General features: G+C 36.0%; 6 protein-coding genes across 6 annotated transcripts; 3 read left to right on the forward strand and 3 right to left on the reverse strand.

Moving 5' to 3' along the window:
• The first annotated feature begins 3,606 nt into the window (after positions 1-3,606).
• Positions 3,607-38,292, forward strand: LOC123525928 (uncharacterized). The gene is made up of 11 exons (XM_053537823.1): positions 3,607-3,814; positions 5,799-6,015; positions 6,644-6,793; positions 7,200-7,345; positions 8,264-8,401; positions 10,461-10,559; positions 13,384-13,604; positions 17,064-17,309; positions 24,447-25,418; positions 33,022-33,265; positions 34,681-38,292. Exons 1-11 carry the CDS (start codon positions 3,635-3,637, stop codon positions 35,380-35,382), a joined length of 3,315 nt encoding a protein of 1,104 aa, XP_053393798.1. The 5' UTR covers positions 3,607-3,634; the 3' UTR covers positions 35,383-38,292.
• A 3,302-nt stretch (positions 38,293-41,594) lies between these two features.
• LOC123525490 (diphthine methyl ester synthase-like) lies at positions 41,595-65,946 on the reverse strand. Its single transcript, XM_045304580.2, has 8 exons — positions 65,758-65,946; positions 61,191-61,251; positions 60,319-60,382; positions 59,931-60,039; positions 47,530-47,650; positions 46,828-46,867; positions 44,813-44,919; positions 41,595-41,816 (listed from the first exon to the last, which is right to left on the reverse strand). Exons 1-8 carry the CDS (start codon positions 65,890-65,892, stop codon positions 41,596-41,598), a joined length of 858 nt encoding a protein of 285 aa, XP_045160515.2. The 5' UTR covers positions 65,893-65,946; the 3' UTR covers position 41,595.
• An 88-nt stretch (positions 65,947-66,034) lies between these two features.
• Positions 66,035-117,044, forward strand: LOC123525489 (ubiquitin-protein ligase E3C-like). The gene is made up of 20 exons (XM_045304579.2): positions 66,035-66,225; positions 82,233-82,286; positions 83,222-83,296; positions 84,127-84,261; positions 84,701-84,810; positions 87,265-87,398; positions 87,810-87,963; positions 92,841-93,112; positions 93,769-93,899; positions 98,170-98,354; positions 99,294-99,380; positions 100,061-100,215; positions 101,513-101,733; positions 102,136-102,420; positions 103,664-103,805; positions 105,568-105,812; positions 107,880-108,095; positions 108,414-108,512; positions 109,435-109,722; positions 112,140-117,044. The coding sequence occupies exons 1-20, from the start codon at positions 66,160-66,162 to the stop codon at positions 112,308-112,310; spliced, it is 3,225 nt and encodes a 1,074-aa protein (XP_045160514.2). The 5' UTR covers positions 66,035-66,159; the 3' UTR covers positions 112,311-117,044.
• A 2,079-nt stretch (positions 117,045-119,123) lies between these two features.
• Positions 119,124-145,670, reverse strand: LOC123525485 (probable lysosomal cobalamin transporter). Its single transcript, XM_045304575.2, has 15 exons — positions 145,510-145,670; positions 139,162-139,338; positions 138,103-138,166; positions 137,355-137,449; positions 135,421-135,488; positions 133,841-133,932; positions 132,239-132,312; positions 131,604-131,729; positions 130,117-130,331; positions 129,342-129,444; positions 128,827-128,931; positions 127,528-127,671; positions 124,047-124,095; positions 122,727-122,830; positions 119,124-121,345 (listed from the first exon to the last, which is right to left on the reverse strand). The coding sequence occupies exons 1-15, from the start codon at positions 145,570-145,572 to the stop codon at positions 121,232-121,234; spliced, it is 1,593 nt and encodes a 530-aa protein (XP_045160510.2). The 5' UTR covers positions 145,573-145,670; the 3' UTR covers positions 119,124-121,231.
• Positions 145,644-190,193, forward strand: LOC123525486 (DNA primase large subunit-like). The gene is made up of 12 exons (XM_045304576.2): positions 145,644-145,930; positions 155,918-156,027; positions 159,301-159,383; positions 164,399-164,519; positions 165,545-165,637; positions 167,571-167,708; positions 170,135-170,278; positions 172,285-172,467; positions 179,650-179,776; positions 180,772-180,854; positions 188,888-189,044; positions 189,734-190,193. Exons 1-12 carry the CDS (start codon positions 145,774-145,776, stop codon positions 189,919-189,921), a joined length of 1,584 nt encoding a protein of 527 aa, XP_045160511.2. The 5' UTR covers positions 145,644-145,773; the 3' UTR covers positions 189,922-190,193.
• A 12,879-nt stretch (positions 190,194-203,072) lies between these two features.
• Positions 203,073-231,169, reverse strand: LOC123525484 (uncharacterized). Its single transcript, XM_045304574.2, has 4 exons — positions 231,110-231,169; positions 222,569-222,663; positions 215,159-215,220; positions 203,073-210,284 (listed from the first exon to the last, which is right to left on the reverse strand). Exons 2-4 carry the CDS (start codon positions 222,627-222,629, stop codon positions 207,159-207,161), a joined length of 3,249 nt encoding a protein of 1,082 aa, XP_045160509.2. The 5' UTR covers positions 222,630-222,663; positions 231,110-231,169; the 3' UTR covers positions 203,073-207,158.
• Between the last annotated feature and the right edge of the window lie 15,706 nt (positions 231,170-246,875).

Below are 246,875 nucleotides of genomic sequence, written 5' to 3' on the forward strand. Positions count from 1 at the left end.
CACCGGGCTGACCAGTCCTAGCACTATTCTCTTAATGCTGAGCGCCAAGCGAGGAAGCTACTAGTACCATTTTTTACGTCTAAATTTTAATTTTAATTTTGAAAACTAGTTTGCCCCAAACGCCCCATTTCGAACTTGACCTAGATATCACCAAATATTTATTGTGATGAAGATCTGATCAAAAATGTAACTACTAGAGTGGTTACAAGGAAATGTTGACGCATACACGGACAGATGGATGCTCAACGGACGACGGACGAAAGGAGATCACAAACACTGACCTTGTCACTCTGTTACAGTTGAGCTTAAAAGCTCGGCTGAACATGACCCCCTACGGCCGGTCATCATACGCGCGGAAAGTTTGGAGATGACTTCAGTGAGACTAGGTATTTGCGTTCACCCACGTGGTTGTAGGCTAAGATGCACATCATTTACCTCGGCAATAAAACTTCAGCGTGCAAGCGGCCTAAATCCGAGAGCCATCGATGCTTTTAATTCATTTTGACTCACTGGACGATGTATCACCGTGCTGTTGGTGTGTATTCTTCAGAATTACTTCCCTTTAATTAATGAGTTCTTCCATTTTATCTAATATTTTCCCGCCAATTTCAAAATGAAATGTTATCAAAATTGAAATTAAATACTTTGTTTATATTTATCTATACGTCACTGACAGACATTCATTATGTTATACTGTATTAGAGAAATTTAGTTGCATGGGAATACTTCATTTACTTGTGTATAGAGTCTATAGGACTCCAGAATATATTTCCAGAACTTGAAATAAAGTTGTGAGTCAAAGTTCACTGAAACTCTTAACATACTAAATATGGTGATAGTTAAGGTACTTCCGCCATCTTGAATTTAGAGTGACCTTCATTTGAAGTGTGAAAATATAGTGAACAAAAGCTTTCAAATGCAGCTGTTCCAGAATACAAAAACAGCTCAGTTTTCAAGACCTGAACTAAAAGTAGCTGTATAAAAAGTAAAACTAAAATTTGGAAATAAATAAAGAAGATATTTTACCTGTATTTTTCCAAATTTTTGGTTAGATTTATAAATCCTTTCAAAATACTTTATTAAAAAATCATGAATGGCAAAAGTTAGTTCAAAGTTTCAATTAGTGCATAGGAGAATTGTCTTACTGAATAGAACTAAACTTATTACCAAATTTGTTTTCAAACCTGACCACCTCATGTATTAAAACTAAAATAAATCTGTACATACTGCTATTTTCAGCATACATAAAAGTAGTGCAATGTGCGGACAATGATTTTTATACGTATGGTGTACCAAACTGCCTAAAATTGTAAGACAAGTCTCAGACTTAATGTGAACAAGATTTGGAATTTATGTACTTACGCGCTGCTTATCTCACGGAAAATTTGGTGGAAATGGAATTTTCGGCACTTCCTGCGGTAACTACCGAAATTACTTAACGTAACTTTCTCACTCATACGTGATTGTATATTTATAAATTATAAAAACAATCGAAATACTTGCTTTATCACGATATATGCAAATATTTTTAGACAATCTTGAAACATTAGGCCACAATATTTCCGCTTACTGGTCCGGGACAAGTTCGATGTGTATAGTGATTCCTTATTAGATGTTTGATGCGTCGTAAACTAACCAATTTTGATCTATCGACTTTTTAAACAATATGAGAATAATGCAGCATGTTTTTGAAAACACAGTGAGAATAAATCGCAGAAAAAAATGTACAGCCAAATATGTTAGGAGGTAATACAATTTGTATACAGTTGTAGATAACTACGAAACATTTTACAAAATGCAATCAGTTGAACTTCTCACGCGAAAACCTAATGATTAAAATCAGCAATATCTCAAAAGTAACTTTTCTGCATCTTGGTTCTTCGTTAAACAATGATATTTTTTCACATTTTCATAGATTTAAACTGATAATAAATGTGCATTGAAATTCCGGCATAGAAATGGACATTGACTTTACATTACTGCGGTGTTGACAGCAGAAACAGCGGTCCAGTACTAAGACTGTCTACGAAACCAAGGATAACGAGTTCTTTATCTGAAAATTACGAGCATTGGGATCAGTGTTCAGTATACACTTGAAAATGATAGACTTGCTATTTGCCGAGTGCACACTTGTTTTCTATCGTCGTTAATATAAAGTAGACTAGTAAATATTCGTACACATGCATAATCTCATAAACACTTCTTTAATGTATGTTCTCTGAAATAACAAATAACTGGCTCAACTGAGACACCATAATTTAAAGTAAATTCAGTTTATTCACCACGAGGTTCAAAATGCACGGGAGTCTCGTGATAATACATGCCTTTAATTTCACATGGTTGAAGTGTAAACAAATAGTTAAATTTGCTTCGTTTTATTTCTCACGGAAAAGATCGGACGGTTTTTTATATTGGAATAATTATAGAACATCTATGCATTTAAAGTTGAAAAGTTGAATTGTTTTCTACAGGACGTAAAACTGAAACAATTAAGCACTTTTACTTTTTCAGCAATGTTCCTCAGGTGAACTTTGACATTGTTTACGAAGAGAAATCAGTTTTGTGTCATCTTGAAATGCGTTTTCGGCTGAAACGTATAGTTCCCGGAAAATATCTAAAATGGTTTATTTTGGGGATTTTTGTTTTATTTATAAATTCAACACAATGTGTAATATTTCCAGTTTTTGAAAATGATTGAAATTCAACTTTATTTTAGAAAAAGTTTCGATCTTCAGTAATATTTTGTCAGCGGATGCTTACAAATTTTAAGTGAAACGGCTTTCTTGTCCAATGGAGGTGTGTAAAGCGAAAAACTATCATTACACATTGCGTTTATTCTTTAAATGTGAAGGATCGGTAACAGATTAAGGAGATCGGACAGTGAAAAACTATACTAAATGGATATCTCTAACCATGAATAAGGAGACATACATATTTCAGTAAGGAATCTCAGGTAAAAGAACAATCATATATTTTATTCCTTGAAATAAACATGGCGGCGAAATATTTTAGAAAAACTGTGCACGTGTTTTGCGCATTAGAATGTTTAACGACATTTTCTTGAAAAAATAACGCTCGTGTGCACTATTTTGGCATTTCTTTGATTTGAAAATAAATGTTTTATAACAATTTAGGTTGCATACGATACCGAAATTTTGCACCAAAAATGTTCACTCATTTTCTTGCAAAGCACTGTGGAGATAGGGTTCAGCGTAGCTTTCATGCTCGCAAGTTTACCTACAGATATATCTTTTCAATTTTTATCATATATTTTTTGTGTCCTTGCATTTCGAAAGCTGTTTCGAGGGTTCTGATTTTTCACATGGATTTCTAATTTCAATTTGCGGAAATACCTTAAGAACTTACAAAACATGCCAGATTTAAACTATCGTCGTTATACACAAAAACCAAACGCAATCAATTAGATCTATATATTTTTTTAGGAAATGTTAAGAAAATATTTAAATCTTGTAATTTACAGTTCTTTGATAGAATACATAGATCAAAACGCTTGGACAATAATATATCAGTTGACAATCGAGCTTCAGTTGCAGAAGCAGATCTACTATCGTTCGTGCTCCTGACAGCTTTCACTTTCGTGTCACTATTTTCGTTTCAAAACGAGGCTGATAAAATGGCCGCACCCGCTGCTATGGATTCCGTTACAGAAGAAGAAATTGATCAGCTAACAATGCCGAAAGCGATGAAACTTTGCAGAACGCATCAGATAAAGTTGGGAGATAACAAAGACCTCGACAAAATTAAATGGCTCTTGAAATACGAACTACTGTGCAAAGGAAAGAAAAGAGAAGAGGTTTACAATGCAGCCGGGAGGCGTTTTTATCTACTTTCGTTTTCAAAATATTACTCTGTACTTCACATAGTGACTGTAATATTATATGAAAACTTTCCCATAAAACAGATGATGAAATTAAATACCTTTGTTTCTCTAAGACATTGGCAGAGAACATTTTGTAGATTTATAAATTAATTATTATTTATAGGTCAGTAATGGAAAAACGAAAGTAGACTGTTCTAACTGCTTTATATTCACTTTGTTCATTTAATTAGGGACATTATTATAATAAGCACAGTTTGTGTGATTGCGATAATGTCTTTGGGACCATGCGTGCAAACTTTTATAGTTGCACACTGAAAAGTAAGAGGATTCAGGGCAGCTAAATCTACAGTAGGCCCTATTTTGTGTAGCACATGCCATTGCAGATTTTTTGTAAGAGACAATGTGCATCAGTCATCACTGCTGGATTATCTGCTGGAACACGCCACTTTTGAATTTGATTAGTGTCTTTATAATGGGCTTTACCCCTTGTCTGTCGGTTGATCTGTCAGTCCGTTGGCTTTTCATGGTTTCCAGACAATAACTCGTGAAAGGCTTGACAGATTTAAATAATTTTTGGTACACAGGTGTAACATCAGAAAATACAGGTCATATTCGACTTTGAGGTCAGTAGGTGAAAGGTCAAGGTCACAATGACCCGGAACAGTTGAACGGTTTCCGGATGATAACTTGAGAACGCTTGGGGCTAGGATCATAAATTTTAATACACAGATGTTACATGATAAAATATAGATCAAGATCGACTTTGAGATCAGTAGGTCAAAGGTCAAGGTCACAATGACCCGAAACAGCTAAAGGGTTTCCAGATGATAAATTGAGAACGCTTGGGCCTAGGATCATGAAAATTGATAGGGAGGTTGGTCATGACCAGCAGATGACCCCTATTGATTTTTAGGTCAGTACGTCACAGGTCAAGGTCACAAGACCCAGAACAGTTAAACGGTTTTTGGACGATAACTTCAGAACGCTTGGGCCTAGGATCACGAAACTTGATAGGGAGGTTGGTCATGACCAGCCAGTTACTGGTAAATGGTTTTCGGACGATAACTTCAGAATGCTTGGGCCTAGCATCACGAAACTTAATAGGGAGGTTGGTCATGACCAGCAGATGACCCCTATTGATTTTGAGTTCAAAAGGTCAAGGTCAGAGTGACTGGGAACATTTAAACAGTTTCCGGACAATAGCTTGAAAACGCTTGTGCCGCGGATCATGAAACTTCATAGGGAGGTTGGTCATGACCAGCAGATGACCCCTATTGATTTTGAGTTCAAAAGGTCTAGGTCAGAATGACTGGGAACATTTAAACCGTTTCCGGACAATAACTTGAAAACGCTTGGGCTGCAGATCATGAATCTTCATAGGGAGGTTGATCATGACCAGCAGATGACCCGTATTGATTTTGAGGTCTGTAGGGCAAAGGTCAAGCAAATTCGGCTTTGACATTGGCTTAGTTCTGTGACAAGGCCGTATTGTGGGTGTATAATTTGTTACTCCTGTGACAACTCTAGTTTTTACTTTAATGTGTCTGAATTTACTTCCTGTTACTAAAAATACCACAAAACATGTCATAACAATCTTTAATCTTTTAATCTCTCCATCTACCTCTTATCTGTTTGAGCATGTTAAACATACAGTAAGGTTACTTACAAATTACACAACAGTTTTATTAAAATAAAAAAATGGGGATTGAGAACTATTGCATAGTCTAAGTTTGACAAACCATGTATCTTTTAAAAAATACACAGTACCATATCTGCCTACATGTAGTGGTCAAGAAATAGTATTTTATCTGCTGTTCTATGTTTAAGACATATTACAATCAAAATAATATAGTTACAGAAACAGAACTGTCTTAGTTATATTTAACCCATAGCAAATTATTTTGCAGGACAAAGAACTTCATGATCATGTTCTTATAAATACTATGATTTATTCCAGGCCATGGGATTTTTATCCACGAGTGGGGACCATGATAAAACAAGAAGAGAGGCACTATCAGTGTTGTATGATAATACCATAGCTTATGCTCAAAGCATACAGGATGTGAAAGATCAAGTTGTAGAAGAACTGAGTAAAATGTTTCCAAATGTTTGTGAAAGTTTGAATCATGAGAGACAGAAAATGCTGAGTGATGTAGCCCCAGTTTTAGTTTTAGGTAAAAAATTATATCACGTCTTATTTGAGATGGGTTTCTGGCGAACTGGACAGAATAATTAAGGGCCATTTTATTACACTAAAGCAAGCCTGTCATGGGTACTGCATACATTGTGTTACATGGTGAGAAAAATACGCAATCGGACTAGCACTCAAACATGGTGCCTCAGAATACTGTTAGAATGCTCTATTTGCCCAGCTGTCAGAAGCATACTCATATTCTCCCCACTTTTATTATGAAGTTCTATACCAGAGAACATATTCCCCATGTTATTGAAATTTGTTCTCGAATTTCTTAAGGCATTGAGACCAAGGTAAACATGATTTCAAAGCATTTAGAGTAACGGCTGAAAACTGGGCACCAAATGTTATGCCTATGACCTTAGAATACTGTTACAATGCTGTATAAACTGAGCAGACAGGGCACTTACACATTTTTATAATTAAGTTCTCTAAGTTCATGTAACACACTTTCACAAAGAGAGATTCATTTTGCTGTCAATCATTAAAGATTTATTTTGACATACACCTATACCTGTTCTGTTCTGTTCCTATTCTCTGTTTTGAAACTTGAACACAAGTGTAACAAAGTTATTGTTAAAACAATGGTCATTCTGTTGCAATTGCAGGAGAAACTGGTTCAGGAAAGTCATCATTTATCAACTTACTACTTGGCCAGAACATTTTGCCATGTTCGTTGCTTAGTAACACACACGTGATTTGTGAGATACAGTACAGTGGGGATGGTCAGAAATCAAGGGCAGAACTTCATAAAGCAGGTAGTTTAAATGCTTGATTGTGTAAGATCCTTGAGCTGAGTTGCAGGGTTTGGAGATATGATTTGGTGAACTTTTCATACTTCGCTTTAATAAGTGGGCACAAATTTGACAAAATTTCATACCCCTATTATTAGTCTTAACATAAGAAAAAAAAAAAACCTTTAGCAAATCAGAGCAGACTGCATAAAAATGACCAAGTTCACAAAAAATGTGATGTTTTTCAAAAACAATTATTCTAAAACATATAGCCTTACTTGTTTTCAACAAGAATTCCCTATTTTGATTGAAACATGGTTGCTAGATCTGTAAAAGTTTATTTAATTTACATAGTGTTTTCTCTGTATTCATTGAGCAGATTTTGATCTTTGGTCAAACTTTGTATTATTGTCTGGTTCTGTTATTACAGGTAGTAGTAAAGAGTGTACAGTAATTGAGGATATCGGTGACGGTAAATTTACTGAAGTACTTGCAAAACATATACAACAGTTAGATAGCAACAAAAGAGCAGTGTACAGATTGGCAAATATATATTTACCATGTGATATACTAAAGGTAAGCGTTTTGATAAACTGTTTCAGAGGTGTGTTATTTTTGTAATTCCACCCAGTTACCTCTGTAGGAAGAGCATAAGGCTATAAGTTGAGAGGTCAGAAATTTGATCTTTGGATGAGGCGTCACTTTCTATGTTAGTTTGACAGAAGACAACATGTCCAAATCCATTTGTCCATGTAGTAAGTAAATTGTTAGTTGTGTGCAAAAGAACCCACAAAAGTACTGGTACAGAATTCAGAAACACTGGTTAGAGCCTCCTTCGTTGATAGTTAAGTTTGCTGTAGGTTTAAAACCTTGCCTAGGACACAGAATGTTTTTCACTTGAGGAAGCCATTCAACTTTCTTAAGGAAGGTCAATGGTTCTACCTGGGAACCAACATGCAAGGAAAAGCATCTGGGGTCTTTGCCAGCAAAACCTAGAAAGTTGCTCTATGACCTTTAATTGTGTCAGTTTAATGTTAAACCCAACCAAACAAAAAAAAAATGCTCTGGTTAGATTAACTGGATGCCATTGTATATGAAAACATGATTAAACTCCTATCAAACAGGCTAACAAATGCTTTTGCTGGTAACTTTTCCAGTTAAACAGTGTTAAGAAATAGATAATTTACAAAGAATATTTTCAAGTGGAATGGTGTGATTGTATACAAACTTTGGTTTAAGCAAGAATCAACTGTACAAAAGGTTTCCTCCAATTTTTCTCAAACTTTGTTGCAAAAGAGAAAAACTGTTTTTCATTAAATGGTGTTTTAATGTTTCATGGATAATTGAAAGAATATGTTTTATCTTTAAATGACAGTTTAAAGAGAAACACTTAGACTTTTCAAAAATCATAAAAAACATTGTTACAAACAAATAAAATTGAACACATCAGGTTGAAATAGCAATATGTCATTGTAGCTTTTATATAAATTTCAGTCAGGTTTGATGATTGTAGACAGTCCAGGTATTGGTGAAACCAAGGAAATGACTAGTATGGTTCTCAGCTATATTCTCAATGCTTCAGCATTTATCTATATCATTGACAGTACAAATGCTGGAGGCATGCAAGCAAGGGTTAGTATCATTCTCAGCTACATCTTCTATGACTCAGCATTTATATATATCATTAACAGTACAAACACTGTCTGCATGCAAGCTATATCCTCAGTACTTCAGAATTTATCTATATCATTGATTGTACAAATACTGGAGGCATGCAAAGTTAGTATTGTTCTAAGCTATATCCTGTATGACTCGGCATTTATTTATATCATTGACAGTACAAACACTGTCTGCATGCAAGCTAGATTTGACTGATACTCATCTTCTGGAGGCTTCAACATTTTATCTGTGTCATTGACATTACAAATGCTGGTGGCATGAAGCTAGGGTTTATAGTATTGTTGTCTGCTATATCCTCAGTGCTTCAGCATTTATCTACATTATTGAAAGTACAAGTGCTGGCTATATCTTCAATACTTGAGCATTTGTTATGTCATTGACAGTACAAATGCTGGAGGAATGCAAGCTGGGTTTATTATGGTTATCAGCTATATCCTCAATACTTTAGCATTTAGCTACGACATTGGCAGTACAAGTGCAGGATGCAAGCAAGCAAGGGTTATTATTTTCATAGCTATATCGTCAATACTTAAGAATTTATTTTATATCATTGACAGTACAAATGCTGGAGGCATGCAATCTGGTGTTAGTATGGTTCTTAGCTATATCTTCAGTACCTCAGCATTTGCTGAATGCTTCAGCATTTATCTATATCATTGACAGTAATGTATAAATGCATGATGCATGCAATCTGGAGTTAGTATGGTTCTCCGCTATATCCTCAGTACTTAAGCATTTCCTCAATGCTTGTCTCTTGATCAAGTTTTTATTAGCTCATCTGATTTTTTGAAAAAAAATGATGAGTTATTGTCATCACTTGAGCGGTTGTCGGCGTCGGCGTTGCCTGGTTAAGTTTTATGTTTAGGTCAGCTTTTCTCCTAAACTATCAAAGCTATTGCTTTGAAACTTGGAATACTTGTTCACCATCATAAGCTGACCCTGTATAGCAAGAAACATAACTCCATCTTGCTTTTTGCAAGATTTATGGCCCCTTTTGTACTTAGAAAATATCAGATTTCTTGGTTAAGTTTTATGTTTAGGTCAACTTTTCTCCTAAACTATCAAAGCTATTGCTTTGAAACTTGGAATACTTGTTCACCATCATAAGCAGACCCTGTACGTCAAGAATCATAACTCCATCTTGCTTTTTGCAAGATTTATTGCCCCTTTTGGACTTAGAAAATCAGTTTTCTTGGTTAAGTTTTATGTTTAGGTCAGCTTTTATCCTAAACTATCAAAGCTATTGCTTTAAAACTTGCAACACTTGTTTACCATCATAAGTTGACCCTGTATAGCAAGAAACATAACTCCGTCCTGCTTTTTGCAAGATTTATGGCCCTTTTTGACTTAGAAAATATCAGATTTCTTGGTTAAGTTTTATGTTTAGGTCAACTTTTTCTCTTAAACTATCAAAGCTATTGCTTTGAAACTTGGAATACTTGTTCACCATCATAAGCTGACCCTGTACAGCAAGCAACATAACTCCATCCTGCTTTTTGCAATAATTATTGCCCCTTTGGACTTAGAAAATCATTTTCTTGTTGAGTATTATGTTTAAGTCAACTTTTCTCATAAACTATTAAAGCTATTGCTTTAAAACTTGCAACAGTTTTTCACCATCATAAGTGGACACTGTACATCAAGAAACATAACTCTATCCTGCTTTTTGCAAGAATGATGGCCATTTTTAGACTTAGAAAATCATGGGTAGGACAATATTTCTATTACACAAAAAAAATCAGATGAGCGTCAGCACCCGCAAGGCGGTGCTCTTGTTAATATTTGGTTTTGCAATACACAGGCAGTTCAGTGAACACAAAAGAATGGACATTTCGTTTAGAGTTTACTTCAATTAACACATAGATTAAAATTATTTGAAGTAATTCTATCGTGTTTACATATTTTTTGAATGCAGATTTTACTGAATGTTTTCTCCTTTATAACAGATCCTGATAAATTATTGTATAAAGTAAATGCTTTTTAAACTCGAGTAAATTCATCATTTTCTCAGGTTAAAGAGTTAGTACAGAAAGTGTATAGACAGGCTTTGGAAGAGCAGAGAATATGTCGGCCAGAGAGTGCCATCTTTGTTTGTAACAAATGGGATGAGGTACATACTTTCTCCAATACTAAGCAGTCAACTTAATGAAATAACAGCTGTTGTTTGTTCTTTGTTGTGTTTTAACCTTTAGCCTGCTGGTGGCAAGTGATTCTGCTTTTGTGACCAGTGCAGACCAAGATCAGCCTGCACATGTGTGATCATGGTCTGCACTATTCATTCTTCAGCCAGTAAATTCTCAGTTAGCACCCCTTCAGATTATAAAAAATACTGCCCAGATTGAAAGAATGTATTTTGTAATGTAATTTGTAATGGAGGTTCCCAATAATGCTGTTGTATGTTACATATTTCCAATTACAGTAATTCTGCCTGCTTAGCTCAGTTGGGAGAGCACAGGTCTATGAGTTCAGCTCCTAAACTGGTTGAAGTGTTTGGTCTTCATGACAAATTGATAAAAGAAATGGCATCTGAATTACTTCATCCTGCATTTGTGGAGAAGTTGGTAGCTACTTTTAGAGAACCAGTTAGTATTGGGAAAGAATCCAGGAATACTGGTTAGGTTAACACCCACAACATGTTTTTCATTTCCAGCTGCAGCAACTTTGTTAGATAGTCATTTTTAGCTTACCTGTCACATAGTGACAAGGTGAGCTTTTGTGATCACCCTTCGTCCGTCGTCCGTTGTCAGTCCGTGCGTGCGTGCATCCGTGCGTGCGTCCGTCAACAATTTCTTGTCCGCACGATAGTGGTTTCATTTATGATTTTATTTTAACCAAACTTGCACACAACTTGTATCACCATAAGATCACGGTTCCTTTCTTGAACTGGCCAGATCTCATTATGGGTTCCAGAGTTATGGCCCCTGAAAGGGCCAAAATTAGCTATTTTGACCTTGTCTGCACAATAGCAGCTTTATTTAGGATTTGATTTTTACCAAACTGGCACACAACTTGTATCACCATAATATCTTGGTTCCTTTCTTGAACTAGCCAGATTCCATTATGGGTTCCAGAGTTATGGCCCCTGAAAAGGCCAGAATTAGCTATTTTGACCTTGTCTGCACAATAGCAGCTTCATTTATGATTTTATTTTAACCTAACTTGCACACAACTTGTATCACCATAAGATCTCGGTTCCTTTCTTGAACTGGCGAGATTCCATTATGGGTTCCAGAGTTATGGCCCCAGAAAGGGCCAGAATTAGCTATTTTGACCTTGTCTGCACAATAGCAGCTTCATTTATGATTTGAATTTAATCAAACTTGCACAAAACTTGTGTCACCATAAGATCTCGGTTCCTTTTTAGAACCGGCCAGATCCCATAATGGGTTCAAGAGTTATGGGCCCTGAAAGGGCCAAAATTAGCTATTTTGACCTTGTCTGCACAATACCAGCTTCATTTATGACTTGATTTTAACCAAACTTGCACACAACTCCCCTGATTGTAATCAAAATGGATTTATGTCAGTAAGTACTTTCAGGACTTATTTGAAATTTCATTATTGTTATTAGTTGGACTGAGACAATCAGGGTAGATAACTATGGACTGATTTTATGTCAGATTACCTCCCTTTATTTCAAATTAAAATTGTTATGTCTCCATAACTAATGAAGATACTGATCTGAAATTTCATTTATGTCAACAGATTTATGTGGCAGATCCTTCTTTTGTCCACTAACAATATTTTTTTTTTAATTACTTCCCTTTTACGTTACTATAAATAGCTTTTTTTTTTGGTAACTTTTTTTTATTATTGGCCATAGGGAAAACACGAGACCAGTTTTCTGTGATACAACATGGATGGTACCCCCAATTTTTAGGTGTATTTTAACATATCTATACCTTGTTAGATTTTTTTTTCTTTTTGGTTAAATTTCTTCCCTTTATTGTTCCTGTCCTTTGGATAACAGGTGAGCGATATAGGGCCATCATGGCCCTCTTGTTGAATTCTGTACTTAAGGTAGTTCTGCACATTTGATAAACCAGAAGTGATGGCGTATCGTCATTTATCAAGAAAACATAGAATAAAGCCTGGATTCGGCGTATGGAAATGAAAATCAGTTTATGAAATAAAGGCAACCTGTGAATGTATTTATTAAATTTTAACAGTCTCTATCTTTCTAAAGTTAAAATAAGATATTAAAACATCTGACAAGTTAAATTCAAAATAATGTCTTAAAATTAGCTTCAAATAGGCGGTTCACTTTAATCATGGCCAAATATCTCAGAAATAAGCACAAGGACCTATACATTTCATTTCACTATATTATAGACCATATGTTTATTTACGACTGTGAGAAGTTTCATTAAAATCTATATTGTGGAAAATTTTTCTATTTGCGAAAATGTTATGAAAATTGCAATTTTCCCATAGACTCCCATTATGAAAAATTGCGTGAGGTCCAAATTTTTCAAACCACTCTAGCAAAAAAATCAAGCACACGACCCTATCCTTTTTATTTGCTGAATTTTCTAGGTATATTCTGAAGTTTTGAAAAATCAGAGTTTAATCAAATTCTACATTGTAGAAAAAAGTTTGATCCAAACGTGCAGAACTACCTTATGTTAAAATGGTGCCTTATTCCTCAATGTTTTCTTTATTGACAGTTCATATTGGTCATTTTATGCCATTGAATTTGTGATGTTTTTGCATTTAAAAGTTCATTGACCCTGATATTTTAATTTCACCCTTGCTGAAGAACAAATTTACATTATGTACAAGTATAGATGAGTATGTAATAAAAGGGTTATTAGCTTTTCTTCTGAGGAGTAGTACTGTACTTGTAAAGTTGTGCAGTAAGTCCTCTGAAGAACTCATGCATACATTATTAAATGATACAAAGTTATATCCTATAAATTTTTACTGTATACACAGGTATGTAGCAGGGATAGGGCAGATGTTTGGGAGGATACAAAAAGAAAGGTGAAAGATGCATGGCCTGAGTGTAAGGAGTCGCAGATTATACGATTCTCCACTGTCGAAGCTTCATTCATACAAGACAAAGGAGGCATGGCACCAAAGTTTGAGACCATTTTGAAGAACATAAACACATTGATTCCAGTTGGTCAGGAAGTCCTGGTACTTAAAGGCTACAGGTTTGTTACTGGGTGCATCCAGCTGTCATTTTACAATTTGGCCCTCCTATTTTGATTAGTAGGTAGAAAGCATGAAGTATTGACAGAACACATGTTCAAACACCTGGATGTTCATTTGGCTAGGAACAATATGTCTGACTTTCATTCTCCACCACTGATTCATTTTAGAAAGTTGAGAACAAGTCAATACTGGTACTAAGTCAGGAACTTTGGCTTCTTTCATTTCTAATGACATACAGTGGGAAACATGTTACATAACTAAAATACAATTGACAAACAGTTAGAGCAAAGGAGTCTAATATCGACCCTCTTCTATTATCGACCCCCCACCCTTAATTGATACTTAATCACATTTATTCCTAGAAATCATGTGATTATTTCATTCACTGTCATTTTTACGTCACAGATTTTCTTCATGCGCCATTTTGAATGTTTACATACAGTGCGACTGCATGAGATAAATTTCAGTGCCGACCACTACATCGTCCGTTAAGGTAGGTATCTTTCTGTTAAATCAAATTTACCGTTTGTATGGATCAAATCAGTTTAATTTTGTATTTAATCCTACTATACACATATAGAACCCATTTCTAGCAGCCATTTTTGTAGTCTCTTGCAACTTCTGGAAGGATTATGTGGGGGTCGATAATAGCAGAATGAAAATATGACCTTCTGCTATTATCGACCCCCAACTAATTAAATTTATATAATTTCTTGTTGCTTTGAGAAAAGCACTTAATTCATAACTTTAACATGTCCAAAACATTGTGGAATGATACTTATTTCAATTGGGTATTGATTACATTTTACTCGGACTTTATCTTAGACTCTCTGTGTAAAATCTCAAAGTTTTAACTAAAATAAAGGTATTAAATCAATATAACATGTCAATGAAACTTCAAAGTTTTGTTGTTTGTAGCATCATCTGAAGCATGTGCAGTGAAAAATCTTGATTTGATTTCTAAAATAGTGTTTATTTCTAAAGTCACTATATGTTCATTGTAAATATACCTTGTTATACCCAAGTGGAAACTGGCAGGTACTCTAAAACGCAGCTCTCTGATTGGTCAGTTAGAACCCCTAATGTTCTGTGATGACTCATGATAAAGTTATGAATGCACATTTTTAGTTGATCACAAGGATTAAAAATCTCCTTAAATAAAAAGAAAAAAATGCGCAGAGTCTCTGAAAGTTCGTCATAGTCTGATGTTTCTATCATTTATGATGATAGTGACAGTTATGACGATTTTGACGATTCCTCTGATGGACAAAATGATGATGGACAGTGCAGACAGCTTAGACCAATGTCAGGGTTGTGGTCAGTTTAATGGGAAGCCAAATGAGTGAAAAGGCTGTGATGAATGCGCTGGATGGTCTCACATTAAATGTACTAAGCAACCAGAACTTCACTTGTTGACTCCAGAGGACTTACAAAAAGTTAATTTTAAATGTATAAAAATTGAATGCTAAAATATGTTGTTAAGGCTGTAGATAATATGGATAATCAACTTTGTTTGAGTGTTTGAATTATTTATCTCTTGTGTGTGGCTAATGTTATATTACAAATAACTATTATCTAATATTTACAATTTGTCAGTCAAAAGACCAAATATGAAACTGTGATAGTATGAAAGACCAAATTTATAAATAAAAAAAAAACACACATGAAATGATATTTTCCATGAAATCGTAGTAAAGTTATGGTTTGTTTATATGCTCAGTTGCATAATTTCAAATTGCAATTATGACAATAAAGGACAAATAAAAATTAACTTAATAATAATATTATGCATGATTTTCAGTGTTTTCAGTGTTTTTTTTTTTTTAAAACTAGGGGGTCGATAATAGCAGAAGTGGGTCGATAATGGCAGACACATGTCACGAGACAGAATATTTGACCATACCTTATTCTGTAATGTAACAAGTGTTTTCATTGGTTGAAATCGACCAATGATAGTTTGTCTCAAATATATGTGTCACTTTGTCTCCGAAAGTGAAAGTAAGAATATGTACGGTAGATTATGGTCTTAAGGGGTCGATAATTGCCTCCTTTGCTCTACTTATCTGAAAATCGGTTGAAAAACATATTATTTATCTGAAATATGGTTAAAAAAAATATTACTCAGTACAGTTGAAAAACATGTTAGGTAACTGAAATAGTGTTGAAAAAACATGTCACTCTCAGAAATACTGTTGAAAAATATGTTTTATAACTGAAATACTTTTAAGAGACATGTTAGATATTGTTGAAAAACATGTTGCATAATTGAAATACTGTTGAAAAACATTTCATATTACTGTAATAGTGTTGGATAACTTATTACTTAACTGAAATAGTGTTGAAAAACGTTTCATAACTGAAATACTGTTGAAAAATGGAAGTGTTTAAAAAACATGTTACATAACTGAAATATTATTGAAAACATGTTATATAACTGTAATTTAGTTGAAAAATATGTTACATAATACTGTTGGAAAATATTTCCCATATTTTGATAGTGGAGGAAGAGCCCATTTGCCCCCGCTGTGCGTTATTTCTGGCATGTGCCGGTACCTGGGTACAACCACTGGATGGTGTCCTCGAGTAAAGGAATCCCCAGCAGTGAGGGGCCAGTGATTCCGATTATGTCCGGACCATAACTTTGACATGCATGGAGCAATCTTGTTTATATTTGCCATGAATGTTAACCTCAATGAGAAGGAGTGTCATGCGCAAACCCCGTGTTCCTATCTCAAAGGTCAAGGTCACAGTTGGAGGTCAAAGCTCAAATTGAAGAATGAGTTTGTCCGGAGCATTTCTTCTTAATGCATGGTGGGATTTTGATGTAACTTGGCTTGAATGTTCACCATTACGAGACGAAGTGTCATGTGCAAGAACCAGGTCCCTAGGTCTAAGGTTTAGGTCACACTTAGAGGTCAAAGGTCAGATACAAGAATGACTTTGTCCCGAGCATTTCTTTTTCATGCATAGAGGGATTTTGATGTAACTTTGCACAATTGTTCACCATCATGAGACGGAGTGTCATACACAAGAACTTAGAATTACTTCCCTTTATTGTTACTATAAATAGCTTATATTGTAACTTTTTTTATTACTGGTCGTATGGAAAAATCAAAACCACTTTTCTGTAGTACAACATGCATGTTACATCCAATTTTGAGGTGTAATATGACCTATCTCTACTGGTAAGGATTTTTGTGTGGACTTAGATTTTTTTGGCACCCCCAGTCCTTTTGACAGCTGGTGAGCTCAACATGTTGCCCGTAGTCATCTTGTTTTACAGGGTTGCTTGAATTTATGCATTAATTGATAAATGCTGGTTCTTACGGCATCATTTGCAGCTCAAGAGAATCCTTTGAACCTGGGGTTTTTGCAAGCTGGAAATTCCAGTTTGAAAAAAAAAAACAAAAAAAACAAAAAACAAAAAAAAACAAAACAAAAAAACTTTATTTTTCCAGGTATATTGAACATTTTATATCAAGGTGTATAGTCTGCTTTGGGGCACATCTGTCACAGCTGAATCTTTCTAAGGAAGAGAGAGAACAGAAAAGGACAGATGCCAAGGACCGTCTGAATCAGTTGAAGTCAAGGATAACTACTTTCTTTGATGAACAGTCTAAAAGGCTAAAAGCTGAAATAGAGAACATTGCTGATGACTTGAAAAAGTATATCAATGAAAAGCCTAACCTTGATAGAGTTTGCAAGTAAGGAAATCCTATATATATTTCTCTCTGTTTTGCTATATCCTGAACCTTATTTGTGTGGCTGTGCCATATTTGTGGCTATGTTTTTTATGCTCCCTGGAAGTTTTAAGCTCATCTGGAACAAAGGCTCAGGGTGAGCTATTAGAAATGCGGCTTGTCTGATGCCCATCGTCTGTCGTGCACAGTTTAAATAAATACCTTCTTCACTGAAACTATTGGTCAGAATTACACCAAACTTGGTCTGTAGCATCCTGGCAAGGTCCTCTCACATTTTTGTTCAAATAGTTCTGTCTGACTCTGTTAAAGGCCTGCTAAAACTAGAAAAACTTCTAAACAGCTTCTTCTCATGACAGCTTTATGGATCTTCTTCAGATGTGGTCTGTAGCATTATTATGAGAACCTCTCCTGAATTATTAAATTGATGCACCCAGTCCCTTTTAGGAGCTGCTAGAGCTAAAATTGGAAACACCTTTGAATGACTTTCTCATAATCTGCTTGATGGATCGTTATAAAATTTGATCTGTAGCATCATTGTAAGGTCCTCTCCCAAATTTGTTCAATGGGGGCCCCTTATAAGAGCAGCTAGCGCTAAAAATAGAAAAAAGATCTTCATCAAACTTGGTCTGTAGTATTACTGTATGAATACTATGTAAGGTATTGACCTGATACTTTACTTATTGATAGAGGTCAGTGAGAGGGAGTGCAGTGTTAAAAAAACCACAACTCTTGCTGACCACATAATAATAATGAAGATCAGGTGAGCAACTTAGGCCTACTGTGCCCAGTTTGTTGGCTCACCTGAACTGAAAGTTCACTGTGAACTGTTAGTTTAATTATGTTGATCGCCAGGTGTCCATCGTCCGTCATTCATTGTCCACAATTTAGATAATGCATCCTCTTCTCAGAATGGACAGAACTTTCATAAACTTGGTCTGTAGCATCCTGGCAAAGGCCTCTCTCAATTCTGCTTGACCAGAGCTGAAATTAGAAAAAAACTTTTACACCATTTTCTTATCATTAACCACTGGATGGATCTTCATCAGACTTGGTCTGTAGCATTATTATAAGATCCTTTCCTGAGCATTCTAAAATGGTGGCACTCGACTCCTTTTAGGAGCAGCCAGGGCTGAAAATATAAATACCTTTAAATGACTTCTTCATATGTATCACTTGTTGGATCTTCATAAAATTTGGTTTGTAGCCTCAATAAAAGGTCGACTCTAAAATTTGCTCAAATGGGGGCACTTAGCCCCGATTAGGGGCTGCTAGACAACTTCTTCTCATGAACAACTTTGATGGAATTTCATCAAACATGGATTATAGCATCATTATAAGATCCTCCCCCAAGTCACTCAATCCCTCTAATGGACTGCTAGAGCTGAAAATAGAACAAGAGGGTCATGATGACCCTGTATCGCTCACCTGTTAAACTAGGCCTTAGAATCATTAAGATAAACATTCTGACCAAGATTCATAAAGAGTGAGGGTCATAAATGTGGCCTCTACAGTGTTAACAAGCTTTTCCTTTGATTTGAGTGGTGACCTAATTTTTGACCCCATATGACCCACTTTTAAACTTGGCATAAGAATCATCAAGATAAACATTCTGACCAAGTTTCATGAAGATAGGGTCATAAATTTGGCCTGTAGGGTGTTAACAAGCTTTTCCTTTGATTTGACCTGGTGACCCTAGTTTTTGACCCCACATGATGCAGTTTCTATCTTGACCTAGAGATCATCAAGATAAACATTCTATGCAAGTTTGTATCAGATCAAAGCATAAATGAAACCTCTATATGGCTGAAATGGCCAAAATAGAAAATTTTGCCCCTTTCAGGGGCAGTAACTCAAGAACCCAGGATGGAATCTAGCCGGTTTTAGAAAGGAACCAAGATCTTATTGTGACTTAAGTCATGTGTAAGTGTAGTTAAATTCGAATGTAAAATGTCACTTCTATCTTGTTTGCAAGGTAAAATTTAACAAATTTTGGCTCTTTCAGGGGTCAATCAGGGGCTGTAACTCCGGAACATATGATTGGATCTGATGGATTCATCATGGAATCCAAGATTTATTGTTGTTACAGATATTTTGCAAGTTTGTAGCAAATCAAAACATAAATGAAGTCTCTATATGGCTGCAAAAGCCAAAATAGCAAGTTTGGCCCTTTAAGGGGCCATAACTCCGGAACCCATGTCGGGATCTGGCCAGTTTTTGAAAGGAACCGAGATATTATGCCAATACAAGTTGTATGCAAGTTTGATTGCAAAGTGTGGTCTCTATCGAGTTCACAAAAATTAGTGAATGGACGACGGATGGATGACGGACAAAGGGCGATCACAAAAGAGGCCCTGCCCTAGGGGTCCAGAGTTTTACATAGACTTATATAGGAAAAAAAATCTTCTTGTCTGAAAGTTCAAGGCTTAAGCCTTTGATGTTTGGTATGTAGCATTGCCTAGTTGTTCTCTAACAACATTGTTCAAATTACGCCCCTGGGTTGAAAAGAGGCCCTGCCCGGGGGGGTCACTTGTATATGAGTTATATAGGGAAAAATACTTCAAAAATTATCTGATCATATTTCCTAGACTGTTTGATTATAATTACCTGATGACTTGAAGTAATTAGGGGTCACTTGACTTTGACCTTGACCTACTGACCTACTTTTTTGTTTTTTAAGATACAGCCTTGAAATTTGAATGACATGTAGAGTTTTGCATACCGATCTTAACAGCATAGAAATTTGAACCATGTCAATAACTTTCGATAAAACTTTCAATACTCATCTATAGTGTTCTTAGCCATGACCTTCTGACCTACTCTCTTGTTTTTGAAGTTACAGCAAAAAGATTTGGACCACATGTATAATGTTTGATACAGATTTCAATCCTCATCTTGAATAGTCTTAATTGTGACGTACTGACCTACTTTTTCATATTTGAAGTTACAGTATGCAGGGCTCACACTGGCTTCCAAAAAATAATAGCCAACTTTTTAACCTATGAAAAAATAAGAGCCAAAACTGATGCGGATTTTTGTGTGCGATTTTTATAATAATAAAAATAATAAATTTTAACATATATATTTTCTTAATTGCTTCAAAAAGTAGTAGGCCCTAACAGAGGGTGTGGGAATTGGGGATTCAGGGAAATTACCTCCTGATATTGGTAGTGGGGTCCCACTATAAATGTTTAAAATGCTATATTCTGATGGATTTTGAAGGCATTTACAGGACACATATTTAGTTTGTGTAAGGCATCTGAAATGGTTGATATTGACTGACATTATGGACTGGACAATGGCTCAGTTAGCCCCATTCATGCACCCACAATATGGGCACAGTTGCACACAGTGGAAAGTTTACCAAGTTTTTGAGTATCGTTCATGTTTATACTTTTTCTTTATACATATCAAAAGTGTTTTCATGATTCTTTTGACCATAACTGCACTTAAATTGCTCGAAAAGTGCAAAACAATCGGGTCTCAAAAATACGTGATATTTGTCTTCTATGCACACTATTGAATTACAGCTTTTTGTCAACAAGTTTTTAATGCTTTATTCAATACATATACTAATTTTAAGTGTTTTAGAATGTTTTTACTTACGCTAATGACAGTATGCAAGCAAATTTATTTGTTGATTTTTTAGCTTGCCGTATCGGCCATGTTTCTAAAAATAGAAACAAGACTGGGTTTCCCGATAATTTCTGGGTTTAATGTGCAAAACAAATATTTATTATGCTAGAATTGTCTTGGTAAAAAAATAAACTATTAAAAATATCTAGCCTGGAAATACTGAAATTTGGACCACTTGTACATTTTTTTTTACAGATTTCAGTACTAATCTTGAATAGTCTTAATCATTACCTTCTGACCAACTTTCTTGTTTTTGTGCTCGCCCCTGCACCCCCCCTTGTCCGTCCGTCCTAGAATGTGTCGCGCCTGGCTTCAAAAGTATTTGACCTAGAGTCACCAAAGTTTACAGGAATGTTGGTCAGCATGTGTAGTTGTGCACCTGGGGTTTGGCGTCCGGATTCATTCAGTCGTGTAGGAGTTATGGCCCCTGACTTTGTAAAAATTGGTGATTTTAGTGTTGCGCCTAGCTCCAAAAATATTTGACCTAGAGTCACAAAACTTTACAGGAATGTTGGTCAGCATGTGTAGTTGTGTACCTGGGGTTTCGCGTCTGGATTCATTCAGTCTTGTAGGAGTTATGGCCCCTGGCTTAGTAAAAACTTGGTCATTTTAATGTTGTGTCGCACGTAGCTCCAAAAGTATTTGACCTAGAGTCACCAAAGTTTACAGGAATGTTGGTCAGCATATGCAGTTGTGCACCTGGGGTTTCGTGTCCAGATTCATCCAGTTGTGTAGGAGTTATGGCCCCTGACTTAGATAAAAATTGGTCATTTTAATGTTGTGTCACGCATAGCTCCAAAAGTATTTGACTTAGAGTCACCAAAGTTTACAGGAATGTTGGTCAGCATCTGAGTGCCACCATTTTAGAATGCTCAGGAAAGGACCTTATAATAATGCACCTGGGGTTTCGCGTCCGGATTCATTCAGTATTGTAGGAGTTATGGCCCCTGACGTAGGAAAAAATTGTCATTTTAATGTTTTGTTGCGCGTAGCTCCGAAAATATTTTACCTACAGTCATTATATCACTACACAAGACCAGGCTTGTCCAGACTTACTCAAAAAAAAAGTTTGTGAAACATGTATGTTAAAATGTACTTGACTTAGAGTCATAAAACATTAGGGGATTGTTTTATAGCATATGAAGTGTTCTCTTTAGGATTTTACTCAGCTAGGCCAGAGTAATGGCCAACTAACTGAAAAATACACATAAGGTTCTTAAAAGTTTGTGTTGCAAATATCTTAAAAATTGTTTAACCTGAGTCATTAAACCATGTTACAGTGGCAGGAGTGGGTGGCACCTGTGTCTTATGGACACACATCTAGTTGAAGATACAGCATGGAAATTTGGACCACATGTAGAACTTTTGATACAGATTTCAATACTCATCTTAAAATATTATTAACCCTGACCTACTGACCTACTTTCTTGTTTTTGAAGCTAAAACGAAGAGATTTGGACCACCTGTATAATTTTTTAACAGATTTCAGTACTTGAAGAATCTTTACCATGACCTTCTCACCTAGTTTTTATGCCCCCCGGCATCTACTGATGCGGGAGGCATATAGTGATTGTCCTGTCCGTCCGTTCGTTCATCCGTCCGTCCGTCCGTCCATACGAGGTTAACCTAATGGGACCGTTTCGTCTAGCATCAATACCCCTTACTAGAATGACTTGATACTAATGCAGATGTAACCTGTGACCATTCCTCATCTTCAGACATCACCTGACCTCAGTTTGACCTTGACTTTGACCTCATTTTGGACTTAGGTTGCTTTATATGGGCCATCTCTTGGTTAACCAAATGGGACCATTGCGTCTAGCATCAATACGGCTTACAAGAATGAATTGATACTAATACAGATGTAACCTGTGACCATTCCTCATCTTCAAACATCACTTGACCTCAGTTTGACCTTGACCTTGACCTCGTTTTGGACTTAGGTTGCTTTGTATTGACAAGGATGCCACAGGGGGCATCAAGCATTTATTGAACGCAGCTCCTTGTTGAGGTACTATTGTTATGCCTCTGGCATCTACTGATGCGGGAGGCATATGGCGATTGTCCTGTCCGTTCATCCGTCTGTCAGTTCATCCGTCCGTACGAGGTTAACCAAATGGGACTGTTTCGTCTAGCATCAATACCCCTTTCTAGAATGACTTGATACTAATGCAGATGTAACCTGTGACCATTCCTCATCTTCAAACATCACCTGACCTCAGTTTGACCTTGACCTTGACCTCGTTTTGGACTTAGGTTGCTTTGTTTGGGCCATCTCTTGGTTAACCAAATGGGACCGTTTCGTCTAGCATCAATACCCCTTACTAGAATGACTTGATACTAATGCAGATGTACCCTGTGACCATTCCTCATCTTCAAACATCACCTGACCTCAGTTTGACCTTGACCTTGACCTCGTTTTGGACTTAGGTTGCTTTGTATCGACAAGGATGCCACCGGGGGCATCACGCGTTTATTGAACGCAGCTTCTTGTTTTTTGTTTTTGAAGCTTTAGCAAAGAAATTTTTTTAAGCAAGCAATTAAACTCAGGTGAGCGATATAGGGCCATCATGGCCCTCTTGTTTAGATTTTAACGATATGGTCAAAATTTACTAAAGAGTCAGCTTGCCCATTTGATCAGGCGTACATGTACCATGCTCAGTTTTAGAGATATGGCCCTTTGAAAATTTTGTAAATATTAGTGAAAGGCTTGTCTGAATAACTCCTCTTACAGCTTTTAAAGGATCTGGTCCAAACTTACAGAAATATATGAATAAGAAGATCTGTGAATATTATCAGGACATAGGTGAACCATGTCTGGTTCATTAATGCTGGCCATTTAGACTTGTACAATATGCTGTATTTTGCCATACAGATAACTGTTGTATCATTTTTCAAGGGACTTTGTCCAAACAACAGAAATGCATTGCTTGCTTATCAGAATATATCATGTACTAGTTACTATTTACCTCAGTATATTCCCCATCCACCCAATAAACCATCTCATCTATTTGCAACAAAATATTTTATTCATATTTTTAGGATATATATGTACTATAATATACCCCAGGTTATAACTCCAAATTAAAACACCCTCCCCCTTCCCTTCCTATTAACTGCACCCCCCCCCCAACCCCCACACCCAAAAAAAATGAAAGTAATGAATATTCAAGTAAAAAATAAATTACCTTTGGCTATTCACTAAACATCCTGTTTTACAAAATGAGTATGCAGCAAAGTTCTTGAATTAAGATTTGTGTCAATATGAAAAAGTTCAGTAGGTCTAAATATGCACATTTTGTCAAATTTTTAGAGTTATGACCTTTAAAACTAGCTAATACAAACCTTGTTGAAATGAGATGAAATGGCAATGAAACCAAACAAGTTCTCTTCCGTTTATGATGCTTATAACTTGACTGGCCTGTATTCTTGCTATTTATTATTTACCAAAGGCTCTTCCATTTCTACACAGCATTTCAAACTTAACAAAACCTTTCTTGTTTCCAGGTTTTCTGACAAGGATCTTCCAAAGAGACAGAACTGGAACGAGGCTGCAGTCGAGGTGAGACACAAAGTGTATGGAAGTATGAGAACCCTAATCAAAGACTGGGAGTCACAGGAAACTCATTTTGGAAAGTTAGCAAAACATATTGAAGACAGCATCGAAAAGGAGTTTCCTGCTTTCGATAAGGAAATCTATCAAGCAGAGAAATTACTGTCCAATTCACAAAAAACAACATCAGTAGATACTGACGAAACAGAAATCGGTCTGGTTCCAGAATTTATTCAGAACAGAATTGGGGGTCTCAGTCTAGGAACCAAAGTTGCTCTTGGAATTGGACTGTCTCCAGTTCTACTTGTTGGAATGATTTTTCGTTTACCAGTCTTGGGAGCTCAAGCTTTTGAAAAATTCTACTCCAAGTACAGTCTTGAAAAGGAATTCAGAGAGGCTGCAGTTGACAATGGTGACAAAGAAAAGCTGAAATATGTTTGTGAAAAATATGCCAGAAAGACTGTGGAGAGTATAACAGACAAAATGAACATGCGACAGGTCATTGAAGAAGATATGCAACCCCTTACTACTTACCTAAAACAACAACAAAAAAGAATGGAGATGCAAATTCAATGTGACCTTGACCTGCTTAAAAATTTGAAAGATGAAGACCGGAAAGATGAGGATGTTTTGAGAGTTTATGATCCCCTCAATGCTAAATTTCTCATATTACGTGAATGTCTACAACATTTCATGCTTATTCACCTGCCGGCAAAGTTTGCATCTTGGATCGAGGAGGTACCATTCGCTGATATCGAAGTTGGAGATACATTGATCTGTAGTGGGATGGCAGCAGACATATTTCAGGCCAGGTCTAAACCTTCTACAATGACAGATGGTAAGGATATCGTATGTGTGCGAGTCATCAAAGAAAAGATAAAAGAGAACAAGATGAAACAGTTCCTGAAAATTTTGGAGGCATACAAGTAAGTTTTAAAGCAAGTATATTCCAGTGTGTATTAAATAGAGGATATTACGTAAGTTTCTTTTCATACTGTATTTATTGAACGAGTTCAATAAATTATTATGATTGGAGGCTCTGCCGAGCATTTTATCAATTTTTTCAATGACTAATAAATTCAGCGTGGAAAGATACAAATGTAATATTCTTTTTATAACAAGTATGTTTTTCCTGCTGAAAGATCAAAATTTCTTCTTTCTTTACCTGTCATTTCAACCAGTGTCTCATATACTTAAAACGACGTCATCATCAAAGCTTTATTACACTAGTGAAATTTTATAATTATGTAATTTGTTTCTTTCCTTCATGCGACATCAAACGTGATAAATGGTTTTAAAACCTGTAGATTGGTTAATAAATGCACTTGTTTTATTATGCCCCCCTTTGAAGAAGGAGGGGTATATTGTTTTGCAGATGTCGGTCGGTCGGTCGGTCGGAATGTAGACCAATCCGTTTCCAGATGATAACTCAAGAACGCTTGGGCCTAGGATCATGAAAGTTGATAGGGAGGTTGGTCATCACCAGCAGATGACCCCTATTGACTTTGAGGTCTGTATGTCAAAAGTCAAGGTCACAGAGACACCCTGAATAGTAAAATGGTTTCCGGATGATAACTCAAGAACACTTGGGCCTAGGATCATGAAAGTTGATAAGGAGGTTGTTAATGACCAGCAGATGACCCCTATTGATTTTGAGGTCAGTATGTTAAAGGTCAAGGTCACAGTGACCCTGAACAGTAAAACGGTTTCCGGATGATAACTCAAGAACGCTTAGGCCTAGGGTCACGAAAGTTGATAGGGAGGTTGGTCATGACCAGCAGATGACCCCTATTGATTTTGAGGTCAGTATGTCAAAGATCAAGGTCACAGTGACCAGGAACAGTAAAATGGTTTCCAGGCAATAACTCTAGAACGCTTGGGCCTAGTTTCAGGAAAATTGATAGTTAGGTTGGCCATGACCAGCAGATGACCCCTATTGATTTTGAGGTCATTAGGTCAAAGGTCAAGGTCACATTGGCCAGGAACAGTTAAAATGGTTTCTGATCTTCTTATCCAAAACCATAGGGCCTAGGGCTTTGATATTTGGTATGTAGCAAAATCTAGTGGTCCTCTACCAAGGTTGTTAAGATTATTTCCCTGGGGTCAAATATGGCCCAGCCCCAGGGGTCATATGGTTCATATAGACTTATATAGGGAAAAACTTAGAACCTTCATGTCCATAACTTACATCATTCAAATTTGGACCACATGTATAGTTTTGAGTGGCAAGATGAACCTTGACATGAGTTGACCTTGATCTTGACCTAGTGACCTACTTTCACATTTCTGTAGCTACAGCCTTCAAGTTTGGATCACATGCATAGGTTTGTGTACCGAAAAAAACTTTGACCTTGTTATTGACCTAGTGACCTACTTTCACATTTTTGAAGGTACAGGCTTCAAATTTGGACCACATGCATATTTTTTGTTCCAAAATAAAATTTGACCTTGATTTTGACCTAGTGACCTACTTTCACATTTCTCAAGCTACAGCCTTTAAATTTGAACCACAAGCATAGTTTTGTGTACTGAAATGAACTTTATCTTAAGATTGACCTAGTTACCTACTTTCACATTTCTGAAGGTACAGGTTTCAAATTTGGACCACTTGCATAGTTTGACCTTGATTTTGACCTAGTGACCTACTTTCACATTTCTCAAGCTACAGCCTTCAAATTTGAACCGCATGCATAGTTTTGTTTACCGAAATGAACTTTGATCTTGAGATTGACATAGTGACATAGTGACCTACTTTAACATTTCTGAAGCTACAGGTTTCAGCCCGCCCGCTTAGCTCAGTAGGTAGAGCATCGGTCTACGGAGGGGTCGTGAGTTCGATCCTCGGGCGGGGCGTATGTTCTCCGTGACTATTTGATAAACGACATTGTGTCTGAAATCATTAGTCCTCCACCTCTGATTCATGTGGGAAGTTGGCAGTTACTTGCGGAGAACAGGTTTGTACTGGTACAGAATCCAGGAACACTGGTTAGGTTAACTGCCCGCCGTTATATGACTGAAATACTGTTGAAAAACGGCGTTAAACCCAAAACAAACAAACAAAAACAGGCTTCAAATTTGGACCGCATGCATATTTTTGTGTTTTGAATTGAAATTTGACATTGATTTTTACCTATTACCTACTTTCACATTTCTCAAGCTACAGCCTTCAAATTTGAAGCACGTGCATAGTTCTGTCTACCGAAATGAACTTTGACCTTGAAATTGATCTAGTGACCTGCTTTCACATTTCTCAAGCCACAGCTTTCAAATTTGGACCACATACACATTGTTTTGTACCGAAATGAAATTTGACATTGATTTTGACCTTGAGCTAGTCTTGAAATTTGGAACATTCAAAAATGGCTCAGTGGATGGCGCCAAGATCACTCTGTAATCTCTCGTTAGGTTAATAGGTTAAAGGTCAAGGTCAGATTGAACCAGAATGGTAGAACTTTTGCATCAAGGGGGGCATTTCGTGTTCCACCAGCTCTTGTTTCACTAATATCAGTAGCCAGAGGGAAATGCAGAACGAATACACTGATTAATATTATGCAGAAGTGTAATTGGCTATTAGTGTGAATTCATAAATAAACAAATATGTTTTCTGTCAGCCAAGTTGTGAAATAAAAGTGATGTGATAACTACCCTATCCACTTAATGTATTGATTTACTCCAGTCTGTTTGTGTCTGTCACAAAGCTTGTCCGCACTCTAAGTCGTACATTTCGCATCCGATCTTCACCAAATTTGAACAAACTGTGTTTGACCATAAGACCTCGGCCAAATTCGATAAATAGCCAAATCGGCTCAGGCACTTCGGAATTATGGCCCTTGAATTACTGAAAATCGGCCTTTTTACTCTTGTCCGCGCTCTAAGTCGAATATTTCTCAACCGATCTTCACCAAACTTGAACAAAATGTGTTTGACGATAAGTCCTCGGCCATGTTTGATAACTAGCCAAATCGGCCCAGGCACTTTGGAATTATGGCCCTTGAATTACCAAAAATCGGCCTTTTTGCTCTTGGTCAGAGACCACCAATTCAAAAAAGTACAGAGAACTTACTGGGAATGAGGTAAGTGTATACCTGGGAATAAGGTAACGTCTGTGCGTTCTGATTGGTCAGTCATGTAAACAAACCCAGGAAGTGATTATTTTTTCAAAATTGATATTTTTTCACTGCATTTACAGTATTTTATTATACATTTTGACAAAATTTGCTACATTTTATGTGTATTGAAAAAAAGTTTTATCAAACGAATTTCTCCTGCCATGTCAATGATGTAAACAGGGGGTCATCTCATTCACACGAAAATTACTTAAATAAAGTATCACTATTCATATGTTTTTCGTCCGATATTTTGGTAGAACTAAGATAGTTCTTGAAAAACTTGTAATTAGATATACATGTTTCGATGTATGGAAGGCCGTACACGCCATAATGTTACAATGTAAGTCTGTGGGAAAACAATTGGTGGTCTCTGACCTATAATAGAGCTAAAACATGACTTTCGTCGGAAGTCATCACAGGTAATGTAAATGGCCATAAATCTGTTGTAAATGATGTAGAAAGACGTTTTCGTGCAAAAATAAGCGTGAAATTTGATTTTTTTAAAAAAAATTGGCCTTTTTTTTTAACAGGTGTGCACATTTTTGTCTGGGCTTTTTGGCCAAAAAGGATCATTTTTATCTCTGTAATGTTAGAGAATGATCAAAATTATTAGACCTTATTTCTATTTTTTTACGGAATGAATCGTATTTCAGCTTCCAAGTCAAATCAAAAGCAGACAACTGAAATTTTCACGAAAAATTGCAATCTCACGACGACAGGGACCGAGTCTGGGCATATAAATCGACAGGGGGTGACCTCAGTAAACTGTCCATATCTTTCTTAAAACTGTTCATTTCTTGATGAAACTTTGTAAGACATTTGGTATTGGATCATGTTTCACAATATCACTGTAAAATTGGAAAATGTGATACGAAACATTCATCTATAGGTCAGAGACCACCAATTCAAAAAAGTACAGAGAACTTACTGGGAATGAGGTAAGTGTATACCTGGGAATAAGGTAACGTCTGTGCGTTCTGATTGGTCAGTCATGTAAACAAACCCAGGAAGTGATTATTTTTTCAAAATTGATATTTTTTCACTGCATTTACAGTATTTTATTATACATTTTGACAAAATTTGCTACATTTTATGTGTATTGAAAAAAAGTTTTATCAAACGAATTTCTCCCGCCATGTCAATGATGTAAACAGGGGGTCATCTCATTCACACGAAAATTACTTAAATAAAGTATCACTATTCATATGTTTTTCGTCCGATATTTTGGTAGAACTAAGATAGTTCTTGAAAAACTTGTAATTAGATATACATGTTTCGATGTATGGAAGGCCGTACACGCCATAATGTTACAATGTAAGTCTATGGGAAAACAATTGGTGGTCTCTGACCTCTTGTTTGCTCTCTAAGTTGAACATTTTTCATGGGATCTTCACCAAACTTGAACAAAATGTGTTTGCAGATAAGTCCTCGGCCAAGTTTGATAACTAGCCAAAACGACCCAGGCACTTTGGAATAATGGCCCTTGAATTACCCAAAATCGGCCTTTTTACTCTTCAAAGGTATATTTGTAGTGAGTAAACAGTATATAAAGACTGACAGGGTGAGCTTTTGTGATCACCCTTTGTCCATCGTCCGTCCGTTGTCCTTCCGTTCGTCTGTCAACAATTTCCTTGTGAACACAATAGAAACCACATTTTGTATTTGATTTTAATCAAACTTGCACTCAACTTGTATGGGCATAGTATCTCGGTTCCTTTCGAAAACTGGCCAGATCCCATCATGGGTTCCAGAGTTATGGCCTCTTGAAGGGCAAAAAATTGCCATTTTTGGCTTGTGAACATGATAGAGACCACATTTTGCAATCAACTTTAATAAAACTTGCACACAACTTGTAATGGCATAATATCTCGGTTCCTTTCGAAAACTGGCATTTTGTCCATTGTCCGTCTGTTGTCCTTCCGTCCGTCCGTCAACAATTCCCTTGTGAACACAATAGAAACCACATTTTGTATTTGATTTTAATCAAACTTGCACTCAACTTGTATGGGCATAGTATCTCGGTTCCTTTCGAAAACTGGCCAGATCCCATCATGGGTTCCAGAGTTTTGGCCCCTTAAAGGTCAAAAATTTGCAATGTTGGCTTTTGCAGCCATATAGAGACTTCATTTATGGTTTGATTTGATACAAACTTGCAAAATATCTTCAACAACAATAAATCTTGAATTCCATGATGAATCTGGCAGATCCAATTATAGGTTCTGGAGTTATTTTATATCTGATTACCTCCCCTGATTTTAATCAAAATGGATTTATATCAGTAAGTACTTATAGGACTCATGTGAAGTTTCATGATTGTCATTAGTTGGTCTCAGACAATCAAAGTAGATATCTATGGACTGATTTTATGTCAAATTACCTCCCTTTATTTCAAATTAAAATGGGTATATCTCTGTAACTAATGAAGATACTGATCTGAAATTTCATTTATGCCATCAGATGGACTTGGACAATCAGTGAAGATACATAATGACTGAATTTATGACAAATTACCTCCCTTTATTTTTTATTTAAATGAATATACCTAGCAGCTTCTAATGAGATTGGTTTGAAACATTATTTTTGTCTTCCATGGTAAAAAATTTCTACTTTTACTTACTTTTCTAATATGTTGTTGTAAAGGCTTGTACTCTGTATCTTCTACATGCATATACCAATGCATGATTACCTCCCCTGATTTTAATAAAAATGGGTTTATCTCAGTAAGTATTTATAGGACTCATTTGAAATTTCATTATTGTCATTAGTTGGACTCAGACAATCAGGGTAGATAACTAAGGGTTGATTTTTTGTCAGATTTCCTCCCTTTGTTTCAAATTAAAATTGGTGTATCTCAGTAACCAATGAAGATACTGATTTGAAATGTCATCTATTCCATCAGATGGACTTGGACAATCAGGGCAGATAACGTTTGACTGAATTTATGACAAATTACCTCCCTTAATTTTATGTAAATGAATATACCTAATGCAGCATCTAATGAGATTGGTTTTAAATGTTATTTAAGTCTTCCAGGGTAAGGAATAGTCATGCTAGTACAAAAATGCAGCATTTTAGCCTAGGACCCTCAAACTTGGTATGGAGATTGGCCCTGACTAGTACGTGACCCATAGGTCAAAAGGGACTGTTACAAGAAAATATTTATCCTGATTATATATAATGTGTATGCCTATGTGATCTAGGTCAAAACTTGATCTTATCATTAAGAGCAATGGTACTCAGGTGAGCGATATAGGGCCATTATGGCCCTCTTGTTCTAATTTTTAGCTCGACTATTCAAAGAATAGTCTAGCTATTCTACTCACCCTGGTATCATTGTCACACCTTGGTTAAAGTTTTGCATGCAAGTACATATGGCTATCATTTAAACGCATATAGCTTTGAAACTTGTTTTTTCTTTTTCTAGGTCAATTACCAACCTCACTGGGTCAAGTCCCATAACTTTGACATATATTTTGAGCAAATTATGCCCCCTTTTGGACTTAGAAAATCCTGGTTAAAGTTTTACATGCAAGTCACTATCTCCAAAACTAATGCAGATATTGAATTGAAACTTCTCGTGAGTCTTCAGGGTTATAGAACTAGTTGATAGCATCAAGTCCCATAACTCTGACCTGCATTTTGGCCAAATTATGCCCCCTTTTGGACTTAGAAAATCCTGGTTTAAGTTTTGCGTGCAAGTACATACAGGTATTACTTAAAGGCATATAGATTTGAAACTTATTTTTTCCTTTTCTAGATCAGTTACCAACCTCACTGGGTCAAGTCCCATAACTCTGACCTGTATTTTGGGCAAATTATACCCCCTTTTGGACTTAGAAAATCCTGGGTAAAGTTTTACGTGCAAGTTACTATCTGCAGAACAAATGCAGATATTGAATTGAAACTTCACATGTGTCTTCGGGGTTATAAAACTAGTTGATAGCATCAAGTCCCATAACTCTGACCTGTATTTTGGACAAATTATGCCCCCTTTTGGACTTAGAAAATCCTGGGTAAAGTTTTACATGCAAGTTACTATCTGCAGAACAAATGCAGATATTAAATTGAAACTTCACATGTGCCTTCAGGGTTATAAAACAAATTGATTGCATCAAGTCCCATAACTCTGACGTTCATTTTGGTCAAATTATGTCCCCTTTTGAACTTAAACTAATGCAGATACTGGATTGAAACTCTATAGATATTTTAACATTTAGGGTAGTATTTTCCTGCTTCTGGGACAATATTTTGAATAGACGAACACTGGCTGTCTAATGGACAGCTCTTGTTTACCTTGTTGTCAACATTAGTGGACTTCTAGTTGAATCATTTATGGAAAACTACCTCATTATCCTGCATAGGTCTTATACTTCTAAAAGATTGGTAAACTGATATTAAAATGTTGTTTTTTTGTGTCAAGAACAATAAAGAAGAAGAATATAGCAAAATGTTATGGATTCTGGAATCCTGGTGTTGGAAGTGGCAAACTGTACCAGATTCTTGAACCACTGCAGTGTAGTCTCCGACAGTTTGCTGCAGGAGCTGACTTCCAACATAACCATGACAACAACTGTGTAAGAACCATGACCCAGTTAATGAATGGTCTCAACTTCCTCCATGACAGAAAACTTGTGCATTTTGACCTGTCCATGGACACAGTGGCAGTATGTTTTATTTTCTCATACTCAACTATTTTGTTTAATATCTGCTTCACAAACTAGGTATCCAAATTTAAAGGCCATGTATATTAACTGAATTAACATTTAACACAGTCATATCTAGTGTATTGCACATTTGTTTCACCCTTTGGTAATGATTTGTCAAAATTTTGGATCCAATTTGCTTTTTCCACCTGCAGAATAGACAAAGTTATTATTAGTTTCAGAATTTTTTTTATTACCTTTCTCTATTAAGTTTTTATTTTGTGAACTCATTTGGTCATGGATTTTATTTTCTCCTAGGATCACATATATGCTTGTACTTTGCTTTGTTTTTAAAGCTATTTTTTAGTCATTTTGCTCAATATCAGCAGAATAGACTAGGGCCTTGTTCCCACAAGTTTGTGAAGCCTCAAAGAGTTATTCATGTAATGGTAATTATCTAGTTTTCTGATTCTTTTTAGATTATGGATAACCTTTCCTGAATGAAAAATTAATAATGCTTCAGTGTTGTACTCAAAATAAGGAAAGCCCAAGTGTCTTGTTTCAAACATAACAGGAGCTGTCTGTAAGACAGCACGATCGATTTTTCTCAGTGCTTGACTCTGAATTAGAGCTTTGCCAGTAAAAACTTAATAAAACTTTAACCAAAAAATTCTAACTTAAAAGAGGCATCACTCTGTCAAAATTTAAACCAGAGTTATGGGGATTGTTTCTCCTGGTGTGGACTTTGATAGTTAATAACTGTTTTTAAGTTTCAAGTCAATAGCTTTGATAGTAACAAAGATATTTGACTTTATCAAAAGCTTTAACAAAAGGCGACGCCAACAGCGACGCTGGGTCAAGTGCAATAGCTCTACTTTTTCTTCGAAAAGTCCAGCTAAAAATGCAGTGTTTGAAAGTTCAGAATATTATTTATTTAGAAGCCTTCATGATAGAGCAGTAAAAGTCGCCAACTTTTAATCAATTGCCCCTTATTGATGTGGTTTAAAAACTTGCTTGGGTTGTAGAATTCTTCATGTGTGGAAGACATCCAGCTGGCTTACCGATGGTGGTTGGTTCTACACAGGTGCTCACCATGCCATGCCTGAATTAATGCCTTGAGAGGCAGCTGGGGTCTTCCTCCACCATCAAAAGCTAATGTAGTCACCATATGACCTAAGATTTGTTTGAGATACTTAAAAACCAACACAAAATGTGCTTTACTGTGATGTAAGTTTAAATTTTGTTGAAAAAGCCAAGTTATTAAATTTGCATACCAGTAGATAAGATGCTTATTAAATTATACATTTGTAACAATTTCCTACACATGTTCATGCAGTATGCTAAACTAAAGTTATGGTCTGTAAACCTTTCCTATATTCCAGTCAAAACAAAGGGAAAATCTGCAATTCATACAAATTATATACTTTCCATTACAGGTTGATGAAAATGGTAAAGTCAAGTTAACAAACATTAGTCCTGAGATGAGGTTAAATCTTGAACCAGAAGTCATAGACGGAAAAGTTTGCTTATCCAAATACATACATATCGAGCCAAAATTCTTCCAAAACAAGAACCGGGTTGTCTATAGGATCAGGGATGATATGTATGGTGTTGGAATCATCATGTGGGAATTGTGGGTTGGGCAACCAGTAGTTGAAATTGGAAAAGAATTTGAAATCCCTAAATCTTTGAAAAGAAGGTCAAGTGCTACATCTACCAGCAGCCAGCTATCAAGGAATTCGAAAGGCGGATCATCAAAAAGCTCTAATAGTGAACTTGAGAAAAGTGGCTCAACTGGATCATTTAAGGGAAGGAAGGGAAGTAGTAAGAAAAAGAAGTCGCAGGAATCCGGTAAAGGTGAGGAAAGTGATACTGATGATGTCTTTGAGTGGGTAGAAGATGAAGTTTGGTTCTCAAAATATCTGGAAACATTCCGACCAGTGCAAACAGATGATTTTCACGATGAAAACAAAAAGAGAGCTCAGCTTAGTGAGAAGTGGTGGCAAACAGTTGAAGTGTGTCTTCATCAGAACATCAATGCAAAAGAATGGCTCGAGTTGTGGAAAGATTATCCAAATTTTCCAGAACTGTCCATTGTTTTTCAAGAAAAACATTTTTCAAATGACACTGATAAATGAGTTGACCATGTATGGTCTGGATTGAAATCTGTGTGGAAAAACACAGATGAGGAAATGAGAAATACTTTTGGCATATGTGTTGTCAGTGACGAATGGCAAATATTGGATACAGTCTTATCCAAGTACTAATAACTTATTTCACAATGCTGAGAGAGTACGGTTGGACCAACTGGGCAATTTTTTGCTCATTTGAGCAAATGATGAACACTTAATTATAAACTTACTATTATTCTCAGGACTGTAAACAACTTTTTCATCATTTTCTAAGGCAAAAAACATGTCATTGTTAGGAAGTGAAATGTGATGTGACCTTGCTATTGATTTAAGAGTATGAGCAAATGCCGTCACTCTTACATTAGTTAAATATAGAATAATGGAAGGAGACACAAGTCTGTACAGGTTGTAAATGTTTGTTTAATACCAAGTTGTCTTATTTAGTGTTTTCATTTCCAAAAAAATATTTTATCAGATTTTATTCAAACTTAGTAGTAATAGTCAGTGTCAGGTAACTTTAGCACACTGAGCTCTAGCAGGGTTATGGGTCTTATAATATTTAAGAAAAAGTTTGTTTCTGGATAACTGCTACAACACAATTCATCAGATTTTTGTTGACTGATTTTAAGCTTTGGCAAAAGTTACGGAGCTTAGACTATTCAGATTTTTAGCCCACCATCATCAGATGGTGGGCTATTAAAATCACTCTGCGTCCGTGGTCCGTCCGTCCGTCATTCCGTCCGTCCGTCCGTCCGTTAACAATTTCTCGTTATCGCATCTCCTCAGAAACTACTTGGGGGATTTTGACCAAACTTTGTCAGAATGATGTATTGGTACCCTAGTTGTGTCCCCCTGAAAATCAGACTGGTTCAACAATTTATGAGTGAGTTATGGCCCTTTGTTTATTTCTATGATTTATATAGATTTATATAGGGAAAAACTTTGAAAACCTTCTTGTCCAAAACCACAGAGCCTAGGGCTTTGATATTTGGTATGAAGCATTATCTAGTGGTCCTCTACCAAGATGATTCAAATTATTTCTCTGGGGTCAAATATGGCCCCGCCCTGGGGGTCACATGGTTTATATAGACTTATATAGGGAAAAACTTTGAATAACCTCTTGTCCAAAACCACAGGGCCTAGGGCTTTGATATTTTGTATGTGACATCATCTAGTGGTCTTCAACTAAGATTGATCAAATTATACCCCTAGGGTCAAATATGGCCCCGCCCTGGGGGTCATATGGTTTACATAGACTTATATAGGGAAAAACTTTGAAAATCTTCTTGTCCAAACCACAAAGCCTAGGGCTTTGATACTTGTAATGTAGCATCATCTAGTGGTTCTCTACCAAGTTTGTTCAAATTATCCTCCTAGGGTTAAAGATGGCCCCGCCCCGGGGGTCACATGGTTCATATAGACTTATATAGGGAAAAGCTTTTAAAATGTTCTTGTCAGTAACTACAACATTCAAACTTGGACCACGTGTATATTTTTGAGTGGCAAGATGAACCTTGACATGAGTTGACCTTGATTTTGACCTAGTGACCTACTTTCACATTTCTGTAGCTACAGCTTTCAAATTTGGACCACATGCATAATTTTGTGCACTGGAAAAAACTTTGACCTTTATTTTGACCTAGTGACCTACTTTCACATTTTTGAAGGTACAGGCATCAAATTTGGACCATATGTATAGTTTCGTGTTTCAAAATGAAATTTGACATTGATTTTGACCTAGTGACCTACTTTCACATTTCTCAAGCTACAGCCTTCAAATTTGGACTACATGCATAGTTTTGTGTACCGAAAAAAACTTTGACCTTGACATTGACCTAGTGACCAACTTTCACATTTTTGAAGGTACAGGCTTCAAATTTGGACCACATGCATAGTTTTGTATTCTGAAATAAAATTTGACCTTTACATTGGCCTAGTGACCTACTTTCACATTTTTAAGGTACAGGCTTCAAATTTGGACCACATGCATAGTTTTGTATTCCGAAATAATATTTGACCTTGATTTTGACCTAGTGACCTACTTTTACATTTCTCAAGCTACAGCCTTCAAATTTGGACCACATGCATAGTTTTGTGTACCGAAACAAACTTTGACCTTTACATTGACCTAGTGACCTACTTTCACATTTTTGAAGGTACAGGCTTCAAATTTGGACCACATGCATAGTTTTGTATTCCGAAGTAAAATTTGACCAGGATTTTGACCTAGTGACCTAGTTTTACATTTCTCAAGCTACAGCCTTCAAATTTGGACCACTTGCATAGTTTTGTGTACCAAAATGAACTTTGACCTTAAGATTGACCTAATGACCTACTTTCACATTTCTGTAGCTACAGGCTTCAAATTTGGGACCACATGCGTAGTTTTGTGTACCGAAACAAACTTTGACCTTGACATTGACCTAGTGACCTACTTTCACATTTTTGAAGGTACAGGCTTCAAATTTGGACCACATGCATAGATTTGTGTTGTGTACGAAAATGAAATTTGACCTTGAGCTAGTCAATAAGTCTTGAAATTTGGAACACTCAAAAATGGCACATTGGTGGGCGCCAAGATCACTCTGTGATCTCTTGTTATTTGTTTTAAGACAACTCCTGTTTGTTTCTTCAATTTGCCCCATGTGGTTCTGGGACAATCTGTGTATGAAAAGAATTGGAACCACTGCCTTACCCTTGCATGATCGTAAGAGGCGACAAATAGGGTCTTAACACTTGGTTTTGCAGTAACTCTGTGATTCCAGCAGGTTTGCAGATTTTGATTCCATACCTCATGTTTTTATTTTGATGTAAATGAGATGTGGAACCAAAATTTGTAGTCCTGTTTGGCGCCATATAACCTATACTGTGTTGGTGTGCCATAAAACCCAAATAAATAAATAAATGTTTCTTCAATTTTGCATTAAATCACTGTAAGGCTAGTTGCAAGCACTGTCCGGATGTTCCTGTAAACTGATTTTTAGCAGGTGTATTTGATTATTCAATTTTTAGCTCGACTATTCGAAGAATAAGTAGAGCTATCCTACTCACCACGGTGTCGGCGTCTGCATCACACCCTGGTTAAGTTTTTCGTACCAGTCCACATTTTGACAAAGTCTTTTGAGATAAAGCTTTGAAACTTTCAACACTTGTTTACCATCACCATGTCCAGTTATAGGCAAGAGTACATAACTCTGTCAAGCATTTTGACTGAATTATGGCCCCTTTTGACTTAGAAATCTTGGTTAAGTTTTTCATACCAGTTCATATTTTGACAAAGTCTTTTGAGATAAAGCTTTGAAACTTTCAACACTTGTTTACCATCACCATGTCCACTTGTAGGCAAGAGTACATAACTCCATCAAGCATTTTGGTTGAATTATGCCCCTTTTTGACTTAGAAATCTTGGTTATGTTTTTCATACCAGTCCACATTTTGACAAAGTATTTTGAGATAAAGCTTTGAAACTTTCAACACTTGTTTACCATCACAATGTCCAGTTGTAGGCAAGAGTACATAACTCCATCAAGCATTTTGACTGAATTATGGCCCCTTTTGACTTAGAAATCTTGGTTAAGTTTTTCGTACCAGTTTATATTTTGTGTAAAGTGTTTGACATATGGCTTTGAAACTTTTATATCTTGTTCAGTATAATAGTCTCTATCAGTAGGAAAGAGTACGTAACTCTCTCGTCTTTTTTGGCTGAATTATGGCCCTTTTTGAACTTGGAAATTGGTTCTGTTTTGTATATGTCCATGTTTTGTCAAGACTATTTGACATATGCCTTTTAAACTTTAAACACTTGTTTATCATTATGATTTCCATCTGTAGGCAAGAGTACATAACTGTGACAACTATTTTGACTGAATTATGGCCCTTTTTGGACTTTGAAATTTGTTCAGTTTTTCTTACAAGTCAGCGTTTTGTCAAAACTATTTGAACTGTGGCTTTGAAACTTTTAACACTAGTTTATCAACATGATTTCCATCTGTAGGCAAGAATACATAACTCTGTCAACTATTTTGACTGAATTATGGCCCTTTTTGGACTTGGAAATTAGTTAAATTTTTCATATAAGTCCATTTTTTGCCTAACATATAACTTAACATATTTGCCATCATGGTCACACATTGCCATTTAGTGCAAGACTTATCAAAATCCACAAATACAGGAACATTTTTTGTTTAATCCATTTTTTTGTTTAGTCTGAAAATCTATGGAAATATTTTGACCCCATTCTTCAATCAATTCTTCGAACAGTCGAGCGCGCTGTCATCCGACAGCTCTTGTTAGCATAACTATTCGAAGAATAAGTAGAGCTATCCTACTCACCACGGCGTCGGCGTCACACCTTGGTTAAGTTTTTCGTACCAGTCCACATTTTGACAAAGTCTTTTGAGATAAAGCTTTGAAACTTTCAACACTTGTTTACCATCACCATGTCCAGTTATAGGCAAGAGTACATAACTCCATCATTGATTTTGGCTGAATTTTGGCCCCTTTCGACTTAAAAATCTCGGTTAAGTTTTTTGTACCAGTTCATATTTTGACAAAGTCTTTTTAGATAAAGCTTTGAAACTTTCAACACTTGTTTACCATCACCATGCCCAGGTATAGGCAAGAGAACATAACTCCATCAAGGATTTTGGCTGAATTATGGCCCTTTTTGACTTAGAAATCTTGATTAAGTTTTTCGTACCAGTTCATATTTTGACAGTCTTTTGAGATAAAGCTTTGAATCTTTCAACAACTGTTTACCATCACCATGTCCAGTTATAGGCAAGAGTACATAACTCCATCAAGGATTTTGGCTGAATTATAGCCATTTTGACTTAGAAATCTTGGTCAAGTTTTTCGTACCAGTTAATATTTTGTGTAAAGTGTTTGACATATGGCTTTGAAACTTTTATCACTTGTTCAGTATAATAGTCTTTATCTTTAGGAAAGAGTGCATAACTCTGTCTTCTATTTTGACTGAATTATGGCTTTTTTGGACTTGGAAATTTGTTCTGTTTTAATACAAGTCCACGTTTTGTCAAAACTATTTGACATATTGCTTTTAAACTTTGAACACTTGTTTATCATCATGATTTCAATCTGTAGGCAAGAGTACATAACTCTGACAACTTTTTTGGCTGAATTATGGCACTTTTCGGACTTTGAAATGGGTTCACACATTGCCATTTAGTGCAAGACTTATCGAAATCCGCAAATACAGGAACATTGTCTAATCTTGTTTTTATGCCCCAAGCATCTACTGATGCGGGAGGCATATAGTGATTGTTCTGTCTGTCCGTTCGTCCATATGAGGTAAACCAAATGGGACCGTTTCGTCTAGCATTAATACCCCTTACTAGAATGACTTGATACTAATGCAGATGTAACCTGTGACCATTCATCATCTTCAGACATCACCTGACCTTAGTTTGACCTTGACCTCATTCTGGACTTAGGTTGCTTTATATGGGCCATCTCTTGGTTAACCAAATGGGACCGTTTTGTCTAGCATCAATACCCCTTACTAGAATGACTTGATACTAATGCAGATGTAACCTGCAACCATTCCTCATCTTCAGACATCAACTGACCTCAGTCCTTGACCTCTTTTTGGACTTAGGTTGCTTTATATTGGCCATCTCTTGGTTAACCAAATGGGACCGTTTCGTCTAGCATCAATACCCCTTACTAGAATGACTTGATACTAATGCAGATGTAACCTGTGACCATTCCTCATCTTCAAACCTCACCTGACCTCAGTTTGACCTTGACCTAGCTTTTCTTAGGTGCAAAATCTATCGACAAGGATGCCACTGGGGGCATTAAGCGTTTATTAAACGCGGATCCATGTTTCTTTTGTCTGATGTGGTAATATTTTGACCCCATTCTTCAATCAATTCTTCAAATAGTCTAGCGAGCTGTCATCTGACAGCTCTTGTTTATTTTCATCATACGTTCAAACTTGTGATTGATCATTATAAGGTATAGATATTCATTTTATTTGGATGTTGTATTGTTTTTAGCTGGGTCATGGGCCCTGTTCTTTTTTTTTCAGGATAAATGTTCCTGCAATGTTCCTGAATCTTTCTTTAGATATTGTTCATTTTGATTAAAATCAAAGCCTTATGACAGGAATATGAATATAGATCTTAACAGTTTTGACTTGGTAGAGATATTCAAATAAAGATCAGTTTTTTTCTAAAGAAGAATATAAACAAAGATTCAAGAGTACAATTTATTTAATTTTTGTAAAACATTTCCGTCAGTTGTAAATAATTTCAACATATCAAGTTCTAATGGATGCATGTGACCTGGGATAACCAATGAATGTAATGGCTCTCCAAGGTCACAGGAAGTCATACTCTTCAGTGTGGAGGTACATATAGTCTGTGTTTCTGCTCCCACTCTGGCTACACCAACACATATACTGTCTTCATGTAATACTGAAATACAAATAGACATTTGTAATATATCATGTCACATTGAAATAGAAGTAAATCTGACATATTGCATTTATTTTTGAAATTTTTTGTGATCCTTGAAATGTGATGTAAATGAATGTCATTGTAACTTTATTTTTAAAATGCTGTTGCAGAGGAACATTTGAAACTGTACTTAAAATTTTATATTTTGTACTATATTACAGATATGTACTTTTAGCTTATTTACAATATATGTACATTCCATATGGCTGTGATATTATTTTGCCTTAAATACAGTAATAAGTAAATACCCATTTGCGAGTTTCAACTTTTATATCCCTCCACAAAATGTTAGTATTAAGGAAGTGGATCTGTAATGACAATTGGCAACTGCTGTTTGATTATTCTCTGCATGCAATTTTAGCATTTTATTGACAGAATGCCATGTGCTTGTTGAGCTATCTCTACAGCCCGCAGAATGCCAAAAGAACATACGAGAGTCATAATTGCACGGAAATTGTCAACTGTCATTATGGATCCAATAGTATAACAACCCTGCAAGAAAGTTCATATTCAGAAAGGTTTCTGTGCCTTGGCTTTTGAAATCAAACAGAAAACTATAAAATTAATCATAACGGATGAAAATATTCTGCATTTTTAGCTTGACTATTTAAAGAATATGGACAGATATTACCTGCCCTGTGTTAAAATTTTATGGCAAGCTTTTCAGTTCCATTACATCATCTTACCTACTGCTCCTACCATCATTAAACTTCATATAAGGGGTGATCTTGGTAAGGGGCAGACATCTGACAGTTTAGGGTCAGGTATCCAAAAGGTCAAGGTCAGTGGGGTCAGTTCTCAATTTTGCTTTTTCACTGTCATTTGTCATTTTCACTTCTTTATGGTAAACTTATTCAAACATTAGTTGAGCGCAATGTCTTTCCAAAGTTCTTGTTATCATTAACTAAACAATATACCTAAGATTTATCAAGCAAGTATCTTTTCTTGAAAAATATCATCACAATTCCTTTATGTTTTTGTTTTAAAAGTAAATCAGCTTCATTGCTATGCACACTTAAAGTTTCATAATAAAGTAAAAATAATAATTGAGATAGTTAAGTTTTTGTTAGCTATATAGGGGGAATGCAGAATGTTTAAGTACTAACTGCTGTCCATAAAGCATTTCATGCATAAGATATTAATATTCTTCTTCTCTTCTTCTTCTTGGCATTCACCAGGTATTTATACTGATAAGTGAACAAGAGTGCCATAGTGGTGTGGGAGACATACTGATTTACTCCTGTCTTTTCAAGACCATCCCACGAAAGCCAAGCTAGATGGCTACACAAAGAATCGGCTCAAATGTAGCAGCTTTGTACATGAGGCAAAGAAACTCAACCGAGAGTTCAAAACAGAGCTGAGCAAACCAACGACTCCCCTAGATAGTGAAGACATTATAAACCCACTAGCGATTGATCTGTCCTCAGTGATTGTGAGACTTGCTGTTCCTCGTCTTCACCGCGGGAAGCAAGAGGATGAAGGTATTCGGAAGAGTCTCACACTTGCTATGATCAATGGAGACTATCCTCCGGAATCATGGACTCATGTCTATACAGACGGATCAGCCACATGCGCCGTCAAAGATGGAGGAGCAGGAGTTTTCATTCAATACCCATCTGGCAAGAGAGAAACACTACATGCAGCCACAGGAAAACACTGCAGCAATTACAAGGCAGAGACTGAAGCACTCATGAAGGCCCTCTCCATGGTTGAAGACTCGGCAGAAGAAAGCTCCTCAGTCATCTTTCTCACAGATGCACTGTCTGTCATGGAAGCTCTGATCAACAATAAAGCTCCGCAGCTAGCCAGGAGAATGCAGAGCCTGAGTATAACCTGCAAAGTAGCAATTCAGTGGATTCCATCCCATTGTGAACTTGAAGGCAATGAAGAGGCAGACAAACTGGCTAAGCTAGGAGCTCAGTCAAAGCAACCAACAGAACCTGTGAGTTACAAGGAGAAAGTCACCATCATCAAGGCACTAACGAGACCAAGGATGGAGGAAGATGCTTTTCATCTTCTTGATCGGTCTGAACAAGTGATGATGGTCCGCTCAGGGCACAACAAGCTCAATGCTTACATGTACAAGAAATACAGACTGGCATCATCGCCAACTTGTCCATGTGGTAAAGATAAGACTGCGGAGCATATACTTCAGAGATGTAAAAAGCATGACCAGGAGCGAGCTGCGACTTGGCCGATAGATACCTCAATCCACCAGAAACTGTATGAAGGCATTGAGGATCTGCGGCAAACCACAAGTTTCATCAAGGCTACTGGTCTGACAGTGTAGTCGTGAACGACAGGAAGAAGAAGTCTCCTGTCTGTGTGTGTGTCTGTCTGTCTGTCACAAAGCTTGTCCACACTCTAAGTCGAACATTTCTCATCCGATCTTCACCAAACTTGAACAAAATGTGTTTGCCAATAAGTCCTTGGCCAAGTTCGATAACTAGCCAAATCGGCCCAGGCACTTCGGAATTATGGCCCTTGAAACTTGTTTTTGATCATCAAAGCACTCAAAGTCTAATAAGGCAGTTGAGGTCTTGGTGCATGGTTGACTCATATACTACCATTCAAATGATTAGGCAGTTGTGGGAGACATGTGCTTTTCTCAAAAGCAGCTCTAGTTGAAGATGAAGTTAGCAGCACATTCTCTTCCTCTCGTGCTTCAATTTTATTAATGGCAGATGTGCACACTGCAGCGGCAACAGATTAATTGCCATAACACGTCTGTTGCCAGACCTGTTATACTAAAATCCAGATATTAAAGGCTAACTCGAAGAAATACAATTCTGATATAAGAAAATTTTGCTTTTACAAAAATTTTGACAAAGTCACTTGAAAGTAACTCATCTACTGAAGACTTTGTTTCATCCTTGGATTTTTACTAAATTTACATTCATTTTAATGTTTAGGAATAGTTTTTTCAATGACATAAAAAAAGAGATTTAACTTACATAAATCTGTCTGTCCATCAGATTTTTTATTTTCTACTATCTCTACCAGTTGTTCTGCTGCTTTACTCACTGACATATAGCGAGGTGGCTCATAGATTTTTCTGCCTCTGAAATGTATCGGAACAGTATATTCTGTCAGCCTTAAAATCATGTCACTGGAGGCATACAAATTAAACAAGAGCTTGAGCTTGTAGAACACGAAATGCCCCCCTTGGTGCATTCAGTAACTGCACAAGGAACAGAAACTATTTGGTCACAGTGCACTGGACATTTGACATACTGACCTCAAATCAATAATTATGGGTCATTTACCAGTCATAAGTGATCTCCATAACAAATGTGATCTTAGACCAAAGCATTCTCTAGTTATTTGGCAAAAAAAGTTCTACTGTTCTAGGTAAATGTGACTTTGACCTTTGACCTCAATAGGGGTCATCTGATGGTCATGATCAACATCGCTATTAAGTTTCGTGATCCTTGGCCCAAGTGTTCTAAAGTTATCATCCGGAAATGGTTTAACAATGAGACCTTGACCTTTGAATAACTAACCTCAAAATAAATATGGGTCATCCGTTGGTCATAATCAACCTCCCTATCAAGTTTTGTGATCCTAGGCCCAAGCGTTCTCAAGTTATCATCCGGAAATGGTTTAACTGTTCCGTAAAACTGTGACCTTGACTTTTTCCCTACTGATCTCAAAATCAGTAGGGGTCATCTGTTGGTCATGATCAACTTCCCTATCAACTTCCGTGATCTTAGACCCAAGCCTTCTCAAGTTATTGTCTGGAAACTGTTTAACTGTTCCTGGTCACCGTGACCTTGACCTTTGACCTACTAATCTCAAAATCAATAGGGGTCATTTGCTGCTCATGATCAACCTCCCTATCAACTTTCATGATCCTAGGCCCAAGCATTCTTGAGTTACCATCCGGAAATGTTAGACCTGTTCTGGGTCAATGTGACCTTGAACTTTGGCCTACTGATCTCTAAATCAATAGAGGTCATCTGTTGGTCATGATCAACCTCCCTATTAAGTTTCATGATCCTAGGCCCAAGTGTTTTCAAGTTATCATCCAGAAACTGTTTAACTGTTCCTGGTCACTGTGACCTTGATCTTTGACCTACTAGACTCAAAATCAATAAGTTTTGTGATCCTAGGCCCAAGCCTTCTCAAGTTATTGTCCGGAAACTGTTCTAACTGTTCCGGGTCACTGTGACCTTGACCTTTGACCTATTAATCTCAAAATCAATAGGGGTCATCTGATGGTCATGAACAAACTCCCTATTAACTTTCATGATCCTAAGCCCAAGCGTTCTTGAGTTATCCACCGGAAACTATTGGTCTACATACCGACTGGCATACCGACTGACATCTGCAAAACAATATACCATCCTTCTTCAAAGAGGGACATAAAAATGCAAGACATAGACACTCAACAAAATGATTATTTGACTGGGGTTCACATCGTTTTTTAACATTATTTAAGTTAAGTAATGATGGTCAGTCAATTTACCCAGATTTTGAACACTGTACCAGTACTGACTTGTTCTCCGCAAACAACATTGAATATTTTTCCACATTATTCAGAGATGAATGACAAATTACTTAAAACAAGGTTTCTTCTGCCAAATTCTCTGAAAACTTTTCAATGGCGAAGTTTTTCCTTAATTTTTCTGTAAATATAAGATAAATCCATCAATGTTTTACTTCATTCTAAAGAACTCAGGGGTGGTTAATAGGAACTTTTTAAATTTTTAAAATATCTTGATTTTGATTTTGAATTTACCATCAAAATGACTGATGGAGTATTTCCCATTGTAAATATCAGTCAATTTTGACACCAGTTGATTTTTAATGCAATTCCGACTATTTGTGAATGAATTGTTAAAAACATTCAGGATATCATAGTTAGCATAAAAGAAACATTTCCACAATCAGTGAGATGTTGTCAAGCCAGCCATTCATACAGTAGAAAATTATCTTATTTCCGTTCTATTTTAAACTGTTGACTTACTTCATAAGATTTTCTATACTTTGTTCTTTCACTTTGATATCTGAAATAAATCAAATCACAGTGATAAATTTAGAAATAAATCAAATCGCAGTGATGAATTTAGGCAGGTATTTCCTTAATGTGTATTCATTTAAATAATTGAATTTAAACTTTGTTTCTGATAAAAACAATTTTTAGAGCTAAGCAAAAAGTTTTCTTTTCAACAGACTAATGTGAGATTCATTAAGTTAACGGATCCAAGATGTGTTTTTTGCCAGTTTCAATTGCCAAATTCAAAGAGGAAGGAGCAGATTTTGACTGTAGCGTACACAATCTCTTGTATGTGCTATACAGAACAAAATTTAAACTAATGGTGACAAAATGCCCCCGCAGCGCCTTGGCCTTTGACCTGGTGACCTTGACCTTTGACCTGGTGACCCCAAAGTCAGTAGGGGTCGTGTACTCAATAAGTACTATCAGCATGTGAAGTTTAAAGGTCCTGGGTGCAGTGGTTTGCGAGTAAAGTGCCTTCATGCAAAAAGTTAATGTGACGAACGAATGAACGAACTAACGGACGGACAGTTGAAAACTAATATGCCTCCCTTTGGGGGCATAAAAAGAAGACACTGTGTATATTCAGCTGAAGTTTGAACACTTTTTCCATAACAGAAAGTAAAATAATTAGATAAAACTTATAATGGTCCGGTAAAAATTCAGCCTTACCTAGAAGACACAAAGTATGCATGCCTCTCTGAAGATTGGTACATATTTTATCATAAAAACTGTCTGGTTTCCACGATTCATCCCAAAATACAATTGATACGGTCTCTCCAAAGTTATACAGCTGTAATAAATGATAAATGCACATGTCAAACATAACAGTTTATCAAGCTAGGATACAATGTAACTGAACACAGTCAACCTAAGTAAAGCCTGCTTATATAGGCCACTATAGCACTATTTTCTCTTCCTGTTTAACCATAACATATATTTACCTGTTTTGAGAGAATACCTATCAAGAAAGGCCACTCTTTGTTTCTAAGGGTGATCTTTATAAACAGGTTTGACTGTAGTAAGAAATACATACTAAATGAACTTTAAGGTACTGCACTGAAGAATATGTTTGAACTACCAATGACATACATGTACAGCCAGAATGAACTACCAATGACATACATGTACAGCCAGAATGAACTACCAATGACATACATGTACAGCCAGAATGAACTACCAACGACATACATGTACAGCCAGAATGAACTACCAAAGACATACATGTACAGCCAGAATGAACTACCAATGACATACATGTACAGCCAGAATGAACTACCAATGACATACATGTACAGCCAGAATGAACTACCAAAGACATACATGTACAGCCAGAATGAACTACCAATGACATTCATGTACAGCCAGAATGAACTACCAACGACATACTGAGCTACCAATGGCATACATGTACAGCCAGAATGAACTACCAATGACATACATGTACAGCCAGAATGAACTACCAACGACATACTGAACTACTAATGACATACATGTACAACCAGAATGAACTACCAATGACATACATGTACAGCCAGAATGAACTACCAACGACATACATGTACAGCCAGAATGAACTACCAACGACATACATGTACAGCCAGAATGAACTACCAACAACATACATGTACAGCCAGAATGAACTACCAACGACATACATGTACAGCCAGAATGAACTACCAACGACATACATGTACTGCCAGAATGAACTACCAACGACAAACATGTACAGCCAGAATGAACTACCAACGACATACATGTACAGCCAGAATGAACTACCAACGACATACATGTACAGCCAGAATGAACTACCAATGACATACATGTACAGCCAGAATGAACTACCAACGACATACATGTACAGCCAGAATGAACTACCAATGACATACATGTACAGCAAGAATGAACTACCAATGACATACATGTACAGCCAGCCAGAATGAACTACCAATGACATACATGTACAGCCAGAATGAACTACCAATGACATACATGTACAGCCAGAATGAACTACCAACGACATACATGTACAGCCAGAATGAACTACTAATGACATACATGTACAGCCAGAATGAACTACCAACGACATACATGTCGGCCAGAATGAACTACCAATGACATACATGTACAGCCAGAATGAACTACCAGTGACATACATGTACAGCCAGAATGAACTACCAATGACATACAGAATGTACTGAATAACCCAAAAATTTGAATTTGCACAATTAATGATTCCAACAGAAGTTCAATTATGTTGTCTATGAATAAATATTGTCATCAGAGTTAAAAAAAGTCAATATCATTGTTTCTGAAATCATCTTTCCTCCACCCCTGATTCATGTGGAGAAGTTTGCAGTTACTTTCGAAGAATAGGTTTGTACAGGTACAGAATCCAACAAGAGCGCCGCCAAGCAGGGCAATATATGCCCGAAGGGTTACATCAGAGGATGGGAGCAAAATTTAAAGAACTTGACTGTTGAAGCCTAAAGGACAGGTACAACAAAAAGAAAAAATTCCAAAAAAAAAAATGTCCAAGTCAAAAAAAAAATTCTTACTAGGTAAAGTTATGTCAAAATACATCTAACAATTAGATGTATCATCCATGTTGTACCACAGAAAAGTGGTCTCAGTTTTTCTTTACTGCCAATAATAAAAAAGTTTCAAAATAAGCTATTTATAGGCTATTTATAGTAACAAAAAAGGGAAGTAATTCAAACAGAAAATTACTGTAAGAGAACAAAAAGGTATTTTGCCAAATAAACAAGAGCACTGCAATGCAGAGCAATATACACAAAGCAAAGTCATATATGACCTTTGACCCCTAAGTGTGACCTTGACCTTGAAGCAAGTCATCCGAAACAAGCGCTCTGCAAGTCGTCTCAGTGTGGTGAACATTTGTGCCAAGTGTCTTTGAAATCCTTCAAGCAGTTCAAGAGTTACAGAGCAGACACAGCAAAGTCATATATGACCTTTGACCCTAAGTGTGACCTTGACCTTGAAGCAATCATCCAAAACAAGGGCTCTGCACGTCGTCTCAGTGTGATGAACATTTGTGCCAAGTTTCTTTAAAATCCTTCAGGCAGTTCAAGAGTTACAGAGCGGACACGAAACACACTCATATGACCTTTGACCCCTAAGTGTGACCTTGACCTTGAAATGAGACATCCAAAACATACGCTCTGCACATCGTCTTGGTGTGGTGAACATTTGTGTCAAGTTTCTTTGAAATCCTTCAAGGGGTTCAAGAGTTACAGAGCGGACACAAAATTGCTAACGGACGGACGGACGGACACCGGGACCATAACATAATATGTCCCTTCAGGCGTATAAAAACACTGGTAAGGTTAACTGCCCACTGTTACATAACTGACATACTGTTGGAAAACAGCATTAAACCCCAAACAAATCAACTAGAACTCCAGCTTTGATTGTGTTTTAGTAAATCATGGCAGTTAGTTCATCTGGTCATTGTTCCTGCATTCTGACTACTAGTATACAAAATGTAATAAGTTTGTTTTTACATGAAACTGAAAACCTAACTTTAATTGAAAGTGGTGGCTTCAGGACTTCAAACTTCACTTTACCTGGCATTGAACTAGCAACCTCTACACTGGAAGTCTTATTCAGCTAAGAAGGTGGAGAAGGTAGAAATGTTAAAGTCATTATGTTCAGCAAACAACAACTAATGGCATCTATGTTTGAAGCATGTCTACATCTACACCTTCCAATCACATCAGTGACATACTGAAAGAGGATCTTGAGTAGTACAATCTATATACATGCACTTACAGCAACCTATAACATTCATGATGGAAACATGTATATACCAGTGACATGGCATTTATGTCAGATGGAAGTATTATATACCTGCAATATATGTTTTTTGTGAAGGAAGCATTATGTATGTACCTACAGAACAAAGCAAACTATGGCATCTTCATACCTGTAGACAGCAACCTAAGGCATTCCTTTTGGAAGCATTGTGTATATCCTGTAAACTGCAGCAACTGGGGTTTTGTGATGGAAGCATTCTGTACATATCTGTAGACCACAACAATCTATGGCATTCATAATGGAAGCATTGACTAATTATATCTGTAGGCCACATCAACCTGTGGCATTTGTGATGGAAGCATTATGAACATACCTGTAGGCCACAGCAACCTATGGCATTCATGATGGAAGCATTGACTAATTATACCTGTAGGCCACAGCAACCTGTGACATTTGTGATGGGAGCATTATGTACATACCTGTAGGCCACAGCAACCTGTGGAATTCATGATGGAAGCATTGACTAATTATACCTGTAGGCCACAGCAACCTATGGCGTTCATGATGGAAGCATTATGTATGTATCTGTAGACCACAGCAACCTATGGCATTCATGATGGAAGCATTGACTAATTATACCTGTAGGCCACAACAACCTATGGCATTCATGATGGAAGCATTGACTAATTATACCTGTAGGCCACAGCAACCTATGGCATTCATGATGGAAGCATTGACTAATTATACTTGTAGGCCACAGCAACCTATGACATTTGTGATGGAAGCATTATGTACATACCTGTAGGCCACAGCAACCTATGGCATTCATGATGGAAACATTGACTAATTATACCTGTAGGCCACAGCAACTTATGGCATTTGTCATGGAAGCATTATGTACATATCTGTAGACCACAACAACCTATGGCATTCATGATGGAAGCATTGACTAACTAGAAAATGCTTTTGTAAAAAAGCGCATGTCTCCCCCAATGCAAAGTCCTAAAGGCAAGAAGTCAATAGGGGTCAGGAGCAAAAATCAAAGAGACACTGATGGTTGGCTGCAATAGGGATCATCTACTTGGCATGTCCAGTCATCCCGCTAAATTTCAACACTCTTGGCCTAGTGGTTCTCAAGTCACTGTTCAGGCTCCTGTGACCTTGACCTTTGATCAAGTGACCTCAAAATAAATAGGGGTCATCTACTCTGCATGTCCAATCGTCCTATTAAGTTTCAACATTGTAGGTCAAGTGGTTCTCAAGTTATTTCCAAAAAATAATTTTACATGAACAGGCCACTGTGACCTTGACCTTTAACAGACTGACCCCAAAATCAATAGGGGTCATCTACTCTGCATGTTCAATCATCCTATGAAGTGTCAACATTCTGGGTCAAGTGGTTCTCAAGTTATTGATCAGAACTGGTTATCAATGTTCAGGCCCCTGCGACCTTGACCTTTAACAGAGTGGCCCCAAAAACAATAGGGGTCATTTACTCTGCATGAACAATCATCCTATGAAGTTTCAACATTCTGGGTCGAGAGGTTCTCAAGTTATTGATTGGAAATGGTTTTCCATGTTCAGGCCCCTGTGGCCTTGACCTTTAACAGAGTGACCCTAAAATCGTTAGGGGTCATCTACTCTGCATAACCAATCATCCTATGAAGTTTCATCATTCTGGGTCAAGTGGTTCTCAAGTTACTGACCGGAAATGGTTTTCAATGTTCGGGCCCCTGTGACCTTGACCTTTCACAGAGTGACCCCAAAATCATTAGGGGTCATCTACTTTGCATGTACAATCATCCTATGAAGTTTCAACATTCTGGGTCAAGTGGTTCTCTAGTTATTGATCGGAAATGGTTTTCCATGTTCAGGCCCCTGTGACCTTGACCTTTGACAGAGTGACCCCAAAATCAATAGGGGTCAATTACTCTTTATGACCAATCATCCTATGAAGTTTCAACATTCTGGGTCAAGTGGTTCTCTAGTTATTGATTGGAAATGGTTTTCAATGTTCAGGCCCCTGTGACCTTGACCTTTGACAGAGTGACCCCAAAATCAATAGGGGTCATCTACTCTTCATGACCAATCATCCTATGAAGTTTCAACATTCGGGGTCAAGTGGTTCTCTAGTTATTGATCGGAAATGGTTTTCAATGTTCAGACCCCTGTGACCTTGACCTTTGACGGAGTGACCCCAAAATCAATAGGGGTCAATTACTCTTCATGATCAATCATCCTATGAAGTTTCAACATTCTGGGTCAAGTGGTTCTCAAGTTACTGACCGGAAATGGTTTTCAATGTTCGGGCCCCTGTGACCTTGACCTTTCACAGAGTGACCCCAAAATCATTAGGGGTCATCTACTTTGCATGTACAATCATCCTATGAAGTTTCAACATTCTGGGTCAAGTGGTTCTCTAGTTATTGATCGGAAATGGTTTTCCATGTTCAGGCCCCTGTGACCTTGACCTTTGACAGAGTGACCCCAAAATCAATAGGGGTCAATTACTCTTTATGACCAATCATCCTATGAAGTTTCAACATTCTGGGTCAAGTGGTTCTCTAGTTATTGATTGGAAATGGTTTTCAATGTTCAGGCCCCTGTGACCTTGACCTTTGACAGAGTGACCCCAAAATCAATAGGGGTCATCTACTCTTCATGACCAATCATCCTATGAAGTTTCAACATTCGGGGTCAAGTGGTTCTCTAGTTATTGATCGGAAATGGTTTTCAATGTTCAGACCCCTGTGACCTTGACCTTTGACGGAGTGACCCCAAAATCAATAGGGGTCATCTACTCTTCATGATCAATCATCCTATGAAGTTTCAACATTCTGGGTCAAGTGGTTCTCTAGTTATTGATCGGAAATGGTTTTCAATGTTCAGGCCCCTGTTACCTTGACCTTTGACGGAGTGACCCCAAAAACAATAGGGGTCGTCTACTCCAGCAGCCCTACAACCCTATGAAGTTTGAAGGTTCTAGGTCAAATGGTTCTCCAGTTATTGCTCGGAAATGAAGTGTGACGTACGGACGGACGGACAGAAAGGACGGACGGACGGATGGACAGGGCAAAAACAGTATGTCTCCTGGGGGAGACATAATTATACCTGTAGGCCACAGCAACCTATGGCATTCATGATGGAAGAACTATGTATGTATCTGTAGACCATAGCAACCTACGGCATTTATGATGGAAGCACTGACTAATTATACCTGTTGGCAACAACAACCTATGGCATTCATGATGGAAGCATTGACTAACTATACCTGCAGGCCACAGCAAACTGTGGCATTTGTGATGGAAGCATTATATACATATCTGTAGACCACAACAACCTATGGCATTCATGATGGAAGCATTGACTAATTATACCTGTAGGCCACAGCAACCTGTGGCATTTGTGATGGAAGCATTATGTATATATCTGTAGACCACAACAACCTATGGCATTCATGATGGAAGCATTGACTAATTATACCTGTAGGCCACAGCAACCTATGGCATTCATGATGGAAGCATTGACTAATTATACCTGTAGGCCACAGCAACCTGTAGCTTTATGATGGAAGCATTATATACATATCTGTAGACCACAACAACATATGGCATTCATGATGGAAGCATTGACTAATTATACCTGTAGGTCACAGCAACCTATGGCATTCATGATGGAAGCATTATGTATGTATCTGTAGACCACAGCAACCTATGGCATTCATGATGGAAGCATTGCCTAATTATACCTGTAGGCCACAACAACCTATGGCATTCATGATGGAAGCATTGACTAATTATACCTGCAGGCCACAGCAACCTGTGGCATTTGTGATGGAAGCATTATGTACATATCTGTAGACCACAACAACCTATGGCATTCATGATGGAAGCATTGACTAATTATACCTGTAGGCCACAGCAACCTATGGCATTCATGATAGAAGCATTGACTAACTAGAGCTATCACTAAAGGTGATGAATGTACCCCCCGCATGCACTGACAGTACACTGCAATTTGACGCACACAAGATTGCATAATTATGTGGACTGTATGTATATAGACTGTATGTATACAGTATAGTAACAAAAAACAAAGTCCCATAACTATTCAGAATATTTATCTAAAAGAATGTAACATGCATCATGCACAACTAGGGTTGGTACTGATCACTTGTGTGAAGTTTCATTAAATTGTGTGTAAGGGTTTGGTAGATTAGGCACGCACAAGATTGCATATGCAGACTGTATGTACATAGTATGTTAACAAGAAACAAAGTCCCATAACTCTGCAATTTTTGTTGCTGAAAGAACCTAACATGCCCCATGCACAACTACTGTTGGTACTAATCACTTGTGTGAAGTTTCATTAAATTGTGTCAAGGGGATGAGGAGAGATGGTGCGCACAAGATTGTGTCTATGTATATAGTATAGTAACAAAAAAACAAAGTCCCATAACTCTGCAAATTATTTTTCTAAAAGAACCTAACATGCCCCATGCACAACTACTGTTGGTACTGATCACTTGTGTGAAGTTTCATTAAATTGTGTCAAGGGGATGAGGAGAGATGGTGTGCACAAGATTGTGTCTATGTATATAGTATAGTAACAAAAAAACAAAGTCCCATAACTCTGCAAAAATTTTTTCTAAAAGAACCTAACATGCCCCATGCACAACTACTGTTGGAACTGATCACTTGTGTGAAGTTTCATTAAATTCTGTCAAGGGGATAAGGAGAGATGGTGCGCACAAGATTGCGTCTACGGACAGACGGACAGACAGACAGACAGACAACCTGAAACCAGTATACCCCCCCTTACAACTTTGTTGTCGGGGGGTACAATTATACGGCATTTTTCCAACAAAATGGAAACAGGCAATTGTAAGACCTTTGCTGAAGAAAATGGGACTGGAACTTGAATTCGCAAACTACAGGCCTGTTAGTAATCTATCGTTTCTGTCAAAATTAATTGAAAAAGCAGCTCTGTTCAGACTCAGTGATCATGTAAACAAATACAATCTTCTACCAAAAAACCAATCTGCTTACAGGAAAAACCATTCTTGCAACAGCACTGTTACGTCTTGTAAATGATTTACTGGATGCTATGGAGAAGAAAGAAGTTACGGCGCTAATTGCCATCGATCTCAGTGCCGCTTTTGATACTGTAGATCATGACATTCTTGTTGATGTGTTAAACAAGCAGTATGGCGTTCGTGGAACAGCACTGAGCTGGGTTGATTCCTATCTGCGCCCCAGAAGTTGTCGTGTAAGTGTCAATTCAGCCATGTCATTTCCACGCCAATTAAATTGTAGCGTTCCACAAGGGAGCTGCTTAGGACCGTGGCTATATTTGACATATGCGGGGACACTGTTTGATGTTATTCCGCCGTCGATTTCAGTTGACGGCTTTGCGGATGACCACACTGCTAATAAACGCTTTAAACCATCATCTCCAACAGTAGAATCCCAGGCAATACGAGAACTTGAACAATGTGCTAAAACAATCAACAACTGGATGAATGAAAATAAGCTTAAAATGAACACTTCCAAAACCGAGTTCATCATGTTTGGTAGTAGGCAACAGCTCTCTAAGTGTTCAACTGACAAAGTATGCATTGTAGGTGATGAAGTGAAATCAGTGAGCTTTATTCGATATCTAGGTGCATTCCTGGATGAAAACTTGAATCTAAAAGAGCATGTAAAACGAAAGTGTAGAACAGCAATGCTCAACTACTTCAGAATAAAATGTATCCGGAAATATCTTACCAAAGAGGCTACCGAAACCCTTGTCCTGTCATTGGTGATATCCCATTTAGATTATTGTAATGTCATTCTGTATGGTATTGCTCAAAGCGAAGTAAACAAAATGCAACGAATTCAGAACATGTGTGCAAAACTTGTCCTAAATCGAAGAAAATATGACAGTTCCAAGCAAGCGCTGTATGACCTTCACTGGCTACCAATCAAAGCCAGAATCACATTCAAAATGCTCACCTACATGTATAATTGTTCAGTTGGAAACTCTCCAGAATATCTTTCTGAACTGCTCATAAAACAAACACAGACAAGAAACTTGCGTTCTTCAAACTCCGTTACTCGGTGTTTCGTTGTTCCTTTCAACAAGCGCAAAACGTTCAGTAACAGAAGTTTTGGTACTGTTGGACCTAAACTCTGGAATGAATTGCCTCTCGAAATAAGGAACTCGGACTCAATAGATGTTTTCAAAAAGAAGTTGAAAACTCATTATTTTGGAGATTACTTTGCACTCTTTTAGAGACTGTGACTGTAATTTTTAAGAAACTGAAGTAACCTGAACTGGATGATTTCATTGTGTAAATACATTTGAATATGAACTATATTATAACAAATACAAAATACAGTTGTTTGTAATAACTTCTGGACATGTCGCAATTACCCACTTATTCTTACTTAATAACAAACAGCTGTCTTACTGTATCTTAATATTCTAATATTTTATTAATCTTATTTGATGTCTGATCTTTTTTTTAATGCTTACTAAATAGTTTATTCACAATGGTATTTATGCTCATTTATGTTATACGTCATTAAATATCTTAATTTTTTTCGTATTACTATGTATTTGTAAAACACCATTGAATATGTTTTGCGTAAAAATAGGCGTTTAATCAAATGAAACAGTTTCAGTTTTTTCAGTTTCAGTTTATACCTCTAGGCCACAGCAACCTGTGGCATTTGTGATGGAAGCATTATGTACATATCTGTAGACCACAACAACCTATGGCATTCATGATGGAAACATTGACTAATTATACCTGTAGGCCACAGCAACCTATAGCATTCATGATGGAAACATTATGTATGTATCTGTAGACCACAGCAACCTATGGCATTTATGATGGAAGCATTGACAAATTATATCTGTAGGCCACAGCAACCTATGGCATTCATGATGGAAGCATTGACTAATTATACCTGTAGGCCACAGCAACCTGTAGCTTTGTGATATAAGCATTATATATATATATCTGTAGACCACAACAACATATGGCATTCATGATGGAAGCATTGACTAATTATACCTGTAGGTCACAGCAACCTATGGCATTCATGATGGAAGCATTATGTATGTATCTGTAGACCACAGCAACCTATGGCATTCATGATGGAAGCATTGCCTAATTATACCTGTAGGCCACAACAACCTATGGCATTCATGATGGAAGCATTGACTAATTATACCTGCAGGCCACAGCAACCTGTGACATTTGTGATGGAAGCATTATGTACATATCTGTAGACCACAACAACCTATGGCATTCATGATGGAAGCATTGACTAATAATACCTGTAGGCCACAGCAACCTATGGCATTCATGATGGAAGCATTGACTAATTATACCTCTAGGCCACAGCAACCTGTGGCATTCATGATGGAAGCATTATGTACATATCTGTAGACCACAACAACCTGTGGCATTCATGATGGAAGCATTGACTAATTATACCTGTAGGCCACAGCAACCTATAGCATTCATGATGGAAACATTATGTATGTATCTGTAGACCACAGCAACCTATGGCATTTATGATGGAAGCATTGACAAATTATATCTGTAGGCCACAGCAACCTATGGCATTCATGATGGAAGCATTGACTAATTATACCTGCAGGCCACAGCAACCTGTGGCATTTGTGATGGAAGCATTATGTACATATCTGTAGACCACAACAACCTATGGCATTCATAATTGAAGCATTGACTAATTATACCTGTAGGCCAAAGGAACCTATGGCATTCATGATGGAAGCATTGACTAATTATACTTGTAGGCCACAGCAACATGTGGCATTTGTGATGGAAGCATTATGTACATAGCTGTAGAGCACAACAACCTACGGCATTCATGATGGAAGCATTGACTTATTATACCTGTAGGCCACAGCAACCTATAGCATTCATGATGGAAGCATTGACTAATTATACCTGTAGGCCACAGCAACCTGTGGCATTTGTGATGGAAGCATTATGTACATATCTGTAGACCACAACAACCTATGGCATTCATGATGGAAGCATTGACTAATTATACCTGTAGGCCACAGCAACCTATGGCATTCATGATGGAAGCATTATGTATGTATCTGTAGACCATAGCAACCTATGGCATTCATGATGGAAGCATTGACTAATTATACCTGTAGGCCACAACAACCTATTGCATTCATGATGGAAGCATTGACTAATTATACTGCAGGCCACAGCAACCTGTGGCATTTGTGATGGAAGCATTATGTAGATATCTGTAGACCACAACAACCTATGGCATTCATGATGGAAGCATTGACTAATTATACCTGTAGGCCACAGCAACCTATGGCATTTATGATGGAAGCATTGACTAATTATACCTGTAGGCCACAGCAACCTGTGGCATTTGTTTTGTTTGTTTGTTTCAGGTTTAATGCTGTTTTTCAACAGTATTTCAGTCATGTAACGGCGGGCAGTTAACCTAACCAGTGTTCCTTGATTCTGTACCAGTACAAACCTGTTCTCTGCAAGTAACTGCCAACTTCCCCACATGAATCAGAGGTGGAGGACTAATGCTTTCAGACACAATGTCATTTATCAAATAGTCACGGAGAACATACGCCCTGCCTGAGGATCGAACTCAAGACCCCCCGATCCGTAGACCAACGCTCTACCTATTGAGCTAAGCGGGCGGCTGTGGCATTTGTGATGGAAGCATTATGTACATATCTGTAGACCACAACAACCTATGGCATTCATGATGGAAGCATTGACTAATTATACCTGTAGGCCACAGCAACCTATGGCATTCATGATGGAAGAAGCACTGACTAATTATACCTGTAGGCTACGGCAACCTATGGCATTCATGATGGAAGCATTGGCTAATTATAACTGTAGGCCACAGCAACCTATGGCATTCATGATGGAAGCACCGACTAATTATACCTGTAGGCCACAGCAACCTATGGCATTCATGATGAAAGCATTGACTAATTATACCTGTAGGCCACAGTAACCTATGGCATTCATGATAGAAGCATTAACTAATTATACCTGTAGGCCACAGCAACCTATGGCATTCATGATGGAAGCATTATGTACATACCTGTTGGCCACAGCAACCTATGGCATTTGTGATGGAAGCATTATGTACATATCTGTTGACCACAACAACCTATGGCATTCATGATGGAACTTCAACAGACTGGAAGCATTGACTAATTATACCTGTAGGTCACAGCAACCTATGGCATTCATGATGGAAGCATTATGTACATACCTGTAGGCCACAGCAACCTATGGCATTCATGATGGAAGCATTATGTATGACCTTGTATTGAACACCTTTCTGTCTGGCTCGTAGCACCAAATCTGTATGAGTGGTTGCTCTGAAATAAAACCCTTGCATATTACAGATTAGCTAAAACAGAACAGTGTGTCACCATTCTGGAAGGTAAGATTATAATATATCTTCAAATGTTATAATACATTTATAATGTTCAGTGTACAGAATTGTTTGAATGTTCTCCAAAGTTTCAATTTTACAGACTCATTTATTTGATCAAGGCTTGCATTACCTAACTAAAAGAAGAGCCAATTGCAGAACTATTATCCCAAATATATAACAGCAGTGTGCTGAAAATGCCAAATTGAGACAACGTACTTACCCGAAAGGATCACCCACAACAAGAAATACAATGTCTTCTGTTTCCGAGTCGGCCAACAATGCATCTGTTATGTAATGAAAAACTTTTTTTTTCATTTTCATTAATAAACAGACTCTCTCTCTCTCTCTATTTTTTTTTCTTTTTAAATGTAATCCAATACTTTCCCATACTTTTCTCAAAAAGCGTTTAGGTTTATGTTACATGCTTAGGATGATTTTTTACATTATTATGTAAGAGGACCATACGTTAGACTGGCTAAAGCCAAATGAGCCGTGCCATGGGAAAACCAACATAGTGGGTATGCGACCAGCAAGGATCCAGACCAGCCTGCGCATCCACGCAGTCTGGTCAGGATCCATGCTGTTCACTAACAGTTTCTCCAATTCCAATAGGCTTTAAAAGCGAACAGCATGGAGCCTGACCAGACTGCGCGGATGCGCAGGCTGGTCTGGATCCATGCTGGTCGCACACCCACTATGATGGTTTTGTCATGGCACGGCTCAAATATGTTACCCTCTTTAAAAAAAGTTATTATTATTGTTATAATTATATTTATACAAATGCCAAATATTCACAAACAAATAAAATAGAAATTAACATTTCACAACACAGCATACCCAGTTTTCATAAGTTTAACTATCCTGGATGGTGTAACAATTTTAAGTCTGAGCAAGGAAAAAGAACCATTCTCAAACACGTGTCAAACAGCTCAAGTTATACCATCAAATGTTCAAACCATGGTAGACCTCTGGTATTTGATAGTATAAAGAAAGAGACTGATCAAATTTCAGGACATGACAGTATGAACATCAAATGCTTAATTTAGTTATAATTATCATTAAAACTAAAAAATTGTACAAGTAGGATGATACCGGACTCAGTTTCCACCATGTCCCTGTCTGCTAGGATAACTTCTCTGCCATAGAAACTCTCCTGAAAAACATCACTATAAATGCTTAAAACTTCAAACAATTTGTTTCAAAAATGATACATTGCTTTTGCTTATAAATGTCAGAGTTTTTGTGAAATTACAGAATGTGTATCTGTATTTTTTGTCTTTACAAGTAGATTCTTGTATATAAAATAAGTAAAATTCTTGTGACAATTAAGTTGTTTTGGTTATTATCTATTAAGCTTTGAAATCTGTTTTAAGATATTGAAACCTATCATTCACTCAATTAGCCTTATCAACTTTTAAAGTGATAAATCACAATTAAAACAATTAAATCAGTCCTATCACTGACTATTAATGTGATTTTGAAGGTATGACCTTATGCTGGCTATATACCACCAGCAATCATTCAGTTGTACTGACTAAATGTGACCCAGGCCCTTGGACTCTGAATATAATCAATAGGTTATTTAAGAAATAATAAATCTGTTCCTATATTTTATCAGTTAATAAAATATGGGCAGGAGTTAGGATGCGTAATAATTTAGTCACGAGTGCGTAGCACGAGTGATTTAATTATTCACATCCAAACGACTGCTCATATTTTATTAACTGATAAAGTTGTTTGAACATATTTATTATTTCGATTCTAACAACACAAATAATTCGCATTTTACAGTACTACATTTTCAGCATAATACGTTATTCGGGTCATATGCTGTTACAATTTACCCCCATGGTTAAAAAGTGTTACATAGCCAATGGAACATATAGATATTTGTTTCTTTTTTATTAGAATTTTCAGAAGTATTTATAAATAATTAGTAATCTAACAGCTCACAAACTATTTATGAACAGAATCATCAAATTAGGTTAGTTGAGCCTGTGTTACGAGTTACGAGCTTAACTTTTTGTATGACGTCACATAATTATGACGGCAAACTTTATGTCATACATTTATGACCATTCGGGAACATTAGGAAAAGGGATATACTTTATTCCAAACTTAAAAGGTCACCCTCCAAAGACCCCACTAAAGTCCAAAAGTTTAAAGCCCTCAGGTCTAGCATCCAAAAACAAATCAGAAGTGCTTATTGGTCATACCTCGAATCCGTAATTTTTACAGACAACTCTGGTGAAGGTCAAAAGAAAAAATTCTACTCTTTTATTAAGCACAACAAAACTGAAAACTTTGGTATAGCTCCACTTAGTAGCAATGGTCAGATACATCCAGACCCAGTCACCAAGGCCAACATACTCAACAGTCAGTTTGAATCTGTTTTTTCCCGTCCACAACCACTCAGCCTTAAGCAACTATCGAAAAGTGCAGCCTCCACTCCTACCCACCCGCCTATGTCTCCAATAAGTATAAGTGTCGAAGGTGTAGACAAACTACTTCTAGGTTTAAACCCTCATAAGGCATCAGGGCCAGATGAAATCTCACCTAGGTTACTTAAAGAACTACATAATGAAATTGCCCCACTTCTAACAGTCATCTTCCAGCAGTCACTTGAAACTGGCATTATTCCGAACGACTGGAAACATGCGGTCATAGCACCAGTTTTCAAAAAAGGTCAGAAATCTAAACTCAGTAATTATAGGCCCATCTCCCTGACTTGTATAGCATCCAAATTATTAGAGCATATACTAGTCTCCAACATAATGTCATACTTCGACAAGAGCAACGTCCTTAGCCCACAACAACATGGTTTCAGATCAAAACATAGTTGTGAGACCCAACTCATAGGTTTTACCCAAGAAATAGCGGATAATCTTGAAAAAGGTCAACAAACTGATGTAATTATTATGGATTTTAGTAAAGCCTTCGACAAAGTAGATCATCATAAACTGATTCACATACTCAAATACCTAGGTATCAATGATAAGGTCACCGCATGGGTTAAGTCATTTCTCAGTAACAGATCTCAGCAAGTCCTTGTTGAAGGTAAAGTCTCTGAAAGGTTACCTGTCCTATCAGGGGTACCCCAAGGCTCAGTCCTTGGCCCCTGCCTATTTCTCTCCTACATAAATGACTTGCCCAATAGTATCAAAAGTCGAGCATGTCTCTTTGCTGATGACACCATTGTCTACCTTACCATCAAATCTAAATCCTCTGCAGAAAGCTTACAGCAAGACCTCTACTGTTTAGAAAAATGGGAAAAAGAATGGTCAATGGAATTTAATCGCGATAAATGTGAAGTTCTTAGAATATATCGTAAAAGAAATCCTGTTATATATCCTTACACCCTACATAATGTCCAACTTCAGTCCACTGACCATGCAAAATATCTTGGTGTTACCCTAAATAATAACTTGACCTGGTCAAATCACATAAATAACATAACATCCAAGGCCAGTAATACCCTTCACTTCTTCAAAAGGAATGTAAAGACTACCAACAGACAGGTTAAAGAAAATTGGCCTACAAAACCTATGTCCGCCCCCAGGTTGAGTACTGTTCCACGGTCTGGCACCCCTGGCAAAAATATCTCACTCATAAAGTAGAAAGGGTACAAAGATCTGCAGCCCGCTATGTTTTTAATGACTACCAGTATACCAGTAGCGTCTCAGATATGTTATCAGAACTAAATTGGAAGACCCTAGAACAAAGAAGAAATCATTCCTCCCTGGTTATTTTCTATAAGATAAGAAATGAATTAGTGGCTGTGGACCATCATCATCTCACACAGACACGAAATTCAAATTACTTAATTCCACAGTCCAAAACGTCGTACCATGCAAATTCCTTTTTCCCCAGGACTATCAGACTATGGAACAGTTTACCAATATATATCCAGTCCAGTCCCAATTTGCAGACATTTGTCAGCAGGCTGGACTCGCAGTCTCTCTAAATACTATAATCCGCTGATTTTAAACTGTATACTTTGGGTCTTTTATCTTTTTAATTTTGCACATAACATTTTTACTTAAACACTGTTTCCTGACAGCGCCTGCCAGTCATAATCGCCAGACGATTGTTCGGCAGTAGATAGTTGAAGTTGAAGTTATGACGTCACTGCTGAATCATAATTGAGCTAATTGAATTCGCTCGAAGAGATCAAAACGTGTTTTACGGCCCTACACATAAGCCAGCATGACTTTTCATCATAATTATGCTTTTGAAATGTTGTTTTCAACCGTTTGGTCCTGAAATAATTTGTAGTTAATGGAACAGAAGTATAGAATGTCTTATGTTACAATCATAGGGGGCAAAATGTATCAGCCAATCATATTTTACCGAAGATTCATCGTTCATGTATGGGCAATTTTGCTATATGTTTATATAGCAATTGCTGTGGATCCTGTTAGAATGTCTTTTAGTATATGTCAACCAACAAAATGCCTAGACAGTTTGTTTCTGGAGATCTTTTTATGCAAAAGTTATTGTTGTTTTTTTTAACTCTGTCTGGTAATTATCTTGGCAGTGGCTAGGTAGCCGATTCCGGCTACCTAGACCAAAGGTCTACGTAGCCGGTTCCGGCTACCTAGACTAAAGGTCTAGGTAGCCGGCTCTATATATATACATATCATATATTAACACGTAAGTCAGGGTAGCCGGCTTTAATAAATTCTGTTATAAAGGATCATTATATTAGTTAAATCAATTACATTTTTTGTGACTTATTATTTACTATTTGTGATTTACCTGTTTATTTCGCCGTATTTATGCACTCGTATCATATCGGCCGATATTTTGTTATGTTATCAACAAATGATCAAAGTGTCGTTATCGTCATCGGCGTGTTTAAATGGCATGTTTATAATTAAAAGTAAAATTTTAAATGAATTTTTGTAGTTTGTTATAAATGTAAAAAAATACACCAGTTTTGATCGATGATTTCAATTGTCGGCAATCCTTTAGAATTAGGTCTTTTGATATATACATGTAATTATGTAATTTTACATTTCACATTTATCACGCTACCTTAGAATAAAGAGCTCATATGTTCAAACAAACAATTAGAACCAATAAAGATCATTGAATTGTAGACAGATCGGAGAAGAAATTAGTAAGTAATTAGATAATTAATTAAAGACGCACATAGAAGTGCGAAAGTAATGATCACTTAAAATTTTCAGTTAAAAAAGGCACACGAAATGATCCAACGTCGTTATGTTCAGTAGAGTCGCATCATTTAATATACGATGATGCTCTTTGTTTTGCCTTTTTAAAACTGTTTGTTTTGTTTTCTTTTAGGAATGAATCGCTGTATCTCGAATATGTATCGAGTACATTCTAACATAACAAAATGTTCGCCGATATGAGTGCGTAAATACGGCAAATAAACAGGTAAACCACAAACAATTAATAATAAATCAGAAGAAATGTATTTTATTTAACTAATTTAATGATCCTTATAATCCTTTATAGATACAGTTTATTAAAGCCGGCTACCTTTACTTACATGTTCATATATGATATGTATATATAGAGCCGGCTACCTAGACCTTTAGTCTAGGTAGCCGGAACCGGCTACGTAGACTAAAAGTCTAGGTAGCCGGAACCGGCTACCTAGCCACTGCCAATTATCTTTCAAGCTTCATACCAAAGCATCCTTGCCAACTGTCAAAATTGACGTGTAGGCTTCTAAATAAACACGTTTTGCACTCTTTACAACTTCAAGCCCTTTGACAGTGATGTCTTTCGCATCACCAAGCCCAAGTCCAACTAGATAAAACATACTGACATACAATGTTCAATGTTTATTTCACATGTGGTTAATTACTAGTACGGAAATGACGTAACGGAAGTATATAAATACGGACCTAGACGAAAGTGAAAATCTTATTGGGTTTTGAAAACTCCTAAAGCCAATCAAATTCCTTGTTACAACCATTGTAGTATTTTGACAGACAGTGCATGATAAACCAAAATAGAAAGAATTTTCTTAAAATCTATTTGAGAATTTGTTTCAGAAAGATATCCAGTGTCAGAATTATAGACGGTCATGTACAGTTTTGAGGGCGATTTTAGGAGGAAGCCGCAGCAGTCCTTGAGAGGAGCTAGCAAAAAGGCAAGTTTCTGTTTGCTTTGAAGAGATTAGAGGGTGGGGTATGATTATCAGGTCCCAGAAAAGTCACAAATTAGCTATATAGCTAAATCTAGCTACATATAGCTAGGAATAGCTATAAAACCAATAACAACTGTTCAAAATATGTCAATATAAAATAGATGTTATCCCATACATACAGTACTGTAAGGAAAAATAGTTATAATTTTTATGTGCCATATGTAAATTCGGTTATAGCCGATACTTTTTATTAGTCCCCTACTGGTTGAATAGGAATGCACTTTTCCATCCGTCCTTCCATCCGCAATATCATGTCCGGTCCATAACTCTGTCATCCATGAAGGGATTTTAATATTAGGCCTACTTGGCACAAATGTTCCCCATCATTCATGTGATCTTTCACGCGGGAGGGTCAAAATCCCGATTTTTTCACCTTGCCTCCTGTCTCGCGACCAAAACCATAATTCTCCCACTTTTCAAAAAAATCAATTTTTAGAATTTTTTCCTCGCGGCACTTTTAGCTCTTTTATGACTTGGTTGATAATTACTGAGGACTGCCAGATGTGTTTACACAGTAAATCAAAGCGTCACCGACTATTGTGTATTATACATGTTTGACACACATGTAGCTGGAGGAAAGACTTGTTTTTCACAGCTGAATTTTGATAACATGATTAATTGTTTGTTTTGATAAGCATGGCCTTTTCCACCTGTCTCACGGGGCCAAATATCGGCCCATAATAAAATTTCTCAATGCGAATTAGGCTCCATTTTTTTAACCAATTTGAAGCAAAAAACTCCCAGCTGAAATGAATTTTTGATTATTCATAGAAAAGTTTTGTTTGGTAATGAAATCACATAAAAAATTGTTGGAAAAACCAACCCGTAACTATTTTTAGAACGTGACTGTCATCTGCACCTTGGTAAAAATAAAATGCATGATTCTGCAAGGAAATCGTATGTTTTGTATGTAAAAACCTCCCAAAACACATTTATACATCAACATTTATTGAATAAAGTACCAAAACCTTGTTGACAGATACCATTAAAATCAAATGTCACATATTTTCGCGACCCGATTTTTTCTCCCGAACACACACAAATCCATTGTATTTTCTATTTTTAGAACTGATAAAACAAAGATCGGGTGGGCAGACGCCGAGCGTCCATGTTTTTTGTAAACAGTGATGTTTTTCTAACTGCTTAAACTTTCTTAAACCACAAATGATATCAATAACTTTTTGATCAATGGAAAGGATATAAAACAAGCAATTTATTGATTACTTTTAATTATTATTTCAAAATAAAATGGATTATTTATGAACGCTTAAGTTACAGTGTTTTTTCTAAAAGTTTGGAGCATCGCTACGTCGCTATTAAAATCATATGTCATTTAAAATGGGTATTCATTTTAAAAAGATATTAAAATGAGAAAATATGAAAATCGTAAGCATTTCAAAACTTATTGAATTTTTTAAATCCATAAATGAGCGAAAAAGTTATTAAAAATTAAAAATTCCGATCCCATACACAAACAATGTAAAAACATTTGTTTTGCCCACCTTCAGATAAACAGGTGTTAACGCGTGACTTCACGGCGATCTCTCCTATATAGTTGTAATTGTGGGGAAAACCTTCTATGTAAGTGGAGTGTAAACAAAAGTTTAATCTATTTTTGCAAGGACTATTAAGAATCAGCCACCTAGGAAGGAAATATTGAAAAATAAATTCTCTAAATTTCACTAGGGGATGCCTTAAATTTGTAATTCATTTGAATGTCTACCAGTAAATCTTGAAAATTAATGTGCTACTTGTTAAAAGTTGTTAAAATACAATATATTTTATCCTTTTAGGTTTTTGAAGTTAAAATTAGAATAGAAAATAATATAAAATTTTGGATTTTGTTTCTAAGTTTTGCGTTTGCGTGTTTAATTTATGTTGATAAAACACCTCCAGTTTTGAATGTGTCATGCGCAAACCCCGGATCCCTAGCTTAAAGGTCAAGGTCACAGTTTGAGGTCAAAGGTTAATTGGGGTTTTTTAGCTCGACTATTCATAGAATAGTGAGCTATTGCACTCGCCCATGCGTTGGCGTCGGCGTCGGCGTCCGCATCCGCGTCCGCGTCCCGATTTTGGTTAAGGTTTTGTATGTAAGCTGGTATCTCAGTAACCACTTGTGGGAATGGATTGAAACTTCACACACTTATTGACTGTGACAAACTGACTTACATTGCACAGGTTCCATAACTCTATTTTGCTTTTTTACAAAATTATGCCCCTTTTTCGACTTAGAAATTTTTGGTTAAGGTTTTGTATGTAAGCTGGTAACTCAGTAACCACTTGTGGGAATGGATTGAAACTTCACACACTTATTCACTGTGATGAACTGATCTACATTGCACAGATTCCATAACTCTATTTTGCTTTTTTACAAAATTATGCCCCTTTTTCGACTTAGAAATTTTTGGTTAAGGTTTTGTATGTAAGCTGGTATCTCAGTAGTTACTAATGGGAATGGATTGAAACTTCACATACTTCTTCACTATCATGATTTGACATGCACTAAGCAAGTCCCATAACTCTACTCTCTTTTTTTTCAAAATTATGCCCCTTTTTCGACTTAGCAGTTTTTGGTTAAATTTTTGTATGTAATCTGATATCTCAGTATCCACTAATTGGAATGGATTGAAACTTCACACACTTGTTCACTGTCATGATCTAACATGCAGTGAAGGTCCCATAACTCTACTTGGCATTTTTACAAAATTATGCCCCTTTGACTTAGCACCTTTTTGTTAAGTTTTTGTATGTAAGCTGGTATCTCAGTATCCACAAATTGGAAAGGATTGAAACTTCACACACTTGTTCGCTGTCATGATATGACATGCAGTACAGAGGTTCAATACCTCTACTTTGCATTTTACAAAATTATGCCCCTTTTTCAACTTGTATTCATTCAATTGACAAGGCTGTTGAATAGTCGAGCGTTGCTGTCCTCCGACAGCTCTTGTTTACCTGTCCGGTCCAGAACTCTGTCATCCATCAAGGGATTTTAATATTACTTGGCATAAATATTCCCCATGTTGAGACAACATGTCATGCACAACACTCAGAACCCTAGCTTAAAGGTCAAGGTCACACTTGGAGAACAAAGGTCAATGAGACTTTTTTCCTGTCCACTCTATAACTTTGTCATGCAAAAGAGGATTTGAATATCACTTTGCACAAATATTACCCTGGATGAGACAATGTGTCCCTTAGCTGCAAGGTCAAGGTCACACTTGGAAGTCAAAGGCCAAAAGGGCTTTTTTCCTGTCCAGTCTGTCACCCTTAAAGGGATTTTAATATTACTTGGCACAAATGTTTACTACCATGAAACGGAGTGTCATGTGCAAGAACCTGCTCCCTATGTCTAAGGTCAAGGTACCGGTAACACATAGAGGCCAAAGGTCAGATACAAGAATGACTTTGTCTGGAACATTTCTTCTTCCTGCATGGAGGGATTTCGATATAACTTGGCATAAATGTTCGCTACCTTGAGACGGATTGTTATGCGCAAGAACCAGGTCCCCAGATCTAAGATCAAGGTCACACTTAGAGGTCAAAGGTCAAATTCAAGAATGACTGTCCAGAGCATTTCTTCTTCATGCATGGAGGGATTTGATGTAACTTGGCACAAATGTTCACCACCATGAAGCACCCTTGTTTTTAGAATTACGTCCCTTTGTTGTTACTATAAATAGATTATATTGTAACTTATTTGTAATTGGCCGTAGGGAAAAATCGAGACAAGTTTTCTGAGGTACAACATACATGTTACATCCAATTTTTAGGTGTATTTTGACCTATCTGTACCTGGTAAAAGATCTCTTGTGTTCTTACATTATATAGAATTTTTTTTTTTTAGGATTAATTTCCCTTTGTTGTTACTATAAATAACTTATATGATTATATGAATTACCTTTTTGATAATCTGCCAAAAAAAAAAGCCATATGAAAACAACTGTAGGTTTTTATATATACAGATTTTTTATCCAAGTGTTCTGTTATAACATATTGTATACATAGTACAATATTGTTTATACATCATTGACAGATATCAGTTCATTATGTTATACTGCAGTAGAGACTCAGAAAATTAGGTGCCTTCCAGCAGGGGACTTTGTATTACATGGCAATACTTCATTCACTTGTTATAACAGTATTTTAGTATGGAATTCACTTCCTGAGAGAGTACAATCTGTTAGAGGACAGCACAGGTTTAAAAGGGAAGTAAAAAGATACTTGCTTAGTAAATACTTATACTCACATCAATTGTTGAAACAGCATGAAATTTTATAGTTCTAAGTAATACTTGTGTTTTAAGTTGGTACTTTAACCATTTCAGTCAAATACTTTTAACAGGATTTTCTACCGAAAGTACGGTACAGTTTCCTGTTTTGTTTATTAGCCTTGAATTTCAATTATGCTGCCGTCTTGACCTTGCCCTTCTTCTATTTGTTCTCTGTTGTTTGTTTGTATGTGTAAATGTATGTGTTTGTTAGACCCAGTCATGGACCCCATTGGAAATAAGTCTTTTTTGACTTTCATGGGCTTTCCAAGCAAAATGTCTGGTCACTACTTACAGTCTACAGAATTAGTTTCAATTTAGAATATTAGAAAAAATAATTAAAATTAGACTGGTATGGTATGAAGTACATTTTATAGTCTTAACTTCTTGGTGATATTTATTTATTTTAGACTAGGGGTTCTGTGATATTTTTATGGTATGTGATTATATTTAAAAAAAAAATAATCACTGCGGTTAATGAGACAAAAGACATTCACAAAGAATGAAGATCAGTATGCAGTTTCAGTTTCAATACATGTTGCGAATTTCTGCGATAAGTCATTTCTAAATTTGTCTTGTGCTATGATGATTTTCACAGTGAAACATTCACCAATGATTTATCGCAAAATACTGCTGCATTTATTGAAAATATGACCGCAAAGATCTTGGTTTTGTGTTATTGTCTTTCGTCTTATAAACCATTTGGACGCAATTATAACCACTTTGCATTTGATTTTGACATATTTTGCATTATAGTTACATGTATTAGTTTTATAGCTAGATGTATATATATAGCTAATTTGTGACTTTTCTGGGACCTGATTATTTGCCATAATGCTGCATTACACAAATAGTGTATGAATTACAGTAAAGAAAATAATACAGATCATTCTTTGAAAATAATAGGATGTACAGATTCCCATCAGTGCTGTAGTGATAGTAGCCCAACTAATTGTAGTTTTGTACGAAAGTTGCGATAAATTGTGATTTATAATTTTTGCACTAGTCAATATCTCTCCTCTACATATAACATAGGAAGGACCTTTTCTGTGGTGAACCCTCCGCGAGGATTCTTCACGGCGATTTTTAAATCGCATTTTAACTAAATTTAAAAAAAAAAATATTAGTGAAATTTTAAGATACCAGGAAAGAATATCCATTTTTTCCTTCCATTCATTTGATGTTTATTCATGCAAAACACAAGTTTGTCACTCTTTTAAACAACGCGCTTCAAAGTTTACACACATTTTTAGCTCACATGCACAAAGTGACAAGGTGAGCTTTTGTGATCACGCAGCGTCCGTCGTCCGTGTGTGCATGCGGCCGTCCGTAAACTTTTGCTTGTGACCACTCTAGAGGTCACATTTTTCATGGGATCTTTATGAAAGTTGGTCTGAGTGATCATCTTGATGATATCTAAGTCAAGTTCGAAACTGGATCATGTGCGTTCCAAAACTAGGTCAGTAGATCTAAAAATAGAAAAACCTTGTGACCTCTCTAGAGGCCATACTTTTCAATGGATCTTCATGAAAATTAGTCAGAATGTTCACCTTGATGATATCTAGGTCAGTTTCGAAACTGGGTCACGTGCTGTCAAAAACTAGGTCAGTAGGTCAAATGATAAAAAAACCTTGTGACCTCTCTATAGGCCATATTTTTAGCTCACCTGTCACAAAGTGACAAGGTGAGCTTTTGTGATCGCGCGGTGTCCGTCCTCCGTGCGTGCGTGCGTCTGTAAACTTTTGCTTGTGACCACTCTAGAGGTCACATTTTTCATGGGGTCTTTATGAAAGTTGGTCAGAATGTTCATTTTGATGATATCTAGGTCAAGTTCGAAACTGGGTCACGTACCTTCAAAAACTAGGTCAGTAGATCTAAAAATAGAAAAACCTTGTGACCTCTCTAGAGGCCATATATTTCACAAGATCTTCATGAAAATTGGTCAGAATGTTCACCTTGATGATATCTAGGTCAAGTTTGAAACTGGGTCACGTGCTTTCAAAAACTAGGTCAGTAGGTCAAATAATAAGAAAACCTTGTGACCACTCTAGAGGTCACATTTTTCATGGGATCTTTATGAAAGTTGGTCTGAATGTTCATCTTGATGATATCTAGATCAAGTTCGAAACTGGGTCACATGCTTTCAAAAACTAGGTCAGTAGGTCAAATGATAAAAAAACCTTGTGACCTTTCTATAGGCCATATTTTTCATGGGATCTGTATGAAAGTTGGTCTGAATGTTCATCTTGATGATATCTAGGTCAAGTTTGAAACTATGTCAACTGCGGTCAAACACTAGGTCATTTGGTCTAAAAGTAGAAAAACCTTGTGACCTCTCTAGAGGCCATATTTTTCAATGGATCTTCATGAAAATTGGTCTGAAAGTTAACCTTGATGATATCTAGGTAAAGTTTGAAACTGGGACACGTACGGTCAAAAACTAGGTCAGTAGATATGAAAATAGAAAAACCTTGTGACCTCTCTAGAAGCCATATTTTTCATGAGATCTTCATGAAAATTTGTGAGAATGTTCACCTTGATGATATCTAGGTCAGGTTCAAAACTGGGTCACATGAGGTCAAAAACTAGGTCACTATGTCAAATAATAGAAAAAACGACGTCATACTCAGTTCAAAACTGGGTCATGTGGGGACAGGTGAGCGATTCAGGACCATCATTGTCCTCTTGTAAATGGCTCTGATCTGATGTCACGTGATCAATAACGACCAACTTCACTGTCAGCTGTACTGAGTGTAGTGGCGGACATGTAAGTACAGCGAGGTAGCCAAATGAAACATATAGTGTTTATGCTTTATTAGCCCACCATCATTAGATGGTGGGCTATTCAAATCACTCTTCGTCCATGGTCCGTCGTCCTTCTGTCCGTCCGTTAATAATTTCTCGTTATCGCATCTCCTCAGAAACTACGCCGGGGGGGGGGGGGGGGGGGGGGATTTTGACCCAACTTTGTCACAATGATGTATTGGTACCCTAGTTGTGTCTCTCTGAAAATCAGACTGGTTCAACAATTTTTGAGTGAGTTATGGCCGTTTGTTTATTTTTATAATTTACATAGACTAATATAGGGAAAAACTTTGAAAATCTTCTTGTCCAAACCACAAAGCCTAGGGCTTTGATATTTGTAATGTAGCATCATCTAGTGGTCCTCTACCAAGATTGTTCAAATTATTTCCCTGGGGTCAAATATGGCCCCGCCCCAGGCGGTCACATGGTTTCTATAGACTTATATAGGGAAAACTTTGAAAAACCTCTTGTCTAAAACCACAGGGCCTAGGACTTTGATATTTTGTATGTGAGATCATCTAGTGGTTCTCTACTAAGATTCTTCAAACTATTCCCCTAGGGTCAAATATGGCCCTGCCCTAGGGGTCACATGGTTTACATAGACTAATATAGGGAAAAACTTTGAAAATCCTCTTGTCCAAACCACAAAGCCTAGGGCTTTGATATTTGTAATGTAGCATCATCTAGTGGTTCTCTACAAAGTTCGTTCAAATTATCCCCCTAGGGTCAAATATGGCCCCACCTCAGGGGTCACATGGTTCATATAAACTTATATTGGAAAAAAACTTTTAAAATCTTCATGTCCATAACCTACAACATTCAAATTTGGACCACATGTATAGTTTTGAGTGGCAAGATGAACCTTGACATGAGTTGACCTTGATCTTGACCTAGTGACCTTCTTTCACATTTCTGTAGCTACAGCCTTCAAATTTGGACCACATGCATAGGTTTGTATACCGAAACAAACTTTGCCCTTGACATTGACCTAGTGACCTACTTTCACATTTTTGAAGGTATAGGCTTCAAATTTGGACCAAATGCATAGTTTTGTGTTCCGAAATGAAATTTGACATTGATTTTGACCTAATGACCTACTCTCACATTTATGAAGCTTCTCACATTTATGAAGCTACAGGCTTCAAATTTGGACCACATGCATAGTTTTGTGTTCTGAATTGAAATCTGACATGGATTTTTACCTAGTACCTACTTTTAGTGTATTCAGAACGGGGATCCTGTGCGATCGGAAAAAAGATTAATGGCGACATATACCAAACGGTTAGACCATGTCTGAATGTCTCAAAAAGACGTCGCCAGTCCTAGTTCCGTGACTGGGCCGATCTATGACGTCATCAAAATGGCGGCCAAGTTTGAAAATATAACCTTGCGTAATTCATTATTTATTTATGTTACACAGCAAAACTTCATCTTATTATCTTCGGCTTTCCATCCTAGAATATTTTTTGTCAATATAATAACAATATTGAAGTATATAAACAATTAAATAATGTGAAATAATAAAAATATATCTTACCCCACCCACTTTATTTCAACAAATTATTTTCTTGTTGAAAATGTTTGGTATTTGCTATACAATAGCCTCCATTTCGTGTCCGCTCTGTATCTCTTAAACCCCTTGAAGGATAATCATGAAACTTGAATCAAATGATCACCTCATCAAGACAATGTGCGGAACCCATGAGTCAGCCATGTCAGCTCAATGTCAAGGTCACAACTCAAGGTCAAAGGTTTGAGCCTACCATTTCATGTCCGCTCTGTATCTCTTAAACCTCTTGAAGGATAATTATGAAACTTGGATTAAATGATCACCTCATCAAGACGATGTGCAGAACTCATGAGGCAGCCATGTCGGCTTAAGGTCAAGGTCACAACTCATGGTCAAAAGTTTGAGCCTTCTATTTTGTATCCATTCTGTATCTCCTAAACCCCTTGAAGGATTTACATTAAACTTGGGTCAAATGATCACCTCATCAAGAACTCATGAGTCAGCTATGTCAACTCAAGGTCAAGGTCACAACTCAAGGTCAAAGGTTTGAGCTCTGTATCTCCTAAACCCCTTTTAGGATTTTCATGAAACTTGGGTCAAATGATCACCTCATCTAGACGATGTGCAGAATTCATGGGTCAGCCATGTCAGTTCAAGGTCAAGGTCAAAGGTTTACCCTTTCACTATCCATACCAGTGGTGGGGGATTTTAGCTGTCTTTCAGACTGCCTTGTTCCTTAAAGATTTTAGCTGTAGAGGAAAGCTCTTGCATGGTAACCTTTCCGTTAAAAAAAACTGAATTGCTATGTATTCGTTTCATCGACAATTATAAGTTTGGCATATTTTGTGTTTATTGCAGAATTTAAACGTATTTGAAATATTGTAAAACGTTTTGATTGCCGTTTGTAATTTTTCACCCACAGAGCATTGGCCTCTTTCAACAGCTTACATTTGCGATTGCCTGTCTTGACAGAAAACAAACAAGCTTGTTATACGCCCAAAGGGGGCATATTGTATTAAGACGCAGGTGTTAGTCTGTCTATCCGTCCGTCCGTCTGTAAGCAATTTCGTGTCCGCTCTATAACTCTTGAACCCTTTGAAGAATTTCGAAGAAACTTGACAAAAATGTTCACCACATCGAGATGACATGCAGAGCCCATGTTTTGGATGAAACAGTTCAAGGTCAAAATCACACGTATGGATCAAATGTCATATGACTCTTGTTTCGTGTCCGCTCTGTAACTCTTGAACTACTTGAAGGATTTTAAAAACACTTGGCACAAATGTTCACCACATCGAGACGACATGCAGAGCGCATGTTTCGGATGACTGGCTTCAAGGTCAAGGTTACACTTAGGGGTCGCATGTCATAACTTCGGGCGTATATTGCTCCACATTGCGGTGCTCTTGTTTCCTAAAATAATCATTATAACACTTCTTGTTAGTACTAGTGGCATTTATTTATTAGCTCACCTGTCACATAGTGAAAAGGTGAGCTTTTGTGATCACCCTTCGTCCGTCGTCTGTGCGTCCGTGCGTCCGTCAACAATTTCTTGTCTGCACGATAGTGGTTTCATTTATGATTTTATTTTAACCAAACTTGCACACAACTTGTATCACCATAAGATCTCAGTTCCTTTCTTGAACTGGCCAGTTCCCATTATGGGTTTCAGAGTTATGGCCCCTGAAAGGGCCAAAATTAGCTATTTTGACCTTGTCTGCACAATAGCAGCTTTATTTATGATTTGATTTTTACCAAACTGGCACACAACTTGTATCACCATAAGATCTTGGTTCCTTTCTTGAACTGGCCAGATTCCATTATAGGTTCCAGAGTTATGGCCCCTGAAAGGGCCAGAATTAGCTATTTTGACCTTGTCTGCACAATAGCAGCTTCATTTATGATTTTATTTTAACCAAACTTGCACACAGCTAGTATCACCATAAGATCTTGGTTCCTTTCTTGAACTGGCGAGATTCCTTTATGGGTTCTAGAGTTATGGCCCCTGAAAGGCCAAAATTAGCTATTTTGACCTTGTCTGCACAATAGCAGCTTCATTTATGATTTGATTTTAACCAAACTTGCACACAACTTGTATCACCACAAGGTCTTGGTTCCTTTCTGGAACTGGCCAAATTCCATCATGGGTTCCAGAGTTATGGTCCCTTAAAGGTCCAAAATTGGCTATTTTGGCTTTTGCAGCCATATAGAGACTTCAATTATGGTTTTATTTGATACTAACTTCCAAAATATCTTCAACAACAATAAATCTAAGATTCCATGACAAATCAGAGGTAGGTAGGTTCCAGAGTTATTTTATATCTGATTACCTCCCCTGATTGTAATCAAAATGGATTTATATCAGTAAGTACTTATGAGACTTATTTGAAATTTCATAATTGTCATTAGTTGGACTGAGACAATCAGGGTAGATAACTATGGACTGATTTTATATCAGATTACCTCCCTTTATTTCAAATTAAAATGGGTATATCTCCAAAACTAATGAAGATACTGATCTGAAATTTCATTTATGTCAACAGATTTATTTGGCAGAGCCTTCTTTTGTTCACTTACAATATTTTTTTTAATTACTTCCCTTTTACATTACTATAAATAGCTTATTTTTAGGAACTTTTTTATTATTGGCCGTAGGGAAAAACCGAGACCACTTTTCTGTGGTACAACATGGATGGTACCTCCAATTTTTAGGTGCATTTTGACATATCTGTACCATGTAAGAATTGTTTTTTCTTTTGGGTTTAATTTCTTCCCATTGTTGTTCCTGTCCTTTGGACTTAAATATTTTTACTGAGGGCCTTCTTGTCCTCAAGTGCAATGATAACAGGTGAGCGATATAGGGCCATCATGGCCCTCTTGTTTTCAGTCTTGTTTGACTCTATTGCCTTAGCAACAATAATCGTTTTGTATCTGATTTTAGCGCGATCCATTGTGTCCCTACTGACGCGGCTCTATCACAATCTCTTTACCAAGATGCAAAGTCAGTCTATGCCAGGGAAATCACGATCATCATATTAAATGCATTCTTGAATGGCAGAGACTGTTGCATAAGCGCTAGGGCACATTTTACCACCGTATGTTTAGTATATCATACCAGTACATAGTTTTCATATCATGCAAAGTTGTGCTACTGGAGCTTAATGTTGTTGTGGACATTTTGATACATATTTACAGGTATAAAACAATAATTTTTAAAACAATACAGTGAAGATATTAACGAAAAGATGTTAAAGCATTTCAAGAAAATGTTAGAAGCAGATTTATTGATGTGTTTCATACAGCGGCTTAAACATATCTTAAATGATTGTAAATGCTCTACAGACATCATGTCAGTTTTCACTGAATGCTGTGTATATTTTACGGAAGAGTGATGGGTTTGGCGAGGAAACGTCAATTTGAATGGGCCAATAGCTAAATCAGGGATCAGCCTAGGTCAAAATTTTAGGGAGAAGTGACTTCTCCCTCCACAAAATTTAGGGAGAAGTTGAGAAATTTAAGAAGCATCGGCATAGCATTCAGTTTCTTGCCTATATATATCCACTTTCTGTGGGTCTAGCTGTAACTTATAAACAGTAATTATTTAAGGAAATTGATTCTTGCATTATCATTTTCATGAATTTCTAAATAAAGTATAAACTTAGCTATGAAAAAGTCGCCTTTAAATTTTTATCCGAAATTTACATGTCCGAAATTCGTAAATTTAACAGGTGCACGATCAAAACGGCGTGAAAATTTTCATTAATGTTTCGATTCTCATACTTTTATAATGCCTGATTTTTGCACCAACTTGTTCAGATTTATACATTTAATTTATTTATTTATTCTTTTTTTCGAAAATAATACCAAACTTGTAGTTAATGGCGATCTTTTTACAATATTTTGTACGGCAGTTCTGACGTCCGCGAAATCATTTTTTATCCACATTACCCGAGCCATTCATTTACAGAAATTGACCGTAATTATGGTAATTGAAATAATTTTTGAAGTAATCTTCAATAAAATGAAAGAATAATATACAATTGTTGCATAAAATCATGCTCTCGTTAAGTTTATCGGCTTTTTACACGCCGATTGAAAATTTTCAAAATGGCGGCGGCTTACAATATTATTGATTGACACTGTTAGATATTAACGCTACGATTGGCTGAAGTTTGACAGGCGAGTAGGCGGGGTTGACTATGGATTTATCGATAATTTAATCTAGAATATGCATCAAGTTTTGCAACTTTAAGTAAACAGATAATAACTCGCTGAAAAACTCGGCGATTTGGATTTCGCCCAGAGGCGATAATTAGGCGAAGTGGCCGACTTTAAAGCCACTACATGTATATCGCTCAAATCGCCTTGTAGGCTGATCCCTGCTAAATATATAAACTAACTGTGTATGCTGCAATCAAAATTAAATGTCTGTAAAGTAACAACCATTTGTTTCAAACAAACTTCCAGAGTTTTAGTAGCGTAATAAGTTCATACTGTGTTTACTTACACATTAACTAGTATGTAGTATTTAAACATTCCGTAAATGATATGCGATAATTGTTCGTATATTCATTCAAATATGAAATTTGGGCATAATAAATCTTTAATATTGTATAAATGACGTTCCTTTTATTTGAAATAACAAAATGCTAAATAATTATGTTTGTGTACGATGTAAACTACAACAAACTTCACTTTCAGCGACAAAAACAAGCAACTCTACCAATCATTTCAACATTATGATATGTTTATTTTTTTTAAAAAATGGCCTCCCTTTTGATGACGTCATAACTCGGTCCAGTCGCAGAATTTACACTGGCGACATGGCTTAGAATGAACTTCAGACATTACGGAACAGATTGGTATATGTCGCCATTAATCTTTTTTCCAATCGCACGGGACCCAAAATATGGCTCAAAGCGAATACACTATTTCACATTTTTCAAACTACAGTCTTCAGATTTGAAGCACATGCATAGTTTTGTGTACCGAAATGAACTTTGACCTTGAAGTTGATCTAGTGACCTACTTTCACATTTCTCAAGCTACAGCTTTCAAATTTGGACCACATGCATGGACCACATGCACAGTGTTGAGTACCGAAATGAAATTTGACCTTGATTTTGACTTTGAGCTAGTCTTGAAATTTGGAACATTCAAAAATGGCTCATTGATGGGCGCCAAGATCACTCTGTTATCTCTTGTTAATTTAATGTGTTTAACTGTTATGTTCAAACAAAGATTTGTTTGTTTGTTTGTTTTGGGTTTAACGACGTTTTTCAACAGTATTTCAAACAAAGAAGTATTATTTTTATAGCTCTTTGGTTCAAACCGTAAAATGATTCAGTTTTATTTTGTTTTACGATTTCTTGGTTTAAGTATATTGCCTGATTGTGTTTTTACCTAAATAGGCTGGTAACATTGCCCAATTGGGCTTTCAACAGAAAAACTAGTATTTCTTGAAAAATAATGAAGATACAGATTTTTATGACTCATAATTTTTGAAGTCCAAAAAAAAAAAGTTCTAGTACTAAGTTTAAAACAAAAAAGGGTTCAATGGCTTTCTAATGGTCAAAATTATTGCGCTAGTACATGAATGTATACATTTTACTGTGCTTTCACTTACAACATTATAGAAAATTGTTAGCTGTAAAAAAAATTGTTCATACATCTGCACTAGAAACAAAGTATTAACCCTAAATTGTAGAATAAAGGTATTGGCGCACAAGTTTGGAGTATAAGAAAGCCATTGAACCCTTTTCTGTTTTAAACATTGCATTAAAACATAATTTTTTTGGACTTCAAAAATTATGCATCATAAAAATCAGAAAAAGGGAAGTAATTCTAACAAAACTGAAGGCAACAAACTTATTTCTATCTTAATATGCATCATATGTTATGCTTAATAAATGGACCAAGTTTGAAAGAAATATTTTCATTATTTTTCAAGAAATATTAGTTTTTATGTCGAAAGCCCGATCGGGCAATGTTACCAGCCTACTAAATGGTAAATCTATTTTCATCACAGAAAAGGTCTTTACTGGTTTTGACGTAAAGAGAGGGATTCTGCCCTATCACGAAAATATCTCAGAATCAGTTCTGATGTCAAATTAATTGGACTATAGTGATAGTAGCTTTATAGGCCACTTCCAATAGCTAAGTCTTTAGGGACTTGGTGAGAGTGTCCGCCTACGGATCAGGAGGTCTAGGTTTCAAGCCCCAGTAGGGACCTTGGTATTTTCTCTCCCAGGGTTTACTTTAGTGACATAGTTAAAGGGGTATATAGGCCACAAGTTTCCAATTATACCAAAGATTTTTTTCCTTCATAAACTGACTCCGTTATAAGGGGTTTGTCCCCAGCTGAAAATGTATGCTTTTTCCCTCCCAAGTGAAGGCAAAAATTCTCTATTCAGTTGACAAAAAAATAAATGAAAGTTTGTGTGGTATCTGAAAATTGCATCTGAAAACTGGTATATATCAATGTTATCTTATAAGAGGAACATATTCAAACAGGACTGATATTTCTCACAGCAGACGACATGCAGTGCACTACATACCTTTTGACAACACCGATGATAAAATTTCATACCTTTTGATGTCACCGATGATGAAATTTAGTTGTTTATGTTCAATAAAATTTGTAAACACCCGCTTATCTAGACAAATAGTTCATAAATAGAAATATTAGGATATGGACGACTAGAATGCAGATCTTTTGTATTATTGAATAATGTGAGTTGAAATTGACGCATTATAGCGGTTTCTCACCGATTTGCCAATAAAAAATCAAAAGTATCCAGGTGCGTCGCAAGGCATCTGGTATTGGGACGACATGAGATATTGACGGGATGAGTACGGGAGGGGACCAGGTTTTGTGAATGTTTTTTACAAATTGCACCATAAAAGACATGATTTCCTTGCATTTAGATACCATAATATAACAAATTATATCAAGATGTTATTTGTGCCAATTTTACTGATTAGGATGAGCCATTTCTAACTTATGATACTTTTGATAGATAATCAGATGATTGTTTTGTAGTGTTTATCCTATCTCAAAGTTGGGGAATCATCACCTAGACTGTTACTATTTCATTAAATATTACATTAATTTAATAAGAAAAAACAACTTTGAATATATTACCTGCTCCACATTTATTTGTAGCACAGGTTTTGTCGGCGCTCAACTAAGGCACAAACAACTGCACTCTTTAACAACATTTGAGTATAGACAATTAGATCGAAAAATTTACACTTTTGCTATGTTAAATGACGAGCAGCCTCCCCACCACCAAATGATGCAGTATTTGTATAATTATATAGTTTAACCTTAGTAAGCCTTGTTTTCTGTGTTCATGTTTTTAGGAGGATAAAGACACACTTCTGAAGAATGCTCAAGAACAGAGGGAGAAAAGAGAGGTATGTTAAAATATGCACAAGCATTTAATTCTTGTTAACTATCATTTATTAAGAGTTATTTTTAAAAATTGTATAAAATTCATCATTGTTTAGTCATATTTGTGAAAACTGATAATGTTGTACGTTGCTATCGACTGGAAGCAGTATTTGAAATCTTGATTTATTTGCAAATTACTAACTGAAGAGTAAAAGATTTCTAACTTCTGTTTTTGATCCAGACAGTCCTCCACAGTGCTTTAAAGGCTGTCATTGAAAATTTTGATATTATGAACTGTAAAATATTGATAACACATTAGTAAATCGAAAAAAAATTTCTGCAGTAGACATCGATGGAAAAATAAAAAGTTTTGGTACAAAGAGGAAACAACGAAACATAAAATATATTTAAGCAAGAAATAAAAAGTTCATTTCATTTTGAAATGTCATTATGACCATCATCAGTATATTAGTAATTGTAATTACATATGACAGTGGTAGTTTTTTTGTTGCCCTTCTTTTAGATAATGACAGTATTGATGTTTACAAAACATAATTCTCAAAGTCTCTGAGTAGTGTTTTGGGCATACTTCGTTGCATTTTGGCTCAGTTGTTTCTGTCTCACAAAACCTTCTGAAAATCTCTTATGTTTAATAGCATGAAATCAATAGATCTGTTTTAAAAAATGTTTTCATATAAAATGGGAGAAAAGTTTGCACATGTTTGTTGTTGGAGTTACTGTGGATATATGTGATACCAGGTACATTTTTTTTTTGTATTTTCAAAATTCAGAATTTTATATGTAATCTGTAATTTTTTCGTTCTTGCAAAATTAGGTGGCAGTCTGGTAAACAAAAATTAGAAAAAGTAAATGTAAACAGTAAATGTAAACTGATGACAGTTTCAGGGTGTACAACTAATATCACACTATGTTGTAATTTTTCATTGTTTATTTGTAGGAGCAACGTTTAATGCTTGAAAATGCTATTAAAATCCAGAGTTTCTATCGTGGATACAGAGTCAGGAAAAAACAGGTATTTCTATTTCACAAATTACTTCTAATATTTTGATGATACATGTTTTTAAAGTTTACAATCAACGTAGGCTTTACACATTATGATACATATTTCCACTGTGTCCAGAGTGCAAAGCACAAATAGTATTAATCATAATTATAAATTTTGATGTAATTGTGATGCATTAAAGGGACACACCTCCAGATCTACATCAAAATTTCAAACTATTAATAACATAACAGTTGATACCAAATAGCAGAAATGGTCAGCCAGTATTGTTTAAATAGATCTTTAACTCTTAGCCTGCTGGCGGCTAGTGATTCTGCCTTTGCGACCAGTGCAGACCAAGATCAGCCTGCACATCCGTGCAGTCTGATCATGGTCTGCACTGTTCGCCATTCAGTCAGTATCTTTTTGGTAAGCACCCCTTTTAACAGTTAATGGTCCTGTCCAAATAGAAAGATGGACAAGTTCATTATAGAAATTTAGCAGGTAAGGATTAAATAGATCTTTAAATGTATGATACAAAGTACAGCTAAATTCCTTATATTTTATGTCATATTTCAATAGTGTGACTATCTTTTAGTGAGAGTTTTCTACATATTTTATAAACTGAGGGTTTCTGGAAATAAAAAGTGCCTAAAACACAAAATCACTTGTAAATTTCTTTCTACTGTAATTGCTTAGTAAAGAAAGCCTTTTCTAAATGTAGAACATTCTAAATTTCTGACATAGATTTGGAGAAATGCAGCTTTTAATGATGAGATGATGTAATGAACTAGTAACTGTAATATTGTGATATAACAAAGCATCATCTATACTTAAAAGGTACTTTTTTCACATTTCAGAGAGAAGGGTTACGGCAAGAGTTTGATGCACAGCAAACAATGTTTCAGAAAGCGCCACCTACAGTTGATGCCTTGTACAGTATGGTATCTAAGATCTGCCATTTTTATACTGACAGGAAGGATGGACCTAGACTGGTTTGTTTCATATTCTAGTTGATACTTAAAAAGCTGATCTATATTTTTGATACAGTTTTATTGACTATACAAAATATATAGAGGAAAGTTAGATAAATTGGTTATCATAAATATCTAGAAGTAGTTCCCAGTACCTTAAGCATTTATATATATACCAGTTTGACACTGCGTTTTATAATATTGAAATAATAATTATATGGAAGGAAAAAATGTTGTACTTTGTAATATAAGATAGATGCTATTTGTATTTACACTGAAACAATACTCGGTCAAGCATAAGTAGCTCACTCCAGCAATTAATATTGTCCTCAGCCAGTCTCCTGATATGTTGTATATTTTGATCACATGAAGCCCTGGATAACATGATGATTTTTTGCTCATCGCCTTTCGACCTCAAGTGATCATTGTTTTACTACATCATATCTTTCCACCTATAAAGGTATGGTTAAGTCAGCAGCTTGTAAAATACAAGGATTCCTATCTCAAACTGATGTCTGGTAACTTGAAGGGACCCCAGCAGGTGAAAATGTTGCTGCTCCTCTGCTTAAGGTAAATATAATCCATTTAGTTTTTATTTGTCAGTTTGAAATCCAGATCTGGTGTTGCCACTTAATAGCTGTTTTGGCCAGACACATGTGCTTTTGTGAGCATGAAATGAAACTATTCCAACATAAAGGGACCTCCATGGCTCAATGGTTAATTTGTCTGGCATAGATTTAGTTGCTCTTTATGGTAGCTAGTTTGTATTTTGTTTCATGTGAGGACCATTCCAGCTAACTATTAGGAAAGTTGTTAATTCTACCACTGTGTCTACATATGCCTAAAATCATGCATTGTGGTCATTTCCCAGTATTTAAAACTTGAAGTTCTTTCTGACGTATGCTGTTCGTTATAGCTGTAAAAATATTTGCATAGGGGATTTCAAAGGGAGTAGTGATGTAAAGATAATCCAGAGGTTTTGAGATTTTATATATTTTATTAGCTCACCTGTCACATAGTGACAAGGTGAGCTTTTTTGATCACCCTTTGTCCGTCGTCCTTCGTCTGTGCGTCCGTCCGTCCGTGCGTGCGTCGACAATTTCTTGTCTGCACGATAGTGGTTTCATTTATGATTTTATTTTAACCAAACTTGCACACAACTTGTATCACCATAAGATCTCGGTTCCTTTCTTGAACCGGCCAGATCCCATTATGGGTTCCAGAGTTATGACCCCTGAAAGGGCCAAATTAAGCTATTTTGACCTTGTCTGCACAATAGCAGCTTTATTTATGATTTGATTTTTACCAAACTTGCACACAACTTGTATCACCATAAGATGTTGGTTCCTTTCTTGAATCGGCCAGATTCCATTATGGGTTCCAGAGTTATGGCCCCTGAAAGGGCCAAAATTAGCTATTTTGACCTTGTCTGCACAATAGCAGCTTTATTTATGATTTGATTTTACCAAACTTGCACAAAACTTGTATCACCATAAGATCTTGGTTCCTTTCTTAAACCGGCCAGATTCCTTTATGGGTACCAGAGTTATGGCCCCTGAAAGGCCAGAATTAGCTATTTTGACCTTGTCTGCACAATAGCAGCTTCATTTATGATTTCAATTTAATCAAACTTGCACAAAACTTGTGTCACCATAAGATCTCGGTTCCTTTTTAAACCGGCCAGGTCCCTTAATGGGTTCCAAAGTTATGGCCCCTGAAAGGGCCAAAATTAGCTATTTTGACCTTGTCTGCACAATAGCAGCTTCATTTATGATTTGATTTTAACCAAACTTGCACACAACTTGTATTACCACAAGATCTGGGTCCCTTTCTTGAACTGGCCAGATTCCATCATGGGTTCCAGAGTTATGGCCCCTTAAAGGTCCAAAATTGGCTGTTTTGGCTTTTGCAGCCATATAGATACTTCATTTATGGTTTTATTTGATACAAACTTCCAAAATATCTTCAACAACAATAAATCTTGGATTTCATGACAAATCAGATCCAATCGTAGGTTCCAGAGTTATTTAATATCTGATTACCTCCCCTGACTGTAAACAAGGTGGATTTATATCAGTAAGTACTTATAGGACTTATTTGAAATTTCATTATTGTCATTAGTTGGACTGAGTCAATCAGGGTAGATAACTATGGACTGATTTTATGTCAAATTTCCTCCCTTTATTTCAAATTAAAATGGGTATATCTCCGTAACTAATGAAGATACTGATCTGAAATTTCATTTATGTCAACAGATTTATTTGGCAGATCCTTCTTTTGTTCACTTACAATAATTTTTTTTTAATTACTTCCCTTTTACGTTACTATAAATAGCTTATTTTTAGTAACTTTTTTATTATTGGCCGTAGGGAAAAACCGAGACCACTTTCCTGTGGTACAACATGGATGGTACCTCCAATTTTTAGGTGTATTTTGACATATCTGTACCTTGTAAGAATTTTTTTTCTTTTTGGTTAAATTTCTTCTCTTTGTTGTTCCTGTCCTTTGTGGACTTAGATATTTTTTCTGAGGACCTTCTTGTCCTCAAGTGCAATGATAACAGGTGAGCGATATAGGGCCATCATGGCCCTCTTGTTTTGTTGGTTAAGATCATATAGTGACTTTCCAGCTTTGATGGTGGAGGAAGACCCCAGGTACCCCTCCGTGCATTATTTCATCACGAGCGGGCACCTGGTTAGAACCACCGACCTTCCGTGGCTGTTAAACATGGGACAATGTGTCTGATATCATTCATCCTTCATCTTTGCTTCATGTGGAGAAGTTTTTTACCTGTCAGTATTGATAGAGAAACCAGGAATATATCTGATACACACAGGTGTTATATTTCACTCATCTACATGAAGTGCTGTGACTTTTCCCAAGGTGATCTTTTGAGTAGTGGAATAAGACACCAGTGTGTATCTAACTATCAACACACAAATGTTGACTAAACATTGTAAATACAAAAAAAGTGTGCTAAACCCTTCAAACATTTTATTTCATTAATGTTGATTTGTATTTCAGCTATTTGCAGAGCATTGCAAACAGTGGACAGCCTATAGCTATACCTATGAGAATGTTGGAGGTGTTCACTTCACAGACAGTATACAAGGGAAATGATGTATTGAAATCAGTATGGAAATGCCTTATTGATGCTGGTATGACTTTCTGTATAATTTCAGTTGCCCTAATGTAATATACACCAGATTTTACATTTTCATTTGTGTCTTCACTGTATATATGACATATGTATTTTCAGTCTTAAGTGTACATACTAAAGGCAGGGGTGGGGCCAGCATTTTTGCATGTATGTGCAGATGTCATGCAGACACCATTTTGATGTGTAGAGGAGTATACTATAAAGAGATCATTAGGTTTGCATCAAGAATTAAACACACATTATGTGGTAGAATAATTTTGCACTCCTAAAGTCGCATAATATCTCAAGTTCCAGAACATTGCATAGTTACAAAGCTAATAACCTAAAATATTGTTTGCAGCTTGTGTTATAGATAAGATATTGTGCATAAAAATGATTATTTCAACTTGACCACGTTGTATACTTGTAGGATATTTTGAGTGTATGAGGATGTTATTAAACAAAAAGGTACCGTCAAGCTTAGGGAGAAGTCATGTTGCTCCTACCCCAGTTGCTGCCAGTATATATGAGTTGGTTATGAATCCCATCAGTTATGCTGCCATCTGTAAAGATGTCCAGTTTAGGTGAGTACAACTGCTTTTGTATGTAAGAACAAACACCTCTTTTCACAGACAGACATTTTTTTCCAGTAGATAAGATTCTAGGTAAATTAACTTTTACAGAACTACATTTGAGCCGCACCATGAGAAAACCAACATAGTGCATTTGCGACCAGCATTGATCCAGACCAGCCTGCGCATCTGCGCAGTCTGGTCAGGATCCATGCTGTTCGCTAACTGTTTCTCTAATTGCAATAGGCTTTGAAAGCGAACAGCATGGATCCTGATGCGCAGGCTGGTCTGGATCCATGCTGGTCGCAAATACATTATGTTGGTTTTCTCATGGCACGGCTCATTTGCCGTACAAAAAACCCCACTTTTTCCCCATCTTGTAGTGTTTGTTTTCCACGAGTTGTGTCGTATTTTAATACTGTAAAATCAAGATATTTTGTAACCATAAAATTCCATAGTGTCATCTAAAACAGCTATTTTGTGGGGCAACAGAATTAAGAATTGTCCCAATTTTTATTAGCTCACCTGAGCACAAAGTGCTCATGGTGAGGTATTGTGATCACGCTGTGTCCATTGTGCCTCCATCCGTCCATCAAGTCATCCGTCCCTCGTCAACAATTGTGTTTAAACAACTGAATGGATTTTAAAGAAACTTGGCCATGATGTTCCTTGTGTGGTACCCTATCAAAGATGTTCAAACAGTTCTGCTTGGTTGCACATAAGGGCTGCCAGAGCTAAAAATAGAAAAAACTTCAAACAACATCTCCTTCTAAACCAATGGTCCGATTTTAAGCTCACCTTTCACATAGTGACAAGGTGAGCTTTTGTGATCATGCAGCATCCCTCGTCTGTGCGTCCTTCCGTCCGTAAACTTTTGCTTGTGACCACTCTAGAGGTCACATTTTTTGTGGGATCTTTATGAAAGTTGGTCAGAACGTTCATCTTGATGATATCTAGGTCAAGTTCGAAACTGGGTCACGTGCCTTCCAAAACTAGGTCAGTAGGTCTAAAAATAGAAAAACCTTGTGACCTCTCTAGAGGCCATATATTTCACAAGATCTTCATGAAAATTGGTCAGAATGTTAACCTTGATGATATCTAGGTCAAGTTCGAAACTGGGTCACATGTCATCAAGAAGTAGGTCAGTAGGTCAATTAATATAAAAACCTTGTGACCACTCTAGAGGCCATATTTTTCATGGTATCTGTATGAAAGTTGGTCTGAATGTTTATCTTTATGATATCTAGGTCAAGTTTGAAAGTGGTCACGTGCCTTCAAAAACTAGGTCATTAGGTCAAATAATAGAAAAACCTTGTGACCTCTCTAAAGGCCATATTTTTCATGGGATCTGTATGAAAGTTGGTCTGAATGTTCATCTTGATGATATCTAGGTCAAGTTTGAAACAGGGTCATGTGTGGTCAAAAACTAGGTCAGTAGGTCTAAAAATAGAGAAACCTTGTGACCTCTCTAGAGGCCATACTTGTGAATGGATCTCCATAAAAATTGGTCAGAATGTTCATCTTGATGATATCTAGGTCAAGTTTGAAACAGGGTCATGTGTGGTCAAAAACTAGGTCAGTAGGTCTAAAAATAGAGAAACCTTGTGACCTCTCTAGAGGCCATACTTGTGAATGGATCTCCATAAAAATTGGTCAGAATGTTCATCTTGATGATATCTAGGTCAAGTTCGAAAGTGGGTCACATGCCTTCAAAAAGTAGGTCAGTAGGTCAAATAATGAAAAAACGTTGTGACCTCTCTAGAGGCCATATTTTTCATGGGATCTGTATGAAAGTTAGTCTGAATGTTTATCTTGATGATATATAGCTCAAGTTTGAAACTGAGTCAACTGCGGTCAAAAACTAGATCAGTAGGTCTTGAAATAGGAAAACCTTGTGACCTCTCTAGAGGCCATACCCTTGAATGGATCTTCATGAAAATTGGTCAGAATGTTCATCTTGATGATATCTAGGTCAAATTTGAAACTGGGTCACGTGCTATAAAAAACTAGGTCAGTAGGTCAAATAATAAAAAAAAATTTGAGACCTCTCTGTAGGCCATACTTTTCATGGGATCTGTATGAAAGTTGGTCTGAGTGTTCATCTTGATGATATCTAGGTCAAGTTTGAAACTGGGTTAACTGCGGTCAAAAACAAGCAGGGCCCACGCTGTCGTTCGCCAATCGAGCCATTTGGCGAATCTGCGATGAAAGTGGCGAAGAAAAATCGCGAGTGGCGAAAATGAAAAAATGTTCGTAATTTGGACCGCCATTTTGTTTTAGACGTTCTAAATCGTAACCTCTGAGAAATTATGTTAAAAAACAGTTGACTGGTTCCGATAATATTACCTTATAAAATTAACTTATTTCGGGATAGTACTACCCAGTCTGCGTTTACTTTTACATACAACAATGTGTAATAAACATCTTGACACGCGAGAAGATGCAATTTGCAATCAATTAGCAACCGATTATCGGGTTAAAATAATCTTTTTGTTTTGTTGTCATTACGGCAGATTAAATGATTGATGCCTTTAATTTCCATGGATCAAATAATAAATAAATAAATCGGCAAAATAATGAATGGTTTGATGAATTTTTTAACGTTGTCGCCACCGTCAGACAGTATCTTAGTCACAGGCACGGGTCCAGTGTATTTTTTGTTTAATATAAACATCCTTTTTTTTCACACAAATATACTTTTTATATGTTAGTCAAATGAAAAAAAAATGATGACAAAAAATCCGGTCACAATATCATACACAACACTGTGACCGGATTTTTGTCATCATTTTTTTTTTCCATTTGACTAACATATAGAAAGCATATAAAAAGCATATAAAATTTGTGTGAAAAAAGGTTGTTTTTTTATATTAATAAAAAAAAATAAAAATACACTGGATCCGTGTCTGTGATCTTAGTAAGTAATTAGTAAAGGTGTTTGCCAAGTTTTTTGAATGTCTTTAAAAGTTAGGAATGGATTTGAAATGTAATCCTGTATCAGGGTAGATTTCTCGGAAGCACAGAGCACCAAAAACACAGCCCCCGGGCCATGCATTTACATAGTAGGCCCACAACAAAAAGAAGCTGTAATGGAAAAATATTTCAGACAGGTTGCTTCAAACATCCAACAACATTTTAAAATACAAAACTTGCTTTAGAGGTATACCCACTTTCATTCAAAAGTCCCCCTATATAGCTAGAATATCACCATTTGCTTATGGGAAGTAACAAAAATTTTCAACGCGCCGCAGGAAGGGAAACCTCTCCAGCACCCTCCCTACCGTTCCCGAGAAAAAAGGTGGCTCCAACTTTTTTCAGCCCAGTGTGGGCCCTGACAAGGTCAGTAGGTTTAAAATTATTAAAATCTATTGACCTCTCTAGAGGCCATATTTTTCTTCATGAAAATTGGTCAGAATTTTTATCTTGATAATATCTAGGTCAAGTTCAAAACTGGGTCACATGAGCTCAAAAACTAGGTCACTATGTCAAATAATAGAAAAAACGACGTCATACTAAAAACTGGGTCATGTGGGAAGAGGTGAGTGATTCAGGACCATCATGGTCCTCTTGTTAAATAATTTCACACAAATGGTCCTTATATCACCAAGATTGTTCAAATTATCGATTTGTCAAAAAAAATTACCACCAGGAAGCGTGGTCACTTTTCCCTATATGTATATAGTGGAAACTTACTTGTGTGACTCTCTACCAACGTTGTTCAAATTATTCAGATTCTTCAAAAAGCATGGCGGCCAGTGGGTGTGGTCACTTTTCCCTATATATATATATATAGTGGAAATTAAAAAAAATCTTCTTGTGTGAAACTGCTGGCCCAATTTTAAAATAATTTTGCACAAATGGTCCATGTGTGACCCATTACCAAGATTGTTGAAATTATACCGATTCGTCAAAAAACATGGCTGCCAGGGAGCGTGGTCACTTTTCCTTATATGTATATAGTAGAAATTTTAAAAATCTTGTGTGAAATTGCTGGTCCAATTTTAAAATAATTTTACACAAATGGTCCTTGTGTGACCCTCTACCAAGATTGTTCAAATTATATTGATTCGTCAAAAAACATGGCTGCCAGGGGGCGTGGACACTTTTCCCTATATGTATATAGTGGAAACCTTAAAAATCTTGTGTGAAACTGCTAGTCCAATTTTGAAATATATATGATATTTTACACAAATGGTTCTTGTGTGACCTTCTACAAATAGTGTTCAAATTTTTCTGATTCATCAAAAAACATGGCCACTAGAGGGCGTGGTCACTTTTCATCAACAATTTCTTTAAACAGTATCTCCTCCAAAACCACCTAATGGATTTTGATGAAACTTTACACAAATGATCTCTGGGTAGCCCTCTTTCAAAATTGTTCAAATGGTTAAGGTTCATTGAACATAAGGGTCTTTTTGGTTAAAAGTAGGTTTTTAGCTATCAGACTTTAAAAATCTTTTTCTCTAGAGCTTTGATATTTGGCATGTGAAATAAGGATTTGACTCTCTACCATACCTGTCCAAATTATTACTCTAAGGTAAAAAAATGGCCATGCCCCTGTGTCTGACATGTACTTATAGGCTTTTATATAAGAAACATTAAAAATCTTCTCTGAATTAATAATAGCTAGAGCCTTGATATTTGGCGTGTGATATCAGATTTGTAATTGCTATCATAATTATTCAAATTATTGCCCTAGGTTCAAAAATGTGTATGACATGTATATAATATAGGCTAACATAGAAGAAACCTAACTCTGTACTTATACAGACACACTTGAAGCCTTGTACACAGGTGAGCGCTTTAGGGTCAATGACCCTCTTGTTATTGCATAGTGTATGTCTATTGTAGCATCAAGCCATTGTTCACCAAGGTTTTTGTTATTTCAGTAACCTTGTGTTAACATCAGTTTGTCGATCTTTACTGTGCCCAGTATACACAGAACAAATATCACAGTTTCTTCTTCCTGCGATGGCTTATGGGAAATATCCATTCCCGTTTGTGGACCTTATACAGACCCTGATAACACAGTGTAGAGAAGCTGAGATGGGTGAAGGGAAGAATAAAGGGTTTGGAAGAACATGTTATAGAAAGAAGTTGAAGATGGAGATAACACCATGGTTACTTGGAGCATTCCTGACATTAGGGGATAAGGTTATTGGTAAGATAAATATCATTTATATTGTATTCTAGAAAATATAGATGGTTTTAATTCATATTTGCAAAAGTCACCCAAATTATTTTGTTAGTATGGTGCATGGCACCTTTTCTTGCAGATCTTTAGTAATTATCAGTTATTACTGACGGTATGTAAAATGTGTAAATATGAAACGAAATATGATCTTTATTTTTTATATGGATTAAAGTTTAATTTTTAAATATCCACTGGTCTTAACATGGCAACATAGTGATAAAATGTGGTATTGACTTGTTGGGTCAAAAACACATTTACTTTCAGTAATTATAACATTGTAACATCATAACTCTGGAAATAATTGCCAACTGCTGCAATTGGTTTGATTTTATTACTCTCACAAGTAAGCTTGGAGTTGCTTGTATAAATATGATGTCTGTGGGTGTGTATATACATTTGTATACAAGAAAAAGATGATTGAACAAAAACCTCACTAAAACACAATTATTATGTAATAGTGTCAACAGTTTAAGAAAATCAATTAGGATATTTTTTGTAAGACAAATTTTTAGTGAACAGACTGTCAAAATCTTTATCAATTTTATCAGCCTTAGAAATCATAAAGATTTACAAATTGCAAACATTTTCATAGCATTATCCTGATTATATTTCCACTTGTATAGATACAATGCCAGCCGAGTCATTCAGCTTGTACATCCAGGTGTTACAAAGACTGTTACCAACGTTACCTGCATCACAGAACTTAGATGATGAGAATTCTGATTCTGAGGAGGATATGGATTTTTCAGAGAGTGTAACATACTTTAACATATAAACTTATTATTTAGTCAAGTTTTTAAAGATTTTTTTGCAGGGTGGGGGGGAAGAGGTTTTGAAACAAGTTATTTAGATATAAGCTTTTAGCTCAATTTTTTGTGATCACCCTGTGTTCATCATCAGGAATTGTATGTCATCAGTTTTACTGTTAACACTCAAAAGGTTAAAATTTTGGCCCAGTGTTAATAAAAGTTGGAGAGAAATGTTTGCTTTAATAAAATCTGGACCTTTTTGATACTGGGTCATCCAAAGTCAAAAAGTATGTCATTAATTCAAATAATAGAAAAATGTTGTTAAAACTTCATATCAACATTTTCTACCTGACCTTTATGAAACTCTGTTATGTTTGTCATGATGAAGTTTACTAAAGTTTAAAATTGTGTTATCTAAGTTCAGAAACTAGGTCTTTAGGTCAGATCATAGAAAAACTGTGTAAATACTGTAGGGACCACATTTTCTACAGATGTTTATAAAACATGCTCAGAATGTTTGTACATATAAAATCTAAGTCAGGTTTGATACTTGATCATCTGAAGTAAAAAAAAAATTCTAAGTCACTAAGGGCAGGTCATAGAAAAATATGGATGACACTGTAGATACAACAGTTTTTAGATGATGTATATAAAAAGTGAATGTTAAACCTTGTCTTCAGGAATTTTAGGTCAAATTGGATACTTGGTCATCAGGGTTAAGAACTAGGTCATGTGAGCAATACAGAACCATCATAATCTTCTTGTTTAATCTCTTTTGTTTGTCCTGGAGTAAGGTATAATGAATGTATTGAAACTTTTTATAGCTGTTCTCGTCAGTTTTATTAAAAACCTGGTAGAGGTCACAATATTTGCCTGAACTTAATGTGTTTGTTTGAAATGTTAGTCAAACATATTTTCTGACTTTTAGGTCAAGTTTGAAATTGAGGTCTGAGGTCAAAAACTAGGTCACTAGGACTGAAATTGTAGATAAATTTGGTTTACACCATAGCGGCCACATTTACTACACAGTCAATCAGATTTGAAGTCTTTATGTAATCTAGGGAAAGTTTGAAATTGGGTCATCCAGGTCCAAAAACTACTACTAGTAGGTTACTAGGTTAGGTCATAGAAAAATTTGGATGGCACTGGAGAGGTCATGATTTCTTCATGCTTTACATAAAATTAGAATGTGAAAGTTTTTCTTTATGAATTTTAAGTCAAATTAAATACTGGGTTGTCAGGTGGAAGAATAAGGTCAAATGTGCAATACAGGTTCCTTCACAGCCCTCTAGTTTAAACTCATGTGTTTGTCCTAGGGATAAGATGCAATGATTGCCTTGTGGGTTTCTATGATGGTCCTCATCTGTTTTACTTCTAACACTCTAGAGGTTGCAATCTTGGTCCAGTCTTTATGAGACTGTTCAGAATGTTTGTCAAACATTATTTTTCTGGATTCTCTAAAAAGTTTAAAACATGGTCATCTGATATCAAAAGGCAGGTCACTGTGAGTAACACTCTAGTGGCTACATTTTACTGATCAAAAAGATAGCAAGTTTTTTGAAATTTAGGATAAGCTTGAAAGTAGGTCATTGGAGTAAAAAATTACTGGATCACTAGGTATATTCATAGAAAAACTTTGTTAACTCTTGATGGACCACATTTCTACCAGTACATTATAGACATCTAAGGCATTGTTATGAATATATATTGGTTTGTTAGTGGCCTTTGTTTTTTAATATTCTAACACGGCCCAATTCATTTTCCTATTAAACAAAGAAGGCTGAAATCAGTGAATTATTATTCAACAATTCACTGCGTCAAATGCCTAACGGCGCGCTGGAAAAGAAACCAATTGAAAATGGGCAAATATTTAGTGAATGCCGTCAAGGATGTACTTTAAAGTCCTCGATAACGTGTTAGAATCGAAATAATATATCTCATTTAGTGATTTGCTCTTGAATAAAATCATTGTTTGTCGTTAAAATGCATATTATTATATCACTCTGGCTGTGCCCTCGTGATATAATTCCTTCGCATCTGAACGCCAAACAATGATTTATTCAGTGACAGATCACTAAATGAGATATAGTATTTCTTAAACAGAAGAAATTTTATATAGGATAAGTATAGTTAAATGTACAATATCTGTGTAATTATACGTATTTTAACATTCCCATTTAGCTGGCATAAATAAAAGTAATTGGAGTCACAAATAATGTACAGATCAAGCTGTTGGTATGCATTATTAGTGTATATTCTGCAAAACCAGTGCATTAATGTATATTTTCCTCTACCAATGCATATTGTGTTTTCCTATAAACCAATGCAGTTTCATACCCCCACAAAATGAAGTTTGGGGTGTGTGTGTGGGGGGGTGGGGGGCGTATATAGGAGTGAGCTTGGCGGTCGGTCGGTCCGTTGGTTTTTGTGGTTTCTGGATGATAACTCATGAAACGCTTGACTGATTTGAATAATTTTTGGTACACAGGTGTAACATCAGAAAATACAGGTCAAATTCGAATTTGGGGTCAATAGGTCAAAGGTCACAGTGACCCTGAACAGTTAAACGCATTCCAGATGATAACTTGAGAATGCTTGGGCCTATGATCATATATTTTGGTACACAGGTGTAACATCATGAAATACAGGTCAAGTTCGACTTTGGAGTCAAAGGTCAAGGTCACAGTGACTCGGAACAGTTAAATGGTTTTCGGATGATAACTTGAGAACACTTGGGCCTAGGATCATAATTTTTGGTACACAGATGTAACATCATGAAATACAGGTCAAGTTTGACTTTGAGGTCTGTAGGTCAAAGGTCAAGGTCACAGTGACTCGGAACAGTTAAACGGTTTCCAGATGATAACTTGAGAACGCTTGGGTCTAGGATCTTAAATTTTTGTACACAGGTGTAACATGATTAAATACAGGTCATGTTCGACTTTGAGATTAGTAGGTCAAAGGTCAAGGTCACAATAACACGAAACAGTTAAACGGTTTCCGGATGATAACTTGAGAACGTTTGGGCCTAGGATCATGAAAATTGATAGAGAGGTTGGTTATGACCAGCAGATGACCCCTAGTGATTTTCTGGTCAGCAGGTCACAGGTCAAGGTCACAGTGACCCAGAACACTTAAATGGTTTTCGGACAACAACTTCACAATGCTTGGGACTAGGATCACGAAATTTAATAGGGAGGTTGGTCATGACCCATAATTATTTTGGGTTCCAAAGGTCAAAGGTCATTTAAACCTTTCCGGACAATAACTTGAGATCGTTTGGGCCGAGGATCATGAAACTTTATAGGGAGGTTGATCATGACCAGCAGATGACCACTATTGATTTTGAGGTAGGTAGTTCAAAGGTCAAGCAAGTTCAGTTTGACATTGGCTTAGTTCTGTCATATTGTGGGGGTATAATTCGTCACTCCTGTGACAACTCTAGTTTCTTTTTACAGTTGCCACCAATAACCCTTGTGGGTGACTCCTGTAAAAGACTAATAATAAATTTAGTTTGACAATAGTACTGATACAGAAAACATTAAAATTCAAGAAGCATACCTGGTTCTTTAACATTCATTCTTTTTACATGGGAGTAAATCTCCAATAAAAGGGACTCTTGCATGAATTTTAGTAATTTTAGTTGGAGTAGCAGGGGTTTGAATTCCCAAACCTAGGTTTGGTAGCTACCAAACCACTGTGTCAGCTGTATGAAATAATTATATGCTTGCATTATGTATATTCAGTGAACACATGCATAAAGCAATTTACAAATGGCACCATTTGCAAACCTAAATAATTACACATGATAATTTAACCACATCACACATTCATATCTAAAGTTCACTTGAGCAATGAGATATGCTCTGCACCTTATGTTCTTTTTCTGCTAATACATATGAAAGTTATATATAAGTTTTTGAGAATAAGTTAGACAAGAAAGGATTCTAGAATGTATGATGTAAAATCAGTAACTTTTGTAGGGGACTAATATTTGTCGATTCTAGGGCTGCATCAACTAACAAAATTAGATATAATAGAAAAAATAAAATCCAATAATCATTTATCATAGAAATTTGAACTCCATGAAATAAAAATTTTGAAAAAAAAACAACAGAAAGCCATCTGATGACAATGAAACTGAATATTATTACATTTTACCCTTGTATAACTAAAATTCTGTTAAAACCAATGACCCCAACAAAATGAAACAAGCAAAAAAAGGAAAACAGTCTCTTAGGTGTTCTAAATATCAAGATTGGTGTTTACATACAGGGAACAGATGAAGGACGATTGTGTGAGCTGAGAGAGGAATGTTTAGAGGTTATAGACTCGCAGGCTCATGTACTCAAGATGGTGGCTCTAGTAAGTGGGGAACCAGACACACATGTCATGTATGCAGTATCAGTCATCTGTCATTGTCTAATGAGTCAACACAGATTTTCCATACATAAACGAAGGTAGGTAACCTTAGTTTATACTAATTTGTTTTAGCCTGATTTTGATGACAGCCTTTAGTTTATTTGAACCACACGAGTCAGCTTTCTAGAAAAAAAACAAAAACAGTATTTGTGTGATATTAGAAGGTGTGATCATGATGAAGGGCTCAAACCCATGACCACAGGGTTGAGGGCTGACATCTTAACCACTAGACCACCACTCCTCTTGACCTTAGGTAACCGTGATACTGTTATACATAAGTTGGTGGCTGTTGTTAATGTGGAACCAGAAACATGTAGGCTGTATCATTTGTCTCTCACTAATAAGTCAGCACAGATTCTCCATTCATAAACAAAGGTAGGTAAGCTGGATACTATGATACACATATTGATTGCTCTTGTTAATGGGGAACCAGACACACACACACACACACACACACACACACACACACACACACACACACACACACACACACACACACACACACACACACACACACACACACACACACACACACACACACACACACACACACACACACACACACACACACACACACACACACACACACACACACACACACACACACACACACACACACACACACACACACACACACATGCTTTGTATGCTGTATCAGTCATCTATCATTATTGAGTCAGCACAGATTCTTCATATATAAACATATATGTATTTATTTACCTAAATAAAAGCTGCAAAATAGTGAATAAGGTCTTGGATTTTACTGCTGGTGGTACGAGTCTTACTGTTTTGAAAGGCACAATCACTGTTGTAGCATTCCCTGGAAGTAGAATTAAAACAGACTCTGTAGTTGCCAGGAGAAATTTCTGTGAATGAACTATACTTTTTAGTATGAACTATAGCTAGTAGTCTTTTTTTGTAATAACCTGACATTTTGTCTTGATCTAGTGTTAACTAATTTTCTTCTGTTTTGACAGGTTGTTATACAGTTTAGCATACAATCAAAAGTTTGTACGCAGTTTATGGCATTGTTGTGTGACGTTGTCAACAGTAACAGCAACAAGGTATGTCAGCAAATAGAGAATATTAAACCATCACAAATGTTACTCAATTTACAGTATGCAATATGAACTCAATACCTCAAACTTGGTTAGAGGAGCATGCCTCAGGTTTATGTCAAATTTTCAGAATTAAAGAAGTACAATCATTTTCAAGAAATAGTCAATGAAAAATGATTTACTGACTTCTAAAACAGTATTTACTTTTAAATATATGTTTAGTAGATGCAAAATATGTACTATTGAATCATTTGATTTATTTTCTAATATCTGTTCCTTGTTGATACGAATTTGTGGAATTCAAATTTTTTATCAAATGAATGGGAATATAACTCATTCATTGGAATTTAATTTTGTGGATTCACTCAACCACGAAATTCAGGAAAATTAGTCCCCAACAAAGGGGCTTCCATGGCTTGGTAGTTAAGATGGCAGACCTTGAATCATTTGCCACTAATCACTGTGGGTTCAAAATCATACAAGGGATGTAGAATTGTGTTATGTTAGGAAATTATCCAGTTTGTTTACAGAAGGTCTTTGTGGCAGCTTGATTTATTATATAAATACTTTCTTCCAGACTTCTGATTCTTCAAATTGTGGGTATTTTACAAATATTGTGTCACATTATAATGATCAATTAGAAAATGAACATATTCGATAATACTTTTAAACAATTTTATATTCAGGACAGAAACTGCATTGATTATGATGTTAAGTCGAGGACTGACCATGTCGGACAAAGATATAAGCAAGATAGTTCCTGTACTGGCAACATTCTGTTCTATGTTTAGCCATTCCTTACATACACTACATGATGCTGACTTCTATGGGGATAATACAGGTAGGTACACATTACCATCTTTTATGGGGATTATTCATGTAGACATCCACTACATGACGCAGACTTGTATAGGTATAATACAGGTAGTATACATTATATACAGTACAACCTCTCCAGAGCGGCCCTCTCTTAAGCAAAAACCTCTCTATAACAATATCATCAAAATTTACCTCTCCAGAGAAAAAGCCTCTACATAAAGTCAATATTTATATCTCTCAAAGACTGTTGCTCTACAGAGGTTGCACTGCCTACTTCAGTGGGGATAATACAGCATGATACTGACCTGTAGGAATAATACAGGTAGACATACACCTTGTATGGGAATAATACAGGTAGACATACACCTTGTATGGGAATAATACAGGTAGACATACACCTTGTATGGGAATAATACAGGTAGACATACATCTTGTATGGGAATAATACAGGTAGACATACAACTTGTATGGGAATAATACAGGTAGACATACATCTTGTATGGGAATAATACAGGTAGACATACATCTTGTTTGGGAATAAAACAGGTAGACATACATCATACAGGTAGACATACATCTTGTTTGGGAATAATACAGGTAGACATACATTTCATGATACTATCTTGTATGGGAATAATACAGGTAGACAAACATTTCATGATACTATCTTGTATGGGAATAATACAGGTAGACATACATTTCATGATACTATCTTGTATGGGAATAATACAGGTAGACATACATTTCATGACACTATCTTGTATGGGAATAATACAGGTAGACATACATTTCATGATACTATCTTGTATGGGAATAATACAGGTAGACAAACATTTCATGATACTATCTTATATGGGAATAATACAGATAGACATACATTTCATGACACTATCTTGTATGGGGATAATACAGGTAGACATACATTCCATGACACTATCTTGTATGGGAATAATACAGATAGACAAACATTTCATGATACTATCTTGTATGGGAATAATACAGGTAGACATACATTTCATGATACTTTCATGATACTATCTTGTATGGGAATAATACAGGTAGACATACATTTCATGATACTATCTTGTATGGGAATAATACAGGTAGACAAACATTTCATGATACTATCTTGTATGGGAATAATACAGGTAGACATACATTTCATGATACTATCTTGTATGGGAATAATACAGGTAGACATACATTCCATGATACTATCTTGTATACAGGTAGACATACAGTATTTGATGCCATCATGTAATCTATAAAATGTCTATAGTCGTGCAGTGTCAAAGTTATGAGAAAAAACTATGTTTCAGGGAGCGGTTCAAGTATGCCATTCAATCTGTTGGAGGTTATACAGATGGTGATAGCTTTGAGAGATGTGTGTCTAGGTATAATAGAGTTGGCCCACCCTGATGCCAAACCTACCATCAACGAGGATTACAGACAGGCACTGCGCAGGGTTGGTGTGAAAACCAGGAATAACAACGATAAAGAATTAAATAAACAGACATTACAGTGGGGTCACTTGTTTAAGGTGAGAATGACAAAAATACCTCATGCACTGTCAAACCTGTGTGAAAGACATTGACAGAGACCACTTGCTTCTAAAGATCTTTGGCTTCTTTCTGGTAGTGTCTTCCCCAGTATGGACTCTGAATAAAGGTTTGACTGTACAAATGTAATAAAAGTTATAAAATCTCTTCAGTGGGCTTTTTCATTGATAATGAACAAAAGCAGTTCTGCTTTCAAATTGGCCTTCAGCGAAATTGTATTTGATTTTTTGTGCTTGGTTAAGCTCATTATTGCATTTTTTTACTTTTCAAAAGAAGAGTACATTACTTAGATGAATACCCATTTGAAGTGTTAATTATGTGTGAATACTAGGTTAATTTTATATTACTTGTAATGTCGTTATGTTGATTTGTTGACATTTTAGGTAACAGCCAGTTTAGTTAGACAGATCTATACACGTGATGCACGGAGATCATTTTGTCCAAAAGATCTCTGGTTGTCAGATCGGGTTAAGATTCACGCGGACGGACCGTCACAGATTTATCAGTCCAATATAGCCGCTCTTACACAACGACCATTTAGAACAATGCAGTCACTGACCAAAATCAATGAGGATGAAGGTGGACCACCCTTGTCAAACCGAGATGTCAAAAACCTTGTTATCCTTACAGAACTTCCATTTGTTGTATCCTTCCATGAGAGGGTCAAGGTTAGTTGTTGACTTAATATTTAGTTGTTTTTGGGTTCTTTTTGTTTGATTTTTTGGAAATGTCAAAGTTCAATAGATATTTATAATAAGTGTATTTTCCCTGAGGGTTGAAGTTTTTATTTTAATTTTTTTTTTGATTAAGTCTATAAGAAGGTCTATGGAGAGAACACACGTAAGTTACCATAGCTTTCTGTGCAATTTCTTAACTACTGTATTGTAAATGTTTCAGGAATTTATGAAATGAAATGTATTTAAACTGTAAGAAGATCCATAGGAAACATACACCATTCGATCAAGTATGATGGTGAGAGGTAATGAAATGTGCAACACTCCCAATGCTCCCCTAGTACCAATTAAAACATAACATAAACATAAAGTAGCTGGGAGAAAGAGAACTTGTAATAGTTACTGGGTGTAAGCATCTGCTTGTAAGACAAGGGGTGCATGTGTCTAGTGAAGCAGGCAGGGGGTATGACGTAAGAGGGCATTGTCACTGCAACCAGTCCATTTACAATTTTGTATAAAATGAGTAGCCTGGCATCAGATCCTTTGTCTTCAAGCCAATGCCACCCCAGTTTGTTTACCATTTGGGAGACACTGCTGTATGTGGAGTAGTCATTGGAAACCTGTCACGCAGCCCTTTGCTGAACCATTTCAATTTTATGGATGTTTTGTTTAGTATATAGGCTCCAAACAACTGGAGTATTCAAGTTGAGGTCTGACTAGAGTTTTGTAAGCAAACTCTTTAATGTTTGGGTTTTTAGTGGGGATGTTTCTTTTCAGGAGTTTGACTTGATTTGGAGTTGACCTGATTAACATGTTTGTTCCAGTTAAGGTCAGAGGAGATAGTGACTGCAAGATATTTTGCATCACTTACTGTTTCAAGGATTTGGCCATGGAGTGAGTATTTGGACCACTGTACATTTCGAGGGGTTAAACTCCATGTCCCATTTGCTCTCCCAGACCTGTTACCTGTCAAGGTCTTGTTGAAGAATACTTTCATGAAAAGAGTTTTTGACGGTGATGTAAACAGCAGTGTCGTCAGCAAATAACTGGACATGAGAAACTATATTTTCAGGCAGATTATTTAATCAACCAGTGTCTGTTGGTCACTTGTTGTTATGTTTGTTGGATGTTTCTGTAGCAAGGAAGGAATATCCTTAATTTAAAGAGGGTTTGTCACAGCTATTGCATATGAAACATTCAAACCACAATATACTTTTTATTGCTGTTTACTTTTCAGATATTACAGAAGTTGATAAGTAAAGACAAAGAAGAGAATCAAGGCATGGCCCACCAATTTTTGTCTGGTCCAAGCATCAATGTTATGATCCGTAGAAACTACATCTATGAAGATGCCTTTGACAAATTGTCTCCAGATAATGGTACAGTTCTATTTATCATATATTATAAGTCACTTTTTATTAAATTGTTGACTCCACATTCTTAAATGATACAGCAGAACCTAACTTGTCAGTCTGCTTATTTTCAAAATTGACTTTCTAGCTCGACTTCGAAGAAAATGTAAAGCTAATGCACTCGTTCCAGCGTCGGCATCGGCATCGCCGTTGGTTAAAGTGTTTGATAAAGTCAAATATCTCTGTTACTATTAGAGCTATAGACTTGAAACTTAAAAAGTTATTTACTATCACAGTCTACACCAGGAGAAACAATCCCCATAACTCTGAATTGAATTTTGACAGATTTTATGCCTCTTTTTAACTTAGAATTTTTTGGTTAAACTTTTTAAGTCAAATATCTCTGTTACTTTCAAAGCTTTTGACTTGAAAATTAAAGTAGTTATTTACTACAATCTGACTGAAGTACATCTCCCATTAACGCTATGCACATTGGATCTGAAGACGTGCTATTGACAGCCTCATTCTGATGACCCTTCCGCTAGCCAATTGGAGTCTTACTTACAACATTCTGTATGTGAAAGTAGAAGTTTAAAAAATCAATATTTAGCCTGGATTTTTCATATTTACAACTCCTATGACGACCACATTGCGACTACGCCCTCGTGTTTTGAGAGAAATCATATGTCATGGTACGGACTTGGTCACATAAGGTGTCAGACAGCCGGTTAGCTCAGTCGGTAGGGCACTCGCCCTGTAAGTTAGTGGTCCCGGGTTTGAGCCCTGGACTCACTGCACATTTTTTCTCACCCTTTGACATTTGACGCTATTTTGATGGTTCAGCCAAATGCTTGTTGAAACAAGTCGTCTGATTGGTTCAAATAAAAATAGATTTGCGAAAGTAAAAATAGCAATATCGGAAATCCAAAATATACAGAAGACGAATGTGAATGGGTCATTCTCAGATCTTCATTTAGAAGATCAAGTAATTTAGTCAGATTGTTATTTACTATCAAAGTGTACACCGGGAGAAACAACCCCCATAACTAATTTGAATTTTGACAGAGTTATGCCCCTTTTTAACATAGAATTTTTCGGTTAACATTTTATATAACGTCCAATATCTCTGTTACTATCAAAGTTATTGACTTGAAACTTAAAACAGTTATTTACTATCAAAGGCTACACTATGAGAAATAATCCTCATAACTCTAATTAGAATTTTGAGAGATTTATGCCCCTTTTACTGGCAAAGCTCTTAATTCAGAGTCAAGCACTGAGAAAAGTCTAGCGTGCTGTCTTACGGACAGCTCTTGTTGTTCTTATTTCAACTTGTCTTAACCCTTACCCTGCTGAATTTATAATGAATTGGTCTATCTTTCAGTTTGGACAATACCATTAACTGTTTAAAGGGGTGCTTACCAAAAAGATACTGACTGAATGGCAAACAATGCAGATCATGATCAGATTGCATGGATGTGCAGGCTGATCATGATCTACACAGGATGCAAAGGCAGAATTAAATGTGTCCAGCATGATAAAGGTTGAGCAGCCAGATTTTGTCACTCCCTTTGATGGCATTACTATAGTGGAAAAAAAAACTTAACAGAAATATGTTAATTGCAGTGCAGTCTAAACACAAGTTGGACTTTTGGAAACATTTTTTTTACTTTCATGTCTTTGGTCACAATCTTGGTCAAATAATGCTTTATCTGTGTGGCCCTAATTTACACCCTAGAAATGCTCTGTATTGAATAGCTGTTATTAGGACAATGATTTTGAATTCCAGAAGAGAATCTTAAGTTGAAGATGCGGGTGCAGTTGGTCAATGCAGCTGGTATGGATGAAGCTGGAATTGATGGTGGTGGAATTTTTAGAGAGTTTCTTAATGTTTTGTTGAAGACTGGTTTCGATCCAAACCGAGGGTTTTTCAGTCAGACAACTGACCGTCTGCTGTATCCTAACCCTCAGGCAGCAGTTCTCACAGAGGATTTTAGGGATCACTATTACTTTCTTGGAAGGATGCTTGGAAAGGTATCACTCTTATTATTATTTTTTTTTGTAAAAGGTTGTTTCTACTTTTTGTGCACCTCAAAATTCTCATTATTTTGGACATTATTAGCTCATCTGATTTTTGGAAAAAAAATGAGTTATTGTCATCACTTGATCGGCGTCGGCGTTGCCTGGTTAAGTTTTATGTTTAGGTCAGCTTTTCTCCTAAACTATCAAAGCTTTTGCTTTGGAACTTGCAACACTTGTTCACCATCATAAGCTGACCCTGTACAGCAAGAAACATAACTCCATCCTGCTTTTTGCAAGATTTATGGCCCCTTTTGTATTTAGAAAATATCAGATTTCTTGGTTAAGTTTTATGTTTAGGTCAACTTTTCTCTTAAACTATCAAAGCTATTGTTTTGAAACTTGCAACTCTTGTTCACCATCATAAGCTGACACTGTACATCAAGAAACATAACTCCATCCTGCTTTTTGCAAGAATTATTGCTCCTTTTGGACTTAGAAAATCAGTTTTCTTGGTTAAGTTCTATGTTTAGGTCAGCTTTTCTCCTAAACTATCAAAGCTATTGCTTTAAAACTTGCAACACTTGTTCACCATCATAAGCTGACCCTGTACAGCAAGAAACATAACTCCGTCTTGCTTTTTGCAAGATTAATGGCCCCTTTTGGACTTAGAAAATATCAGATTTCTTGGTTCAGTTTTATGTTTAGGTCAACTTTTTCTCTTAAACTATCAAAGCTATTGCTTTGAAACTTGCAACACTTGTTCACCATCATAAGCTGACCCTGTACATCAAGAAACATAACTCCATCCTGCTTTTTGCAATAATTATTTGCCCCTTTTGGACTTAGAAAATCAGTTGTCTTGGTTGAGTATTATGTTTTTCCCATAAACTATCAAAGCTTTTGCTTTACAACTTGCAACAGTTTTTCACCATCATAAGCGGAAGCTGTACGTCAAGAAACATAACTCTATCCTGCTTTTTGCATAAATGATGGCCCTTTTTAGACTTAGAAAATCATGGGTAGGACAATATTTCTATTATACAAAAAAAATTAGATGAGCGTCAGCACCCGCAGGGCGGTGCTCTTGTTTTTATATACAATAAGACCATATTTTGTGGAAGCATCTAATTAAAACTTACAGCACCCTCACAACCTCCTATGAATGCCCTAATTCCCAAATTTTTGGCCTAAATAGAGTCTTTTATTTGTGTATCTTGAAATCTCTTTAGTTGATTTTCCTTACCAGAAATTTTACTGTTACAGTAGTTAAACTTTGAAATTATTTTCTATTTGTGTGGACCAAAGAACTAAAAATACACAGAATGGCAACTGGGGATAATCCCGTGTCATCTCGTGTTAAGAGCGTTATCTTATTTCAAAGCGTTTGCCGACTTGATCAGTCGTGATCAAATCAACAGACGCTTACTGAAGTATAAAACTGGCGGTACGCCCGGCGCGTAATAAACCGAATCGAGTCCTTTTTTCAAACGAAAACTGTTGATTTCTTAGACTTCCAATCATAAATTCATTCCTTCCCCGTGTAGCAAATACTAATAACATTAAAAAAGCACCATTATCATTATAAACAATCGATCCGAGAGTAACCTTAGTTAAAAGCGTTTGCCGACTTGATTAATCGTGATCAACAGACGCTTTCAACGAGATCTCATTCAGTTGTCACGGGATGTTGGCGAGATTTGCTCTATATGCCTTTCAAGTTGCCGATCTATTTATTTTTATAGCTCTTTGTGTGGACATAAAATTTGACGGTTTTGGCTGCAAATGCTATTTTATGGGTACAAGTTTGTTGATATGAAATTTTAAGTTAATCATAAATGGCTATATTGTATTTATTCATCTGGATTTAAATTCAGTGATCAAACACAGCTATGAAATCCATGAATATATGTCCCCCGGGAATACTTTTAATTGTAGTCACAACAGCAGATTATTCCTTTCATTAAAACATGCAGTAAATTTTACAACATCCTTTTTCAAACAGACAAATTGGTAATGCTCATGATTATTATATGCGCAGCAATATAAAACTATATAATCACTTATACATTGTATTTTCAGGCCATATATGAGAACATGCTGGTAGAATTACCTTTTGCCTCATTCTTCCTGTCAAAGATACTCAGTCGTCATAGTGGTGACCTTGACATTCATCATCTGGCCTCACTTGACCCAGAAATGTACAAAAATCTTCTCTTCCTCAAACACTATGATGGAGATATTAAAGATTTAGGCCTTGATTTCACTACAGTGAATAATGACTTTGGAGAAACAAAGGTAGGCAGATGACTGTATGATAAAAAAAAATCATCCAGTTAGAAACAAAGGCATTTCCTGCAGTTGATCTTGAGATACATGTGGTTCTACACAGGTGCCTGAATTAATGTGTTGGGGTACATGGGGTTTTCTATCACCATTAAAGCTGGAATATTGCCAAGTGACTTGAACAGTGTTGGTGTAACTTAGAACCAAGGAAGACAAAATAATATTAAATCCCAGGCACAAAAAATCAGAAAATAGTCATACATTGAAAGTACATTTATTTTATATTATTTGTCATATCTCAGTTATGAATGCAATTATTTTCTTTAATAGGTGGTAGAACTGAAGAGAGATGGTCATAACATCCCAGTGACAGCTCAGAACAGAATAGAATACATACATCTTATGGCTGATTATAAACTTAACCAACAGGTATTCTACAGTCTTATGTTGAAAATTTTATCTGTTAGTCCCCTTCACGTTATCAATTCCCGGGCTTCCCAGAGATTTTAGAAATTGTTTTTGACTTAAGCTTAATGTAAGTTGAGTTTTATACCCTCAGAAAGGAGACATGTAGTAATCACACAGTCTATATGTCTGTATTGTAGTTTGTTTGTCCTTCTGTCTGAACACTTCTTGCCTCAGCTATAAATTAAATTGTTCAATGGATTACATAAAATGTTAGACATGATGAGATGCGGTGAACACAAGAGTAAGGTTTGTACCTCCAAGGTTGAGGTCACAGGCAAGGACACTTCCCTTAACCTTTATCTACATGCAAGAGCACTTGTCTTTGGGGCATTTATCACTTGCTAGAGACATCACTTTTGTCATTTTTGACATTCCATATTTACTTTCCCTATCATTTTTGTTGAGCCCGCTTGCGGTGAGCTCGATATAGTCGTTACTTTTGGTGGGTCGATGTATGTGCGTGCGTGCGTCTGTCTGTCCGTCCGATTTTGTCCGTACTTTAACTTTGACATGCATGGACCAATCTTGTTTATATTTGGCATGAATGTTTACCTCAATGAGAAGGAGTGTCATATGCAAACCCCATTTTCCTATCTCAAAGGTCAAGGTCACAGTTGGGAGGTCAAAGGTCAAATTGAAGTTTGTTCGGAGCATTTCTTCTTCATGCATGGTGGGATTTTGATGTAACTTGGCATGAATGTTCACCATTATGAGACGGACTGTCATGCGCAAGAACCAGGTCCGTAGGTGTAAGGTCAAGGTCACACTTAGAGGCCAAAGGTGCTGGCGGGCTTGACATTCTGCCCTTGGGCATGCAAAATGTATTTCTAGTCTGTGAAAGGAATTCTGATGTCTCAATTATTGTCTTCCTAAATAATTTCAGATAAGAAAGCACTGCACAGCTTTTCGTGAAGGTATGTCAGATTTAATCAATCTGGAATGGTTGCGAATGTTTGACCAGCAAGAGTTACAGGTCCTGATCTCTGGAGCGGCAGTACCTATAGACATTGAGGACCTGAAACAGTATACACACTATTCCGGAGGTTATGACGCTGAACACCCTGTCATCAAGATGTTCTGGCAGGCTGTGGAAGAATTAACTGATGAACAGAAGAGACAACTTCTTAAGTTTATAACGAGCTGTTCTCGGCCCCCACTTCTTGGATTTAAGGTAGATATTTATAGGAATGTGTTTAATCAAGGTTGTAGTTGTGGTTGTTGTAGCTAGTAAATATCTTAGAATTTTTGTTAGTAAACCCTTGATAGCAACTAGTATGGGATTACATGTTCATGTTTGCTATTTATATACTTCCTGTTAATCATTTAAACTTATGGGCTTAAAATCATGATTCTAGCAAAAATCCTGTTTCATGAGGATATAAATTCCTCAATTTCAAGTTTTAAAAATACAATTTGTTTATTCATTAGATTTAAGATGAAATTTTATGCAACCATGAAAATCATAGAGAATTAGTCCCCCATGAATATTAATAATTTCACAGTGATTGAATGGAAGTGGCTGATCTTTACTACAGGACCTTAACTTAGGTGACAGAAACTCAAATCTGTTTTGTGGGAAAAAAAAAACCCAGATCTTTTTCAGCTCGACTATACAAAGTATGGAGAGCTGTCCTACTCGACCCAGCATTGGCGTCCTTCCGCATCCACACCTTGGTTAAAAGTTTTGATGCACTTCCTCTTTATCTCTGTAGGTACTTGTTGGATTTGTTTCCAACTTAAAATAGCTGTTCCACATCATCACTCACATCATATGGCACAAGGTCTATAACTTTAGAACCAATATTTCATGAGTTATCCCCCTTTGTACTTTATAGAATTTCAGGTTAAAGTTTTGGTGTACTTTCACTCTATTTCTATTATTACCAAATGGATTTGATTCAGTCTTAAAGTAGTTGTTCCACATCATCATGCACATCATATGACGCAAGGGCCATAACTCTTGCACCAATATTCATGAATAATGCCCCCCTTTTTACTTGGAATTTCTGTTTTTGATGCTTTTTCACCATATCTCTGTTGTTTCTTAATGGATTTGATTCAAACTTAAAGTGGTTGTTCCACATCATCACCCACCCCATATGACACAAGGTCCATAAAGCTGGCACCAATATGTTATGAGTTATGCCCACTTGTACTTAGAATTTCAGATGCACTTTTGCCTATCTCAATTATTACTATAGAGATTTGATTCTAATTTAAATTAGTTATTACACATTATTAGTCACATGATAGACACATGGTGCATTACTCTTGCAGAAATTTTCCATGATTTATGTCCGCTTTATACTTTTTTCCACTGCCAAATTTCACTATCCGGTATCAAAATAGTTGAGAGTGCTGTCTCCTGTGACAGCTCTTGTTTCTTTTGCAAAAACACCTTTTTTAACTTTATCTGTGAAATATGTGGAACTAGAAATGTGTCCATAGGACACAGATGCCCCCACTACATGACATTAAAATGGCAATTTTTTCCTAGGTCAGGGGCCATACTGAATGAATCCGGACGCGAAAACCCAGGTGCACAACTGCACATGCTGACCAACATTCCTGTAAACTTTGGTGACTCTAGGTCAAGTACTTTTGGAGCTACGCGCAACACAACATTAAAATGACCAATTCTTAACTAAGTCAGGGGCCATAACTCCTACATGACTGAATGAATCCGGACACGAAACCCCAGGTGCACAACTGCACATGCTGACCAACATTCCTGTAAACTTTGGTGCCTCTAGGTCAAATACTTTTGGAGCTAAATGCGACACAACATTGAAATGACCAATTTTTAACTAAGTCAGGGGCCATAACTCCTACAAGACTGAATGAATCCGGACGCGAAACCACAGGTGCACAACTTCACATGCTGACCAACATTCCTGTAAACTTTGGTGACTCTAGGTCAAATACTTTTGGAGCTAGGCGCGACACAACATTAAAATGACCAATTTTTTACTAAGTCAGGGACCATAACTCCTACATGACTGGATGAATCCGGACGCGAAACCCCAGGTGCACAACTACACATGCTGACCAACATTCCTGTAAACTTTGGTGACTCTACGTCAAATACTTTTGGAGCTAGGCGCGACACAATACTAAAATGACCAATTTTTACAAAGTCAGGGGCCATAACTCCTACATGACTGAATGAATCCGGACGTGAAACCCCAGATGCACAACTACACATGCTGACCAACATTCCTGTAAAGTTTTGTGACTCTACGTCAAATACTTTTGGAGCTAGGCGCGACACAACATTCTCGGAAGGACGGACGGAAGGAAGGACGGACGGACAAGGGCAAATCTATATGCCCCCCCACAAAGTGGGGGCATAAAAATGTATTATTCATTTATTAATGCTAATCGTATTATGGTTATCTGACATCTTATGGGAAATACTGCTTAATCCCAAAAGAGTAACAAAAAAAAAAAAAAATGAGTTGAATGTCTGGGGCTTAAAAAATGAAGCTGAAGGATTGTGCATAATTTTCTATGACTAATTTGTTCTGTTATTGCAGGACCCTATCTTTTCAGCAGTTAATACTGACAACTTGTTTATTTATTTTTCAGGATTTGTACCCGGCTCTTTGTGTTCACTATGGTGGTAATGAACCGGACCGGCTGCCAACAGCTAGTACATGTATGAACCTTCTCAAACTCCCAGAATGTAAAGACTATGCCACTCTTAAACATAAACTTTTGTACGCAATAGAATCAGGTGCAGGATTTGAACTCAGCTGATCTGTCTCATATAGTTCAAGTTTTATAAAGTTGTACAGTTGAGGCATGGCATACGCAGAACATGGCTGCTAAATACATCTATTTAGCCTGAAAATTGAAATTCATGAGACAAAAAAGATGTTTCTTACCCAGATATTAATATAATACTTTGTGATATTACCTTGCCTCTTTTAGTTGAACTTATTTCATCTCAAATGAAGTTCCTACAAATTTAGAACTTGAAGCTAAACTGTATTTATTTGCAGTGAAGTATGTATTACTGAATACCTATAAACTGTAAAATGCTTTCAGACCGAATGTGATATAATATACTATTATATGTAAATCAGTTGTATCTTTTTCATCATTTTCGTGACAGACATGGTACTCCAGTATGATAAAAATAAAAAATATAAAATGTTTTGTTTCAAAATTTTTGCTCTACATTTTTTTGCATTTTGTGTGACAATGTTTGTAACTTCTAAAATGAATTCTATGCACTTTACATTTTTTCACCACTATTTTAGTAATATTAAGCTGAGATTGTTAGTTTATAAGATATAGCAGCTTTCAATTAAGAAATACTGCAAAGAAAAGTCACGTTTTAACATTATTAATACATGAAAAATAGGTTATACGTCTGCATATTAATACATGAAAAATAGTTTATACGTCCGCAGAATAAATTCATGAGGGCATAGCCTGAGGGAATTATTCTGGCGAGGTATTACCAATTTTGAGTGTTTTAATTTAAGTAAAACATGATTTTGCTATACGTTGTTTTGATTCTTATATGATTTTTATCTAGCAGTGCTCTTTCTTGGTAGCAACAAAAACATTGACATCATCACTCATTAACATGACATCATTTTAGCGTAAACGTAACAGAAACAAACATATAAGAATTTCTCATACTGTTTCTCACTACCTTTTCTGTTGCATCAAATATCATGTTTTTGTTATCAATCATTACTATACTGGTTGGGAACCATTTTCCAGACACATTTTCATATTTCGGCTCCATTATTCCCTAAGAAAATATTTGTCATAAATGAAGCCCACACTGCACAAACTTCAGCTCCTTCCACATCCGATGTAATCAGCATCGCGTTGTTACGTAAAATATGGGTTCCATGGGGCCTCAAATGGGGTCACTAAAATAAGTTATTTTTCCCCGTCAGGTAAACCAGTATCCGGACAAATATTTTGACGGTGTTTTGTTGTTAATTTGATATCAAAATAAGTAATTGAACTATTTCTACAGATTTCTTTATCATTCATCTCTACAAAATTGCACATGAAACATAACCCGACATTCAATAGCAGCTACGAAAGCAGACCGAGGTTGACTATAAAAAACTCGAATTTCGTCTTATACGAATTATTGATAATTCCAATAGATATAGAATAAAATTTGTGCAAAAATCGACAGCCCTGCATCTTACATAACTTTTAGCGTGAAATTAAAAGTAGAACATGTTATCAACGGACAATCATAATGTAGTTTGATTATTTCTTCCCCACTTGATACCTTGGCATGTGTGAACTACTGCGCATGTGCAATGCTATCTTCATGCCCCGTTAAGACAGAAAGTTCTTTTGCAAATGCAGGTGAGTTATCATCAAAAACCCAAACATTATACAGCCTTATAAAATAGTGGTTTGTTGTAGACATGAAGAACAAACATCTAAATGATCTAGATGAAACAATAACATGAATAACAACGAAATAAAGCGGATATTGTATGTGTCCGGAAACTGGTCCTGTCCGGAAAATTGTTCCCAACCAGTACAGTATATATATATATATAAAAATATACAATGGACTTCTTGTTTTAAAACATTGGTGTAGCATAACATCTGGTCAGTAAAATACATGATAGCCACCAGATTTCACTTTCTTGTTTCAATATATTCAGCAAAATCATTCTAAGAGTGGTCATGATACAGTAAAATATTCTCCACCAGTTCATATCAAATGCAGTAGAAGTTTATAAATCTAATAGGACTATCTAACCACTTTTTAGCTCACCTGTCACAAAGTGACAAGGTGAGCTTTTGTGATCGCGCGGCGTCCGTCGTCCGTCGTCCGTGCGTGCGTCCGTAAACTTTTGCTTGTGACCACTCTAGAGGTCACATTTTTCATGGGATCTTTATGAAAATTGGTCAGAATGTTCACCTTGATGATATCTAGGTCAAGTTCGAAACTGGGTCACGTGCCATCAAAAACTAGGTCAGTAGGTCTAAAAATAGAAAAACCTTGTGACCTCTCTAGAGGCCATATATTTCACAAGATCTTCATGAAAATTGGTCAGAATGTTCACCTTGATGATATCTAGGTCAAGTTCGAAACTGGGTCACGTGGGGTCAAAAACTAGGTCAGTAGGTCTAAAAATAGAAAAACCTTGTGACCTTTCTAGAGGCCATATTTTTCATGAGATCTTCATGAATATTGGTCAGAATGTTCACTTTGATGATATCTAGGTCAGGTTCGAAACTGGGTCACGTGGGGTCAAAAACTAGGTCAGTAGGTCTTAAAATAGAAAAACCTTGTGACCTCTCTATAGGCCATATTTTTCATGAGAACTTCATGAATATTGGTCAGAATGTTCACCTTGATGATATCTAGGTCAAGTTTGAAACTGGGTCACGTGGGGTCAAAAACTAGGTCATTAGGTCTAAAAATAGAAAAACCTTGTGACCTCTCTAGAGGCCATATTTCTCAATGGATCTTCATGAAAATTGGTCAGAATGTTCAGCTTGGTGATATCTAGGTCAAGTTCGAAACTGGGTCACATGGGGGTAAAAACTAGGTCAGTAGATCTAAAAATAGAAAAACCTTGTGACCTCTCTAGAGGCCATATTTTTCATGAGATCTTCATGAATATTGGTCAGAATGTTCACCTTGATGATATCTAGGTCAAGTTCGATACTGGGTCATGTGGGATCAAAAACTAGGTCAGTAGGTCTAAAAATAGAAAAACCTTGTGACCTCTCTAGAGGCCATATTTCTCAATGGATCTTCATGAAAATTGGTCAGAATGTTCACCTTGATGATATCTAGGTCAAGTTCGAAACTGGGTCACGTGCGGTCAAAAACTAGGTCAGTAGGTCTAAAAATAGAAAAACCTTGTGACCTCTCTAGAGGCCATATTTTTCAATGGATCTTCATGAAAATTGGTCAGAATGTTAACCTTGATGATATCTAGATCAAGTTCGAAACTGGGTCACGTGGGGTTAAAAACTAGGTCAGTAGATCTAAAAATAGAAAAACCTTGTGACCTCTCTAGAGGCCATATTTTTCATGAGATCTTCATGATTATTGGTCAGAAGGTTCATCTTGATGATATCTAGGTCAGGTTTGAAACTGGGTAACGTAGGGTCAAAAACTAGGTCAGTAGGTCTAAAAATAGAAAAACCTTGTGACCTCTCTAGAGGCCATATTTCTCTATGGATCTTCATGAAAATTGGTGAGACTGTTCAGCTTGATGATATCTAGGTCAGGTTCGTAACTGGGTCATGTGCCGTCAAAAACTAGGTCAGTAGGCCGAAAAATTGAAAAACCTTGTGACCTCTCTAGAGGCCATATTTTTCACGAGATCTTCATGAAAATTGGTGAGAATGTTCACCTTGATGATATCTAGATCAAGTTTAAAAGTGGGTCACGTGCCTTCAAAAACTAGGTCATTAGGTCAAATAATAGAAAAACCTTGTGACCTCTCTAGAGGCCATATTTTTCAATGGATCTTCATGAAAATTGGTCAGAAGTTTTTATCTTGATGATATCTATGTCACATGTGCTGAAAAACTAGGTCACTTTGTCAAATAATAGAAATAACGACGTCATACTCAGTTCAACACTGGGTCATGTGGGGATAGGTGAGCGATTCAGGACCATCATGGTCCTCTTGTTGTAAAATAAACATTGTGCAATAATGACCTTGTGCTTGAACTTGCAATGGTAAAATGATCAAAATATCTTTACTTTCTTCTTTTTCTTGATTTAATACTAGTGAAAATATTGCATGCAGTGTCCACTCAGTGAAAGACATTTTCATCTGACCTGCGCTGAAAGAAACAACCATCCTCTATATGTACATGTACTAGTATATTATTTTTCAGATTTTCATTATTTTTCATTTTCATTATATAATAAGATTATTTTATAAACTCTGAAATCTTTCATACAGCACAGAAAAAGAAAGTTGTTCACTTTGGAGAAAAAAGGTCCTCTGATGAAATATCTTGACTGTTTATGTAGTACATTGTAACAAGGCTTTGCCGAGTTATTACAAAAATTTTACCAGAAAGCTGTTTATTTCCATCCTTACCTACATACAGTAATATATTCATTTACAAAATACTAGAGAAAATAAAATCAAGCAAATGATTTTCTATTAAGCACGATTTTATTTAGTAGTGTATGAATTTACATGTTCAGTCATAAACTACATCAGAAGAGTAATGTTGCACTCTTGCTTTGTGAAAACATGAAATCCTGTCCGGCATGCAAGAGACGATTTTCTCCGATATAGATAGAAAAGTATCGTAATTTCTTTTTGATATTTAATACAAAAGATATTGTTTGTTTCACTTGCAGGTCTAATTTGCATTTTCTGTGTCATTTTTCCTTGTATTTGCAGGTCAAGTATTGTGCTGTATGTTCTTATGACTTTGTACAAATAACTATTTGCCATTAAATTATTTCATTGTTATAATAGATTTTTTTGAAGAATAATAAAGATTTTTACATCAAATTGTTCACTCTTATTTTCATAATTAAAATATTTTTGCCAAGGAGCTTGAAAAATTCGAAGAAGAAAAAATTTTCATTAATTATTCTGACCTGGCAAAATTGTCACTAACGCTGGAATAATAAAAATCTTTTAGAGAACAATATCAAGTACTAGTAACCTTATATTGATACAGGATAATATTGACATCACAGTTACAGCTATTGCTTTGAAACTTGGAACACTTGTTCACCATCATAAGCTGACCCTGTACAGCAAGAAACTTAACTCCATCCTGGTTTTGCAAGATTTATGGCCCCTTTTGTACTTAGCAAATATCAGATTTCTTGGTTAAGTTTTATGTTTAGGTCAACTTTTCTCCTAAACTATCAAAGCTATTGCTTTGAAACTTGCAACACTTGTTCAACATCATAAGCTGACCCTGTACATCAAGAAACATAACTCCATCCTGCTTTTTGCAAGAATTATTGCCCCTTTTGGTCTTAGAAAATCAGTTTTCTTGGTTAAGTTTAGGTCAGCTTTTCTCCTAAACTATCAAAGCTATTGCTTTAAAACTTGCAACTCTTGTTCATCATCATAAGCTGACCCTGTACAACAAGAAACATAACTCCATCCTGCTTTTTGCAAGATTTATGGCCCCTTTTAGACTTAGAAAATATCAGATTTCTTGGTTAAGTTCTATGTTTAGGTCAACTTTTTCTCTTAAACTATCAAAGCTATTGCTTTGAAACTTGCAACACTTGTTCACCATCATAAGCTGACCCTGTACAGCAAGAAACATAACTCCATCCTGCTTTTTGCAATAATTATTGCCCCTTTTGGACTTAGAAAATCAGTTTTTTTGGTTGAGTATTATGTTTAAGTCAGCTTTTCTCATAAACTATCAAAGCTATTGCTTTAAAACTTGCAACAGTTTTTCACCATCATAAGCGGACACTGTACATCAAGAAACATAACTCTATCCTGCTTTTTTGCAAGAATGATGGCCCTTTTTAGACTTAGAAAATCATGGGTAGGACAATATTTCTATTATACAAAAAAAATCAGATGAGCATCAGCACCCGCAAGGCGGTGCTCTTGTTTTAACTTAGAATTTTTTGGTTAAAGTTTTTACTGGCAAAGCTAATTCAGAGTCAAGCACAGGAAAGTCGAGTGCTGTCTTGCTTACAGCTCATTATTTATTTTTCCTGTTTGCTGGTCTGTCCATCAGTCACAAATGGTGGATTCTCTGTTCTAACTTACCGTCATCCTACGAATATAACACGCACATTTTTTACTGAGATTCTGGTCTCGAAGGACCGATGCGTCCTATATATGGGGATAGAAAAAGACCAAACATTTCCCCAGACTCAAAAATTAAGAATATGGAGGCCCTTCAATTTATCTTTACTAAATTAGTACCACATGGCAGCAGATATGACAAATGCCCCTTCTGGTAAGGAAATTTTATTGCTGGGCAATAGTCTTGTTAGATTTGTATTGAAAAATATGCACGAGTTCTACACCAGAGATACTGCATTTGAATGCAAGTCTGAATTGAATGCTGCACCTACAGTGACATACTAAGGGTGTGACCACTTGTGGTGGAATAGGATACATGACATATTATACAAATTCATAAAATAAAGATTAATTGCAAGTTAACAGAATTCCAGTACAGGACATATATATTGGTAGTAATTTGTTAGTGCACTGAATTGCCTTGGTTTTGCAGATTCTTTTTCCTTCTTTAAACATATGGCATACTTTTGTTGTAATCACTTAGTAATGAATACAGTACATTTTCTAAAATTTTAACATAAATCTGGAGGCTTGCAGCTTTTATGGTGGACACTGAGTGACATATAGGGCATTATTTCAGGTCAAGGTTGGCACCAGGATAGAACCTCTGACTTTCTACCAACCATTTGGATGGTTTTATCACATGGAAGTATTTGTGACTACGAACAAGGTTCAGACTCCAGCAATGAGGGACATGTAAATCAAAGTCAGCAACAACAACCACTAAGCCATACAGCCACCCTGCTTTGTTTGAAAACTCAAACACTCTTCATTTCAAAACATATAACAGTAACAACAATCTAGTTTTAAAACTTTAATATGAAAGCAGTACAATAATGAAAAATTATAGACTAATTACTGTCACACAGTGCATGGAAAAAAACAACAACAGTTACATGTTACAGCACTTTCACAAATTTCTGTATACATGTTACAACCAATAAGGCATATAAATATAACGCAAGTCCACTTGATAAAGCACATTTCAAACAAGATATATATAACAGAGAATGTACTTTAGTATTAAATAAATGATTACATAATAAAAATATTTTTATCCAGTAATGAATCAGAAACTACAAGCCTTTCTTTACAATATGTTTCACACATAAGAGTTTTGGATATCTGTCTTCAAGGAATGTGACAAATTCTTTTGATATTTGGTCAGAAATTCTGCTAATTTAAAAGTGTCTGTTCCTGTCACTCTTTAAAGGTGGTCAATCACATTTAATCAACATTTAATGACATTTTTTACTTTTTGTATATTCTGGTAGAGAATTATTTAAGGAACAAAAAGACCGATTACATAGAGTTAGATTCCTATTTGAAATGTATATTTTATTATTTTTATAAAATTTTGTAATTACTCCCCTTTAATATGAAAGTATATAAAAAGCTGGGTATTTCTTTTTATTTCGATACAATGTCTAGTTTTACATTTGCATTTGATAATCATATCAACTATTGAACAATCTGAACCAAAATGCAAGTTTTAAAGCTGTGTGTAGCTTCTAAATTCATTTATTTCCAATCTATCTTGGTTGCGCAACCAAGATAGGCAAAGGGAGGTAATAATAATTTTTCAAACTTGCGTTTCTAATGAATTCCATCTAAATACATAAGTTTTAATGCAAATATTTTACAAATATATTACAATATGTCTAATATTTATACATTTCCTTAGGCAAAGTATGTTTATCAAATTTATACTTATGATAAAATAACTCTATCTTGGTTGGGCAACCAGGATAGGAAAATGAAATTTTAAAAATACCTCCAGTGAAAATCTAATTTGTATTAAGTGTTAAGTGAACATAAATGAGTGTAAATGATCAGATGCTAAAGTTTCGAACAAATCCGTTACATGGCCAAAATCTGATTATCCACCTTTAATGCCGAAACATGCCAACAGATGATCTGCATCAAAAATACATGTACAGTGTAGCACTTACAGAATAGACACAATAAACATCTTTCCAAGTTGTTTGAAATTTTAACGGGCTGTTAAACTAACTGATTCAAAATATTAGTTTTGGTGGGAAACATTAGTTTGATGTTTTGATTTTACTGTAAAGACTTTTTATTGTTCATAGTTCTAAACACATACATTTGTTTAACAAAGTTTTATAAAATGTTGAAATACAAGCCTAAAAGTTAATCAACAGCTTGATCACCTTAGTAAAGTTTTAAACAACTAAGTCCTGAAAATGTCAGAAATCCTGTTATCTAGTTATTGTATAAGTAGATCAATATATATGGAGATAACCTGTATAATGTTGTCATCACAAATCAAATTCCATGACAAACATTGCACAAATAATTTATCACAAAGCTCTGCCATGGTACAGCATACACAGAATGTTCAAACAAAACAATGCAGCAATAATAAAGTAGAAAAAATCAACACAATGTTTTTAATGCAATCTGCAAAAATATTTTCTGGGTAAATAGTACAACTAATCAGTAGTTAATATATTTTCTGTTATTCCTATGCATAGTAAGTTATTTATAATACTAACAAAGACAAAACATTCATGTTTCAATACTACACTTACATAAAACTTGTGGTTCAAGCTGGCAGCTGGCTTGTTTGCCAATTAAGATAATTTCATGCCGATGGTGTTTTATTTTCTTATTGATATACAAAACACTGATGATTATTTTGTTTCAGTGCACTACATATGTCATTCAAATTTAAAAACGTAATAAAATGCATTATCATCTGACCCAGACTTAAATGTGTCATCTTTCTTCTGTTGCATGTATACCAATAATTAAATCTTTCAATCAACTATCAACACTTATCACTCTGTACATGATATAACACATTTGTGGAAAAAAAGCATTCTTTGTTCAAATTACATCAACCATTTTTCTTTGTGTTTCACATGTTTTTGTTTTATTCACTTATCCTTGAATAAGTTCCTCATCACTGTCGTCAAAGTCATCAGACTCCACCTCCCCATCTATCGCTGACTTTGATTTCTTACAGACAGCAACAAGAAAACCAATCAGGATAAACTGAAAACATAAAATATGTACATAAATAACTAAAAGTAGAATATCTGATATATGGTAAAAAGTAGGGAAGAAGGCACTACCACATGATCTAGGAATACACAGATCCTGACCAGATATGCCAAGAATACTTGATCAAGTTGCTAAGTAAATGCCAAATCTAAACATAACCTACACCTTGCAAATGGGGGCGAAGTGAAATATGCCTTGCTTGATTTTGAATCAAGAGGAGAGAGTATCGCAATTGATGTCAGAAACCATAACAACTCCGTCACAGTGACCCCAACATAAACAGAATACTTGATCAAGTTGCTAAGTAAATGCCAAATCTAAACATAACCTACACCTTGCAAATGGGGGCGAAGTGAAAAATGGCTTGCTTGATTTTGAATCAAGAGGAGAGAGTATCGCAATTGATGTCAGAAACCATAACAACTCCGTCACAGTGACCCCAACATAAACAGAATACTTGATCAAGTTGCTAAGTAAATGCCAAATCTAAACATAACCTAACCTTGCAAATGGGGGCGAAGTGAAAAATGCCTTGCTTGACTTTGAGGTTAATTCTTAACTTGAATCAAGAGGAGAGAGTATAGCAATTGATGTCAGAAACCATAATAACTCTGTCACAGTGACTCCAAGATAAACAAGAGCTCATAGAACATGAAATGCCCCCGTTGATACATTCAGTAACTACACAAGGAACAGAACTGTGCACTGGACGTTTGATGTAATGACCTCAAATCAATAATTATGGGTCATTTACCAGTCATATGTGAATTCCGTTTCAACTGTGATCTTAGACCAAAGCATTCTCTTGTTATATGGCAAAAAAAATTGTACTGTTCTGGGTCAATGTGACCTTGATCTCTGACCTACTGACCTCAAAATCAATTGAGGTCATCTGCTGGTTATGATCAACGTCCCTATTAAGTTTTGTGATCCTAGGCCCAAGCATTTTCGAGTTTAACTGCTTGGGGTCACTGTAACCTTGACCTTTGACCTACTGATCTCAAAACCAATAGGAGTCATCTGCTGGTCATGATCAACCTCCCTATTAACTTTCATGATCCTAGGCTGAAGGGTTTTTGAGTTATCATCCAGAAACCGATTGGTCTACGGACAGACAGACAGACTGACCTTCTCTGCAAAACAATATACCCCTCCTCTTCAAAGGGGGACATAATATGTCAGGACTTTCTATTCACTCTATGCAAATACAATAATTTTAAACTTGACAAGTGCTAATTAATACATACATATCATACCCTCAATCCTCATACCCTGCTTCTCTATACATCAAGCCAGGAAACATTAGCCAAGTATTACATTCTTCAAACATCAAGTCAGCAAACATTAAATACAGTACAGAAAACTGACTTACCAAGAGGAAAGACCAGGTACACCAGTAGTAGGCAGCTCCGAAGAACCACATCTTGTAGAAAAATCTGGTCAGTAACAGTGACATCCTTGTAATCACACACTCATCTAAAATAACAGAGGGCAAAACAAAACTCAACAATTATGTTTTCTTAGGTTTTATCTTGTTGCATTTGAATTTAGTACATAACATTTCAATTATCCTTGACTCAATTTGAATCCAAAAGATCACAGTTCCTGGACCCATTGAGAGCTATTTTACAGCTTTTACAAGTGGTTACATATTTAGTTTATTAATTTATACATCAAAATCAACTTTTGATAAGAATTTGATTGAAGAACATATATGGGCATCCCACTGTGACTTTAACCATGGAATCATCTTACCAAGAATAAACAACAAGTTTCCAACATTTCATCAAATATTTTTGAAAACTGTGTTGTGAAAAAACATTAATACCGTATAAGTACTTTTTTCTGCGGGAACTTTATTTCTGCGTTTTCTGCGGAAGACAAGACTGCAGATTTAAAATCCGCAGAAAATTTTGTCCTGACATGCCATGATACGATGATGCAAGCCGCCATTATAATTCGGTTAAGTATAAGACAATGTCCGATAGCATTATCATCTTTTGTCCCACATGTAGCCGAAGGCCGACGAAGCAAGTTTAAAAATTTAGTAGTAACGGTAATGTAATAGAACTGTTTTGTTATTGTTTTGCTGCTGAATAAACATATAAAAACATCAAATTTGTTGTGATTTTCATTCACTATTGAGTAGTCAGCTGCCAGTTTCAATTTTCTTAAATTATGTGACAAACACAATCCATTGTATCCTTTGTGTCTATTGTTAACCAATCCGTCTGGTGATGGTCATATTTGCCATTATTTGTATGGGACTTGAAAAAGGCGTGATTAACAAAAAATATCACACCGTTACAATGCACGGATGAGAATGTTTGCAAAATATAGATTCAAGCATTTTTCTTGTCTGTTCTGCAAGACTGTATTTATAAAATGACTGTTTTTCTTGCGTTTTTATTTAACACTCAACCTTATGTGATGATGACGATGTCACATTAGTATTCGTCAACCTTTATTTTCAATCTGGAAGCCAGCATAACTGTCAAATAACAACAAAATACATACCTGTCTATTTGAAATTAATGAAACAACCGGTGAATACAGAACCGCAGAAATAAATCCAATCAACGTAAGAATGAAGACACCGCAGAAATAAAGTGTGCAGAAATTTAATACCAGCTCATTTTTGAAAAAATAGCAGAATATTAAGCCCGCAGAAATAAGTACTTATACGGTATACCTTCTCCTTGATTTGTACTGCACTCCTCTACTTGTGTACTGTTTGATACCTTAAAATTAAACATAACAATGTATTTCACTGGAGAAGAAAGCTGGGAAAAATCAAATTCATTGTTGCTGGAAATACAAACATGATTTATAAATATACATACATACATACATACATACATACATACATACATACAGGTGAACTTGGTTAAATTTGTTTTGTTATAAATTTGTAATGGGTTTATATTAACATTGACAACTAAGAATAAATTTCAACTCCCTAATTTTACCAGTGCAAAAAAAAACACTAACACATACCAAGACATTATTTCAAGGTCAAGGTAGCACGAAATTGTAAAAAAAAAACAAAAAAAACAAGAGGACCATGATGGTCCTGAATCGCTCACCTCTTCCCACATGACCCAGTTTTGAGTATGACGTCGTTTTTTCTATTATTTGACATAGTAACCTAGTTTTTGAGCTCATGTGACCCAGTTTTGAACTTGACCTAGATATTATCAAGATAAAAATTCAGACCAATTTTCATGAAGATCCATTGAAAAATATGGTCTCAAGAGAGGTCACAAGGTTTTTCTATTATCTGACCTACTGACCTAGTTTTCGAAGGTACGTGACCCTGTTTTGAACTTTATCTAGATATCATCAAGGTGAACATTCTCACTAATTTTCATGAAGATCTCATGAAAAATATGGCCTCTAGAGAGGTCACAAGGTTTTTCCATTTTTAAACCTACTGGCCTAGTTTTTGACCGCATGTGACCCAGTTTAAAAATTGACCTAGATATCATCAAGGTGAACATTCAGATCAATTTTCATGAAGATCCATTGAAAAATATGGCCCCTAGAGAGGTCAAAAGATTTTAATAATTTTAGACCTACTGACCTAGTTTTTGTCCGCAGTTGACCCAGTTTCAAACTTGACCTAGATATCATCAAGATGAACATTCAGACCAACTTTCATACAGATCCCATGAAAAGTATGGCCTCTAGAGAGGTCACAAGGTTTTTTTATTCTTTGACCTACTGACCTAGTTTTTTAAGGCACGTGACCCAGTTTCAAACTTGACCTAGATATCATCAAGGTGAACATTCTGACCAATTTTTATGGAGATCCATTCACAAGTATGGCCTCTAGAGAGGTCACAATGTTTTTCTATTTTTAGACCTACTGACCTAGTTTTTGACCGCACATGACCCTGTTTCGAACTTGACCTAGATATCATCAAGATGAACATTCAGACCAATTTTCATACAGATCCCATGAAAAATATGGCCTTTAGAGAGGTCACAAGGTTTTTCTAATATTTGACCTACTGACCTAGTTTTTGACGGCACGTGACCCACTTTCGAACTTGATCTAGATATCATCAAGATGAACATTCAGACCAACTTTCATACAGATTCCATGAAAAATATGGCCTCTAGAGAGGTCACAAGGTTTTTCTATTATTTGACCTACTGACCTAGTTTTTGAAGGCACATGACCCACTTTCGAACTTGACCTAGATATCATCAAGATGAACATTCTGACCAATTTTCATGAAGATCTCATGAAATATATGGCCTCTAGAGAGGTCACAAGGTTTTTCTATTTTTAGATCTACTGACCTAGTTTTTGATCGCACGTGACCCAGTTTCGAACCTGACCTAGATATCATCAAGATGAACATTCAGACCAACTTTCATACAGATCCCATGAAATATATGGCCTTTAGAGAGGTCACAAGGTTTTTCTATTATCTGACCTACTGACCTAGTTTTTGATGGCACGTGAACCAGTTTCGAACTTGACCTAGATATCATCAAGGTGAACATTCTGACCAATTTTCATTAAGATCTTGTGAAATATATGGCCTCTAGAGAGGTCACAAGCTTTTTCTATTTTTAGACCTACTGACCTAGTTTTTGAAGGCACGTGACCCAGTTTCGAACTTGACCTAGATATCATCAAGGTGAACATTCTGACCAATTTCCATGAAGATCTTATGAAATATATGGCCTCTAGAGAGGCCACAAGGTTTTTCTATTTTTAGACCTACTGACCTAGTTTTTGATGGCACGTGACCCAGTTTCGAACTTGACCTAGATATCATCAAGATGAACATTCTGACCAATTTTCATGAAGATCTTGTGAAATATATGGCCTCTAGAGAGGTCACAAGGTTTTTCTATTTTTAGACCTACTGACCTAGTTTTTGACCGCACGTGACCCAGTTTCGAACCTGACCTAGATATCATCAAGATGAACATTCAGACCAACTTTCATACAGATCCCATGAAAAATATGGCCTTTAGAGAGGTCACAAGGTTTTTCTATTATCTGACCTACTGACCTAGTTTTTGATGGCACGTGACCCAGTTTCGAACTTGACCTAGATATCATCAAGGTGAACGTTCTGACCAATTTTCATGAAGATCTTGTGAAATATATGGCCTCCAGAGAGGTCACAAGCTTTTTCTATTTTTAGACCTACTGACCTAGTTTTTGAAGGCACGTGACCCACTTTCGAACTTGACCTAGATATCATCAAGGTGAACATTCTGACCAATTTCCATGAAGATCTTATGAAATATATGGCCTCTAGAGAGGTCACAAGGTTTTTCTATTTTTAGACCTACTGACCTAGTTTTTGACGGCACGTGACCCAGTTTCGAACCTGACCTAGATATCATCAAGATGAACATTCTGACCAATTTTCATGAAGATCTTGTGAAATATATGGCCTCTAGAGAGGTCACAAGGTTTTTCTATTTTTAGACCTACTGACCTAGTTTTTGACGGCACGTGACCCAGTTTCGAACTTGACCTAGATATCATCAAGATGAACATTCTGACCAACTTTCATAAAGATCCCATGAAAAATGTGACCTCTAGAGTGGTCACAAGCAAAAGTTTACGACGACGGACGCACGCACGGACGGACGACGGACGACGGACACCGCGCGATCACAAAAGCTCACCTTGTCACTTTGTGACAGGTGAGCTAAAAACAGACACATTTGACAATTCATATTCAGGTGTGAGTAGCAACCTGTCATCAAAGCATATAGACTAATCAAATGTATAAGAAGATCATCTGGAACCAAGTACTACAATAAGAGACCCAGTATGTAACACTGAAGACTGCATAATACCAAAAGAAGCACAGTAGACATCTGGTATTTGAGAACTGATTACTATCTGCAGTCTTTTTTGAAAAATGGAGAAGGTTTTATTTAAGACAGTGACCATGACTACTAAGTACTGAAAGTTCTAGTACAACAGGGTCAACTAATACTTCTTTAATTACTTATTTGAGTAACTTCATGGTTCTTTGTCACACTGACATATAAGATCATGTTGTTTCTAAGTTATGCAAAAATAAAGGTTAATGCCAAAAATGTTGACTGACATACAGATATATATATAAAGCTGCAAATAATTTGGTTAAAAATACAGTAGACTAATGTTTGTTTAAAAATGTAAGTTGTACCTTAAAATGTTGACTGCCGTAGGACGAGTATTGAGGGGTTAATTCATACAGTATAATGTTGATTCCGAGCTGTATGAACATCAGTATCATACACATCATCAGAATGCCCTGGGGACGTGTGCGCCGTGGTCGTATCTTGTACATCTACAAACAAGAAATCTATAAGAAATGAAAGCAATAACTAACATACTGGTGAGTATTAAAGGTAAACGCAATGTTGTGCATGTGTTCATTCTATCTATTCTGTGTTCTTAAATCATTTAAGAGTAGTGGAAATTTTCGAAATTGCCTTAAAAATTACAAAGTTACGAACATTTCAATATCTGCATATAACTGCAGTCATTTTGTTTCCATGGCAAGGTAAAACAAAATGGCAGATTTATGTTAATTCTAAATCTTCATTTGGACTGTATATTCTTCATTTATTCCTTATTTTTTGCACACATGCTCAAAAGAAGTTGTAATGCTTTACATCTTAAACTCAAGAAACTACTAAAAATAATCTACCTAAAAAGCTATTTGCTAAATAAATAATTTAACAGTGTGTTAATGACAACATGAACACTAAAATGGTTAGCCATTTTCTGAAGTTTCCAACTACCATATCTTTTTTAACTGTTGTTATATTTTTAGAATTCTTTCATGTACATTTCTCACAAAAATATTATTATCAAGGGTTATAAGACTGATCTTGGGTAGCTGTCTTGGAATGATCAATTCAAAGATATTATTAACAAACAACCATTCAGAGCTTTAGTGTGAAAGTAGCCACCAAAGTCTGTTTTATAACCTTAGACTCAAGATACACCCAGCCTGACACAATACTGTAGAAAGTAATATCATATGAAGTATAAAGTGGTCATAACAAACATATATCTGTGAATATTCTTTCTTAAAAAAAGTCTGTCAAATGTAAAAATCTTTAATTTCTACCAACTGCAACTTATTTACCAAAGCCTGCAATAGGTATATTTAGTAATTTTGAATAATTTCCTGCACAATAGTTTCTTCGAAAAAAATGCTTAACAAGTACTCCCCTGAAATACAGACTGAGACATAGAAGCAGGATTCTCCTGCCATCACTACTGTCATAAAAAAGTCTGGTACTAAAGGATCTTTAATACAGCTAAAATATTATGAAACTGGTCCAATAAACAATATTCAATAAATGTTTATATTTCAAATATTTGGCACTATATTTGGCAATACGCTGACTACTGTGGCCAAAAATAGTGACTTATTTTCAAAACAATTAAGACGTCCTGCAGAAACACTGCAATAAATACAAGAATATGTTACCCTTAGACAGAAGAACCAGATTCCAATATTCCTGATTCCTGCCATAGAACTTATCACCAGGTAGAGTACCAGGGCGGCAAACAGTATGTAGTCCAGCGGGAACACCTGTTGAACGATAGAAACATTTGATACATGTCTATTTATGTGATTTTTTTAATATGGCATTTTGAGATAATGTAATTGGTTTTATGAGGGATTTACTTTGCTTTTGTTCAGAACTGATTGAACTTTCAACATACAATTTGACATTCCTTGTAAGTAATAACGATTTTAAGAGCACTTTATTGTGCTTTTGTTCAAAACACATTTCGCAACAAAAAACTGCAACTTTGACCAAACAGTATCTTTGAAAAGAAAACATTATTATAGAAATGATCTCGCCCTGCTCAGACTTCATAAATTACTTATGTCAAATAAAAAAACCTTTACAGAATACCTGTGTAATGATTATTTTTGATAAAACAGAAAAAAGAATCATTAAATTTACTATGCACATCTAAAAAATTGTACCATACCTTCTGACAGTAGACAAGCACTATATCAACAGGGTTAGGTAGTGTAGCTTTAGGCAAGGCATATCCAAGTTTAGGTCCCAGGCTGTGCATTGTCTTGTCAATACTAAATAGACAGCAAAGCATACAAATGTCAAATCTAATATATGGTTGCCTATTTACGCAGTCTTCCTTTACAATTGGAACATTTGCTAAAAATATATAAGTGTGTTACAAACAGCCAATCTTTACAAGCACAATAAGAAAAATGTTATTACATGGTAATCTGGGTGCATATTCACCAACATTTTAACTCTGAAACTTAAAAGTTAAAAATGGTTAATATTCAAGTTGTCATAACTTTTTTTAATTGAGTATCTATACTTATGAATTTTATAGAGTTGTTTGTAGCTATAGAATGATTATTCACACAGACTTTCAATACTTTCTGCACTAGTTTAACAATGGCAGAGTTTCAAACTTTAAACCTTAATGAATACAGGCCCTGACCTTATCAATGCAAACACCTGGCTAACAAGGCCAGTAACTGTAATCCCTCTGTAATGATTAGTAAAGATAAAATATACCATCTTTCAAACTTTTCACATAGTTAACATGATAACTATGGCATTTAAAAATAAATAATTTCTTCATATAAAACTGCTTCTCTTCAGAATGTTGTTTTTTCATAGCAATAAAATTCAAGTGAGGAATTATGTAACTGTTTGCAAAATTCAGCTGAACATGGGTAGTCAGCACAGATTCAAGTCCAACATCATTTACTGTATATTTTACTTACTTGGTTAGAAGCAGTGACAGAAACACCAAGACTGCCACCAATATTAGCAAGATACCAAACACAATGGCAAACGGCCGAAAAATCAGCCAACATTTCTGACAGCAGGTGTCCCGAGCCTCCAGGTGGCGCTCCTGTCTCTCCATTAGTGCTTCTGACTCCTCCAGGTCTGAAACTCGACTAGCATCACGACTTGACATACTTCGTCCACCAGAGTACTACAATATATATGGGGTATTGTAAACAACATAGAAGATAGTCAGAATCTAATGCATTTCAGATACTTTTTTAAAAATATCTTCAGTCCAAACAACTCTTGCATGCAAGATATATAACTGAAAATGTCTGTAAATGAAGATTTGGGCTGTCTACCTGATTACTGAAGATGTAAATCTCCACCTTATTGCTAGGATTCTATGTCTTTGTTTTGCATTTTTTGTTGGATTTAACATCACACCAACACAAGTATAGGTCATATGATGCCTTCAGTGCTTTTGATTGTGCAGGAAGACCCAGAGTGCCCCTCTGAACATTTCGGGCCTGAGTAGGCACTTGGCACCACTGACCATCTGTAAGCCATCAAAGGGCCTCCTCCGCTATTCGTCAATGTAGCCAAATGCTACAAATTCAAATAACCAGCTACAGATTTTTGAAAGTGGTTACAAGAATTTTATTAAAATGTGGCCTAATTTTAGCAATTCAGCTTCAATTTGGCAGTTTCTCTCCATAAGTGGAGGCCCTGCATCAATATTTTTTTCTCACATGAAAGAATTTTACATTCCAAGCTTGGTTTTGAACAGACAGCAGTAAGGGCAAGTGATTCAATATCAGCAGCCTTAACCACTCTGTCACAGAGTAATTTAAATTTAAACAAGAGCTGTCACTAATGGTGACAAATGCCCCCACAGCGCCTTGACCTTTGACCTGGTGACCTTTACCTTTGACCTGGTGATCCCAAAGTCAGTAGGGGTTGTGTACTCAATAAGAACTATCAGCATGTGAAGTCTGAAGGTCCTGGGTGCAGTGGTTCGCGAGTAAAGTGCTTTCATGCAAAAAGTTAACGTTGTGACGAACGAACAGTTGAAAACTAATATGACTCCCTTCGGGGGCATAAAAATTAAAAAAGATCCCGCTACCACCTTCACACATATTTAGAATGATGTACAAAATATATCTGCATCTTGCAAAATAAAGCAAATATTCACAAAAAAACCCTTATAATATATTAAGTGGATAAAACAGTAAAACAGAAATAAAACTAACCTAGTGCATTTGCGACCAGCATGGATCCAGACCAGCCGATGCATTAGCAGAGTCTGGTCAGGATCCATGCTGTCTGCTTAAGGTTTTTTTAATTGCAATAGGCTTTGAAAGCGAACAGCATGGATCCTGACAAGACTGCGTAGATGCGAAGGCTGGTCTGGATCCATGCTGGTTGCAAATGCACTATGTTGGTTTTCTCATGGTGCGGCTCATTTCACAACAGAAACCTTATTTTTGATGGCTTGAATCCTCTCTCTGTTGTCTGATCTTCTACTCTGTACATCCATTTTCTCACCTCGCACATTTCTGCTACCTCGTATGAGATCTATGGGTAAAATTGCCATCCCATATGCCTGTAAAATTAGGTCTTGACCATTTTTATTGTTGTCAGTATATAATATATTTACACTCTGAATGCAGAACACTAGAGCACTAATAAAGGGATCATTAGTTTGATCTCTGAGAGAGGTAATATTCTCTCAATGTTTATCTGTCAGAAGACATTACCTCTGCAAAAATTTGTACTACACCTCTGATTCATGTGGGATATTGTCATTTACCTGCCAAGAACAAGTAAATGTTGGACTGAAAAGGAACTTAGAAACTCTGGGTTGTGTAATTACCATCATTAGTTAAATTTTACAGTGTTTTAAAAAATGGTGTCTAATCAATATCAATCAAACAGCTGATTTACTTCAATAAATTACACAATAATTGAACAATGTAGAGCTCTATGTCACAAATATAAATCGTACAAGAAGGAAAGAGTATATGAATGTAAATTCTGAAATACTTTACAGCTAGATAGGTAATGGACACAGTACCGGTAAGTATAAGGAATATTCATGCAAAAATGACTTACAGTGTAAGTGAAGAGTGCCAACATCCCAATCAGACTAAGTATACTGATCACGAATGAAAGGCTGTTCTCTATCCCTATTATAATATATATGTGTGTATCCAGTTATCAATTTATTTAATAACCTACAGAATATCTTATTAAGGCTTTACATTAATGTGAGCATTAATTATCAGATAAAACAATACTTTCAAGTTAAATTAAGATGAATATTCTATTTACAAGGGTTGTCCCAGAAAAAATTGCGAACTTTTCTTATTATTTCGAAAATAAGCGACGCATCAAATATTTTTTTCAAGGGGTGTTATTCAATGTATACTCGACAGGACTATAGTATTTAAATTTAAATATCTGTCATATTATGTTTTTAAACAATGGACAGCGGTCAGTGGTAGTTGGCGCACGCTCAGTTTTCCTCCTACAAAAAGAAGCGGCTTCCTTTTAAACTCATGTAACTTACCCGATATACATCTCATGGGATTAAAATTTATATCATTGTTACTGGCAACGTGTGGCGCGTAATTATATTGTGTTTCAAGTCTTTGACATCACTTACGTTAAAATAGTGATGTAATTTTGATAGTAAAGGTCGCACGCACTTTCAGAAATGATGACATCAGATAAGTTTGTGGCACAGAAAGTATTATGTAACCCTCTCATTGAATCACTCGCCCAACCTTCCTTAAAACACTTGTGCCGTGTAAAGACAAGTGTCCTGCTAACATCTGCCTGACTTCAAGAATTTTCCACATCTCATTTTGTTTGTGAAGGAGTCATACTGCGACCTACACAATATTTTATTAATACTTTCTGCGCCGCGAACTTACCTGACGTCACCATTTAGGAAAATGCAAGCTACCATTACTTTCAAAATTACATCACTATTTTAAAGCAAGTGATGTCAAACACTTGAAAAGCAACTTAATTATGCGCCACACGTTGCCAGTAACAATGATATAAATTTTAATCCTATGAGGTGTATATTGGGTAAGTTACACGAGTTTAAATGGAAGCCGCTTCTTTTTGTAGGAGGAAAACTGAGCGTGCGCCGACTAGCACTGACTGCCGTCCATTATTTAAAGAAGACTCAAATAATATGAGAGGTATTTAATTTTAGCTCCATAGTCCTGTTGAATATACATTGCAATACCATCAGTTAAAGTAATCATTTGATGCGTCGCTTACTTTCGAAATAATAAAAAAAGTTCGCGATTTTCTGGGACAACCCTCATATCCATGCTTTCTTAACCTTTGGCCTGCTGGCAGCAAATGATTTTTCCTTTGCTTACCAGTACAGACCATGATCAGCCTGCACATACATGCAGGCTGATCATGGTCTGCACTGTTCGCTATTCTGTCAGTAAATTTTCAGTGAATACCCCTTCGAATAATAAATAGTACTGCCAAAATTAAATGACAGACCAGTACATTTTAGAAATATAGCAGGGTAAAGGTTAACCAATTATACAAAACATTTGTCACAGGAAACATTATGCCCTAATCCAAAGATGGATGCTATAAAAACCTACAACTCCAGACAGATAACATGAAAATAATAGTAAAATAACTATTCAATATAAAAGAAATCTTAGAAGTGTAACATACAGTTACTTTCCATGTCGAACAGTGCCTCCAGTTTCTCCCAGTCAGTGGAGTTCTGATTCTTCATTGGTATCTTCTTTGTATGTACAAGTGCTCTGGAGGAAAATCAATCAAATACAGTACAATCGCGATCCTACGAAAAGCCAAGGGACCGGCCGTCTTTTTCGTAATATCGCATTTTCGTTCGAGCGTAGCATAGGAAATTTCGCTATACAGCACCTTAATATCTACACGTCGTAACTCGTAATATTTATGTATGTGATTTTCGTATCGGAGTACATTTATACCAATTTTGTATGTACATCTGGGTTTACTACAAATCTTCGAGTCTAAACTCAGATGGTATGTAGAATGTAGACAGGGTTGTTCTTTTTCTTCACTTTTTATTCACTGTACATAAAACATATACAGGGTACATTATTACACTAGAAAAAATTCGCAGTTGCATATTCCGATACCCAATACTGAATTGTTTGGTATAATAAAACGACAATATACAGACGATCAGGCCTTAAATATTGTTTCATTTTCTTTATGCAGTGATTCTTTGAGACGTATAGATATCGTCGAAGCAAGTGTGACTTGTAAGCCATCCGATCGGATAGTCATAGGAGAAATAATTAACCACTTACTTGTGTCTTAGTGTACAGCATATGTGTTTTGAATTTAATTACCAAGTTTTCACACTTTAATCACTGTTTACACCCAGCTAAATGATAGTGACACTTTCCACTCTAAAGCATTTTCACGCCGTTATGGAAGGTGTGAAAACTTAGACGATACATTCGTAAAATCGCAACTAAACAAGTTGAAAACAGGCTTTAAGGGGATAACAATACATTCGTAGGAGCGCATTTTTCGTAAAATTGCATTTTCGTAAAACCACGACTTTGTTACATAGAAATAAGAAGGAAAGCAGCCGGGACCACAACACCTTTTCGTAGTATACCGGTATTTCGTTAAATTGCGATTCGTAGCATCGCAATTGCACTGTATATTTTTTTCTCAATAAGCTAAATTTGAGAACTAAAAGGAAAACTCTTATACATGTATTTTTGTGACTGTGTAATTTAACTCACATAACATAAAAAAAAACATCATTCTTCCGGTCAATTTTCTAATTTTTGATCCACCTTTTCCAAAACAAAGTTTTTCACCGATTTTGATCATGTATTTTTAAGAAATGAAATATTATTTTCCGTGTTCATGCGAAATGAATGACAGAATAGGACTGGCGAATCCATGAATTGCAATTCATTTTTAATTTGCTGATCCTATTTTATTGTTCATTTTGCACGAACACCGAAAAGAACAAGTTTAATTTCTTATATTTACATTATATTTCCTTTCCATTTGTAAACAAGATTACATTATAAATTACACACATTTTGTTGCATTTAACATTAAACTCAGTTTCCTGGCTATACTGTTCACCAGACGGAAAACTGCAACGTCATCTAAGGAACATTCTCCTTGACTATATGCTGACGTCGTCAAAACAGCGCCTTGTAATGTTACCTTCTCTACAATTATAAAACTGTTTATCTTTATATGAAGTGGAAATAAGACGTTTCTACACTTACCCAATCAACAGAAGGACAAATATCACAATCAAAAATACAACCGAGTATTTTAAGGCACCACAACATCTCTGTAATTCAATTACAATCAAGTTCATTTAAATGATACAAACAAACTATACAAACGGAACATCACAATTTATTCTCGAGTCATATGGTTTATATTTAATATATAGTTTAATTATTAGAGTTTAATCCATTTAAAAAAAAACATCAGTAAAAACATACACAAAATAGCATCACTTTATATGCAAATGGTCATTGTTTTACAGAATTACAGAAGACTTTTAAAAGATTCATATCAAAGACAATATATAATATGGTACTGGTAACAAATTACTCTGAAATCACAGTAATTTGGTAATTTGAGAGTGCGTGTTTGTGTGTGTGTGTGGTGGTGGGGCGGGGGGGGGGGGGGGGGGGGGGGGGGCTAATTTTCATGGATTTTGTGGTTGTATGTAACCACAAAATAATCTTATCTCCACAAAATAATTTTTGCCCAAACCACAAAATTTCATGCCCATGAAGTGTAACAACTATGCATTATCTACTTGGTAAATGCATACACAGGTCGAATAGTGGTCAAAGAATGAAATTCCTTCTAACAACTGTACGACTGATACTTCAGATATTTTATTGACATACTTAGTTAAAATAGATAGATAACTTCTTACTTTGATGACATAAGAGTTTAATTTTTATGATTTTACTAACCAAATCTAAATGTACGTATGCCAGGTTGGGAATTGCCAGAAAATTATCATCATCATATTTTCTTTTTTAATGTAACTCATTTTTACCATGGGCAAGGTAAGATAATAATAATTTTATGAGTAGATTATTGATTTGAAAAATATTAACTTGTTTTCATAACTTCACATATAGTCTTATAGTGACTATCAGTCTCAGAGCATAATTTAATTTGATAATACATATATCTCTTTCTGTTTCCTTTGACTGACTGAATTTCATCTTTTTCTGGAAAACTTACCTGAGTATCTCTTCAAGATTAAAAGTTACTAATTATTCATATCAAGTTAGAAAAATTATAGCAAGATTAAAATATAAGGCAGTGGTGGATGTGTAAAGTGGTCTTGGGTGGGTGTTTAATGCTGCTGTAGCAGAGACCAGCACAAAAACACTGAAAGCGATTTTTTCTTCTTATTTTTTTTGTGGACTTTGGGGGTGGAGAGGGTAATGTGAACTGTTGCACTCTGCAAATCATCTCATCACCACATGTCTTTATTCCATGTTTAATTTCAAATAAATCTGTGACCTTGATTTTGACTTCAACCAAATCCATGTGCTCTGCACCTTATCTACTCTCCTCCCATACAAGTTTGCAGTCTACACCTTGAGTGGTTATCAAATTATGCTCTGGACAAGAATTATGAAGATTAGATTTGACCTTGCTGGGACCTTGACATACATTGTACTTATCACGTTCTTGTGCTATGCACATCATCTCATCGCTGCCTACTTATATGCCATGATTAAAATCAATACCTTGAAAAGTTATCAAGTTATGCCTGGACATGAAATATGATGTACAGATTTAACCTTTGAGCTCCATTTTTTATCTTGACATTTGACCTACTGACTCACATTCACATGTCCTGCAGTCGCCTACCTACACGCAATGTTTGCTGTCTGTACCTTGAATGGTTATTAAGTTATGATCTGGACACAAAATATGAGACAAATTTGACTTCTGAGCTCCATTTCTGACCTTGACCTTTGACATTGTTCACGTGCTCTGCATATTGTTTCATCATCATCTACCTACATGCTAAATTTAAAGTAAGTTATCTTGAATGGTTATCAAATTATGCTCTAGACACAAATATGATGGATGGACAACAGACCGGCAGATGCAGGGGCCATCACGTGTATAATTTTTCACTTCTGATATGACTTAATGTAACAAAAGAACTTACAGATTTACATGTGACATCATCTTCTCTCTCTTCATAGAAGAAGTACATGAATGGCAGCAAGAGAAACATGCAAAATGTTATCAGACCATACATTGCTGAAAAAACATGAACGTAAAATAAAATGAGTTTTATGTTGCACAAAAATCAAACATATATCTATAGGCATAATACCTTGAGATAAAAAAAAGATAATTTTTCATATTATTTTGTAACAATGCATGAAACTTATATTTTTTTGTTATCAGTGCTTTCCCAACAAGTGTAAGATACAACTTTTCTGTTCTTTTAACTAGTCTATTCTGCAAATACAGGTAATTCTTATTTGAATTATCTTTACATTATTTAAGTTTCAAACCTGTTTTAGTAAGAAAAGTATTAGTACACTAGTATATCATGGACAGAAGCAGTAGTAACAAACTGGGCTCAACCCTGCAATCTCTCACTGCCTAACAATGCCAGCTTCATACTTAACCAAAGAAATACCGGTATGCACAAACATTTGAGCAGCACCATGAGAAATTAACATAGTGCATTTGCAACCAGCATGGATACAGACCAACCTGCGCTTCTGCACAGTCTGTTCAGGATCCATGCTGTTTGCTTTCAAAGCCTATTGCAATTAGAGAAACCATTAGCGAACAGCATGGATCCCAACCAGACTGCGCAGAAGCGCAGGCTTGTCTGGATCCATGCTGGTCGCAAATGCACTATGTTGGTTTTCTCATGGCATGGCTCATTTTATACTTACTGTAATAACCAACCAAAACTGACTGTTCCACAGAATGGCGGGTCTCGTTGTCTTTGGCCCACTCCTAATACAAGAAAATAAAAATGTTTTATCTTTACTTGTATTTTGAATAAATTTCTCACTGAGGATTCAGTGACTCTTTACAATCAAACACTATAGGAAATGACTTTAAAGCAATAAATCTGACATTAGGTTTATTACAATATCCACATTGGCCAAGTGTTTTATGTTGGACTTATACAATTTATTATTTTAATATTATTATACCAGATTTATATAGCGCCCTTTTCATGATAAACATGTTCAAAGGCGCTTTATATTATAGCAAACGCAGCCACACAGGGCGCGAAATTCATCTTCTACTAGTACAGACTCAGAGCGATCTGACCAGAGGGACAGAGTGAGATAAGCCCCCAGAACAGATAGAGAGAACAGATTTAGATACAAGCCTGTCTGGCTAACTTAGCCTAGCTCTTAGCGAATAGACAGTCTGGTTCTTTAACGTGTCCGATGTATAGCACCGATACGCGCGAAACCGTCTTTCCTGGGAAGAACCAGTACAGTCCTCTTAGTTAGGTGGGAAACACTCAAGAGCATCTCAGATATTTCCAGTGCCTGGACCGCGATTCGAACCCCGGACCTCTGAATTGACATTCAAGCGTGTTACCACTAGACCACCAGCCCACCTAATTTGACACTGAATGAGTGTCCACACTGGAATTCTAAAGATTAAGACATTCACAATACATTTATTTAGGTCCTGTCTGAACATGAATAAAATCCAGCAGATGTTCCCTATAAAGATATGATTATCAAAATTTTAGAAATATATGTACAGATTGCAAATAGGTTGGGAATAATTTATAGAAATAATAGAATTACCTCATAATTCATGAAAAGCTCATTTTTATGAAAAGTCTATAATAGAAAGCTTGAAAATGGGCATAAAGTAGAAATGAGTAATATAATAGTTTTCAAAGCAAAAATGCACAATCCTGTTTGAAATGAGAGGGAATGGGGAGATAGAAACTGCGGGAAAATATTTAAAATGAATCTTACACTAAAAGTTCCATCTGAACTCTTCATAAATGACACCAGGAAAACATCAACTGGGATCAATGCAGTTGTCATCAAGGTTACACTCAATGCAAGGATAGCACATAATGTTGTTGAACATTCACTGTCTCGTTTGCTTGTGTAGTATTTTATATAAATACTTGAAAATATGAGTACAAGCTGAAAAGATTTTAAAGACAATTAATTATCATATTGGTATGCCATGTCACAAAGATCAAATAATAAGAATAAACAAATAAAAGATTCATATTCTTGTCTACTCAGGTAGACCGATTTTACATTCTTAAAATTCACGTTGTCTACCTAACACCTAACGGGGATATCAACAGGTCAAAAACATATTATAATAATGATATTCATATCTTGAGTAAAATTATTTGGACTAGGCATCCAGTTACCAGACAGTTCCCTTTGGTAATTATTTTAGGGTAACATTCCACATTACATTATCCGAATATCCGCAGAGTTTGCTAGCTGGTTCCGCTACAGCATTCTCATTCACGCTAAAATCAGCATAATTCACCCATTAAAGGTCACTTGCACGCAAGTTTAAAAAATTCACAGGTACAATGCACGTGCAAAAAATCTGACAGAAAAATACACTGTGCATTCAAGCAACCAGACTTTATTTTTGATCCAAACACACAAATTACTGCAACTGAGACTGTTGACAATTTGCTAGGTGTCAAGACGAACTGAATTTACATGCCAATGGCATAATTTAAACTCCGCCTACTTCAGGTACTTGTGAGATTTTTGTGAGAACTGTGACAGCGAATCAAACTATTTGTAAAATTAGACATGATAGTATTCAGCCAATCTGCGACACGGTTATATCTTTGACTCTTTCCGATAATTGTCAACATGTGGGAGTGCAAAAACGATGTTTTTGAACGTTTTTCGGCGTCTAAATTCGTTTTCGTTACCTATGCCACGTGACTTCAGTTTGCAAATCAAACTGCTTGATAACGCATTATAGATAATTCATCAAAATGGAAGATTTATGCAACACTCTGCCTGATTGGTCGAGAGTGTCAATTTCTTTCACTCTGTTGATTGTGCGACGCTGAGTGAAATGTAGACAAAGCGTTTATCCTAAACGACGCTGTTCACAGTTTTAAAGCTAACTTTGGCTCAGTATATTTAGCAAGAATATTGATATATCTCAAAATGTTAGTATGTTTAATAAATATGATAAAAACCTGTTCAAATACCAACATATATCAAATTAAAGAAGGAGCTGAATACGGTCTGCGTATCACATGAATAAGGGTGTGATAAGAGTTTTTTTATGTAGAGAAGTGCTTTTTAAAAGATTTTCCTTGTTACAATTGTCGTCTGTATATGAAAAGGTTTCTTGCTTTTGTGACTTATTCAGATTGCATATTAAAATGAGTACTTGTTTGCTTTGATATATTTGTTATAAGTTATTTAACTGATTTATTATATATGAATATTTTTCTTTAGTATGGTATGCAAATATTGAACTCAGTTGAAATCTGTTTCATTATATATATGCTATATAATGACTGAATCTCATTACACTGAAATGAAGGTACGCTGCATACAGTTTATCTAGATGTGATATGACTATGGTCAAACTTTGCTTATGAAACAGAAATATTGAAATAATTACAAGGGTATGTTTTGCTTGACCTTCACTCTTTTATAGGTGTGACGTCATTGTCCAAAGATTCATGAATAGTGAATATGCATTTGTTAAAGCGATATCAGTTGGCCTATTTTAGAAATAAATAAAAATAATAAATAAAAAAATCCTTTGATTTTTTCTCATGTATTCTAATCAAACTTGATTTGTAGCATCTTTATTAGGCCCGCAGCCAACTTTGTTCAGCTGGGACATTTGACCCCTTTTAGGGGCTGCTAGAGCTAAAACTAGAAATGCCTTTGACTTCATCTCAGTGTTGTTACATTTTCTGGTTCTTCGGGATCATTGATTTCAATTCATTTAGATCTGAAGATTGAATACCGCTTAAGCCGGTGCTAGGGGGCGTGGGCAGTGTTGCATTTTCCATTACTGCTCATGAACAGGCTCAATCAAACCGAGTCTGCAATTTTCACTGTTTGCCTTGTTTTCGGTGCTTCCGAGGGATCTACTTCCCAGATTTTATTTATACAGTGCCTCATGAACAGCTTGGTGGATCTTTGTCATACTTGGTCTAGAGCATCATTATAAGGTCCTCTTCCAAATTTATTTATATAGGAACTTGGGCCCTATTAGGGACCACTATAGCTAAAAGTAGATACGCCTTTCTTTGCATTAACCACTAAAATGTAATGGATTTTTATCAAACTCGATGTGTAACAATATCGTAAGGTCTCCTGCTATTTTGTTACAAATGGGGATAGGGACCAATTTAGCTAAAAATATAAACACGTTTAATGACCTCTTCTCATGAACCGCTTCATGAATCTTCATCAAACTACTGCTGTAATTATTCATCTAAGGATAAACGAAACAAAATTGCAACCCTACGAAACCTTTGCGAAAAATTAAAAGAGAACCATTTAAATTGTTAAAGTGCGGTGTTTAGTTTTGCAATTTGAAAAATGTTAGATGAAAGATGAATGTTAGATGAAATATTCATAAACTTCTTTCCTTATTACAATTCGCCGACTATCATTTTTTAAAGATATTTCTTGTTTCAACAAGTTGTTGAATAAATAAGCCATCAGCTGGCATCTACTACACAATTATTTGGACTCCATTGTAAAAGAAAGACTCGTAAGCTGCTTGTTTAAAAATATATATACAAAATGACTGGTTGCAGACTGGCTTTCATCAGGCAAGTTTTTCATTTTTATTCGAATCTGACACTGTTCATGCTAAATTTAGTGATTTTTCTAGACCTCTAAAAAGGGCAGGGTGCTGCTAAAAAGGGGCAGGGTGCATTTGGCACATTGCGCACCTTTGTCTACAAAAATCATAAGGTAGATTTCCATGGTTTGGATGGTGCAATGACTAATAAAGTGTAAGACTCCATGATGCTTTTCTCCTAAATCCTACATACAACGGACGAAGGGAGTTGAATTTTGTCTGGCAGCTTTCTTAGTTGTGTCCTTAAAAGTTAGGCTCTTGGTGCTCTGACTTCAGACAAGTTGTTGAGTACATTGGTGTAATTATACCTTAGATTACCTTAATTTTATGTTTTACTTAATTAATTTGGTATTTTTTCGCTAATGTTAGAGCCTTTCTCAGCGGGGATTTTATTTACATTGTGTTGTCTAACTTGTTGAAAATAGGGTAAGTGCGAGGTTGGCATGCCCTAAATGCGTTTAAACCTCCAGTTTCCTTTAAATAGGTTACTGACCATTCCAAGGTAGTGCCCTTATTTTTAACTGGTTTTCTGTCTGTCTTGTATTTTCAGTTGCGTATGTTGCCTTGTTTGTTGTAAGCGTTTTTTTTCCTCCTTCTTGCTCCCGCTGTTGCCCCCTCCTTTCCCCTTGCATTTGCACTCCCCCGTTTTTTGGTGTCCCCTCCCCCTTTACTATGAGCTGGTCTTCGTGTCCCCCTTTATTTTGGCTGCCCGGGTCCAGGGGCGGTGTACGATTGTTTTATCCTGCTTGTTGGTGTGCGTTTGTGTGCTTGTGTGTCTAAAGCGGTGCCCTGCAGTGTTCTTATATCTTACTTGTTTGTTTGGGTGTGGTTGTGTGTTTATCTTTGATACATGTGTGTCTGTGCTATTGTGGTTAACGTTGTAGTGATACTGTGATCAAGGAACATGGCATTCCCTTTGTATATTTATCCTTGTTCTACTTTCCCCTTCAACCTCCTCCCCCACCACCTTTCTAACCCTTACCACTTCCTCCCCCTCTATTTATATTTGGCATTTATATTTGTACTTGTTAGATTTTTGAAGCAACCCGTCAGTAATATTTTTCCGTTACAGCTTCTTTTTGTTGTGAGCCTACTTTGCAAATGCATTGCTCTGAGGGTGTGTTTTTAGTGCTCCATGCTTCCAAGAAATCTACCCTTACCTATTATCTTTTGGGGTTATAATGTCTACATTGTAAGTTACTACATTGTTGATTAAATTATGCAATACAATCTTTATGCAGATCGAACTTAACATTTTATGGTATTTCTAATCAAGAAAACTTACAAGACAAAAATACAGTAATCATTGCAAACATAAAACAAAATGCATGTATTTATTAATGATAAGCATGTTAAATAAATATAGACAATCATTCAAATTCATTGCAAGTTTAACTATTACTTTATTAGTCTTTCATGTGCAAATCTGAATATTTTAATGAATTTCATGCATTATATTACTGAACATACCTTTGATACTCGTGCATAAAGAGCAGTATTTTTACCCTCCCCCCCCACCCCCAGGGACCACCCCCAAATCATGGGTGCATATCATACACAGGTATAGATGATTTTCCAACTTCAAAATAAGTTTGCTTACGATTTTTGCCATTTCTGTAAAAGGAAACTACTCTTTGCGCTAACGGTCTACACTAAAATCTAAGATTGCTGTTACGTTCCTTAAAAGATTGAGTTGTTTATTTTTTTTTTTAAACAAAATTAATTTCATTAAATTTTAATAATATTTTAATGAAAGAAATATAAAAAAAAATCAGATATTATGATACTAATTAAAGATCAAGTATTATCTTCAACCGAGATCAAACTGTGAACAAGAAAACTGACATGAGGTGTCACAATAACTGCCATTTATCGGCATTTATAAGCAGCAGACTTTGTTCTAAAATATTTTCCTCCTGTTTTGCAGTTTGCTTTGATTGCAGACATCTCTAATTATTGTTTGTTATGATTCAGTCGGTCATAGCCTTTTAATTGTTTTTAATTACCGTTACTGCCTACTACACAGCACCTGTGTGTAATCGGTGATTGTCATATCTGTGTATCGGTTGACAGCTACTTGGGACGTGCTGAAAGGGCGCTAAAGAAAGGCAAAAGGGCAGCGATTAGAGCAGAAGGGCGCTGCTAAAAAAAGAGCTATTCCGCTCTAGGAAAATCCCTAAAATTGATGACTATATGCAAGATATAGCAGCAAACAAATGTTATAAAAACTCTGTGGGTAATACTTACCAGCGACGGCTGGAATTTTTTAAAACAGCTTTTTTTCAGAATTATGTATTGAAGTAATACTCAATGCATGGGAAATGATGCATTGTACAGTGATCTGAATCAGTGGGGCACCAGAATCGGTGTATTTTGTTTAAGCATGCGCTTTGTTTAAACTGGGAGTCATATGACATAGGAAGATTTTGCACTGGTTGTGTAAACTTATTAACTATATCACAGCTGTCAAACTTTGCAAAATGTGACTTTAGATAAAAATGATGATGATGTGTAAATTTTCATGAATTTCTTACTACTTTTTACCACTGTTACAAAATCTCCTGCACTGTCCACACTTTTTAACCAATGAAAAAATGATTTGTAGGATGTAGATGTAAATATATAGTAAAATAATATGCATTACCCAGAATTAGCATACAGGGTATTCCCAAAATTTCATCTTCTTATATATTTTCCTTGTAAAAAGTACTGTTTTACCTCCATTTGTTTTATATGTGGATGTAAATAAATCTTGTTTTTTTGGCCAGAAATTGGAAGAGTTAAATAGTTGCATCTCATAATTGGAAGAGTTAAATAGTTGCATCTCATATGTATTTAACCACAAAGGATGCCACCATCATCCACCCCTTATACTGCTGCAAATGGCGGTTAGACTGCATGGCACTGCCAGTGCTATGGTTTAGATATGGCACAAAATAATATAGTAAGTAACCCCAGTAACCAAATGCATATAGTAGGTTACAAATGGACACACTTGTGCAGAGGTGTACATTTTGGGCCATATATGCTATGGTTAACCTTACTTGGTACAAATATTACAAATACCAGTAAATATATTCATTTTCATGATAAGAATGTATTGGTTTTATGACAAGTTTAATGTTTTGAACATACTTCTACATTTTAATATCACTTAACCATATGGACTATGAGTACACTGATTCAGGCATTTAGATATACTGTTTATAGGGGTAATGTTATTAATCAAAATGGCTCTGATTTGAAACTGAAAGCTGGTTTTAAATCACTTGGATCTCTTTAGGATGCACAAGCAAATGTATCAAAATAAGTCCATTCTGATATATTTAAGCCAAGTTTAGATAAATACATAGGGGATGAATCCTTATCCCAACCAATACTGGTAAGTCCAGGCTATCTAATTCTATAATTCTATAGGAAAATGAATGGTCACATCAATAGTTTTGGAAACTGCTAAATGTAACAAAACATACAAAAAAGGTCTAATTTACCACAATAACTATGACAAACGGGATCCATCCTGCTGCTAACACTGAATGTATTGAAGCTGTCATATTCACTGTATTTGTTTTTTAATAAATATGCTAAATTTTCATGTCATCTGACAAGTTGTTATTATCTGGATCTTCAGACGCATGAGACAGCCGGATAAACTTCGGTGTAACATTGATTTAATTGGTACCAGTCACACAAATCTTCTGCGAGCGGTGCGTAAAAAGCAACCGGGAAGAAGCAAATAAAAACAAAGCGCGAAAATGGAGTTTGCTGGAACAACAAAACGAAAAAATAAGCAAGTTAAAGGCAAAACTTCAGATAAAGCATACAATCAAAAACTTCAGTTGTATAAAATACCACCAACAGATACGATATCTCTCTATGAGTTTGAAGATTTTGCTGTTGAAAGGCTGAAAGGTATCAATTATTGGCGTAGATCTAGACAAGCTTACTGTCGCTGAGTGGCTGCTTTTTAATTTCTGACTTTTGCAGCCACCGCAGTTTGACCGTCACAATATAAAACAAACTAGCGTAGATCTAGCTAAAAAATTTCACCTCCTTAGGCTCCTACAGTACGTCCAAGATGAAAAGTCAATTTTTCGCGCGACCTCCTTGACAAAAAACGATTGACTGTGTCCTTTTGCGGTGTTCCGAACACGCCAGCACATCGAAACAGACAATGAGTCCGTTATCGGCTGCCTAGCGATCGGCAGACACGGTGCGTCGCGGTGTACAATTGCGGTGATTCTCCGTGTTCAGATCGTCTCAATCCCGTTTTTGATTGTAGAAAGATAATTTTTGCTCCTATATTTTGTTTTAACAATATTGTTTTCTGTTTTCAGGTAAACACTAAGCTTACAAGATGTGTAATTATAAACTGTTTTGTTTCCTTTGTTTATGTTCATACTTGTATGTAAATAATGTTAAAACGTCCACTAACAATTACTACTAACATTACATGTTGGAATAAATGTTTTACTCACCTCTGTTGCAATTAAACTGCCTAAGTCTTTCTTTCGTTTAGCATGTTTGCCAATTTTCACATGTTGCGAAATTATTTGGTAAGTTACTTATGATTAATAAGTTCATGTTGGTATAACAAGTGCTAATTAGGTAATTGTCGACATCAATAAAGAGTATTTAAATTTTATAGTTTCCTGAGAGAAATAAAATGAATTGAATTGAATTGAGTAAAACTTCTTTCTATAAAATGCAGTTTCAAACAGTTAATTTTAACTTCAAGTCATGAAAATTGTTCAATGTTTAAATCAATATCATTTTCCAATATCATTTTCACTTGTACATGTAGTCTAGTTTATTTTCAATTTGCAATGATTTATTATCGTAAAATTTACAATGAAACAAGGGATAAATCAAAAGTTATGAAGCAATTGTTTTATATTTCAGGTACACACCAACTACTAGTATATAAAAAATAGAAGAAAAAAAAACAGAAGCGAAGTTTCGGAGCAAGACGCGGTTGTGGCTAGTAATACGGTCTGGTCCTAAAGCTAGTCATACGTGAGGCACGTTCAGCTAGACAGTCTTGCTTGGACTACAAGAGTAGTGATAATCACATACGACTAGATTTTTGGCCGTCGTGCGGGACTGTTCACTACAGGATGTTTTAAAGCCACTAATAAATATGTATCATTTCCATATGGTTTATAATAAATAATGAAAGCGTAAAGTAGTTGTTATCTTTTCTAACGGGTACTGGTAAAAACTTTCAACAAGAGTGAAAATTAAAGCACAACACCAGAGGAGGGAAGAAGCAGAAAACGAAAATCGGGCTTCTATATCTTTTATTAATTCACTTTTTTTTCTATACGAAATTTAACGGAATATAACATTTATTAGGAAGCACAAACAGTTCAAACAAATAAAGCCAAGAATGATTTACACTAGAAAGAAAAAATATTTTGCTATGTTGCGTTCTCATATAATGCTTCCATTTGATTTTATTTCTTATTTATAACATGTACATAGATACAAACGATACCAACAATCAAAGATTATTTACACAAAATACAGACAGACAGACAGACATATTCTATAAATCATCATGTAATAATCACACACATAACGTGACAAATACACGTGCAGTTGTTAAAACTAAATAGTATAATTCTGTTTCAGATTTTGTTTCTGTTCCCATAAGTCTATTACACAGACAAAATTTTATGAAAAAGATCATATACATTATTACGAATATGCAAATATTACGAATATGAAAGTATCTTAATCTTGCCGAAAATAATACAGAATGGAGAATAAACAATTTTTGTCAGTAGTGAATAATATGGATTATCAGGCCCTTCCCCGGCCGCATAAGGCGCGGCGCTTAAAACACGAAATACAGCTTCCCGCAGCGCTTAAATATCCCGCGCAGTGCCTCAGTTATTAGCGCGGCATCTTAAATCAGTAAGGCCAGCATTTTTAGCTCATCTGATTTTTTGAAAAAAAATGATGAGTTATTGTCATCACTTGAGCGGTTGTCGGCGTCTGTGTCGGCGTCTGCGTCGGCGTTGCCTGGTTAAGTTTTATGTTTAGGTCAGCTTTTCTCCTAAACTATCAAAGCTATTGCTTTGAAACTTGGAATACTTGTTCACCATCATAAGCTGACCCTGTATAGCAAGAAACATAACTCCATCTTGCTTTTTGCAAGATTTATGGCCCCTTTTGTACTTAGAAAATATCAGATTTCTTGGTTAAGTTTTATGTTTAGGTCAACTTTTCTCCCAAACTGTCAAAGCTATTGCTTTAAAACTTGCAACACTTGTTCACCATCATAAGTTGACCCTGTACAGCAAGAAACATAACTCCATCCTGCTTTTTGCAAGATTTATGGCCACTTTTGGACTTAGAAAATATCAGATTTCTTGGTTAAGTTTTATGTTTAGGTCAACTTTTTCTCTTAAACTATCAAAGCTATTGCTTTGAAACTTGCAACACTTGTTCACCATCATAAGCTGACCCTGTACAGCAAGCAGCATAACTCCATCCTGATTTTTGCAATAATTATTGCCCCTTTTGGACTTAGAAAATCATTTTCTTGGTTGAGTATTATGTTTAAGTCAACTTTTCTCATAAACTATCAAAGCTATTGCTTTAAAACTTGCAACAGTTTTTCACCATCATAAGTGGACACTGTACATCAAGAAACATAACTCTATCCTGCTTTTTGCAAGAATGATGGCCCTTTTTAGACTTAGAAAATCATGGGTAGGACAATATTTCTATTACACAAAAAAAAATCAGATGAGCGTCAGCACCCGCAAGGCGGTGCTCTTGTTTTATTTTCTGGTTTACGGGAGATTTTTCAAAAAGTTTGGGTCGGGGGGACAAATAAAAATAAAAATCCCAATTTTGAGCAGTCGACCAAATAAATAAAAATAAAACGTCCAAAAGGATACAATTTTTTTATTTTTTGTACACCCCAGAAAACAAAAGCTTGCAAGCTTAAATTGCATACACACTCACAAATGAACTATTCTGAACTGGTTTATATCTCATCATCTCAGTATACTGTTGTTTTCTTTATGTGTAGCTTGTATGAATAATGCAATTTTCAAAGTCACCAAAGATATGTATTATTTTTGTTTTTGTATGTATCTATTTTGTAGTAAAAATATACTTGTGGTTTTTCATAATAAAATATACAGATACCACAGTTGACATTGCATAATGTTTATTATATAAACATGAATAAAAACTGCTATTAGAATGGGGATATGCAATGACTACTTTAGGTCTGCATCCTGCATACATGCATATTAATTGGCCTTAGATGCAAAGTCTTAAAAGACAGGTATTGTCATACTAGAAAGCCAAAATTACAAATTGATAAACTGGCTTTAAAATTAAATGGCTTTGGTTAAGTTTCAGTGGCTTGAATATTGTTTTATATTTTGCCGATTGTCAGTGCCACCTTTATTGTATGACAAGTCAAAACAATCTGAATTTTGGTTCAGCTGAAATGTGTACAAAACAACAACCTTATTTGCTGATCTAACAACAGTATCGGATATTTATAAGACTCTTCACTGAGATGGGACTTGGACTTAGTAAGTTATGAGTCCGAAAAAACATTTATTACTGGATATGTCATTATGTGTTCCTCAGTGTCAAAGGCACATGTGACTGTTTGTGACATATAGTGTCTGAATGTTTGTCCAAAACATACTTTCAAAGGGTCTTCTTACAGATTTTATCGGTATACTTTAAGTGAACAGGACTCATGAGAATATTGCTGAGAGTTTCATGTTTGATAATTATCTTTTGAGTTACAGTGCCTGGCTAGAACTTTAGTCAAACTAATTTGACACATCCTAGGAAATATTGAGATAATCTTTTCATATGAGCAAATTATCTCCACTCGGATTAGATTGCCTGTCAAAAATATTAAACACCATTAATCTGACTGCATCCAATTACTTTTACTACATGTAGTTTGAATTTTTTATCACATGTATCTTTATCAAGCATTTGCAGGGACATGTGTCATTTTACATTGAAATTGCACTTTGTTTTGAACAGAACTACTGAAAATTATGGTATTAGTTATTTTTTCTTCTCCAACCCCCAAGACTTCAAAGTAAAAAAAAATATGTTTAGCAAGTTGATACTCACTTTTGTTCTTCCATTTTGCCATTTCTTTGGTTTCTTTCCTTTTTATCAAGTGTGGTATTTTTCTGACAGTCCCACATGAATTTGATCGTTGTCCAATTATAATATACAGACAACAAATCTCGCACATGTGATACGCCAGATTTTTCAACATCTGGACAATGTTGATTAGTGAAGGTCATTTTTCGTATGTGATTATTCCTAATGTTGAGCTTTAGGTTCTGTAATTTCTACTCCGATCCAATTTGCTTACAATACTTGTTATCTCTGCAAACTTATTCCAAAGATTATTGTCTGTTAACTTGTATATTTTTCCTATTTAATTTCACACAGTTTACATTCATGTAGGCCGCCATTTTTCATGCGTCTGCTGATCTTGATTAAAAACCTCTACCTTACAGTTAAAATTTTTATTTTTGGCAGCAGCAATTATGGACGGTCGGCGGATAAAATGAAAATAAAAGTACTGAAAATGACTTTTATTTTTATTTTGTTTTGTCAAAAAATAGGGTCGGTGCTCCCGTAAACCAGAAAATTAAAAAATATTGGCCTAAGCGATTTCATCCCCGTGAGATACCTCATGTGTAGTGTATATGTAATTTCCTTGTTGACATGCCTTGACGATTTTTTTGATCAGCAAATTACGTCACGGCGAGTGCACACAGGTAATGAGAATCAATGGTGTTAAAATTAATTGATAAATAGTATGGATCCTGTGAAATGTCAAAAAGGGGTGCGTAAGCGGCCAGCTGATTACCAAGCACGTGAAAAGTGCCCTAGATTTCTTTGCGCAAAATTTAAATTAGACTGTTGTTTAGTATAATAACAAGTATATATCAATGCAGTTTGATTCTACTGTAATTTAAACTAGAAAATGCACAAATTTTAATGAATATCGAAAGTAAAAGTACGTTTAGAATGTCCGTTCACGAGTCGTTATTACTCCCGATGTTGTATGCAATTTTTCCGTATTTCCTTCAAAAAAAGCTGACGGTCGGTGTATTTTTTATGATGAGAAACATCAAAATTTGAGGATTTATCTCTGGTTTACCCTAGTAGGTCATGTAACTGAGTAAAAACTACTTTCAGACAACATTCAGAAAGTGTACCAGTATCCGGATAGTATATTTTGGATATGCGTTTTAGTAAACTTTAACCTGACTGTAATAGCACTTTTCTGTTAATGAAATATTGATGAAAGACCTGATCAATACAACATGACTTTTGATAATTATTAGTTTACAATGTGACCTGAAACAGGCCTTTAACTATGTTGTTTACATGATCTTGGTTTCAAGATTAAGCTAATATATTAAGGCCCTCCACTATTTCATATGAATAAGTTGACATTCTTGGTGACATTTTTTAAGAGAAAGGCTTGAATGGTTTAACCTAAACTATAATGTAAGTAAAAAGCCTTTGTAAATTTTGTTACTGGTTTTGGGAAGATTTACTGCTTAAATTTATTCTGTGACATTTCCTTCAAGTGTGCAATAAAGATAAATGGAATACATATTAACTATAGACATCTAGAAATGCAACTACTGCTATGATAACTTTCAGGTCGAAAAGAGCACCCTGCCCCTTTCGGACAGCACTCTGTCCCGGCAGCACCCTGCCCTTTTTGAGCTCTAGAAATAACACTATATGATATATTGATGGTTATATCATTATGTGAAAATGTAGAAGTAATGAAATACATGTTGTTGTGTTTTTTTGCATATGGTATACTTAAAAAAGCACCATTTGGTTTCGATTTTAAAAAAAAAAATCAAACACGGGAGGAGGTGCCCCTCCTGCACCCACCCCTTATCCCGCCATACAAACTTTACCCCAGCGCCTTAGAAAATTTCTGGGGAAGGGCCTGATTATATAATAAACACAAAATGATTTCTGTAAGCATTACCAATACACAGGTTTTTGTTTTATATGAGGCTATAAACATATATGACATTTAATGCTAATAAAATTATGTTTACAAAAGAAAAATTAAAAAAATATTAAATTGTAAGCTGTTGCTTCCAAGGCTCTTACTCAGCACTATTTTTCGTAATCTTGCCCTGGAAAACATAGCAGATAAAACATAATTTTTAACAGCTGTATGTTACACATTAATAGTTTCCTGAAATTTTGAAATGTCACGCGATATAATTTGATTAATTTGTTGTTTCAGACATGTAGACAAACATCTAAATGTTTAAATGGATATAATTACTTTGTTTACTTTAAGTGAATACCACTGTTTTCTTTCCCGAGCGAAAACTTTAATGCCGATATTCTATATTGTATTAAAATTCTTTTTTGATATTTACAAAAGCAAATAAATTCGTTACAAATTAACAAGTTATTCAAAAACTATTAATTTTAACTGGTAACTTACCTCTTAAATAATTATCTAACTCCATGCCAAACTGTGAACGAAGATTAATCATTAGGGTTTTAAATAATGTAATCGTATTAAAGTAATTGTTAGTATAACAACAGAAGTTTGCAACAAACATACAAAACTGCAAAAGTGAACTCTAAATAAAACAACTGAATTTACAAGTTTTATTGTTTATTAAGCACTGTCTCGTCGTATACGCTTCGTGTCAAGTGCTGTACCTGCAAAATACGAAAAGTTTCCAAAATTACCTTGCAGACGAACATTGAAACTGAAAAATTACGATGATATTTTGTGTTAATATACACACATAAATATATCTTTTAATTTTTGGTTGAAAATAGCATATTTTAAAACAATATCATGAACACCGCAATTCGCTGCGATTTCACCGCGAAACAGCGTGTTCGGCGAGCACCGTGTCCAGACACGCTGTTCACCGCGATATGCGGTGAAATCACCCAGCTGGGTGGTCAAATAAATTTCTTTGAACACGCTAGTCTGGTGTCACGGTGATGGGTGTCAATCGGAACTTTTCATTTTGGACGTACTGTAACCTGACATACAGTCGATTAGTCAGTTCCGGATCACTAATGGCTATATTTGTTATTGAGCTTCAGAAATATATTTTTTAACACACATTTTTGCACAGGGAGAAAGGAAAATCCTTCTGTTTTCTAAATTCCCACAAAATTTTGGTTTGAAAATGCAAAAACAAATTATATAGATCTAGTGGTGTCCAGTAATAACTCTGGTTCCCTCATATCGCGGTTATCTCCATTTTGCCAGAAAACTTCATGGAGTGCCACCGCAGTGACCTACATTCGTAAACCAGAACCAGGGGATTATGTTTACTAACACTTGCAAAATGCAGGGTTGTCATTTTTTGTCAATAAGAACCGGCCGCCGGCCAAAATGGACCGTTCAAATATGGCATTTTGGCCAGTTGAAATTTGCAAAAAAAAATAATTTTTTTTTCGGGCCTAAAAACTTAAACATGCCGACCACGATTCTGTTTGTATTAATTTGTCTAAAGAAGTCTCCATCAAGCCTAAAAATCAATATTACCCGTGGCCGTTCCCGTTCATAATACACAGCGTGTCATAAATGGCGGATGTCATTCCCGCCATCCTTTAACTGCGGAGCAACATGTCATAAACCAATAGTGTATTCTCGATCTTTGACCCGATAAACTAATGACAGCTTTGGATGTAGAACGCATGACATATTTTATCAGCAAAAGTATTTAAGCTCTGCCTTTACACCTGATGATACATGTCATCGTTAATTGAAGTAAATTAAAACAGATTTCAGGCGAGATATTACCCATTTTTGTCAAAAAATGAAAATCGTGTTTCACGGACTGAATTAAAAGGCAATGCCAGGTATTACATGAAAAATATACATCAGTTATCAATTTCGCGACAATGTTTTTCGCTTGTAGAAACCTGATTTGCACAATTTTTTTACAATCGGAATCACGAAAGTAGTTGTCAAAGCAGCCATTTTAAGTTATATTTTGTAGCAAAAACTTCGGTTGCCGAGGCTTCAGTGATAATTTCCAAGAATTTTGAAATCGTGGCTGTATATTGATTTTGGCAAATTCCGATGAAAAACTGCCATAAACAAGCAGAAACCATTGGTAAAAATTAACTCTGGTCCTAGAATATAAGTTATAAAATGTCATTTTATAAATAATGCTAGCCTTGATTGCCTTATTTTCGTTTGTCACATATTTTCGCGACCCCAATTTCCGAATAATTTTGGTAATTTTGAGAAAGACCTACCTTCATTTGGGACAATATTGTCATTACCAATGACCTACATTTTTCTTCATTAATTTTTTACCATCCAAAAGAGACTACTTAGTGATGACCATTCATGTAATGTATCCCTTATATTGTACATAATTACTGCCATTTTTAGCTGCTTTTATGACACTACCACACACTACGTACATTAACACTTCACCAACACTACCAAACAATTCAGACTGTGATTCTTTCTGATACTGCAACCCATGTGATGCTGACTGATACTAGCTATTTTAAACCGCCTCGGTAGCCTAGTGGTAGAGCATCCGCTTCGAGTGCGGGAGGTCGTGGGTTCGATTCCCGACCGCGTCATACCAAAGACGTAAAAAATGATACTAGCAGCTTCTTCGCTTGGCGCTCAGCATTAAGGGGATAGTGCTAGGACTGGTCAGCCCGGTGTCAGTATAATGTGACTGGGTGGGGTATCATGTCACGTGTCTATAGCGTGATATTCCTGTGAGGCAGCACTATAAAGTTGGGCATTGTGCTCACTGCTACAAGTAGACACCGTAGTTTATACGACTGAAAAATTGTTGAAAAAGACGTTAAACCCGAACACACACACACTAGCTATTTTAAGTTGATCAATGTTAATTATCTCAAAGAAACAATTTTTTCTTAAGAAAACTTTTTTTCCAAATTTAACAGGTGAGTTCATAAAAATGTGAAAATAAGGGGTATATTGTATAAAATTGCAGTGGAAAAAGTGTTCTTAATGCTCCCAAAATGCCCCAGAATGCAGGAAATGAAGTGCTGAATTTCAGAATTTTTGGACATAGAAAATATCAGATTTCTTGGTTAAGATTTGCATTTAGATCAACTTTTCTTCTTTACGGTCAAAGCTATTGCTTTAAAACTTAGAACACTTACTCACCATCAAAAGCTGACACTGCACAGCAAGTACTAAAACTCTGCATTGCTTTTTGCAAGAATTATGGCCTCTTTTGGACTTAGAAAATCATGGGTAGGTCAATATTTCTATTATACAGAAACAAAAAAATCAGATGAGTGTTGGTGCTCTTGTTCTTTTCAAGTCCACAGCTTCAGTTTACATTTTCTGTTGTCAATGTGCCATTACCCACTAGTGGACTCACAATGCTGTGTCCTAACATCACACAGCATGAACATCATGGACACATTTCTAGTTCCTTCACATAATACTAACTTAATGAAACAATCTTGTAAATTCTGCAAGTCTCTGGGGCCTTCAGTATACAAATAGACATTTCACAATTGAACTGTGACACACACACTGCCAATTTTAATTTTTCCGTTCTCTACTGATGCAAAAATGCAACGGGTTAACCAAAGAAGACTGATCTGTATTAAGGGGCTACTGTCTTATTAATCAGATGTAGCAGCAAGTAGGAGGAAAACCTCAGTTCCTACCCTGCCATTAAGATGATTTTCAAATTTTACATTGATATTATCAGACTTCTGTCCCAGTCACATATATTTTATAGCATTAGTCTGTATTATATGCTACTTTGGCATTGCTTCTGTTTTATTATTAAATGCTAATTTATTTTTGACAGCTATTGATAATCACTAACACAAAATTTAACTTTTCCATTTTAGTTCTGAAGGCTGTTGAAACTGCAGGAGAGAAGTATGTCAAAACTTCCGCTGACTACGAGACATTCATGCGTGAGCAACTCAGAAATACCAAGTTTAGCAAGCTTGCCAAGGTGAGCCATATTCATGGTTTTATTTTTCAATGCATAGCTTCAGGACATTTTCAAAAAATGTGTCTCAATGGAAGAAAACCATTTGCCTTTTTACTGTTTGGCTTGATATTCTGCAAATTCTCATTGAACTTGGTGAAATTGAGAGCCTGATTTCCATTAACCAGTTTCATCTGTAAACAGTAGAGGACAACTTAGACTGGCTACTACTGCACAACAAAGGTTTAGTTTACTGACGGCTTTTTTAGCTCACCTGTCACAAAGTGACAAGGTGAGCTTTTGTGATTGTGCAGCGTCCGTCCGTGCGTCCGTAAACTTTTGCTTGTGACCACTCTAGGGGTCACATTTTTCATGGGATCTTTATGAAAGTTGGTCAGAATATTCACCTTGATGATATCTAGGTCAGGTTCGAAACTGGGTCACGTGCGTTCCAAAACTAGATCAGTAGGTCAAAAAATAGAAAAACCTTGTGACCTCTCTAGAGGCCATACTTTTCAATGGATCTTCTTGAAAAATGGTCAGAATGTTTACCTTGATGGTATCTAGGTCAAGTTCGAAACTGGGTCACATGCCATTAAAAACTAGGTCAGTAGGTCAAATAATAAAGAAACTTTGTGACCTCTCTAGAGGTCATATTTTTCATTGGATCTGTATGAAAGTTGGTCTGAATGTTCATCTTGATAATATCTAGGTCAAGTTTGAAACTGGGTCAACTGCGGTTAAAAACTAGGTCAGTAAGTCTAAAAATAGAAAAACCTTTTGACCTCTCTTGAGGCCATACTTTTAAATGGATCTTCATGAAAATTGGTCAGAATGTTCACTTGATGATATCTAGTTCAAGTTCGAAACTGGGTCATGTGCCGTCAAAAACTAGGTCAGTAGGTCAAATAACGAAAAAACCTTGTGACCTCTCTAAAGCCATATTTTTCATGGGATCTGTATGAAAGTTGGTCTGAATGTTCATCTTGATGATATCTAGGTCAGATTTGAAACTGTGTCAACTGCGGTCAAAAACTAGGTCAGTAGGTCTAAAAATAGAAAAACCTTTTGACCTCTCTGGAGGCCATATTTTTCAATGGATCTTCATTAAAATTGGTCTGAATGTTCACCTTGATGATATCTAGATAAAGTTCGAAAATTGGTCACGTGCGGTCCAAAACTAGGTTAGTAGGTATGAAAATAGAAAAAGCTTGTGACCTCTAGAGGCCATATTTTTCATGAGATCTTCATGAAAATTGGTCAGAATTTTTAGCTCACCAGAGCACAAAGTGCTCAGACTGAGCTATTGTGATCGCTCACCGTCCGCCGTCCGTCCATCCACACTTTCCTTTAAACAACATCTCCTCCTAAACCAACAGGCCAATTTTGATGAAACTTCACAGGGACGTTCCTTGGATGGATCTTCATTTAAAAATTGTTCAAAGAATTGAATTCCATGCAGAACTCTGGTTGCTATGGCAACAGAAAGGAAAAAATTTAAAAATCTTCTTCTCAAAAACCAGAAGCCCTAGAGCTTAGATATTTGGTGTGAAGCATTGCCTAGTGGACCTCTACCAAATTTGTTCAAATCATGACCCCGGGGTCAAAATTGACCCCGCCCTAGGGGTCACTTGATTTTACATAGGAAAATCTTAAAAAATCTTCTTCTCAAAAACCAGAAGCCCTAGAACTTAGATATTTGACATGTAGCATTGCCTAGAGGACCTCTACTAAAGTTGTTCAAATCATGACCCTGGGGTCAAAATTGACCCCGCCCAAGGGGTCACTTGATTTTACATAGGAAAATCTTCAAAAAATTTCTAAAAATAAACAGAAGGCCTAGAGCTTAGATATTTCACGTGTAGCATTGCCTAGTGGACCTCTACAAAATTTATTCAAATCATGACCCCCAGGGTCAAAATTGACCCCGCCCCAGAGGTCACTTGATTTTACATAGGAAAATCTTCAAAAAATTTCTTAAAATAAACCAGAAGGCCTAGATCTTAGATATTTAACGTGTAGCATTGCCTAGTAGACTTCTACAAAATTTGTTCAAATCATGACCTCCGGGATCAAATTGACCCCGCCCAATGGGTTTACTTGATTGTACATAGAAAAATCTTCAAATTTTTCTAAAAACAAACCAGAAGGCCTACAGCTTAGATATTTGACATGTAGCATTGCCTAATTGACCTCTACAAAATCTGTTCAAATCATGACCCCCGGGGTCAAGATTGACCCCGGCCCAGGGGGTCACTTGACTTTACATAGGAAAGTCTTCAAAAATTTTCTAAAAATAAACCAAAAGGCCTAGATCTTAGATATTTGACGTGTAGCATTGCCTAGTAGACTTCTACAACAAATTTTCAAATCATGACCCCCGGGATCAAATTGACCCCGCCCCATGGGGTCACTTGATTTTATATAGGAAAATCTTCAAAAATTTTCTAAAAATAAACCAGAAGGCCTAGATCTTAGATATTTGACTTGTAGCATTGCCTAGTAGACTTCTACAAAAAAATTCAAATCTGGACCCCCCAGGGTCAAATTTACCCAGCCCCAGGGGTTACTTGTATATAGGGAAATCTTCATAAATTTGCTAAAAATAAACCAGAAGGCCTAGATCTTAGATATTTGATATGTTACACTGCCTAGTAGACTTCTACAAACTTTGTTCCATTCATGACCCCCGGGGTAAACTTGGCCCCGCCCCAGGGGTTACTTGATTGTACATCAGAAAATCTTCCAAAAAAATTCTAAAATCATCAGTTTGACATTTGAAACATATAGCTCATATTGCTCTGGTGAGCGATCCAGGGTCATCATGACCCTCTTGTCTTGATGATATCTAGGTCAAGTTCAAAACTGGATCACATGAGCTCAAAAACTAGGTCACTATGTCAAATAATAGAAAAAACGACGTCATACTCAGTTCAAAACTGGGTCATGTGGGGACAGGTGAGCGATTCAGGACCATCATGGTCCTCTTGTAAAACAAACCTGGCATACCAACTCATGAATAAGAACATGAAATAGAAGTATACTGTGTTATATGATTGTTTTTGGTTAGTGTAATTATGACCCTTTAAAACCTTAAATAAAGTGCGCAATGAGGGGAATTCTTGTGTCTTTATGTCAAGAAAGAATTTTGAATTCCTTTGATATATTTTACAGTGTAACCTTGTTCATTGGAAGGGGAATATCTTTGTAGAGAGCACTTTGTGGCTTCTTTTACAGAGTTTGACTGTACTTATACTATTTCATGTACAATATAGGGAGATATTTCATGTATTATAGGGAGACAGAAAAGATGAAGACGGTGACTTGAGGAGAGTAGACCACATCTCTCATTTTATCCTAAGATTGGCTTACTGTAGATCGTATGTGTTTTACAAGTTACACTTGTGTAGTACTTAGTTTGGCAATTTTAACATTATATTTTTATGCCCCCAAAGGGAGGCATATTAGTTTTCAACTGTCCATCCGTTCGTTTGTCACAACGTTAACTTTTTGCATGAAGGCATTTTACTCGCGAACCACTGCACCCAGGACCTTCAAACTTCACACGCTGATAGTACTTATTGAGTACACGACCTCTATTGACTTTGGGGTCACCAGGTCAAAGGTCAAGGCGCTGCGGGGGCATTTGTCACCATTAGTGACAGGTCTTGTTTTTTAGCTCACCTGTCACAAAGTGACAAGGTGAGCTTTTGTGATCGCGCAGCGTCCGTCGTCCGTTAGTCCGTCCGTAAACTTTTGCTTGTGACCACTCTAGAGGTCACATTTTTCATGGGGTCTTTATGAAAATTGGTCAGAATGTTCACCTTGATGATATCTAGGTCAAGTTCGAAACTGGGTCATGTGCGGTCAAAAACAAGGTCAGTAGGTCTAAAAATAGAAAAACCTTGTGACCTCTCTAGAGGCCATATTTTTCAATGGTCCATACATTGTGAATTTTTCACCTTCAATGAACAGGTAGCTGTTTGAACGCGAGGTCCGTGCCGTAGGTCGTAAACTTTGCTTGTGACCACTCTAGAGGTCACATTTTTCATGGGTCTTTATGAAATTGGTCAGATGTTCACTTGATGATATCTAGGTCAAGTTGAAACTGGGTCATGAGGTCAAAAACAAGGTCAGTAGGTCTAAAAATAGAAAAACCTTGTGACCTCTCTAGAGGCCATATTTTCAATGGATCTTCATGAAAATTGGTCAGAATACCTGTGATAGTCTAGTTGAACTGTCGTGCCATCAAAACTAGGTCAGTAGGTCAAATAATAGAAAAACCTTGTGACCTCTCTAGAGGCCATATTTTTCATGGGATCTGTATGAAAGTTGGTCTGAGTGTTCATCTTGATGATATCTAGGTCATATATGAAACTGGGTCACATGAGGTCAAAAACTAGGTCAGTAGGTCTAAAAAAAGAAAAACCTTGTGACCTCTCTAGAGGCCATATTTGTGAATGGATCTTCATGAAAATTGGTCAGAAAGTGGGTCATGTTCCATCAATAACTAGGTCAGTAGGTCAAATAATAAAAAAACCTTGTGACCTTTCTAGAGGCCATATTTTTCATGGGATCTGTATGAAAGTTGGTCTGAATATTTATCTTGATGATATCTAGGTCAAGTTCGAAACTGGGTCAACTGCGATCCAAAACTAGGTCAGTATATCTAAAAATAGAAAAACCTTTTGACCTCTCTAGCAACCATACTTTTGAATGGATCTTCATGAAAATTGGTCAGAATGTTCAACTTAATGATATCTAGGTCAGGTTTGAAACTGGGTCACGTCCCACCAATAACTAGGTCAGTAGGTCAAATAATATAAAAACCTTGTGACCTCTCTAAAGGCCTTATTTTTCATGGGATCTATATGAAAGTTGGTCTGAATGTTCATCTTGGTGATATCTAGGTCAGGTTCGAAACTGGGTCACGTGCGGTCAAAAACTAGGTCAGTATATCTAAAAATAGAAAAACCTTGTGACCTCTCTAGAGGCCATACTTTTGAATGGATCTTCATGTAAATTGGTCAGAATGTTCACCTTGATGATATCTAGGTCAAGTTTGAAACGGTTCACGTGCCGTCAATTACTAGGTCAGTAGGTCAAATAATAAAAAACCTTGTGACCTCCCTAGGGGCCATATTTTTCATGGGATCTGTATGAAAGTTGGTCTGAATGTTTATCTTGATGATGTCTAGGTCAAGTTCGAAACTGGGTCAACTGTGATCAAAAACTAGGTCATAGGTCTAAAATAGTAAAAACATTGTGACCTTCTAGAGGCATACTTTTGAATGGATCTTCATGAAATTGGTCAGAATGTTACCTTGATGAAATCTATGTTAGATTGAAAATGGGTCACTTGCCTTCAAAACTAGGTCAGTGGGTTTAAATCAATAAAAAACCTTGTGATCTATAGAGGCTATATTTTTCAAGGGATCTTCATGAAAATTGTTTCCAGAATGTTTATCTTGATAATCTAGGTCGGTTCAAACATGGGTCACATGGGTCAAAAACTAGGACACTAGGTCAAATACTAGAAAAAAACTGTGCATACATCAGTTTTCAATAACTGGTCATGTGGGATACAGAGTGAACGATCGGACATCATGGTCCTCTGTTTATATATTTTTGAGAAAACTATGTTTACAACCATTGAAAAAAAATCTTTTACTCATTGCAGACCAATTTTTACATGTATTTAAGTTTATACATTGGTCAGTCTAGTAACTATGCTTTTTATATCGTCCTGAGGCGGAGAGATTTTGGCATTATCGCAGTATTAGTTGTCATCATCAAAATTGGAAATCTTAAATTTAAAATAAAAACTATTAAGCTATATCACCAAACTTACATTTTTAACTAGCACTGCCTTTACTCAATTTAGTCAATGATCCCCTTTACCAGTAAAAGCAGTTCCCTTGATGTTTAAATAAAAAGGGAAAATGCTTCAATTAATTCGAAAATTATTTAACTAGAATCACTAACCTCACATTTTTTAATTACACATACTTTTGTACATATTGTATATTCTCCCTTACCTAGTAAAAGCGAGTGGTTAAAAAATTTGAAAATGTTAATTCAAAGTAAATTTAATTAGAATCACCAAATGCACATAGCTGTTGGCCCCTTTGCTTGCATGTTATTATCTCATTGACCTAGTAAAACAGAGGTTCTCTTGAATTGTAAAAAATACAGATTTGTGTATGTGTAACCTATTTATGGATCATGAAACTTAATACAAGTGTAAATCACTATAGGGCGTTGGTATACATGTCCGTCTGTCCGTCCGTCCGTCCTTCCGTACGTCACACTTCATTTCCGAGCAATAACTGGAGAACAATTTGACCTAGAACCTTCAAACTTTATAGGGTTGTAGGGCTGCTGGAGTAGACGACCCCTATTGTTTTTGGGGTCACTCTGTCAAAGGTCAAGGTCACAGGGGCCTGAACATTGAAAACCATTTCCAATCAATAACTAGAGAACCACTTGACCCAGAATGTTGAAACTTAAGGGGATGATTGGTCATGAAGAGTAGATGACCCCAATTGATTTTGGGGTCACTCCGTCAAAGGTCAATGTCACATGGGCCTGAACATTGAAAACCATTTCCGATCAATAAGTAGAGAACCACTTGACCCAGAATGTTGAAACTTCATAGGATGATTGGTCATGAAGAGTAGATGACCCTTATTGATTTTGGGGTCACTCCGTCAAAGGTCAAGGTCACAGGGGCCTGAACATTGAAAATGATTTCCGATCAATAAGTAGAGAACCACTTGACCCAGAATGTTGAAACTTAATAGGATGATTGGTCATGAAGAGTAGATGACCCCTATTAATTTTGGGGTCACTCCGTCAAAGGTCAAGGTCACAGGGGCCTGAACATTGAAAACCATTTCCGATCAATAACTAGAGAACCACTTGACCCAGAATGTTGAAACTTCATAGGATGATTGTACATGCAGAGTAGATGACCCCTATCGATTTTGGGGTCATTCTGTTAAAGGTCAAGGTCACAGGGGCCTGAACATTGAAAAACATTTCCGGTCAGTAACTTGAGAACAACTTGACCCAGAATGTTGAAACTTAACAGGATGATTGGTCATGCAGAGTAGATGACCCTTATCGATTTTGGGTTCACTCTGTTAAAGGTCAAGGTCACAGCGGCCTGAACATGGAAAACCGTTTCTGATCAATAACTTGAGAACCTCTTGACCCAGAATGTTAAAACTTTATAGGATAACTGGACATACAGAGTAAATGACCCCAATTAATTTTGGGGTCACTCTATTAAAGGTCAAGGTCACAGGGGCCTGAACATGGAAAACAATTTCCGGTCAGTAACTTGAGAACCACTCAACCCGGAATGTTGAAACTTCATAGGATGATTGCTTATGCAGAGTAGATGGCCCCTATCGATTTTGGGGTCACTCCGTTAAAGGTCAAGGTCACAGGGGCCTGAACCTTGATAACCATTACCGATCAATAACTTGAGAACCTCTTGATCCAGAATGTTGAAACTAATTGAACATGCAGAGTAGATAACCCCTATTGATTTTTGGGTCAGTCTATTAAAGGTCAAGGTCACAGGGGCCTGGTCATGTGAAATCATTTCCGGAAAATAACTTGAGAACCACTTGACTTAGAATGTTGAAACTTAATAGGATGATTGGACATGCAGAGTAGATGACCCCTATTTATTTTGGGGTCACTTGATCAAAGGTCACAGGAGCCTGAACAGTGACTTGAGAACCACTAGGCCAAGAGTGTTGAAACTTAGCAGGATGACTGGACATGCCAAGTAGATGATCCCTATTGTAGAGCCAACCATCAGTGTCTCTTTGACTTTCACTCCTGACTCCTATTGACTTCTTGCCTATAGGACTTTGCATTGGGGGAGACATGCGCTTTTTTGCAAAAGCATCTTCTAGTTACCAGCGTTATTGCCCATTAATTATTTTTCAGTCCATATATTTCCATATAACAAAGTAATTCATTGAATGATGAATCTTCATGACATTTAAAGTTGGATTGCAATAGGGCAGTGGTGCATGTATATCTTACATCAGGATTGCTTCAGTAACTACAGAGTTATACCCCATTAGTTCTAAAATTTATAAGTTACCACAAAACAAAGTTTTCCATTAATGGATCTTCTGGAAGCATTAACAAATATAGATCACTATAGAGCAGAGGTTTTTCTCTTGACTTTGTAAAAGAGATGGAACAAACAAACCATTGGACAGTCCTTTTGTACATAACTTGTGTAGATATGTTAGTAAATTAAATAGCTTTCATAATATAACATAAATTCACTGAATTTGCTTGTTATACTTTGTATTGTTTCTTGTTTGTCTCGCATTTTGGAAGTTAGCTTATATTTGTATTATTTCAGAGAGGAACTGAGGCGCTGGTTCTTACAACAAGAGTTGGACTTGTTCCGTTTCCGATTCAAATTGACTTCAGATGAACACAAAAAAGAATTTCTTAAAGAGAATAATTTAAACTATGAATCAGTAAGTTGAACATGTTTGGACACAGGCCTAAATATAAGTATAGTTTAACATGTTGAGTAGTCATAGCTTCTGTGACGTCTAAACAGCTGATCGCATGTACTGACATGCTGCCGTTTGACTGAGGCCGAATAGGGATAGCCGAATTTGGAGCTCTATGTATAGATCTACATGTTGAGCAGTGATGTTTTGGGAAACACAGTCATAGTCTAGCGTGTTAATGTGCAAGTGCTTCGAAGTAAAAACATCAGTTTATTGCCAAGACAATTCTGTTGTTGGAGAAGATCACCTGTTTCCACTGAAATCCAAGAAAGTACTAAGAATACAGAAACAGGGTTTTCACAGACCTTAAAAACTTGTAAAAAGTCCTTGAATTTGATGGCAGTCCTTGAAAACTCTTAGGAAATAGCTAACCAAAAAAATATTAAAAATGTTTTAATTCTGAAGAAAGCTGGTTGAATTTCACCCAAAACCCTACAAGAATGTTCTGACAAGAACATGTTTTGTGGGGAAAAAAATGAATTTAGAAATGAAGTAGATAAAAACAGATAGTTTGTAAGAAAATATGCTATCTAGTTTAATACTAATTGTTCTGATATATACCAGTAGTGTTCATAAATAGACTGCATTGTGTCATATTTAACACAGAGTGCTACTAACTGTGTTGATGAAACTTACGATTTGAGAATATGGTCATTGGAAAAAAGTTGAAGCATGCTGGAAATTGGACTTGGATGTTCTGTATAAATCATAAGAAATATTTTCTTCTTGCCAAGATTCAGAACTATGACAGTTGAAAAATTTTGTTGCAACATCAGGGTTTGATGCAGCTTTTATCAGCAACCAAAAGGCTCTTTGAGCCTTTTAGTGCAAAAGTATGATGATAAAAATTTTACATAGATTTATATTCTAATCCTATTCTATTCTAAAGAGCTACATCAACAAAAATTTGAGCTTTTTTTTCATAAAATGGCAGTCACCTCTACCGTTGGATGTATGTGTAATTATAACTGATTATTCTGTTACAGATATCATCGGAGGAAAAGAATAGATTACAAGAGCAGTTGGCAGTTGTCTCGAATATAGCAGCAAGCTCTGTAGAAACTATAGAATACTTCAAGGTATAACTTTTATCTGAATGATGTATTTTTCACCTGTCAGTGACAAGGTGAGCTTTTGTGATCGCCCTTAGTCCATCATCCGTCGTTTATCCACAATTTCTTGTGAACACGAAAGAGACCACATTTTGCAATTGATTTTAATTAGGGATGGCAACGAATATTCGTTCGTGACACGAATATTCAAATACTGTTTCACTATTCAAATATTCGGGGGAAAAATATAAAATCATAAGAAATAAATAAAAACCAAATGCAAGAACAAGTATGTTCGTTTATCTAATTTACCAAAATTTGCTTTCGTAGTAAATACGCGCGAAAATGGCTTACATCGCTGTTAGACATGTCACTTTGTATATTAGCGTGCCGATATTGTACATCGCTATGGTGATGACATCGTAACCTGTAGTAAGTACCGCTAATTGCTTACCTTTAGAAATTTTATTAGTTCCCAATTGATGTTAATCTGTTACAAATCGCCTTGTTTTCGGTAGGTGCGAACCACATATAATTAAAAATCATCAGAAAACACTTGAACTATAATGACTCGGATTTCAATCAAAGTCGATTCAAGATGTATGTCAGTAAAGAAAAATGCCGAAAAGTGTTGTAAACAAGTCAAATGTGACGAATTTTCTTTTTATGTAAAACGGATTCCTCTTGATAATAAATGCATTTCGTATTGAAAAAAAATAGTAGAATCTACTCAATATTCAGACAAAGGGTAAAGTTAAGCAAAATATATCTTTTATAAGACTCCCCCACCCCCACAGTCTTAATTTTACACCCCGTTTAATCGAAAATATTGTTCATGCTACTACGTGAATCTACTGTCAAAATGCAAGCAATGCCGCCTGTCTTTTTAAAGTATTTCACGCGATCATCCGATAAGAAGTCGGCTACGTGTAATATGTGTGGAGAGAACCTTACTTACGCGAGGGCTACATCCCTCTAAAAACATGTAAAAATAAGTAAAACCTATATAGATTATATGTAAATGGAGGCAAATAACAAATATTTTATATTCAAAAAGATGAACAAGCGATGACAATGATAAGTCAGTCTTAATTCGTCAATGTCTAAATTACTTCCGGTGTAAACGAAAGTAGAATTGATGCAGATCGCTGCTAAGGGTACGATAAATTCATAAGGTTTTGAGTTGATTTGTTGATCATTTGATGACCGAATATTCGTTCGGAAGGCTGACTGAATATTCGAATACCAAAATTGCTATTCGTTGCCATCCCTAATTTTAATCAAACTTGCACACAACATGTATTGGCATAATATCTCGGTTCCTTTCGAATACTGGCCAGATCTCCTCATGGGTTCCACAGTTATGGCCCCTTATAGGGCCAAAATTTGCTATTTTGACTTGTGAACATGATAGACAACATTTTGCAATCGGTTTTAATCAAACTTGCACGCAGTTTGTATTGGCATAATATCTCAGTTGCTTTCGAAAACTGGCCAGATCTCATCCTGGGTTCCAGAGTTATGGCCCCTTACAGGGCCAAAATTTGCCATTTTGACTTGTGAACATGATAGAGACAACATTTTGCAATCAGTTTTAATCAAACTTGCACGCAGTTTGTATTGGCATAATATCTCAGTTGCTTTCGAAAACTGGCCAGATCTCATCCTGGGTTCCAGAGTTATGGCCCCTTAAAGGGTCAGAATTTGCTGTTTTGGCTTTTGCAGCCATATAGAGACTTCATTTATGGTTTGATTTGATACAAACTTGCAAGTTATCTTTAACAACAATAGATCTGGGATTCCATGATGAATCAAGCACTGAGAAAAGTCGAGCGTGCTGTCTTATAGACAGCTCTTGTTTTACATGTTTTCTTAAAGTCAAGATGAGAAAATGTGTGCCCTGTTTATGCTTGCTAGAAAAGATTTTCTTTGACTTAGTTTTAAATTGTGTATATTGCAGGTACACTTTACAGAAGTATTAGATTTAGTACAGAAGAGAAAGGTTTACCTGCACAAAGGAAAGGCCTTTGTACCATACACTGAAATGATCTCATTGTTGCTAGGTGTTTACAGATCACATCTCTCACAAGCCCTTGCTGTAAGTTACATAATAACATAAACATGTGATTTTGCCCCACTTGGGGGGATTTTTATCCTGAATATTTTAATATCATCTTCTGCAGGCAGGACTTTAAGCCTAATTGTGATGTTGTGTGAGGAAGCTTCCAGCTAGCTTGTGGAAGGTCTAACCAGGTTATTGCTAGTAGTGATGTACTTATTAATCAGGAAGTCGAAGTGTCATGAATAATTGCTCGTTAACGTGATAATCTAAGAAATATTTTGTTATTGATGGGACTTGACATCCAGATAATGCCAGTAAAATGAACTTAATCTTGCAAAACTGCGACTCTTAGCTACAATGTGCATTTAACATGATATTTAAATAGATAGAAGGTTTAATTTCTAGACAGTATTTTAAAAATTACGGAAATTTCTGGAATAATGTGGATGTCCAAAATCAATAAGGTTTATTGTACCCCCCGACAACAAAGTTGTAAGGGGGGGTATACTGGTTTCAGGTTGTCTGTCTGTCTGTCCGTCTGTCTGTCTGGCCGTCTGTCCGTAGACGCAATCTTGTGCGCACCATCTCTCCTTATCCACTTGACAGAATTTAATGAAACTTCACACAAGTGATCAGTACCAACAGTAGTTGTGCATGGGGCATGTTAGGTTCTTTTAGAAAAAAAATTTGCGGAGTTATGGGACTTTGTTTTTCTGTTACTATACTATATACATAGACACAATCTTGTGCGCACCATCTCTCCTCATCCCCTTGACACAATTTAATGAAACTTCACACAAGTGATCAGTACCAACAGTAGTTTTGCATGGGGCATGTTAGGTTCTTTTAGAAAAAAAATTTGTAGAGTTATGGGACTTTGTTTTTTTGTTACTATACTATATACATAGACACAGTCTTGTGCGCACCATCTCTCCTCATCCCCTTGACACAATTTAATGAAACTTCACACAAGTGATCAGTACCAACAGTAGTTTTGCATGGGGCATGTTAGGTTCTTTTAGAAAAAAAATTTGCAGAGTTATGGTACTTTGTTTTTTTGTTACTATACTATATACATAGACACAATCTTGTGCGCACCATCTCTCCTCATCCCCTTGACACAATTTAATGAAACTTCACACAAGTGATCAGTAACAACAGTAGTTGTGCATGGGGCATGTTAGGTTCTTTCAGAAAAAAATTTGCAGAGTTATGGGACTTTGTTTTTTTGTTACTATACTATATACATAGACACAATCTTGTGCGCACCATCTCTCCTCATCCCCTTGACACAGTTTAATGAAACTTCACACTTGTAAGTGATCAGTAACAACAGTAGTTGTGCATGGGGCATGTTAGGTTCTTTCAGCGACAAAAATTGCAGAGTTATGGGACTTTGTTTCTTGTTAACATACTATGTACATACAGTCTGCATATGCAATCTTGTGCGTGCCTAATCTACCAATACCTTACACACAATTTAATGAAACTTCACACAAGTGATCAGTACCAACCCTAGTTTAGATAAATATTCTGCATAGTTATGGGACTTTGTTTTTTGTTACTATACTGTAAACATACAGTCTATATACATACAGTCCACATAATTATGCAATCTTGTGTGCGTCAAATTGCAATGTAATGTCTCAGTGCATGCGGGGGGTACATTCATCACCTTTAGTGGTAGCTCTAGTTTTTTTTATCATAGTGTGGCCATAATTGATACATCTGATTTTTTCATGATTTATCCATGATGATCATGCTTTTTTTGTACTGATTAATAGATTCGTTAATTCCAAACACTACAGGCCAGTTCCTGAAATATTGACAGGAAGGCTAACTGGAAAGTAACAATTTGTCCTGAAACGTCTTGGTATATGTCAAGTAACATAAATGCTAACTCAACCAGTAAAGGTGTTGCTTTTTAACATGAACACAGTCTGATTTTGTTGTGTCATTTGTATCTTTATGTTTTCTGTTTTAAAAGCTTAGAAATACAATGCAAAGCTTTTGGACTGGATTAATGAAAAAAGCTATGTATTATTATTATTATACCAGATTTATGTACAAATTCACACTAAGTATTTTGGACTAATTTCAAGAAACATTCACTACATTCTATAACTTGGCTGGAAATGTTGTGTGTTTTTTTTTGTATGTTCAGGAAGAATTATTTTTATCACATCATACTCTTACTGTCATTCAGAGCTTCAGCCGTGTAAAGGTTTATGAAGAATCATTCTTCATAAACCTTTACACTGCTGAAGTTCTAAACTGAACTTGTCTGCCATTAATTTGGGCAGTACCTTTTATTATTCGAAAGAGGTGTTCACTGAAAATTTACTAACTGAATAACGATCTTGGTATGCTCTGGTCACAAAGGCAGAATCACTTGCCGCCAGCAAGCTAAATGTTAAAAGAGGTGACCTGCCTTTCAATGGTACTAACACTTTATGTTTTAGATAACAGCAAGAGCCTTGCCTCACTTAGAGGAGGATGAACGTCTGTTACCGATGTTGTGCAGTCTTAGTAAGCGCTACATTGGATCTGATTATAACCTTAAGAAAAATTCTGTAGGACAAGTCACTGCAGACATGATTGATATGGTAAGTATAGAATTGTACTTATTATATTATTCTAATTATCACAAAATATAAATTTACTTCAAAATGATTACATAATTATTTCGTCTTTCCCAACTCCTGTAGGGATATAAGTAAACTATTCAGTTGCCCTCAATGTACATTTTGTCAGAATCTTGAAAGTACCATATTTTACTTGCATTCAGATTACCAGTCACTAAATGGGACTAGCTAATTAACATGTATTAGGTTGTAAGTGGCTTCTGTTTGAAAAATCTGATGATAATTATATTGTAATTGTTTAACTCTCCATTGATATGAAGCCTGTCTGAATATATTTCTAAATATTCTTTTGTGTCATTTGGATTATGTGGACTGCATAGCATAGTCATATTTCCCATTAAAACTAGTTTGGAAATGGCATACAATAAACTGAAAACATCTGGACATGTAAACTGTGTTATGCATCCTAAAAAAGTGCAGTTTTATGTTTTCACTTGATATAGATAGACATCTGACAGGTTTCCTAATAGACCAAATTTGAAGAGCTGAGAGCAAAATAATTTACTAATTTTTAAGAACAACTTCTGACAGTTTCCTGTTAAGACTTCTAAAGTAGTATAAAGATTGTAAGAAAAGATTGTTAGAGCTAGATTATTGTTTTACATAATGTCATGCAATAAATATTGATTTTTCTTGTTTTGATGCTTCATTGAAGGCAAATGGTAAGTATGGCTGTATCCCAAAATGTGATATATAGTGGTCATTCAAATTGCATGACTTATTTGAAGCTTACCCCAGTTTAAGATATATTTGATCAGGTCAGAGTGAATATTTCTTGTGCTGTTGATGCATCTTTTAGCAAATTCCTAGATCAAGTGAAGGTATTTCCCACCTCTGTTGGTTTAGCAGACAAGGACTTTTTGTCTGCGTTGTACCCCATGTGCTCATAATTAGCATGAAAAATGTAAATATTTTCAGTTGTTTAAAATTTGCTTTTCAATTTTTAGTTGGAACACCAGTGCAGAATGTCAATATCATTTCTTCTTTCGTACACATTATTACTAAAATGGTTCAAAGTAAGCATGGAGTATGACAGGGAGTTTGCAATGTCAATATTTCTTCAAGCAAAAGATCTTTGTATCAACTTGTTACAAATCTTGGAGATATCAGCAATCAGTCGCATTGTTTGTTTCACACTGATTCAGTATTTTGTTTTAATTTAAGATCAGCTTAAGTCTTACATATATTCATGATTTTTAAATTTATTTCTGGTTACATTAAAAAAAATTCAGTACTTTGAAATCATTTCATTTTGTGGGAACAGAACTTTGTGGTTTTGGCCGAAACTCATAGATTTCAAATTTTGAACATGAAATGAATGAGCATTTTACTGGTACTTACTTCTTAGGATTTAATTTCGTAGATTCATTCAACTAAGAGTCAGGGCGAAACTAAGAAATGAGGGGTAGTAATATTAATGTCCCACTACTTCACTTAAAATTATCAACAGTAACATGACTTAATTGAAGCTTTATGGAAGGTGCTTCCACCTCATCCCTTAAAGAGCCAGAGGGTTTCTACTACCGGTAAATTTGAGAATTGGAGCAATACTGAGAGGAAAGGGACCAGAGCCTATTATGTTGGGAAATTATAGCTCGATATTAAGGCAGTGGGGAAAAAGTTGAAAGAAATTTTCAGAGTGGAAAATGACTAACAATCTATAGAATCTGATATCTTGCCTGAAATGACTAACATTCTTCATGAACAATAACCTTTGGTAACAGAAAAACTTACATACTAGCACAAATGTTGTGTTAATGACTATACATTTAGCATTGGCCATCTAAACTTGTAAGCCCTAGATATTTGTGTTATTCTGTATCACAGTATGTATCAGTAGACATTTAGGTTATAAAGAACAAGAAAATACTGTGAGTGTATTTTAATAGTTTGACACATGACCTTTTTCAGTAGTCTAAGTCCAATTTAACCTGTTAAACATAAATTTTCATACCATTCTTTATCAGTTGTCAAAGAAGTCTTTCCCATTGTGTATGAGTCATCTACATACATCGATGCGTCAGAACCATCATCTGAGGCACGGAGGTCGACAACAGTATGGTCTTTTCTTAAAGGGAATTGGACTCAGCCTGGATGAAGCTATCAAATTCTGGAGATCTGAGTTCACTAGACTCATAGATGCAGATAAGGTAATATAAAATTTTCAAGTAAAATGTCACTTTTCATATCTGCCAAAAGTGTTGTGTACAGTCATACTTATAATTAAGAGACCACATTAAGGAATTGCATGAGGCAAAGGTCACTTTAAAGAAATGAAAAATAGAATAGAAATTCTTGGGAGAAATTGAAACAAGTGCTAAAGAAAAAGGTTGAATAATACAATAATGTACAGATACATTGTCGCATGAGCAAGTTGGATTTATATCTTTATTGTTGAAGTAAACAAGTCCTCATCATTATGTCTCCCACCACACAGTGGTGTCGGAGACATTATATAAATATTGCATTCCTGAGAGGGTGATATAAAAAATGTTCACCGCGAGATATATGAATATTGACCGAGGCGCCAGCCGAGGTCTATATTCATATTTCGAGGGGTGAACATTTTTCATATCACCCTCTCAGGAATGCAATATTTATTTTATTATACCGAAAGATTATAAGGGTCAAAGCATCTACTGGAAAATCAACATAGTAATTTATTTAACATTAAAAAGTAATTACTAACCTAATAATGAAGACAGAATTAAAGAGTCTTTACTTGTTAGCAATTATAATATGAGGCGAGTTTGCCGTATAATAAGACTTTTTTGATAGATTTAATCGAGACGTTTATAGCTGACCCCTATATTTATTCTAATATTTTAACATTGCGTCAGTCAGTAGCGTTCGAAAAACGGCGATAACTTTCTTTTTTCTAAACGAAACATATAAGTGTGAGCACTCATTTTCTTAGTTAGATCATTTCCAAACTTATTGTGGTAGTTTCGATTCAATATTTGATGAAAAATTGTTTTCGAAATATTTTGCACGTAGCATAAAAAAGAAAATTCTACCGTGTTCGCACATGCAAGAGCAGAAGAAAAAGGTAATTTAATCCTAAAGTATAATTATATAAGCGCCTCGTCTGAAAATTAATCAACTCACTCTTTTAATCAATGCAAAAGTAACAATCTCTCAACGGGTGATATGAAAAAATAATATCACATGTGCAGAAAAACAAAATAACGCTGTTGCGCATGTGATATGAAATTATGGATCATATCACCTGCACAGAAATTGAAAATAACGATTTTGCGCATGTAATATAAAATCACTGGGGGAATATGATATATGATTCAAGTTAAACTAATGGGAAATTTGCATTGGACATTTATGTGAGGTATAATAAATTGATTTACTCCAGTCTGTCTGTGTGTGTGTGTCTGTCACAAAGCTTGTCCGCACTCTAAGTCGAACATTTCTCATCCAATCTTCACCAAACTAAAACAAAACGTGTTTGACCATAAGACCTTGGCCAAGTTCGATAACTAGCCAAATCGGTCCAGGCATTTTGGAGTTACGGCCCTTGAATTATCGAAAAATTGGCCTTTTTTACTCATGTCCGCACCCTTAATCGAACATTTCTCATCTGATCTTCACCAAACTTGAACAAAATGTGTTTGACCATGAGACCTCAGCCAGGTTCGATAACTAGCCAAATTGGTCCAGGCATTTTGGAGTTACGGCCCTTGAATTATCGAAAAATCAGCCTTTTTACTCTTGTCCGCACTCTAAGTCGAACATTTCTCATCCGATCTTCACCAAACTTGAACAAAATGTGTTTGACCATGAGACTTCGGCTAAGTTCGATAACTAGCCAAATCGGTCCAGGCATTTTTGAGTTACGACCCTTGAATTACCCAAAAAATACGTCTTTTTACTCTTGTCCGCTCTCTAAGTCGAACATTTTTCATGGGATCTTCACCAAACTTGAACAAAATGTGTTTGGCCATAAGACCTTACCTAAGTTCGATAACTAGCCAAATCCGCCCAGGCACTTTTCATTTATGGCCCGTGAATTACTGATTGGATCCACTCATCCAGACCATCTAATTGGATCCACTCGTCTAAAACATCTAGAGAAACTAACATTTTTCATCATCTAAGGGGCAGTTGTGGGAGACATGCGCTTTTCTCAAAAGCATCTCTAGTTTCAAGTATGATTACAGATTGTTACTATATTCATAATAGTAAATAGTATTTAGATTAGTTAAACATTTCACGGAAGAAAGTAATATGAAAGAAACATTATATTTAGAATGGATCAGATGCAGAGGCTGAATTATTACAGACAACTTAAGTATTATACTCTGTCAATTTTTTTGGAAGTACATTGTTTTTAATGGAGATGTAACTCTTAACCTCTTCCTTAATGCAATGTTGTCTTGGTAAAGCTGGCTATATTTGTCATATTATGAGGTGTATTTTGAGTGAAGCCATTGTACTTTATGTCTGTCATGAGGGCAAAATATTATGTAGGAAAACAAAAATGAAAATAAGCTACCGTATTTTCCCTAAGTCTTGGGACAGCATAAAATAATAAATTTTTTCACTGTCCAAAGACTTATTTCCCGAAAAATAACTATTTTGAAAAGTGTCCTAAAACAGGGCACTCGTTTGGCCATTTTTGGGGCCGAATATGGGCCCCATTCCCCTCATAAAATAGTATGCTTTTTTCCCGTTTCTCAGAAGAAAATTCCGCTGATAAAAGATTGTTTGACACAACTAGATATGAACTCTGTTTCAAGTTATATTAAAGTGCCTCTAAGGAAGGTTACTACTGCAATATAGGTTCATTAGTTAGAACTGATTGAAAACAGTATTAATAAGTGTGAAAAGTAGTAACATATATATAGCTAAAAACTTCCCCTTTTGTCTTGAAACGAGGAAAAATTCCCCTTCTTGAGGGTATGGGTACCTGTCCCCAAAAGTTGTCTAGTGCCCTGTAAAAATATGGACACAATAATCGTCATCGGGTAACATCCCCCACCCACCCGTGTTGAAAGCGAAAAAAATAAATAACGATTATCAGTAATTATTCTGTTGATAAACAAAGTAATTGGCCTTGTTTTCATCATCAATTAACACCCCCTCAAAGAGCTAAAAGTGTGTCGGTATCATGACATTAGAAGTGGAGATCAAAGCGGTATAGTTTCCCCGAGATTTTCATGGCATTACATCATGTTTTCGCGCCATGTTGCACATGACTGTTTGATCGTACCGCCTCGGTTCTTTAAAGTGCTGAGAAATAGATCTAGTGTTGTAAAAATCAATAAAAAAAAGCTTCTTTTTAATTTATTAAAGCGATTGTGCAATATCCCGTATAAACGTATAAAAAACTGCAACAACATCATTATTGTTTTTGTTTTTTTTAACCGCATCCCGATTTTCTATTTACATTCACAAGGTCACGTAACAGAAATCTGTTTGCCAAAAATCGTTTTACTTCATATTTTTAAATTGCTGCCGCTTTTTCATTATTTAAGATTTTTCTATTCTGTTTTTTGTACTTTCTGGTCAAAAGTCTGAATTTTATGCCTATAGTTTGTATCATTTATTTACTTTTAGAAAGAAATAAGGATTTAGGATCGCGCTGTTTGAAATTTTGCAAGTAATTTTATGAAAATTCAACCATTTTTATAGAATTTTGCCTACATTTCTGTCGATACCTTTTTAAAATCGTTATAGAATTCAAACTATATTACTTCTCAATCGGTGTTGAAAATCTAAAGCGATAAAATCAAAAAAATGAATGTGTGATGCGTGTTTTTTTTTTTTTTGTATACGTGTCGATAAACAAAAGTAATGGCGTTGCAAGTTAGACATTACGATAGGTCGAACGTGCTCGTGGAATGGAAAATTACCGGCATGGCGTTTTGATAGCTGTACGATTCGCGGGTTAATTCCAGTCAGTGGTAAATAAAAATAACTAACGGAAAATGGACTTCCTAGCTGCAGTAAAAAAATATATAACACTTAACTGGTATGGTAAAAAAGCACTTTACCGTCAAAGGAATATCAAGTAAAAACAGGACACGAAAATGTTAAAAAAATAGTCTTTGGTTCTTATAATTATTTGACATTTTGATCGATACAACACCATACAATGTATAATAACGGTATTTGAGTTGCATCTTGAATCAGTACACAACCATAGTCCCAACACTAGGGACGAAAAATACTCTGAGAAAATACATGTCCGAAAAATTAGGGACAAGAAAAATAATTATTTTTCCACATTTTAAGGGTGTCCCAAGACTTAGGGAAAATACGGTATATAGACTTTATTATGCCTCTCATAGAAAAAAAGAGGGTTTAGTTTTGCTCATGTGAGTCACTAGACCATTTTATTTCCAATCAATTATTCGCTTTTATTTGGCATTGTGGGAGAGGGTAAAAGAAGGTCAAGGTTTCTTCAACATGAGACTGAAACAGTAAACTGTTTCCCCTCTTTCAACTAGGGAACTCTAGGGAATTTGTCTTGTTTGTTGGGATTGAATTTCATGAAATTACCCAGCAAGGAAATCCATGAAAACTAAACACCGATGGTTGTAAATGATTTAACAGTAATTACCAGAGATTGCTTAAGCTTACAGTGGTTGTGTGGTCAGTAGATCACCCAAATGTTAGTAAGTGAAAGGTCAGGGTCTTAGTGATCTTGTGATTGCAAACCGTTTTTTTTACAGTGGTTGTGTGGTCAGTAGATCACCCAAATGTTAGTAAGTGAAAGGTCAGGGTCTTAGTGATCTTGTGATTGCAAACCGTTTTTTAGCTCACCTGAGCCAAAGGCTCATGGTGAGCTATTGTGACCGCTCAATGTCCATCGTGCGGTGTGCGTCATGTGTCCGTCAACATTTTCTAAAAAAATCTTCTTCTTGAAAACCACTGGGCAGAATTAAACCAAACTTCACAGGAATTATCCTTTGGTGGCCCCCTTTCAAAATTGTTCAAAGAATTGAATTCCATGCAGAACTCTGGTTGCCATGGCAACCGAAAGGAAATTTTTTAAAAATCTTCTTTTCCAAAACCACAGGGCCTAGGGCTTTGATATCTGGTGTGTAGCATCATCTGGTGGTCCTCTACCAAAATTTTTCAAATTATCCCCCTAGGGTCAAATATGGCCCGCCCTGGGGGTCACATGGTTTATATAGACTTATATAGGGAAAACTTTTAAAATCTTCTTGTACAAAACCACATGACCTAGGGCTTTGATATTTGGTATGTAGCATCATCTGGTGGTCCTCTACCAAAATTTTTCAAATTATCCTCCTAGGGTCAAATATGCCCAGCCTCGTGCGTCACATGGTTTATATAGACTTATATAGGGAAAACTTTGAAAATCTTCTTGTACAAAACCACACAGCCTAGGGCTTTGATATTTGGTATGTGGCATCATCTAGTGGTCCTCTACCAAGATTGTTCAAATTATCCCTCTAGGGTCAAATATGGCCCCGCCCCGGGTTTTTAAGTTTTACATAGACTTATATATGAAAAAAAGTTTAAAATCCTCTTGTCTGAAACCACAACACTTAGACCTTTGATATTTGGTTTCTTATGGTGCTCAACCAAAATTGTTAAAATTGTACCCCTGGGGTGAAAAGAGGCCCTGCCCTGGGGGTCCAAAGTTTTATATAGACTTATATAGGAAAAAAACTTTAAAAATGTTCTTGTCTGAAACCATACAACCTATGCTTTTGATATTTGGTATGATGCATTGTCTAGTAGTCCTCTACCAAAATTTTTCAAATTATTCCCCTGGGATAAAAAGAAGCCCCACCCTGGGGTAACTTAGTAGTTACTATGTGAGTTATATAGGAAAAAATACTTATAAAATCATTTGATCCTATTTCCAAGACTGTTTAATAATAATTACCTGATGAACCCAAGTAATATGACATGGTTCGCACAGGCCATGAAAAGTCCTTGAATTTGATGCCTACTCCTTGAAAACTACTTGAATTTGGTAACAGTCAGAAACTACTTGAAAACTACTTGAATTTAGGAAAAAACGTACAAAAGATGGCAAATAGTCCTTAAATTCGTCGGGTGCGAAGTGAAAACGGACAAACATTATAAACGGACCAAAATAAACTAAAAAAAAACGACAAAAAAAAAAAACAACCGTTACCGCCATTAGGGCCTGACACGGAGTCGGCGATGGTACGGTACGGTACTGTACTTTATGGGTTTTATGCTCTTTTAAGTAATTGTCACACTGTGTAATTTATCTGCGATGTGTTGATAGTCATTTTTCCAGGAAGGAAAACATGAGTTCTAAAAAGTACAATTATGTCTTCGCAAAAGTGGCTTACTGATGACAATTATAAACATTGGCTACGGGAATTCAAAGGGGAAAAACGAAAATGCCTTTGTGTTTTTTGTGACAAGATAATCAACATCGCTGCTATGGGGAGAAAGTGCATTAAAATCACATTCCAGAAGCGAAAAACATAAAAATAGCTCTGCCATGAGAAGCTGACTGAAACAATTGATGCTTTTTTCGCTCCTAAGCATGTAAGAGAGTCAACACAGGATATAAATAATAACGACTTGACAATACCGCCCCCGCCACCACCTACTGTGAAAACTGTGCCAAAATCGTTTAATTTTGTCCTAAATTGGATTTAAATTGGTTATTTCATGTCTCAGCAACAGTGACATTGCGCCCATTTTAGTCCTTGAAAATGGAGGAGAACTACTTGAAAACTCCTTGAAAACTACTTGAATTTTTTTTGGGAAGGTCTGTATGAACCATGTATGATGTCACTTGACTTTGACCTTGACCTACTGACCTACTTTCTTGTTTTTTAAGATACAGCCTTGAAATTTTGATGACATACACAGTTTTGCACACCAGTCGTAAAACTGAATATCATTGACCATGAATGTGACCTACTGACTTTCTTAATATTTTATCATCAGTTTGATCTTTGAAACATGTAGCTCATATTACTCAGGTGAGCGATCCAGGGTCATGATGACCCTCTTGTTATCAATAACTTGAGTCTTCCTGAGTGTATGGGAGTCAAACTTCAGGATGATTGCCTGTGGTCATTAAATACACCCCCAATTGTTTTTGAAGTTTATTAGATCAAAGTCACAGTGCCCTTGAAATTGACAGTGCTGAAGAACAATTCAGCCTACTGCCATTAAACTTTATTGCATGATTATCTTTGGTCAGTACATGATCCAATTGTTTTTAAGTTCATTTTGTCAAAAGTCCAGTTCTGAGAATATTCGAGTCTGAAAATTACACAGTTACCTCTGACAGGTCATCATGACATTGGGTATATATATGTTTTACAAACAGATTTTATTGATTCTTACAGTTTGATAAGCAGTACTTGTACAATATCCGACATAACTATGGTAAAGAGGGGAAGAGAGCAGATTACACACCATACAGTTGTATGAAGATTATAGTGTCTAATGCACCAGGACCTGGTGATGCTCATGGTATGTTTGAAATCATTCTTGAAAATCTCAGAGGAGAAATATTTGAGCCGTGCCATGAGAAAACCAACATAGTGTGTATGCGACCAGCATGGATTCCAGACCAGCCTGCGCATCAGCGCAGTCTGGTCAGGATCCATGCTGTTCGCTAACGGTTTCTCTAATTGCAATAGGCTTTGAAAGCCAACAGCATGGATCCTGACCAGGATGTGCTGGCTGGTCTGGATCCATGCTGGTCGCAAACACACTATGTTGGTTTTCTCATGGTGCGGCTCATTTCTGGTTCTTGTCCCTGATATGTGGCCTGTTTTGAACCCTGAGACTGATATTTCATCCATATTTGTTCCATGTCCCATGTTTGTTTTTGTACTCTGTTAGATCCAGGGACAGTTCATCCATTGAATGGCTGGAAAAAAAAAGATTCCTAAAAAAAAGTTTTTCATTGACACAAAAGCTGTACATACATTGACTGGATCACATAGATATGCAAAGAACTTTCACCAAGAGAAAAGCTATGGTATAATGTTTGCTGAAAAATGACTATTAAGATCTAGAAGGATATTTCATGGATGGCTGTTCCTGCAAAATATGGCTTTAAATCGGCTGAATGCTTGCAGAGATTCTACCTTATTTTATTTCTGATTGGTAAATTCTGCTTATCCTTTCTGTCCATTACTGGTCACATGGAGGTCCATAGAAAGTGATATTTACCACAAAAAGTTAGATTCTTGTAAAAAAAAATTATAAACATCCAAGACTATGGACCTTAGTGAATATTGCTGTACCTGGGCCATTTCCATGAACTTGGATATTCACCATAAAATTATTCATCAAGTTCAATATTGTAACTATACAAAAAATTCTACTATTAGATTTCTAGACAGTAAGATTTAAAATAAAAAAAAAACAATCATCTTCAGATAGTGTCTGAAATAAAAATCTTAGAAGTAAAAATGTTCTTTCACTTTATATGAAACAGGTACTTTCGTTTTTCAAAGGTTGCCCATTCAAGCATACAGATATGGACTTGTTGAAACAGAAACTAAAAAACATGTCAATAGGAGACAGTTACTTGGACAAGGTAGGCCTTTCATGACATTCTACATAGTTCTATATTACACCCCAGTTACACACAACCATCGGTGATTGATCGGGGGTTTTTAGCTCGACTATTCGAAGAATAGACTAGCTATTCTACTCACCCTGGCGTCTGCGTCACACCTTGGTTAAGTTTTTGCATGCAAGTACATACAGACATCAATTAAAGGCATATAGCTTTGAAACTTATTTTTTCTTTTTCTAGGTCAATTACCAACCTCACTGGGTCAAGTCCCATAACTCTGACATGTATTTTGAGAAAATTATGCCCCCTTTTGGACTTAGAAAATTCTGGTTGAAGTTTTACATGCAAGTTACTATCTCCAAAACTAATGCAGATATTGAAACTTAACATGTGTTATCGGGGTTATAAAACTAGTTGATAGCAGCAAGTCCCATAACTTTGACCATCATTTTGGCCAAATTATGCCCCCTTTTGGACTTAGAAAATTCTGGTTAAAGTTTTGCGTGCAAGTGCATACAGCTATTACTAAAAGGCATATAGATTTGAAACTTATTTTTTCTTTTTCTAGATCAATTACCAACCTCACTGGATCAAGTCCCATAACTCTGACATGTATTTTGAGAAAATTATGCCCCCTTTTGGACTTAGAAAATTTTGGTTAAAGTTTTACATGCAAGTTACTATCTCCAAAACTAATGCAGATATTGAATTGAAACTTAACATGTGTTTTCGGGGTTATAAAACTAGTTGATAGCAGCAAGTCCCATAACTCTGACCTTCATTTTGGCCAAATTATACCCCCTTTTGGACTTAGAAAATTCTGGTTAAAGTTTTGCGTGCAAGTACATACAGCTATTACTAAAAGGCATATAGATTTGAAACTTATTTTTTCTTTTTCTATATCAATTACCAACCTCACTGGGTCAAGTCCCATAACTCTGGCATGTATTTTGGGCAAGTTATGCCCCCTTTTGGACTTAGAAAATTTTGGTTAAAGTTTTACATGCAAGTTTCAATCTCCAAAACTAATGCAGATGTTGAATTGAAACTTCACATGTGCCTTTGGGGTTATAAAACTAGTTGATAGCTGCAAATCCCATAACTGATATGCATTTTGGTCAAATTATGTCCCCTTTTGAACTTAAAACTCTTTTGATATTTAACCTTTTTGGGTAATATTTTCCTGCTTCTGGGCCAATATTTCGAATAGTCGAGCTTGGCTGTCTTACGGACAGCTCTTTTTTAGGAGTGAACCGATGACAACGTATTTAACATCGATATCACCTATTGGTCACCTGCTTTCCACCTATCAACTGCTATTGGGAAAAGATAAGTTATATCGGTGAAAAAATACCGATTGGAATTTTTAAACATGTTTAAAATTCTCGATCAGTGAAATTATTTTACAGATTGTCGATTGACAACCTGTCTACAACCGATATCACTGATGAGCCATCGATAGGCAACCGATCAACAAATACTTACCACCGATAGAAGAAAGATGAAAATCAAAATGCGACATTTCGTCAGTTTTGATCTGTGGTTAATAGGGATTCAATCTGTGATCAATCGATTGCCGCCATCGTGTCATCGGTGGGTTTAATTTGTAAGTGGCAATCGGTATTCATACGTACTCATCGGCTGTTGATCGGTTGCCGGACGCTTTTGATCGGTGACCAGTCATATTTTGTGAGTGGTTAATCGGCGGCTAGTCGGAGACAGGGCGGCGTTCGATTGGTGATGTAGGGTGTTGCTCGGTATTATATAGGCCGTCGCCAGCAGTTTTGCTCCAGTTTCTGTAGTAGTTAAATCCAGTCACATTGGACTGAAATTCTCTGACAATGCCTGTAAAAAAGAAATTTAAGAAATCCGACGAAGGCAAGACCCCCATGACTGCCTCTGATGAGGTCCCACAGATCACGAAAAGATCCATCGTCAGGGGAAGAGCTTGTTGCCACGGTACCAATAGTATAGTCGGTGCTGAAGACGGAAGCGGTAGTGGCGGATCCAAGCAGCAGCATTCCCCAGAGAACTGCTCAGTGGATGTCCTTGAACCTCGTAACGTCTCTCCAATGATGAGTGGGAATGATTCTACAGTAGTTGGCAAAGAATCCTGCGATTCTGTTCATGACGATGCCTCTGATGTTCATGACAGTGCGGATGGTGGAGAGACACAGGAAGACGTCACTCAGAACACCAAACCCAAGTCAAAGACCAAGAAGACCAGGAATCGCATAGTGTTAGTAGCATTTCATGCACTTCAGTAATATTTAATTGATTTAAAAAAATTAAAACTGATTCATTGTAATTAATTTTTAATTAATTTTTAAAAAATATGTCAACTCCTACCATTTTTTTATTCTTGTTAAGCTCGTGGATTGCTTAATCATTCCATTAAGAAATTATGTCGAGCCCGTGTTGAATAATGACGGAAAATGCATGTTTTCTCATCCTATGTAATTATTTTCAAATGCTTTGTTTGTTATGTACTTTCAGTATCATCTCCGAGGAAGATCAGGACAAGATTCGTGAGTTCTTGTTAGCCAATGACTTCCTGTACAACAAACAAATAGACTAATGGAGGGATATACAATCCAGGGAGAGGAAATGGGAGGAGTTGAGTGAACTTGATGCCAAGGATATCAAACAGTGGTATCAGTCCACAAGGTCCAAGCTGAGTGAAATCAAGAACAAGAAGGTCACTCCATCTGGGAGTGGTTTTGAAGTAGAAGGAGTCGCTGACAAGGCAGGAGACTTTTGGAACGTTTCCAGTTTCTCCTTCCGCACATAGGTGCAGTGAAATCCCGAACTGTTTGCAGCGTAAGTGAAACAATTTATTTTCAGTACAAGTTATTAAATATAAAGCATAAAATTATTTTAACGTGTACCTTTTTAGCTCGACTATTCAAAGAATAGTAGACCTATTGGACTCACCCATGCGTCGGCGTCCGCGTCGGCATCCCGATTTTGGTTAAGGTTTTGTATGTAAGCTGGTATCTCAGTAACCATTTGTGGGAATGGATTGAAACTTCACACACTTGTTCACTGTGATAAACTGACCTACACTGCACAGGTTCCATAACTCTATTTTGCTTTTTGACATAATTATGCCCCCTTTTCGACTTAGAAATTCTTGGTTAAGGTTTTGTATGTAAGCTGGTATCTCAGTAACCACTTGTGGGAATGGGTTGAAACTTCACACACTTGTTCACTGTGATAAACTGACCTACATTGCACAGGTTCCATAACTCTATTTTGCTTTTTTACAAAATTATGCCCCTTTTTCGACTTAAAAATTCTTGGTTAAGGTTTTGTTTATAAGCTGGTATCTCAGTACCTACTAATGGGAATGGATTGAAACTTCACACACTTGTTTACTGTCATGATCTGACATGCACTGTGTAGGTCCCATAGTTCTACTTTGCATATTTTCAAAATTATGCCCCTTTTTCTACTTAGCAGTTTTTGGTTAAGTTTTTGTATGTAAGCTGGTATTTCAGTATCCACTTATGGGAAAGGATTGAAACTTCACACATTTGTTCACTTTATGAGCTGATAAGCACTATGAAGGTTCCATAACCCTTTCTTCCATTTTTACAAAATTATGCCCCTTTTTCGACTTTTGTATTCATTCAGTTGACAAGGCTGCTGAATAGTCGAGCGTTGCTGTCCTCCAACAGCTCTTGTTTTATTTCACATTTGTTTTCAGTTTCCAACATTGTTTTTAAACGTTTGCTTTTTTGTTTATGTTGGGTTTTACATGACTTCGACAGTATTTCAGTCATTGCGCAACGCCCGGCTAATAACAAGACAGACAACTTGGTGGAACCACTGACCTACCCCAAGTCAGCCGGAAGGCTTTCTCACAAAACGATGTTCACCCCTTGCGAGGCTCGAACCCACATGGCTGAGAGACCAAGGTATTGTCGGATACCATACCACTGGGCGCCACACACGTCCCCCGTTTTTAAATGTACATACCACTAAAAAGTGCTGTCTTTAATGTTTTACAGATAAGGCAGAAAAGAGCAGCCAGACTTCACGTCCAACTTCATGACCTTGATGACGAGGGCCAGACTAACCGAGTTGTCTCCACACAAGAAGCCGAAGAGGACGTCTCTGCAGCGGATGCTTCGTTAGAGCGACCAAATAGTACTCCTCCTATCTCTGCGTCTTCAGACCCTGCCACATACACACGACCTCCACTTGTGCGTGACCCTAAGAAAGCCAAGGTAGTCGATACAGCGCCTGATGAGGGTATTCAGGCTCTTGTTCGTTGTAGTCAGCAACTAATGGTGGTAGGAGACACTTTGGCAAAGTACCTCCAACCAGAGAGTACCGCCCAGGAGCGTCAGAGGCACCACTTTGCCGACATGAGTGCGAACATTCTTAGACAGCTGCCTGAGGACCTGTACATGGAGGCATCAAACCGCATTTGGACTGTTCTGCAAGATGTCCAGCGAAAAGCCCATGAACGCAGTGACACACAATCTCCGCCCCAACCTCAAGCTCCAGTTACAGGCAGACCCATGCCATACCAGCAACCACAGTGGCAGCCTGATCCCTCACAGTGGACCAGCAACCCACCTCCAACCAGCGTGTGGGGTTCCATGGGGTGCGATTATATTCGCCAAACACACCCAGGTAACCTCCAGGGACAGTCACAGTCACAGGAACAGTCAGCTCCCCGGCAAACCTTGCCTGAGGACATCTTCACAGCTAGCATTGTAACAGCTGGTATCCCTGTCTCCTCACAGCCTGAGGAGGGTTCTTTTGGAAGACCTTTAAACAAATGACAACATGAGGACAGGAAGTCCAACAGAAGTGCAGTTTTGTTTGTTTGTAGTACTTTTTAATGTTTGAACAACTGTTTGTGTAATTGGTGGTGTAACTGCATTTATGGAAAACTGTTTAATTTGCTTTTCATGTAACAATATATTTGTTTCAATTAAACTGAGGTACAGACAGTATAAATTTATCTGTTTATTTGGCCCCTGGTTTTTATAATAGTTCCCCAATTAATCACAAATCAATAACACAATTGTAAAATTTAGGTGTTTGTATTCACCACTATTGGTTGTCTGTGTTGATCTAGATTGTTTTTTCATAACCTCATAACAAAATAAATGCACGCTCGATGACGTCTCGTTGTTCTGCTGGAAAAACGTGACTTGAAAATAGCGTTGTTACATACCATATTGTTTTATTATTCACTATAATTACTGCTAAATTATAAGAAATGGAGAGATTTTTTTTAGTTTCCATCGAGGTATGAAAAAACCCTAATCACATTTTCTAAGAAACCGCTTTGCGGTTTCATAGTATATGACCAGTTTCTTTTTCATACCTCAATGAAAACATAAAGATGTTGTCTTCATTCCTTAATTAAATAAGTGTAGCTCAGGTTAAATGATATTAAAAATCTATGAACAAAATAAATGGCAAATTGTGTTTTTATTATCAAAATCGAGTAGCACAAAACAGTTTCAGCTGTTAACTTACAAACAAAACAGTACAAAATTATAAAAGATCTCTACAATCAAATGTCATTTCAGTTATGAATATTGCTTTTGTCCTGTCATCTCACTATAAACTGTCTTGCGGCTAGTTTACCATTCTGTCTTGCCAAGGCACAGACCCTGCTGCACTATTAAAGTACTTGGATAAGTATTCCCTCTGCTGTTTGGCGTTGGTTGCGTCACAATTATGGCCCCTTACTTGCTGGATTGCAGTCAGCATCTCATCCGTTCTCCAGGCTCCAGGAACAAGGTTATGCTGGTCATCCTCTTGGTCCAGTTGAGCTTGTTGTAGGCCGGGATACCTTATCCTCATTAGATTGTGCAAGCACACACACGATTCAACTATGGTTGCAACAATTTCCGGTGTTTGTTGCATGGTTGTGAGAAGCACTCTGAATCTGGCCGCCAGGATGCCAAATGCATTTTCGACCACTCTTCTTCCTCTAGATAGCCGGTAATTGGTTATGAGCTTCTCCCTTTCCAGGCCGCGTCTTCCAAAGGGCTTCATCAAATAGGTCCTTAACCCAAAAGCATCGTCGCCAAGAAAGAAGTAAGGCATATCATGGTCATCGTTTGGAAGAGGTTCTGGAGGTGGTAAGCCAATGGTTCCATCTTCTAGCATCTCATTGAGCTCTGAATTGTTATATATCTGGGCATCTGACATGTGCCCATGACCTCCGACGTCTATCCACAGAAACCTGTAGTTGGCATCAACAAGAGCCATGAGCACAATTGAGAAAAATCCTTTATAGTTGTAATATTCAGAGCCGGATCTGCGGGGCTTCCTCAGAGCAATGTGTTTACCGTCAAGAGCTCCACATGCATGAGGAACATTCCACCTCTTTTCAAACTCTTCAGCTATGGGCCTCCATTCTTCAGGTGTATTGGGGATAGGGATGACCTCTTCGCTGTATGATTGTACTATAGCCTCGCAGACTTCTGGGATAAAGAGGGAAATTGTTGTCCTAGCCACCCTGAAATCATAAGAGAGGGAAGGGTATGAATCCCCTGCTGCTAGGTGCCGTAGTGTTACCGCCAGCTTCAATCCGGGATCTAGGGCTTTTCTCCAGTGGGTGTCCGACTTCTGAAGTCTGGACGCGAGGCGTTCCAGAAGCTCATCGAACATTTCCGATGTCATCCTCATATAGTTTTTGAAGGAGCTGGTGTCCCCTTCCCGCAACTCTGCAAGAATGATGCTATACTGTCCAAATTGAAGCCTTCTCTCCTGGGTTAACCAGGGCCTGGTCCACCATCTCCTTTGTCTCCTTCGGCGGCGTCTATGAACAGCTATGGGCTGCTGAACGAGTTGAATAGCATGTCTGACATTGAGAATTGCCTGCTGCTGCAACATGACACCAAATTGCTGGATGGCTCTGTCATTCTCCATGATGTTATTCGGTCAAGTACTCAGCTGCAAATGATTCATCGGTTCTCATCACTTAAACTTGTTGTTTTAATAAAAGAACCGACAGCAACCTATATCAAGAGATTTGCAAGCTATTAATTACCGATATCGCCGATCGTACAAAGATAACCACATATGAATCACCGGCCATATCAGATGGAAAGTGTTTAACCACTGATGACTAGCTATCAAACACAGATTAATCAGCGGTACGCCCGATTTAGCTCAGATTAGCTCCGATTTACAAACGATAAAAACCGATAGTATTTTAGCATTTTTATCGATGAAAACATCCTTATCACCGATCCAACACCGTTTGAGTAACTTTCGGCCACCTACCAGCAACACATGAAACGTTTTTTAACAGACTGGACAGTTGTCCATCACCGATGGCCAATTGCACAGAAAACCAGAACTAAACTCACGCATGACAACCGATCAAAACAGCGAGTAAAATGACCGATTGGGGACCGACCTTGTGTGTAACTGGGCCGTTATAATTATATAGTTTGTAGTTATAAAAAAAGAAAGAATATAAAGGCTTTTTCTTTAGTGTGTAGTGTGAAGACCCCATCTGGAATGGATGGAACATCTCCAGCTGAGTCTATGGCAGGTGCCATACTTACCTCTCCAGCACCCAGTCTAGGCAGATACTGTTGAAACAATACTAATTTAAGTTAATCACCCAGCACTAACCAGTAGGAATCAGCTGTAACAGGGAATTTTCTCTGGATTGCTAGTGTTGTAGTTAACCATTGGTGGCAACCATTGCGCCACCAACTTCAACTCTCTTCACTGATGTTCAGTTTTTAAGTGAAAAAATTTGAATTTCCTTGGGATTTTAGCTGCCTATAAGCACAGTAGGGAGAGCAAAACTACAAATAAGAAGGTTGTAGACTTGAATCTCGGGTAAGGTGTATTTTTCTGCAATTAATTGATTGAAAACATATATCCCCAATCTCTGTTTTAGCTGTCTGTAATTGAAAAAGTTAATCCTGACAAAAGGAATAAAAACTTTAAGGATTGTATTTATTTGTCATTATGCTAGTCTGTATTTATAAGCAACAGAAACACTGTGAGCAAACATTCTTATTTAACCTGTCCGTATATTTTATGTTGTATTTCAGATCATGTCGGAAGTGAAAGCAGGTCGGTACAATGTTGCATGTACAAGGTATTTTGAGGCAGCGCACAAACTACCTGTGGAGTACCAGGCTCAAGCATTCAGTCATCCTAACCAGTACTTTGATGAGAGCCAGCGCGTCTTAAATGGCGACAATAAAAGTATGTTTATTATAGAACAAATGCTTTTTCAGTTACAGAGATTTTGTCTGAAATTTTTATTTCAGCTGAACAAAATTGTTTTCGATAGTTACTAGTTGACTTTTGACTTCGAACAGCTTCTAGTGTACTGGTAATGATAGAAATCCCCTAAGTGTAACACTTGCCATTCAGTAGAAAGTAACCATTTGAATAAATGTGTCCTTCATTGGATCTTTTTTCTTTAAATGGCTTTAGGCCTAGCATGAAATATTGTTTTGTTACCACACCTGCTACTTTCCCACAAAACGTGCTCAACCCAAAATATCACTGAAATGAAAGCAATAATAATTTTAAAGATACAGTTCTGATTCTCAAAGAATCCTATTCACTTCAGTGTTGTTACTTTCAGATGAAACTTTTGATAAAGAATACACAGCTTTTAATGGTTTAAAATGTGGTGTTACTATTATTACACTGTCAGATGGTTCATACTGATCTTTTATCACTTATGATTTTGTTGTTTAGCTGTAAATGGGTTGTATGAGGAAAAGTAAAGATAATTTTAGGTTAGCTTTCTTTTAATTCACTTTTATGACTTTGTCTTTCTCCTGGAAACTTAAAAAAATACATTTTGGTAAGGTTATGCAAGTGATAATTTTACAAAATTCAGTTTCTTAACAATGATATTTTCCATTGTTCTTTTCTTCCAGCTTCCTCATTGGGAACACCAAAGACACCTCGTACCCAGAGAGTATCTTCGCAGCAATCCCAGGGAACTCCAAAATCTCAGCCAATCAGCAACAGTGGCCAGTCTTCTACACAAAGTAACGGTCTAGATGAAATGGACGATGATTTTGATATAACAGAGGCAGAAATGTCAATGCATGCAGATCGATAGAGTGAAAACTGAATTTAACATATTTTTATGGTAATAAAATTCTTAAAAATGAAATGGAAAATAGATTTTATGTTTAAGGTTCTTCTTCATACAACACATGTGATAAAGTTATTGTGATTGTTCATGCAAGTTCAAGATTTTTAAACTTGGTAATGAATGTCTGTAAGATTATGTTGAAAAAAAGAGAAGCTGATGATTTTGATTCCGAAACAGCAAGATATTAAATCTACTTTGGAATAAAATGTCTGGGATTATCTAGTACCAGAAACAAGCTTTTTAGTATCATATTCTTATCCCGAAGGTGGAGGGATATTGTTTTGGTGATGTTTGTTGGTCTCGAATCGAAAATGCTTATAATTCAAGAAGTATTTCAGCTTGAATCTTCAAACCTTTCATAGTTTTTAACTAGCACATGACCTTTGCCCACACATAATATTATCCCCTTGATCCAGTAAAAGGAAGGGTTTTCCTCTTGATTTGGAAAAAAAAATCAAAAATGCCAATAATTCAGGGAGTATTTTAATTAGAATCACCAAACCTCACATAATGATTAATTAGCACATGACCTTTGCTAACACTAAGCAGATTTTTTCCCCTTGATTTGGTTAAAAATACGGATTTGTTAATGTGTCAGTATTAACCTATCGATGAAACTTTACACAAATATAGATCACTAGAGGGCAATGCTGCACTCAGTTTTGTCCCGACCCAGCCATTAACCAGAGTTTTTGCCCTTATATTATTTTACAATCCGTCAATTCCCACATAACAAAGTAATCCATTGATGGATCTTCATGAAATTTAACACAAATATGGATCATTAAAAGGTGGTGATACAAGTGTATCTTTTATCAGAATCTCTTCATTAACTGCAGAATTATTGCTCTTTGTTGGGGGCCTCCGTGGCCGAGTGGTTAAGGTCGCTGACTTCAGATCACTTGCCCCTCACCGATGTGGGTTCGAGCCTCACTCGGGGCGTTGAATTCTTCATGTGAGGAAGCTATCCAGCTGGCTTACGGAAGGTCGGTGGTTCTACCCAGGTACCCGCTCGTGATGAAATAATGCACGGAGGGGCACCTGGGGTCTTCCTCCACCATCAAAGCTGGAAAGTCGCCATATGACCTATAATTGTGTCGGTGCGACGTTAAACCCAACAAAATAAATAAATAAATAAATTGTGCTCTTTGTTAATCCCCCGCCGTGGCGGAGGGATTATAGGAATGGTTTGCTTCCGTCCTTACGTCCGTAACAAAATCGTGTCCAGTCCATATCTCCTAAACCCCTTGAAAGATTTTCATGAAACTTGGGTCAAATGATCACCTTATCAAGACGATGTGCAGAACCCATGAGTCAGCCTTGTAAGTTCAAGGCAGGGGTGTAAAATTCTTTTTCACACCACTCGCCCTGCAGGACTAGTAGTTAGTAAAATGTACTCGCCCTTAGTGTATAGTCACTCGCCCTAATAATTGACACTTTTAATACTGTCACGTTTTATGGAATGAGTATTATGTACAACAAGCAAATTTCAGATATAACACATAGCTCGTACATTACGTTTCCTTTTTGATTATTCATCTTTGTTACTCTTAAATTTCCTTTTCACACCAGACATTTTTTCTTTTTCTTTCACTAATTTTGTCATCTCCATCATCAAGTTGCTCTCCATAATAACTGCACAGATAGTAATAATAATCACAGTCTAACCCCTACCGTAGTTTTCCAGTGTCGGGAAGGTATTAAATATCAGTTATTTTCATTTTCTCAAGACTTATTTCCCAAAAAATAATTATTTTGAAAAGTGTCCTAAAAATATGGACACAATAATCATCATCCACCTACCCGTCTTGAAAGCGAAAAGAAAGAGTTGACGATAATCGGTAATTATTCTGTTGATTAATGAAGTAATTGGCATTGTTTCCATCCTCAATTAATATCCTCTAAAAGAGCTAAAAGAAGTGTGTCGGTATCATGACATCTGAAGTGGAGATCAAAGCGGTATTGTTGCACGAGATTGTTGTGACATTACGTCATATAACAGTTTTCGCTGTCTTTAAATTGATGAGAAGCAGAAATCAATAAAAAAGTTTCTTCCATAATTTGTTATTAAAAGCGAATGTGCGGTATTGCGTATAAACTGACAAGTAAATGTCAGTGGAAATCCTACCTCTGTGACCTATTTGCCCTCAAGGAATTTATATTATCGTTTGAGAAGAATATTTTATCAAAAACACATGTACAAAGATTCATTTAAAGCTTACTAAAAACCGCAACAACATCATTTTGTTTTATTTTAAAACCACATTTCTATTTACGTCCGCGAGGTCACGTAACCTATTCCGCCGCACTTTACCAAAAAAATCGTTTTACTCAATGTATTTAAATTACTGCCGCTTTTTCATTATTGAAGATTTTTTTATTCTGTTTTTTGTTATTTCTGGTCGGAAGTCTGAATTTTATGCCCATAGTATGTATCACTTATTTTCTCTTAGAAAGAAATAAGTAATTAAGATCGCGCTGTTTGAAATTTAACAAATGATTATATGAAAATTCGACCGTTTTTATACAAATTTGCTTACATTTCCGTCGATATTTTATTGAAATCTTAATAGAATTCAAACTGTATTTCTTCTCAAGCAGTGGTGACAAATTGAAGCAATTATGTTAAAAAATGAATGCACTACACGCGTTTTTTTTGTGTACGTGTCGATAAACAAAAGTAACGGCTATGTAAATTTGATATTACGACTGGTCGCATATGCTCTCGGAATGGAAAATTACCGGCATGATGTTTTGATATCTTTACGATTCTCGGGTAAATTCCTGTCAGTCAAAGTCTCAAAGTTAGTTGACGTTTTTCGAGAAGTAATTTCTGAATTTCATTAAAGCTATCACGTAAAAACCACTCGCCCGATCGGTCGAGTATACACCGAGGTCCACTCGTCCTACCCAGACTTGAACTCGCCAATGCGAGCGGGCGAGTGGAATTTTACACCCCTGCAAGGTCAAGGTCACAACTCAAGGTCAAAGGTTTGAGCCTTCCATTTTGTGTCCGCTCTATATCTCTTAAACCCCTTGAAGGAATTTTATAAAACTTGGGTCAAATGATAACCTCATCAGAACGATGTGCAGAACTTATGAGTCAATCATGCCAGCTCAAGCTCAAGGTCACAACTAAGGGTCGAAGGTTTGAGCCTTCCATTTGGTGTCCACTCTGTATCTCCTTAACCCCTTGAAGGATTTTCATCAAACTTGGGTCAAATGATCACCTCATCAAGAACTCATGAGTCAGCCATGTCAACTCAAGGTCAAGGTCACAATTGAAGGTCAAAGGTTTCAGCTCTGTATCTCCTAAACCCCTTGAAGGATTTTCATGAAACTTTGGTCAAATGATCACCTCATCAAGACGTGCAGAATTCATGAGTCAGCCATGTCAGTTCAAGGTCAAGGTCACAGCTAAAATCAAAGGTTTACCCTTCCACTATCCATAGCAGTGGTGGGGGATTTAGCTGTCTTTCAGACTGCCTTGTTTTTAAATGCATAAATTCCCAGAAAACAGTAATCCATAGATGGATCTTCTTGAAACTTATAGATCACTGTAGAGCAGAGCTTTTCCCTTTGATTTTGTTGGAAAATGGAACCAACAAACTGTTGCACGGTCCTTAACATACTTTTAATGCAAAAAACAGCTTCGGCTGAAGATACAAATTCACTGAATTTTCTTTTATAGTATTAAATCCTGTAATAATCTAAAAATTTCGATTTCTTCTTGTAAGTCATAATAACTTAAGTACTTATCCATTGATCATCTACTAGATTGTACATATGTTAATGCTTGATTTTCTTCTTTTCTGTACCCTGGTTCTGTAACCAGTAAATCACAGAAGAAGCATTATCATTGTATCACCATTTTGTGTTCATAAATTCAGTGCTAGTTGTATTTATATCTACATATGTATTTAATGATAATAAATGTGATAAATATGTACAGAGTTAACTTATAATTGTACAGCTTGGTACTTGTGAAGTAAGCTAACTAGGACATTCTAGCATATTAAGTCTGTTGGATTTTAGGTCCATATCTTCAGCACCCCTTGAAGGATATTTATGAAACTTTGGTTACATGTTCATCTTGTTAAGATAGTGGACCCAAAATGATAGTTTTTCTGTTCAGTTAAGTTATGCAATTTTGGTACTCTCTAGTTGTTTTGAAACAGAATTTTCTGTTATGGATGAAGGATGCCAAAGTTGCTTATGAAAACGTGTAATTGCGGAAATTGTCATTACTGGTCCACTGCCTTAAGTTGATGTGCGTAGCCGATGTTGCAATAGTGCTGGCATAATGTCAAGGACACAAATTAAGGTCAAACATTTAAGGGTTGCGTATTTTGTCATGTCCATATTTTCTACACTTCATGAAGGATACTTGACATCTACAAGACTAGGAGGACAATGCTATGTGATGTTAAAACACCAAGTGTGAGTCCTGTAATAGCACTTTTGATGGTTGAAAAATGGACTAGATAAGAAATGTGCTGTTAATATTAACTTTGTTTTTAAATGATTTTTTCTATGTTGTATAATAGTGAAAGTTCGAATCAAATACTTTACTACCCTTTTATGCATATAATGGTTAAAGACCAGACAAGAAAAACAAAAACATTTGTGGGACAGCAACGCTGTACTAATTCAACAGCGTTGTCAAAATTGATTGAATATGAAAGTCATAATTTTGTAAAAATGCAAAACAGGGTTATGGAACCTGTTAAATGGATATCAGCTTATGACGGTGAACAAGTGTGTGAAGTTTTCAATCCATTCCTATTAGTGGGTACTGAGATACCAGCTTACATACAAAAACTTGACCAAAACCTGCTAAGTCGTAAAAGGGGTATAATTTTGTAAAACTGCAAAGTAGTTGTGGAATTTATGCATTATTAGTCAGTTTATCACAGTGATTAAGTATGTTAAGTTTCAATCCATTCCTACAAGTGGTTACATACAAAAACTTAACCAAATTGGGATGCCGACACGGACACAGTCGAGTCCAACAGCTCTACGTGTTCTTTGAAAAGTCTTGTTGATTACAAAATCTTTGACCTCTATGTGTGACCTTGACCTTTGAGCTAGATGTCTAAGTCTTGCACTTGACATATTGTCTGTCTAATGTGAATGTTTGTGCTAAGTTATTTGATTATCCATTTATGTATATAAAAATGGAAAAAATATAGAAGATAAATCTTCTGAGTGACCTTGAGCTTAGGGCCTTAGTCTTGCACACAAGTCCAGTAATGTTTTTATCAAGAGTATTTATTGATTAAAATTACAGAGTGGACAAGAAAAATGACCAAATCTGTGACCTTGATCTTTACATGTCTTTCATATGGTAAATGTATGTGCAGATACCTGAATATTTGAAAGTTATTGGGCAAATTATTTGGAAAAAGGGCCTCAAATCTGACATTTGTGGTCTTGACCTCTGAGCCAGGGATTCGAATTTGCATGCAACAGAGCATCTTATTATGATGGTTATTTATGCCATGTTATTTCAAAAGCCAGCAATGTACAATGAAGTTATTGGCCTGACAAGATTGACCTTTGAGCTAGGGATCTGGATGCATAATGACACACTGTTTTATTATGGTGGTTATTTGCACAAAGTTATTTCAGAATTCAACAATTAAGTTGACAGCTGAACAAGACTTTTTGCACTATCACACCCAAAAGATTAATACACCTATGCACAGCCATGGGTAACACTATAGCTACTTCAATTTGTATTTAAAATGGAGCCGAGTGCACAACGTTGTAATATGGCAGAGTTCAAAAAAGGGGGCATAACTCGAATAATAAACATGAAAGACATTGATGCTGATAATGCATTCAAGTTTCATCTGAATTGGATGGAAACTAGGAGAGTACACAAGAAAGTGAGTGTGACAGACACAATGATGGATGGACAGTTCAAACACTAAATGCCTCCAAGGTCTTTAACACCAGGAGAATAATAAGAGCCGTCTGTTGACATCGCGCTCAACTATACGAAGAATTGATGGAAGTATGGTGTCATTTTCAGACAAAAGAAGAAAAATAGATAAGACAATGTACCAGTATTTGTGGATTTAGATGAGTCTTGCACTATATGGCAATGTGTGACAGTGTTCAAAGTTACAAAGCCATATATCAAACAGTTTAGACAAAATATGGAATGGTATGTGAAACTTAACAAATTTCTATGCCAAAAAGGGCCATTGCTGAGCTAAATCCTTGTCCTAGTTATGTAGTCTTTCCTACATATGTTGACTATGATGGTAAACAACTGGTCAAAGTTTCAAAGCCATATGACAAACAGGTTAGGCAAAATACACAGGGTATGAAAAATTTCCATGTCCAAAAAAGACCATAATTCAGCCAAAATACTTGACAAGAGTTATGTACTCTTGCCTACAGATGGAGATCATGATAAACACGTGTACAGTTTCAAAGCCATGTCAAACAGTTTTGACAAAACGTGGATTTGTATGAAAATTGGGCCAATTTCCAAATCCAACGAGCTGTCGGAGGACAGCAACTCTCGACTATTCAACAGCCTTGTCAATTGAATGAATACAAAAGTCAAAAAAGGGACATAATTTTGTAAAAAAGCAAAATAGAGTTATGAAACCTGTGCAATGTAGGTCAGTTTATCACAGTAAATAAGTGTGTGAAGTTTCAATCCGTTCCTACAAGTGGTTACTGAGATACCAGCTTACATACAAAACCTTAACCAAGAATTTCTAAGTCGAAAAAGGGGCATAATTTTGTAAAAAAGCAAAATAGAGTTATGGAACCTGTGCAATGTAGGTCAGTTTATCACAGTGAACAAGTGTGTGAGGTTTCAACCCATTCCCACCAGTGGTTACTGAGATACCAGCTTACATACAAAACCTTAACCAAGAATTTCTAAGTCGAAAAGGGGGCATAATTATGTCAAAAAGAAAAATAGAGTTATGGAACCTGTGCAGTGTAGGTCAGTTTATCACAGTGAATAAGTGTGTGAAGTTTTAATCCATTCCCACAAGTGGTTACCGAGATACCAGCTTACATACAAAACCTTAACGAAATCAGGACGCGGACGCCGAGGCATGGGTGAGTCAATAGCTCTACTATTCTTTGAATAGTCGAGCTAAAAAGGGTCATAATTCAGCCAAAATAGCTGACAGAGTTATGCTCTTTTTCCTACAGATTGAAATCATGATGATAAGCATGTGATCAAAGTCACATGTCAAATAGTTTTGACAAAACATAGGACTTGTACGAAAACTGAACCAATATCCAAGTCCAAAAAGGGCCATAATTCAGCCAAAATATTCGACAGAGTTATATATTTTTGCCCACAGAGACTGTTACAATAAACAAGCAATAAAAGTTTCAAAGCCATATGTCAAACAATTTACACAAAATATGAACTAGTATGGATAACTTAACCAAGATTTGTATGTTAAAACGGGCCATAATTCAACCAAAATCCTTAATGGAGTGATGTACTCTTGCCTAAAAATTGACATGAAGATGGTACACAAATGTTGAAAGTGTCAAAGCTAAAGGTTTTGTCGACATGTGGACTGGTACAACTAAACAAGAGGGCCATGATGGCCCTATATCGCTCACCTGTTATCATTGCACTTGAGGACAAGAAGGTCCTCAGAAAAAATATCTAAGTCCAAAGGACAGGAACAACAAAGGGAAGGAATTTAACAAAAAAGAAAAAAAAATCTTACAAGGTATAGATATGTTAAAATACACCTAAAAATTGGAGGTACCATCCATGTTGTACCACAGAAAACTGGTCTCATATTTTCCCTACGGCCAATAATAAACAAGAGGGCCATGATGGCCCTATATCGCTCACCTGTTATCATTGCACTTGAGGACAAGAAGGTTCTCAGAAAAAATATCAAAGTACAGATATGTCAAAATACACCTAAAAATTGGAGGTATCATCCATGTTGTACCACAGAAAAGTGGTCTCGGTTTTTCCCTAGGGCCAATAATAAAAAAGTTACTAAAAATAAGCTATTTATAGTAACGTAAAAGGGAAGTAATTAAAAAGAAAATGTACAAAAGAAGGATCTGCCAAATAAATCTGTTGACATAAATGAAATTTCAGATCAGTATCTTCATTAGTTATGGAGATATACCCATTTTAATTTGAAATTAAGGGAGGTAATTTGACATAAAATCAGTCCATAGTTATCTACCCTGATTGGCTCAGTCCAACTAATGACAATAATGAAATTTCAAACAAGTTCTATAAGAACTTACTGATATAAATCCATTTTGACTACAATCAGGGGAGGTAATCAGATATAAAATAACTCTGGAACCTACAATTGGATTTGATTTGTCATGGAATCCAAGATTTATTGTTGTTGAAGATATTTTGGAAGTTTGTATCAAATAAAACCATAAATGAAGTCTCTATATGGCTGCAAAAGCCAAAATAGCCAATTTTGGACCTTTAAGGGGCCATAACTCTGGAACCCATGATGGAATCTGGCCAGTTCAAGAAAGGAACCAAGATCTTGTGGTGATACAAGTTGTGTGCAAGTTTGGTTAAAATCAAATCATAAATGAAGTTGCTATTGTGCAGACAAGGTCAAAATAGCTAATTTTGGCCCTTTCAGGGACCATAACTCTGGAACCCATTATGGGATCTGGCCGGTTCAACAAAGGAACTGAGATCTTATGGTGACACAAGTTTTGTGCAAGTTTGATTAAAATAAAATCATAAATGAAGCTGCTCTTGTGCAGACAAGGTCAAATAGCTAATTCTGGCCCTTTCAGGGGCCTTAACTCTGGAACCCATAATGGGATCTGGCCAGTTCAAGAAAGGAACCGAGATCTTATGGTGATACAAGTTGTGTGCAAGTTTGGTTAAAATAAAATCATGAATGAAACCACTATCATGCAGACAAGAAATTGTTGATGGACGGACGCACGGACGGACGACGGGTGATCACAAAAGCTCACCTTGTCACTATGTGACAAATGAGCTAAAAAGTTACTAAAATAAGCTATTTATAGTAACGTAAAAGGGAAGTAATTAAAAAAAAATATATTGTAAGTGGACAAAAGAAGGATCTGCCAAATGAAGCTGTTGACATAAATGAAATTTCAGATCAGTATCTTCATAAGTTATGGAGATATAACTAGGGCTGTCATTGATTGGGTCTTAGGCGTATCGACGATACCGATATATCAGCAGACAAATATCGACGATACATCGATATATTGATTATTAAGTTAGATTAACGACCTATTTGTTCATATGCATACTATATACCTTCCTGTAAATGCTATTTTAAGTTTTATTGCCTACTTTCCATATTTCTGTTTGATTGTGTTGTATTTGTATTTATGAAATAAAAGAAATACATAAAAATTAATAACATCTTTCATTTTTATTTTGCCTTCACTCCTTTTTTTGCATTTATCCAAATTTATGAACTTTAGTTGTTTTTTAGGGTCTGAGTGTTTATTTGGGTAGATTTTTCTCTCTGTAAAATATCGATTTTTGAAAATGGGAATCGATAATCGATCGACAAAAAAATATCATTGATACATCGATATCGTTTCTATCGATGACAGCCCTAGATATAACAATTTAAATTTGAAATAAAGGGAGGTAATTTGACATAAAATCAGTCCATAGTTATCTACCCTGATTGTCTCAGTCCAACTAATAACAATAATGAAATTTCAAATAAGTCCTGTAAGTACTTACTGATATAAATCCATTTTGATTACAATCAGGGGAGATAATCAGATATAAAATAACTCTGAAACATATGATTGGATCTGATTTGTCATGGAATCCAAGATTTATTGTTGCTGAAGATATTTTGGAAGTTTGTATCATATAAAACCATGAATGAAGTCTCTATATGGCTGCAAAAGCCAAAATAGCCGATTTTGGACCTTTAAGGGGCCATAACTCTGGAACCCAAGATGGAATTTGGCCAGTTGAAGAAAGGAAGCAAGATCTTTTGGTGATACAAGTTGTGTGCAAGTTTGGTTAAAATCATATCATAAATGAAGCTGCTATTGTGCAGACAAGGTCAAAATAGCTAATTTTGGCCCTTTCAGGGGCCATAACTCTGGAACCCACAAAGGAATCTCCCAGTACTCTGGAACCCATTATGGGCTCTGGCCGGTTCAAGAAAGGAACCGAGATCTTATGGTGACAGAAGTTTTGTGCAAGTTTGATTAAATTCAAATCATAAATGAAGCTGCTATTGTGCAGATAAGATCAAAATAGCTAATTCTGGCCCTTTCAGGGGCCATAATTCTGGAACCCACAAAGGAATCTCGCCAGTTCAAGAAAGGAACCAATATCTTATGATGATACAAGTTGTGTGCAAGTTTGGTTAAAATCAAATCATAAATGAAGCTGCTACTGTGCAGACAAGGTCAAAACAGCTAATTCTGGCCCTTTCAGGGGCCATAACTCTGGAACCCATAATGGAATCTGGCCAGTTCAAGAAAGGAACCAAGATCTTATGGTGATACAAGTTGTGGGCCAGTTTGGTAAAATTCAATCATAAATAAAGCTGCTATTGTGCAGACAAGGTCAAAATAGCTAATTTTGGCCCTTTCAGGGGCCATAACTCTGGAACCCATAATGGGATCTGGCCAGTTCAAGAAAGGAACCGTGATCTTATGGTGATACAGGTTGTATGCAAGTTTGGTTAAAATAAAATCATAAGTGAAACCACTATCGTGCAGACAAGAAATTGTTGATGGACGGACGCACGACGGACGAAGGGTGATCACAAAAGCTCACCTTGTCACTATGTGACAGGTGAGCTAAAAATGCTTTTGTAGAAGAAAACCATGTCTCCCCCAATGCATAGTAGTAATAGACGAGAAGTCTATAGGGAACAGGAGCAAAACGTTTCAACATTCAGAGTCGAGTTGTTCTCAAGTTATTGATCAGAAATGGTTTTCCATGTTCAGGCCCCTGTGACCTTGACCTTTGATCGAGTAACCCCAAAAATAATAGGGGTCATCTACTTTGTAAGCCCTGTCACCCAATGAAGTTTGAAGATTCTAGGTCAAATGGTTCTCAAGTTATTGATCGAAAATGAAATGGGACAGGCAGATAGCCCCTGTGACCTCGACCTTTGATAGACCAAACAAGAGTGCAAGAATGTCACAATATACGCCCGTCACAGCAAATTTCTTTACTCTAGCACCTGTATTTGCAAATGGAATTTTAATTTTGTGGTTGTTTAGTAATAACTAAGTGTTTTGTTTTCGAAGTCCACAAAAAAACTCCTTACCAGGTAGAGATACCTTAAAATACACCTAAAATTGGAAAGTAACATCTATGTTGTACCACAGAAAAGTGGTCTTGGTTTTTCCCTACGGTCAATTATAAAAAAGTTACAATATAAGTTATTTATAGTAACAACTAAGGGAAGTTAATCTTAAAAAAAAAAAAAAAAAAAAAAAAAAAAAAATCAAAAAAAAAATTGTAAGTCCTCACAAAAATCTTTACCAGGTAGAGACTGGTCAAAATACCCTCAAAATTGGATGTAGCATGCATGTTGTACTACAGAAAAGTGGTCTCGATTTGTCCCTACGACTAGTAATGAAAAAGTTACAATATAAGCTATTTATAGTAACAACAAAGGGAAGTAATTCTAAAGAAGGGAACTGCGCATGACACTTCGTCTCATGATGGTGTATAATTGTATCAAGTTACATCAAAATCCCTCCATGCATGAAGAAGAAATGCTTCGGACAAAGTCATTCTTGTATCTGACCTTTGGCCTCTAAGTGTGACCTTGACCTTAGACCTAGGGACCTGGTTCTTGCGCATGACACTACGTCTTGTGGTGGTATACATTTGTGCCAAGTTATATCAAAATCCCTCTATGCATGAAGAAGAAATGCTCCGGACAAGGTTTTCATTCTTGTATCCTTTGACCTCTAAGTGTGACCTTGACCTTAGACCTAGAGACCTGGTTCTTGCGCATGACACTCCGCCTCATGGTGGTGAACATTTGTGCCAAGTTATATCAAAATCCCTCTATGCATGAAGAAGAAATGCTCCGGACAAAGTTTTCATTCTTGTATCCTTTGACCTCTAAGTGTGACCTTGACCTTAGACCTAGGGACCTGGTTCTTGCGCATGACACTCCTTCTCATGATGATGAACAATTGTGCCAACTTTCATCAAAATCCCTCTATGCATGAAGAAGATATGCTCCGGACAAAGTCATTCTTGAATTTGACCTTTGACCTCTAAGTGTGACCTTGACCTTAGACCTAGGGACCTGGTTCTTGCGCATGACACTCCGTCTCATGATGGTGAACAACTGTGCCAAGTTTCATCAAAATCCCTTCATGCATGTAGAAGATATGCTCCGGACAAGGTCTGTGGACGCCGCCTGCCCGCCCGCCCGCCCGGGGCGTTCCCATAATACGTCCCGTTTTTCAAACGGGCGTATAAAAACAATAGGGGGTCATCTACTCTGTAAGGTTCTGGGTCAAATGGTTCTACAGTTATTGATCGGAAATGGTTTTCCATGTTCTGCTCCCTGTGACTTTAACCTTTAATAGAGTGACCCAAAAATCAATAAGGGTCATCCACTCTGCAAGTCCAATCATCCTATGAAGTTCCAACATTCCGGGTCAAGTGGTTCTCAAGTTATTGATTGGAAATGGTTTTCAATGTTCAGGCCCCAGTGACCTTGAACTTTAACAGAGTGAACCCAAAATCAATAGGTGTCATCTACTCCGCGTGTCCAATCATCCTATGAAGTTTCAACATTCTGGGTAAAGTGGTTCTCAAGTTATTGATTGAAAATGGTTTTCCATGTTCAGGCCCTGTAATCGTGACCTTTGATGGAGTGACCCCAAAAACATTATGGGTCATCTACTTCATAAACCCTACCACCCTATAAAGTTTGATCTAGGTCAAATGGTGCTCCAGTTATTGATTGGAAATGGTGATGGACGGATGGACTGCCTGAGTTCATGTAGGGGGGGGGGGGGGGAGACAGACGGACATAAAGAACTTACCAAGATTTGACGCAGATGCCGTGGTGAGTAGGATAGCTCTACTTATTCTTCCAATAGTCGAGCTTAAAATCAATACAACATCAAACATTATATCTCCATTTATTTACATAATCTGCCATACATTTGTACAATAATCAAAAACGTATGGGCCATTCCATTACAAAACCTATATTAATGGCACAAGAAAAATCAAAATTTAGAATTTTAAATCTTACGTTATTTTTACTAATTAAAGAGTTATTATTGTGTTTACAGATGTGATGAGAAGAATGTCATGAAAGTATTTCAATGGTGCTGTGCATGCTGTAGAGTATGCCACTAGCCATCATATGTTTAAATTTTTGAAGACTGAAAATATTACATTAAAATAACAATAGCATATTTTCGTATTATCAAGGTCATTCTAGTTACAAGTCAGGTTTCTCACAACATCAAAAACAATGATATTCCAGTATTTCGCATAAGTTATAATTATATGTCACTAATACTGGTCTTGTCATTGAATGACCCAAATAATGATATTTATACTTTACTTGGTAATAAAAAATATCTATGGGGGATATTTTCATAGATTTCCCGGTAATGTCAATCCACGAAATTAAATCTCAACAAGTCAAAATAAATGATAATTCATCTTCAAAAGTAGGAATCCAAAAATTCATATCCCCAAGAAATAGCAGTTTCATGCCCATAAAATAAAAAGATTTCACAATATCTAATACATCACTTATATAAAAGAAACTCAATGATGAATAATGACTACTAATTAGAGAGTATTATTTTGCAACATAGAAAGGACTGTGATTTTGTGGACTGATAAGTATTATCTTGAAATTCAACATTTGACAGAATAATCACTTACTTGCACTTTGAGCATTATAAAAAAAATAACTGTCCTAGACAGCAAACTTATTTATCATATATCTATCTTTTGCACTGAAAAGTCTTTTATCAGCACTATGCAAAACGTTTCAATACAAAAAATAACCACTTGTACAGTATCTAGAAAAGTAGAGCACAAAATTAAAATACTGTAGATTAAACATGCCAAAAACATTCTCAAAAGTTCATCTTCTTTATCAATGAAGATAAATAAACATGGAATAGAAACTAACGAACAATGGTGCACTGTAAAAATTCCAGCCTGTCTGTAACAGAATTGTTATATATTAACAAAATACCTTCTATGCAAATAACACCACATCATTATTCATCTGTATTATAATTAAAAAAAAACAGCTCCACCTAACAGGGCATTACAATGCCCTTTTGCAACCGAACGAGCATACTTTCTGCCTAAGAGCTTGGAAGAAAAAAACAACTAAAAATAGAACAATAATAAGTTTAGTCTGTGACCTTGACCTTGAAGCCACAGGCCCAAGATCATTAGGGATCTTTCTCTAGTAATACTTTGTCATTGTCTTAAGTCTGAAAGGTAACACTGACTATGAAACCAGGGACTGAGAGTTTGATCTCCCATTCTGCAAACCAAAATTACTAACATTCTGATAAGAGTACCATGTATAGATGCTTCTACACCTGGCAAGAAATGTTGACAGGCAAATGCCATTCCATAATATGTCTATTTTTTCAAAATGGAGATGTATCAATGTTTCTGATTTCAAGAGGATTATTTCCTGTTAAGTTTGATTTTAAATAGACAGAAATTCAAAGTAAATGATTAGACATCATGTAGTTCTGCACTTCAGAATAATCACAGTTTCATAAACAGACAAAATTAAATCAACTGTTAGCACTCAGTAAGGCAATTATATATAATGTATATTAATAAGGTGATATAAAGTCTTTACAGTCAGCAATTAAAAGATATAGAGGATAATTGTTGGTTTCGGTGTAATATCACGTTATAATTTCACCGAGTGGGCACCAAAAGTGATATTTTCACGAGTGGCGCAGCCACGAGTGAAAATAACAACTTTTGGTGTTCACGAGTGAAATTACCGTGATATTACATCGACACCAACAATTTTTCTGTTTATTTTATGTCTAAAACTCTACTTTTGTTGTGTTTATTTCAATAAAATGTCGAAATTTGCGGGAAATTTTATCAGGAAGCATCGCAAAGATGACGTCATTTTAACGACGTCATCGTCATATTGTTTCCGGCTTTCAGTACGCTCGGTAAACTTTTTGACGTTAATCCGGGTATCAGATTTGATAATTTTCACTGAGTGGCCAGTGAGTTTATCAGGATATAATTCACCGTTATATTTCGATAAACCACCGAAAAACATAAAATAATGTACATGTATTTACATGGTCAGTTTAAATTTACTACAGTGTCAGTGCATGTGCATGTTCCTGCCTTGTGAAACAATGTGGACTCCAACCTCGATGACATGCAGCGCTCACAGTTTCCATGTTTCTTGATTATTCTTAACTTTTATGTCTCTATAAACAATACTTCCAGATCAACCCTGTAAATTTTTTTTTGTTTTGGGTTTAACGCCGTTCTTCAACAGTATTTCAGTCATGTAACGGCGGGCAGTTAACCTAACCAGTGTTCCTGGATTCTGTACCAGTACAAACCTGTTCTCTGCAAGTAACTGCCAACTTCCCCACATGAATCAGAGGTGGAGGACTAGTGATTTCAGACAAAGTGTCGTTTATCAAATAGTCACGGAAAACATACGCCCCGCCCGAGGATCGAACTTACGACCCAGCGATCCGTAGACCAACACTCTTACCTACTGAGCTAAGTGGGCGGGTTCAACCCTGTAAAAGTTTTAATAAAAACCTCCTGTATCGTACATTTGGGTAGTTTCTCAGCAACTTTAAATTGGGATTTGAGAGAGGTATAAAGACTTCATGATTTGTAACTGCTTATACTGTTCAAAGATATTCATCATTCACAGGTGATTGCTCAGTGAAGTTAAACCATCAGCAATATTACTGTTACAAAGAAAAGGTAAGACAAGTTGAGTTAGTTGCACTGTTTTCAAAGGATGCACATAATTGAGCTGCACCATGAGAAAACCAACATAGTGCATTTGTAACCAGCATGTTCATGGCAGAATGATTTATCTGGATTTCATCAAACTCTATTGAAAAACTATTCATTTTTTCAAACTTTGAAATAGTGTATCTCCACAAAAAAAAAAAAAACTATTTTGTCTAAAACCACAAAAAAATGTCAAAACAAGTATAGGATTTTCCAGTAGTTATTTGTTTTATACTATCATAGAAAGTATACAAGAACTGTTACCATGTATCTTTTTATTATATGACACATACTGTATTTCACAATTTAAAACACCATTATACTAACATAAATATTTGGTGCAAAGAAAGGAAATATCTCATTGTGGAGTATCTCTAGAAATTGAGAATATTTATTTTACGAACATTTTATGAACTTATTTCTGTCCATTTTTACCAACATAACAGAAATTCCTTCATTTCAGAAATAAATTCATTAAAATTCAAAACTATCCCGAAAATGTGCTGGTATCAACAATACTAAATCAATAATTTCATTTAATAGTATTTAAAAAGAGTTTGCACCCAGCACTGAACAACATTGGTCACTGTTATCCACCCACAAGTATTACAAACTATTCCATGTACAACCAAAGAATTTTCCAAGTAAAAATGATATATAGATACTTGTACACTATTTGCTAAGGGTACAACTGAATCTTCAAAATAGTTTCTATGGTAAAAATCCATCAACAGGACAACAACGATTTAAATGCACACTATAAATGTCACCTATTTACATACTGTACAAGTGTCACGTACTATTTCACTTCAATAATATTACATTTCTTGCATGTGAGTAAAGAGGTAACACAAGTAAACTCATGAACAATTACAATGGCTTCATAGAAACAAAAGTCGCTATATTGTATCAAATAGTCAATGCATTCCCTTTTGGTAAAACTACCACTGAAACTTAAGATATCTAATAAAACTACTTACAATGATATTCAGCTGTACCAGGTGTTATTTACACTTAATAGTTTGATTCTCCGTGTACAAATGTTTTATCTCTCATAAAACCAAGCTACATTACAATATTTAACAGCTGAAGGTAAAAATTGTTTAGATATTCATGTTATTTGATTTCAAGTAGTTTTTTTTGTACATTTATATTAAAGTACCATAGATTTTTTTCTGTCTCCTGTATTTTGTATATAATCATGTATTTATTTCTCCGTCTTTATAACAGTTCCACCAACTAATTTTAAAGTGTTTCCTAAACTATCTAGATCTAGATCAATTTCCAATGTTGTAATTCCTTCCCCGTTATGAACACTCGCCAAGTGATTATCTATCTCCCCCTCCACGGATGTAAACCACTGACATTTAGAACACTCATAAATCTTCGCTTTCTGGTGCCCTAACATATGCAAGAGGTAGTCCTTTTGTTTTTCTGAAGTGAAGTCACAGGTAATGTTGTGACACATGTAGAATCTGGAAGGCTGGCGAAGTTTTCTAGCGATACAATCCCTGAATATAAATTCTTCTCCATTGTGTTCATCGATCAAATGCTTCTTCATATCTCTCCTGGAATGATAAAGCTTTGATTGGCTACAGTACAGACATTCGTAACTTTCCCCAGTGGCAGCTGTGGCTGGTCGCCCTCTTGCACTTGTGCTTGGTCCAGAATATACATTCATTATTCTTACAAGATCATTATTTGTTGCACTGATTCCGTGCTTATTCTTAGCATGGTTCAAGACATCTGTAGCTACAGGTTCACAAAATGCGCAGTTATCTGAAGGACAAAAGCAGATGTAGAAATTAGGATATTTCTTCTCTTGTTTTAAAACATCAATCGCTCGCAGTGGTTGGTTTTTATGCTCCAATCGCAGATGATTTCTCATTAACTTTGTACCGAAATGAACCTCTTCACAATGCAGACATTTGTATAATGGTGGAGCTTTGATAGATTTGACTTTGATCCGACATTTGAGCGCAGCATTTCTAGATGGACGGCCCCTTGCTTTCTTTGTATCAGGATTTTCACTTGCAATATATGCTGCCATTGCCTTTTGATATTTAGCAGATGGTATAATTCCTTCATACTCATTTTCATCTAATTCCTCTTCGTCATTAGCGTTCTCATCATTATCAGACTTGTATTCATTTGCCTCAGGTGAAGGAGTTTCTCTTTCCTCTGATTTTTCTTGAACTTGCCGTCTTTTTCTGAGAACTGGGGATGTCTTCTTTTCTGGTTCTGGTTTTTTCTCACTAGCTGGAGTAGGTTTATTTTCCTCTGGTTTTGATGAAGGCTTTGATGAAGCACTAGCCTCTGTTTCCATTGCTGGTTTTGTTTTTGTAGCGGTATTGTGTCTTTCTGCTAAATGCAGCTCAAGTTCACTACCTTCTCTTGTTTCCCATAGACAATAATTACAAAAGTAAACAGAGCTCTTTCTGTTTGCTCTACTTGCTGGTACATCTTTGATGATACAGCTTTTATCTGCATGATTTGTCATCACATGCTTCTTCAATCTTGTATTGTTATTAGAAATGTAAGAGCAATAGATACAGGCATACTCAGCTGTTTTCTCTGGTCTCGTGTCTTTTCCAAAACTCATTCCATTCGCAGTCTTTTCAATAAAAGTCTTTGTCAGCTCTAGAGATTTCACCATCCCTGCATCAACATCTTTTCGTTCAGTACCATCGAGCCAAGGAGTACATTTACTGATATGTTCCAAATATTCATCAGTTTCTTTTGTCTTGAAAGAACATTTTGTTTTAAGACAGAAAAAAATATATCTCTTCTGCCGTAGCTTGACAGCTTTCATGTCAAGTGCATAGATCACACATCCACTGTGCCTCTGGAATAGATGGATCCTCACTTTGTCCTCCTGTGGATAACTGAAATTACAGTGAGCACATTTGTACGATACTGGAATCTTCTTTTCTTCTTCTGTTTCCTCATGGGTTACTTTGGGCGTGTCACTTTCAGCATTATCTATTTCAATGCCAGGTTTTGGTGTTGGAGCTGGAAGAGTTGTAGGAAGTGATGAACGACCAGGGGCAGACGGAAGATCAGAAGGTTTAACAGGTGTCACTGGAACTATTACGCCACCTCCAGATGGGTTTGTTACCAACTGAGCATCAGACGCTTTTATTCGAGCCATCTCTTCTTCCGAAGAAACCAGCATAGCAACGTATTTGTGCGCTTTTGCCTGATGTTGTGCGTTTAAGTGTATCTTGAGGAATGCCTGACTGAGAGTAACAAAGCCACAGTAGCCGCAATTCCAACAGAGACCAGATGACACTGTCACACCAGAGGCAGCGTTGGAGGCAGGGGTAGAGACAGGAATGGAGGCAGGAGCAGGAGCAGGAGCAGTTGCGGTGGCAGGTGTGACACTGCTTAAACGTTTAGGTGTTGGCTGTTTTTCAGGTGGTGGTTTTGTACTTGTTAAAGCTTCAGACACTGCTTGGTGACCGCTCATTACACTTGAAATCACTGGCAGGCCATTATTTTCAGTGGTTGCTACCACAGGAGTGCTATCGGCAGAGTTTCCAGATACAGTGAGCGAAGGTTTAATAATCTTTGTCTGTTCAACTGGTTTAGAAGTGTCAGAAGCATCCACTTCTTCAACTTCCATATTTAGTAACTCGGTGTGTTCCACTCGTGCTCTCTTTGCTCCAGGAGCATCAACATCCCCACCATCTTGTTTTCTCTTCTTCAGCTCATTTTTTTGTAACAAGTCTGGAAGGTATGTGCAATATTTCAGTGTGGTAGCAGTTTCAGCAAAACTCTCGTGCTCCTCTGTGCAGTGGTGTATAACAGCGGCTCTTGAAAAAGACTGAAACTTACAGTACTTGCAGTGAAATCTATGCTCCATCACGTGCTGTAACAGTGTTGCTTTCTTTTCCGATTTGTAACTACAGAAGTTACACCAATAGTAGGTTATATCCATCTGCAGCGGCTGACCTTGAGGGGTCATGAGGATGATCTTTGACCCAACAGCACATACAAGGTCAGGGTCACAATTAGTTGTGTTTGCTTCGTTTACATTCACTTCAACCAAAGCATTGTTGATGTTTGGCATATCTTCTTTCGAACATGATACAGTTGGATCCTTGGGAGTTAAAATGCTGCCATGGCTTTCAAAATTTTGCTCAGTGTTTTTAGGTTTTACAGTACGAGGGTTAGGTTTGAGTGCCTGGGCATCACTCTGAGCAAGCAAGACTTCATTCTGTTGGAGTAAATTTTCAACAACAGTCTTTACAGTTAGTTCTTTGCTCCTGTTCTCTACTAACTGTTTGAGAAGATCTCGGATGCTTTTCTTATTTCCTTCATTTGCATCATTCTGGAAACAAACAACACAAGACTTAGTGTCAAAATATTCAATTACCTCTCTTCAAAAGAATTAAAACAGTTTTGAATTTTACACCCAAATCACTGCCATTCACAATACAAAAATATAGTTGAAGGGAGGTGTTCAATACCTTAAAAGAACGTTATGAATTAAAATTTCACCAGCATCTAAACAATTGATGAAAGCTTAAGACTGACCTAAGATGTGTGTTTATGTTGAACTAGAGTGGTGGAACCTATGCTCATAGTATTCCTATGTTCGCGGTATCTCCATAAATACGCTCTCTGCAGAAGCACAGATGAAAATGTTTTATCATGCTATGTTCAACACCGACCAGTGATGATATGCCTTTACAACAAACGTAGCGATAGCCGTGCATGTGGCTCGCAGACGATACAGTTTACGCAAACTGTTTTCATTGCACAAATCTCAGACAAATATGGCAAAATCACCCAGTTAAAGTTAGTATATTAGAAATTTTGCATTGCATTCAAAAGTAAGATACATTTAAGAGCAAGATTAGATGAATGTGACGCCTGGCAACACTACGAGTGCCTGTGGAACCATGGCAAGATCGATGTTGATCTTAGTATTTTGACAAAGTTCAAATGGCTCTGTCTGAGATGCAGGGAAATGCTTTCTATACACCAAACAAAGTGTAGGAAACGTTAGTGAATCAATCACTGCCATTGTCTGTATCATTAATACCTGGACATTCTGTTTACATATGACATTAGAATACGTCTTTTAAGCTTTGTTCTAATAGTGACTCCACTTCTGTAAGAGAAATATACACATAGAGGCACATACTAAATTTATCCTCATTTCTTTTGTTTTTCACATAATAAATGTGTAATGTTCTAAATATTATACTAGCATATGCTTGTTTGTTCATTTTCAGCCTACTGAATTTTTTTCTCGGCTTTAATAAACATAACATACCGCCAGCATAGGTTCCCTTCAGGGTGAAATTTCACCTTTTCACGTATGCCGTGTCGATAGCTCACAAGACGACAAAGTCACGTGATGACACACATCAACAACATGTTTCGATAAAAGGAGTATAACTTTGTTTTTGCATAGGCAAATCGAAATAGTAAATTATTCTTGCTTCTTAAGGAGGTAGGTTACCTTGTTACAAGGGTAAATTCAAATTAGTTGAACCGCAGCATTTTTTTGTATTTCGTGTAATATGAAGTTTTAACTGCTACAATCTCAATTTCGTTTGTCTCTGTCCCTTCAAGTTCAATTTTTATCCAGGTTTGAAGAACATGACCCTCCAAACGTATTTCATATTGAAAGAAGAAGGAAAATACGGAAATTTAATACTTTTCAGAGTATTTTAGTTTCATTGATATCCGTAGAAGTCTGCATAATTGATAATTTTACTAGTATGCACATTAGCTTTCTAATATAAGCTTAAAATGTATATGTCGCGGGGCTCGTGTTTCCATGGTAACGCATTTTCTCTCATTTTTAAACAACTATGTATAAAAAACGGGGTTTTCGACGGCTTCAGTGCCATTCTGTTAATGACCATCATGGAATATTTGGGTAATATTATTAGCAAAATACCATGCACTTTACATGGTACCCTATTTTTCTTAAAGTTTAAAGTAACCATGGCAACAGAGATGTTTAAAATAGCTTTTATCATGATTTTTGTCGTAATTTCTAATAAAAAATATTGATTAAGATTATCTTTCTAGTTAATGTGGCTTTAAAACATATTATTTCTAAAGTAAGTTACATTTTCGTTTTATTTGTATTTATTCAAACACATTTCACAGGTTAGAATACTTACAGCAGTACCCCTCGTATGATATTTTTCATGGAAAAAATAGTTCAACTTGCTGCTACTATTCTCATGGATATTGTTGAAATGAAAATAAAAAGCCGAAGCTGTGTTTCTTAAATAGATCAGTGTCAACGCTTTTGAATTTTACATTTAGATACATAGGTCACGGGCTTCGTTTCCATGGTAACATCAATTCAATTTAAGAAACCACTATTTTCTACTGAAATTTGAACAATTTTAGATCTTAGTTTTAGTATATAAAACAAATTATCAACGGACCCTGAAAAAAAGGTATTACAAATCAAACTGCTAGATTTTTTATTTGAAAATGGCCGTAAAAAGTAACCTTTTACCCATCTATATTCCAAATAACATTGGTTGCCATCATCCATTTTCTTACATTCCGCATAACATTTCAATATAACTACATAAAAGAAGCAAAATATTGATTATTATTCTGAGCAAAAGACTCATAAAAAATATTTTAGCAAATAATGGTTATTAAAAAATAGTTAAAATAAAGGAAATGCACAGAATTACGTACTTTCAAGATAAAAGCTATTAATTTTGCGCGGTAACTGACACGTAACGTCATGACGTCATTTAAAGGCAACATTGTTTTGAAGCGTTTCTGCGGCAATTTATTCATTATTTCTACATTATTAAACCATAAAGCATCAGCTCGAAGACAGGTTCATGATTTGTTTTCAGGAAAATGAATATACAAACACATTTTGTTTGTCGTAAACGTCGTCGTAAATCGTCACGTTAGCTTCCGGTTGGACATGCGCACATACAAATATGAAGGTAACCTACCTCCTTAAATAGATTATATATGTACAAAATACCACAAGCATAGGTTCCACCACTCTAGTATATATTCCCTAATTAACTAAAAATATATGGAGGATATTTGTTTAACACCAGATGCATTATTTTCATGAGACATAGCCATTAGTGAAAATGTAAGATATGGTGCTCACAAGGGAAAGATATTTTGATGTTACATGTAAAATAAAAAAAATTTATATGCCCTAAGTGACGTATTATGTTATAATGCCGGTGTCTGTCCATCCCTTAGCTATTTTGTGTCCCCTCTGTAACTTTTTAACCCCTTGAAGGATTTCACAGAAACTTGACATATATATATTCAATGCATCCATGCGGCGAGCAGAGCGCATGTTTTGGATTGCTCTCTTCAAGGTCCAATTCACAATTAGGTCTCTAAGGTCATATGACTTGCCTTGTGTCACCTCTGTAACCCTTGAACTGTTTGAAGGATTTTAAAGAAACTTGGCATAAATGTTCATCACATCAAGATGACGCGCAGAGCTCATGTTTCAGAAGGCTCGCTTCAAGGTCAAGGTCACACTTAAGGGTCAAAGGTCACCTGAACCCCTTGAAGGATTTTGAAGAAACTTTACACAAAGGTCATAAGACTTGCTTCGTGTCCCCTCTGTAACTCTTGAAAGATTTTAAAGAAACTTGGCATAAATGTTCACCGCATCAAGATAACGCACAGAGCTCATGTTCAGGATGGCTCCCTTCAAGGCCAAGGTCACACTTAGGGGTCAAAGGTCACATGACTATGATTTTTGTCTGCTCTGTAATTGAACTGCTTGAAGGACTTTAACGAAAAAATTGTCATAAATGTACACATCGAAACGATGCGCAGAGTTCATGTTTCTGGCGGCCCTCTTCAAGGTCAAGGTCACATTTGGGGTTTAAAGGTCATATGACTATGTTTCGTGTCTGCTCTGTAACTCTTGCATTGTTTGAAGGATTTTATAGAAGAAACTTGAAACAAATTTCAAGACAACGAGACGACATGCAGAGCGTATGTTCAGGATGGCTTGCTTCAAGGTCAAGGTCACATTAATAGGGGTCAAAGGTAATATGACTTTGTTTCGTATCTGCTCTGTGACTCTTTAACTGCTTAAGGATTTTAAAGAAACAGTGCAAAAATGTTCAACACATCGCAATGATGTGCAGAGCGCATTTTGGGATGGCTTGCTTCAAGGTCAAGGTCACACTCAGGGCTAAAAGGTCACACCTTCAGCTGTATATTGCTCTGCTTTGCTGTACTCTTGTTTACTGAATGTTTTGACTAAATTTACCCTTTTCATAGTTTCATACCATTGAAAAATATATTTGATATCAGAAATATTTCACTCTAATAATGTAAAATCTGGTAAATAAGCTTATACGCTTATAATAATTTTACTGGCACCTTTATGTGCGTATTTTTGATATGCACTTATACTTAAGCCAAAATTATTCGCTTATAGACAAGCCTATTTCTGAAATATTTGAAAAAAATTGACAGTGCTTATCTCAGTTGAGAAAACGAAAATAAAACATGGACATTGACATGGGCAGTGAACTACTTCCTTTTATTGCATACAGTATTTATACATATTGAAAGCATAATGATCATACTGCAAATAATGTTCAATCTCTCGGACCATTCAATCACTGTTCAACACTAAGATTGTAGCTTTCCACTACCATATTCACATACTAGTACTAGTATTTACATTTATTCTGTGCTTGCACTGAGGCTAACAGGACGTCGTCCATATTGTTTTCACAGATTTACCAAAGAATGACAAACTGTAATGACAATGCAAACAACTTCTCTGGTATTCAAACTTTTATATTCATTCACTGAGAACATTTTCTATTCAAAAAGCATGATTATCGTAAAAGATTAATGTTTCCCCAGACAACAGACATTAGAATCTTTTAACACCCATCCACAATTCAACAGGTAAGAACACTAAGTCTTGTCACCTGGATTCATGATAAACAATTATCACAGTATAATACTGTTAATTACATCTTTTTGCTGCATTTGTTGTTTGTTTTCCAGTAATCGGATATGCGCCTACTTTTAAGACAAAATTAAGGTAAGCGTAAGGGCATGACATGCGCTTATTATCCCATATGGAATAACGGTAAGATCTCCTTGGTAAAAACCACCAACCTTCAGCAAGTCAGACAAATGGCTACCTTACAGTCAACAACTCAACCAACACACACTATGTATTCCATCATGTAAAATTACCTCTGACTGTCCAACCTTATCAAACTCTGGATCAACTGGTTCTTGCTTTACATCTGGCTGAACTGTAAAATAGGAAGATAAAGTTACTAAAACAGTCAATCATTATAATATAACTATTGAAGTATAAATATTTACATTCACAATAGATTTTTGTACAGGAAGAAGATAACACGTATATTCCTGCAAAGAACACTGGTGATATAATAACGGCGTCCATTTCCACGAGACTGCATGTGCGAGTGACGTCTTAAAAAAAAACATAAACAAAATGGCGTTGTTAAAAAAAAATCTTTGAAGATCTGCAATTGATTTTTAAAAACTAGAAGATGCTTTGGCTGCAATAGGGATCATCTACTTGGCATGTCCAATCATCCCACTAAGTTTCAATATCCTCTGGGCCCAGTGGTTCTCAAGTTATGAATTGGAAACGGTTTTCCATGTTCAGGCCCCTGTGATATTGACCTTTGATTGAGTTACCCCAAAATCAGTAGGCGTCATCTACTCTGCATGTCCAATCATCTCATTGGTTCTCAAGCTATTGACACGAAATGGATTTCCATTTTCTGTCTGCTGCAACCTTGATCTTTAATAGAGTGACCCTGAAAACAATAGGGGTCATCTACTTTGTAAGTCCTATCACCTTATGAAGTTTCAACACAATGGGTCAAGTGGTTTTCAAGTTACTGTCCGGAAATCGTTTTCCATGTTCAAGCCCCTGTGACCTTGACCTTTAATAGAGTGACCCCAAAAACAATAGGGGTCATCTACTCTGCATGTCCAATCATCCTATGAAGGGTCAACATTCTGGTTCAAGTGGTTCTCAAGTTACTGATCAGAAATGGTTTTCCATGTACAGGCCCCTGTGACCTTGACCTTTATTAGAGTGACCCCCAATATCAATAGGGGTCATCTACTCTGCATGACCAATTACCCCATGAAGTTTCAACATTCTGGGTCAAGTGGTTCTCAAGTTATTGATCGGAAATTATTTTCCATGTTCAGGCCCCTGTGACCTTGACCTTTGATGGTGTGACCCCCAAAACAATACAGGTTGTCTACTCCATAAGCTCTGCCACCATATGAAGTTTGAAGGTTCTAGGTCAAATGGTTCACCAGTTATTGATCGGAAATTAAGTGTGACAGACGGACGGACTGACAAAGGCAAAAACAATGTCTCCCCAGTGGGGGGAGATATAATGAAAACCTAGTAAAAGCTGAAAATTATTTTCCTCGAGGTAAAGATTAAATCTGAATTGACACAACTTTATGATTTTTCAATAGATTTATAAACAATATTTTAAATCAATATCAGGAACTGTATTAATTGCAAAAATTAATAATAAATAATTTATTAGTAGTGCTTACAATAAATAATGCAAAAACAAAGTATTCTAAAAAAACCACAGGTTCTGAATAACACAAATGATTTAAACATTAATTGTAGAGATATTTTAAAAAAAACCTCTGAGACTGAATCTCGCTAAAAACACATTTTGAAAGTTACCAGTTTCTGAAGGTGTATTCACTTTATTTATAAATATTAATTCATCATATATCTAGAAGATGCTTATCAGTGCTTCAGTAGAAAAGCACATGTCTCCCTCAAAACACTGTAGTAATAGGCAAGAAGTCAATAACCTTAGGATGGCCAGCACATATTTATGCAATCACGCCAGGCATATGTATGATTTTGACAACACAGTAAATGACGTCACTCGGCCATCAGCTATTTCCGGAAGTAAATAAAACAAGAGCTGTCCATAAGACAGCCAAGCTCGACTATTCGAAATATTGTCACAGAAGCTGGAAATTATTACCCAAAATGTTAAATATCAAAAGAGTTTTAAGTTCAAAAGGGGGACATATCAGAGTTATGGGACTTGATGCTATCAACTAGTTTTATAACCCCGAAGAAACATGTTAAGTTTCAATTCAATATCTGCATTAGTTTTGGGGATAGTAACTTGCATGTAAAACTTTAACCAGAATTTTCTAAGTCCAAAAGGGGGCATAATTTGCTCAAAATACATGTTAAGAGTTATGGAACTTGACCCAGTGAGGTTGGTAATTGACCTAGAAAAAGAATAAACAAGTTTCAAAGCTATATGCCTTTTGGTAATAGCTGTATGTACTTGCACGCAAAACTTTAACCAGGATTTTCTAAGTCCAAAAGGGGGCATAATTTGTCCAAAATACAAGTCAGAGTTATGTGACTTGGTGCTATCAACTAGTTTTATAACCCCGAAGACACATGTGAAGTTTCAATTTAATATCTGTAGTAGTTTTGGAGATAGTTACTTGCATGTAAAACTTTAACCAGGATTTTCTAAGTCCAAAAGGGGGCATAATTTGGCCAAAATACATGTCAGAGTTATGGGACTTGACCCAGTGAGGTAGGTAATTGATCTAGAAAAAGAAAAAATAAGTTTCAAATCTATATGCCTTTTAGTAATAGCTGTATGTACTTGCACGCAAAACTTTAACCAGAATTTTCTAAGTCCAAAAGGGGGCATAATTTGGCCAAAATACATGCCAGAGTTATGGGACTTGACCCAGTGAGGTAGGTAATTGATCTAGAAAAAGAAAAAATAAGTTTCAAATCTATATGCCTTTTAGTAATAGCTGTATGTACTTGCACGCAAAACTTTAACCAGAATTTTCTAAGTCCAAAAGGGGGCATAATTTGGCCAAAATGAAGGTCAGAGTTATGGGACTTGGTGCTATCAACTAGTTTTATAACCCCGAAGACACATGTGAAGTTTCAATTCAATATCTGCATTAGTTTTGGAGATAGTAACTTGCATGTAAAACTTTAACCAGAATTTTCTAAGTCCAAAAGGGGGCATAATTTGCTCAAAATACATGTTAGAGTTATGGAACTTGACCCAGTGAGGTTGGTAATTGACCTAGAAAAAGAATAAATAAGTTTCAAAGCTATATGCCTTTAAATGATAGCTGTATGTACTTGCATGCAAAAACTTAACCAAGGTGTGACGCCGACGCCGACGCCGACGCCAGGGTGAGTAGAATAGCTAGACTATTCTTCGAATAGTCGAGCTAATGAAAGTAGAAATGTTAAACTTGAAAACGAAAGCTGCATTTTGATTCGTAGATAGTCAGGGGTCATGTGCAGGGGTCTAAATGTATGTGCGTGGACTTCTTATTTTCAGCAATTTATTACGAATTGAAATAACCTGGGCTTTAGTACAGCATGTCAGCTTTTAATCTATGAAAAAATATTTGAGCTCTTGATAAACACAAATCCCACAGGGGTCCATAACGGACCAAGGGTACATTGATAATTTTGGAACTTCATCAAATCGCTCAAAATGTAATTTTTGATGTTGTCTGAGAGTGTCAGTATATGCCTTAGATGTAAGATATAATCGTATTTGAGAGCTGCAGACCTAGACATTTCAGAAATATTTTCAAAATAAGTTTCGTGTAATAAATGTTGTTTCTCCGGAAGCGTGAAAGGGCCATCAGACGCTAATACGTTTTAGTATGTTAAAGCTGTGGAAAGGATATGGGACAGGAGCAGAAGTCAAAGAGACACTGATGGTTGACTTAGTGACTGAATCAAGGGTCAAAAGGTTCTAAAGTTATGGATTAGAATTGGTTTTCAATATTCAAACCCCTGTGACCTTGACCTCTGAAAGAATGGCTACAAGATCAATATGGGTCATCTACTAGCCTAGGCATGCCCAATCATCCTGTGAAGTTTCAACATTCTGGGTGAAGTTATTCTTAAGTTATGGATTGGAAACAGTTTTCCATTTTCTGGCTCCTTGGGAACAGTTTTCAATGTGCTTGGCCTGTGACCTTGACCTCTGACCAAGTAATCCCAAAAACTACAGACGTCATCCACTCTGTAAGTCCTATCACCCTATGAAGTTTGAAAGTTCTGGGTCAAATGGTTCTCAAGTTATTGATCGGAAACAAATTTCCATGTTCAGGCCCCTTTGACTTTTGATCATGTGCCAAAAAACACAGAGTCATCTACTTTGTAAGTCCTATCATCCTATGAAGTTTGAAGGTTCTGGGTCAAATGGTTCTCAAGTTATTGATCAGAAACATTTTCCCATGTTCTGGCCTCTGTGGCCTTGATCGAGTGATCCAAAAATCAAAAGGGGTCTTCTACTCTGCATGTCCAATCATCCTATGAAGTTTTCAACATTTTAGGTATAGACTGTAAATGGTTTTCCATGTTCAGGCCTGTGACCTTGACCTTTGATCAAGTGACCCTAAAAACAATAGAGGTGATCTACTCCGTAAGCCCTATTATCCTATGAAGTTTGAAGATTCTTGGTCAAACAATTCCCCAGTTATTGATTGGAAATGAAGTTTGACAGACAAATGGATGGACAGGGCAATAACAATGTCTCCCCCAGTGGGGTGGGGGTGGGGGTGGGGGTGGGCAACGGAGAGGGTGAAGATCTAATAACATTCAATCCTTAAGTAAACACGCAAATTTGATGAATTGGTATCCCCCCCCTCCCAAAAGGGTCCGTGGTGAGGAATGGCAAAAAATTATATCCGGCAGAAAGTTAAGGATGTTAATAAGAAGCAAATAATTTAATTAGTCAAAATCAATTTAACAGAAAACAAATGTTTAATTAAAGAGTACACAGGGCTCACGCTGTCAGTCGCCATTATCGCCATTTGCGATTTTTTTTATTTAAATGGTGAACATTTTTTCATTTTGGCGACATGGACTGGCGATTATTTTATTTAATAGTTGCATAATTAATCATGCCACCCGCGGTCAGCTTAAGCATGGAAAAATCGATAAAGCGGACTGTTTATTGCCTCGTGTATTCCAAACATGTGTCAACAATGCAGATAACATTGCCTAAGGCGGTAGAATGCAGACGACAATTAAACTGATTATAACCGGAATGCAATTTTACTAACCTAGCATTTAAGTCACACTGACTGGCAGGCTACTTTTTGAGAACATTTTCAAACACCAACACAAATTTTCTTCAGCTCAATAGTCGGCAGACGACACAAACCATTTGTAGCGGCAATTTTTTTATCTTGAAATGCAATTGTTTTAAGTGAGAAAATCTCAAAGTTTTTTTGATTTTCCATAATTTGTACTACATAATAAATGTATGATACTTTGATCCTGACTAAATAATTTATTTTGAATGGGATATGCTTACTGTAATTAGCTTAGCTTTAAAATTAAATGCAGTTAATTGAAATGTGAGCTTGAAGTTTAACTGGAACGAAATATTGTCTTTGAGTGGTTTGTCACCAGGTGTTGCTGTTTAACATGTACATAAAGAACATATGTTCTTAAGAGAACACAATCAAGTAATGAACATGGCTGAGGGCAAGGTTTGTGCAGTCACAACTTAACATGTTGAAGGTTTGAACATTAAAAAAAAAACAGGAATGGAAACATATATATGTATATATATAAATATACGTATATATATATTTTTTAGGGGGTGGGGGACCGGTGAAGAAACAAAATTTCACATGTTGATTATAAATATTGATGGAAAATTAAAAAGAAAAAAAAATGGGTGAAGGGGGGGGGGGGGGGGGGCAGAGGATGACAGGGTGGAGGAGCGAGGTGAGGGAATGGTACAACTTGCATGTTGATAAATATTCATGGAAGTTTTGAAAAAAATCTAAATTAAGGAATGAAAAAAAATTAAAAAAAATTTTGAAGGGTGGGGGCGGTGGGGGTGACCAAGGCAAGTGGGTGAACAGGTGTGGATGCACAACTTCACATGTTTATAATAAACGTTCATGGAAAATGAAAGAAATTTAATGAAATTCTGCCAAATGGTAAGTTTGTTATGTACAAATATGTGGATTTTTAGACAATTAAAGGGCAATAACTCTGAAGTTACAAAAGAAATCCGTACAAAATTGTGTGCACAACCAAATATAGTGCTGTAAATTCTGTTTAAGTTTCATAGTTCAAGGTCAAATATATCAAAAGTTATGATGCAGAAATTGCCATATCTATAGTACCCTATATAGTTAATACTAGAAACTTCTAAGGGCCATAGCTCTGGTGTTACTTAGGCAATCTGACTGAAACTTGAAGGGCCCCATAACCTCATAGTGGTGAACATGTATATGAAGTTTGTTTGAAAAAAAAATCTAAAATAAGGATGATTTTTTTTTTTTGGGGGGGTGGGGGGGGGTGATCAATGTAAGGGGTAGACCAGGTGTGGGTACACAACTTCACATGTTTACAATAAATGTTCATGGAAAAGAATGAAAGATATTTAATGAAATTCTGCCAAATGGTAAGTTTGTTATGTACAAATATGTGGATTTTTAGACAATTAAAGGGCAATAACTCTGAAGTTACAAAAGAAATCCGTACAAAATTGTGTGCACAACCACAATATAGTGCTGTAAATTCTGTTTAAGTTTCATAGTTAAAGGTCAAATATATCAAAAGTTATGATGCAGAAATTGCCATATCTATAGTACCCTATATAGTTAATACTAGAAACTTCTAAGGGCCATAACTCTGGTGTTACTTGGGCAATCTGACTGAAACTTGAAGGGCCCCATAACCTCATAGTGGTGAACATGTATATGAAGTTTGTTTGAAAAAAAATCTAAAATAAGGATGATTTTTTTTTTTGGGGGGGGGGGGGGGGGGGGGGTGATCAATGTAAGGGGTAGACCAGGTGTGGGTACACAACTTCACATGTTTACAATAAATGTTCATGGAAAAGAATGAAAGATATTTAATGAAATTATACCAAACGGTAAGTTTGTTATGTACAAATATGTGGATTTTTATACAATTAAAAGGCAATAACTCTTAATTTACAAAATAAATCTGAACGAAATTGTGTGTACACAACAACATTATGGTGATCTAAATTCTGTATAAGTTTCATAGTTCTAGGTCAAATGTCAAAAGTTATGATGCAGAAATTGCCATATTTATAGTACCCTATATAGTTAACACTAGAAACTTCCAAGGGCCAGAACTCTGGTGTTACTAGGGCAATCTGACTGAAACTTGACAGGCCGCAAAAACTCATAGTGGTGAACATGTATTTGAAGTTTTATATAAATATTCCCAACCATTTCCTAGATATGGCTCCGGACGGATGGACAACGTCAAAACTATATCCCGCCGACTCGTCGTGGGATAATAATAGTATATAATTATGTAAACTGATGTTTACAAAACAACACAAACATACAAAGGTGGCAAAACTAATGTAAAGCAGCAAAACACCTTCAAGTACAAACAAGGGAACTAAAAACAATGTTTCCATGAATATCTATAAACTATGGATAGTGTAAATCCAGGTAAATTCAGATCTGTGTAAAAAAATAGAAACTACATTGTCCAAGATGCTGTCCCAATAAAGAAGATAAATTGTTAGTTATGTCTGTATTAAATACACTGCTTACCGTCATTAGTGAAAACTTGGTAGCCTTCAATTACCCCCATAGACTTTGGATGACTTGCCATATTGACAGTGCTTATTGTTTTTAGCTCGCCTTCACTGTAAAAAGAAGAAACAATTAGTAAAATGATACTGGCAAATCCATGATAAAGCCTGTATTAGTGACATGACAATTATTGTATAATAAATAATACAGGAATGCTTAAGTCAAGTTGCTGATGATATACCATCCCCTGAATTTAACAAGTGACCGAGTATTGCAGTGGCAATAGAAGTCCCCTACCAGTGAAAAACTTTCAATAGTGACCTTTGACCAGCAACCATGGGGAACACATAGTCTAATCATGGGAACATTTCTGTGTAGTAATAAAAACAAGAAGGCCCTGAAGGCCCTGTATCGCTCACCTGAAGAAAGTAGGTCAGTAGGTCACATTCATGGACAGTGAAGTCAGTTTTAAGATCGGTGTGCAAAACTGTATATGTCATCCAAATTTCAAGGCTATACATGTATCTCAAAAAACAAAAAAGTAGGTAAGTAGGTCACATTCCAGATGAACAAGATTCGCACTTGACCTAAAGATCATCAAGGTTAACATTCTGACCAAGTTTCATGAAGATACAGTCATAAATGTGGCGCCTAGAATGTTAACAAGCTTTTCCTTTGATTTGACCAGGTGACCTAGTTTTTGACCCCACCTGACCCAGATTTGATATTGACCTAAAGATCATCAAGATTAACATTCTGACCAAGTTTCATTATGGTATGGTCATAAATGTGGCCTCTAGAGTGTTAACTAGCTTTTCCTTTGATTTGACTGGTGACCCAGTTTTTGAATTCACCTGACCCAGATTTGAACATGACCTAAAGATAATCAAGTTCAGACATTCTGACCAAGTTTCATTAAGATATAGTCATAAATGTGGCCTCTAGAGAGTTAACAAGCTTTTCCTTTGATTTGACCTACTGACCTAGTTTCTCATTCCACTTGACTTAGATTTGAACTTGACCTAAAGATCATCAAGATTAACATTCTGACCAAGTTTCATAGAGATATTATCATAAATGTGGCCTCTAGAGTGTTAACAAGCTTTACATTTGATTTGACCTGGTGACCTAGTTTTTGACCCCACCTGACCCAGATTTAAACTTGACCTAAAGATCATCAGATTAACATTCTGACCAAGTTTCATGAAGATACAGTCATAAATGTGGCCTCTAGAGTGTTAACTAGCTCTTCCTTTGATTTGACCTGGTGACCTAGGTTTTGTCCCCACCTGTCCCAGATTTAAAACTGACCTAAAGATCATCAAGGTTAACATTCTGACCAAGTTTCATTAAATATAATCATAAATGTGGCCTCTAGAGTGTTAACAAGGTTCACCTTTGATTTGACCTGGTGACCTAGTTTTTGACTCCAACTGACCCAGATTTAAACTTGACCTAAAGATCATCAAGATTAACATTCTGACCAAGTTTCATGAAGATACAGTCATAAATGTGACCTCTAGAGTGTTAACTAGCTCTTCCTTTGATTTTTGATTTGACCCCACCTGTCCCAGATTTAAAACTGACCTAAAGATCATTAAGATTAACATTCTGACCAAGTTTCATCAAGATACTATCATGAATGTGGCCTCAAGAGTGTTAACACGCTTTACATTTGATTTGACCAGGTGACCTAGCTTTTGACCAATCTGACCAAGATTTAAACTTGGCCTAAAGATCATCAAGTTAAACATTCTGACCAAGTTTCATTAAGATATGGTCATGAATGTTGCCTCTAGAGTGTTAAGTAGCTTTTCCTTTGATATGATCTGGTGACCTAGTTTTTGACCCCACCTGACCCAGATTTGCACTTGGCCTAAAGATCATCAAGATTAACATTCTGACCAAGTTTCATTATGGTAAGGTCATAAATGTGGCCTCTAGAGTGTTAACAAGCTTTTCCTTTGATTTGACCTGGTGACCTAGTCTTTGACCACACCTGACCCAGATTTGATCCTGACCTAAAGATCATCAAGGTTAACATTCTAACCAAATTTCATTAAGATATATCATAAATGTGGCCTCTAGAGTGTTAACAAGCCTTACCTTTGATTTGACCTGGTGACCTAGTTTCTGACTCCACTTGACCTAGATTTGAACCTGACCTAAAGATCATCAAGATTAACATTCTGACCAAGTTTCATGAAGATACAGTCATAAATGTGGCCTCTAGAGTGTTAACAAGCTTTTCCTTTGATTTGACCTGGTGACCTAGTTTTTGATCCCAGATGACCCAATATCAAATTAGTCCAAGATTTTATTGAGAGTAACATTCTGACCAAGTTTCATTAAGATTAGGCCAAAATGGTGACCTCTACAGTGTTAACAGTCAAATTGTTGATGATGGATGGACGACGACACAGACGACGGACACAGGGCGATCACAAAAGCTCACCTTTACCTTGAGCAGTTCGTGCTCAGGTGAGCTAAAAAAATCCTTCAAAAAGTTTAAAATGTATGAAGTGGAAACAATTTTTTACTTGACCTTAAACTGTGAACTTGACCTTTAACCAACAAAATAGACCATGTGTTGAAATACTGTCTCATCAATTCATCAAGAACATTTCGTGTGTAGCACAAAGATAATCCATCAATGTGAGCAGAAACAACATTTACTTGACCTTCAATAGTGACCTTGACCTTCAACCTACAAGCAAGTCATGTACGAGCATAATCTACATATTGTCCTCTATTCATAAACCAAGTTTTTTTAGCCTAGCTTGAATACTTTCAGAGAAATTGAGGGATCCAGATTTGGGCAATACCAATAGTATTGCAATAGTCAAAATTGGCCTCAATAGTCACCCCTAATTCTGGGTCAAGTGGTTCTAAAATTACTGATTGGAAATGGTTTTCCATGTTCATGCCCTTGTGACCTTCACCTTTATCAGAGTGACCCCAAAATCAATAGGGGCCATCTACTCTACATGTCCAAGGTTCAACATTCTGGGTCAAGTGGTTCTCAAGTTGTTGATCGGAAATGGTTTTCCATGTTCAGGCCTCTGTGACCTTGACCTTTGATGGAGTGACCCCAAAAACAATAGGGATCATCTACTTCATAAGCACTGCCACCAAGGTTCTAGGTCAAATGGTTCTTCAGTTATTGATCAGAAATGAAGTGTGACAGGTGGACGGACTGATGACAATTTAAGGCAAAAACACTTGATAATACAGTGAAACACCGCTCGCTCGAGCATCGATGACTCGAGCACCCGGGCTCGCTCGAGCAATTCATGTGGTCCCGGCCAATTTCCTTCTATTTTCTATGTGATATTACCATGGCTGGGTCGAGCATCGATAACTTGATCGCTCGAGCATGACACCTGGTCCCTGTGTATTAATTTACTCTTTGTTGCTTCTGGCTAACTCGAGCAGAGGTGTCAAAATGTTTCACACCTTCGGTGGTCAGATTGTATCGGTTAATTAAACATTTTCACACACCGTGAGAATTGCGTAGTCTATTCCCAGACTATCTTAAATGTTTGTTTGTCGGTATATTGGATCTTATGATGAGATTAATTATTAACAAAAGCTTAAAGAAAAGTTTTATTGATTAAATATTGATCAATTACTGATTACTTAAAGCATCTTTTCTGCGGGATCGAGAAGATAGTTATGAGATCTTAGTATTTTAATCAGCAGTTGTTTGCTTGCAAATGAAGGAAATAATATAGCCTTTTCATAAAATTGAGACGATAATTATGATATGCACTTGTTGATGAATAAAAAAGTCTTAGTTGTTTCTTCACATGTATCATTTACAAATTACATATTGAGACATCTATCAATAGATAACGTTTGTATTAATACGTTTGTTTTTGCAAATGTCACAAGTTTGTTATTATTAAGCATCACCGTTTACTCTGCAAACGGTCCCGATGACACTTTAGTTTTCTTTGTATGATGGTCAATGTTTGGGTCGCTCGAAACCATGGATAACTCGAGCATTTTGCTCATCCCCTTGCGACCTCGAGCGAGCGGTGTTATACTGTACTCTATTTTAACTGAAGACTATAAAACTCTTACAGTAATTTTAATACCAGATGCCTTTAAAACACCTACAGACTACAGTTCTGGTTAGGTGTCTGGATTCAGATCTTCTAAACCCCATGACAACTTTGATGTTATCATCAAAGAAAATAGATGCACAGAAAATACACAAAAAGAAATTAAGAATGTACTGAAGGGTTGGTGTTTACTAGTAGAGGATGAATTTTGTGCCCTGTATGGTTGTGTAAAGCGCCTTTGAACGTGTTAATCATGAAAAGGGCTCTATAAAGTCAGGTATAATAATAATAGTTTTGAAAAAAACAACATGAAATCATTATTAAAACAACCATTTCATTACAGTCACATTATTCATTCATTTAGCCAACTCGTTTTTTCAAGTAAGCTTTACAAGAAACACATTGTCATAGAAGTTTGCTTAAGTATTATAACGTTTAAACAAAATTCCCAAATAATTTGGATTTTGAACATTTGATAAAAGAAAGATAATTTTCTATATTATTATATATGAAATACATTTGCGCATTCTAAAATGAGTTTTAATTATTCATTCATTGATTTTCAATGCTTAGAGTCACCAGACCTATGCTCGCCCACTTCTTAATTTGATGCCAGATTGTGTAATAAAGATGCAAACTTTTATCACATGTGTTGTTTATTTTTTGTACGCTTTGTGTCCCACTTTCTGTCCTCATTTTTGAAGTTTATGGTTCCAGTCAAGGTCGACAGCAGACGAAAATAAAAGTGGAAGTGAAACCAAAAGTGAAAGTGACCAAGAAGAAACATGACTTAAAACAAATATTTTCAAAAACACTGGTTAAAAGCTGTTACACAGCTAAAGGTTAAACATAGTATTAACTTTTTATGCAGTTTATTTTTAACAATCAGCCCAAATAATGATTTTATATCAGCAAATATAGGCTGGCTCCCAGCTGTCAAGATTGTTTTCGAAATGCTACTTCCAGGACTGAAACAACCATAATCTCTAACTTCTAGTTCATTTTAATGTATTTAAAAGTATGTTGTTTATGCAATTTTAGTTTTTACAGTAAATTCATTTTAATCACTTCAATTGTATAACTATCATGCCTTTTGTGGAAGTTAATATGCTTTTTTAGAATACTGATAGATTAGACTAAATCATGGTAAATGTTTGTCATGTCATTTAAAGCAGCATGCCTCCAGATCGTTCGACAACAACAAAAATTAAAATTTTTTTAGGTATCTTGAAATAAATGCTATATTTCTTAGGAAGGCTTTAAAACTTAATTACTGACAAACTTTATGTTATGGAAACACATGAGAATTTGCTGTTTTTACTACTTTTTACGATGAAAATTGAAAAGCGTTTGCGTTTGTCACGCTTTTACTCCAGGTTAACTGTGTCGATTATAAATATCTATATTTTGAAGTCATTATTCACTACTTCAGCTATAGCGCTATTGGTTACGACGACAGAAAATGTCTTTATTGCCGCAGCGGTCCGGGTTTCGATTCCCGACGCGGTCATCTTATTTTTTCTTGATCTAGAACTTTTAAAATATTTTAGAAACACAAATTCATATTCTAATGTTCACAATATGACCAAACTTCTATTTGAAAGAAAGATTATTTTTTAGCTAAATCTGGAGACATGCTGCTTTAATACACAAATGGTTTTCTTCTAAAAATATACCACTGGGCGAGCATATATATGCGTCCTGTCCACCTGGAAAAAACAATGAAAACAGTATGGTGGTGTTATGCCTGATTTCAAAGTCCCGGATGTAAGTGTTTACTTTAAACTGGGTCACTTGAATGGGGCAAAGCCTGGGTAGAACGGACGAGGCAAAGAAAGTAATTTACAGTATTACAACAAAAATATTGCAATTTTAATGTCTGGACGAGGACTGGTCCAGTAAGTCTAAGCTAATGTGTGTCTTTTGATTGAAAGGCGTTTTGTCTTTTGACTGAGAGACAGTGTTTAAATCGAGAGAATGTCTCTCAATCAAGTCTCCACCTGATTATGATTCAAATCAGTCAGTATTTTTTTGGAAGTGTCTAGTCGTCCGGTAACCGGACGCCTAGCCTGCGTTCTAGCCGTCCGGTTACCGGACGACTAGCAAATCCTCAGGGGATTTTCTAGCCGCCCGGTAATAGATTTCCTAATGAATAAGTAATGATTTTTATATAGTTTTAATGTTATTCACTTAAGATACCGATAATTACCTGCAAACATACTTTTGTGTGAATACATACTAAAGATAAACAATAAATCACGGCATTATAATTCAGCCGATAAAATGAAAGTTTGCCGAATTTAATTAATGGTGAGATCGCCGTGACATCACTCATTAAAATCTGTACATCAAGTGGTTTTTATGGGATCGGAATTTTTATATTTTAACAACTTTTTCCCTGGATTTTCAAAATTAAAACAGTTTAGAAATACTTACAATTTTCATATTTTAGTATTCAAATATTATTTAATGAATAACTGTTTTGAATAACATCTAATTTCAATAGCGCAGTGTGATGTTCAACACTTTTAGAAATAATTAATCTATTTTTATTTCGAAAAAATAGTCAAAACTTAATGACCTGTTTGTTTTATAAGCTTTCCATTCTTCAAAAATAAATAAAATATAAATTTGTGTTTTAAGAATTAAAGTTTAGGCCGTTAGAAAAATATTACTTTTTAAACAAAGTAACATAGACGTTCGGCGATCAATGTTTTATCATTTAAAAAAAAAAAGTAGAATATCAACGGATTTATATTCAAGCACGTTCTCATTCGTTTTATCGATTGGAAAATCAGGTAAGTATTGATATCTTAAGAAAATAACATTTAAAACTAGAGTCAGTGTACCCAGTTTCGCACTGTACGCGGTTTTGCACACCCAGTAAATTCATGTTTTTTGTGAGAATAAAGCAGAAAATTCAACAATTCTTTGTTATTATTTCACGAAACTGAGTTATTCCCTACATAATTTGACACAAGGGGTCCTTCCCCACTGGAGCCTCGTTCTGGTAAGTGCAGACGAAAATAATAACAATATCAATGGAGACTAGTAGGTCAGCTGAAAAATATTAAGTTTCATGAAAATAATGACTATGCAAACAACAAAAAGGTGCAAAATAAATTGAAAAATCACTATTCCATCATACAGGTAAGTATTTACCTACTACTTTACAAAAATGAAAAATATTTCAACAGTTATTGAAGTTCTCCCAACCTGCAAAATGCCTTCAATTTGATTGTTTGCTTTACGTTTTTATTAAAACAGAGAATTTAATCGAATAATTAGACATGTGTGGGTCATTTTTGATTCAACAGCTTCTATTGTTTTATTTTTGTTTCATGTATTCAGTTTTTTTAGCCGTTTCTGCTTTTAGAAGTAAAACCAGGATTTGGTACCTAGCTTTCACTTTCATAACTGCTTTTAAATTTCACTTTCAGATGTTTTATTGGAAAATACGTGTTTAAATTGAATTATATAAATGGTTAAAAGGTTAATTAATATTTTTCTGTTGAGTAACTGCATTGCTATCACCGAGTTCTATAAATAGCAGGGTGTGCGAAACCGGGTACACTTAAATGCAAGAACTGGTCAAAATATGTTATCCGAATCAAGTACACTAAGAGGTAGGACGTCATTGTAGTGGGAAGTGAAAGTAGCGTGTTTTAAACCGAAATAAGTGTATTTATTAAAACATATAGAGGTAAATTCAAATTTAATCATTTTTAGCTAAATAGGAAGGTATTCTTAGGAAATGTGTGCGAAACCGGGTACACTGACTCTATATATAAATTCATTACTTATTGATTAAGAAATCAATTACCGGGCAGCTAGAAAATCCCCTGAGGATTTGCTAGTCGTCCGGTAAGCGGACGGCTAGAACGCAAGCTAGGCGTCCGGTTACCGGACGGCTAGACACTTCCTATTTTTTATTAAAAATTCTAAGACTACCTCTAATCAGTCAAAATATATGGGCTTTATCTACTCTTAAATATTATTCAAAGTTTGTGGTCCGAATCAGCCAGAATATATGGTCATTATCTACTCTAAATTTGGGCCGAATCATCCATGGCCCGAATCTGCCGGTTTCCGTATTATCCGAAATAAACAGTATCCGGTCACACTTCATTTTACAAACAGAAAGAACCTCAAATGTATTTTAAGGCAAAACGAAAAGTTCTTGCCAGAAATTTTCAAAGAAAGGGCGTAATCGCCGTAATCTTCTATCATATTACTGACTTATCTAATAAGACTGAACATTTACCATAGCTGAAAAACAACGTGTGTGTGTGTGTGTGTGTGTGTTGATGCCAAGGGAGGGAACAGGGAACACCTCGCGCGCTCTAACAATCGAACAAGGTATGACAACAACAAGTGGTCAGTTAATAACATAGCAGTGTTAGCAACAATACAAAAATATAGAAGGCAGTGTTTAGAACACAAAAATGAATGTTTACATGAACAGAATTCGACAACAATAAACAATCTATACCTCAATGTGCAACTTCCGTACCCTCTCGACTGACATCATACGGCTATGACGTCACTCAGCAGGTGCGATTAAGAGGGGCTACTAATGGGGGAAATTGTTACCTACACATAATATAGATGTCGGGGATTGTGATAGATGGAGCGAGCTCGAGGTAATTGATAATAATACTATTAATTTTAGCATATGACCTCATGCAGTCGCATGCTGTTTTCCTTCAGAATCTCTGCAGACATCTTAGGCCTAATTAACAGGTCTTCTTCTAAAACTCCTTCAGTCATAACTTTGAAGATTATACATAATGTCTGGAACAACTGATACCTATTAGACCTTCCTGATAATGTGTAGGCGCTGAATAAAAAATTATGGTGTTTTACATCAAGCTTTCCTGGAAAAATACAGCTACAGATCCGCCATCCATCCCTGATTTAGTGTTTTTTAGGATAAACTAACATTATTCTCCATCATGGACAAATTTTGGCTGTGTTAAATCATCAAAAAGGAAAATTATCTAAATTCAAAAAAATGACTAATGTCGGGATGTAAAATTGAAACTTTCGGGAATATATTTTAGGCTTCTCCGCAAATTCTAGGAACTTTTCGGCTACAAATTGATATTTAGGATTTACTGGGCATTATAACTCTCTATAAGAAATAAAAAAGAATCAAAAATGAATTAGTTAAAAATTCAAAAAAAAAAAAAAAATATAAGCTACTGGTACTGATGATAAACCCGGACAGATGATAAAGTCGAACACCTTGGAAATATTCGATTGCAATCGGTTATTTATAAAATTGAACACACCATCTAATAGCTTCCACTTACAACACCAACTGGTATAAACAAAAACAAAATTGGTAAATATTCTGTATAAATAAATGACTTACATAAATTTGTATAAAAAATATTTATCCAAAATTACTGGGGAAGAGGGTGTTTTTTTGGGCATGCTAACTGCCAAAACATGAAGGCCTGACATTTGTTAAATTTTCATTACTTGATCAGGAATGACTGTTGCAGCTTTTTGGGGAAAGTTTCAATATAATAATACAAAGAAAATTTTGTAAATGACAAAGGGTTCGAATTTATCATCAGTCAACGTTCATAAAGTCCCCTTTTTACATACGCCTTTCAGGCCCTCACTTCGTGTGAGTTTGCTTACTAAATATAAATTTGAATTATGTCAAGTTTTCAGCAAAGGTTAAGCTTTATTTTGATACCGACCATTGATTTCAATTTGCAGAAATAAAAAAGTTACAGGTATAAAACCTCATTTTCTGTTCGGGTTTATCATCAGTACCAGTATAGGCAATACCAGTGGGTGGGGTATACCGGACATAAATTTTCCAAAGTTAAGTTAGGATTTTTTTTTTTTTTTTTTTTGTTCTTAAGGTTTAAGGGTTCCTCATGAGATATTGAATATATAGAATAAATTTTTGGTTTTAAAAACTTTTATTGACATAATGGTATAAAAGTTTTATGTTCTCTTGGGCTAGCAGGTGTGACTGACTGCAGTACCCTGCTGCACCAGGTGCGACTGACTGCAGTACCCTACCAAAAGAAATATAAAGAAAATAAATATCTCAGATATAAATAAACAATAAATTGGTTGAGATAGGTAAAATAGGTAGCCAAGTATTGAGACTGTTGAAAGTAAATGGTGCCTTAAGATTTGTATTGATACACTTTATATAGATATACAATTATACCATATATTTACATTGAAACAATCAAACACACAACATCTCATATAGCAGCGACTCTTGTTGTAGGTGTGACTGACAGCAGTACCCTATCTTAGAGAGACCCAGGCCTCTGACTAAACTCTAGTTCTCCTGTCCATCTATACAAATTTCAAATTTCATGGATTGTATCCAGATAAAAAAGATTGAGGAATTTATAGCCAGGGAAGAGTCAAAGGAAAGAGACCTAAAATATAAAAGAATTGTCTTCCTCACAGACAGTAAGGGAAATTATCTGAGGACAGAGATAGACAAGTTAAAGTTGGGAGACACGGATATTGTATGGTGGACTAGGCCAGGTAGAAATACGAAAGAAGGGACTGACTTTCTAGTTAAAAACATAGAGAAAATAAGAGATGGTAAACAAACATTAGTAGTATTCTGGCATTTAACGTGTGACTTGACTAGAAAAACTGGCGATTGCATCTTTCTACGTCATAGGTTAACAGATGACCTTACCCCCAATGTAACGCCATATTTTGACGTACTTAAAAATATACATCGAACAGAGGGGAATATAGACATAGGTATTCTTGAGGCTCCACCCATTTTCACTAAGGAGTGGAACAAAATCAAGGAGGCTGAAGGTTTGGAGATAACTGACGATAGCACCTTGCACAAGCAGACATCAGAAATTAATGCAATAGTGCAGGTCTATAACAAGGACCTAAATTATAAGTCACCAAGATTTGCTTGTGATTTTCAACAGTGACGTAGAAACAGGAAACGTGGTAGTGGGGTGACGAAAACCATTGATACACCAAGCCCTGTCCTCTTAAAAGACGGTGTACACCCATTGGGGATAGTAGCTTTGAAGTGGCTTATGAAAATTGTAGATACTGCATGTAAATAGATACAACCATTGAGTGACTGACTGCAGTACCATTGGTTGTATACTGTTTAACATACTAATAGTAAAACTATCAACCTCAAATATTTTTTAATTCAATTAGCCTTCCAATTAAAGTTTAGTCCTTAATTATGGCAGCAAATTACAACCAGTCTCAACATTCGCACTCAACACCAATAAGGGGCCATGGCTTTAGTAGTAGTGGACGAGAATCATGGAAATACAGACTTGAAAATGATGCCAAGAGAAAATTCCTATCCAGTCCAGAAAAATTACAAACAACATGTGCCAGGTGTGATAATGACATAGTTATGGATGAGAACAAAATTGACTGTAATGGGTGTAAATTGTATTTTTGCACAAGATGTTCCGGATTGAGTATGACGGCATTACAACTCATTAATGGAGGTGGGCTTGATGACTATCACTTTCATTGTAAACGTTGCAAACAGACCTTGCCAACACTAGAAAATATAGATAAAAAACTCACATACATAGGAGAAAAACAGGAGTCAAGATTAACAATGCTAGAAGAAAAGGTCAAAAGAATAGAGCTTGGTGCTAAAGATACAATCAGAGAAGAGATGAAAGGAGTGAAATCTGATATAATGGATGACATCGAGGAAAAAGTAAATAAAATTGTCGACACCAGGACTAAGGAACTAGATGAAAGAAGAAGGCGGGAACTAAATATAGTGGTGTTCAACCTAATAGAAGGTACTAAAAAATTAGGGAAAGAAAACAAGGAATATGACGAAGAAAACCTCAAAGAAATAACTGAAGCAATAGGTGTATCCAATTTACTGATAGAAACGTCATATAGACTTGGAAAAAAAGATAACAAAAAAACCCGTGTACTTAAGGTCATCTTAAAGGACAGGAAGCAAAGAAAGGCACTATTAGATAACTCTTCAAACATCGCAAGTAAAGTAGAGGGCAGATACGTAAAAGTAGTCATCTTTAAAGACCTTACAATGGAGCAACGAAGTGACCGCAAAAAACGAAGAGAGAGAAACATAGAAGGGAATAAAAACAATGTAGAAGCAAACCTCCTGTTAGTACCACCTACTGGAGGTAATAGTCCCATGGAGTTATCTTCCAACATATTCAGCCAACAAGTACGAGATGTTTTCAGTGATGAAACTATAATGAATACAAGTCATAACCCTGAGAGCAATGATGTAACTATTCAAGGGGGGATCCATGCCAGTGGTCAGTATAACTTAGGAGCTCCAGTTGAAGCACGTGTGACTGACAGCAGTACCGTGCATAAACTAAAGTTAAATTGAGTAATATTTTAACTGTGAATAGGAATGAAAATGTTTTATTAGATTGTAATGAAGGGAATAAACGCACTTCTTAAATTGAATTGGAATTTTATGTAAAGAGCAAGTTAAGTGTCCTTTATACTAATGCAGATTGTCTCACAAAAGAAAAACAGCTAGAATTAACAACAATTTTGTCTGAAAAGAGATGTGATATTTTGGCAATAACTGAGGTATATCCAAAAAACTCTATTATTGACTGTACCCAGGAAGAATTATACAAAATAAATGGATATGATGCATTTTTTGGTGATAATGGTAAAAGGGGAACAGTGATATATGTAAAACAAGAACTTCGTGCCATTAGGATTGAGAAATCTAACACTTTAAATGAATCTGTATGGGTAGAAATTGATCTTGAAAGAAATGATAAGCTCTTGATTGGCTGTATATATAAAAGTCCAAATAGCGACAGAATAAATCATGACAAAATGTATGAAATGCTAAACCATATGTGTGCGTTGAATTATTCCCACCTCTTAGTGATGGGTGATTTTAACTTCAAAAATATTGACTGGGATTTACTTGCAACAAGTACAAGTGAACTTCATCCTGAAACTGAATTTGTAGAGAAGGATTTGTTTTTATATCAGCACGTGAAAGAGCCAACTAGATACCGTTCAGGAAATGAACCGTCTATTTTAGACTTGATCTTCACAAATGAGGAAGACATGGTTACAGAAATCATATATAACCCAGGGGTAGGGAAAGGTGATCATTTGACATTGATCTTTGAATTTATCTGCTTTAAGGAGATAAAGACCAATAATGCACCTAGATTTGATTATAATAAAGCTAACATCTCCGCCATAAAAGAGGACATCAAAACGACAGATTGGACAGTTATTGACAGTGTGGGGATTCAGATGTCTTGGGAATTGTTTGAAAACAAACTTACCAATTGTATCGAAAATCATGTTCCAAAAAAGACAAATAATCCAGGACACCGGATTCCTTATATTGACAATGAAACTGCAAAGGCCATCAAAGAAAAAAGAAGTAAGTGGCTGAAATACAAATACAGGAAAAATCATCTAACATACAATAGTTATAAAATAGCAAGGAATAGGGTAGGATATCATCTTAGGAGGTCAAAGTACAAATATGAACAGAACATAGCAGACAATGTTAAGAAAGATCCTAAAAGATTCTGGAAATATGTAAGGTCAAACTCTAAAACAATGTCTGGAATAAATGGAATACTAGTGAATGGAACCAAAACTAATAACGACATAGAAATCGCAGAAGAATTCAATAGGCATTTCACAACAGTGTTCACCACTGAAACAGAACCTATACCAGATACAGAAAGAATATCAAATGTTGCTATATATGACACAGAAATCAATGATAGAATCACATTTAAAGCTATTCAAGAAATTAACCCAACAAAATCCCAAGGGCCAGATGAAATACACCCCATAATCATTTATGAATGCAAATATGAAGTCTGTAAAATCCTGACTAAAATGTATAGAAAATCTCTTGACGAAGGCAAACTTCCAAATGACTGGAAAAAAGCAAACGTGACAGCAATTCATAAGAGTGGAAATAAAAATAATGTTGAAAATTATAGACCAATTAGTGTGACATCTATATGCTGTAGGATAATGGAGAAAATTATAAGAAATGCCATAGTAACACATCTAGAAAATAATGAAACAATTTCAAACTATCAACATGGATTTAGAAAAGGCAGATCGTGTACTACCCAATTGCTCGAATGCATTGAAGAATGGACTACAGCAATTGATGAAAACCATGACATAGATATCATTTACTTAGATTTCAAGGCCGCTTTTGATAAAGTTCCACATAAAAGACTGTTAAAGAAAATCTGGAGTATAGGAATAAGGGGTAGCATTTACAAATGGATTGAGGACTTCTTGAACAATAGGTTACAGAGGGTTAAAATCAATGGGGCCACCTCAACATGGCAAAATGTCACCAGTGGAGTCCCACAGGGTAGTGTATTAGGACCAGTTTTGTTTCTAATCTTTATCAATGACTTACCAGATGCTCTAAGTTGCGCATCAAAACTCTTTGCTGATGATACCAAACTGTACTCGGTCATAAGAGGACATGATGATGAAGTTAGGCTACAAGATAATATTTTCGATGCCTGTGAATGGGCAAACAAGTGGCAAATGATATTTAATATCAAAAAATGCAAAACAATGCACATAGGAAATAAACCTAGGACAGAATATTACATGAAAGATAATGAAAACAAAATAAACAAGATAAATCAGATTACTGAAGAAAAAGACCTTGGGGTTATATTTGATGATAAACTCACTTTTAGTAAACATATAAGTACCAAAGTTAACATCGCAAATAGAAATCTTGGACTAATAATTAAAAACTTTACATATATTAACAAAGAAATGTTTTCACAGTTATACAAATCACTAGTACGTCCACATTTGGAGTATGCATCTGTCATATAGACCCCAAAATACAAGAAAGATGCAGTCGCCATAGAAAATGTGCAGAGGAGAGCCACAAGGATGCTTCATGAATTACAAGGATTAGAGTACAGCGATAGGTTAATCCAACTAGGGATGCCAACTCTAGAGTATAGGAGAACTAGAGCATATGTCATTGAAGTGTACAAACTTAGAAATGAACTAGATAAAACTTCCACAAACTTGCTAACTGTTAGAACTAATACTAATACAAGGGGGAACACACAGAAATTATTCAAACCTAGAGCCAATTCTAACACAAGAAAAAATACTTTCAGTCACAGAGTAATTGACACATGGAATGCACCCCCCTCCAGTACAATTGAAGCTCCAACTCTCAACAGTTTCAAATCAAGGCTAAATAAGCACTGGTCTGGGCGGTCAAAATTCATAGCTAAGTGCTACAGCCCTTATCAGTAAAAATTCTGTATACAGACATAAAGGGTGATAAGACTGTGCTAGGGAACAATGTTCCTTTTTAGAAATTTTATTGATTGATATTTTTAAATGTCAGGCCAGTCTGAACCCAAGCATAGGTGCTATGGTCTTAACTTGTAAAATCTAGACTATATGACAGTGAAGATAAATAATTAATCTTAATTAATTGTGATTTTTTATCTTTTTAAGAACACACCATTATAAGGAATTTTAACTGTAAATAGTAGTAATATAATATATGTCAGAATGTACATACCAATATTATGACAATTAAATGGAATAGAATAAATATAAAGATAACTCATAATAACCATAATTAAAATAATTTAGTACCAAACTGGGAAAACAAATACAAATGGGCCTAAGAAGCGACAACGCTTAACATCTAATGATGTTCCGGGCTTCTACAATACATGAATACATGATACATGAAAATACATGAAAAAAGCTTTGGATGAGTCAACTGTGTCTGCTGTGTGTTACTGTGCGACAGCCGGCAACAGGTTTTACCGGGAATATAACTACTTATAAGAATCTTTGGATGTGATTGATACAACCCGTGGAACCGCCGATTTTTTAAAGGAATACTGGTAAAAAACGGGTGGTAAATTTAAGGGTGATATGTGCGCACGTAACACTGTTTGAAACAAATGCGCATTGCGAGGGTGTGGGTGGGGAGGGGGGGATCTGTTGAATATTTCTTTTTTTAATCAGGGCAAGATTTAATAATTTACTGACATTATCTTAGCTTCTGGTATGAGTTAAAATAAATATTTGACTTATTTTACCGACTGCTTTTAAACATATTTTTTTCTTAATTTCTTAAAAACGAGACACCACTATATAGATTCTAGATATGTGAGGAAAAGATTGAAATTGTATCTATTTTAAAGCAAATATGTGGACAATTGTGGACATTCATACTAGATCTATGTAACAATTTTTATGGGACACATTTTGGCGGGAAACTGAACTGACGAAGTCTTTCTGCATACAGAAAAGCATACACATCAATTTCCACTTCGATTAAGAAGTTTATATCTAAGCTTAAGATTAGGCCTAATTATAGAAATATCACTTATGCGAATGAGCGAATAAGAACTACGAAAATGAGGACTTTAAAGTTGTTTTATTTGAGCGGAAATATAGAAATATTGGAGCGATCCTGAAGATACCGAATACATCGTGTTTATTTCATTGTTTTTTAGGAATAGAAAAAATATAAACCAGAAGCATAATGGGAAACACGTGCACGGTTGACACAGTTTGAAACAAATTAGCTCAAAACATTCGCACAGCGGGATATATAGGGAGACAATCAAAATCCCCTTGATCAAAATCCCTTACACTGAAAAATGACAGGGTGTTACAAAATCCCCTTCATACTTTTGCAGGGGGTATCATAATCCCCTCTGTGATTTTTCCTTATTTCATCAAATTCAAATACAACTATATACAATTTAAAAGTCTATTGTATAAAGCACGTAAATACAATGCCTTTAGCAAACATAATATAATTTGGAGCACTGATATCTATATATTTATAATGTTAATCACATAGGGGATTATGATACCCCCTGCAAATGTGTGAAGGGGATTTTGTAACTCCCAGTCATTTTTCAGTGGAGGGGGTTTTGATCAAGGGGATTTTGATATACACTCGGATATATATGTATTCTAAATGCTCTGGTCGTTTTAAAAATACCTTGCTCTGAAATTTTCTAAATCCGTAGAGTCTTTAGATGATTCTTCTGCTTTCCAGGTAACAAGTGATATTATACAGTTCTTAATTGTTTTGTATAACTGCTTCTCTTTCTTAAAGGCCTAGATTTTGGCAGTGGGCCAAGGGATTTCTGTCTTCACCAGCACAGTTGGGGGCTAATGACCATCACAGTATGGTTCCAATTAACAAGGGTCAATGTTTATTGGAGAGTCAGTCTACCATACAAGTGTATCAATTAGTGAGAAGGGGAAACAATGTAATTTATCTTAAATTGATATATAATTGATAACTTTTAAAGTTATACTAGGTTTTTTTGGAAAAGATGTAAAGAAAAATATTTGTTGATCAAACACAATAATAAGATAATAAGAAACTTATTTTCACAATAATGAAATAATGATAAACTTACTTAAAGAAATATATGCAAGTTTTTATTTTTTCAAAATCTGTCCGGAGAATTGTGATATTTCAGAAAATTGTGACTTTCACTCATCTAAAGCTTGCAGAATACTGTAAATAACATTTGTCTAAAAATTGAAATTAGAATGTGCATTTCAAAGTTACAAAGCAAAGAATGAAAAAAGTCACTTTTGGCAACATACTGAAAATGAAAATTCAGTATAGATGATTTTAAGTTCAAATAATGTTGATTACATGAATACAAGAAACCCAGTTTCCAATTAGAAAATTATTGTTTGTCAGCACAAAGAACTCCTGAAGTTTTCACTATACTTGTATTTAATTATCATTATTATTTTCAATATTATTACTGTATCTTTAATCATCCTTTATGTAATATAGTAATAGTAATAATAATAATAATAACAATAATAATAATAATTGTTATTATTATTATCATCATCATTATTATAACATTAAAGTAACAACTATTGTCATCTATATAATATCAAAATAATAATTATATTATCATTCCGCATTCACTGAAGAAAACTAAATTTCTTTCAACTCCACTGCACACATCTTCATGGTCTAGTTGGGGTCCCTGCTGTGCTAATTGCCCTCTAATCAGTTACGGTTACATAATGGCTGATAAGCAGCAGATAAGATGGGAGTTGTATATTGGATTTGGGGGGGGGGGGGGGGGGACACTTATTTAGTAGTGAATCTAGGCCTTTAAGACGACATAGTTTCAAATGGCAGCTATGACATATATTTGGCGGATAAATGTCTGTGTCTGATTCTACATTAATTTTTAACACACTTTCAATACTTTGACTTAATTCATGCTTGTTTTTTCTTCTATCTGTTAAATTCCCACCACACAGACGACACTGAAAATCCAATCTACTCATTATAACATTTAAAGATTGACTTCATGATTATGATAACACCAACAAACATAATATTGAGTAACACAAATGACATAATTCTATCCTGCACTTCATATTAAATGTGGTTTCATCCACTACTACAATATACAATTCCTCAATTCCTGCCCATTTGATATTATTCCATTCCTAAGCATTAACTTATACTATTGAGTTCATAGTCAGCGGTAAACGAAATAACAATGTCATTTACTCCCGTGTCAAGCGCTGAATTTTAGATTAATGATGATGTAAGCATCACATACGATGGCATTTAGTTGTTAATTATGAAATGACCGACGTGTGTCATTACATTTTATTCTCATATCAATGGCATGTTTAAAGTATTGACGTTGTACTGCGTTTATTCAATATCATCAAATTTTGACAAGTAATGTCATGTATCATGATATTTAGTCAAAACATCTAGAACACTCCTTAAACATTTCGCGCATTTCGTTGATTTGCAGATGTCAGACATGTTGTAGATAACAAATAAATTAAAAAAGTTTTGGTTCGTGTATTTGATAATTTTAGTTGACATTTTGACAAATAACAAATCAATGTCATTCAATAATTGCAACCTTAAGAGAAAGACATAATAATTTATTTGATAATTAACACACACTTATCACTGATTAACAGATAATTGATATAGGATAACAATATCGCAGTTCCACACCTTCGATCTCTATCCATGTATATAGACCAATAACAGTTTTAAGCTGCTTTGGAAGACAAGATTTGTAGACACATGAAAACCAAGCCGGTGTAGAAAAAAACCACTGGACAGTAGATCACATTTTACCTTATTTTTTTTTTTAAAAGAACAAATGCGTATGCAAAAACACAAGCTCTTTGTAGCCTTCGTTGATTTTTCCCGCACTTTTGATAACGTACCGAGAAAACAGTTATTTCAAAAATTGATTAACAATGGCATAAATGGTAAATTTCTTAGGATAAGTCGTAGCATGTATGAAAGTATTAAGTGTACAGCCGAAAGGTGAACTCTCTGCCATGTTTGCATGTGAATTTGGCGTGAGACAAGGGGAAAATCTATCCCCTCTAATGTTTTCCCTTTTCCTGAATGATTTGTTAGATTATCTGGAATTTAGAGGTAATGGCGGAGTTACTCTAAAATATCAAACTGAGGACATTGTCAGTATCTTAAGTATTTTCGTACAACTATTCGCAGACGACACAGTCCTTATTTTTAAAGCTCGCAATTGAATGATTACTGTACGTCTTGCCGAAGATGGAAATTAAAAATTAATACTGAAAATATCAAAGGGGGACCAAAATCATAGTCTTTGGTTCAAACAGACGCAGAACGCACAAGCTTGGTGTGAAATGCGCTGCAAATAGCCGACGATTACAATGATTTAGGCGTTAAATTTTGTCCTAGTGGAAAATTTAACAAGGCTAAATCTCATTTGATTACACAAGCGCCTCTTGTATAAACACATTTACAATTTAAATCTGCCGCTAGATCTTCAGCTTAAACTTTTCGACTTCACTGTAATACCTATCCTGCTTTTTTTTTTCAAGTGAAGTATGGGGCATTGAAAATACAAATGATATAGAAAAAATCACTTAGATTTTTTTTTGCGTAAAATAACGTACAATTTCTAGGAAAAGCACTCCAGCTTACATGTTGTACGGGGAATAAGGCAGATTTCCGTTAGATATCATTTTTGGTGATGAAAGCGTTCCGCCTGCCAGGAACAGAAAGACATTGTGTGCAAGTGATTGAAGTGGAAGTTTTATTGAACAAGAATTTAATTTGAAATACAATTTACAAAAGTACTTTATATGCAATACTTAAAAGTTCACAAGCCACGGCGCACATACTCGGGGCGAGGCTATCAAACCGTTAGTGTTTCACTTTTGTTCAAGGGGTCATCGCAATTTCAAAGTGTATATAAAAGCTTTGGTGGATTTAATTTTCTAATCGTTTAAAGTTAATAAAAAGCAGAGAGTAGGCAGTTCATGGCCGTGGCAACTGTCCCTTGGATGTTTTGCGTGCAAGTCGGGAGGGGAGCCGTGGGTTTCTTTATAGATGATTTAATAATTAATAACAGCAAACATTTTGGAACATTTATTAAAACTTTCAGTGGAACTTTTGACAAATTTGACCGGAAAGTAACATCTCAAAAGAATCAAAAAACAAAACTACCTCCACCAATACTCAGACATGTTCTAAAAATAACACCCGGGCTTTGAATTAAGGTCCCTTTTTATATACAGTACAATTAATTATGATTTGGAATACATCCAGGCATCGACTTGTAATTGATAACAGGTCTCAAAATTCAAATTTTGCTGGGCCTACGATTGATTAGTTTGGCTGGGAATGGCCATAACTACGCAGCGCAGCGTAAACAAATAAAAATGAATAAAACAATTTTTCTAATCGCGACTCTTGTGAGAGTCGAAGGCGCCAATGATACGGCAACTTGCCCTGTGCCTGTAAATGTTGTAAAAGATTGAATGAAACATTTTATACCAATTAGAGGTTCACGCCAATATCAAGCCATACTTAGATTAAGTATTTTGTTAGGGTTACAAGTGAATAAAAGATTATCAGTGTATCCTTCTTATGTTGTTATATAATATATATAGAACAAGGCTGATAGAGGAATCAAAGTCAAAGTCTCCTAGATTCCAGCGGGGGCGAATGCGAAATGAAGGCTGCAGAGGTTGTATCGCGTTCGCCCCTTTTTGGTATGGTCTCCCAAACAATACACACACGTATAATAAATATTGGCCAAGTTTAGTCGAAGGTATCCGTATAAATACTTCTTCTTTATATTACACTCCCTCATAACAATGAAGATTATGTGTAGGCGCTGGTGAATTTAATATAATTAACTATATGGTACGTGTTTCTACATACGGACATTATAGTACAAGTGCTAAAAGTTTTTTTTACAATGTTAGGATAAAAATGTGTACAATAGTTGCTGCTTAATATGCTATGGTTGAGACAATAACAGACACAGTGACGATGGTTTTAAACGTGTCAACTGCGGCTGCTTCATGAGCTGCAATAGGCAACATGTTCCACTGGTTAACGGTCCTCGGTCCTTGGAAAGAATGAGAACATGAATCTCTGGCTGTTCCAATGTGCCTGAATGTGTATATGCTACCATACATTGTTCTTGGACCTGTAGGGACCAATAAATTATTATCAGGGTAAATAGGTACGATATGATGGACTATTTTATAAAGCATGATGAGTCTTGCTCTGGTTCTTCTTATTTCTAGACTTGGCCAATTCAAATTATTTAACATGTCTGAGACTGAACTAGTGTTGTGATCGCGGCTGGTGACAAATCTTGCAGCTCTTCTCTGGAACCTCTCAATCTGATTTATATGGTTTTTGGTGTGTGGGTCCCAGACTGTCGGAGAGTATTCTAATTTGGGTCTAACTATGGCTTTATAAGCATGTTCTTTCACTTCTGAGGAACTTATTTTTGAGTTTCTACGAAGAAAAGCAAGTGACTGATTAGCCTTATTTGTAATGGAATTCATACGTTTGTCCAATTTTAAATTATTCTGGATTGTGACACCTAAGTATTTTAAAGATTCAACTTTTTCTAGAATATGATTATGTACTTTGTAGCAAAACTTGATAGGGTTCTTTTTTCCGTGTAATACTAAGAATATTACATTTATCTGGGTGGAAATGCATCAGCCAGTCCTGTTCCCATTTACCGGCAGCTTCTAAATCAGATTGGAGAAGTTTTGCATCGGTTGTGCTATAGATAATTCTGTCGTCTGCAAAAAGTCTAAGGGTACGATGTTTAATATAATCAGCAAAGTCATTTTTAAAAGTAAATTAGGAACAGGATAGGACCCAGAACAGTGCCCTGGAGAACGCCAGAAGTCACAGGCAACTGTCTGGGTTCGATCATCCAAAAAATCTGATATCCAGTTCCAGGCATTACATGTTACACCATAGTATTTCAATTTATATAACAGATGTTTATGAGGTACTTTGCTAAAATGATGTCTGTCTGAATATTTTTATTATTAGACTGGTTAACATTTTGGATGCTCTAATATTATATACAGAATCATGTTAAACAGCGAACGCTCATTCAAATGGCTCAATCATGTCGAGTATATGCATCTGGTCAAAGTTGAATATTTTTAAACCAAAATATTATGAATTTGAAAAATGTGCATTTGTTAATATTCTACTGTCTTTTCAAGTTAAAAAGCAGAATAAGCGTGAAGACTTAGAACAGTAAACCAAAAATTCCCAGTTGAAACCGGTCCATGGTCGAACGTGTGTGTGTGTTCGGGTTTAACGTCTTTTTCAACAATTTTTCAGTCATATGAACGACGGTGTCTTCTTGTAGCAGTGAGCACAATGCCCAACTTTAGTGCTGCCTCACTAGAATATCACGCCGTAGACACGTGGCATGATACCCCACCCGGTCACATTATACTGACACCGGGCTGACCAGTCCTAACACTATCCCCTTAATGCTGAGCGCCAAGCGAGGAAGCTGCTAGTACCATTTTTTACGTCTTTGGTATGACACGGCCGAGGATCGAAACCAAGACCTCCCGCACTCGAAGCGGACGCTCTACCACTTGGCAACCGAGGCGGTTACATCCCATTTGTAGACAGAAAGTGCCCTATGGGGTGACGAATTTCACTATCTCCTAGTTTGCAAACATTTTGACGCGAAAAGAAGGCAATTAATCCCAAATTATTTCCATAGGTATCCAAACGTTGTTATTTGTACTAAAGGACCGCAGCAGTCTAGTGGATAAGGTGCCGGCCGCTCAATCCGGGGATCGTGGGTTCGAGCCCCACTGGGGTCACCACCATGACCTCATGTGACACCAGTACTGGTTTTTCCAGGAAGCGGACTCGAGAGTGGCTCCAATAACCTCGGATCTTTTATCACAATCGAGCTAAAACAAATTAGTATAAACTAAATCAAACGTTATTAAATATAAAGAACTTCTTAATAGTTAAAATTACGCTACACTGAAAAATCTCAGTATATTCACTTCATGTATAATTAAACACTTAATATGATACTAGTTTAAATGATAGTAGGCCGGAGTGCATGAACTCAAATATCCTACCGGACAGTCATTGTATTAGGCACAGGAGGAGTGGTTTATCAATAGCTCATTGAGCAAAGGGGTCAGTAGTATACACGTCTGTTGGGGAGGCTGCGTTTTTGGAACATGACAATCCCTGTTTGATATTTGTCCTTGTTTTTTAACAAGTTTATTTCTTTCTTCATAATGACACTGATAATTTCTAGGAAAACCCATTTCCTCTAGGCTCATCTCGTTAGTCAGAGATAAGAGATACTGTGTTTTTTTTTTCTACTGAAAGTGCTATCTGTGAGGATTAAATGGCAGAGATACTTCTTTTTCTATTCAGGGACATTGTGCTGTAGAACATGTAGTTTAACGTTATCATAATTTTGTAAAAAAATAATTTTACTGATAAACTTGTCACTTGAAACAGGTCGAGTTGTTACTGAATCACCGTTTGCCATTCACCTGTGCACATAGCTATAAAAATAATGTATTTTATAGTTCTTTGACCTGTGGATTCAGAAAAAATATTTAAATATTTTCTGTCTGCTGATATGATAACTGCAACTCTGTTTACACATTTCTTGAAAAATATAAAAAATTTAAATAACAAAACTATATTCAGCCCAAGATTCCATCTGTAAGAGCAAAATTACAGGCAATGACTTTGCTGAAATGCCCTGCTGGAACTCTGCAGTTTTATTGTAGTTTGTAAACTACAATTATTATGAGCAGTTTGGTATATTCTTTACATAAACCGAGGTATATGTGGCATAAAAAACTAAAACAAAAATTTGGCATCATTGAATTGTTCAGAATCA

This window comes from Mercenaria mercenaria, chromosome 3, assembly GCF_021730395.1.
Source record: "Mercenaria mercenaria strain notata chromosome 3, MADL_Memer_1, whole genome shotgun sequence".
In the NCBI taxonomy this organism is placed as follows: domain Eukaryota; kingdom Metazoa; phylum Mollusca; class Bivalvia; order Venerida; family Veneridae; genus Mercenaria; species Mercenaria mercenaria.

Bases quoted from the DNA above. Each gene is read 5' to 3' on its own strand.
- LOC123525928 (XM_053537823.1), top strand. From the start codon at position 3,635: ATGGCCGCACCCGCTGCTATGGATTCCGTTACAGAAGAAGAAATTGAT. The intron at 13,605-17,063 runs GTTTGTTACTGG...TTATTTTTCCAG, and splicing joins CTGGTACTTAAAGGCTACAG to GTATATTGAACATTTTATAT. The intron at 25,419-33,021 runs GTAAGTTTTAAA...TTTTGTGTCAAG, and splicing joins AAAATTTTGGAGGCATACAA to AACAATAAAGAAGAAGAATA.
- LOC123525490 (XM_045304580.2), bottom strand. From the start codon at position 65,892: ATGTTTTATCTAGTTGGACTTGGGCTTGGTGATGCGAAAGACATCACT. The intron at 60,040-60,318 runs GTAAGTACGTTG...GTTTTATTTCAG, and splicing joins GTTGTGGGTGATCCTTTCGG to AGCAACCACTCATACAGATT. The intron at 44,920-46,827 runs GTAAGTCAACAG...GATACATTTCAG, and splicing joins AGTATAGAAAATCTTATGAA to AGGCAGAAAAATCTATGAGC.
- LOC123525489 (XM_045304579.2), top strand. From the start codon at position 66,160: ATGTACAGTTTTGAGGGCGATTTTAGGAGGAAGCCGCAGCAGTCCTTG. The intron at 82,287-83,221 runs GTATGTTAAAAT...GTTTATTTGTAG, and splicing joins AACAGAGGGAGAAAAGAGAG to GAGCAACGTTTAATGCTTGA. The intron at 108,096-108,413 runs GTAGGCAGATGA...TTTCTTTAATAG, and splicing joins ATGACTTTGGAGAAACAAAG to GTGGTAGAACTGAAGAGAGA.
- LOC123525485 (XM_045304575.2), bottom strand. From the start codon at position 145,572: ATGACAGCTTCAATACATTCAGTGTTAGCAGCAGGATGGATCCCGTTT. The intron at 139,339-145,509 runs GTAAATTAGACC...AAATCTTTTCAG, and splicing joins CGTTTGTCATAGTTATTGTG to CTTGTACTCATATTTTCAAG. The intron at 121,346-122,726 runs GTAAGTCAGTTT...TTATGTTTTCAG, and splicing joins GTACCTGGTCTTTCCTCTTG to TTTATCCTGATTGGTTTTCT.
- LOC123525486 (XM_045304576.2), top strand. From the start codon at position 145,774: ATGGAGTTTGCTGGAACAACAAAACGAAAAAATAAGCAAGTTAAAGGC. The intron at 159,384-164,398 runs GTATGTGTTTTA...GTATTATTTCAG, and splicing joins AGATTGGCTTACTGTAGATC to AGAGGAACTGAGGCGCTGGT. The intron at 165,638-167,570 runs GTATAACTTTTA...TGTATATTGCAG, and splicing joins AAACTATAGAATACTTCAAG to GTACACTTTACAGAAGTATT.
- LOC123525484 (XM_045304574.2), bottom strand. From the start codon at position 222,629: ATGGCAAGTCATCCAAAGTCTATGGGGGTAATTGAAGGCTACCAAGTT. The intron at 215,221-222,568 runs GTAAGCAGTGTA...CCTATTTTACAG, and splicing joins CCAAGTTTTCACTAATGACG to TTCAGCCAGATGTAAAGCAA. The intron at 210,285-215,158 runs GTAATTTTACAT...GTTTGTTTCCAG, and splicing joins ATAAGGTTGGACAGTCAGAG to AATGATGCAAATGAAGGAAA.